Source organism: Odocoileus virginianus, chromosome 9 (genome assembly GCF_023699985.2).
Source record: "Odocoileus virginianus isolate 20LAN1187 ecotype Illinois chromosome 9, Ovbor_1.2, whole genome shotgun sequence".
In the NCBI taxonomy this organism is placed as follows: domain Eukaryota; kingdom Metazoa; phylum Chordata; class Mammalia; order Artiodactyla; family Cervidae; genus Odocoileus; species Odocoileus virginianus.
In genome coordinates, this window is record NC_069682.1 from 60,442,231 (window position 1) to 60,725,606 (window position 283,376).

The window sequence follows — 283,376 nt, forward strand, 5'->3', positions numbered from 1 at the left end:
AGATTATGAAAGACACTATTTCTTGGCCACACCACCCGGCTTGTGGGATCTCAGTTCCCCGACCAGAGATTGAACCTGGAATTCTAACTACTAGGCCATGAGGGGACTCCCTCAAAAAATTATTTAAAAAACAAACATTATTTTAGATTAAACATAAAAATGGCAAAAATTTAATAAGCTATAACAAATTTAGAACATTCCTTTAGAGGTCTGTTTGATTGAAGTATGTTGTTCTAGGTTCACTATATATTGATTCAAAACTTTTATAGGTTATACTACATTTATAGTTATTATAAAATAACTATATGCCCTGTGCTGTACAATATATCTTGATAGCTTATTTATTTTATAGAGAACAGTTAGTACCTCTTAATAGCCCTGTTTTGCCCCTCCCCTTTTGTTTTTGGCTGCCCTGAGTCTTCCTTGAGCTGCATGAGCTTCTCCTGATGTGGTGCATGGGTTCTGGTGCGAGAACTTAGTTGCCCCCTCACATGTGGCATCTTAGCTCCCCAACCAGGGAGAGAACCCAGGCCCCCTGCATTGGAAGGCAGATTCTTAACCACTGGACCACCAAGGATGTCCCCTGTCCCCTTTTCTTTTATTAGAGTTTTATCTGTGAAATGTGCCATTTACTGATTCATTCTGTGCTTAGTACCTTTTGAATTTTTGGCACTCAGTGAGCAATTTGTGAGGACCAAATAAATAAAAAACACAGTCTCTTTCCTTTAAGACTTTCCAGTTTAGTTAGAGAACTCCTCTTCTTTTTTTTTTCTTTAAATTTAATTTTTTTTTTTTTTTTTTTGCCACACCATGTGGCTTGCAGGATCTTAGTTTCCTGGTCAGGGGTTGAACCTGGGCCCTTGGCAGTGAGAATTCAGAATTGTAACCACTGGACCACCAGGGAATATGTTTGGGATAGTGGTTTATATTAAGATTTTACACGGGCTCAATCCCTTGACCATCATAGAATTAATAATAGCATGGTTATAAAGTTCTACACAGTTTACAAAGCATTTTCTATACATTCTCATTTATTCCTCTAAATGTTGTTTATTTACTTGAATTGGATTAAATAAATTGATGGGTTCAGACTATGATGGAAATGATCACAGAATCTTTTACAAAGAACTGATTGACAAGTCATCAGAGCAATTAAGGATTTTTTTTGTTAATTTTACTATGAGAATTATCAAACAGGCTGAAAAAATAATACATATGCTTAACAATTATTTTGAATTTAACATTTTTCAATATTTGTTTTACCAATTATTTGCCTATCCCTCTTTCCATCCAGGTATCCAGATTAATTTTTTAATGCTTTTCAAAGTTTCAGACATTAATGCATACCATCTCTAAACTCTTCAGCGCTGTGTATCTTTTAACTAGAGTTTAGTGCTCAGTGCTCAGTTGCTAAGTCGTGTCCTGCTCTTTGCAACCCCATGGACTGTAGCCCACCGGGCTCTCCTGTCCATGGAATTCTCCAGCTAAGAATACTGGAGTAGGTTGCCATTTTCTTCTCCAGAGAGTTTAGTAGTTATTCACATTTGGTTTTGTTTTTTTTTTTTTGTTTTCAGTGAGATAAATTTTACATACAGTGAAGTGAAAAATCTTAATTGTACTAATATGAGTTTTCACAAATGCATATAAATTGGGCAATATTAATTTTCTTTAAAATGAAGGAATGAAAAAAAATAAAATGAAGGAATGGCAGAAGCAAGTTTAGAGGACCACAAAAGCAATATGTTTAATTCCAAAATATTATGATTCAACAACCAGAGAAATGGATAAAACATTGAAAATTAGGAAGCAGAGTATTGTTAAAAACATCTGCTAACAGAAGCAAAAAGAAATTCAATCAAACATAGTATTGCAAAAGATTTGGAATTTAAGCAAATCTAGCAATGGAGAGGAAGATTCTGCTGACAAGGCGTCACAAGATGGAGATACACCTTGGAAGTGATGGATGAAAAACCAAAGAATCATCAAGCCACAGTGATTTTAAATGAAAAGCATGTAATTCCATGATATGAGTGAATGAAAATGAATAGCCCAGAAAGACAACATCTCTGAAAGGGTGTGTCTAATAGACTCAATTTTTCTGTTTGTTTTTGAGCAAGGAAAAAAAAAGTCCTTAACAGTCATTTTCTGGAGGAGACCCAAAGGGACATGACGTGCACAAACATCTCTAAATAAGCAAGTCCTAACTCAATATAGCAGAGAAGGCAGTGGCACCCACTCTAATACTCTTGCCTGGAAAATCCCATGGACAGAGGAGCCTGGTGGGCTGCGGTCCACGGGGTCGCTAAGAGTCGGACACGACTGAGTGACCTCACTTTCACTTTTCACTTTCATGCATTGGAGAAGAAAATGGCAACCCCACTCCAGTGTTCTTGCCTGGAGAATCCCAGGGACGGGGGAGCCCGGTGGGCTGCCGTCTATGGGGTCTCACAGAGTCGGACACGACTGAAGTTGAGCAGCAACTCAATATAGAGATGAAGCATCAGAGTTGGAATATGGGCAGTATGAACATGACTTGTGTGCAGTTGCTGTAAAAGAAAGATTTTGGTAAAAATGTGGAGAAAGTAGGACTTTCTAGACATTGCTGGGTGAATGTAAAATGGTACAACTGTTGTAGAAAACAGTTTGGCAGCTCCTCAAAAAGTTAAGTATAGAATTATCATATGACCCAGCAATTTCACTTCTAAGTATAGACCCAAGAGAATTGAAAGCCTGTCTTCAAACAAACACCTGTACACAAATATTCATAACAGTATTATTCATAATAGCCAAAAATGAACTCAACACCAGTGTCCATCAAGTGATAACTATATAAACTGAAAGTGGTATATCCATACAGGAGAGTATTATTCAGCCATGAAAAAGATTGAAGTACTGATACATGCTACCAAGTAGATGAACCTCAAAAGCATTATGCTAAATGAAAAATGCCAGACACAAAAAGTCACATAATTCCATGTATTTGAAGCATTTAAAATAGATAAATTCATAGAGACAGAAAGCAGCAGACTAGGGGTTTCCAGGGGCTAGGAGGAAGGAGGAGTGGGGAATAACTACTTAATGAGTATGAGATTTCCTTTCAGAGTGTTGAAATTGCTCTGGAACTAGTGACTGGAGATGGTTGCACAACATTATGAATGTAGGAAATGCCAAAAAAATGTATAGTTTAGCATGACTCATTGTTAATTTTCTTTTGTGTTATATGAATTTTACCTCAATTTAAAAAAGAAGGAAAGAAAGGGAAGGGTCATCTAAGGACCCCCAGATTCTATAACAAAATGCTTCAGGGATATAAAAGTCCCCCAAATCCCTGGTTTCTAGATCACATCACCTGTTTCCCTATTTTCAGGATATTGAAATAATTTCTTTTTTAAAATTATTTATTTTTGGCTATACTTGGTCTTCAGTGTTGCACGTGGGCTTTCTCTAGTTGCAGTGCCCTGGTTTCTCATTGCAGTGACTTCTCTTGTAATGGAGCACGGGCTCAAGGCATGCAGGCTCAGTAGCTGCAGCATGTGGTTTCAGTGGTTGTGGCTCAAAGACTCCAGAGCACAGTATTGAGCTCAAAGACTCAATAGTTTTGGTACATGGGCTTAAGTAGCTCAAGGCATGTGAAATTTTCCTGGACCAGAGATTGAACCCATATCTTCTGAACTGACAGGCAGATTCTTCACCACTCGACCACCAGAGAAGTTCATTCATTTATCTCATAACTGGAAGTCTGTACCTTTTGACTTCCTTCACCCCATTCCCTCTCCCCTGAACTACTTCCCTCTGTTAGCCACAAATCTGATCTCATTCTCTATGTTTGTTTGCTTTTTGTTGTTTTTCTTAACTTTTTATTTTGTATTGGGGTATAGCTGATTATGTTGTGATAGTTTCAGGTGAACAGCAAACGGACTCAGCCATACAGATACATGTATCCATTCTCCCTCAAACTCCCCTCCCATCCAGGCTACCACAAAACACTGAGCAGAGTTCTCTGTGCTATATAGTAGGTCCTTGCTGGTTATCCATTTTAAATAAATGTTTGCTAGGTTTTTTTTCTTTTTTTAATATATATTTTTATTTGTTTATTTATTTGGCTGTGTCAGGTCTTACTTGTAGCATGTAGGATCTTTAGTTGTGAAATGTGGGATCAAGTTCCCTGACCAGGGATCAAACCTGGGCCTCCTGCTTTGGGAGTGCAGAGTCTTAACCACTAGACCACCAAGGAAGTCCCCTGTTTGCTTGTTTCTAATGTATAATTGACCTACAAGGCTATGTTAGTTACTGTTACACAATATAATGATTTAACATTTCTATATGTTTCAAAATATATACATTGATAAGTCTAGTTATTACCTGTTGCCTTATAAAGATATTACATAATTATTGACTATATTCCTCACACTATATTTCATACCCATGACTCATCTCTTTTGCAACTGAAAGTTTGTATGTCTCAATCTCCTTATTTATTTCTCTCTGCTCCCAATCTCCCTCCCTTCTGGAAACCGGTTTGTAATTTTACAATGTTTACAGGATCAGTCTCGTTAGCACTGACTGCCCAATGACTCCTTCACAAAGGTCTTGGTCCCAACCCCTCTGAGTTCAGAGACACAAGCAGACACCAAGTATGGCCTCCTCTTCAGAGGTCTGTTTCAGTTCTGTTTAGCACTTCCTAGCACTTCCATAAAGTGTATGCATTTTAATCATTCCAACCTCTTCCCTTTGTTCCCTCAGCCCAAAGCGTTATAAGTGTTCCTACAATTAACAATTACTGCCTTCACAATAGCTTAGATTTCTTCTTTTGCTTCTTCAGTTACATGGTTGATAATCCATTATATCAAATTGTTTCTCTTCTGATAACAGGTGGTCTCTACCTCCCTCCTTGAACTTGACTAATACATGAAAGTGAGTGAAAGTCATTCAGTTGTGTCCAACTCTTTGCAGCCCTATGGACTACATAGTCCATGTAATTCTCCAGGCTAGAATCCTGGAGTGGGTAGCCTTTCCCTTCTCCAGGGGATCTTCCCAACCCAGGATCAAACCCAGGCCTCCTGCATTGTGGGAAGATTCTTTACCAGTTGAGCCACCAGGGAAGCCCAAGAATACTGGGTTGGATAGCCTATCCCTTCTCCAGCGGATCTTCCTGACCCAGGAATTGAACCGGGGTATCCTGCATTACAGGCAGATTCTTTTACCAGCTGAGCTATCAGGGAAGCTCTTCAAGGTTCAACTCAAATGCTACCTTCTTCGTATGTCTTTTCCAATTACCCTCAGTTTAAATTATACCTCCACTTAATTCTCAGTGCCCTTCTTAAGGTCTATAGGCTTTGTTTTCATAATCATATGCCAAGTCACACCCATATACCTAATAATAATATTTCCCTACAATTACAGTGAAGCACCTTCACTCAGATTAATCATGTGGAATATAATAGATTCACCCAGCAATTCTAATAGAGAAGGGTAGGTACAGAGCAAGTGAGAACAGATATGGGCTCTCATCTGTTCCCCTACATAGTACAGTTCTGTTCAATTTACTTAAACTCGCAATTGTTTCAGTTTCCCCAGGTTCACAGACTGATCTGAGGATTAAGTAAAATAATACGGAGAATATTTAGTAAGATAATGTATGTGAAGCTTACAGTGGCCTAACTCACAGGAAGAGCTAAAGAGCCTCTTGATGTGAAAAAGTTGGCTTAAAGCTCAACATTCAGAAAAGTAAGAGCATGGCATCCGGTCCCATCACTTCATGGCAGATAGATGAGGAAACAATGGAAACAGTGAGAGACTTTATTTTCTTGAGCTCCAAAATCTCACTGCAGATGGTGATTGCAGCTGTGAAATTAAAAGATGCTTGCTCCTTGGAAGACAAGCTATGACCAACTTAGCATATTAAAAAGCAGAGACATTACTTTGCTGACAGAAGTCTGTCTAGTCAAAATTATGGTTTTTCCAGTAGTCATGTATGGATGTGAGAGTTGGACTATAAAGAAAGCTGAGTGCCGAAGAATTTGTGCATTTAAAATGTGGTGTTGGAGAAGACTCTTGAGAGTCCCTTGGACTGTAGGGAGATCCAACCAGTCAGTCCTAAAGGAAATCAGTCCTGAATAGTCACTGGAAGGACTGATGCTGAAGCTGAAACTCCAATACTTTGGCCACCTGATGTGAAGAACTTACACATTGGAAAAGAATTCTGATGCTGGGAAAGATTGAAGGCAGGAGGAGAAGGGGATGACAGAGAATGAGATGGTTGGATGGCATCACCTATTCAATGGACTTGAGTTTGAGTAAACTCTGGGGGTTGGTGATGGACAGGGAAGCCTGGTGTGCTGCAGTCTATGGGGTCTCAAAGAGTCCCGACTGAACGACTGAATTGAACTGAACTCACAGGAAATAGTCAATAAATATGAAAAAAAATAAACATGAGTTATTATTTTTGCTATTAGTTTATGGTTTATCCAGCTGTGTGTTCCAAGGTCTTTTTTTTTAAGTTAAAAAATAATGCCTAGGTACACTTATCATACTCTCCCTTGCAGATTTCCCCTTATCCTGTCTGTTCCCAGTCAACTGGCCTCTTTGCTATTCCTTAAATACCCAAGGCATGTCTGTGCTTCTTAGAGACTTGGCATTTGCTGAAGCTTTACCTAGGACACCCTGCTCCAAAATAGATGCATGTCTTGCTCCTTCCTATTTCCTTAAGGTCGTAATCAGATGTTACCTTCTTAATGAGGCCTTCCCTGACCATCCTATTTAAAATGATAGCATGGGGTTGAGGTTGTGATGCATTGGGAGATTGGGATTGATGGCAAAGCCAATTTTATACGGACATTAATATATGTATACATATACATACTACTGTATGTATAAAATAGAACTCAGAATCTGCACTATAGCCCAGGGAATGTTATTCATTGTTCTGTGGTGACCTAAATGGAAAAGAAATCCAAAAAAGAGGGTATGTATGTATACATATAGCTGATTCAGTTTGTTGTACAGCAGAAACTAATGCAACACTGTAAAGCAACTGTACTCCAATAAAAATCATTTTTTAAAAATGGGAGCATGGGGACTTCCCTGGGAGTCTAGTGGTTAAGAGTCCATGCTTCAAATGTAGGGAGCATGGGTTCAGTTCCTGGTCAGGGAACTGGGATCCTGCATGCCATGCAGCTCAGCCAAAAATAAATAAGCAAAAATGGATGGCATACTTATACCCCCTTTTCACTTAATTTTCTCCATAGCCCTTGTCATCATCTGACATACCATATACTTTATTTATTTATTTGTTCATTATTTATCTCCCACCATTAGACTACAAAGTTCATGAAACCAGAGATTTTTGTTTACTTTGTTGTTATATCCCCAGGGCCTGGAATACTACCAAAGACTACTAATGGTGTGCTGATAAATTTGCTCTTTAAAAAAAGAGGTCTGATGTTTGCCAATGTTCATAGTGTAAATATTTTCATTAGGGCCTATTTTAAGCTGCCAACTGAATATTTGTAAATAATAATCAGCTCTTACAAGCCAGTACAGGCCAACTCCAGCAACCCACTGAATGTCTGTGACACTGAATGGGTTACTTTTAACTTGTCTGAAGTTCTGTTTTCCTAGTGAAATGTCTGTGGGGTAATAATAGAACCTGTTTTGGGGGCTTCCCTGGTGGCTCAGTGGTGAAGAATTCACCTGCCAATGCAGGAGACACGAATTTGATCCCTGATCCGGTAAGACCACCACGCCTCTGAGCAACTAAGCCCATGCCCCACAGCTATTGAGCCTGTGCTCTAAAGCCCGGGAACCACAACTACTGAAGCCCTCGCACCCTAGAGCGTGTGCTCTGGAACAGGAGAAGCCACTGCATGGAGAAGCCTGTGCACCACTAGAGAGTAGCCCCTGCTCAATGCAGCTAGAGAAAAGCCCACACAGCGACAAAAACCCAGCACAGTCAAAAAAAAATAAATTTAAATCAATCAAAAAATAGAGAACCTGTTTTATAAAATTGTGGCATAAGTTAAATGAGTTAATACAAATAAAGCACACAAATCAGTGACTGACACATAGTTTGATTTTAGTACATATTTATTAAATGTATTTTTCTCCACATCCCACCAACACGGATTTTTCATTTCCAATTATTTTTGCTATATTTTCCAATGTTTATAACTGAACAAGTCAATTGAGTTCTATGGTATTCTTTGATTCATGGCCACCTAGTTAGGTGGCCATGGTTTGCTAGTAACCAAACTGTATGTATAAAATTTTGGCAAACATTTCTCAAAATGTTGATATTATTGTATTTCCTCCTGTGTTTGTGGCTGTTCATTGATTTTGACCACTTGCCCATTGGCAATTCTGCTATAATGGAGTGGAATTGAGTGACCCACTGAGGGTTTGGGAAGCAAAAAGGAGTTCAGGAAGCATAACTGTCCATCCTATAGCACTTTCTCGATCTGCTCCAGAAGTCTCCAATTGCTTGTATCTCCCTGCCTTGAAATGTCTATCCGGAAAGATGTCTGTGTTTTACCTCCTTAGAAGTAAAGGAAGCAAAGTCTCCTTTATTTTCCTTTAGAGGGTTGGTCTTGATCCTGCCCACCGTTGCTAGATTTAGTCAATCCCTCATTATTACTTCTCTTAGGCTATAATTTGGTTTCATTGCTTATGCATTTGCCTTCACTACCAGATCGTGAGCCACTCTGGGAATATCAACAACTGCTTCTCCTTTACTTCTATCCCCCAGCTCCTAACATCCTGCCTGGAATGTGCTGGTTGCTTAACTACTATTTGTTGAATTGGTTGATGTTGCTTTGAAGACACACCAGTACAGAGCCAAACTAAGGAAGGATGAAAGAACTTCTCAGAAATAAAGCACATTGCCCAATGACAATTAAGTATAGAACAAGCAGGGCATGTTCTTACACAGACAGGAATTCTTCATGATTTGAAAGTGGGCTGTGTGGGTGAGTTGGAGAGTCAGAGGAGATTCCATTGGAAAGATGGATAAGGGCTAATTTGTGAAGAGCTTTCTATGCTCTCCTAATAACAGTAGCAATGGCATGCCGGGGCAGACTCATACCAGTTTGTGATTCGATAAGTGCCGAGGAATTTAGTGAGCTGATTGATCTCATATTGGTAGTCTTAAATCAGCCAGAGTGTGAATATTTATACCACAGATATCACAAATGCTACAACTCAATCTTTTCTTTTTTTTCTCAGAGAATTAGTTGTTCATAAACTACTGAAAGTTTTGGACATCATATTTAAAAGGTTAAATCTCATAAGATTATTATAAAGATTAAATGAGAAAATTCATAGGTGACATATTTAGAAAACCTGGTGTAATGGAAGTACTCAAAAAATACTGTTTAATTTTATTATTCATGCAAAGTATTAAACACCTATTTTATGCTGGGTATTATTCCATGCATTGTGGATATAGCAGTAGACAAAACAAAGTCCCTGACCTCAGGAATTTTTTAAATTCTAAAGATATGAAACAGATTATTAACAAAAAATACATATGTAACATGCCAGATGGTGATAAGTGCTTTGAAGAAAAATAAATGAGATTAAGGGAGAGAGAGAAAGACAGGATACTGTTGTATTTAGGGAGGCAGCTTCTATGATAAAGGAAAAAAAAACACTTGAACAGAGACCAGAAAGAAACAAAGTGCTAAGTTTTATGAGTATCTGAGGGTAGATTTCTCCAGATAGAGGGAACAACAAGTACAAAACCCCAGGTAGACGTGAACTTAGCGTGCTCAAGAAAAAGCAAGGATGCTCATGTAACTGGAGTGAGCAAAGCAGAGAGAAGAGTATTGGAGGTCAGAGAGCTGGGGAACACAAGAGGCAGGTGAAGAATGGCTGGTGGGTAAAGATTTTGGATTTACTTTCAGTTAGGGGACAGCATTAGAGGGATTTGCGTAGGGGAGTGGATTATATGGTATTTTAAAATATATTTATTTATTTTGCTGTGCTGAGTCTCAGTTGCATCACAAGGGATCTTCTATCTTCATTGTGGCATGTAGGATCCTTTAGTTGTGGCATGTAAACTCAGTTACAGCATGTGGATTTTAGTTCCCTGACCAGAGATTGAACCCCAGCCCCCTGCATTGGGAACTCAGAGCCTTAGCCACTGGACCAACAGGGACGTCCCAACCTGTTTTTAAAGCATCACTTTATTTATTACTGCTGTTATGTTACAATGGCAATTTGAATAGTTTGGAGAATAGGCCAGATTGGAGAGAGTTTGAGGGCAGAGGAACAAGAGGAGACTCTCCTCGGAATCTGGTTAGTTTAGGATTAATAAGCAAGAGATCTGGAATTAAACTGTTGGTACTTAAATTATTCTTAGTGATGTGACCTTAGACAAGAAACTTTTCTGGGCCTGCACTACAAGGGACTTTCTTCAAGGGTTATTAAATGAAATAATTCATGTAATTTATTATGATGAAATAATTTACAGTGAAATTTATAATGAAATAATTAACTTAGCACAGTGTATAGCAAACAGTGAAAATTCAATAAATATTGTCATTATTTTTTTTTCCAAAAGGGATAAAAATTTGAAGTAGAATCAGGAGACAGGCAAAGGTAGGTGTGGTATGCAGAGATAAAAGGGAAATTTGGAAAGTCTGTAGGAAATATAACTTATTTCTCCATTTGGCCAGTGATTTTACCCCAACTTATGTGATGGGAAGACACAGGCTCTCTAGAGCAGGGAGAGTTCAAAGAGGACAAGAGCCAGTGCTCTCTGTATTCATAAGGTTTCAGCATTTGGAGTTTCATGGCACCTTTAATTTCTACTTTAGTCAGGTTTCTATTTTACCTCCTACAGTAAAAAGGCTCCCCTGGAAATAGAAGGAGATGAGTGGGAAGAGAAGTGGTGATGATTCAGCATGTAGGTTAAATAAACCTTTGAAAAGCATAAAGGCCTTAAAAAAGCTTGTGAAGTAGAGAGAGAGAAAAAAAAAGACCATGATATAGGCAAGGATATCAGGGGAAGTAGAATAAGGTGTGAGCGAACCTGTGATTACCTGTTTTTCCATAATTGTCATTTAGGGACTTTCTTTGGTGATACCTATTTCCAGCCTAGAATTTGGAATTGAGATTGCAGTTATACTTTTTTAGGCCTAGGGGAACTATGGGCTGGGTCAAGTAGGGTGACGTCAAGGAGGTGAGATTTCAAACTCACAACTGTGCAATAGAAGAGGAAGAGGAGAGAGTTTTGGGGCCTTAGGGAGCCAATAAGCAGGCAAGAAGGACTGTAGAGGAGTATAAGGGGCAGAGCTTCAACTGATAATTGATAATCGAGACATAGCCCCAGATTTCCCTCTTTTTCCTTTTTAAAAATACTTTATTTATCTATACATTTGCCCAAACTGGGTCTTAGTTGTGGCAGGGAAGATCTTTTCATCGTGACATGTGGGATCCATTTTTGGCAGCATACCAATTCTTAGTTGCAGCATGTGGGATCTAGTTCCCTGATCAGGGATTGAACCTGGACCTCCTGCACTGGGAGCTGGGGATCTTAGCCCCTGGACCACTAGAGAAGCCCCTGTTTTTCCTTTTATGAATGTCCAAGGCTCTTTATTGTAGCAGTGTCTGTAGCAACTGGAAACATTGTGAATAATCACCAGGAGGGGAATTATTCATTGCAACAATGTTTATAAACACTGGAAACAAAGTAAATGGTCCCTCTGAGTTACTCTTCCTTAGCCTCCATTCCTTTTCTCCTTCCCCCATAGTCCCAAGACCATCCATGTGTAGACATATTTTCATCCATGATAGAATTTTATGTTGTCGAATTTATGGTATTTTCCTAAGTGGTTGGTCCTTTGCATTTCCCCCTACGTCAAGATAATTTCTTCTAAAGACACATCGTGTGTATTCCCTGATGTTTTGGTGGTTAGGACTCGGCATTCTCACTGCCAGTGCCCTGGGTTCCATCCCTGGTTGGGAGACTAGGATTCTGCAAGCTGTGGGGTGCAACCAAAAAAAAAAAAAAGAAAGACACATGATAATGACATGTGTGACAAATATGTGGCAGTAGGTTGTACACATTCCTAGCTGGATAACTGCAACATCACTGATTTCTCTCTATCAAGAATGCAAGTAAGTGAGAATAACATTATGGGAATAATCCTGAAATAATCCTTAAACTGTAAGTACACTGAAGATTTGAAATGTTACGAGTAATGATGACTTGCAATCTCTATCAAAATCATAAATGTATACACCCCTGTGGCTCAGATCTCCTATTCCAGAGAATTTAGACTACAGTTCTCTCTGCACACATGTGTTGAACTATTTGTAAATGGAACATAGTTTTAAAGTTACCAGGGATTGGAAACAACTCAAATGTCTCAAATAAGGGACTGATTAAGCAAGTTACAGTACATCCACACAAGAAATACTGTGTAGCAGTAAAATAAAACTAGATAATGAGAGAGTTATTTTTGTATCATTATAATAGATGGTAGTGTAAGGGGTCCAAAATGTGTTTCTTGACAAAATTAAGGTGTAGAACACCATGTATCAAAGTTTTCTGTTGTGTAAAGGGTTCATAATATATTTGAACTTATATTCAGCTTTGTATACACTCATAAAGAAATACTGAAAGGGGGACTTCCCTGGCAATCCAGTAGTTCCAGGTATCCATCCCTGGTCAGGGAACTAAGACCCAGCATGCTACCTAGAGCACCCAAAAGAAAAGGAGTGGGGTACTGGATTCATAAGAAAGTGGTTACCAGCAGAAACAAAACAAACAAGGAAGACAAATTTGAGGGAGATTTTGTATTGTTTACCTTTTATATAATTTTTGGCATTTGAGTCATGGGATAGCATCACTATCTAAAATTAAATCACAAAAAAATTGGGGACTCAACTGGAGTCTAGCAGACTTAAAAGACTGTTTCTTTAATGGACTTCTTTATAATCTCCATTCCAGTAGTCCCTGGGGCTAAACTCCTCCCTTGTCTCTTTATCTCTAAACTGGCAGGAGTGTCAACCACAAGAAACAAGCTTTACGTGTTAAATTACAGGGAGCTGTGCTAGGTACTAGGACTCCCAAGGGACAAAGAAGAACAGGACACAGTCCCTGCCCTTGAAGTGGTCCAGGTGGATTTTATCAGTCTCTTTAGTGGCCAGGACAAGAATAAAAAATGTCCTCCTCTCTCTGCCTCTCCCCCTCATTCTCCCTCCCTCCTTAGAATCTTGCAAAATGCTGGAAATATATTGGAATTCCTACATAATTCTCCTCCCCCTCACTGGAGAGCAGTAAGGCTTGAGGAGCTCAGGAACTTTCCATTAGGCTCAGATTGGAGAGACCTCAGACCAGGATCAACTCAATCCATGTCCCTTGGGCCCCTGGTGCCTTGTGGAGGTTCTTGGACTTCTCAGATACAGCTGTGACTGTGGTTTCCGGCTTCCTGAGTTCTCACACTCAGCTTTGTGCTGCAGATAATACTACCCCAGTTCCTGCTTTGGAGACTGACAATCTTCAAGCTTGGTGATACTCTGAGTACATGGGGTCTGTGGGTGTGAATCACAGCCAAGGAACTTGCTTTTCTGTTTTAACTTTCCCCTTTCCCCTTGACAGATTCTTTGTAAATGCCTTGGGGTTGCCTAAGGACAGAATATAAAGGTTTGCTGGGTAGAGGCTGAGAAAGATCAGTTTTCTAGCTGAATATCCCATCTCAGATCTTTAGTTCTGTTGTTCCTTTACTGGGGACATTTAAAATATTCTAGACAATGAATCTAGATAGAAAGCAATCAGAAAATCATTTACACAGAACTTACCAGTTTACAATACACTCTCACATGTTATTTCACTTAATTGTGACAAGTTCATGAATGAGAGTAAATATCATGCCACTTTGTAGTTGAAGAAAAGTGATGCTTAGGGAGAGAAAGGACTCTTCCATGCAGAGACATAGTAGTCTCTGGTGCTTCTGTATATGCTTGTGTGTATGCAGTGTATGTGGAACTGTCATCTCATGTCCTGGGACCACAGTTCTGAAATGGAGAGATACTATTTTCTGGAGTTGAGGCTGCTGTACATTCATTCTTTCACTCATTCACAGAGTCACAACTATTATTGGAGTGCCTATCTCAACAAAGAAAGGTTCTAAATTAAAAACAATTGGGTGGTTGAAATCAACTACTAGTGAAATGCTGAGGAAGACCTTAAAGCAGAATGGTGGGTGCTGCTAAACAGACAGTGATGAGACCCGGACTTTATTATTTTTTAATTTTGATTTTTTAAATATTTATTTATTTATTTGGCCATGCCAGGTCTTAGTTGCAGCACTTGGGATCTTCAGTTGTGGCACGTGAACCCTTAGTCGAGGAATGTGGGATCTAGTTCCCTGACCAGGGATGGAACCCAGGTGCTCTGCATTGGAAGCACAGAATCTTAGCCACTGGACCACCAGGGAAGTCCTGAGACCTGGACTTTAGACCAGAACTTTGCAAATTGGAGCTCTATGGCAAGCAGCCAGTGACTGTTCAGAAGCTAGCAAACCAGGTTTTCACAGGTTTGACTTGGTGATCAGGAACTTCAGCTTGACTCCCAAGGCATTTTATTCATATTTGTATAGAGTCATTTTTGTCTGACTAGCATCAGTCCTCCCCTCATTTTCATTTGGGGGGATATCCTTGGGGGCAAATTATTCCTCTTATCCCCTGACAGCCTGGACTAATCCATGTGACCTGAGATTGATCAGTCAACATCAGCCCCTGGTCAAGACTTTGCCTCTTGAGTGAGTGATTCAGAAACAAAGGGATGTTGGGATTGAATCCCAGCTGTGGCCTGTGGTGCTGCTGGCAGCAGAAGTTCTTGATTCTTGCCAGAGCTGCTCTTGTGCCTCTTGTTTTCCTATCCATGCTCTGGGCCCCCAAAGATTCTTTTTTTTTTGTTTGTTTCAACTGTTTATTAACGGACCAAATTACAAAAATAATCCTGGTAGATACCTTAGTTCATCCTTCTAATAAGCCTGTTGATCTGGTCTTCCCTGTTGCCAGCATCTCCACCTTCTACAAAATGGGTGGTCTTTTTCTTCATTCCACCTCGTGGAGAAGACAATTTAAAGGGCCACAGGAAGTTGTTTGCTTCTTTGAAACGTTTTCCAACAGTATAGATCTCATGAATCAGATCCTCCATGCAGATGATTCCGTATTTCCCAAGAGATCGAGCAATCAACGCGTTGTCTGTCAGGGCAATTCGCTTTTTGTTGATTTTGCCATAACCACGCTTGTAAATCAATTCATTTACAGACTTCAGATTTGGATACCCCCATGCAATGTATGGCTCCACAATTCTCAGTATGTTAATTGATGCCTTGTTGAGCTTCACAAAGGTGCCATTGAAGATCTGCCGGAGGTGAAGGAGCTGCAGCACCTTTCGAACCTTTGGGCTCACACCGTTGATACCTCTGATCCTGATGACAAATGCCAATTTGGGTTCCGCGGGTACATAGAAGTTGCCAGCTTTTCGTGCCATCCTAGCCATTCGAATTTCAGTTCTGTACATCTGCCTGTATTCCTTGTGGTAATGCTTAGCTTTTTCATAAATAAGCTTCCTCCTTGCCTTTCGAAGCATCTTTTGGGCAAACTTCTTTCTCAGGCGCTTGATCTTAAGCTCTGCGAAATTCTTTCGCTTTTTCTTAAGGGTTTCTGGCACAGCAGGAACCTTCTTTTTCTTCTCTTCTGCACCCTCCATGGTTCCAGCCGGGAAAGAGGCCCAAAGATTCTTGTAATATATTTCTCTTTTGCTTGTTCTTGCAACAGTGTCAGTGTTTGTTCTTGCAATAGACAAGAAGAATTTTAATTTACAAATTGTGATGATTTCTTTACCAGGAAGTAAACTCCTTGAGAGCAGGGCGTAAACCTCATGCTGCTCTGTCCTGTGTCCTGTGTTCATGCGCAGTCATGTCCGATCTTTGTGACCCTTTGGACAGTAGCCCACCAGGTTCCTCTGTCCTGGGATTTTTCAGGCAAGAATACTGGAGTGGGTTGCCATTTCCTCCTCCAAGGCATCTTCCATGACTCAGTGATTGAACCCTTGTCTCTGGAGTCTCCTGCACTGTAAGCAGGTTCTTTACCACTGAGTCATTGGGGAAACCCTCTGTTCTGTATCTGGTGTTTTTTTTTTTTTTTTTTCCCCTCATCATGTAGAGTGTGGGATCAGACCAGGGATCAAACCCATTCCCTATGCAGTGGAAGCGCTGAGTCATATTCACTGGACTGCCAGGGAAGTTCCCTACTCCGTGTCCTTGATGCCCAGCTCAAGCCTAGGTCTCAATATGTACAGGTTGAATAAGTAAAGAAACATGCTGTATTTATATGGGGCCATGAATTCTTGACATTACTGTGGTGGTGGGGCAAAAAATTCTCTATATCCTATAATAGCCACTAAAATCTGAACAATTTCATGTTAAAAAACATAAACACAGAGGATCCTGGGAAGATTCTTTCTTCCTGTATCTGAGGGTTTCAGTAGTTGCAGCATGTGGGCTCAGTACTTAGTACTGAGCTTAGCTGCTCTGTGGCATGTGGAGTCTTCCCACATCAGGGATGGAACCCATGTCCCCTGCACTGGCAGGTGGATTCTTATCTACTGTACCACCAGGGAAGTCCCGTCTACTCCTTATTTTCAATTATCATCCCCACCCTAAATATTCTCTTCCCTTTCATTCCTTCCACAGATAAACAATGAACATCTACTATTTGTCAGGTTCCGACAATGCAGTAGATACAAGATAGTCCCTAACTCTAACTTGGGACTGGGGGGGGGGGGAATAAAACAAACCAATTAAATAATTACAAGCTGTGTTAAGTGCTCTGCTGAAAACAAACATTGATAAGGTAGAGAGCAATTGCCCTGTTTGAAGCAGGAGATCAAGGGGCACACTTCTAGATTATGTGGTCAAAGAGGACCTTACTGAGGAGATGTCAAATTGAGACCTTTTAAAGAGTCTTTTGAAGAGTCAGTTTTGCAAAAAGTAACAGCTTAGTCAATGGCCCAGTGCCTGGAAAGACCTTGGAGAGAACCACAGAAATGACAGCAACTTAGTATGGCCAGACAGTTAGCAAGGTGGAGGATGTGATAGAAAGGTTGGTTGTTTTAGGCGGGGCAGTGACATGATTATATTTACATTTGAAGAAGTGCAATCTAGTTGCCCTGTTTTCCCAAGGTAAAATAAAATCATTATTGCCTTTCTAAATAGATATTTAGCATTCCTCTTTGGAACTTCCCAAGTCCCACTGGGAAAACTTTTCAGACACTTTGTGGGTGGCTGCAACTCCGACCTTGGTCCCCGGAGGTAGAATACAGCTCCTCTTCACACTAGTAATTGGAGTCCCTTCCGAGGAGTTAATGAGGTAAGGCGCAGGAGGAGCGGTTCAAAGACTCTAGGTTGGGAAGGAACCTGACTTTGCGTGAGGACTTGGAAGACACTTGAGAAAGTGTAGGAGTTGAATGCGTGTCAACATGAGAGAGGCAAGTTAGTACAGGCTCTGTAAAGTCTGGCAGATAGGCTACGGTGAAGATTTAGATCTTAATCTGAAGAACAGTGGGCAACGGGCTTACAGCATGAGGATGGCTATGAACAGAGTAGCATTTGGAGAAGTTCTTGCTGTCTGAGCATGAAGAACGGTTTGGAAGGAGTAAGAGTGGGTGGAGAGGACAACCATCTGATGGTGGACTAGACTGGAGTGTTGGCAGCAGGATGGAGAGAAGTAGGAGGCTTCGAGGCGCATATAGCAGGCATAACTAACAGATGACGGATAGGGTCCAGTCCCGGGCCTCGTGTGATCACAGTGGCTATGGGTGAGCGGGGACTTCGTGCTGCGGATCCGGGCGCAGGCCGGTTCCCGCGCGTCAGGGCAGTGGGCGTGGCTCGCCCGAGTCGTCGCCACGGTGATCGGGTGGGGAGGGGCCGAGGGCGGGGCAGCTGAGGAGCTGCGTCACCCGGTGGTGGCGATGGTGCGTGTGTGTGGGGGGCGGGGGATACGCTGGGCGCGTCCCGGGGATCACGTGGTGCGCAGCACGCAGAGTCCTTCTGTCGGTTGGTCCTGGAGCGGCGCAGCCGGAGCGGGGCTGTGAGGTGAGCTCGCGGCGAGGCGCGGCGAGGCGAAGCCGGCTGGCTGGGGCCGGGTCGGGCCGGGCCCGCGCCGCGCGCGCGCGCGCCGTGCGGGCGGGGACGGTGACGGACGCCACCGCTGCTCCGATCCCCTGCCCGGCCCCGCTCCCCGCCTGGCCCCGCTTGCCCTGCCCGGAGGGAGGCCTGGGGACCGCTGTTGAGAGCGTGGCGGGCGTGCGAGTGGCGCCCAATCCCCAGGGTTGCCTGCGGGAGTGACGGTGGTTGAGGCCAATCAGCGCCGCCTGAGGAGGTTGGGCCGTGGGGTGCGGGCCCAGGGCGCGGAGCGGGCCGTGTTGCTGGTGGGGGGAAGCGCTAGGGTCGGATCCTGAGCTTGTGTGGCCCCCGAGAACTCCACCAACCACCCCTGCCCTTGCCTTGTGCTTTGGGAACGCGTTTTCTTTTATAGCCTCTTTAATCCTGTTCTGGGGAGCACACCCCTTTCGCAAGCCCCCGACTATGGGAGTGTCCCCTTTCTCTGTAGTTTTTAGAAAATGTGATCGGTGCAACCCTCTTTCTTAAGCTCCTTCCCTGGGATTTTAATTTCCAAAGCCTCCCCAACTGAGGATGGTACCCCCTGACCCACGACCCCCAAATTGGGAGGACACTCCCTTTACGTGACTCCACGCTGAATAAACGTCCCCTTTTAAATCTGAGGGTTCTTCCCATTTAGCGAGTTTCAAATCTTGGGTCCAGTGACCAGTCTTGGGGGTACTTATGTTCCCACAAATTCAGGGGAGACTTCCCTTTTCCAGGTCTGAAATCTGGCAGAATGCTTTCCAGAATGTCTTAAATTTAGGGGCTGATTCCTTTCCCCAGCCTTTCAAAATCTGGGAGAGCACAGTGTCCAGAGTCTACCCGAAATGAAGTCCAAATCCTGAAATTTTAAGATAAGTATTTGTATTTACACAAGGGAATTCACAGCTTTTTCCAATCACTCTATCCTTGGGGTTCCACCCTTTTTCGTGAGTTATCCAAATCGGACCACCTTATTTCCAGATTTTCATATCTGAAAGTGTTTGTTTCCTCTCCCCACCCCCCCACCCCCCAAGCTCTACTTTTGGTTACACAGTTCTCAGCGTGCAGCCACCGTCCTGATGTTTGTTAAATCTGGGAGGGCACACCTTTTTTCTTAGTTTGCTCATTTCCAGACAGTGGTCCGTGGTTCTTGAGCTTTGCAGCCATCGGAGAGATTTTGTTTCCTCAGCTTCCCTTTTTGGAGCCCCATTTTCCTTTAGTTGCTCTCCCTGTCAGGTAAGTGCACCTTTCGTCTTCCTTTCTCTGATGAATAAATATCTTTCCTCAGCATGGCACTTTCTCTGCTTCTGTGGCCTTTTCTCTGTACTCACTTCCTATAGTCTTACCTCCTGAAGTCTCCTCCCCCTGGGGGAGGATCTCCCCGCCCATCTCAAAGGGGTGCCTGCATGTTGTCTTTCATATGTCTACTTTATCTTTCATCTTTCTGCTAACAGGAACTCTTTCTCTTGGCTTGCTCTATCCCCGGGCATTTTTATGGCTCCTTTCTTCCTTTGGACGCTGCTCTGCTTACTGGTGGCTGTAAAGATAGTCCCATTTCTTCCCCTTACTCTGGAAGAAGCCTGAAGTCCAGAGCTGCCTGACTCCCCAGCACTGGATTTAAACTGAAAACGAATTCCCCCTTGTATTTCTTTGGTTATTTACAGCTCTCTTAATCCTCCTGATGGTCTGCTGCTTATAAGATTCTGGTTAGAAGGATACGCTTTCTCCTTTGCTTTATTTCCCTTCATTGGAAAACAAAAGAAAAAAAAAAAACCCTCCAGAGATTCTTAGTCTTGCTTCCAGCTCCTAAGCTTCCTCATTGGCTCTTTTCCTTCCTTTTATCAAGAAAAGAGGTCTTTTGGAGGAATCTCTTGGTCACTCTTTCTGTTCCTGGAGTAGAGGTGGGAGATGGATCTTTATCTCTCCCTATGATCCTCTCACTTATCTGCCAAACCTTGCCCCCAACCCCCACCTTAAAATCTGCAAACGTCCTCTCCTAAGAGCCTCTCAGTAGGCTCTTTCTTTTGTATTTCCCTCTGTCTTTCCAGATCTTACTCAGGGCTTCTCAGCCGGAACCGAACCAGATTAATTTCTCCACAGCTGGAATCTCAAGTGCTTATGGGATAATGACACCTCTGACCTTTCTCCTTTTTGGGAAGTACTTGAGTATGCAGCTGTATGAGGCCTCAGGGCGGGAGAGAGTATAAGCCTGAGAAGCAACCCTGGCAGGACAAGGCAGAAAAATACTGCATTTTCAGGACCGCGTCCTTCTGAATCTCATTTGAAGATTGGATGTTTGCCAAGCACCTGCTTCTCAGTGATGCTGGGGGATTTAATGATACTCCCAGGAACCTGTAGGAATTAATGGGGCTTGTGGTGAAGTGTGCTGAACTTCGTGTTGGAACTTGAATAAAATGAATCATTATTGTATTTTCAGAAGAACTAAGCATTTTTATATTTCATGTGCATGAAAACCCTGGAGCTGTTGTTTTTTCAGGAAGTGAAATAGATCCCACATTTATATCATTTGATCATTAGTAAGTACCAGATTGATTAAGAAACACTGTAGGTCTGTCTGAGCAGTACCTAATAAAATGTGGTGTACAGAAAGTGAAGAAGTACTTTGTATCTTATTTGCCTGATTGGTACCCTATCTATGTACTGCTATGTATAGTTCACCCTTAAAGTATTTTGCACCAGTGCTTCTCAAACTTGAATGTGCAAATAAATCACCTAGGGTGGGGAGTGTCTCGCTAAAATGCTGATTCTAATCTAGTGGGTTTAGAGTGGGGCCCAAGTATCTGCTTTTCTAATTCCCGGGTGATGTTAATATTATTGAACTACATTTTGAGTAGTTAGGTTTTATGCGCAAAGTTTAAGATTTCTCTGTGAAAGGAAGGTGGTGGTTAGCCTTATTCTGGAGCATTATTTTTCTTTATCTAGATGTGTATCCCTTAAAGTTTGTACAAGGCCACAGTCCTCTTTGGAGGTTGTATTCAGTTACAGTTGTTCTAGGATTTAGCTTTTGAAATCATGGCTAGAACTTCTCCAGGAGTTTGAGTCCTATTTATTTTGTCAAATTTAAATACTGAACTATTTCTTGCTTAAAGGTGAACATAACTTTTTTTTCTGGGGGTGGGGGTTTGGTGTGCAGCATAGCCTGTGGGATCTTAGTTCCCAGACCAGGGATTGAACCCAGACCCTTGACAGTGACGGCATTGAGTCCTCACTCCTGGACCTCCAGAGAAGCCCTTGATCATAACTCTTGACATAAAATCATTCTAGTAAATACTGCATAGCCCATATAGTGACCAGCCAGCTTGTCTCTCTGGTTCCTCATCTGTCATCCTACCATGGATAATGAGTCTGAGATAAGCCAAGTCAGCAGGGTCACAGGTGTTGGAATTACCAAGCAGTCCTCCATTTTCTGGGTTCCAGAGATGGGCCTGGCAGAGGCAGGTGCCTGCACTTTGGTATCTGTGGGAGCTTCACCAAGGCGAATGTGCTGGGACTATGACATTACTCTCTGATCAGAAGCATGACCTTCCAATGCGCTCTCTCCTTTTGTATCCACATCTGTCTCTCAGTCTTAGTGGGCTTTTCCTTTCAGATCATCTGTACCTATTTCTCTGGCTATCACTTGTCGTGGCCTTTCCCCACCATAATCCTATTCTGGGCCCTAATCAGGACAAACCTGAAATTTTGTCCTCTCCACACCCCGCCCGCCCCCGCCCCTTCCCTCCCCTCACATGAATGTTAGATAGATCCTCTTCAGTAACAAATTTGATCTTGATTTGGCCCTAATCTCAGCACTTCCACTCACTGTGAGACCTCAGGCAAGTCACTTAATGCTACTGGACCTCATTCTCCCCATTTGTAAAGCGAGGGGCTGATTATCTCGAAGGTCTACTGTGCTCTGAGCCTTTGTCTGTACCTTGGTTAGAAACCCAGTGCCTGTGGGCGCTCGTTATAGCAGATCTAATTTCCTTCACGTGCTCTGTTGGGCTTGCTGCCAATCATTTCCGTGTCCCAGTCACTTCTGCCACTGACTCTTCTAGCCAAGGCAGCCAGCTTGTCCTCAAACCCAACTTCAGCATTCTTCTGCCTCAGTGTCTCTGCCATTTCCATGCTTTAGTTCATTCAAAACTGTCTAAGCTTCCCAAAGAAGTCTTGAATTCTCTATTCAGTGTTAGCTACTTCCCTGAATCACAAAGGAGTCTGTAGTTTACACAGAACTTTATTTATAGGTTTTCTTATCTGATGTGTATTTAAAAAATGTCTTCCCCTCCTCCTCACCCCAGCTTTCATTTTTGCTTTGAATTAGCAGAGTAGATAGAATGAAATTTTAAAATGAAGCAGGTAGTTTGCCCTTAACTGGAGTTTGGTGGAAGTGAATGTCATGGTTTTAGCCCTCTTCTCTTCAGGTCTCCCAGATTGGGGGTCAGAGGTGTATATAACCTCTGATTGGGTGGTGGGGGGGAAGTTTACCTGTTTCTTGATGACCTTTTTTTAAAAAAAAATTTCCTTTAAACCAAAATGTGTACTTAGTCAGAGCTTCCTTGGTTAGGTTGTAAGCTTGGAGAAAGTCTTATTTCTGTCTTACTTATCTCAGCAACTGCCCTTTACAGGTTGTTGATTAACCTTGGGGTAACCTGTTGAAAATTGAAACCTTGATTTGTAATGATGCTGTAACAGCTTTGCTGGATCTTGTGTTGGGTATCCAGCTGTCCTTTGTTTTCTTTGGCCAAATAATGGAAGAGATGAGGTTGTAGAAATCATGTGAAATTTTAGGAGCTGAGTATGAGTCGCCAAACATAAACAGGGCAGTTGTATCAATATGAAAGGGAGGTGGTGCCTGAATCAGTGGACTTAGGGGAAGGAGGAAGAGGAGGGGCCTGGGGAAGGGTTTTAAACTGGGGCTTCCCTGGTGGCTCAGACGGTAAAGAATCTGCCTGCAATGCAGGAGACCCGGGTTCAGTCCCTGGGTTGGGAAGATCCTCTGGAGAAGGGAATGGCTACTCACTCCAGTACTCTTGCCTGGAGAATTCCATAGACAGAGGAGCCTGGCTGTCCATGGGGTTGCAAACAGTCAAGACTCGACTGAGTGACTAACACTAACATGTTTGATAAGAGCTTATCCCTTGTCAGCAACATAATTCTAGGATTTTAAAGACTGACTCCCAGGCATCTTAGATGAGTCTTTGGTTCTCTTTGTCCTAGTAGAGACCTGATTTTCATGAGGTCTCTTATTTGTGTGGAAAGGGTGGGTGGCTAGGTGGATTGACATATCTACCTTGCTTCTACAGGTGCTGGGATTTCTATGTTATGGAACTCTTGCCTGGAAATGTGGGCATTTTAGTTAGCAGTTTTTGGAGCACTCTGTTAGATCTTATTGAACATTTACAGTTTATCTATTATTCTCACCTAGTAGACAAGAAAACTGAGATTAAGTAATTTATTTGTCCAAGGTCACTTGGCTAATGACCCAGGTTGCTTTGCCTTCAAGTTTGGTGCTCATACATCCTCCTCTCAGCAGCTGCCTTACCTTTCTCCCTCCGGGCTTGAATAAGTCACATTGGTCACAGCAGCAAACAGGTGGCAGCCTGAAACGCAGGACTGAGGCCCTGCTGAGAGAAGACGTGGCTGTGCCACCTCACCTCGGATTCCGTTCCTGCCCATGGAAACTTCCCTCAGTTGTAGAAGCTCAACTCTCTCAGCTGAGGCTGCTTTTCTCCCCTTCTTGAGACTCTCCGGAGCATGGCTGGTTTGGGCTGCTTGACAGCCCCTTGGTCTCCTGGAGTGGTGAATGCTGTGCAGAGTGCTTTGATGGGTAGGAAGCCGGTCATGCTCTGCCCTGTATGAGATTTATGCGTCTGCAGTTCAGAAAGGCACGGTAGTTAAAGATGCCCCCTTTCGTGTCCAGGCTGCACGGTATGCGGTGGCAGAGAACCCGAATTTGGAGGTGTGGGGTTCCATGTCGTGTGGGTGTGGGGCCCAGACCTCTTGGGACTTTCCCTGTGGCACAGACATTGGAGACAGACTTCCAGCATGGCAAGTTACTGACCTATCTGGACCTGTTTTCTCTCTCAAGGATCGCACTAGCCTCACATCTATCGTTAGAAATGTCGGTAAATGTTGCCCTCTCTCCATTTCCTAATCTGTAAAATGGGAATAAGAAAATCTAATTTATAAGGTTATTAAAACTTGGTGAGCTGTGAAGAGTTGAGTATATGTTACCACTAATTTGTTTCATTCCTTTTTTGTTTGTTTGTTTCATTCCTTTTATAAAATGTTTGTAAAATCCCCTCATTGATCTTATTTCTTGTTATTTCATCTGTAACTACATTAGTACTCTCTGTAAGAGAGAACACTTAAAATTTGTTTCTTATTTTCGCACAAAGTAATTTAACAGTAATTCCTTAATATCATTAGTGTTCAGGTTTCTCGAAGGCCTTTATAAAACATATATATTTTATTTTATTGTTATTTTTTTAGCTGTTACAAGTAGAGCTGCTGTGTATAATTGTGTGATAGGTTGTCTGGACACTTTTTCAAAGCTGTTTTCTAAGTGCTAGACGTGTAATGTTCAGGTCACAGGTGAGTCTTGTTTAGCTGTGGAAAAATCCAGCTAAGTTTCTCTGGCATGTGGGATCTTCCTGGGTAAGGGATCGAACTTGAGTGTCTTGCATTGTCAGGCAGATTCTTTACCACTGAGCCACCAGAGAAGCCCCACATGTATATATTTTAAATTGAAGTGTAGTTGACTTATTATATTAATTTCTACTATACAGCAAAATGATTCATTTATACAAATATAGGTCCTTTTAAGAATATTCTTTTCCATTATGGTTTATCATAGGAGTATACTGAATATGTCATACTGAATATAGTTCTCTGTGCTATATGTAGGACCTTGTTGTTCAAAGGCCTTAGTTTTTTTTTTTTTTTTGGCCACGATATTTGCAGCATCTTAGTTCCCACCAGAGATCTAACCTGGGCCCCCAGGAATGAAAGTGCCAAGTCCTAACCACTGGACCACTAGGGAATTCCCTCAGAGCCCTTTTTTAAAAAAAATTTTAGTTTAGTTTTTAAAAATTGAAGTATAGTTGATTTACAATGTGCCAATCTTTATTGTACAGCAAAGTGACTTGCTTATATACATATATACATTTTTAAAAAAATATTCTTTTCCATTATGGTTTATCCTAGAGATTGCATATAGTTCCCTGTGCTATATAGTAGGACCTTGTTGTTCATCCATCTATAATTGTTTATATCTGCTAATTCCAAATTCCCAGTCCTTCCCTCCTCCACCTCCCATCCCCTTGGCAACCACATCTGTTCTCTATGTCTGTGAGTCTGTTTCTGTTTCGTAAATAAGTTCATTTGTATCATATATTGATGAGGACATGGCAGCCCACTCCGGTATTCTTGCCTGGAGAATCCATGGACAGAGGAGCCTGGTGGGCTGCAGTCCATGGGGTTGCAAAGAGTTGGACATGACTGAAGCGACTGAGCATGCATGCATGTGTAATATATTAGATTCCACATATAAATGATGTCATATAGTATTTGTCTTTCTCTTTCTGACTTCACTTAGTATGATAATGTCTAGTTGCATTCATGTTGCTGCACACTGCATTATTTCATTCTTTTTTATGGCTGAATAGTATTCCATTGTATATATGTACCACATCTTCTTTATTCCAAGGCCTTATTTTTAAATGCAGTATAAATACAGTGGGTTTTGGAGTAGGTCCTGCTTTTAAAATCCCAGCTCTTCCTCCGAGCCAGGTGACCAAGAGCAAGTTACTTGCTCTAAGTCTGTTTTCCCTCCTCTGAAAAATAGGATAATACTGCCAACTTTTCTGCATTGTTGGGAATAAAGTATTTTTCATGGATTAGCATGTGATAAAAACTCAGTAAAAGTTAGCCATCTCCTGGTATTAATAATAAAGACCAGGAATGATAATACTTAAAGAGTAAGGTGATTAATTGACTATTAAATAATTTTCATTTATCTTTAAAACCCCATGCACAGTGAGTTGGTTGTAATTTAGGGAAATGTCTTTGGAGGTCCCATGGGGTAATGACTCCTTCTCCAAATTGTTTTCCTTTGTAATATAGTGATACCTCAATTAAGGAATTCTGTAAGAACAGTTTAGTCAGGTATGTTTTAAAAAAGATTCCCTTCCCTAAAAAGAGCCCACACAAACCCACTCCAGAGCTGCATGACACCATTTATAGAGCCCTCCCAGTGACTGAAAACAGAGTACAGCTTTTCTTAGGCTGCAGGGGTGAAATTCTGGTCTGTCTTCAGGTGCCTGCTTCCCTGTGCTCTGCCTTACTGCTGTGGAGTAATACCAGTTTTATGTTTACCTGTGGAGAGCACTTTTCAAAGAGTCTCCATGGAATTGTCTCCTTGAATTCCTATATCCCTCAAGATGGGTGATACTGATCTCTTTCTTTTCTCCTCCTATTTTGTCAACGAGGAAACTAAGGTTATCTCATTAAAGGAGCATCTGACTGCCAAGTAAGGGTGCTGCACGTTAGACTCTGGGGGTGCCTGTGAGGAGTTAAATGCCTGAGGAGAGATTGGCTCAGACAGGCAGTTTCAGTCTAGAGTGCTGTGTTGTGATCCACGCAGCAGGCAAGGCTGCCACTGGTGAATAATGGGGTGGGCCCTGGCCCAGCAGTCCTTTGGGGAGGTGCTGATGGCTGAGCCCCATCTGAAGGACCAAGCAGAGAGGAAGCAGATTGCAGAGAGTCTGGGTGTGTGGGAGGCATAAGCAGTAATAATCTTGAGAGGCTGTCCTGTGCCAGGCTCTTTGATAAGTAATTTTTGCTTTTTTTTGGCTGCATCATGTGGCCTGTTGAATCTTAGTTCCCTGACTAGGGATCGAATCTGTGTCCCCTGCCCTGGAAGCAGGGTTTCTTAACCACTGGACTACCAGGGAAATCCCTGTGTTAAGTAATTTTTATCTTCACAGCACCTATAGGAAGGTATGAAGTAAGTACTGGTACTATCCCCATTTAACAGATGAGTAGCCTGAGGCTCAGAGAGGAGATGACTTGTGCAAGGTTATCTGGAACGTGGTAGTCAAATCCAGGTAGTCCCTTTAGAATTCTGGCTCCTAACCACCATGTGCCGTTGGCCCTCTGCTGATTGTCTGCTCCACTCCTTTTAAGTTCCCATCTTTAACAGCCCCCGGTGTGACTTGGTCATAGTTGCTAACTCACTGGAGGCCTCGATGCTACACAGAGTAGTTTGAACTCTGTTCTCTAGGGGAACTACTGAGTTTTTTTTTTTCCTTGAGATGTAATTGACATATAACCTGAAGTTTTAAACAGAGGTGTCTTACGATCAGATTTCTACTTTAGAAATATTAGTGTAGTAGCACCGATGAAGAGTAGCCCCCGTTAGTTGACTAGTCAGATTACCTGGATTCATTCAGTTCCTTGCCCCAGTACTTGGTAGCTTTGTCATTTGGACAGCTTACTTTCTGAACCTTAGTTTTTTCACCTCTAAAATGACAATAATTCTCATCACAAACCTATGAGGTAGACACTAAATGAGATGATGTATATATAAAGCACTCACTCAGAAGTCAGCTTATAAGACAGTATTGATTTGGATCCGGGGAGCATGTGGCTGGAGGTTTTGAGCTCTGCTGAGAGTTGTTGCATTTGTTGTGTGTGCTAAGTTGCTTCAGTCGTGTGAGACTCTTTGTGACCCTATGGACTGTAGCCTGCCAGGCTCCTCTGTCCATGGGATGTCCCAAGCAAGAATACTGGGGTGGAAAAAAAAAAAAAAAGAATACTGGGGTGGGTTGCCATGGCCTCCTTCAGGGAATCTTTCTGACCCAGGGATTGGAACTCACTTCTCTGCTTTGGCAGGCAGGTTCTTTACCACTAGTGCCACCTGGGAAGCCAGAGAGTTGTTGCAGTAGTTGGATTAGAACGGATGGGGGCCTGAACTGGGCAGCCACTGGATAGTGGGAGAAACCTAGAAGTAGGTGTGACAAAATGGTGACTGAGAGTGAGATGTGAAGGCAATGCCCATGTTCTTGGCTTGGCACATTGGCCAGTCTTGGGACCTCAAACTGTGATGTGGAGAAAAGGAGAAGGAACTTGTGAGGGTAAGATGATTAGCTCAGTGAGGTTGAGTAATGTGCCAAAGGTCAGTCATTCAGCAAATATATTCTGGAGTTAAGCCTGGGCTCCTTTCCACTGTTTCTGGGAAGAGCCCCTCATTTAACCAGTTCATTCTCAGTAACTCAGAAGACGTAAGCTCAACCTGTGTTTGTTGTCTGTCTGAATTTTAATTGTGGTAGAAAAAGACTGACTTCTAGAGAAAGCATTTCAAGTATCTGGGAAGAGGGTAAGGGAATTTTTTCTTTTTTTTTTTGCCTACTTCTTTTTTTCCTCCTTCCTTTCCTCCCCACTTCTCTTGTTTCCTTCTCTACCCTCTCAAGTAAAAGAGGCTAATCCAATTCTTTCAGTGTAATTTGGGCAAGCCTGAGGGTGTGGTAATGATTGGCTTTAGACTCAGTCTTCTTTCTGTGCCATTGAGGAGAAATTAGTGATGGAGGGGCCTTTGCCCCTACTTGAAACAACTTGTCAGTTCTCTAGGACTATCGATGTGCTCTTTAAAAAAAATTTTTTTTTAAAAAATTTATTTTTGACTGTGCTGGGTCTTTGTTGCTGCTCATGGGCTTTCTTTAGTTGCAGCAAGTAGGGGCTACTCTCTAGTTACGGTACATGGGCTTCTGGTTGCAGTGGTTTCTCTTGTTGTGGAGCCTGGGCTCTAGACCTTGAGGGCAGTAGTTGTGATGCAAAGGCTTAGTTGCATGTGGGATCTTAGTTCCCAGACCAGGGATCGAATCCATGTCCCCTGCATTGGCAGGTGGATTCTTAACCCCTGGACCACCAGGGAAATCCCTAGATGTGCTCTTTTATGTTCGTTATATTGAATACTATTTGTTAATGTTGCATAATAACAGTGACTGTAATCCTTTGTGTTTGATGTCCTTTTTGCTGGTGCTACTACTATCACGCAGCCATTTTATCACCAGTATTGAGTATTTGGTATGTACTGTCCTAAGCACTTGACATCCATTAGCTTGCTTAGCCTCACAACCCCAGGAGGTAGGGGTTATTAGTCCCCTTTTATAGAAGGGCAAACAGGGAGGCTCAGTGATTTTTCTCATCTTCACTTAGCAGGCAACAAGTGGAGCCAGGATTGGTCAGAATCTGAGTCTGAAACCTGTCTGCTCCCATCACTAAGTACTGCCTGGCCTTCCCCCAAGACGGAACTTTGGAAGAGTTCCCTTGGAAGCTTCCTTCTGTGAGTTGTAGGTGTACCTGGACCTGCCGATACTATGTGTGCTCTTCTGGAACTATAATCAGGGCTGCAGGGTTGCAGCCAGGGTTTCCACCTCCCAGGCTCAGGGCTGTGGGGGATTGGGAGGGGAGCTCATTCCTGCTGAGACACCTTGCCTCTAGGTCTTCCCCTCCCACCTTGCCTCTAGGACTTCCCCTCCGCCTAGAATTCTTTTCCCCCTAGATCTTCACATAGTTGTCTCCTTGTCATTTAGATCTCTGCTCAGACCTCGGCTCCTCAGAGTTCTATCTAACAGCCTCGTCTAAAGGATCCTGCCATGTTAACTGGCTCACGCTGTTTCGTTGGGTTTTCCACTACAGAACTTACCCTCCCAGAAATGATCTTATTTGCATATGAGTTACCATGTTTCTGCATTCCCTGCTAGAGAACAGGGCCCGGGGTGTCCCATCCTCCTGCCGTCTATCTTGGGGGCCCTGGCACAGAGCCGGCTCTCAGTAAAAACAGAATGAAGGAGGCATAAAGATTTAAGCTGGTCTTTTGCTTGAAGTGTCCTTCAGTTGGAAAGGGGGTTAACATTAAATTTATTTTTTTCTTATTTTGTTTTTTATATATTTTTAACCTTTTTATTTTGTATTGGAGTATAGCAGGTTAACAATGTTGTGATAGTTTCAGGTAGTTGGCAGTGGGGAGCAGGAACCTCAGCCATACATATATATGTATCCATTCTCCCTCAAACTCTTCTCCCATCCAGACTGCCACATAACATGAGCCAAGTTCCCTGTGCTATATACAGTAGGACCTTGTTTATCCATTTTAAATACAGCAGTGGATATATGTTGATCCCAAACTCCTTAACTATCCCTTCCCCCATCCCTCACCCCAGCAGCCATAAGTTCTTTCTCTAAGCCTGTGAATATGTTTCTGTTTTATAAGAAAGCTCATTTGTATCATTTATTTTTAGGTTCCACATATAAGGGATGTCATAGGATAGTTCTCCTTCTTTGTCTGACTTAGGATGACAATCTGTAGGCCCACCCATGTTGCTGCAAATGGCGTTATTTTTTTTTTTTAATGACTGAATAATATTATATGTACCACATCTTCTTTATCCATTCCTTTGTCAATGGACATTTAGATTGCTTCCATGTCCTGGCCATTGTAAACAGTGCCCCACTGAACATTGGGGTGCATGTGTCTTCAGACCATGCTTTTCTCTGGATGTATGCCCAAGAATGGGATTGCAGGGTCATATGGTAGGTCTGTTTTTAGTTTTTTAAGGAATCTCCATACTGTTCTCCCTAGTGGCTGTGCCAGTTTACATTCCCACAAACAGTGTAGGAGGATTCCTTTCTCTCTACACCCTCTCCAGTGTTTACTGTTTGTGGATTTTTTGATGATAGCCATTTCGGCTGGTGTGAGGTGTACATTAACTTTAAAAGGCACCATCATCCTTTAATGGAGATTGAATTGCAAGCCTAGTGTAAGCACTCTTAGGTTATTGTAAAGCCCATTCTGTAGTTTCTGGAGGTTGCCAATCTTTTCAGAGTTTATTTTCTCTTAACCCTAATGAGAGCCAACTTGTTGAAAGGTCTTGTTCCCTGACCACCTATCACAAATTCTTTGTTATTTTGAGTCCTTAGTCTCTTTTCCCCAGCACATTAGGGTTGCTGAGGGCAGGGCCTCCAGTTACCATGGCTACAGTACTCTTAAACCTCTCCCAAGATAAAATCCAGAGTCCATGTCAGTACATTAACTATAAATACATTATGAATTCAGAAAATTCTGCTGCTGTTTTTTGAACACCTACTTTGTGCTAGACATACAGGAGCTTTGCACATCTTTTTTATTTTCCCCCCATACCGCATGGCATACAGGAGCTTAATTCCCTGATCAGGGATCTAACCCATTTCCTGTGCTGTGGAAGAGCAGAGTCTTAACCACTGGGCCGCCAGGGAAGTCCTAAGATACACATTCTTTCTTTTTTAAAAAATAATTAAATTAATTAATTTTTGGCTGTGCTGAGTCTTCGTTGCTGCAAGGACTTTTCTCTAGTTGTGAGTTGGGGCTTGTGTCTGGTTGCAGTGTGCAGGTTTCTCTTGTTGCGGAGCATGAGCTCCAGGGTGCATGGGGTTCAGTAGGTGCCATTCCAGGACTCAAGAGCACAGCTCAGTAGTTGTGCACAGGCTAGGTTGCTCCGAGGCATGTAGGATCTTCCTGGACCAGAAATCAAACTCGTGTTTCCTGCATTGGCAGGCGGATTCTTCACTACTGAGCCATCAGGGAAGCCCAAGTAGTACATTCTTCAGTTCAGTTCAGTGGCTCAGTCGTGTCCGACTCTTTGTGACCACATGGACTGCAGCACATGAGGCTTCCCTGTCCATCACCAACTCCTGGAGCCTGCTCAAACTCATGTCCATTGAGTCAGTGATGCCACCCGACAATCTCATCTTCTGTTATCCCCTTCACCTCCCGCCTTCAATCTTTCCCAGCATCAGGGTCTTTTCCAGTGAATCTTCTTCACATCAGGTGGCCAAAGTATTGGAGCCTCAGCTTCCACATCAGTCCTTCTAATGAATATTCAGGACTGATTTCCTTTAGGATGGACTGGTTTGATCTCCTTGCAGTTCAAGGGACTCTAAAGAGTCTTCTCCAACATCACAGTTCAAAAGCATCAATTCTTTAGCACTCAGCTTTCTTTATGGTCCAACTCTTACATCCATACATGACTCCTGGAAAATCATAGCTTTGACTAGACGGAGCTTTGTTGGCAAAGTAATGTCTCTGCTTTTTAATATGCTGTCTAGGTTTTTTTAATTTTTTTTTTTTTTTTTTTTGCTGTCTAGATTTATCATAGCTTTTCTTCCAAGGAGCAAGTGTCTTTTATTTTTTTATTTTTGCAAGTGTCTTTTAATTTCATGGCTGCCATCACCACCTGCAGTGATTTTGGAGCCCAAGAAAATAAAGTCTCTCACTGTTTCCATTGTTCCCACATCTATTTGGCATGAAGTGATGGGACCAGATGCCATGATCTTAGTTTTCTGAATGTTGAGCTTTAAGCCAACTATTTCACTTTCTCTAGAGGCTCTTTAGTTCCTCTTCACTTTCTGCCATAAGGGTGTCATCTCCATATCTGAGGTTATTGATATTTCTCCTGGCAATCTTGATTCTAGCTTGTGCTTCATCCAGCCTGATATTTTGCATGATATACTCTGCATATAAGTTAAATAAATGGGTGACAGTAGACAGCCTTGAGGTACTCCTTTCCCAATTTGGAACCAGTCTGTTTTTCCATATCCAGTTCTAACTGTTGCTTCTTGACCTGCATACAGGTTTCTCAGGAGGCAAGTAATGTGGTCTGGTATTCCTTCCTCTTGAATATTCCACAGTTTGTTGTGATCCACACAGTCAAAGGCTTTTGGTGTAGTCAATAAAGCAGAAGTAGATGTTTTTCTGGAACTCTCTTGCTTTTTCTGTTTTCCAACGGATGTTGGCAATTTGATGTTTCCTCTGCCTTTTCTATAAATCTATCTTGAACATCTGGAAGTTCTTGGTTCACGTACTGTTGAAGCCTAACTTGGAGAATTTTGAGCATTACTTTGCTAGTGTGTGAGATGAGTGCAATTGTGCGGTAGTTTGAACATTCTTTGGCATTGCCTTTCTTTGGGATTGAAATGAAACTGACCTTTTCCAGTCCTGTGGCCACTGCTGAGTTTTCCAAATTTGCTGGCATATTGAATGCAGCACTTCTACAGCATCATCTTTTAGAATTTGAAATAGCTCAACTGGAATTCCATCGCTTCCACTAGCTTTGTAGTGATGCTTCCTAAGGCCCACCTGACTTCGGACTCCAGGATGTCTGGCTCTAGGTGAGTGATCACACCATTATGGTTATTTGGATCATTAAGGTCTTATTTGTATAGTTCTTCCATGTATTCTTGCCACCTCTTCTTAATATCTTCTGCTTCCGTTAGGTCCATACCATTTCTGTCCTTTATTGTGCCCATGTTTGCATGAAATGTTCCCTTGGTATCTCTGATTTTCTTAAAGAGATCTCTAATCTTTCCCATCCTATTGTTTTCCTCTATTTCTTTGCATTGATCGCTGAGCGAGGCTTTCTTATCTCTCCTTGCTATTCTCTGGAACTGCATTCAGATGGTTATATCTTTCCTTTTCTCCTTTGCCTTTCACTTCTCTTCTTTTCTCAGCTATTTGTAAGGCCTCCTCAGACAACCATTTTGCCTTTTTGCACTTCTTTTTCTTGGGGATGGTCTTGATCACTGCCTCCTGTACAATGTCACGAACCTCTGTCCATAATTCTTCAGGCACTCTGTCTATCAGATCTAATCCCTTGAATCTATTTGTCACTTCCACTGTATAGTCATAAGCAATTTGATTTAGGTCATACCTGAATGGTTTAGTGGTTTTCCCTACTTTCTTCAATTTAATTCTGAATTTTGCAGAAAGGAGTTCATGATCTGAGCCACAGTCAGCTCCTGGTCCTGTTTTTGCTGACTGTATAGAGTTTCTCCATCTTTGGCTGCAAAAAATATAATCAGTTTGATTTCTGTATTGCCCATCTGGTGATGTCCATGTGTGGAGCCTTCTCTTGTGTTGTTGGAAGAGGGTGTCTGCTATGACCTGTGTATTCTCTTGGCGAAACTCTGTTAACCCTTACCCTCCTTCATTCTGTACTCCAAGGCCAAACTTGCCTGTTACTCCAGGTATCTTTTGACTTCCTACTTTTGCATTCCAATCCCCTATGATGAAAATCACATCTTTTTTGGTGTTAGTTGTAGAAGGTCTTGTAGGTCTTCATAGAACTGTTCAGCTTCTTTGGCTTTAGTAGTTGGGGCATAGATTTGGATTACTGTGATATTGAATGGTTTGCCTTGGAAATGAACAGAGATCATTCTGTCATTTTTGAGACTGCACCCAAATACTATATTTTGGACTCTTTTGTTGACTTTGAGGGCTACTCCATTTCTTCTAAGGAATTCTTACCCACAGTAGTAGATACTCTTAAGGTTAGAAAATTCAAACAATAAAATTAAAAAATGAAGTTAAATTTTCTTGCTCTATTCCTTTCATTAAGGGAACTACTGAACAGTTATTTTGTTTCTTCTGAGAGGGAAGAAACATGCATAGAGTATGCATATAATAGATCTGTCTGTATATATGTTTATTTGTATTAAAGAGGTAATACTGTATACCTGCCTCTATGCCATGCTTTTTTTACTTGACAGTGTATTTTGCAGATGGCTCCATATCAGCATCTACAGCTTACCATTTTACCTTTTAATAGCCGTACCACATTCTGTTGTATTAGTTCAGTTCAGTTCAGTTGCTCAGTCGTGTCCCACTCTTTGCGACTCCATGAACTGCAGCACGCCAGGCCTCCCTGTCCATCACCGACTCCCAGAGTTTACTCAAACTCATGTCCATCGAGTCGGTGATGCCATCCAGCCATCTCATCATCTGTTGTCCCCTTCTCCTCCTGCCCCTAATCCTTCCCAGCGTTAGGGTCTTTTCCAATGAGTCAACTCTTTGTATGAGATGGCCAAAGTATTGAAATTTCAGCTTCAACATCAGTCCTTCCAGTGAACACCCAGGACTGATCTCCTTTAAGATGGACTGGTTGGATCTCCTTGCAGTCCAAGGGACTCTCAAGAGTCTTCTCCAACACCACGGTTCAAAAACATCAATTCTTTGGCGCTCAGCTTTCTTCACAGTCCAACTCTCACATCCATACATGACTACTGGAAAAACCATAGCCTTGACTAGACGGACCTTTTTTGGCAAAGTAATGTCTCTGCTTTTTAATATGCTATCTAGGTTGGTCATCACTTTCCTTCCAAGGAGTAAGTGTGTTTTAATTTCATGGCTGCAATCACCATCTACAGTGATTTTGGAGCCCCCCAAAATAAAGTCTGACACTGTTTCCACTGTTTCCCCATCTATTTGTCATGAAGTGATGGGACCAAATGCCATGATCTTAGTTTTCTGAATGTTGAGCTTTAAGCCAACTTTTTCACTCTCCTCTTTCACTTTCATCAAGAGACTTTTTAGTTCCTCTTCTCTTTCTGCCATAAGGGTGGTGTCATCTGCATATCTGAGGTTATTGATATTTCTCCCGGCAATCTTGATTCCAACTTGTGCTTCTTCCAGCCCAGCATTTCTCTTGATGTACTCTGCATATAAATTAAATAATCAGGGTGACAATATACAGCCTTGATGTACTCCTTTTCCGATTTGGAACCAGTCTTTTGTTCCATGTATTCTGTTGTATAGATGGCCATAATTCATTTAAGTGGGCCTCTTTTGATGGGCATTTTAATTGCAGAAATTTATTGTTCATCCTCACAGGTAATTGGGCAGACTTTGGGGGATGAATCTGTAGGATGTCACTGGCTATGGGTCTGTTGGGTTGCAGGTATTTGCATATTTGTAGATACTGCCAAGTTGCCTCTAGATAGGATTTTCCAATTTATGCTTCTACCAACAGAGTATAAGTATCATTTTTCCTCATCCCCGAAAGCACTGGGTATTTTATCTCGAAATTATTAGCCTGAAAAGCGAAAAGTTGTTACTTTGATTTGCATTTCCTTTAGTTTAGGATGATGTTACATGGATAAGGATAATATAATCATATGCTTATTAGATCTTTGTATTATTCCTGCCCCCCTTCCCCACAAGCCTCTCCCTTCCCTACCTGGGAATCTGCCAGTTCTCACATTTTGCTCATTTTTTTTTATTTTTCATTTTGCTCATTTTTAAGTGAGTTGTTTGGCTCTTTTATTCTTGGTTTATATGCACTCCTTGTTAATAAAGTAAGTTAGCCCTTTGGTCATATGTGTTGAAGTTATTTTCTCCAAGTTTGTGAAAGTGCCCTTTAAACTGTGTTACACAGTATACATTTAAAGGATTCGTTATCATTGGTACAGGGCCATCGACTGCAAATACTGTATTTAAGGAAATAAACTAGGCTCTCTTGTCTCCTGTGGAGCAGTGAGCACACATTGTAGGGTAATTTGTTTTTTTATTTTATTTTTAATTAAAAAATTTGTTTGACCTTGCTGCATGGCAACTTAGTTCCCCCCAGGGATTGAACCCATGACCCCTAACTGCTGGACCACCAGGGAATTCCCTGTAGGGAATTTTGAATTTAAAGGAGTAGTTTGAAGTCCTGCCAGGGTCTTTAAAATGGAATCATATATGAGTACAGATTGCATCAGATTTTTTTTCTCATAGTTTTCCTGGGTGTCTTTATTGAACATATTTCCTCTTCCTATTCTGGAACTAGAACTTTTTGGAAGAAAAATCTAAGGCCCTGAAGAATGCATAAGTTAAAAGCTACAGAATCTTAGCCCTCTTACAGCTTGAGAAAAATGTGTGTTTAAATGTAAGAAGTAAAAACTTATGCAATCTTAATTCCTACTTCTGTCTTGAACTATTTTTTATTCTTTAGTAGATGTTGTCAAATTAAATTGAGACTTTCAGACGGTTGTCCCTCCCTTTGCCCTTTGTTAGAGCCCCTTCATCTCTTCTCAGTGTTTGTGTTTGTCTTCCTGGGCAGATAGGAGCTGGGACTGAGTTGGATTTCTGATTCCTGATTTCCAGCACAGTGCCTTTCTGACAGTGCTCACTATTGATTTGTTGAATAAATTAATGTGAAATTTAAAAACAAACTCTGCCATCCTGGAGGAGTAGAGGGATTTAGGCATGGAGCGTAAAAGTCCAGATTAGTCCTTAGTCTTGTTCTGACTGGTATCAGAGTGGAGCTTCAAATAAATGGGTCAGAGTTACAATGAAACCTGTTTCAGTTCATGATAAGGAAGACCTTCAACAATTCTGCCTCAAGAGGAGTTGGTTTTCTTGAGCCATTAAGAATAATTTGCTCATTTTCATTCACTGCCTTGTTCCCACACTCCTGTATTTTAATTGGAAGGCCTCCTTAGGGAAGCTGTGTGGTAAAAGAATTAATTCAGAAATCAAGCAGACCTGGGCTTTTGTTCTGGGGCTGGTCACTTAGCACCAGAACCTTAGCCCAATTACTTTAAACCAAATTTCTTCTTATGTGATAATAGGATTATAATTAGCTGCTAACCATATAGTCCTTATACCATTCCTTAAATGGATTATCTCATTTAGTCTTCACATCCACTGCCTGGAGATAGGTACCTGGTATCACCATCCCCATTTTAGGGAGAGAAAACAAATGCTGAGGGGTTAAGTAATTCACCCAAATTTTTTCCCCTAATAAGGGGTGGGGTTGAGGATTAAAGGCCAATAATTTAATCCTATTACATTAATGCCATCTCTAAAAGGGAACTGTCTCCCTGCATGAAGTCTAATAAATACTAGCTGCTCTGGTGAGTTTTCAGTGCCACTCTTTCTTCTTGTGTACCATCATCTTTTCATATAATCTGAGAGGCAAAACTGTTAATCTGAATATTACTTGGTATACATGAAGTCAAAAAGATAATTTGAGGTGCTTTTTCAGGCAAGTCAAAATGAAGACTGTTTACTTATATTAGGTTTGATATCTCATTTTCCTGGAGAGTGTAAAGTATAGCCGGTCAGACCTCTGACTTGCCCTTTCCTAGGGTCCATATCATCCAAATACTCTTGTTTGACATAGCCTTTCAGTTGAAACTATCAACTGTTCCTGTCTTAGTCTGGTATTTGCTTTATGTGTTTCCCAATATCAGCCCCTTGGAATGAGTTGTTTAATATAATGGATAGCTCATCTTGTATATTTTTTTTTTCCTCATTGGAAATTTCCAGTGCAAAAAGTTGTAAATTTAGGAAACTTTAAGAGGGAGAGATCACTTACAACCTGTTTTTTTTTCTTCCAGTCTTTTTTTTTTTTTTAAATGCACATGAGTTTTACTGTGAGTTCAGATGGATATAATTTTACATCCTCCTTTTTCATGTAATATATTGTAAGACAATGTGATGGTATGTACACATTAGATATGAGGACCCACTTCTGTGATTATTCCTCGTTCATCTATTGCAAAGATTGCCCTTGTAATATGAGGCAAATATTGCCCTGACAGTGCTCTGGCATTGCTTGGGTTCCAAAGTTCAGTGGGAGAGAATTTACTGGGAGTTGGCCTTGCTATATGGAGGTGGCCTGCTCAAGTGCTCCAAGAGCTCAGAGCGGCTGCATCTCCAGCAAAACCACCACTGGCCCCTAAAGGTCAGTTTTACTCATATGGATAATGATCACCAATCCCACTTTGTCAGAATTTACTCAAGAAGCAGCAGAAAATACGGATAGAACAAACAATGAATAGACATTTCTTGTCCAGCCTTCCAAAAGTAAAGGACCAGAAATCGGAGTTCAGCTTTTGTTTCCTTCCTTTGTAGCACTTAAAATTCATAGCAGTTGAAGTTTGCAGTTAAGTCATTTGTCTGTTTTACTGGCTACATTTTTTTTTCCCCCCAGTAGACTGGAGGCTTCAGGAGGCCAGGAATTGTGTCTCTTTTGGTCTTGAGGACTGTTTTTCTAAAGTCTCTCAGCAGATGTTTGTTATCATTTGTCTTCAGCAAATGATTAAATTTACTTCTGAGTGACTTTTTCTTTGGTGTTCTGAGGAGTCCCCCTTACAGGTGAATCTTTGGTAAGCAGTGTTGGGGGCTTCTCAGGGGGCGCTAGAGGTAAAGAACCTGACTGCCAATGCAGAAGATCTTCCCTGGGTCAGGAAGATCCCTGGAGGAGGGCGCGGCAACCTACTCCACTATTCTTGCCTGTATAATCCCGAGGACAGAGGAGCCTGGGGGCTACAGTCCATGGGGTCGACAAGAGTTGGAGATGACTGGAGCAACTTAGCACTCCTTCCAGTTCCAGAGATGCAAGATGCTGCGTGTTAGAGGAGGAGGAACCAGTGGAGGGCACACCTGTGCTAGGATGAGGGCAGGAGTAAAGCAGGGCGCTGACGCCGTTTCCTGGAGCTTTGTGTTTTGAATAATGCCTGTTTGTCTTTTATGTGTAGTGAGTGATACTCCACTCTGGGCAGACTTTGCCTAAGTTTCATAAATATTTAATTGGCTTTTTCAGGAGAATAAAAGCAGCCCCGTTGATGACTGAAAATGACAAAGCATCCACCTAACAGACGAGGAATCAGCTTTGAAGTGGGAGCCCAGTTGGAAGCCCGGGACCGATTAAAAAACTGGTACTTTTACATTTTTCTGTTAATTAAATCCCTTCAGTAAAGGACATTTGCCAGCACTCTTAAAGAGGGGTAGCCTAGGCTTTTCTGTAGTGTGTTCCTGCTCCCTGACTCTTAAGTCTAGAGCTGTGGTAATATCTTTCTCTTTGGTGCTGGGATCCCTGTGTTGAGGGAACTATCTAGTTATATCTGTTTCCCTTTTCTGCCTGTTCATCTGCAGGAGTTATGGGAAGAAGAAGCAGGAGTGGCTACAGGGAAGGGAAGAGTTATTAGTGGCAACTTATTCTTGGCTGCCTGTCTGAAAGATCAGAGATGGAAGAATGAAGAAAAGGGGGGTAGATCAGAGTAGTTTGTGTGTTGCAAACAACCCCTCCTGTTTTCTGGGTGTGTTGTTGTACAGTTGAAACTTAGTCATCACATTGAAGGGATGATTAGGTTTAGAAACTGAGAGGTTGTAATCCCAACTTTGTCAATGACTCGTGACCTCTGGTTGGTAATTAGCCACTCTGAGCATCAGCTTCATCTGTAAATGTGGGTATTAGTAATCCCGACCTCAACGGAGTTTTTCTGAGAATCAAATAACAGGATGTGTGGGGAAAGGCCTTGTAAACTGTAAAGTGGTGGTTGTTGTTGAGGATATCCTAGAGTTTAGTCTTTTGTTTATGCTTAAAGTGAAAGTGAGGATTTCAAAATTCAAACCTTTCTATGAGTTTTCATAAGGAAGACTGTAGTGCTTTTGAGTGTCAAAATAGACAGGCTGACCAGTGCCTGGTGTTTAGAAGGAGAAGATGAGAAGAGAAGCAGGGGAAATGGGGTAGAATATGTCTCTGCTGCCTTTTGGGGCTGGGAGATGTGATATAAGAATTAGACTCTTTGAACACCTGCTTGTTTCTGTAATTATTTCCCTTTCTTGGTTTCCCTCAGTATTTTTAAAGGCAGCTTAATCAAGAGAAAGAATTCTTTTTAGATTTGGAGAAAAAATTAAAATATTGAAAAAGTTCGAAAGTACAGCTAACTGTAAGATAATCTGTGTACTTGTCACCCAGAATTACTGAATTTTAACACTTCTATTTATATTTAAAAAAAATAAAGGACATGAAACGTTCCTGGTATAATGGTAGTATCTTTTATGCCCTTCCCAATTCAGTTCCACTCTTGCCTTCCTTAGAGGCAGCCAGCATCCTGTAGTTAGTTCTGTCCTTCCCATGTTTTACATTTTTACTGTATGTATTCATAAATAATACTAGTTAGCATCACTTTGGGTGTTTTTAAAAAATTCATGTAAGTGTTCTCATATTGTTTGTTTCTTTTCTGTAGTTCATATTTTTGTGATTTACCCATATTGGTATAGATATTTGTCCTCATTTCTGTATAGAGTTCCACTGAATGAATATACCATATTTTGTTTATTTAGTCTCCTACTAATGGACATTTAGATTCTAGTTCTTTACTTTATACACAATGCTACCTTGAACATTTCTATAATATCTCTTTGTGCACATGTGCAAGAATATTTCTTGGGTAATGGCTTACAGACTTTTTTGACCATAATCTAGTATAAGAAATACTTTAAAGAAAGCCAGTGTGGTACTTGCCGTATACACAATATAAATTTGAAAGAAGCAAAACTTTTGTGAAACAGCCCTTAACCTTAATACATTCAATATACTCTAATGTTTCCTAATATACACACAAAACTGCTGGTTGTGAACCATTAATTTGATTTTTTTTTTTTAATCAAGCTGAAAATCTGGTTTCTCAACAGGGAATGCCTCAGTAATTTGATTTTACAATCTACTGATTTTACAATGTACTGCAGTCTGAGAAGCCCTACTTCAGTGAATTTGTTAAGTAATATGATAAACACATTTTTAGTTTTACTGGAAATTGCACAGAGTTTTAACCACTGGATCACCAGGGAAGCCCCGAGTTTCAGCTTTTTATTATGAAAAGATTTTAAACATAATCAAAAGTTCAGAGAATACTGCAATGAATACTATGCATTCCACCTGTATTCACTAATTGTTAATATATTTACCCAACACTTATTATAATGTAATTAATTGTAATTAGCAATAATTTCATAATATCTAATATCCAGAACCTATTCAGATGTATGTCTCTTTAGTTACTTTTTTTTTCTTTCTTTCTTTTTTCTTTCTTTAGTTACTTTTATCCCATGATAATCCTTCTCCCCTCCCCTACTCTTTGCCTTTCATGACGTTACTTTTAAGCAACATTTATTTTGTAGACTATTCCACATTCTGAGTTGGTCACATTGTTTTCTCATGGCGAGTTTAACTTGTTTCTTGTATTCTCTATTTCCTGTAAACTAGAAGTTAGGTTTAGACTTCAGGTTAAACATTGTGTTGCAGAATGGTTGAACGGTAATGCTATGTGTTTCATATCGCATCCCATTAGGGGACACATAAAGCTATGTCATCCCACTCTCTTTCCAGTGTATCACTTGGATAAAGTAATGACTGCCATTTCTCACCATCTTAAAAGTGTATTTTTCCCTGTCAGAGTACTAAATAATTTGTGGGGGTACTTTGGAATATATCTTAATTGTTTCCTTATACCATTTACTGAATGATTTTTAGCATCCATCAATAATCCTTTCCCTCCATCAGTTACTATACCAGAAGTGGAAGGATAGTGGTGTTTTCACCTCTCTCATTCAGTGTTTTATTGTTACAGCTGATGTTCTTTTGTAAGAAGAGCATTTTTTTTTTCTTTATTCCTTTTTAAAGATCACTAAGGACTGAGATTATTCAGTGTGGTGTTGTAGTCGGTTACATTCATTATTTTCTTTTGTGCTAAAATTTTCCCAAACTTGGTCGGTGACAGCCTCTTTAAACCAGCTTCTTTGATCTTTTGACACACTCCTCTTAGTCGTTGAGGAGTCCTTGTTTTCTGGCATTACTAGAAGCCCTAGATTTATTTTACCTGTCCTGCTCCCAGACCCTGTCCATTTCTGCAAGGAGACCTGGTTTCTTTTAGTTAGAAGTGGTACTTGAAACTTAAGTTCTAAGTTGGGCACTGGGTTTGTTTATTGCTGCTAGAATATCTTTGCTTTTAAGACTTTTTTTAGTGGTTGGAGCTAAGAAATAGTTGTTTTGAAACATTATGAGTTCATTTTTATTTTTTGGCCATACCACGTGGCGTGCAGAATCTTGGTTCCCAGACCAATCAAACCCATACCCCCTGCATTGGGAGCACAGAGTCTTAACCACTGGACTACCAGGGAAGTCCCTGTGACTTCATTTTTATATTTCTAATTTAAATGAAACATTTTGTAATTTTTAAAATTTTGCCTTTCTTTTATATTAAAAGTCTTTGTTTCTAATCATGCTAATATATTAATCCATTTGCTTTATTCTGTATTATACACAAAATAGTTTCAAAGTTACAATACTGGTATTAAAAAAAATCTGAGTGAAATTTCAGATTTTCCTGACATTTAAAAAAATTATGAGAACTTCCCTGGTGGTCCAGTGGTTAAGATTCTGAGCTCCCAATGCAGAGGGCCCATTCCCTGGTCAGGGAATTAGATCCCATATGCCTCAACCAAGAGCTCACATGTTACAACTAAGTCCTGGCATGGTCAAATAAATAAATATATTAAAAAAATTATGTACCCTTCCCCCTAGGATAAATTATAGTTCATTTGCTACAAATTAAATAGGACTCTAAATTAAATAATGTGAGTTCCTTCTCAATACTCTTACAGCATAATTTTATTTTTACATTAAAATTTTTTTATGTGCGTACAGTAAAATTTCCTTTTTCGGTGTATATGCCTATGAGTTTTAGTTCATGTATAGATTCTTGTCAGAACTAATAGTAAACAGAGTACTTCAAAGACTTCTCTCATGCTACACCTTTGCCAGCCTATACTTACTTTATTTGATTATTTTGTTTACTGTCTTCCTCACTAGAACGCTAACTCAGTAAGGAATAGGGTGTTTTGGTTTCCGAAAAACAGTGCAGTTGATTGATTTGGAAATTGGAAGTGGGAGAAATGGGAAGTGAGGTGAAGAGACTGAGAGAGCTATGGACTATCTTGTGAATCTGACCCTGGAAAGGAGAAAGGAGGATGATTGGAAGTCCTAGAGTGCAGTGCAGTACTCAGAAGATTTTGGCAATGGAGGTGGTGAGTCCTCAAGCCAAGGTGCTGTAGAAAGAGTCTTGTCTCCATATATCCCTGTTCACTCAGCCGTTGGCTGGGGACAGCCCCAGGGAAGTGTGGCCATGGAACAGAGGTGGTGGTGAGTGTCAAGCTGCTACAGCTGGGGTCAGTTATTAGCACTTGCTAAGGATGTGAAGGGTATATTTTCAAGGCAGCCACATAGATGCTCAATAAAATTTGGGAGCTGAGTTCCAGATGATTGTAGGAAAACATTTTCCTAGGTTGTTTTATTTTCTTTTTCTAGGTTGTTTTGATTGCTTACATCTTAAGCTTGAAAGAAAAAAAGTTTTTTTTAATTGTAGTTTAGTTTGTTCACAATAGTGATTCAGTTTTTTTAAAAATTATATTCCATTATAGGTTGGGACAAGATATAAAAATTCTTTGTACTAAACAGTAAATCCTGTGGTTTATCTATTTTATGTACAGTAGTTTGTTTCTATTAATCCCATACACCTAGTTTGTCCCCTCCCTTCTCTTTGGTAACCATAAGTTTTCTTTGTTTGTGAGTCTGTTTCTATTTCGTTTATAGATTCATTTATATTGTCTTTTATATTCCACATATAATGTGTAGTGTTTGTCTTTCTTTGACTGTTTTACTTTACTAAGCATAATATTCTCTAGGTCCATCCATGTTACTGCAAATGTCATATTTCATTCTTTTTAATGACTAAGTAATATTCCATTATATATGTTTATACCACACCTTCTTAAGCCAATTGTTGATGGGCACTTTCGTTGTTTCCATGTCTTGGCAATTGTCTTAACAAATAGTGCTGGTATGAACATTGAGGTGCATGTATCTTTTTGAATTAGAGTTTTTGTTTTTTCTGAATATTTTTCCAATCCCACCCAGGAGTGGGATTGTTAGATCATATAGTAGCTCTCTTTTTAGAGTTTTGAGAAGCCTCTATACTGTTTTCCATAGTGGCAATACCAATTTGCATTTCCACCAACAGTGTATGAGGATTCCCTTGAGAAACTGTTTTTTAGTGTTATAGAATTAGGTAGCAACTAGGTAAAGGACTGACTGGAAGGCTCTCCATGTGCAGCGTCTCCATTAAGATTTCTCAACAAGCTATGGGGTTCTTTATTGTTTCAATTTTATAAATGAGGGAAGAAACTGAGGCTCACAGAGGCAAAAGTCTTTGGCCCAAATTTCAGAGCTGGTGGGTGGTAGAGCTGGGATTTAAAATCCTGTTGATCTATGACTCCAAATCTTGGCCATATCTCCCAGGTGATTCCTTTCTCTGGTGATATTTTTTCTGTGTGCGCTTCCCTATTTCCTAGATTGCCTACTAGTTGCAAAAAAAGAAAAAAATAAATAGGGTGGGGATGAGAAGAGTTACTTTTCAAAACACATGACGAAGTGTAATAGAGACAAAAATGTGACTTCGAGTGGTCTTTCTGGATTAATGCTTTTATAAAAAGTCTGTAGTTTTGATTAATTTTGTCTGTATTACTTAAACAGAACCCTGTTTAAGGGTTCACCTTTGTTAACTCACCTCTTCTCACCTTTGTAAACTGCACATTTTCTACTTCTGTTTAACTGTTAACAGTAACAATGACGGCAAAAATTATCAAAGATTTTCTATGTATCAGGTATGATGCTATTTGCTTTACATGGGCCATCTCATTTACTCCCCCATAGCAAGCCCATTGGGAACTGAAGCTCAGAGATAGAATGACTTGCCCAGGGTTAGAAGTTAGTCACTTTCAGAAGAAGTTGAATCTGAGACCTCCTGACCCAGTTTTGTTTGATTACAGTGTTTTGTGTACCTTTTCCAGAATTTATTTATAGAACACCCAACCCAACTTTTCTTAAATTACAAGATCCTCCCCAAATCATGGAATTAGGATATTTTTCTTTTTTTTGGAGGGGGGCATGCTGTGCAGTTAGTGGGATCTTAGTTCCCTGACCAGGGATTGAACTTGGGCCCTTGTCATTGAAAGTGCAGAGTCCTAACCACTGAACTGCCAGAGAATTCCCTCAGAAATAGGATTTCTGTTTTCTCAGTGAAAGTGAAAGTTGCTCAGTTGTGTCCGATTCTTTGTGACCCTGTGGACTGTACAGTCCATGGAATTCTCCAGGCCAGAATACTGGAGTAGATAGCCTTTCCCTTCTCCAGGGGATCTTCCCAACCCAGGGATTGAACCCAGGTCTCCCGCATTGCAGGTGGATTCTTTACCAGCTGAGCCATAAGGGAAGCTCAAGAATACTGGAGTGGGTAGCCTAGCCCTTCTCCAGCAGATCTTCCCGACCCAGGAATCCAACTGGGGTCTCCTGCACTGCAGGCGGATTCTTTACCAACTGAGCTATCAGGGAAGCCTGTTTTCTCAGAGACAGGCATTTATAAAATACAGATTTAGATTTTCCATGGAGATCATTAGTTCTCAAAGCAGTTTATATCACCAAACAGACTATAGAATATTGATAAGAATCCACATTCTAATTTTAGACCTACCACTGTGGGGTGAACCATCCATCTTCTGCTCTGGAGATGGAGTAATCCTGCCTGCCCTCTTCTGCCGTTGCATTGATAAGCTGAGTGTCTAATGTATGAGAGTCTGCAGTTTCCTAGTAATGATGCTTGGTGGATGGAATGGAAACTGCTTTTTCTGATGCCTTCTGCCTTCTTCCTGTCATCTGGTGGGAGCGCACCATCTGTCCTGAACAGTAGGCTTGGCCTTCCCTGTTTTTACTCTGAACACAGTGCAAAAAGCTCCTTCTGTCTATTTCTTTCCTGACTCTTTGGCATGTTTCCACCACCTTGTTTCCATTTAAGTTGATCATGGTATCCTTCCATTTCTTGTACAAAGGATTTCAGAATCTGAGTTCCATAATGTCCTTAGCTCTCTTTCTTTTCTATTTCTTTTTCATTAGGATTATTTGCACTGATCAAGTTTGGGTTCCTGGTTCACACCTCTTCACTTCTTGTGCCATCTTTTTAAAAAAAAAGTTACCTCATTTCTGAGCTTTCCATATATGTGTATTGAGGCATTATTCTAGGCACTATGGAATAAAGAGAAATCATTCCCTTCAGCTAGTAGGGCCCTTGAGAAGTTTAAGGCCAGTGAAGTATTTGGCTTTGGCTGTAGCATTGCTGGCCAAGGATTGTTAATTGTGTCCTGTCATCCTTCAGTTCAGTTCAGTTGCTCAGTCGTGTCTGACTCTTTGCGACCCCATGAATCGCAGCACGCCAGGCCTCCCTGTCCATTACCAACTCCCGGAGTTTACTCAAACTCATGTCCATTGAGTGGATGATGCCATCCAGCCATCTCATCCTCTGTCATCCCCTTCTCCTCCTGCCCCCAATCCCTCCCAGCATCAGGGTCTTTTCCAGTGAGTCAACTCTTCACATGAGGTGGCCAAAGTATTGGAATTTCAGCTTCAGCATCAGTCCTTCCAATGAATGCCCAGGACTGATCTCCTTTAGGATGGACTGGTTGGATCTCCTTGCAGTCCAAGGGTCAAGAGTCTTCTCCAACACCACGGTTCAAAAGCATCAATTCTTCGGCACTCAGCTTTTTTCACAGTCCAACTCTCACATCCATACATGACCACTGGAAAAACCATAGCCTTGACTGGATGGACCTTTGTTGGCAAAGTAACGTCTCTGCTTTTTAATATGCTATCTAGGTTGGTCATAACTTTCCTTTCAAGGAGTAAGCGTCTTTTAGTTTCATGGCTGCAATAATCATCTGCAGTGATTTTGAACCTTTGCTAATATTTCATATTTAATGAGTGACTTACTCTATCAGGCACAAATCTGAACCCCAACCCTAATCCTATACCCCATTTAACCCTCACAATACAATGAAGTGTATAGTTTTATTGTTACCATTTTATACGTGAGGAAACAGAGGCACAGCAGTTGAGTAAGTTGCCCAAAGTTGCGCAACTGATAAGTAGTGGATTTGGGATTTGAATCCAGATAGTGTGGCTTCTGAGCTTGACAAGGTGTGACTTTGATTCCCCATTCTGTGTCCTGTACCTTGGATATAGAGTCAAGTTCCTGAAATTAATTATGAGGTGACATTTACTCTGCACAGAGTTCGGGTACAAATCCCTGAGAGACAACAATTAATTTTGTGTGTAGGAATTTTAGAAGAGTTCCAAAAGATGGCTGATGCCAAATCATTTATATAGTGCTAGATGCTGGAGAAGAGTGGTGATTAGGCTAGCCATAGACCCTGATCTTCTGGAATTGATCTTCCAGTGGAGATAGATAGACCATAAATAAACAGATCGATTCCATGAAGACTAGGTGGTGATAAATGAAGAGGAATAAGCAATGGTAAGTGGACAGAGAGTGATGCGGTATGTTTATGATGGGAGCTTTTCAATATAGAGGATGCCCAGGGAGCATCTGTCTGACACAGAAGCATTTGAACAGAAATCTGAAGAGAGTGAGGGATATCCAGGGGAAGAGGGTTCCAGGTGGAGGCAGCCAAGGCGTAACATACTGGGCACGTTCAGGCAGTCGATGGAGAGTTAAGAGTAAGGGGGCCAGAGGTAGAAGATGAGCCCACACCTGTCAGCAGGGGCGGGATAAGCCAGAGGAGGGGTTTTGAACTTGATTGTAAATATAATAGGAAGTCACTGAAGGATTTTAAATGGTAAAGTGACATTATCTGATTTCCGTTATTAAAAGTGGCTGTGGTTATTGTGTGTAATATGCCTGTAATAGTAGGCAGGCACGGGGAGAAATAGGAGAACCCTAGGAGTCTTGTAGTAGTCGAATTTAAGGTAATAGTTGCTGAACTAAAAAGCATTGGTGGAGATGATGAGAAGGGATCAGAGTCTGGGTATTTTTCAAAGGTATAGCCAGTAGATTTGCTGATGATGTTTTGAGAGACAGAGGAGATTCAAGGAAGACTCCAAGAACTTTTGGTCAAAGTACTGATAGAATATTTGCTGAAATGGGGAAAACCAGCCGTTTGATTTTAGACATTTCAAATATGGGATTCCTTTTTCATCACCAAGTGGAGATGTTGAGCAGATGGTTGAATAAAAGTCAAGCATCTAGATGTGAGCCCTGGGTTAGAGATAGAAATTTGAAAGTTGGCGGTGAGTATAGGAGATTTAAAAAAAAGAGAGAGATTTTATTTTTTAGAACACTTTTAGGTTCATAGCAAAACTGAGCAGAAAGTATAGAGAGTCCCCGTCTCTTACCCTCACACCTACAGTCTTCCCCAGTGTCAACATCCTGCACCAGGGTGCTATGTTTGTTATAGTTAAAAAAATTTTTTCCCATTACATGGATTTGCTTTATGTTTCTTTTTTTCTAAATTTTATTTATTTATTCATTTATTTAGGCTAAAATGGGTCTTTGCTGCTGAGCTGGCTTTTTCTAGTTGCAGTGCTCAGGCTTCTCATTGGGGTGGCTTCCCTTGTCGTGGAGCACAGGCTCTAGGGCACAGGCCTCAGTAATTGCAGCACATGGGCTCAGTAGTTGTGGCTCCCAGCCTCTAGAGCACAGTCTCAGTAGTTGTGGTGTACGGACTCAGTTGGTCCTCAACGTGTGGGATCTTCCCAGACCAGAGTTCCAGCCTGTGTCCCCCTCCACTGGCAGACAGATTCCTAACAACTAGACTACCAGGGACGCCCCTTAACTGTGTATCCTGATGAACGTTTATTCATGTATATATATACATGTGTAACCACCCAGATTAAGATAGAGACATTCTGGGCTCCTTAGAAGACCTTTCTTCCCATATCCAGTCAGAGAGTCCCCTCAACCGCAGAGGAACTACTTTCTGTGGCTGTGCATTTAAAGTGAGAACCATCAGCCTGTGTGTATTCTCTAGTATAATCAGCTGCCTGGGTGCAGGAGTGGAAAAATGTGGAGAATCTGATGGAACTACATGCATGTGTGCTAACTTGCTTGAGTCATGTCCAACTCTTTGCGACCACGGGGACTGTAGCCTACCAGGCTCCTCTGACCATGGGATTCTCCAGGCAAGAATACCGGAGTGGGTTATCCTGCATTTGGGGTTTATCCAGGTAGGTGTGATGGAGGACAAGAGGGGCCAGGGAGTTAAGGGTATCTGCAAGGAAGTGAGATTAAAGGATAAGATTTCCAGAATGAGAGTGAAGTGTGAGAGCAGGCAGAAGGGACAATGTGAGCAGAAGTATTGAGGGTTCACAGAACATGTATGTCCTCAGAGTCTGGAGAGGGACAGATAAGGTGTGGTGGGAGTTTGGGCAAGATTTTAAGCAGGAGAGAGAGATGGTCCAGTCCCTTGTAGGAACAGAAAAGTGGTGGTGTTTATTCAGTCACCAAACATTTATTGAGTGTCTCTATATCTGGCCCTTTGCCAGGACTGATAGAAATGTATAGGAGTTACTTGGGCATACTGGAGAAGCTGGCTTAAAACTCAACATTCAGAAAACTAAGATCATGGCATCCGGTCCCTTCGTTTCGTAGCAAATAGGTGGGGGAAAATAGAAACAGTGACAGACTTTATTTTCTTGGGCTTCAAAAACAAGCAAACGGTGACTGCAGCCATGAAATTAAAAGATGTGTGCTCCTTGGAAGGAAAGCTATGACATACCTAGACAACATATTAAAAAGCAGAGACATGACTTGGTCGACAAAGATCCATCTAGTCAAAATTATAGTTTCTCCATTAGTCATGTATGGATGTGAGAGTTGGACCATAAAGAAGGCTGAGTGCCGAAGATTGATGCTTTCGAACTGTGGTGCTGAAGAAGTCTCTTGAGAGTCCCATGAACAGCAAGGAGATCAAACTAGTCAATCCTGAATTGATTGACTAGTTGATTGACTAAATTGATATTCATTCATTGAAAGGACTGATGCTGAAGGTGAAGCTCCAGTGCTTTGGCCACCTGATGGAAAGAGCTGACTCATTGGAAAACACCCCGATGCTGGGTCAAATTGAGGGTAGGAGAAGGAGGTGACAGAGGATGAGATGGTTGGATGGCATCATCAACAAATGGATATGAATTTGAGCAAACTCCAGGAGATGGTGAAGGGCAGGGAAGCCTGGTATGCTGTGGTCTAGGGGTTGCAAAGAGTCAGACACAACTTAGTGACTGAACAACAACAACAAGAGCTGACTGTTCAATTGTGGGAAAGGATCAGCTTAGAGAGGAGAGACGAATTCAAGACATTTTCAGAGTTAGATGTATCAGATGTTGAAGAATGGAAGTGGTGAAGGGATAGGGAAAGAGAAGACATCCAAAATAGTACAGTTTTTCTGTAGTTTAATAGTCAGCTCTTTGTTTTACCCTGAATACGATTTCCATCCCCGTCTCCTCTCCACAAAGGCTGGAGATGGCTTAGAATGTTACTTTTGTGCATAAAAGTCATTTGCTTCTGGTATGTGCCCTGAACCAGGAATAGAGTGGCATGCTCTAATTCTTGAAGTAAATGATTGTTGTATGTTTGCAGAAAGGCTATTTATAAAGGGAAGAATCTGGAAGCAGCCTGCCCAACCTCTGGGGCAAAGTTCAAGCAAATTATCGGCTACCACCAGGTAGGCCATTAGGTAGGTACCACAAAAGACACCTCTGTGGACCTATGTTAGTACAAGGATATTTGTATGTGAAGTCAAATTAAGAGCAGAAGTCTCTTCACTAGGTTTAGTGAGGTGACTTGGACAGTGATCTCTGTTACAGCTCTACTTAGTCACTCTCTTTGAGCTTCCATTTCCACACATGTAAGACAGGCGCAGTGATCCTAACGATTCCATAAGTCCTCATGGGATGGTGGTAAAAATCCTGTGAGATATATGTAGAGGCAGTATATAGCCCCTGGAGGAAACTGCTCACATTGATGATGAATAGCCACGTGAGGAAATGCTGACTAGTAGTGGAAGTAGGAGATCTGAGGGAAACTGTTATCCCTTTTGGTTCCTCTTTTTCCCCCTGTAGCAGTTCTTCAGTTTGTATTTTTGGTATGTATGTGGGGGGACCAGACAGATTTCTGCCAGCACTGTCTAGCTCTAATTTAAGCATCTGCACAGTGTGCAGCTTAGTTTTACTCAGAAGCAGCCAAGACTCTGAGCATTAAGCCTTCCTGGGACTTGAGGTCATATACTGTGTACAAGCCAGGGTTGTATTTCTGTGTTGCTGCTGCTGCTGCTGCTGCTGCTCAGTCGCGTCCGACTCTGTGCGACCCCATAGACGGCAGCCCACCAGGCTCCCCATCCCTGGGATTCTCCAGGCAAGAACACTGGAGTGGGTTGCCATTTCCTTCTCCAGTGCATGAAAGTGAACAGTGAAAGTGAAGTCGCTCCATCGTGTCCTACTCCTAGTGACCCCATGGACTGTAGCCTACCGGGCAAGAGTACTGGAGTAGGGTGCCATCGCCTTCTCCGGTATTTCTGTGTTAGCCCTGGGCTATTCTCTGCCTTTCTGGTTGTGCAGGTAGAGTTAGTCCCTCTCATTTCGTATGGGTTTCACTTTGCAATGGTCCTCTCCTCTCCTTTCCTTGGTGGAGCCCCAGGGTAGATTGACTTTTCTGGTGGTGTAGAGCAGTGTGGCTCAAACACAAAAAAACATGGGGACTAGTGCTTCCAGCCTATATACTATCTATGGATCTCACTTATAGTAGCACTGGGGCTAACTTCTATGTTAGTTATTGCTGTGTGACAAATTTCCTCAAATTTTAGTGGCCTAAAACAACATTACCATTATTCTTTCAGTGTGTGGATCAAGAATTCAGGAGCAGCCTCTGGGTCAAGGTCTTATGTTTGTCCTAAGTTGGTGCTGATTGCTTGTGGGAGACTTGTGGCTATGTGTGAACCTCTCTGTAGGGCATCTAAAATGTTCTCATGATGTGGCACCTGGCTTCTCGCAGAATGGGGAACCTCAGAAGTGGCAATGCTGTATGTGTGTTAAAATAATACACATAAAATTTATCATTTTAACCATTTTAAAGTGTCTAGTACATTAAGTACATTCATATTGTTGTGCAACCATCACCACCACCCATCTCCAAAATTACTTATTTATTTAGAATGTAAATAAATTTATTTAAGTATAATGATGTACAATTTTTTATAATTTACAGGAGCACAATATAGTGACTCACAATTTGTAAAGGTTACGGTCCTTTTATTGTTATTATAAAATATTGGCTATATTCTCTGTGTTGTCACAACTTTTTCATCTTCCCAAACAGAAACTATACAGGTTAAAAAGTAACTCCTCATCCTCTTCTTTCACTTGCCCCTAAAAACCACCATCCAACTCTCTGTTTTTATGAATGTGACTACCCTAGATCTTGCAATTTGTCCTCTTGGGATTGCCTGGCATGCTGCAGTCCATGGGCTTGCAAAAAGTTGGACACGACTGAGAAACTGAACAACAATGGTGTTTTCAAGGTTCATCTGTGTCTTAGGATATATTAGAATTTTATTCTTTTTTAGGACTGAATAATATTCCACTGTGTGGACATATCACAGCTTGTTTATCCATTCTTCTGTTGATGGACAGTTGAGTTGCTTCCATTTTTTGACTATTAAGGGTAATGCTGCTGTGAACATCAGTATATAGGTATCTGTTTGAGTCTCTACTTTCAATTCTTCAGGGTATGTTTACCCAGAAGTAGAATTGCAGCACTTTTTAGGACCCAGACCTGAAGTCCTACACCATTACTGATGCCATATTCTATGTGTTAGAAATGAGGCCACATTCAATGGGAGGATAATTAGGCTTTACCTTTTGAGGGAAGGAATGTAAAATTTGCAGACATATTTTAAAACTACTATATATACCTTCTGAGAGTGATCATACAATGCCAGGTTAATTGCAAACACACACACTAAAATTCCTTAGTGGTACTTGATTATTTGGGATTCTTCTTGATCAGTACTTCTCAACCTTTTTCATGTTATTGCTCTTTCGTGACATCTCGGCTGGGAAGCTCTAATAAAAATAGTACAGATTTGTGGAAAAGCACAATAAAACATTCCTCAAGGAGACCTTGTGGACCACCAGCTCTGTGTTCATAAACACCCAGTGGTCCATGGATTGCTATCGGGCAACAATCATTTCAGGCCCATCTGCCCATTCGTACAATAGGTGTGGAAACCATGGGGTTCCTGCATAGTTCTCTACACAGGGTTGCTGTTTCTTTTCTCACCTTCAGTTTCCTGTACATCCTTACCTTCTTTTGTGCTTCACTTCTTCTGTACCTGTGCTGATTTACTTATTTTATACCTTCTCCCAGAAAGACTTTCAGCCTCACTGCCTCCTTGGTCACCTGGAAAATGATGATTCATCTTTCAGAATTGAGTCATGTGTCTCATTTTCACTAGTTGTTTTGACCCCTTCTTCTTCCTCACCCTCCTTCCTCTCCCCCTAGAACTAGCCTTTTGCTCCTCAGTACCGTATTCTACTTTATTTTATTTTATTTTTTTAAATAAAAAGTTTTATTGGAGAAAAATAGAACCACCACGTACACAGGGAAAAGAGCACAAAAATTCAACTGATACAGAACTGAAAGTCACAACTACCCAATGTTGTTTGTGATTACTTTTCAATTTCTTAAATGGCTTCCCTCAATTTTTTAAATAACCTTGCCAATTTTCAGCTGAAATAGAATCAAGTTTTCAAAAAATTAAGAGCCTCAGTGAAGGGACCAGCTTTTAAGATAACAAAGGTGACACCAAGAGTCTCCTAATAGGACCAATTCTACCAAAAAATTCCTGAAGCACATAACTACTGAGTCTGGTAGAACAGTAGCTCAGAGACCATCAGGGATTAGTTAGAACACTGACTCAGACGGTCCAGTATGCAGAGAGGGCAAACAAAAAAGCTGCATTTCCCTGTCAGATGAGTTCATGTAAGAAAACCAAGGAGGTGCTAAGAAAATACAGGCAATGGCTGCTCAAAATAATTAAGAAGGCATTCTAAATACCACATATTATTAGACAACAGCGTGTAAAGTGATGCAACTAGAAAACAGGCAACTTAAAAAAAATATGGATGGGAGGGGGGATCGGGATGGGGAATACATGTAAATCCATGGCTGATTCATGTCAAAGTATGACAAAACCCACTACAATATTGTAAAGTAATTAGCCTCCAACTAATAAAAATAAATGAAAAAAAAAATGGTCACAGGTCTTTGAGAACTCAAGAAAACAATAGCAAACACAAGAGCTGAAAGTCTTCTCAGCTGAGGGGTGAAAGTGAAAGTGAAAGTGAAGTCGCTCAGTCATATCCGACTCTTTGCGACCCCGTGGACTGTAGCCCACCAGGCTCCTCCATCCATGGGATTCTCCAGGCAAGAATACTGGAGTGGGTTGCCATTTCCTTCTCCCGTATTCTACTTTAAGCAGTCTTCTGTAGTTGCACCTGTGATACTTAATTACAGTTATTTGTGTATATAGAAATACACATTTATTCCTCCTGAGGATACTGCAGTGAATGAGAGATAGATGTCTTTAGGGGTGTCTGTAATCTCCTAGGAAAGCAGGCCATGAACATAAGCAAGTCAGCAGAGAAACAAATGAAGTAATTACAGATTGGGGTGAGTGTTATATATGAAGGAAGAAACAGGAAACTGACAGAGATTGGAAAGAGATGGGGGCTACTCGAGATATATATATTCAGAGATTCTGAGGCTGCAGGGCGTAAGGCTGTTGCCTGGGAAGAGTGGACAGAGGGGAGGTGATTCGGGTGAAGTGAACAGACCTGGTTAGGGAAGATATGTGTATGAGGAAATCAAAGGTGCAGTGTGCCTTGTCTTTCTTCCTCTGTAAGCTGTTGTGATCACAGGTTTTTGTAGATTTGGCTCTGTATTTCCAAACCCTGGCACACTTCCTGGCCCAGAGTGGGTCCTCAGAAAATCAGGGGAATTGATGAATTTCTCTTTCTTTAATTTTTGTCACTCTTCTTGTCTCTTTACATTTGATTGGCTACACTGGTCTTCTGTGGCTTCTTGTTTTAGTGACCAGTTTTACCACTTGCTTAAGGTCACCATAGTAACCTAAGTTACTGTGAAGTTTAGGTTATTTTCCAAGTTGAATTTTATTTTATTTATTTTGACTGTGCCACGCAGCTTGGTGAATCTTAGTTTCCTGACCAGGGATTGAACCCGGGCCCTGGCAGTAAAAGCACCTAATCCTAACCACTAGACCACTAGGGTGTTCCCCCAAATTGAGTTTTAGACAGATGAGTTTTTAATAGTTTTTGGCCTTCAGAAAAAAGCTTTTTGGTAACTAATTTAATTTTGTCATAATGACCACAGCACCTGTGTGTATATCTCCTCCAATTTGACAGTTTCTGTACTGGGATATGTTTGTCTCTTTGACATCTACAGCATGGATATTCTTGGTTTGTTTTGGGAATTCATTGTGGTCTGTGTATATATATTCCTGTTGCTGTTTTGTGACTCTAGGTATTCAAAATCAAGCCTTTTTTTATAAGTACATTTGATGAACATTTATTGAATGCCTAATATATAACACTCTGGAAGAAATTTATACACTTAGCAAACAGCTCTCGTCATCTTTTAAGGTTCACCCCAAGTGCTAAGTCTTCTCTAAAGTCTCTTTCCCAACCCCCCCAGCACCTGATGAAAAAGTTTACAGTGGACTCTATTGCTGCTTCTGGGGAAGGTGAACAGAGGAAGTAGATTAAACGAAGAGATTAGGAGGTGAGTGGTAGGAAATGTAATTTAGAAAGAGAAGGGTCTGTTTAGGTGTGTTAGAGGGAGATAGGGGAGAGTGGGCAGAACTCACTGTCTGTCTAGCTCAGGCTTTCCCCAGAGAGACAGTGCCTCTCTTCCATCTAGCCCTGGTTATTGGGCTATAGGCAGGCCAGGTAATTCTAGAGTTATACTCCTATACTTGTTTCTCTGCACAAATCAAGAGTGTTTTTGGTCTCTGTACTTGGGGAGAGGAGTGGGGGATTCCAAGGAGCCCACCAAACTTTGGGTCCTTGCCATCCTGGAAGCCCTGGTGTTTGATTATTTGTTTTGTGTCTTCAGGACCTATTAGTTTGTCTGGCATGTTTGAATAATGGACCCTATAGGGCATAGTTTCTGTCCTATAAACTGCTTAGCAATCTAGTGCTTGTAATCATCATGTAAAAATCCTGTTTGTGGCTTGTGGTTGAAATGTTTTTATTGACTCTTGAGCTCTTTTCTTCAAAGGAAAACTGCTGATTTTGAACATCTAACTTGTATCTGATGATCATTCAAACTCTTATTTGCCTAAACAGGCAAAATAAACTCAAGAAAACTTGACCAGCTTAGTAACATAAAAGTAATGGAAAAGGTAGATAATTATCTTATGAAAACACACCAGAGTAGGCAGTTTCACAGAAAATGAAATAAAACTTTCTAGTCCATTCTATGAGGTTAGTGTAGCCTGAATGAAACTGGGCAGGAACGGCATAATATGAGGAAACTTGGGCAAATTCTGCTTATAAAAGAGACACAAAACTAGTCAATAAAATGCTAAAAAGACCAAAGAGTTATTTATTTAATGAACGATTTACACAATCAAATATGACTTTTTTTTTAAGCAGGGTAATGATAACTTCTTAGGAAATGTATTATTTCATTATCTCCATTGAATAAAAGCAGAGACCTATATAATCACCTAGACAAAGGCTGAAAATTCTGAAAATTTAATCTTGATGAACCCTCAGTAAGTTACACATAGAGAAAAACTTCATGAACTTGATTAAAGGCATTAATAAGAAATCTTTAATGATAAAACACCAGAAACATTTTCATTAAAGAGAAGGATGTCAACTATCTCTGCTAATTTTCAACATCATCTTAGAAACACTAATCAGTGTGATAAATGAGAAAAATAAATGGCAGATATCAGAATTGAAAGTGAGACAGTGTAATCATAACTTGAATATGATAATGGTAGTCTGCCTGGGAAATGCAAAGGATTTTAATTGATAATCCATTGGATAGAGATTGAATAGAATCAAAAAGTCAGAACAGTGACAGGGTATACAGTGAGAATTATTGCATCCACTTCTCTTTCTACCTTATACTCACTCTACTCCCAAAGGCAACCAGTTTTATTAATTTCTGTCCGTCCTACCAGTATTTCTTTATTTAATACAAGCCAAGCAAGTATGTATTCTTATTTTCCTCTTGTGGAATACCAAAAGGTGATTTTACAGTTTGCTTTCTAAAACTTGGAAATCTTTCTTTGTCAAGTCATAGTTTGTTTTCTTTTCTTTTCTTTTTTTTACAGCTGCATAATATTCTGTTTTGTGGATGTCCCAAAGTGAAAGTGTTAATCAGTCAGTCGTGTTTGACTCTTTGTGACCCCATGGACTGTAGCCAGCCAGGCTCCTCTGTCCCTGGAATTCTCCAGGCAAGAATATTGGAGAGGGTTGCCATTCCCTTCTCCAGCAGCATATAAATTCAACAACCATGAAGCTATTGTTTGATATCTGACCATGAAATATTTTTTAAAACTTTTAATTTAAAAGTATTTATTTTTGCTTACACAGGTATTGTGTGATTAAATTCTTGTAAAAATTAAAACTACAAGCAAAAGTTTCTTGGCTATTCCCAATCCCTCTCGCCTCCCCAGAGCTAAATTTTTTTTCAGTTTGGTGTTCAATGTCTCTTCCTTTCTGGTTATTATTTCCATTAGGAATATGACCCCCAGCTGCAGTGTTAGTTTGGAAACTAGAGTCTCATCATGGCTGTTAGTTACGTGTTGGAAATTTTCTCTCCCCTTTTCTGTCTGTACAGATTCCATTCACATTGCCTCTTTTGTTAACCTTGCCTCAGCTTTCCAGCTTCCTTTATGGTTGTTCCAATTTTTAGATTGAATGAAATAAAGTTATGATTTTTGTCAGTAAGAAACAGTTGATTATCAGCTGTTTCATGTGATTCTACCTAGTAGTTTTTATTTTTATTTTTTTTATTTTTTTTTTTTTTACCTAGTAGTTTTTAAAAAAAAGATTGTTGAAGTATAGTTGATTTACAATGTTGTATTAGTACATAGCTAAGTGATTCAGTTATATGTGTACATAATTCATTCTTCTTTTAAGAGTCCTTTCTTATATAGGTTATCACAGAATATTGCATAGAGTTTTCTGTGGTATACAGTAGGGCCTTGTTGGTTCTAGTAGTTTTTTTTTAAACTTTTAAAAAAATTTACATACTTTCTAAAGGTTACTACTTTCCATTTGCAGTTATTATAAAATATCGATTATATTTCTTGTGTTGTACACTATATCCTTATGCCTATCTTACACCCAGTAGTTTGTGCCTCCTAGCTGTCTATCCCTGCATTGCCCTTCCCATAATCACTAGTTTGTTCTCTATATCTATGAATCTGCCTTTTTTTTTGTTATATTCATTACTGTGTTGCTTTTTTTAGATTCCACATGTAAGTAATGTCACACAGTGTTTGTCTTTGTCTGTCTGACCTATTTCACTTAGAATTAATGCCCTCTAAGTGTATCCATGTTACTGCAAATGGCAACATTTTATTCTTTTTTTTTTATGGCTGAGTAGTTTTTCATTATACATATATACTCACAAACACACATATTCTTTACCCATTCATCTGTTTTTTAAAAATAAATATTTCTTTCTTTTTTTCTTTTTTTGGCTGCACCTCTTGACTTACAGGATCTTAGTTCCCTGATCAGGGATTGAACTCAGGGCCATAGGAGTGAAAGCTCTGAGTCATAACCACTGGACTGCCAGGGAACTCCCTCCATTCTTCTGTTGATAGACACTTAGGTTGAGTCCCTATCTTGCAATTTTAAATAATGCTGCTATGAACATTGGAGTGCATGTATCTTTTTGAATTAGTGTTTTCATTTTTTTTTTTCCAGATGTATCCCTGGGAGTGGAATTGCTGGGTCATGTGGTAGTTCCATTTTTAGTATTTTGAGAAACCTCTGTACTGTCTTCTACAGTGGCTGCACCAATTTACATTCTCACCAACAGTGTACAAGGGCTTCCTTTTCTCCACATCCTTGCCAGCGTTTGTTATTTGTGTTCTTTTGGATGATAGTCATTCTGGTGTGAGGTAATAGCTTGTTGTGGGTTGGTTTGCATTTCCCTGATGATTAGCTATGTTGAGCATCTTTTCATGTGCCTGTTGGCCATCTACATTTCCATTTTGGGAGAATGTCTATCCACCTGGTAGTTTTAAAACTTAATTGGTGTCTGGTTCTTCTTAAAGACAGAAACCAGAAGCACATCCATTTTATAATCTTCTGAGACCTGAAATTGACTGGCCAGATCAAAGTCACTTAATAAGATTTGTTGACAGATGAATCTGAGCTGTCCCCAAGGCAGCTGTGTAATTGTGACCCACCAGGTCTTAACCAGATTGATCCCTAAGATCAACTGCCTCTCTCTTCTCTGGATTGCAGTTGAGTGCACTATGAGTGACTATGTTCACTATGAGTGACTTTCATCCTTGTCACGCTTTAGAGAAGTAGAGAGAACCACCTTCTCCTTAGGAAGACTTACTGACCCCTGGGTTATTCTTGATCCACCTGGAGAGATTTGTGTAGTCTGTAGACAGTGAGCTGCCTATGCCCTGTGAAGTTTTTTGATCAAGGAAGTAGCTTTTGGCTAGCCAAGGGCCCCGAGGTCTTTCATAATCTGTGTACAGTGGAGTTGCTATCCTAGGGTTTTGCAGTTAATTCTATGGATCCAACCTTACCAGACTTTCAGAAGGCACTGATCAAGTGCAAATTCAAAAGAATTTGAAGTTGTCCTACAGTGCCAGCTTCTTATTTTGCCAAATAAAAACATTTAAAACAATTATCTAATTATATTTTTTATATTTAATACATGCTCATGGTGCAGCATTCAAAACAAAAGGATATACACTGAATAAAATAAGTTTCATACTTCCTCTCCAGTTCCTTAGCTATCTAGTTCCCCTCCCAAGAGGCAAATCGGGCTGCTTGATCATCCTTCCAGAGATAGCCATGCATTTAAAAAACAGGTATGAATGTATTGGCTCTCTCCACTCCCCCAAACGAATGGTAGTGCATTCAGTACCATTTTGCATCTTGAGTTGTTTTTTTCCCCCCACTTTTCTTAGAGATCTTTAAAAAAATCAGTACACTGCCGTTTTCTTTGCAATACTGCGTAATATTAGTAAGGATTAAAAACAGTTACCATCTTTTTAATTTGAAAAGTGTGTTTAAGCACTGAAAAGTTAGAAAGAATGTGATATTAGTATAAAGGAAAATTCTATAAAATAAATTTGGTTCTATGAAAAATTAATTCTGTGTGTTGGTCCAAATACCTGTTTGCTAACTATTGCTCAAGATAGTAAACCAGTAAAGAAAGGCCTTTGAATAGGACTGAGTTACGGAGGCTTACTAATCTGTGGTAGGCTGACTGACTGAGAGATCAAGAGGAATACAGCTGACATATCCATATCCTTCTCTCTATTTTACAGGGAGGGATAGACTTCGGGAAGCTTTTTTCTCTCCTACCAGTGTACTACTCAGTTCACCAGCCCTCTGATTAGCTAGTCTGTTGTCAAGATAGCTTGTATTTATGGCAGCTGCGTGTCAGCTGGATTGGAGTAGGGAGACTAGTTTCAGGGCTGTTTATTCCTTTTATTAATATTTCTTGAGCAATTAATGTATGTATAATACAATTAGGAATTTTGAAAAGCATACCCTGTCAGTCCTGTGTGAGAAATACCCGCATAAAGTGATTGGGGCCTGAAGCTGGAGAGTGACTAAACTTGGGGTGGGTAGCTGGAGTCAGTGAGCCTTGGGATTGAAGAATTGATGGGATACCCAACCTTTGGGAAGAATAGGGAGAATGGAATTCATTTCCTGGATGTTCACTGAATGCCCAGTATCTGCATCTTACTGTGCTTTGGTTTACTCCAAGTAAACTGTCTTAGTGGATACTAGTGTAGGGTTGAAGAGGACACAATGGAAGCAGGCCTGTTCGTTTAGGTAGCACATACTTATTAGGACAGTAGGGTATTGAGTGTTAGATGTAAGAAAGGAAGGTAATGGGGCAAGTCCAAGTTGTAGGGAGAAAATGCCAATTGGTAGAATCGAAACTTTCTCAATGTAGAATAGCATTCTGGTCAATACAGATGTCAATACAGAACAATTGCATGTTTTTCTTTATTTTTAATCATTTACTTATTTTTGGAATGAGCAATACATTTTATGGTTGAAAAATGAGAAAGTATTATAATGTGTATTGCAAAAGGTCTCCCTCCCACTTTTGCCCCTCCCTGCCCCATTCCCCTGATACTCCTCTTGTATCAGTCAGGTTTATACGCTGGAAACAGAAACCATCCTGGGTACTTGAACCACAAAAGGATTTAACACAAGTAATTGGGTTCTTAGAAAATTGTCGGAAAACTTGGAGGAGTGGGACTTAAGGGGACAGGCCTTAGAGTTTACATTTGAAGGACTCACCCCGGGAGTGTGAACTGGAGGTTGGGAAGTCACTACTGCTACTGCCACCCCCACCCCACCATTGCTACTTGACACTCAAGAAGTCAGTGACTAGACATTAGATCCTTGTTGCTATAGACCAGCATGTCTGTATCACCTGGGAGCTTGTTTAAAGCTTTTAAGGCCTTATTTAGCTCCACCTACTGAATCAGAATCTGCATTTAACAAGAACCCCTGATGATTTGCATTGCATAAAAGTTTGAGCAGTCCTGGCTTTTGTCGTGACAGTTTCTTCCAAACCCACAGATCTCCATGACTCTGATTGCCAGTTTCAAGTGAGTCAAGCAAATGTAGTTGTTGGTTTACTCTCAGTCTATTTGGTAACTCTCAGTCTAGAAGAAGAGTGATTGGAGATTGAAAGAGCCCATCTACTGAACTGACCACACTTTTACAAGTAACCAGTGTTAGTTTCTTATATATTCTTCCAGATGTTTTATGCATATCTAAGCATGTTTGAATACGTATATTCTTTTTTGTCTTGTTAAAAAAAAGCAGTAGTTTACTTACCATACACAGTGTTTTTGCACCTCACTCTTTGCATTTAATGGTTTTTCTTGGAAGATCTTTCCATATCATGACATAGAGCCATCTTCTTTTCTTAACAACTGCATGATATCCAATACATAGATTACAAAATTCTTAAAATTGAGACTAACACAGTCTGGGCTTCCTGGTCATTCTAATTTTTTGACACCTGTAAAATACAATCTAGCTGTTAATTGTTCCTGCCTCTTGTGTGCTCAGGTCTGTGTATGTGTCATCTTGTTTTACTCACACTGCAACACAGTGTATCCTTCCTCCGCTTTACATGAAAGAACTCAGGCTCTGAAAGGCTAATTTAATCACAGTTTAAGGAATATCCAGGATGGGATATGAATCCCAAGTCTGTTAGCCTCCATGATTTTCGATTGGCACAGTGACAGAGAACTGCTAAATGATAGGCTTTATTTAGTACTTTGAGATCTACTTCTTTGGTAAGAGGTTTAGAAAAGTATCATTTTGATTATTTTAGGTGGATATTTAAGGGGATTTCAATTTTTTTTTTTCTTTCCTGACTCAGGTATCCAGCTCACATAGAAGATATTGATTACGAAGAAGGAAAAGTACTCATCCATTTCAAGCGTTGGAACCATCGTTATGATGAGTGGTTCTGCTGGGACAGTCCTTATTTACGTCCTTTAGAGAAAATACAGCTGAGGAAAGAGGGCTTGCATGAAGAGGAGGGATCATCTGTGAGTAACAAATCCGGGCAGTTCAGTGATGAGCAGGCTTAGCTATTGGGCTGAGTCTTTGATGTTTAGTGTAAAAGCCTGTAGCAGCTGGGGACCGTCCTTATTTAGGCTTGGAGTGCAACCTTGAGATCTCCACGGCCTCTTGGGGTTGTTGAAGAATCTCAGTTGTCATCTGTTTGTATGACGTGATTGATGTGACAGCTCATAAACTAATTTGGTTGAGACTGTACTGATGATGAATGGGGACTTGATCTCTCTCTTTTATACTGCTGTGTCCCTTTAGATTGTTTATTAAGCTCATCTGCTATCTGGTCATTAGTCAGTCATTCCATGTGGAGCATTATGCTAGCTTTTTTTTTTTAAACCCTTGAAAATCTTGGAATTGACTGGATTCCTGTTTTTTAAATTTCATCACTATGTTTGGCACTTTTATGACTTCAAAATGAAGGACAAAGTATTTGTTTTTAGTTTTTTAAACAGGAATTGAGACATCTGTAGAAATCATGCTGCCTTTGGAGCTGACTCAGCCCTGAATTCTGTTTTCCACTTTAACTGTGACCATGGAACTTGACTCTTGCTAGCCTTTCCCCCTTCTCCCCCCTCCCAGTTCAAGATTGTTCACTGTTGCCCAGTTCGGCTGCTGGGTATTCATTCTACAAAATGTTTTAATGCAAACTGTGTGCTGGGAAAGCAGTATGAAATATTAATGGTGAAGGAGTGCCTCCTTTGTCCAAAGACCCTCTAAAAGTGTGGATGGCATTAGGTGGCATGAATGCTGTTTGCCTCGAGATGAAACAGCCTCTCTCCTTCCAGCTGTGTACTTGTGTTCCCTGGTGGTCCTGGGCTGTTAGATGCACTTTCAGGGACAAGATAGAATTATCATCAGTGCTGTGCCTTTTCTGTCCAGAACTCCTTAAATGGGAAAAGGCTGTGTCCAGCCCTTTTGTTTTGACTCCCAGTGTTGAACAGCAGAAACATCTTCATCCCAGTAACCATCTCCCCTACCTGCCCTTGTCAATTTCAGCCTGTCTTATGAATTTGGTTACCATGTATGTCCTATGAAATTGGATTGGTAACAGGACCTTTTTTTTGTTTTTTAATATTTTTTAGGAATTTCAAATAAATGAGCAAGTCCTTGCTTGCTGGTCTGATTGTCGTTTTTACCCAGCCAAAGTCACTGCTGTTAACAAGGATGGTAAGGCATTTGAGTTTTACTCTTAACTTAGGAGTCAGTTTATAATATTTGAATTTGATGGTGTATTTTTAGTATGTATTTATTACCTTGGAATCCTCTTTCTTTAATTACTATGTCAGGAGTTAGGAAGAAATTATAAATGGAGAGAAAGCTAGGTTAAAGAGGGGAGTTTGGTTCTTTGCCTTCTAAATTTTAGTCATTGTTTTCTGAAACAGTCATGGTTCATCTGTCCCTCTGCTGGGAAGTTTGCAGGTTCTTGCTGTCTAGGAGTTCCTAATATAATTGAAGAAATAAGTCCCTAATATTCCTTTTAGTTATTTGTTAACAGTCTAGAAGTCAAGCAGGCAACAAACATTTCTTACAGAATGTATTTTGTGGATGCCAGGTGATTGAGAGTGGTGTGTGATACCAGAATTGCTAGTTGAAGTTGGGGTACTGGGGTTTAGAGCTCTGAGTTGGGATACCTTTGCCAGAGTTCAGAACATGTGAGAAGTCAAAATGGGGGACACAACCCAAAGAGGCTCATTTTGTGAATACAGAAGCAAGGGAAGAGGAGGGTTATGAACATGGTATGTGCAGTCGGCATCCTGACACACAGAACAGACTTGGCAAGGTTCAAGTGATACCTTTTTTATGCATTTTCTACTGAGATGTTTGTGGTATGTCCATGATCTCTGCAGTGAATGTTTATGGTAAATGGACCTCTTAATACCGCTGTTAGGGGTGAAAGGCTAGATTGACTTCATTCAATGAAGTTATTCAAGTATTTATTTAGCACTCTGCTAAATGCTGGACCTTGGGGTAAACAAGAAGCTTCGTCTCAGAATGGTTTGAAATGGTCAAAAATGAACTGTGCATTTGCATATAGCAGGACTTTTAGTTCCTCTGTTGCGGTATTCACCAGTCCTGGCAGTTATTAGACTGGGTGGGGGCGGTGACAGATGTATCCCTGAAAACATAGTCCTCTTACCACAGGCCTCCAGAGCAAGGCTGTATCTTATAAGTTCTTTAAGCAGTTACTGATCCTCTCATTTATGGTTAAGTCTTTTTGGATAGCCCCTTGTTTTCCCCAAGTTACATTTTATAAGCCTGTGTTTAAAATAAAGTCTCATATTACTTTTCATATGTATTACTTTAATTTTAATAAATGGATAGTATCCAAGTGACATGTTATTAAACTGCTTCAGGTCCTTTTTGTAAAAGGCATAGTTTATTATATCAAACAGTCATTAAATAGATTATTAAATCCATGTGTTTATAGATCCATTTATATTAAAATGGTGAATGATCTCATATGGGAAAAAAAAAGCTACAAGGATATATTGTGCAGCATAGGCAATATAGCCAATATTTTATAATAACTTAAAATGGAGTATAATCTATAGGAATTGTCAATTACTAAAATTGCACACCTGAAACCAATGTAATATTGTTAAGCAACTGTACCTCAGTAAAAAAAGTCACAGTAAAAGAAAAAGTTTATTTTTTAGAATCTTATTTTTTAGATTAGTAATTTTTTCTGCTCTTATTGGATTTAAATTATATGATATGAAACACATGTTTGTTAGTGTACATAGATGTCTTTCTGAAAGTCTGTTAGGTTGATTTATGCTGATCAAGTTGGATGTTCCCCCTAGGGGAGGTGTGCCCTTTTGGGGAAATGACTGCTCCTTAGATCAAATGAAGATTGTGGATAGAAACACGGGTAATTATCGATAAAGCAGGTAGCAGAAAGGAAGCAACGTTTCTCTTTTGTTCCAGTGATGTCCCAGAGTCACATGGAGGACAGAAGTGAGAAGAGGATTGGATTAAAAGAATGGGGAAGGAAGGGCACACTGAGGAAGGAGGGATCTGGGGAGTCCTGGGAGCTGTCTTGTAGAGAGGTAGGGTGTGAGGGTCTAGGTGAAAGCATTAAAGGTTTAGGAACCTACTGTTTGCATCTAATATCTGTAGAGCCCCGGCCTTAACATCATGGATTAAAAAAGAATAAAGAACTTGTTCAAGGCACAATAAAGTAGGTGTTGAAATAGAGCAACTGGGGGAGGTATGACAGGTGCAGAATGGTGCAAATAAATCATAAGAGGAGGTGTGAGGAGGGACCCTTATTTGCAGTTGGTTTTTTTTGTGTGTCAATTTGGTCTGAAATCTTTTTTCTTTAAAACATTTTGGCTGCATCGCACAGCATGCAGGATGGGATCTTACTTTCCCCAGTCCTAACCACTAGACTGCCAGAGAAGTCCTTTTAAAGTTAATTTGCTTTGCAAGTTGTTTTTAAAAATCTTTAAAGTTTATTTTCCTGCATGAGCTAAAATGATAGGAGGGAGAGTCTTGAGGTAATGGTTGCTCCCACAGTGGTCAATTGCCACCCTAATATATTTGTTTGATAAGCTTCAGATTCTGTTTAGTAAATTTTAGTTAATTGGAGGACATTGAAAATGAGTGGATATTTGGGGGAGAACCTGTTTTTCCCAGAATTTTTGGGTCTGAAATCCTGCATTATGCCACCATCCTCTCTGGTTCTTGAGATTAACTGGAAGAGGGAGGAGAAGGGGGAGGGCAGGGGAAGAGGAAATCCTGAAAGGGAAGGCAGCCAGCTGTGTGGTGTTAGTGCTGCACTGAGGCCTGAGAGGTAAAGCGTGTGGGACTTCCTTTGTGGGAGCTCAGGTCGGTGCCTGATTTTGAGATGAAATAATGACTCTTAGGTGCTGCCTTTGGGTTAGATTTAATCCAGGGGAACTGGCAGAGTTTCTACGTCATGATTTATTCTACTATTCACTTGTGTGATTGAGAAGGACGATACTGGACTCTAATTTCACACTTTCCCTGGTGTTTTCTGTCCTGCCTCAGTTCTGTCTGTAGCAGGGGCCACCAGAGCTTAATGGTGGCAGAACCTCTGCAGACAAGGTGCTCCCTTTATTTCCTGTAAAGTTATTCTGTCTTTCTGGTGCTGCTGGGAGGAGGCTGGGAATACAGTGAAGTCACTCTCTGTAGACTCATCTTGGGAAGGCTTGGTCTGATCTTTCTGCCACTCATAACCTCCTTGGTGGTTTTGCCGAGGCCAAGCATTGACTGGGCAGTCTGGTGGGCAGGGGCTGTAGCCAGAGTGGAGAGCCCTGGCTGCTGGCATTGGGTGTCCCACATGATTGACTCACAACTAGTGAGCAACTTTTAGAGTTTCTTAAGAGAGTCGTTTAGCAATTGGAAACTTGGGAAAACAGTGCCGTGTTATTTAGCCCTTTTCACCTGGCATGAGTCTTTGGCAGTGGCAGTTAAGCATCATTCTCCGTGAAGGCAGCCACACCTGGTAGCCTTGTTAGATCCTCGGTCTGTGTTGGAGTGAAGGAAGGGATTTTGCTTCCAGGAAGTCTTTGTTTGGAAGCCTTCTCTTCTCTGGTGAGTTGACCTCAGCTCCGCCCAGCTCCCCTTTTTTAAGGAGGTGTTAGAGCCACTTGCCTGTCGGGGTTTGTGCCCTTCTGCTCTGCAAGGCAGTCTCTCTAGAGGAAACTGAAAGTAGATTCACATTTACAACAAAATGAGGAATCATTCCTTCCTGTTGATCTGTGGTTCTTTAACTTGAGTGCTCAGGCAGGGGTATCAGGTCCCTCTTCCTTAAAGTTATGGATATTCTTAAGTCCTGTGCCCCCCAGTTCAGTCTCTTTGTTTAGTGCCTAAGTCTTTATTTTACCAGGAGATTCTATGAAAATGGTCTTATTTCTTGAGTCTCTGGCTGAAACAGTTACTATTTTTTGTTTTCTTCTTGCTGTAACTGATCCTGCGTTTGAAATGTGGGACTATGAACAGCTTTGACTAGAGATAGAAAGACAATTTAGGCCCATACGTGCAGGTGCTATCTTGGTTCTTACTATCTGTGGGGGGTGAGGGGGGGTTCCCTTTTAAAGTGACTTGGTAGATGATGGTAATTAGAACCACGTATTGATCTCTTGGCTTCCCTGGTGGCTCAGCGTTAAAGAATCTACCTGCCAGTGTAGGAGACGTGGGTTCACTCCCTGGGTCAGGAAGAGCCCCTGGAGAAGGAAATGGCAACCCACTCCAGTATTCTTGCCTGGGAAATCCAATGGACAGAGGAGTCTGGCGAGCTACAGTTCATGGCATCTCTAAGAGTCGGACACAACTTAGCGGCTAAACAACAGCAACTGTTCCCTTGCTCTGTGACAGTCCCTTTGCTAAGCAGTTTCCATATCTGAGCTCATTTCCTCTTCATACAAATGTGGAAAGATTGTTGCCATCAACCCCATTCTCATTTTTCAGATGAGGAAGTCAGCTCACAGGAGAAACTGCTCGAGGTTGCAGAGCACGTATGTCAATGGTAGCACGGAAGTCTGGATGGAGGTCTGCGGGGCTCCAAGGTTCCTGAAACTGCAGTGGCCACGGCGTCAGCCTGCTTCTCAGGAGCAGGGTTTTCCTTAAACAGCAGGAGTTTCAGTCAGGGCCAGGTGCCCGATGGGGGAGTGTGTGTGTGTGTGTGTGTGTGTACATGTGTATGTGCACCTGATACGGTAGGGTGGGAATAGATGGTCTGCGCTTCCTGGAGCCCGCTGGTGTCTTGAGATCCCTGATTAGTGGAGACAGGCTCTGTCCCAGTCCCTGCGTGGTGATCATAGGCAGTTCACTCTCCTTGCTCTGAATTCATCTGAGCAGTTGTAAATGGAGGAAGGGATTGTACTAGAGGAGCAATTTGGGAAATTGTTGGCTGCAGAACCTAAGCCCATTATGTAAAATTGCTAAGAGGAGAAGGCTTAGGGAGAGGTTTGCCTGCAGACATGGACCTGTCCCATCCCCCAGCCCACCTTTGAGGCACATCTGTGGGAACCTCAAGACTTTGAGAAACCATGTTTGAAAACTCCTCTCCATGATATTATGGAATTCTATGACTCCTGAAGAATGAGCGGGATAGTAAAAGGGCCCTGAAGTCACAGTTATGGTAGATTTCAGGAGCAACGTAAATCTGTCCTTTCCAGAGTCACCTGTGTATCCCTCTTTCCTTGGTCCTGGGGAAGATGAGCTTGCTACCGGTCTCAAGTTTTGTTCTTACATCCCTTCTGCTGTTACTAACTTCTATAAGGTTGTCTGATATGCTGGGTTCTTAACCCACAGAGAGCAAGGCCAGGAAGCTTGGTTTCATCTGGTAAGACTGGAACTTCTTAAGGGAGCCTGAGGCAGGTCGCCTTTGTGTCACTAATGTTCTCGTTTTGAATCCTGTCATTTACATGTGTTTTGTTAATGTTGTTTGTGGCCGTGGGAGAGATCCTTGCCTGCCACCCTTTGGAGGATTCCTTGGGAAGACGTTCTTTTATTTATTTATTTATTTATTAATTTTTGGTTTTTTTGGGGAAGATGTTCTTTTAGTTATGCACGAAACCGTTAAAGTCGACTTAGAGCCTCTCTCCAGGTCTAGGCCACTGTTTTTTGCGGGCTGTGTTTCCTCCGAGTTATTGAAGCCCAAGTTAGCTGTGTGTATGATCAAGGGAGAAAGTTTCAAGATGATCCCTTGTAGTTCTTTGAAAGTAAAAAGGGTCAGGGCTGGGGTATTGTTATCTAACAGCAGTGGTTCCCTAGGCTCTTTGGCCATAGTTTGGGTCATTTCAGAGGGGCCACTGGTACTCTGGGTCTGTGGTTTGGAGTTGAGGCTGAGGGACTTGGGGAATAGGTATGTCGGGTTGGGAGAGAAGTCAGCAGACAGGCTTGGGTTCTGCCTCTAGCTCTGTTGTTCCTCTGAGGCCTCCATCTGAGCCTGCCGTCAGGAGTAAGCTTCAAAATTGACCTCAAGTAGCTGAAAATTTTGGACTTTTGCGTTTAACTTGTAAGCACTGTTTTTAAGTTGTCCTGTCGATTTGAAATGTCTATAGAAATGGAGAGTTTCCATTTTGATGTAACTGATGCTGAGCTTTGTTGATTAAGATCATTGAAAGTATAGTCTTGGATGGCCTGTTGGCATGCTTGATATTTAAGATTTCTAAAGAATTGGGTTTTTTTTAAGGTCATCACCCCCAAACTGCAATCCTTAGACTGACCAGGGCTTTGCTTTGAAAAGGGTCTGTTTAGGGTCCCACAGCATTGCTTCTTTGTTTGCCAATGCCCTCACAATAGAGGCAGGAAGACAGGAACCCAGCCTTTGTTGTTAAGTACTCATCAGTAATTGCTGATAGCCTGTCATCTCATTGCTTGCTTTAACCAACCAACTATATATCCTTGTATCTATCTTGTTTGCTAGCCACTTTTATGTGTTGACAATACTTGTGACAAATAATCACTTAAAAAAATTTTTTTTTTCCATTTATTTTTATTAGTTGGAGGCTAATTACTTTACAATATTGTAGTGGTTTTTGCCTTACACTGACATGAATCAGCCATGGATTTACATGTGTTCCCCATCCTGATCCCCCCTCCCGCCTCCCTCCCCATCCCATCCGTCTGGGTCTTCCCAGTGCACCAGCCCTGGGCACTTGTCTCATGCATCCAACCAGGGCTGGTGGTTTCGTCTTTGATAGTATACTTGTTTCAGTGCTATTCTCTCTGAACATCCCACCCTCGCCTTCTCCCACAGAGCCCCAAAGTCTGTACTGTACATCTATGTCTCTTTTTCTGTTTTGCATATTGGGTTATCGTTACCATCTTTTTAAAATTCCATATATATGCATTAGTATACTGTATTGGTCTTTATCTTTCTGGCTTACTTCACTCTGTATAATGGGCTCCAGTTTCATCCATCTCATTAGAACTGATTCAAATGAATTCTTTTTAATGGCTGAGTAATATTCCATTGTGTGTATGTGCCATAGCTTCCTTATCCATTCGTCAAATAATCACTTTTGTAACTGCCAGGAGTAAAATCAGTAGGTAATTACTAATTGTTTACGACAGTAGTTCTCAGACTTCAGTGTGCACCAGAATCACCCGAAGTCCTTATTAAAACACACATTTTTGTTTCACGCTCCCAAAGTTATTATTCAGTATATCAAGGGTAGGGCTGCTAACTTGCATTTCTGATAGGTTCATGGGGTTGTTGATGCTACAGGTCCCGGGAACCACACTTTGAGAAACACTGGAGTACAGTGAGCCAGGCGCTGTGTGAGAAACTGGTGTTAGATGTGGCCTCTATCCTTGGAGAGCCTGCCTTTGATTTGGCATCTGCCTTCTGTGTGAAGGCACCTAAGTGTGAGGCTCTGCAGACCAGGATCCAAATGAGTGAGAAGTTACAGAGAGAGAAATCTCCAGGACCAGGGAAGTCAGGAAGGTTTTACAGGAATGTTGTAGTCTTTTGAGCTGAGCACTTAAGGATGAGTGGCACATTCCAGGCCGGAAAACACTTTGATAAAGATGTGAAGGTGGAAATGTCCCGAGACAGTTTCAGTGGGTGGCAAGTAGCTAGTCACTTTGAGTTGTCGGGTATTGTATGCTAGTAATTTGAAATAAGGTTTGGAAAATAATTGGGCTCATTGCATTGACCCACTGAAGAGGAAGGGTTTCAGTATAGGTGGTAGCCATTCACAGGGCCCTGTTTAGGAATGGAGGAGAAGGGTAGGTGAGGGGAGGAGAGTGTATAAGATGGAGGCAGCCAGCCAGGTGACCTTAACTTCACTGTTGGCATTATTCTGCTCCCAACCCTTGAGATTTATTTTTTCCTTCCATATTGAGTCGTAAATTAGTTCTGAAAACTAACCATGTTTACCAGTGGTAAACCATTACATGATTACCAGTGGTTCATTGATAATCTTGACAAGATTAACTGTGATTTTTTTTTTTTTAAATTAACTTCCTGGAACCAGCAAAAGAGAGACATGGGTGGGTTCTAAAATGCAAAAGTTTGAGAATGTTGGTTTGGGTGGAACTAATGAGAACTTTTGTAGCTGAATGCCTTATTTGGACAGGATTATTTGGATGACCAGTTTCAATTTTTTAGCAGAGTGATTTTTGTTAGATTAAAAAAAAAAAGGAATAAAACTAACTGTAGCAGGCACCATTTAGTGCTTTGGCCTAGTCTCTGTTTTTAAACATAGTAACATGCAGGTAGTTCATATGGATTTTGAGATTATTATGACCTCTAAAAGCGTATCTTTAGCAGGTGGTCCTATTTCTTTTGAAGTTTAAAGGATATTACTATTTCTCAGCTCAGAAAATAAAGATCAAATAATAAGCAATAATTCACCAAGCAATAAACCTGCATTTTCCTTACATCTCTTTTTTAAAAAAATGAAAATATTGTTGATATAAAGTATTATATTGTTACAAGTGTACAATACAGTGATTCTCATTCTTTTTTTTTAGTTTTTTTTTTTTTCATTTATTTTTATTAGTTGGAGGCTAATTACTTTACAATATTGTAGTGGTTTTTGCCATACATTGACATGAATTAGCCTTGGATTTACATGTGTTCCCCCCAAAATATGGAACGCTTCACGAATTTGTGTGTCATCCTTGCACAGGGGCCATGCTAAGCTTCTCTGTATTGTTCCAATTTTAGTATATGTGCTGCCTAAGCAAGGACTGATTCACAATTCTTTTTTGTGTGTGTATTTTTGTGTTGATTCACAATTCTTGAAGGTTATACTCCACTTATAATTGTTATGAAGTATTGGCTATATTCCCTGTGTTGTATAGTATATCCTTGTACGTTATCTATAATAATTTGTACTTCTTAATCCTCTACCCCTATCTTGCCCCTCCCTGTTTCCCTCTCCTCACTGGTAACCACTAGTTTGTTCTCTGTGTCTATGAATCTGTTTCTTTTTTTGTTATATTCACTAACTTGTGTTTTTTAGATTCTGCTTATAAGTGAGATTGTATAATATTCATCTTTGTCTGTCTGATTTATTTCACTTAGCACAATATCCTCCTTCAGGTCCATCCATGTCTCTGTAATTGGCAAAGTTTCTTTTTTTTTTTCTTAATAGCTGAGTAGTGTTCCAGTGTGTGTGTGGGTGTGTGTCCAGATATACATATATCCATCCATCATCTCTATCCATTCATCTGTTGATGACACTTAGGTTGCTTCCATATCTTGGCAATTGTAAATAATGCTGCTGTAAACATTTGGGTGCGTGTATCTTATTGTTTTTGTTTTTGTTTAGGATGTATATCAAAGAGTAGAATTGCTGGATTGTATGGTAGTTCTATTTTTAGTTTTTTGAGAAACCTCCATACTGTTTTCCACAGTGGCTGCACCAATTTACATTCCCACTAAGAATATAATACAGTATATCTTTCCATCTGTGTCATCTTCAGTTTCTTACCTCAGTGTCTTATAGTTTTTCAAGTACAGGTCCCCAGCTCTTTAAGTAGGTTTATTCCTAGGACTCATTGAAGCAATGATAAATGGGATTTTCCCCTTAATTTCTCTTTCTGGTAGTTCATTGTTGGTGTTTCTTTACATTCTTAATTGTTTTACTGCTATTTGCTTTTGGTCTAAATTCAGTGCAAGTTTTAAAAATTTTAGTGTAACACCATGAAAATGAATTTTTTTGATGGATTTTGATCTGTGTAGGTAAACAAATCTATAATGATAAAGAGAAAAAAGGCAAACGTACTACTATCTTGGACATAAGAAAGACCAATTGTGATTCGTAAACAATTTTTTAATTCCTGTAGGTTTATTATTGTGGTTGCCGCTCCTTTGTGTTTATGCTTTGAAAAGTTTTGTTGCTTTCATAAAACTACAAGTTAAAATCATATCTTTTTTAATTTTAGGTACTTACACTGTGAAATTTTATGATGGAGTAGTTCAGACTGTCAAGCATATTCATGTCAAAGCTTTTTCCAAAGATCAGGTGAGAAATGTGGTTTTATGCTTTTGTGGTATGCATAATGCTAATATTATAGTTTTGTTTCTCAAAGATGCTACATTTGTTTATGATGGCAAACACTTTCCTTCATCTGACATGATTTCTCCAAAAAGCAATATACAAGTTTTCAGATATTGTGAATGTTTCTCTCTCTTTGCCTTTTTCTTTTCATGCAGTCTTCTTTTCTAAAGTGCCAATACTTAAGTACCATTACCTGTTAGGTCTTTTTTTCAAAATGCCTGGAGATTATTATTTTCTCTGTCTCCCTGTGCCCTGCCCCCAGAGCTCTTTCCTCTCTTGGGGAACTTGCTGAGTGCTTGAGGAGATCTAGAGATGTTTTCTCCTCCTCATCTGACTTTGCCTTTTAGCTCAGGACCATGGCTTGGTGGTGACGTAGATTTGGCAATCACTTGTGCTAGATGTGCCTGAGTTGAAGAGTTTGTTTTCTGTTGTGCTTTTCACCATCCACATCTGAGCACAGGTCCTGAGTTTTGACATTGTAAAGTGTTGCCTACTTTCTTCACGATTTTTTCCCCTTTTAGTTTATTTTGCATTTGTGTCTTAATGAAATAGCTGAGGGGAAAGATTCTGATCGTTACTATTATTTATCTCTGTGGGTGGTTGATGTGGCAGTATTTGGTAATGTCGGAACCTGTTGTTTTATGATCAAAGGCTTTTACTTTAATAAATTCTTCTATACGTATTTAGCATTTTCAAAGCATCATGATACATGATATTGTTAAAGATAGCCTCAAAAGTGTTTTTTGCCTTTTGCTGGTTTTCCTCTTCAGAAAATTGATAAAATTATAAAGCTTTAGCCCTGAAGATGTTTTCTCTTTGATCATTTGCTTTTCGGGCATCTCAGGAGCTACACAGCACTCTATAAATTATTTTGGCCTTAAATTTGGCAGTTTTTGTGTTAAGTTTGTGGAATGAGTTCATTTAGACAGAGGACTGTTTTTTTTTTTTTTTTAGAGGACTGTTTTAAGAACATGTCAAAAGCTGTAAGATTGTGTCTAGAATCTCCCCAAGTGGAAGGACAGGGCTCCAAATAACATTCAGCTGCTGTCTCTGGTTGATAGTACTCATAGGGCCTTGACTTGGAGATGGGCACCTCACCCTGTGTGGACTGTGGGTCTTCAGTTCTCAATTCCCAGTTGCCTCTGAGTGTCTCTTGTCATCTCAGACCTGGCAGGTGGTCAAGCACAGGCCCATGACTCCTGTTTGTTTTCCTTTCCCAAGAGGACATACTGTTTTGGAAATGACTTCTCAGTGAGGCCGCTTACAAAGCAAAACTTCTTAAAAAATATTTATCAACTTTTAAAGCTTTTTTTTCATATAGTAATGGCTTCTTTTTTTTTTAAATAGGCATTTACTGCCCTAAATGGTTTGATAATCTATATTTCAGGGACATTTATCTTTTTTTGTACTTATAAAAATATATTTGTTTGCTGTAGAAAATTTAGAACACAGAAAAACACATTGAAAGTAAAAGTTGTTTAGTTCTGTCATCTAGATACAGTTGCTCGTAACATTTTGATGTATAGCCTTCTGTATTTTTTAAAAAGATATTTATGTATATACATATTTCTTTTCCCAATTTGAGTCTTACGTTACTGTTCTATAACTTGCTCTTTTAACAAAATAATGTTTTCCTAAGTTCCTAAGTCCTATATGGGAATATAGCTTTTAATGGCTATTTAGTGTTTATAATATGTATATAACCAACTTTGTGTAACCAGTTTCCTAGTGGTCATTTAAAGATATTTGTAAGTCTGAGTACACAAGTCTAATTATTTTATTAGAAAATTTCATTTCTAGGAATTCATTGTAGTTTAAAAGTAGAATTGTAAGTCTTTTGACCCAAATTGCCAACCTCCCTTCGTTGTGGTTGTGATTTATATTTCTGCCAGCAGTTACTAAGGAGGGCTTGTTCTCAAACCTGGCTGCTTTTAGACAATTTAGAGGACTTGAAAAATAAAATTTCCTCCTAGGCTCTAACCACAAGGATTCTCCTTATTTATTATTTTTCCCCTTGGGACAAATTAAACTTTTACTCACTGCATATTTAGATACTCCTTCTTGCTCCTGGCGAAGCTCTGTGTGCCTAGTTTGTGCTTGGTGCTAGGGGTCCCTTATGAGCTTGATGTGGTGGCCTCTGCTCTTCTCGAGGTCTTGGAAGGAAGATACATACACAAATAAACTTAATTGTCGTTTTGGAGACCCCAGAGCTTTCAGAGCTGGCTTTATTATGAGACAGTAGACAGTGTACTGGGAAACGAGATTTTAAAAGAAAGTAATTTAGGAGGAAAGTAACCAAGAAGTAGTACTTCTTCCTGATGCACAAAAACTCAGTAGCTCAGGAACATAGTAGGACTGAGCACAGCCTTACCCAGTAGAGGAAGCAAAGACAATATGTTACTGAGTTGGATGATCTTTACAGCTTTCCTGTTCAGCCACCAGTTACCGGTTTATTGGGTTCTTCTCTCCATAGGATGTCAGCTTCTGAAAGACCCTGGGCCAGTGTAGTCACGCTTGGGATAACAGACAGGGCATGAAGGCATTTTCTTAGAACATCACAATCAAAAAGATTGCTTCCCAGAAGAGGTCCCTGGGTAGTTGTCTGTCCCTTTAACTACTTTCCAGTGACTTGTTAATCATAAGGGAGATAGCATTGTCTCAGAAGGAATTCAACATGACTCTGTTATTTTCTTTAAACTTAGGACTGGTTCTCAAACCTCAGCATATGGATGGATATTTTCAGTGGTGCTTTCCATTATGTGACCTGAAATATATCCTCTTTTAATTTCTTTTATCTTCATAAGTTTACAAAAAACCACCTGATTTTTTTATTTGCAAGTAATCACAAAGTGTGTTTCATCGCTATTTTGCTCATTTTAGAATATTGTGGGTAATACTAGGCCTAAAGAAACAGAACACAAAAGTCTTCTATCATCTGATAAACGGGAAAAGTTTAAAGAACAGAGAAAACCCACAGCCATTGTGAAGAAAGACAAAGAGGACAAAGCCTTAAAGACAGAAAAGCGAGCCAAGCAGTCTGATAAAGAAGGAAAGTTAATCTGTGCTGAAAAGGGGAAAACGTCCGAGAAGAGCCTTCCCAAGAACGAGAAGGAAGATAAGGAGAACATTTCAGAAAATGACAGAGAGTATTCTGGAGATGCTCAAGTGGATAAGAAACCTGAAAATGACATTGTGAAGAGTCCACAGGAAAACTTGAGGGAGCCAAAAAGAAAGCGAGGCCGACCCCCTTCCATTGCTCCTACTGGTGAGTTTCCCAGGTGTGCACTGCGAGAGTGTTCTTTTTGTGGCTCTTTGGTTCTTTATAACTTTGTTATTCAACCCTTTGTTTTTGTGACTGACCTTGAGTCATCCTGTCACCTGAAAACAAGTCATGTCCGTGGAGCTGAATTTTATGGGAGGCATATATCCAGAGGAACATAAATTTGGGAAACATATTCTTGGCTGGGCTCCTGAGGTGAAAGATAGCTCTTCACTAGATGCTTCAGCTTATAGGATAAAACCTAGTAAGCTAAGGCCTTTTGTTTGTGCCAATTCAAATGATTCACTTCCAAGTAAGCTTACCTAGAACCTGGAATCTGGAAATAGTGTTTTCATGAGCGACATGAAAGGGGAAAAAAGAGAGGTAAGTAGGTGTGGGCATCTCTGGAGGAGGTGGGAACAAAGAATGCTGGACCTGGGAAGGGAGGGTTACCTTTGAAATTGAGCTCTCTGCAGAGTGATTATGGATTGGTAATTTTCAGTCTAAATGAAAAGCTGAAATGGCTAATTGGTAGAGTCAAGGTTAGAGGATTTAGGGAAGAGTACACAATTATTTTAAAAAGTTGAAATTTGGAATTCTTCTAGAATAGCCAAGAAAGAAACAAGCCCTGAATTTCTTCCTAAACCAAACATTTCCTTCGCTGGATTGAGTGGTGTGAAAAGCTCCTAGGATCTCTGTACTGAACACTGTCTATGATTATGTGGCAGAGGCCTTCAGATATTCTTGGTTACGTGTACTTTACATAAAAGCTGTGAATTCCTACCATTTTATTTTTTTTAATTTTTTTTATTTTTTTATTTTTTATTTTTTTTCCATTTATTTTTATTAGTTGGAGCCTAATTACTTTACAAAAAAATATGGACTGCTTCACAGATTTGCGTGTCATCCTTGCGCAGGGGGCATGCTAATCTCTGTATTGTTCCAATTTTAGTATATGTGCTGTCGAAGCGAGCACTCCTTACCATTTTAAAGTGATATCTGTTTTTTTTCTTACAAGACTAAATAGCTGCCAAAGGTAAATGAAAAATATAAACTATGACATAAAATATATTTTCATCAAAACTGTGGAACTACAGTATGTATGGCTGAATCCCTTCTCTGTTCACTTCAGACTATCACAGCGTTGTTAATCAGCTGTTTATTGTTGTTGTTTAGTCACTACTTTGTGTCCGACTCTTTGTGACCCCATGGATTGTAGCCCCAGGCTCCTCTGTGGGATTCCCTAGGCATGAATACTGGTGTGGGTTGCCATTTCCTCCTCCAGGGAATCTTCCCCGACTCAGGAATTGAACCTGTGTCTTCTACATTGCAGGTGATTTCTTTACCACTGAGCCACCTGGGAAAGCCCTAATTGATTGTACCACAATACAAAATAAAAAGTTAAAAAAATAAAAAAACAAAAACCCAAAACAAAATATAAAAAACTGTGGAACTATAGCATCAACCCATTTGTTGTCCCTTTAATGATGCACAATGCAAAGCCAGTCTTATCTGTCAATCCAGACAGCAACATCATATGTAATTTTTGTGGAAAAACCCTTATTTACTTCAAATAAATGTATTAGTGGTCATTCCCAGTAGGCAGCCTTCTTATATCTTAGTCCTAATTTTTAAGGTATGAAAATGGATGATGGTTTGATTTCTTCCCAGTTGAAATAAGGCACTTCCCCTTTTAGTGGTGTTTTTGAGCTCAGCATTGTGCCTATGCCTAACTGGGGCCTAGACTTGTGCTGTCTAGTATGGTAGCTGCTAGCCACTCGTGGTTATTGAGCACTTGAAATGTGGCTATTCTGAATTGGGATGTGCCATAACGCTGAAACACACACTGGAGGGAATTCCCTGGCTGCCCAGTGGTTAGGACTTCGTGCTTTCACTGCTCAGAGTCTGGGTTCAATCCCTTGTCTGGAGACTAAGATCCCACAAGCCACATGACATTGGCAAATAGACAAGAAACAAAGCAAAGCCCACAAAACACACTCTGGATTTCAAATAGTACTAAACAACAGCAACAAAAAAAAAACCCACCCACGAATGTAGAATATCTCAATAGTTTAAAAATATTGATTACATATTGAAATAATATTTTTAGGTGTATTGGGTTAAATAAAATATGAATTAAATATTCATATTTATGTATATAAATGTTACTTTTTATATTTACAGAATATTTTATATAAATATAAATTAAAAATCTATATTCAATATGTCATCTATTTAATATAAACATGTAGCTATTTTATATATTTAACATAAATATAAAATATAAATTAATGTTATTTTCACTTTTTTAACTTTTCCGAGTGACAGCTGAAAATTTAAAATTATCTATGTGGCTTCCATTTGTGGCTCTCATAGTTCTATTGGACAGCAGTGGTCTAAATTCACTGGCTTTCTCAGTAGGATTCCAAGGGAGAATTAAGCTCTAATGCCCAAGGCATCTGGGACCTATGACGAATTGACTTCTGCCAATTGGTGGTGGTACTAGTTATAAACCACTCTTGAGAGAATTAAGAAAATAACCTTTGTTCTGTTTTCAAATGAGGAACCCCTGTTGAGAAGGTCTAGACATTTTAAACCTCTGGGCAGTGTACCGTGTTACGATGTGGGATGTAAATAAGCAGGCCTTTTTGTGTAAGTGGGAGAAGGGCACTTATTCAAGGAAAGGTAGACAGTGTGAACAGGCTGAAATCTGATGTGTCCTCACCATAGTTTAGGGAAGAGAGTGAGTATGTGGGACTTGAGCATTCTGAAACAGATTCCCCTTTGGTTACTCTTACAGTGGGTTGTACTCTCTGGAAAGTGTGGACTGGGATTCTTGCATTCCAGTCTGCAGACTGCTTCTCTGAAACCACCTTATTTCACTCAGATTAAAAATGGGGCATTCAGTTTATTGCTTGTATTAAGTGTAGGATGTTACACAAGGTAGGATCAAATTTAGTAGAGAACTGGGGTTTTCCAAGCTTACTGTTAACACTTGCCTGAGCTGTTCCTCTCGTTAGAATCTCTGGAGCAGGATCTGGGAATACTAATTATTAACAACCTTCCCAGATGATTCTTACTGTAAAAAGAATTTGTTGTTGGGAAACATTGAATTTTTGTGTGGTTAGCCCCAGTTTGTATATGGTATCAATGTGAAGGTTTGCCAGTATTTCATATACTTCAAATCCCCTTTAAAAATTGCTTGAAATAAGTTCATTGACATGGTGGAGGCTTGAGCTCGCTAGATTATACAGACCTTACTGGAACCAGATCTGAGCTATTTAGGGAGGATTGTTTGTATTTAATGTGGAATGTATGTGATCTCTAAGTTCCCACCCTTGGAAGAAAGTACTTTTGGCACATTGAGAAGCTTGGACACACAAAGAACCAAAGAGATCTGCATTCTCATCAGGTTTGCCTTCCTCAAAGCTCAACCCTCTGTCCTTTGTACATTTGACATGGCAGATCTGAAGCTTCTGGTCTTAGATGAGTCTTCTCTCTCCCCCTCTTTCTTCCCCTCCCATTTCTTTCCCTCTTCCTCCCTCTGTTCTTTCCCCTGGCTGCTGCTTTCTCTTATTTCAACCTTCATCAGACCCCCTAGCCCTACCTTTCCCTCAAGCTTCCCAATGTTTTTCTTTTGTTTTTTTTTTTCTTCTGCCTGCCTTTTGGATTCTTATTTTTCCTGATGGGAGAGAACTTCTTAAGTGTTAACGTTTAAAAAATACAAAGTGAGTACTATCTAAGGGTTTAGCTTCTGCACTGCTAAAATTATGTCAGTGCTGGATTTGCTAGTGTTAAACAGCCTTGTCTGGAATACTGGCTCTCAAATAGCATGGTCTCCTGAGATTTTTCTGGAATTGTTTTTAAGTGGTTGTAAATGTTGACATTCTCTTTGGTCCATCAAAACTAGGACCAATGCCAAGCTAACCAGTTCAGCAAGTAGAGGTTGAAAATAATTATCAAGCTTTAGTCCCGGGGTACAACATTTTAAGAATTAGCCTGCATGGTGGATTTCCTGAGTATTGGATAAGCCAAATTTTGATGAGAAGATTTGATGGTTATAAAAATGATTTTACTGTTGCATTTGTACCCTCATATTTTAAAGGAGTCATATTAGGATATTTAAGGAGTGGGTTTCAGGAGATCATTATATGACTAGAGCTGGGTCATAGGAAAGATTACAAAGATTCAGAAGTCAGTCTGCAGGGTGTCAGCATTTCCTATAAGGAAGTAATCTCTCACCCATTTCACTTTTTACTCCTTTTAACTTAAGTAAGAATGCCCTTTGAGGGTTTATTTATCATGCAACGATTTGTGTGGAGTGTATATATATGTGTATACATATACACACATATATGTTTTATTTGTATACAGCATGAGAATTGATCAATAAAAAACTACGTATCTTTTTGTGTATGTGTGGTTTTATATACATTGTAGCTGTGGATTCAAACTCTCAAACTTTGCAACCAATAACATTGGAATTGAGAAGACGGAAAATATCAAAAGGAAGTGAAGTCCCGTTAAAACGTCCTCGGCTTGACAAAAATTCATGTGAGTCTGCAGTTTGTGTATATGTGGCTGGAACTTGACAACTGTTGGGTTAGCTCCCTTGTGTCTGTGTTGTCCCCTGGGCCTTATAGATTCTAATGCTTGTTGATCACAGGGGCTAGTGTGAGTGGGATGTGTTTGGATCAGAGGAGTTTTGCTAGTGGGAGAATAAATCCCAAAACACAAGCTGTGTTAATGTTGACTTCAGTAATGCCATTTCCATACCCATCTGATGTGGATTCCACTGGAAATTTAATGGCTTAGGAAGTGATGGATTTCATATGCTGAGTGAAACTTTATATATTTATTGATCTTACTATAACACAGGGAGCTATATTCAATCTTTTAAAATAACTTAGTGTAGTGGAAGAGTCTGAAAAAGAGCATATATATGTGCATGAACCTATATATTCATGCACACCTGAAACTATCACAACATTGTAAATCAACTATACTTCCATTTTAAAAAATGCTATTTATTGATTTTTTTAAAAATACCATATTGGTTCCAGAAAGGACTTGTGATGACTTAAGGCTCTGTAAACCTTATTGCCTTGGGGTGTTGTTAATATGTATGTTTTTATGTTGGAAAGCCCCAAAATAGAACTTGTCGAGATTGGGGTGTGATCTTGCCCACATATTTTCAGATCACAAATCCTTAAATTAGGAAAATTATGTCCTGACAGAAAGACTGTGCCTTTATTTAAAACTATAAGCCAGGATAGGGTATTTCCTTTCATCACCGATGCCAGGAGTCTGTTTGAAGCCCTTATCAAGGCAGCCAGTCCAGCAATCTATGTGTGCTAATTCAGTTCAGTAGTGTCTGACTCTTGTGACTCCATGGATTGTAGCCCGCCAGGCTCCTCTGTCCATGGGATTCTCCAGGCAAGAATACTGGAGTGGGTTGCCATTTCCTCCTCCAGGGGATCTTCCCAACCCAGATATCAAACCTGCGTCCCTTATGTCTCCTGCATTGGTAGGTGGGTTCTTTACCACTAGCACCACGTGGGAAGCCCCAGAAATCTGTAGTAGCAGAGTTATTTCTTCTGGTCTCTTGACTACAGCTCTCTTAATGGTTTATAGCCCAGGAAAAGTCAAAAAACTACTCGGAAAACACTGACAAAGACTTATCAAGGAGACGGTCTTCCAGGCTGTCCACTAATGGGACCCACGAAATTCTAGATCCTGACTTGGTCGTATCAGATTTGGTTGATACGGTTAACACTGATCCTTTGCAAAACACTTCATCCAATACCAAGGAATCAGAAGAAGGTGAGTCAGAGTCTGTTCTAGAATGGTCTTGCCAACCTGCTGCCTGTCTGGTGAGAACCAGTCTAAATCAGTCATTGTGTACTGCCTTACACAAATTTTGAATTGTCTTGAAATCAAGATATGGATTAGGCTGCAGTGTTTCTCATTATTTTTCACTGAGGATTCACAGACAAACTTTTGTGTGTGTCTGTGATTGATTTTGCTTGTGTATGTGAATGTTGGGTTGGGGGTACAGTGCTAAAGGGCCTTGTTCTTCTGTCTTTCTGATGCCATCTTACTCTAGTGCCTCTGCCTTTTTGTTAGTATTTCCAGTAGATCCTCCCTTCACTTTAGCTTCTTATTAGCCTTTTTCTTTGATATGCTTACAACCCTGACTATGTGTGCTGGAACCTGTGAATGTATTCTTGTATGCTGTGAAGTGAATGGCTTCCTCTAAAAAGACCCTGACTTTATCAGTCTTTTGTTGGACTTTTGGTTCTCAGATTAAATACAAGTATATGTTCCCCAATCTTTTTCTTTTTCTTCTAGGTCAGTTGAAATCTCCTTTAGAAGCTGGCCAGGTCTCATCCACACTAACTTGCCACTCCATTGGGGATGGATTGGGGCCTGCAGGCTTGGAGTTGAACTGCAAGTCAATGGGAGAAAACACTATGAAAACAGAACCGGCTTCTCCCCTTGCTGAATTACAAGAGATTTCTACTGTGGCAGGTTCATATTTAGAGTTAACATAATCCGCTTATAAAATATACTTTTGCTTCTGCTTTGATTGTGAACTAAAAAAATGAACTTTCCTGATTTTTTTTTTCACCCTTTATTAATAACAATTTCTTATTTTGATGCTATATACTTAAAAAGTGCTGCATGCTTGTCTGATATTGCTAATTTGTGCTTCCTCTCTTTTCTTGATTTACTGAGGATTTATCAGTTTTGTAAATAATTTCAAAGAACTTAACCTTTTGCTTTAGTTTTCTCTATTTAAAAAAAATGTCATTGATTTCTGTTTTGATCTTGTTTTCTTTCTTTAAATGTTTCTAGAAATATAGGTCATTGATTTTAGATCTTTTTCTAATGTGAGCATTTAAAGTTACAAAATTTTCTACTAAGCACTTGCTTTAGCTGCATCCTACAAATTTCGATATGTTGTATTTTCATTTTCATTCAGTTCAGAATATCTATGATTTATTTGTTGACTGTGTGTTACTTAGAAATATGTTTCATTTCCAAGTATTGAGTTCTTTTATAGATACCTTGTTGTTACTTATTTCTGATATAATTCCATGATGGTCAAAGAACATACTCTATAGGATTTCAATCTTTATTTGTCTTTATTTTTGGCCATGCCACGGGGCATGGAAGCTTTTAGTTCCCCTACCAAGGATCAAACCCACACGTTCTGCAGTGAAAGCATGGAATCTTAACCACTGGACTGCCAGAGAATTACCTCAATCTTTATACATTTGCTGTGCTGCTTTTTATGGTCCAACATATGATCTATCTTGATGAATATTCTGTATGCATTTGAAAAAATTGTGTGTTCTGCCATGGTTGTAAATCTGTCAGTTAGGTCAGGGTGGTTGATGGTGTTTTTCTGATATGTTGCCACTGGTTTAGTTTTGTTTTTTCTGTATGTGTATCTGTTTCTACCAGTTACTAAGAGATGGGTGATTGTGGATTTATCTTTTTCTCCCTTTAATTCTATTAGTCTTGATCCATGTATTTGGAAGTTTTGTTTTTATTTGCATGTGTATTTTTAATTGCTATACCCTCCTAATGAATTGCCCCACTTTGTGTTTTGTTTTGGCTATAGGGCTTGTGGAATGTTCCCTGACCAGGAATTGAACCCAGGCCCCGGCAGTGAAAGCCCCAAATCTTAACCATGAATTGCCCTCTTTGTAATGTGAAATATCACTATATCTTTGGTGGTAGTCTTTTTCTTGACTGTAACACTATCATGTGCTTAAATTTGTTTTTGTTTTGTATTTAACCTGCTTGAGAGTCACTGAGCTTGAACATGAAAATTGACTTAATTCTTGTGTCCTTTTTCTGATATTAGAATAGGTACTCCACCTTTCTTTTGCTTTCTATATACATGGTCTATCTCTTTCTGTCTCTTCTTTCAATATAACTCTGCCTTTAAATTCAAGCTGCCTTTTATAGATAGTTGGGTTTGGATTTTAACTGCATTGTTTAGTTACATTAAATGAAATTACTGCTACGATTGCATTGAGGTCTGCCATTTTGCATTTTGTGGTGTGTTGATCCTGTGTTTTGTTCTTTTCCTTCTTTCCTATTTTTTCAGGTTAATTGAATTTTTTAAATCCAATTTTAATTCATCTATTAGCCTTAAGCTATACTTCTTAGCATTTGTTTTAGAGGTTACTCTAGGTATTACAATGTATATATGTACTTTTCACAGTTTACTTATAGTTAATATTGAGCCATCTTATGCAAAATGTTGTGTAATCCATTAACATCCCCTTTTATGCTCTAGTTATCACATGAATTGAATCTATGTATGCTATAAAGTTGACAGTATAGTATTATAATTTTTGCTCATGTATTTTAAACAAGATAAAACAAAAGAGATGGTGATTTACACATGTATTTACCATATCCAGTATTCTTCATATCTTTTGTTTTCTAATTTATTTATTTTTAATTGGAAGATGATTGCTTTACAATATTGTGTTGGTTTCTGCCATATATCAACATGAATCAGCCATAGGTATATGCATGTCCCCTCCCTCTTGAACCTCCCTTCTTTATTTCTTCTTGAAGATTTCTTTTCATGTTAAATTTTCCTTTCGTGTTTTTTGTTTTGTTTTTCTGTAGGGCAGGTTTCCTGGTGACACATTCTCTTGGTTTCTGTTTATTTGAACATGACTTTATTTAACTTTCATTTTTAAAGGATATTTTCACTGGGTATAGAATTGTGGGTTTACAGTTTTTCTTTCTTTAAATACTTTAAAGTATCACTTCTTTATAATAACTTTAAAGATGTTATTCATGGTCCTCTTGTTTCTGAAAGGAAGTTAGTGATCATTCATATTGTTGTTTTCCCTGACTCTAATGTACTTTCTGGCTGCTTTCAATATTTTCTTCTTTATCTTTGGTTTTTAGCAGTTGACTAAATGACGTAAATTTGTTTTAGTGTTATATGTAACTTGCTTGAACTTTACTGAGCTTGAATATGAAAACTGATTTATTTCATCAAATTTATGTGAGACTTTTAGAAACTATCCCACAGGTCACTGGAACTCTGTGGATTTTTATGTTTTTGTTCAGTTTTCTCCCTTCATTTTCAGACTGAAAAATTTTCAATCTATTTTCAAATGCTTTTCTCAACTCCAGTCTGCTTTTAAGACCATCCAGTGAATTTTTTTATTTCTAGTACTTTTTAGTTCTATAATATTCCTTTTATTCCCCTAGATTCTCTGCTGAGATTTTCAGTCTGTTTACTCATCGTGAGCATAGTTTTAATAGCTTTTTAAAAATACCTATCTAACAACATCTAGATTATTCTGAAGTTAATCGTCGTTGACTGACTTTTCACTCGGTGACACTTTCCCATTTCTTTATGTCTCTAATGTATTGGATTATAACCTCTGTATTGTGAGTGATAGGTTGTAGTTTGGATTATGTTATGTTCCTCTGAAGAATAATGATTTCTTTCTTTTAAAGGGAAATTTATTTGAAATCAAAATGCCAGTTTCTTGATGTAGACCTTTTTTTTATTAATAAAAATCTTTATTGAATTTGTTGTAATATGCTTCTGTTTTATGTTTTTCTTTTCTCCTGCAATGGGCGGAATCTGAAACCTCTGTTCAGTCTTTGAGCTTTAGTTGGTCTTCTTGGAAACCTATAGGTTTGGAGATCAGTCGGAGATCAGACAGAATTTAAATGTATCAAATGAGGCCACCCTTTTGTGGCTGTCTTCTTTCTAAGATTTTACTCCTTACTTTCTAGGTGTTGTCATTGCACTGAACTTTGTCTTCTGTTTCTTCAGCCAATAAGACTCAAGGGTTTTAGCTATGCAGTACTTCACTGGAGCCCACCTTTACATGAAAAGTTTATTTCAAATGTCTGACTCGTGTTTCTGTCTGTCTTTGTTGCTCTTCAGTGCCTTTAGATATTTTTTTCTTTTATATTTTTTCCCCAGAGTTTATAATGGTTGTAATCGAAAGGGTTGTTTCCATGTGAGGTCTTCTACCATTACTGACGGAGAAAACTCTACCTTACACACAGTTTAGGTAGTTGCGCATATCCATGACTACACAGAAAGATAAGTATCGTGATTGTGTGTTGCATTAATAGCTATTTGGATGTTATCGGTAATGTTTATGTTTCTGATAAATGGTTCCTTTTGATGGATATTTAGATTATTACTGAGCAATAGCAAAGTTTTCAAACATTAATATGGCAATCCTTGAATGCTTATGAAGAGCCCTGTAGGATACGTTTTTATAAGTATGATTGCTAGATTCAACAGAATGCATGATTTAAATTCCGATGACCAATCATCCTTCATAAAAAGACCATTCTGCTTTATGTTATGATCAAGAGTGTGGTACAGTACAGAATGTGGTACATGTTTTCCCTACATTCTTGCTATCTGTGGATACTACTCATCTTTTGAATTTTCTTTAATGTAGGTTAACATTGGAAACAAGGTTTACTTTTTAAGTTGTACTTTTTAAAATGAGATTGCACAGTTTTTCATGTTTTATTGAATATTTTAGTGTATTTTTTTGTGAATTGTCTTTTCATAGTCTTTGTCCACTTTCTGTAGGATTATTTGTTTTTTATTATTGATTTGCCAAGTTTCCTCTGTATATTATTGATACGGATCCTTTGTCTTTTCTATATATTGTACTGTATTTTCTCTTGGTCTGTCACTTGTCTTTTACTTTTAATCATTGTATTTCATAATAATGAAATTAAAAAAAATTAAATCTACACTCTTTTTTCCTTGGTACTTAAAAATATAGTTATGATCATATTCATTAGGGAATAATTGCTTTACAGCGTTGTGTTGGTTTCTGCCATACATCAACATGAATCAGCTATAGGTATACATATGTCTCCTTCCTCTTAAATCTCCCTCTCACCCCTAATCCCATTCTAAGATTCTTGATCAACATTCATCTTTTTAAAAATTTTTATTTATTCATTTTTGACTACTGGGTTTTCATTGCTGCACATGGATTTCTCTAGTTTGGGTGAGCAGAGTTGCTGTGTTTGGGCTTCTCATTGTGGTGGCTCCTCTTGTTGCAGAGCACAGGCTCTAAGGCGCTTGGGCATCAGTAGTTACAGCTCATGGGCTTAGTTGCCCTGCGGCATGCGGGATCTTCCTGGACCAGTGATTAAACTCATGTGCCCTGCATTGGCTGGCAGATTCTTTACCACTTGGACCACTAGGGAAGTCCCGAACGTTTATCTTTAAAAAGTTGTTTATTTTATAAAATTTGACTTAACATTAATTGAAAGAGGTAAAGTAGTGGATGAGGGAATTAGTGTGAGTAAATTCTGGTGTTTCCTAAATATCCGTGAAGGCCAAAGGGGGCTTGTAGGATATCCCTCTTCTGGTCTATGCTATATTGTAAACTACGGCAGCCTAAGAGAGGAAGACATGGCCTTGTTGGAGAATTTAGCCAGAAACAAATTATGGAATCAAATGTCTTGAGGGTCTGTTGATGATATGGTTTGGGACCACGTGTTCCTTTGATAAACCTGGGTGGTCTGTAACCTTCTTCCTTCATGTATGTGGAGAAGACAGGCTGTAGAGTTCCCCAAGCACAGCTTCTTGAGTGTGCATGAGCCCAGAGGAAGAATGGAGACACTGGTGGAGATTTGTGGGTTGAACATGGTTCCCTGAAGAAGGATGTGCAGACACTCTTAGTGAGAGACTCAGGGAAATAGTAGAGACTAAATGGAACTGTCTTCCTGCAGTTAGGGCCTGCATGGTGAGAAGACACTGCTCACGTGGATGTGGAAGCTCTGGTCATATATCTTTTTTGCTCAGATGTATTAGAGTGTCCTGTTGCCCTGGGTAGCAGACGCTGTGTTAATAAGTGTCAGTGATGGAAGATCAGTGCCTGCCTGAAGACCACCTTAATCTGGGAGGTATGATGTTTAAGCTGAGTCTTGATGGATGTATAGCAGTACCCCATGAGTAACACAGTGACTAGGTGTTCCAGGAGAGGGAACTAGATGAATAGAGGTGTAGCACGTCTCTTACTAGGCTCTTTCAAATGAAGAGAAGGTAGTTAGTTGAATATTTAACGATTCTGTATTTTGACACTGTGTACTTGTGACTTTATTTAACATAGGCTGTCATGAAATCTATACACTTACGCACTCATTTGTGTTATATTAAATGTAAATCTAATTTATATATTTAATAATAAATGTAAGATTTGAAATTCTTTGCCTTTCTTCCAGAAAGGCATTACTTTCAAATCTTTCAAACATTAAGAGTAATTTAAATTTGGGGGAATTCCTTGGTGGCCCAGTGATTACGACCTGGACTGTGTGGCCCTGGTTCAATCCCTGTTCTGGGAACTAAGATCTTGCAAGGTGCTCGATGCGGCAAAAAACAAACAAGCAAAAAAAGAGTAATTTAAATTATAAATAGAAAAGTTTACAATGTTAAAAGATTAATGACATTTAAATAGTTTTGTTTTTATAAGACTTTTATACCATGATGACTATATGTCTACAGAATTTATACTTTTATGTGGATAATTTCAATTTAGGTTGGAGGGGCAGGTTTTTGTTGTTGATCAGATTTTATGTAGTTGGCATAAATGCAGCGGCAGAGCAGTTCTTTGAAAACAGTAAACTAAAAGTACTCAAGTCTCACTTCTGGCTCATTCCTTTGGTCTTCTGTCCTGGTGGGTCCAGAGTGTTGTGCCTTGGGCTTGTGGGCTTGTGGGTACCAAGGATCCTCTCCTTTCTTGCTGAGCCTCTTCTCAATGGCAGGGCTCCTCTCCTCAGCCAACTTTTTCTCCTTTGGGAGGGATTATTAGACTTGATGTGCAAATTTGGTGGAAATTTAAACTCAGAATTTAGAAGTCTCTTTTGGCATGGACAACTCTCTATCCCAGCCACGTCCCTTAGCTCAGCAGACTAAGCTTTTCATTATGTTGTCTTAAGGGTGATGTTGACGTTAGACATCACTTCAGATTGGCAATGAGTTGTTCTTCACCACTAGGAAATATGCTGTGTAGAGAAGATGAGTGAGGAGATGAAGTTAGAGGCTAAATCCCAGTGCTTGTTTTAAAGTTTGCACACACATGCAGTTTCTGTTTCATGTCAATTAATTTAGCTGCATCTCAGGTTTGTGGTGAAGATGGAAATAAGGTAAAGTGAGGGTGGGACAGGGAAGTCTTGGAAAAGATGGTGGGAAGATTTCATGTTGTTTTGTTTCTTGAGGTTGCATGGAGGATTTTCTAGGGAATAATTTTGAAACCATGGCAACTGACTGAAGTACTTGCCTGTTTGCAAGAGAGTGTATAGTAGGGTTAGTGGTGTGATTACCTGGAGCTTGCGCTAGGAGGAATAAATGCAGCATGGATACCATTACTTTTTTCTTTTGGAATAAGCTCTAAGCTATTTGCTTTTATGACTTAAATGTCAAGAAGGGAATGCAGTTGAAATTGTTCTACTTGAGTAGGAATTTATTCAGAAATTAGAATACATGCCCTGTGAAGTTAGTTATTCTCTAACCTCAGCCCAGCCTATTTGGTCATTCACAGGTAACCAGGGCTGTTTGGAAATGGACTGTAGTCCATTCATTAATTTTGTGTGCGTGCTCAGTTGCAAAGTCATGTCCAACTCTTTGTGACCCTATGTATGGTAGCCCGCCAGGCTCCTCTATCCATGGGATTTCCCAGGCAAGTATACTGGAGTAGGTTGCCATTTCCTTCTCCAGAGGCTCTTCCTGACCCAGGGATTGAACCCGTGTCTCCTGCTTTGACAGATGGATTCTTTACCACTGAACCACCAGAGAAACCCATTCATTCATTTTAGTCAATGAATATTTAACAAGTGCCTACTAAGTGCCAGACTCTATTCTAAGCTGTGTCATTTGTGAATATTCTACATGAACCATAAACAAGAGAGAAGACTAAATAGAAGTGCAGGCTTATTCAGCTAATTTTTTCTTATTTTTTTTTTTTTTAAATGAATACCTGTTAGAAATCAGACATTGCCACATGGTCTAGTGTTCCACTGATATGTTGTCAGTTATAAAGTGAATGGGAAGTTACTTGTTACTGAATTATTAAAAGTTTACAGATGATTTACTTGCAAATTAACCAGGTTATTTTCAGAGTAATGCCTATGGTAGTTTTTGTAAATGATTTATTTTTAAATTAACTTGGTCTGGTTTAGTGTAGTGCTTATAATTGTTAGATTTCACATACCTATGTTCTCTGTTTTCTTGAGGAACTTACAGGCACTGTAGTTTGGGAAGTTGGAAGTATCTGTGGTCTGTCATCAGACATGTCCTGGTGGAACACTGGCTGAGAACTGATCATTCTTTTTGGGTTAGAGAAATGAATGAGACATCTGGTCATTGCCCTTGTAGGTCCTTCTATCCTGAGGCATGAATGAGATTGTATTACAAGAGAGAAAGTAAGGTGGTGTCATGAGAATTACTTAAAACTTTAAGAAGACTGCCAGTGATAATGTGTGCCTGTCACATGGAAGTTGAACTCAGGATTCTCTTATTTGAGTCCTATTGCCTGAGAGCGAATACTATGTGCTTGGGAGTGAATTCTGTACATCTTACTATATGCCTGGGAGCTCTGCTAACTATTGATGGGACGCTCTTGGTCTTAGGGTACATTAAGTGCTCTTTGGACCTGACATCTGGAGACAGGTGATGTTTAGATTAATAGATTGAGGGTAGGGTTGGAAGAATATGGAACTTGACAGGGCCTTGAAGGATGAGTAGCAGTTAGGCATTTGGAGATGAAGACAGAACAGTATCAATAGTATAATCACAGGGTCTTTTCTGAGACTATTAGCTGTGCTTTCTGACTTAACTGCAGGCTTCCTGAAGTGGGTTAAGGCTGAGCAGGTAAGTTGGTACCAAACAGATAGTTGCTTTGAGTTGCTTTCTTTCTTTCTTTTTTTTTTTTTTGAGTTGCTTTCTTATTTGTGAATCTATTGAAATGCTTCGTTTGCAGGATAGAGAGAGCTGTCAGTTCACTTGGATCTCTCTGTTGTTAAGGTTGCATTCCTCATACTTAGCTGTTCTGTGGCCTTAAGGTATTTTAAAGTTTTTTTTTTCTATGAATTGTTTGACAGTATTTACCTTTGAATAAAAAAAAATGAGGGCATTCTCTTATGTTACCACAATTATCAAAATCTGGACCTTATTCAAACTCCACTAGGGATTTCATTGGTACTTTTTACCTCATTAATGGAGGTAATCTTGTCTTTATTCAGCATACTCTTTTTTGGTAACTTGCTTTTTTATGTTCATAAAGTTGAAAAGAAATCTAGAAAAGTACAAGAACAATAAAAATAACCTGCATGTTTCCCACCACCTGAACTGCCCGGCTGCTTCCTGCTACCACTCAAGTCTCATCTTTTCCTTAGTTTCCCTCCTTCCTGCTGCCTCTGTTCCAGCCATAGTCCTCCTTGCTGTTCTCCAAGCAAGTATGGTCATCATTTTTGAGTCATAAGGAGATAGCAATGAAAGATTTTATTTAGTGTTGATTTTAAAATTTAAATTTGATTTTTCACAGTGAGAACACTAAGGAATACTAATTCTTTGTAAGTACAACTTCTTGATGAATTTTCACAACTACTCTGGTATCATAAAGACAGTTAGGACCCGTATTTAAAGATTATTATTAATATATAAAGCGTCATTTTGCTGTTTTTTTTTCCCTCCTGTAAATTTCAAAAACCAAATATACTAGGAAAAATTAAAACTAAGTAAAAGGAAAAAAAGTGAAAAGTCCTCCGTTACTCTTCCCTCTCTTGAAGGAACCATGGGACAGTTTGGTATATGCTTTTCCATTCTTCAACACGTGGTTCTCTGCATATACAAACACACATGTACCCATGTAACTTTTTAAAAACATCGTAGTGGAATCATATTCTTGTATTAGTCTATGGTTTGTCATTTTTATACAGTATTTTTTCTTGTCAGTTCATAGCTCTTTCACGATTACATATAATTTGTTTCATTGGATGGATTTTCCATGATTTATTTAACTTCCCACTGCTGAAAAACATCTAAGTTCTTGCTAATTTTTCACTGTTAATTCTCCCTGTTTTATAGAATAACCTAGTACTTGGCAAGAAGGGGTAACTCTACCAGAGTTAGAATACCACATTTCCCAGTGGCTGGGTCATTCCATCTCCTATCTTCTGACTGAGTACTGAATGCCATCTGATGAGATGCTGGGTGCTGTATAAATCAGGTGAAGTGAACACACATCCTGCCTTTAGAGAGGTTGCACAGTGTGTGACACGGAGCTTGCACTGCCCTTGAGGGCACGTGTTAAAGCAGTGTGTATACTCGAGAAAGCAGCTTAGTAGGCGCTGTGTGTGGTACAAGTGATGTCAGTACTCCAGACAGGGTGGTGCCTTTGAAATTCTTTAATTTGAGGGGGTGGAAGTGTTGATCTGGAAACTGAATGGTGTTCCTGGTTTTTCTTTTGGAACATGGGCTTAGTGGTGAGCACAGAATGATCCAGAAAGATTGCTGGTTGTTGAGAACTCATTCACCAGGAATGCATTATGTAAGTCAGCAGGAAGGAGGGCGGGATCATTCTCAGAAGCATCCCACGAGGCCCCTGGAGGCCGGGGTGCTGTTGTGTTAGTCACTGTTTAGAGGTTGCTGCCCTGAGCCAGTGCCAGTCTTGTAATTTCTAACTTGGGATGGAGTCACGATCAGTGTGAAGGAGGCTGGGAAGGCAACAGCATCTAGTCTAGAGCAGAAGCCCTGCGTTTGTTGCTCCCGACACAGCTCTGGCCTTTGGGGCAGCTCTGCCATCTTGTGGAGTAAATCGCAGTTTCTTTTGTGAGGGCCAAGTGCAGATAGCTTTGCCAGGGTTTCTTTCCTTCCACTTAGCTATCCTGTGACCTCGAAGTATTTTTCCTACAGAAATTTTTTCATCTTTATATTTAAAAGATGTTTCTATTTTGAATATTGGAATACATAAAAAGTTGCAAAAATAGTAGAAAGAATTCCTTACATACCTTCAGCCAGATTCCCTGTTTGTTAGCAGTTTACTGTGTTTGCTTCATTATTCTATTCTTTAAAAAGTATTTTTCTGAATTATTTGCAAGTAAGTTGCAGACCTTTACCCCTAAATTCTTCAGTGTCGATTTCCTGATAACTAGAACATCTAATTACTTGACCATAATGTAATTATCAAAGTCAGGACCTTATTCAGACTTTATCAGTTCTAATAATGTCCTTCATAGCAAACGTGGGGGAAACATTTTTTTTAAGGGGATCAGGATCCAAATCAGGATGTCACACTGGATTTAATTGTCATGTTTCATTAGTCTCCTTTCATCTGAAACATTTTTTTCAGCCTTTCTGAAGAATATGATGTCCTTAAATTTGGGTGTTTTTTTTTTATATATTCAGATAATTAGATTTAGGTTGTTCCCTTTTAGCAACAACACCATGCAAGTGATGTGTCCTTTTCAAGTACATTCTATCAGGAGCCACATGATATCTGTCCCATTTATTGGTGAAGTTAACTTTGGTCACTTGGCTAGAGGTACTGCCCATCAGGTTTCTCTACTGTAAAGCTGTTATTTTTCCCTTTATAGTTACTAAGTTTCTTGTGAGAAGATATCTTGAGTATATGTAAGTATCTTTATTTACATATACTCAAATATCTGTATGTTTCTTTCTTAGATGTTCACCCATTATTTTAATATCCACTTCTGTTTCTTGCCTGATAAATATTTTTACTCTGATGGCTACCAAATGGTGATTTCTAACTCGCATCATTCCTTCTACATTTATTAGTTTGTATTCTGTTAAGGGAATGCCTGCCTGCCTTTCCATCTCCCCCTGATTCCTCCCTCCCTCCCTTCTTTCCTTCCTTCCCTCTTTTTATCTACATGGTCTCATGGAATTTCTTTTGTTCTGTGGGTTATAATGGTTTCTATCATTATTTATCTTAATAACCATGTTGTGGGAGCCTGTCAAGCTAGTTCCTGTGTCTTCTTCACTTTCTGGCATAAGAAAATGTAGCATGCTCATCTTGTACTCACCCAACCTTGGATTCAGCCATTTCTCCAGGAAGCCCTGATTTCTTTTAAGTGGAGAATTAAAAGAAAGCACTCACTCAAGAGCTGAGTGCTGGGTACACCCATTGCTCCTGGAGTATACAGAGGACATGTGAGAGTTCCTCTTTACCACCTGTTTTTCTAGCTTAAGCTTCACTGTAGAGCTGTCATCAGTTTGATACCTATCCTTCTGGTTTCCTTTCTATGCATTTTATAATACCTTTCCCCCCATCTGCAACCATACATGTCATACAGTTGTACAGTGTACACTGAAAAACTTCCTGTTTTCACTTAGCAGTGTATCTTGAGAGTATCCATATCAGTAAGTACGGAGCTATTTCATTCTTTTAAATGACTAATTAGAATTCCATAGTGCTGTCTATGGCCATACCACCCTGAATGCACCCGATCTTGTCTGATCTCGAAAGCTTAGCAGGATCGGGCCTGGTTAGTACTTGGATGGGAGAATTACTTAGTGCAAACTTCACATAATGAACTGCTTCTCTGTTTATGAACACTTTGTTATTTTTTTTATTCCAAACATTTGACTGGAGTTGCTGTATTTAAATCTGCTCACGTTTCTCTTTGGTTGCTTTTGTTGCTTCACAGCTGGGAAAGCTATTCCTTCACAGACCTGAAAAATGTTTTATTCATTATAGTAATTCAAGTACATGTCAAAAAAATGTTAAACTACTGGGATTATATGGAGTTGTTGCTGACAAGAATACCAGTCATATTAGGGGTCAGTGCTGAGGGCATACATGACAATGCACCTTATCCTCTGGCTGGAGCAGTGGCAAACAGCCGGATCCAGGAGCAGATCCACAGTGCTAAAGAGAGGCTGCAGTGGATAGTTGTTTGTGCCAGGAGTTGATAGCATGTGGTCCCTGAGAACCAGGCCATCTGGCTGCCTTCCTGCATTTGGAGTGAGCTGGGTCAGCGTGGAAGTAGACTTGGCTGAGACAGGGAGGAATGGCAGGGAGAGGCACAGCATGAGCAGAGGTGTGAGTTATAAGAGCTTGAAGCGGTCGCTGGGGCCAGCAGTTGGCTGGGCCAGCTGCTGAGGCCTCATTGTGGACTAACTAATGGGAGATGAGTTTGGAAAGCATGATGGCGCTTAGATTTGACATGGGCTGAGAAGGCTAGACTGAGTGTTGCCAGCCAGAGTGAATACCATCATCATAAGCAATCTAGCTATGAGGTTTTGAGGTACTTGGCAATGGGTATACAAAAAAAGGATAGTTATATAGGACATGATTTCTAACCCAGGTCATCAGAAAACAGTTTAAAAGCCTTTTTTATTATAAAGATTATACTTATCATAAAAGGGAAAGTGTAATATAAAGCATTGCCCAAGCAAATGGAAACTGAGAGCTTCTGATCCTACTCTATATTATCTGTTGCTGTGTGGCAGTATTACCACGAACATAGTATCTTAAAATAACACATTTATTTTCTCACAGTGTCTGTGGGTGAGACGTCTAGGCACAACTTAACAGGGTTCTCTGCAAGGCTGCAGTCAAGGAGTTGGCCAGGGCTGGTTCTCATCTGAAAAATCTACTGAGGAAGGGTCTGCTTCCAGGCTCACATGTTATTTCATGCTGTCAGGCTGAGGGCTGTAGTCTTTTGTGGGCACTCTCAGTTCCTTGCCACACGGCATTCTCCCTTGAATAGCTCACAGCATAGCAGCTTATTGCATCTAGCCAGCGTGGGAGAGTGCCTGCCAGTAAGATGGATGTTATGGTCTTACAAAACACAATCATGAAAGTGATCTGCTGTCACCTTTGCCTGTTCTATCAGAGGCAAGTTATATAGGTCCTGCCCACACTCAAAGGGAGGGAATTGCACACAGGAGTGGATGCCCGGAGGCAGGGATTATTAGGAGACATTTTATAGTCTCTTTCTACCTCTCTTTCCTCCACAAAAGAAAAAGAAAGCACTCTTAGTATAATTAATAGAGTTATATTATTACTTAAAGCAAATTCAAACTCTGTGGACCATTTTTCTCCTCGTATAATTTGGGAGAGGCCAGAGCAGAGGGTGACTTGGGATTTTAAGCCTGGGAGCCTAGGAAAGAGCTCCATGCTTTGCCTGCATACTTCCATACAAAGATCTGTTAAACATGAGGGAGAACACAGCATTTGAACAGTAATACCTGTAACTACTTGCAAATATTGCAAATATTTACATGCTACCTTCTAAAACAGGAATAAATTGGTTCCTGTAGTTTGGCCTGTAACCTAAGGATAATTCCATTACCCCTAGATTTTGAACCAGGCACTCTGGAGGATTTAATTTAAATATTTTCTGCCCTTTGTCACCTAGTAACTGCTCTCATGTTGACAAAGGACCGTAGTATCCCAAGAGAGGATGATGTCGCTTAGTTGGTGCTATCAGTGATGTATGTTCCAGATGAACTGTCCTCCCACTGGGAAATAGACCCTATGTGTGAGACTTGGAATTGCTGTAGACTGTGGCCTGGGATGCCCTTTTGACAACCAGTGGCTCTCCTGGTTGCTTGACTGTGCTCACATCACCATGTTTCTTTTGTCACAGTACCACTGTTCTGGGGAGGAGTATAATATAAAATATAAAAGAATTGTATTCTTTCTACTGTGAAATAATATGGGTATTATAACATGGAAGAATAGGGGGAAAAAATCAGTGTTTTTGGTTTTTTTACTTGAAGTCTCTTAGCAAACCGTTATCATTATTTACATTCTTACAATTCTTAAAAAAATACACTATTATATTTTATGTTACTATATATAATTTTGTTTTGCTGAAACTGTTTCTTTTGTGGGTTTTCTTAAACTTAATTATGCTGTGCATGTTTTACTTTAGAATTCTTTTAAAATATAAAACATTTTTACTGGTTCCATCATTTTGCTGTTCCTGTTGTGCTTTTACTAGTTACCACTAACACCTCAGTGTTTGATGAATAAAATGGGACAATTAGATGTACCATGTGCGCTGGTACATGGACCCCTGGCTGGGATTATGCATAACTTTTTTGAAGCAAACAACTGTGAGGTCAGTGACAAGGCAGGTGACAGCTAATGTTCAAGTAACCTGCTGCGGTTTGTAAGAGGATTTCTCTTCTAATACCTCATGGAAACGTGTGGGAACCTCATGAATATGTAAAATAAGTGTTTTTATTCCCATTTAATGAGAAGGAAACTGTCTTGGAGAGGCTAGGGCTAACTCTCTTGTTTGACGAAGTAGTCTACTGAGGTGAGGACTGTAGGAGAAGTAAAGAATGGAGCATATTCCTCATTTCAACATTTTAGAAGAAGGAGTGAACAGAACTAACAGTAATATAAATAGAAAGGAATACATAACTGCAAGTTTTATTTTCCATGAAGTACTTACGGGAAATCAGAGAAGGCAGGACAGAATCTTTTTTGCTCAGAGACCAGGGAAAAAGCTGAACAGGGCTTGGTTTGCATGTGGGAGACATGTGTCAGAGGCCTGTACTGCCTAAACTGGCAGCTTTTTTGTTTTAATAACTTCATTAAAAAATTATTTATTTTTGTATTTATTTGGCTGTGCTGGGTCTTAGTTGCAGCATGTGGGATCTTTAGTTGTGGCATATGAACTTTTAGTTGTGGCATACGGGATCTAGTTCCTTGACCAAGGATCGAATCCAGGCCCCCTGCATTGGGAGTGCAGAGTCTTAGCCACTGGACCACCAGGGGAATCCCTGAAATGCAGTTTTCTTTATGCATACAGAGGACTGCCATATGGGAAAATTAGGATAAAATTGTGAAGTCTGGAACATACAATTTTCATATCTTTAAAAATTTGTTGTGTTCAGAATCGAAATAGTACAGTTTGCAAGACCTTCATGAAAAGGGAACAATTACTTAAGTCTTGGGGTGTTTGATCTACTTCTTCATTTGTGAGCCTGAAGTTATAGTTAATTGTGTAATCTATCAGAGTTTGTCACAGGCTATTATTCATAATTAAATTATCCTCTTTGCTGCTTGTCTCACCCTGATGCTTGTGTTGATTGTGTTTTCTCTAGATGGCAAAGTAAGTTATATACAGGCTTAGAATCAGAAGGGCTTGCATATCAAGAGTTTGTATACTTAACTGAGTTGAGTTTGTGGGGAAATCTTACTTCTTGAACTTCCATGATTGAAGATTCATAATTCTCAAATATTTATTACTTCTTCAGACAAAACCTGCAACTCATTTTGTCTTATTAGTGTTGCTGTCTTGAAAAGGGCTCTAGGTTTGGTCAGGAGCTTTGTAACAGGGACACCAGGTAGTGTCTTTTCTCCTGTGGAGTTTATCTGTTTATCTGAGCCCCTGTAGTACAAACTCTGAGGAAGGTGGCCCACCTGATTGCCAAGCTTGTTTATCTTTTGAGGTCTAGCTGTTTCCACCTTCTGCTTGCTTGTGAGGAATCAAGGGTTTTGCTTTTGTGGGGAAGAGTTTTTATCCTGCCAAACTGAATGTACTTCCTTTTGAGAGGCTTATACTGGGTTGGTAGACTGTGTGTCGTAATCCATTTGGGTTGCTGTGACAAAATACCATAGACTGAGTGTCTTATAAACAACAGAAATTTATTTCTCAGAGTTCTGGAGTCTGGGAAGTTCAAGATCAAGGTGCCAGCAGATTCAGTGTCTGTTGAGGGCCAGCTTCCTAGTTCATAAACAGCTATCTTTTTACAGTAACCTCACATGGAGGTACAGGCAAGGGAGCTCTCTGGAGTCTCTTATAAAGCCACTAGTCCTGTTCATGAGGGCTCTGCCTTTGTGACATAATCACTTCCCAAATGCTCCACCTCCAAATACCATCACTTTGGGAATTAAGTTTCAACATAGGAATGTGAGGAGCCTACTATAGCGCTCAGACCAGGTATCTCTTTATTTTAGCAGACAGTTTGACCACATCCCTCTTAAAATCTATCTGTGAACAAAGAGGAAATAGATGTGTGAGTGCATTGGTAATTTGCATAGATCAAGTTCAGTTGGCTTAGGTAACTCTAACCAGAGAGTGTAGATTAGTTGATGTCAGCCTGAAGGTTATTCTAAAGGCTGTCCTCAGCTCTACACTACTGGATCTTTATCAACAGCCTGGATAAAGACCTAAGAATATATAGGGTTACAGAGACAAAAGTTACAAAGTTCTTGGACTAAAATAATCAGGTGTTTATTTATTTATTTTTTATTTTTTAAATTTCTTCTTTATTTATTATCATGCTTGATACATAAGGAAGAAATAACATTGAATAGCTAAATCTACTCTGCTGATGTGTAACCAGAACTCAGGATTCTTTTTTTTTTTTCATTTATTAGTTGGAGGCTAATTACTTTACAATATTGTAGTGGTTTTGTCATACATTGACATGAATCAGCCATGGATTTACATGTATTCCCCATCCTGATCCCCCCTCCCACCTCCCTCTCTACCCGATCCCTCTGGGTCTTCCCAGTGCACCAGGCCCATCAGGTGAAGTTTATTAGGGGTAAATGTAACTTCTAGCATAGAGTTTGGTAAAACTTTTGGAGGAAATGCACTTTAATTTGTGTTTTAAAAAGACAAACCACATGAAGTTCAGGATTTTGGTGGATCAAGCTTGGTACTGTCCAGCACCTAGTATAATGTAGTTATTAAAAAATTTTTTTTGGAGGGGGGCTGCATTAGTGAAAGTAAGATGTCCTGAAAGGTGGTGGTAATAATACCACTGAATGGCCATGCTGGGAATCTTAAGGTTGGTTTTGGACTTCACATTTCTAGTAGGATGTAGAGAAAACTGAATGCTTACCAAGTGATGTGTCTTCTAGCCAGAGCTTATGAGGGCTGGTCGAAGGAGTATTCACTCTGGTTGATAATTATAATTTGTTTCTAGCCACGTTCCATAAATGACAGAAGCCTGTTTACCAGGATTATTTTCTATTTGAAATGGCCTGCTTTGCACCAAGTGTATATGTTATCTTATAGCCCTCTCTCTAACCCGTTTGAAATAGGTGGAAATCTGGGTAATCAGAAGAGTTTTAAAAAACCATACACAGCTTATTCATGCTGCTAATAAAGGGTAGAGCTAGGATTTAAAGTTGGATGGTTTCCATTATACTGTCCTAAATCTGCAATGGCATGCAGTGAGACTGGGGGTGAAGGGAGCTTCTGCTGTGAGAGGTTAATTGCTGAAAGATGTTCATAAGTCACATTTGTTCTTTAATCCAAAATGATACTGTATACATATACTTTAAAAAAATGCTTTATTTATGTGTTTGTTTATTTTTGGCTGTGCTGGGCCTTTGTTGCCGCACAGGCTTTTCTTTAGTTACGGCGCATGGGCTTCTCTGGCTGCAGAGCACGGGCTCTAGGGAGAGCAGGCTTCCATAGGTGCAGTTCCCGGGCTCTAGAGCACGGGCTCAGTAGTTGGGATGCGTGGGCTTAGTCGCCCTGCAGCATATGGGATCTTCCCAGACCAAGGATTGGACCTATGTCTCCTGCATTGGCAAGCAAATTCTTTACCACTGAGCCACCAGGTAAGTCCTATACTTTAAAAAATTTCATTTCCATTATAGCTTATTCCAGAATATTGAGCAAAATTGTACTATATATTCACTATTTATTGAACAGATGTTGTTTTAGAATCTTTGCATGCAGTTCATTTAATTCTTTGAAGTCAGTGAAGTAGTTACCATTATTGCTATCTCCACTCTGCATATGAAGGTGCTAGGAGGCAGGAGGAGTAATTAGAGGAGCCAGGATTTGAACCAGGCTGCCCAACTGCAGAGCCCCCACTTTTAACCACTGTCCTGTCTTTGCCTTATGCAAATGGCTGGTGTGTGTACACAAGGGTGCAAATGTTCTGAGTAGAAAGAATGGTAATTCTTCATGGAATTGATTCAAAGTTCTCATTATTGTTAACTTTTAAAAAACTTCTAAGGTGTTTGTATTTTGGCTTTTTTTAAAAAAAATAAATACTTGATCACAAACAGGGCTTCAGACCCAAGCCAAAGGATAGCTGAGTTTACTGTAGCTGAACCTGACTGCTGCAGGCCTCAGGTGGTAGTAGGCAGGCTTGGTGCTCTCTGACCTCCTCAGACCTTAGGTGTGTTTACACAGTGCTAAGTGGGATTTTCTGCAGTAATTTTTGAAAGGTGGGAGAGGAACTATTAGGTTGGACCATTTGAAATGGCCAATATCTCACCTTTCTTAATCTATAAAAATGGCAAATTGATGTGGTTCAACTTAATAGGCCAAAGGGGAGGAGATTCCAGAGAAATGGTATTTTGTTTTAAGAGAACATTTTAGGATATGTTAGAGGTTTGAATTTTGAATTTCTTTACTGACTTTTTTTGTTTTTCTGGTGCAACTATGCGTAGGGAGAAGTATGTATTCTATTTCACTTCATGTTGCTTTTTCTTAACTGTATCTGACTGATTTGAACCTCTTTCTTATATCTTGTCATGGATAGAAAATGAGTTAAGACATTCTGCTTTGGGGTGTGTGTGTGTGTATACATTAGATCATCAAGCCTACCAGTTTTATAATCATACCTTCCTGCTGATTTTGAAATGTAGAGTGTGATTTAGATTGACTTAAGAATTTTTTAAATTCCTTCTTATTATGGAATGGTACTTGAAAAGGTAATCATAATATTTACCAAAAGTTCAGCATGCTCTTTGCTTGTAATGAAAATTGTATCATTCCATTTAGAAAAAAGTTGATTCACTCAAGAAAGGTCCATACATTCAGGATATTCTTGGATGATGTAATCTGTAGGGTAGGGGTGACTTGAGTTTAAGGTGATTGCTCTCATTGGGATGAGGGTATTGTGAAGGGAGTCTTCAATAAATTGAGTTTCTAATACTCATGATTTCCTTGTGACAGCATTACTTTCCATTATTGCTGCATGACAGGCAATTGCCTTCTGCTTGTTTGGTTTGGGGCCTGTGTGCGTGCTCAGTCATGTCTGACTCTTTGTGACCCCATGAACTGTAGCCCACCAGGCTCCTCTGTCCGTGGAATTTTCCAGGCAAGAATACTGGAGTAGGTTGCCATTTCCTACTCTGGGGATCTTCCTGACAGATCTTGCATCTCCCGTGTCACCTGCATTTGCAGGCAGATCCTTACCACTAAAGCCACCTGAGGAGACTCTTGGTTTAGGGAGGGGGTGTCAAACCTTTTTTGTTTCTTTGAATGTGATCATTGAGTTCTCTACATGCCTTCCAGCTTCACTCAGTTGGTTGTCTTTTTTCCTTTTTCTTCTCTGAGTCCTCTTGATCAAACAGAGTACATTGTACTGAGAGCTCAAAAGCTCTATACTAAAACCTTTGTAATAGTGATTCTCCTTGTGTAAGATCCTTTCGGTTTCATAAAGAGATCCTACTGGAATATTCTCTAGTCCTGCCTACACAAACATATCTGAATGATGGAAGGTCTGAGTCTGGTCCAACTCATGAGTAACAAGTGCTGGGCTGGGTTCCTGGTTTTTTTCTTTTTTAGGATTTTCCCTTGTTCTTCTGAAACCGTGAGAACTTGTATGGCTGCTTTAAAAAAGAAAAAAAAAAGTTGATCTCTTCTTTCAAGAGATGAATCACAGTTGAGTCTTTGTTATTTACCCTGAAGTTCTATCCATTCTTTCAAACAGCAGTGATCATCGATGTCTCCCTCTACATACGCATGCTGCTCTCTCACTCTGTTGCCATGTGTTGTGTTGATGCATGTATTGTAATAGCTCCAATAAGCATGAGGGATCTTTTTTTTTTTTTTTCCAGTAACAAATACTTTTAAGAGAACAAATGATTTTGTGACATCTAAAGCACCAGCCAGCGACCTAAATCACAAGTTTAGGTGCACGGTTGTGGATTGTTTAAAATTTTTCCGCAAAGCCAAACTGTTGCATTATCACATGAAGTATTTCCACGGAATAGAAAAGCCGCCAGAGCCAGAGGAGAACCCAGGAAAGAGGCACGTCCAGACCAGGGGCTCTTCAGCTTCAGACAAGGCCAGCCAGGAGAGCCTGACCAGGAAGCGGGTCTCAGCCAGTTCCCCAAGTAAGCATTTTGGTTCTGCAATGTATCTGTATCATGAAGGGCTGACCCAAAAAGCGGGTGTTAGGTTGGTCTGGTCCTGTCGAATCCCCCGAAATTAAAAATGACAAATTTTCAGGAATTGCATCATGGAATTGTAACCCTTCTGGAAGAAACAGAAATATCTGATTCTTATTCTTACCTCTACCTCTTGCTGCTTGAGTTGCCTTGAGAAAGTCCCTTAGCCTTTGAAGGTATGGAGTGGGGACCGTCAAGGAAGGGGAGCTCCATTAGCAGCCAGCAGGGGAACTAGTGCTGAAAATAGCATGGGTACAGTCATCCCCACTCCCTGCTGCCCCCGCCCCAACTTGTGCTCCATCCCTGCTAATAGAACAAAAGAATGAAAGAACTAAGAGGTGATGTGTGATTCTCCTGTGGGGTCCAATTTCATAATAATTGTATCTGGAGATGTTTTCTAACAACAGTGTTCATTTTGCACAGAAGCTGCAATGTGATGGTAGTAAGGGTTACCATAAAAACTCATGCACATGTCTTGTTTATTACAAGAGAACCTTTTTGGAGATTTCTTCTGAAAGTTACAGAAATTGAAAAATTTCATGTTTCTTGGGGATTGCAGAATAATTAATGAGTTTCCAGTAAATTCTACAAGCATCGCAGATTCAGTTTTCCTAAAATTGTGACATCATCATATGTTTTTTGGTTTGAAGCCTTTCCTTTAAAATACATAGGTGTTGGGTGGTTTATGGAACTTCTGTTATATCTGACATTGTTCCTAAGGAAGTATGGAGTTAGGTTTCAGGACAGTGGGGCAGGGCCGTGCAAACTCAGGTGATCTCTGACCTGTGAGAGGTCATTCCTTAGTCAGGCTGTGAAGCATAATGGGTCAGGTGGCTGTTTCTTGGTCATATGTACTGCATTATCCATTAGAAATATAATGTGAGTTAGCATATAATTTTTTCTAGTGGCCATATTTTAAGACATAAAAGGAAACAGATGAAATCTCTTTTAATAAATTTTGTTAACTCAGAATATCCAAAATACTATCATTTCGGCATATAATCAGTATAAACATTACTACTTAATAAGCCATTGTATTTTCTTTTTCTTATATTCAGTCTTTAAAATCTAGTATGTGTTTTACCCTTCCTGAACATTTCAATTCAGAATAACCATATTTTAGGAGCTAGTAGCTGCATATGGCTGGCGGCCACAGAATTGGTCCTTGCAGCTCAGTCACCCTCAGCTGTAGGCCGTCTAGCTGTGCACTTGGCAAGCCCAAGTATTGAGCTAAAAGGAGCTACGTGAAGAAGGTCAGCTGACCAGTAGTCACCAGGGAGGGCACTCCCCGTGTGGGCTATAGGACACTCCAGCGCTTACCACCTTAGCAACTTCACCAGAGTCCTGCTCAGGTGCCCACCAGTGAATGGGTATCTCTCAGAAGGAGGCTGGTATGAATCAGATAGCAGTAGTGTGCATGCATGTGCGTGTCCGACTCTTTGTGATCCCATGCACCGTAGTCTACCAGGCTCCTTCTGTCCATGGAATTTTCCAGATAAGAATATTGGAGTGGGTTACCATTTCCTACGCCTGGCAATCTTCCTGACCCACGGATCGAACTCAAGTATCCTGCATTAGCAGGTGAATTTTTTACCACTGTGCAACCGGGGAAACCAGATAGCAGTAGACTGAAGCTCAATGCCAGGTACCAGTTATTTATTTAAAACGAAGCCAACAGCTATCAAAATCCCTTTCCGCTGTCTAGACCTATATAGGAAGAGAAAGTTGTTTATTGAGTATTGGATCACAGCATTGTAGTTAGAAGTCCTCAGGCTTAGATAGATTGACTTGTTCATTAAACAACTATTTATCAAATGCCTCTGTTCTGGGGAATAAAATGAAACCTAAGTTCTATTCTGCCTGATGCTGTTGGTTGTGGGTATTCCTGGCATGAAGAAGAAAGGACTGGGTCAGTTGTCAGATAGGTGCATCATCTTGCCTGGGCAATTCTTGTTTTATTAGGGTTAAATCCTGTTTCCTTAGGGATGTCAATGATGTCTTACTGGCCAGTCCCATTGGCTTTGGTGTCCATTCTGTGTCTTTTAGGTAAGTTTATCTTTCTCTGCCGTTGAATACATGGTTACTTCTGGGGACAGGCTTATTTCTGAGAACTTGAGAGACCTGTCACTGAGAACCTTTCCTTCCCTCCACATGTCATCTGACCCAGGTATCACTTAGAGCAGTGGCCAGCTTAGCTGCCTGGGAGTCATTGGGTGTCTTGTTAAAAATACAGATTTATTGGGCCCTGCTTTACTGACATTCCAGTTCAGTGGCTCTAAACCTCTTAGAATGTGCAGTTTTTGTGTACTCACCCCCAAGTATAAAAGTGACATTTGATTGCTGTAAAATCAATATAAACAAATACTAAGGGAAAAGGGTCTCCCTACCCTGGCAGCCACACCTCCCTTGCAGATGTGACTATTTTTAACAAACTCTTTTATAACTTTTCAGATATTTTCTGTGCATATCCAAACTGTACATATCTATTATGTCTAAATAGAAAATATCTAAATGGAAAGTTTTATACAGTTGATATTATATGCAGCTTGCTTTTTCATTTAAGATGTCTTGGCTCTCATTTCATGTCAGTATAGATACGTGGTTCTACCTCATTTTGAAAGTGGCTGTTATATAATTGTACGGGTGTACTGGACTTTAAACATCATTTTCCTACAAAAAAAGTCATGGTTCACTGATTTTTTTAACTCTTATCAAGTGGTAAAGCTGCTTTTGTATACAAATTCATGCGATGAATTCCTAGAGGTGGGATTTGCTTGGGCAAAGGGTATGCGTATTTAAATTTCTGATGGATGTTGCCAAATTACCCTTCAAAAAGCTTGTCTTAGTTTGTAATCTTCCACCAACTGGTTATGCACATTAGTTTCTTTACAATTTTAGCAGTATTATCAAGTTTTAAATTATTGCCAATCTGATAGGTAAAAATATTTCACTGATTTTAATCTTTTATTTTAAAAATTGTGGACTATTTTAAATATATAGAAAAGTACATGGGATTATACAGCAAACATGCAGGTATCCATTCCCCACCCAGACTTAAAAAATATAAACATTTTGCTATATTTCCTTTAGGTTATTTTTTTAAGGGAAACACAACACTAGGATGAGGTGTAAATCCCCTAAATTGCTTTTCCTTTCTTTCCCTTTGTGCTTTCCCAAATATGTACATATATGTTGAGAAATAATGTTTAGTCTTTTTGAGTGTTATTAAAAACATTTATATTGGTAAATGATAGGTTATTTTGTGTGTTTTAGAAACATGTATAAAAAAATGTATAAATAGTATTATATCATACTTAGTCTTTTGGAACTTCCTGCTTTTGTTCACCATCATGTTCAGTTTCATCCAAGTTGTAACCTGTAGGTGGGTCTGTCTCGTTGATTCTTCAGCTTGTCTACCTATCCCCCAGTTTCAGGTGTAAGTTTTTTCTTTTTTTCTTTTGGCTGTGCTGGGTCTTCCTTGCAGCACTCGGGCAATGGGCTCCTCATTGTTGCCTTGTGGCATGTGGGATCTTTAGTACTTCTGACCAGGGATTGGACCTGCACCCCCTATATTGAAAGGTGAATTCTTAACCACTGGACCTCCAGAGAAGTCCTTTAAAAAGAAAAAAAAAGTAAGCCATCGTTTCTTTAGCCCCGTCCTACTCAGGGTCATTAGGTTTCTAGTTTTTTACTTTTATAGGTGATGTTTCAGGGAGCTTTTCTTTTGTGTATTTTACCTAGAAGAGGAATTGCTAGATGGAATGGTTTTAGTTAATATACCAGAATGTATTTGAAAATGGTGGCTCTGACTTGAACACTCCTGTCCACTCTGTGATTAGTCTGTATCCTTGACAGCTTTCAGTATTATCTGACAGAAATGTGCCCAATCTGAGGAATTTGAAATGGTTATGTCCTTGTTTTTCTCATTGAGAAAAGCATTTGTACTTTTTAGATTAGAGTTGGAATTGTTACGAGTCTCCTCTATTTCTTCTGGGCTCCCCCCAAGCCCGTTCTGAGACACAACCTGAAAGAGGAAGCCGTGGCTTGAAGGATTTGGTCTGCTCTGAGGGCCATTCTCTCTGAGCCCCTCTCTCTGTGGATTGGTCTGGCCTGTTGGTTTGCTCTGGTCAACTGACCTCTGACTCCTGTCAGCACCCTCCCCTCCTCTTTCCTTTTTCAGTGCTGTGGTGGAAGAAAGGAGGGAACAGTAATAGGGGAGCCTGAAGGCCTGAGTTTGAGACTAAGCTCTGCCACTCTGATTTTTCTGGTATTGATTGAATACCTCAGCTTCTGATATGTGGGGTGGAGGTTAGACTTCTGGCCCCTGCAAAAATGCTGGGAAGGTCTTTTATGTTAGGCATTTAAAATCATTTTGAAATGTTGCACACACGTTAAAAGCTGCACTGTTCATAAGAGCCCTAGATTAGAAACAGTTCAAATGTTTATTCATAGTAGAGTAAATAAATGTGTAAAGAGTAAATCAAGTAAATGAATTGTGGTGTCTTGATAAAATGGTGTACAGCAGTAAGTGAATGAACCAGTACAGCTACACCTGCCAACATGGGGACATCTCATAATTATGATGTTGAACCAGAGAAACGAACATAAGCTCATACATATGATATGATAGATATGTATATAAAGTTCAAAAATTGATTAAAATGAATCTGTTATGCTTGAGGGCTGTACAGTGGTTATCCTTGGGGGTAGGTGGATGAATGACTGAAAGTGGGGCAGGAGGGAGACTCCTGAAGGTGCTTTGTATCCACAGAACTGTGATCTGCATGGTGGTTGTAACTGATGATCATGGTGATTGTTCGAGGAGGAACCTCTCCCATTGTAGTGCACCTGAGTACAGGGTGGATGTTTGCCACCCAAGAGGGTGTGCAGATCTCTTGTTTGGTTTTGGAATTCCTGATTAACTGTGTTTGAGTGTCTTGATTTGCGTGGAGTGAATATGTGCAGGCTTGAAGTCAGCACACCTGTATTTGAACCCGGCTTTCTCTGTGACCTTGGGCAAATAACCGTGAGCTTCAATTTCTCCATCTGTGAGATGGTGATAACTACCTGCCTCAGAACTTAATAAAGTTTATTAAACAATAAATATTTAAATATTAATTATTAATTTATTTAATAAATATTAAATAAATAAATATTAATAATAAATATTAAATGACCTAATGTGAAATGCTTAGCACAATGTCTGGCCTACAGTAAACTCTTTTGTTGTTGTTGTTTTTTTCCATTTATTTTTTTTAGTTGGAGGCTAATTACTTTACAGTATTGTAGTGGTTTTTGCCATACATTGACATGAATCAACCATGGATTTACATGTGTTCCCCCTACAGTAAACTCTTAGTAAATACTAGGTCTTTATCTTAGAGACATGAACCCAGGCAGTCAAAGAGCTTAGTTCTAAACTCACCTGACCTCTGATGAAATGCAAAACCAATATCCAAGGTATTGTCATTTTGATAAAATTAAGAAACCTGAGTGAGTGACTTTTCTACTCTTATGTACTGCATTTGGGTCTCATACCAACATACTGACCTGGGGTTTTTAAATTCTCTCTCTTAATACAGAAGAATCCCTTTCACTGGGGTTTAGAAGTCTGTTGGTGAATTGGAGATTTTTGCCTGCCAGGTTTTTGAAATAACAAGATCTGCTATGGTTATGCTTGCCAGACTGGCAGGGATGGACAATTACAAAATGCTCTAGGGGGAACGAAAGTGTCTTTTAAATCCGTGCATTTTAACTTGTGACCCCCTCTGCTGGTCCTTTGAAAACTGGTCTCTTTGGTGGCAGAGTGTGCCACGCGGGCCCCTCAGCCACTGTTAGGGTCTAGCCTGGTCATTCCTGTGCCCTGTCAGATGGAGGTTAGGTTTGTGCAGCCAGGAAGGGTCTTGCCCCCTGGTGCCCCCATCCCCATCATGTGCATGTGGGTCACGTAGATGATTTCACAGCTCTGCCAGCCCTGACTGCTGAGATTGCCAGCAGTTCCCAGGCAGGAGGGAGCTAGACTGTTCATCTTGCTGTGCTTTAGCTGGTACATTAAAACCCTGGGCACTTGTCCTGCCTCTGCCACTAACCAGCAGGAGTCTCAGCTGTCACCATCTCTGAACTGGGGTTACTAGACATGTTGAGCCTTCATCAGACCCCCGGATATCCTTGAGAGCCAACACAGAGTCATGTTCAGAGTATGTCATAGGCCCCAGCCTTTCAGAGGGCTCCTGCTGTTCCACATATCGCCCCTCACCTTTCTCACATCAGAGTCTCCTTCCGTTTCCTCATGGTTTTGCTGGGTACTAGACTAATCTGATAACTAAATTTCTTATGATTTGAAAGAATAAAACCGGCTCAGTAGATCCCCTGTTCTCTCAGAACATCTAGGTTTCACCTCCACTTCTAAGAATGCTCTTATCTATAGGTGTGGAATTTCAGAAACTGGGGCAGTTTGGGTGGGGAGATGTTTCAAGGTGAGATTTGAACACCAGGCTGCCTGTGTCCTCGATCACAAGCAGTGTGAACTCGACATAATGCTTAAGTGAAAAGCAGAATGTTACATAGCGTGTGCTGCTTGGGGACAGTTACTGTAAAAGAGTGCCCCCTTTTATGCTGAGTACTTTGATTGTGGCTGTTGAGAACTTGGATTCTAATAGATTTCTCATGTGGAGATGCCTGGAGCTTCTGGTCTAGGAGCATCAGAAACTGTTCTGCAGAGACCTTTTTGGGTCCTCCGGTCCCCCCAGTCCCTATTTCCTCCTTGGGAGCATTAGGGAGAAGCTGTTCTGGCCTGAAGCCCACAGACTCAGTCTCAGTAGCAGTCCTGTTCCTGTTCACATGTGATCTGAGCTCTTCACAGATCTAATCTTCTTTCCAAAATGATGATGTAGAACTAGGTATGCATAAGACAGGGCTCCTTCCTGTGGGGAGAAAAGCACAGAAACAGATCCAGTGAGAACTTCTAAGCTCTATGTAAAGAATGTATGAAGTGCCATGGAAACACAGATTGAGGTATTTGCCTGGAGAGCAGGGGCTGAAAGTTCCAGAGGAGGAGGTGACATTTGAGTTAGGCCTGAAAGGGTGAGGGTAGGTCGGGGGTGGACCAGGAGGCTGGGGACTAGGAAAGGAATCCCTATGCCAGGAACAAGTAGATCAGAGTTCAGAGTTGTTGAGAGGAACAAACTGTCCCTCAGGTACCCTTCTGACTCTGACCCTTGTGTGTTTCCTCTTCCCACAGCCAGGCCTTTAGTCAGATACATTAATTTGGAAGGTCAGTTTAAATTTGCTTTTCCAAATGAGGCGTCTTAGAATACCAGAATTCATTTAGTAACTTCTCTTCCAGGGGTGAATTCAGGCTTCCTTGGTGTTGGCTTTTAATTCTGCATAGGTGAGTTGAGTCCTGAGTAGAGATTTGGCCCAGAAAGACTATTTGAGGATCAAAGGGAACCTCACCTGTGCTTATTACCTATTGTTATGTCCATTTCGTTCATATTCTCACTGTGGGTAAACTTTGGCTTAGGCTGAAAGGTGCCTTGGAGCACCAGAGTGGGCACTTCTTTGTCTGTACCTTTTCTTGTGGCGCTAGACTGACCTTCTCATAGAACTGTTCCCTCTCCCCTTAGAGAGAAGGGAGCAATAGGAACTTAATTGAGATGTAGATTATGGTGCCTTAAAGAGACAACCAAAGAGGCTGGCTTAAGATGGAGGTTACTTTATGTCTCTGGCCAAACTGTAGGCTTCCTATGGTGACTCTGCTGTGGTCTGAGCAGTTGTCCAGGGCCAGCTTCCTCCTCAGTATCCCACCAGCCCAGAGTGTTGCTCTCTCTGTGTGGACCAGCATCACTCACTACCTTGCCTGTCTTTCAGCTGCTGGTAAGGGAAGGGTGAGGCATGCCTTCTTCTTTTAAGGGCACATCTCAGAAGTGCCACACATCACCTCTGTTCATATCCCATAAGCCAGGACATCTGGATATCCACACCCTGCTTAGGGGAAGCTGGCAAGTATACCCTTTTCCTGTGGGAGAGGTGGAGAAGTGGGTATTGGGGAATGCATAGTAGTCTCTGCCATATGAGATAAGGTAGAAAAAGGTAGGACTTGAGGAAGGGGTTTAGTGGAGGGCTCCTTTGGGCCAGAATCTGGGTGAGATGCATGGTGGGGGACTGATGGGACATGAGGCTGGAAAAATAGACAAGATGAAGTGACAGTCTTAGGAAGCCATAAGACGGCTTCCTCTGATGGGTGATGAGGATCCCTCCAAGGGCGTACACACTCCTGCTCTGCCCTCAGGATGCCATACCCTCATGCAGGTGACAGCAGGCTCTGGTCACTGCTTGTCCCTAGCGGGTGGCGGTGCTCTGTGATTTACAGGCAGTTCTGTCATTTTCTCCTGCTTCCCTCCTGGAAGCAGCAGTCTGGTGTCCTTTTGCTCTCACAGCACAGTGAGGGTCTGAGGGAGAAGTAGGGAGCAGCCTGTACAGAGGGAGTGAGAAAGGCTCTGATATTTCTCCTGATGGCCACCTGCAGCCTGCGGGGAGGACAAGTGGCCCCATCCCGGAAAAGCCTGGCCCTCCTCAGGCGACAAGCTGCTGCCTGTTCCAGGGCTCTGGCAGGAAGTCACTCTTTGTCCAAGTCTGAGCTTTTGGGAAGAAGCCCTGCAGCCAAGCGTCTGTTCTGTGGGTCGTGGAGCAATTGGTCAAGCTGTTCAGAGAGAGACCTGACCAGAAACCAGCCCCACTTTCCAGGGAGAGAGTATCACAAGGGAGGTAACAACAGCATCTGTTTGAGTCCTTGTCATGTGCTAGCCACTGTTCTGAGTTCTTTACTTGTATTGTCTTACTTAATTCTCAAAGCCAACCCTATGAGACAGGTACTATTGTGCCCACTTGATGGGTTAGAAACTGGTGCTGATGAGATGGATTAACTTAAACAGCATCAACACATCTAGCACTTGGCATAGCCAGGATTTGAACTTAGTTGCAGCGCACATACTCTACCCGCTAGGCCGTACACCAGGGAAGGGTGCCCTGCCACTGGGCCTTGCAGTGGGCAACAGAAGTGCCTCCTTGCAGGAGGCTAGAAATTGAAAACACATGTGCACATGGCTAGACTGAACCAGTGAGTTCTTGTTGTCACCTTGTCTGTCCCTGTTCCTCAGGGACTCACCTGAGTTAGCTTAGTCCCTGCTGGACAGTTCTCCCTATGGGTTCTGCCACTTCAGGCCACGTGTAACTTGACAGTCTTCAACCAGAAGCTAGGGTGAGCCTATGAAGGCTTGCTGTCTTCCCTCTGTGTTCAAGAAACACTGATTCCTATAGAACAACTTTGTAAAATATTTCTTCTTTTTATCCTCATTGCTTACTTCTCTAATTGAAGCCTCAGGAGGGGACTCTTTAAGGCTTAATATGACCATATTTCTGAACAGCTGCAACACTTAGGATGCTTTTAGTTACAAGTAACAGGAAACCCAATTCAAGTTGATTCTGCAATAAAGGGGATGTGTGAGTCCACGTTAATAGGGAAGTCAGGGGAAGGCGTACTGTTCCAGTACTGTTGATTGGCTTATCATGTCACCTCTCACTGCTGTTTTTACATTAAACCCTTGTGGTCAGAGGGTGGAAGCCAGTAGCCTTTAAGGCTTCATGCTGTTTCATTCAAATCTAACAGTAAAGTAAAGAACATACCCTTTTTATAAACTTTGGACCAGAGTCCCAAGTTTGAGTTGGATTAATTCATTCCTGTACCTGCCTTATGAACCAGTTGGCCGAAGCTCAGATTTTCCAAGCCTATCACTGTGACAAGAGGCATGGAATTACTCTTATGTATTTAAGTGCATGTGAGGTTAATCCTGTCCAGACTCTTAAATGCTGCACAGTGAAGGAAGGGTAGAAGAGATTCTGGGCTATACCTACAATGTCTGTTGCAGCCAGCAAGTCCACCCAGCAGACCCTGCACAGCCAAGGAAAGAGTGCTGGTGGCGTTGACTTGTAGAGCATTTGGCATGCTCTGTGCTCATTTCCTATTTCAGGGACAGTGCACAGGGCCCACACATGGCCCAAGTACTCAGACCCATGTATCTGAGGTCATCTTTTCTATATACTAGTTTGTATGATCTTGCATCTTCCCCGAATTTCACTTTCTCCTCTCTAAAGTGGTAATCATGTTAAGATATAGATGTATTTTGTTCAAAATTGATCACTTTGAAGTTGTGCAATATAAAAAGCCTTATGTATAAAATTTGAATTAAAGCAAATCCTACCAAGTTGAGAAAATTCATCAACCCCATGATTTCAAAAGCTGGTAGGCCAATGAAAGTGTGTTCATTATGCCTTTATTTTCTGGGGCTATGAGTCATGAATTATGTAAATTTGAATAATGTGGGGTCTTCAGGAATCTCTTGTATGGAATGAACTTCCCCATCTCTTTTCTTACAGCCTGTGGGTTCCCTAAAGGATGCAGTGCTGTTTTATAAAATGTGAAATGCAAAGAATGTTGTTGCTAGAGAAACCCAAAGGAACTCCCATAACTGGGCATGTCCTGGATTTGGCAGTTTATACCCTACACTTGCACCTTTCCTTCTCAAGGATTCAGAACCTATGTTGTATCTCTTCAGCCACATCTGCTAGTGTTTGGGTCAATGCTGTTATCATTACGTTAAGCTAATGGATACAGCTACTTTAGTTTGAAGGTCATTAAAACCTGAGTTTACAAATCAAGAACTGGATTGAGCAGTAGTTTTTATATGTGTGTGGGTGGAGGTACATCAAATCGCATCAATCATTTGCTCAAATTCATAGTAAAGATCAATTTCCTGGTGAAGCATAAACTGTTTTATTTCTCCCTTTTCAGTGTTATATCTTATTTTGTTTTCTTGTCTTATTGTACTAGCTAGGATGTCTAGTACAATGGTGAGTAGGAGTGTTGAGATGGTACATCCTTGCCTTGTTCCTGATCTTAAGAGAAAACATCCAGTTCTCAACATAAATATGAAGTTAGCTGTATGTTTTTTGTATCAGTATATGTCCTCTGAGAATTTTTATCATGAATGAGGGCTGGATTTTGTCAAATGCTTTTTCTGCATCAATTGATACATTATTATTTTTTTTTAGTCTGTTGATACGGTTGTTGTTTAGTTGTTGGGTCATGTCCAACTCTTTGGGACCCATGGACTGCAGCATGCCAGTCTTCTGTCCTCCACTATCTCCTGGAGTTTACTCAAATTCATGTCCTTTGAGTCGGCGATGCTATCTAACCATCTCATCCTCTGTTGGCTCCTCCTCTTGCCTTCAATCTTCCCTAGCATCAGGGTCTTTTTCAGTGAGCTGGCTCTTCCCATAAGGTGGCCAGAATATTGGAGATTCAGCTTCAGCATCAATCCTCCCAATGAATATTCAGGGTTCATTTCCTTTAGGATTGACTGGTTTGATCTCTTTGCTGCAAGGGACTCTCAACAGTCTTCTCCAGCACCACAGTTTGAAAGCGTCAGTTCTTTGGTGCTAAGCCTTATGGTCTAACTCTCACATCCATACATGACTACTGGAAAAACCATAGCTTTGATTATGTGTACCTTTGTTGGCAAAGTGGTATCTCTGCTTTTAATACACTGTCTAGGTTTGTCATAGCTTTCCTTCCAAGGAGCAGGTGTCTTTTAATTTCATGGCTGCAGTCATTGTCCACAGTGATTTTGGAGCCCAGGGAAAGAAAATCTGCCACTGTTTCCATTATTTCCCCATCTATTTGCCATAAAGTGATGGGACCAGATGCCGTGGTCTTTGTTTTCTGAATGTTGAGTTTCAACCCAGCTTTTTCACTTTTCTCTTTCACCTGCATCAAGAGGCTCTTTATTTTATTTATTTATTTTTTTTAATATTTACCTGGGATATCTTCTTCCATCCCATTACTTTATTTTTTATTTTTTTTTCTTCCATTTATTTTTATTAGTTGGAGGCTAATTACTTTACATCATTACAGTAGTTTTTGTTATACATTGAAATGAATTAGCCATGGATTTACATGTATTCCCCATCCCAGTTGCCCCTCCCACCTCCCTCTCCACCTGATCCCTCTGGGTCTTCCCAGTGCACCAGGCCCGAGCACTTGTCTCATGTACCCAGCCTGGGCTGGTTATCTGTTTCACCCTAGATAATATACATGTTTCAATGCTGTTCTCAAGAGGCTCTTTAGTTCCTCTTCACTTACTGCCATTAGAGTGATATCATCTGCATATCTGAGGTTGTTGATATTTCTCCCAGCAATCTTGATTCCAGTTTGTGATTCATCTAGCTTGGCATTTTGAATAATGTACTCTGCACAAAAGTTAAATAAGCAGGGTGACAGTATACAGCTTGACATAATCCTTTTCCAATTTTGAACCAGTCCATTGTCCATTTCCAATTCTAACAGTTGCTTCTTGACCCTTAAACAGGTTTCTCAGAAGACATGTATGATGGTCTTATATGCCCATCTCTTTGAGAATTTTCCAGTTTGTTGTGATCCACACACTCAGAGGCTTTAGCAGAAGTAGATATTTTTCTAGAATTCCCTTGCTTTCTCCATGATCCAATGAATGTCGGCAATTTGATCTCTGGTTCCTCTGCTTCTTTGAAACCCAGCTTGTATATCTGGAAGTTCTTGATTTACATTCTGGGCAAGTTTAGCTTGGAGAATTTTGAGCATAAACTTGATAGCATGTGGAAAAAGTGCAGTTGTACAGTAGTGCAAACATTCTTTGGCATTGCCCTTCTTTGGGATTGGAATGAAAACTGATTCCCTTCATGGGTCACAGCTTTCTTGTGGCAAAGGAGCTTGTGTTATTCAATGAAGCAATGAGCCATGCCATGCCGGGCCACACAAGACAGATGGGTTATAGTGAAGAGTTCTGACAAAACGTGGTCCACTGGAGGAGGAAATGGTGAACCACTCCAACACTGTTGCCTCAAGAACCCCAGAGACAGTATGAAAAGGCAAAAAGATATGACACTGGAAGATGAGCCCCCCAGGTTGGAAGGTGTCCATTATGCTACTGGAGAAGAGTGGAGGGGAGTTACTAATAGCTGCAGAAAGAATGAGGTGGCTGGGCCAAAGTGGAAATGACACTCAATTGTGGATATATCTGGTGGTGAAAGTAAAGTCCAGTGCTGTAAAGAACAGTATTGCATAGGAACCTGGAATGTTAGGTCCATGAATCAGGGTAAATTGGACATGGTCAAGGAGAAGATGACCAGAGTAAACATCGGCATCTTAGTAATCAGTGAACTAAAATGGACAAGAATGGGCGAATTTAATTCAGATGACCTTTATATCTACTACTGTGGACAAGAATCCCTTAGAAGAAATGGAGTAGCCATCATAGTCAACAAAAGAGTCCAAAATGCAGCACTTGGGTGTAATCTCAAAAACAACAGAATGAACTATGTTCATTTCCAAGACAAACCATTCAGCATCACAGTAATACAAGTCTGTGCCCCAACTACTGATGCTGAAGAAGCTGAAGTTGACTGGTTCTGTGAAAACGTACAAGACCTTCTAGACTAAAACTAACATAAAAAAAAAAAGATGTTCTTTCCATCCTAGGGGATTAGAATGCAAAAGTAGGAAGTCAAGAGATGCCTGAAGTAACATGCAAGTTTGGCTTCGAAGTACAAAGGCTTAGCAGGGCAAAGGCTAACAGTCTTGTCAGGAGAACACAGTGGTCATAGCAAATACCCTCTTCCAGCAACACAGGAGACAATTCTACACATGGACATCACCAAATGGTCAATACTGAAATCACACTGATTATATTCTTTGTAGCTGGAGATAAAAAAGCTCGATACAGTTAGCAAAAACAAGACCTGGAACTGACTGTGGCTCAGATCATCAGCTCCTTATTGCATAATTCAGGCTTATGTTTAAAAAAGTAGGGATAATATATACCCAACTGAATGCAGAGTTCCAGAGAATAGCAGGGAGAAATTAACAAGGCCTTCTTAAATGAACAATGCAAAGAAATAGAGGAAAACAATAGACTACATTAATTGTTGAGCTAGCCTTCCTTTATACCTGGATTAAATCCCAGTTGGTCGTGGTATATAATTATTTTTATACATTGTTGGATTCAATTTGCTATTATTTTTGCATTTGTGTTCATGAGAGAGAATGGTCTGTAGATTTTCTTTCTTGTAATATCTTTATCTGATTTTAGTATTAAAGTAATGCTGGCTGCATAGAATGAGTTCTAATGGGCATTGCAGAAATGAGTTGTTTTGTTTCTATTCCTGAGGAAGACTGTTCCCAGGATTAGAGGAAAAGTAAATACTTTTGGTAGCTTTTATGACATTTAGAAGACTTTTAACCATATTTTGCTAATTAACTACATGATTTTGGCTAAGTCAAACTGTTTCTTTGGGCCGTGATTTTTGTGTTCTTGGCCACACCACAAGGCGTGTGGGATCTAGTTCCCAGACCAGGGATCGAACTCATGCTCCTGCAGTGGAAGTGCAGAGTCTTAACCACTGGACCATCAGGGAAGTTCCTGGGCCCTATTTTCTTAATCTTAGAAAAAGTATTTTTGTAAATTAGACTAAGGTCTTTCCTAGAGTTCTTGTTTTTGAGCTTTGTTCCCCAGTTGCAGAGTATTTTAACAGGAAGGGAGCTTAGAGACCCTGAAGTTCTGTGCTCTGTAGCCAGTAGATTAACTTCTGCCCATAGAGCTAGGCTTGCCAGCTGGGAGATGCAGCCCACTGTCTTCTCTGATAGTTCCTGGATGTCTGATTGGGAGAGGGGCTTGGGTGATAGTGCTGACTTGGAGCTAGAGAGCCAGACGAACCTGTTTTTAAATGTCTTTATGATATCAAGCTGGTATCTGCCTCACCAAGCTTCAGTTTCCTCATCTGTAAAGCTGGAATGATATACACAGTTGGTTGTCAGGATTGAATGAGATATTTGCGATCGTTGCACACAGGTGTTCAGTTAAAATCAGTTGAATCTGGATGTTCACTCTATCCCACACTTGCTTTGTGATCCATCTTGATTCCACATCAGAGTCACTTGAAGAGTATTTTTAAAAAGTACTGATGCCCTTGAAAACTTTTCACTAAGTTAAAGAAGCCAGACATGAAAGGTCACATATTGTTCTATGAAATGCCCTGACTGGGTGAATCCACAGAGCCAGATGAAGATTGGTGGTTGCCAAGGGTTGAGGGTTTGGGGAAAATCTGCTTAATGGGAAGTGGTTTTACTCCGGAGTGATGGGAATGTTTTGGAACTAGGGTAGAACTGGTTGCACAATATTGTGTACTACACACTGCTGGATTGTTCCTTCTCAGCCAACCCCCACCCCGCCCCACCCTCCCTACAGCTTTATTAAAGCTTAATTGTTGTTCAGTGGCCTGCATATATTTAAATTGTTTCATTTGAGATTTGCATATATATGTACCTGGTCATTACCACAGTAAGATGGTAAACCTATCGATTATCTCTTACAATTTCCTTATGCCCTCTTTTACGGCCTCCTTTCCATTCCTCCCCGCCCTCTCATCCCCAGGTAGTCACTATTCTGCTTTCTATTTTATAGATTAGTTTTCAATTTCTAGAACTTTATATAAATGGAATCATGCAGTATGGATTAGATTTTATGTGACTCCTTTTACTCAGTATACTTATTTCACTTATAAGTGTTTATTTTTGCTGTTGGATATTATTTATATGCAACATATTTATACTTTTATTGTTGAAAGTATTTCACTGTATAAATACACCACAAATTATTTGTCCATTCACCTGGTAATGGACATTTGGGCAGTTTTCAGCTTGGGAGATTACAACTAAAGCTGTGGGCATCCATGTACAAGTCTCAGTGTGGACATCAGTTATCTTTTCTCTTAGGAGTGGGATGGCTGGGTCAGAGGATGTGTATGTTTAAACATGTCTTGACATTGAAAAAGTAAAGCATGAGCAGCTATTTGAAATGATACAGATATATTTGATAAGAGAAGAAACAACTGGAGTTTTGCAATGGTGAAGCTATTAATAACTTGAAAACTGCAGCTTCAGTTGAGTGGTAGGTAGGAAGCTTTTAAGGTGGGAATTAGGGAAACTGAATTGAGAAGTTTGGCAGGAAGTGTTGATAACTTCAGAAGCTTTGCTGTGAAAAGAGTTGTGGCTTTTGGAAGTTGTGAATTGTTCCTTTTTAAATGGATATTTTTACATGGTGTGAATTGTACTTCAATTATTAAAAAAAAAAAAAAGACTCATCATCATCATCAAGCAAACAAAATCCTGACATTCAGGATTCAAACCAGTTAAATCAGGATCTTTGTGTGTAGGACCCGGGCATTCACTTTCTGAAATCTTCCTTGGTGATTGCACAATGTAGCCAGTGTTCAGGAATAGTGATCTAAGTAAGGTTGGCAAACTTTTTCTGTAAAAGACCAGACAATAAGTATTTTCAGTTTTGAGGGCCAGAAGATCTCTATTTTGACTCCTCACATCTGTCATTGAAACATGGCAGCAGCCGCGGTCAACATTTAACAAATGAGCATAGTGTATTTCAATAAAACTTATTTCCGATAACAAGCAGTGGGCCAGAGTTTGCCAGCCCCTAGTCTAAAGACTCAGAAGGGGCTTTAGAGAGGGGGCTGCAGGGGGCTGAGGGAGATGGAAGATGACCTCCCAGGCAGTACCCAATCAGGAACTCTGCTCTTCTGCCTATTTTAGTTCTTAGTTACTTAAGCATAAATATCCCGGCATTGAAAACAGAATGTTAGATTTCCAACACTTACACGCTTCTATTTAATTCTAGCTGCAAAAGACAAGGAGAAGAATAAAGAGAAGAAATTCAAAGAGTTTGTGAGGGTGAAACCAAAGAGGAAAAAGAAAAAGAAAAAGAAAACCAAACCTGGTAAATTTTCCCTGGGGCATTTCACTTGGGTTTCCTTACAGGTAAGGAGGGGTTGCTTCTTCATAGTCCTGCCTGTGAGGAGAGGAAGGGTCAGCAAGCCTTTAATGGAGCTTGTGGGCTCAGCCTAGCATGGGCAGTGACAGGGGAAGAGCCCACTTACCCTGGGTGCCTCAAGGCCGCATTGATGTTTAGAAAGCCCTCCCTCATTCTGTGTTGGCCAGCATTGCCCTATCGCAGTGAAAGCATCATTGTAGGAGAGGATATGCAGGTGAATAACTGTATTTGTTTGCATACACAACTCTTTTCTGGTTTTTATTGTGTTTACTTGTAAACTTTTAATTTTGTATTGGTGTAAAGCTGATTAATAATGTGATAGTTTCAGGTGAACAGTGAAGGGACTCAGCCATATACATGTATCTATTCTCCCCTATACTCCCTTCTCATCCAGGCTGCCACATAACATGAACAGAGTTCCCTGTGCTACGCAGTTGGACTTTCTTACCCATCTCAAGTATAGCACTGTGTACATGTCCATCCCAAACTCCCTAACGCATCCCCCATTCCTTCCCCCTGGCAACCGTAAGTTCATTCTCTGATTGTATGCACACACAACTCTTAAATGTACATTTCTGAACCCTTTTAAGAAAGGATATATATCTCTTTAAAAGTATGTGCCTAACTCCAACAAAAATGCCGATTTTTAAGAAAATCAGTGCTCCAGTCTCGGGAGCTAAAGGAATGCCACATTTTATTCTCAAACCATTTTCTGGCTTAAAGAAACAATCTTCTCAGAAAAGGAGGGAGAAGGGTGGTGGTGAGGAGGAAGGCTTTGGTTTTGAGGTTCTTAGAGGTAACTGTAAGTATTAACCTGTACTCTTGTAGCTGAATTCCTCCTGAGCATTTGAGCTGTTTGACCAGCAGAGCTGTTGGTTGGACGATGTTGATTCTGGAATGCCCTGGTGATATCTAGGGGTGTCTTGATCTTGTTCTTCCAGAATGCCCTTGCAGTGAGGAGGTCAGTGACACTTCCCAGGAACCTTCTCCACCTAAGGCATTTGCTGTTACCAAGTGTGGTTCCTCACACAAGCCTGGTGTCCATATGAGCCCACAGATCCAAGGCTCAGAGTCTGGAAACCACAAAGGGAAAGTGAAAGTGTCTGGTAAGGAGGCTGTCTGCTGGTTTGACCATTTGTACAACACTATAGTCTGAGAACGCTAGATTTATGTTGATATTGTAGTCTACTCTCAGGCCTTCTGCAAGTAATTGTTAGATCTTTTAAATAAAAAGTACCTCAAATAAATGGAGAAGAAAATGGCAACTCACTCCAGTATTCTTGCCTGGAAAATCCCATGGACAGAGGAGCCTGGTAGGCTACAGTCCATAGTGTTGCAAAAGAGTTAGCAGCTGAAAAAAAAACACACATCAAATAAAATAGGCCATTAGCTATACCTTTCCTGAATTTCCCTTCTCTCCAACTTTGGTCTTAGTAAAATGTCTCATAGGTACCCCTTAGCCAGTGTGTCTATAACCAATTTCATTATCCCTCTTTCCCTTGCACACCTACCTCCCTGTTCCTTCATTTCTTGTTGGTGGCCTCTGCATATAACCTGGTTGCTTGGGGAAATCTAAGTCAACCTTGAAGCTTCCCCATCTTCAGCAACTTATAAGGTGATCATGAGTTTAAAAGTAGTTAATAAGTATATGTAAAGTACTTACAACAGTGTCTGGTACAGAATAAGTGATCAGTAAATGTTAGCTCTAATTATCACTAATCAGGCACCTCAGACTAGATATTCTAGTTCTGACTGTCCCTGGAATCTTCCCCTTCCTCATTCTCCAAGGTTTATAGAGTTTTGAAGGTGACTGTGGATACAGACTTTGCTGTAAACCAGGTCCTGGATGGCTGGGGTGAGGTTGAGGAATACGTTTGTGTCATTAAGGATGATGATCTGTATGGTTCATGGGGAGTTGCAATTCCTCTGCCACTGAGCTCTGTGACCTTGAGCAGCTACTTACCTTGGGCTTCAGCGTCAGGAAAATGAGGAAAGAGCTCAGTTTTACTGCCATGCGGCAGATATCGTTTGGGCTATTAGTAGATGACAGGCCCAAGGAACCAATTGGAGTTCATATTTCCCAGCTCTGTGAAAGTTCACAGAGGAGAGGGTCTGTAAGGTCATTTTTTTACAGGTCTTGGTGATCTAGGGTTGATTATTTTTTTATTTTGTGACTGTTGTTTTCCCTTTCCTCGTAGAAGAGGATAATCTGAGTGAGTCCTCTTCTGAGAGCTTTCTTTGGAGCGATGAGGAGTATGGCCAAGACGTCGATGTGACCACTAACCCAGACGAGGAACTTGACGGGGATGACCGTTATGATTTTGAAGTGGTCCGCTGCATCTGTGAGGTTCAGGAGGAAAATGACTTCATGATTCAGGTAGGTGGAGCTTCTAGGAGCCACAGGTCCAGAGAAACACAAACTGGTCCTTGGTGGGAATTTTGAAGGACTACTGTTTGAGGCCAGCAAAAATCACAAGTCAGGTCAGAAGCCCCAGGTAGGCGGTACTCTCAGCACCAGGTTGAACTTTGTTTACTCGTTCAGCTTTCTCAGCATCTCAGGCTGGTGTAAATAACCTATTAATAGAATAAGAGAGGACTTGAGGGATCAATGAGTGTCAATCTCTCATGCTCTGCTTAGGCCAACTGGACGCACCAATGGGAAGGGCCTTGCCTGTGGTCACACAGTGAGGAGTTGAACAGTAGGGACCCAACTCTGGAGGGGCAGTTTGATCTTCCTATGGACCCATATCTCTCTCTAAGGCAGATTTTCTTTATGATCTAATGAAAGGGTGGCCAGTTTTATAGCTTGTCTGTTTCTTACTCTTTATTTCCCTGGCATTTGTAGTTGTCATCTCCATTTCTGGGATGTGTCTCCTGGGGGAGGTGAATGTGGGGGGAGTTCCTTGCCTGCTCTGGGAGACCGTCACTGGCTAGCACCTGCTTGCCTCTGCCTTTCTCTTGCTCTTAATCACAGTCCTGCTGGAGGTGACTGTTGCCTGGTTGACTCCCTGGACTGTCATAAATACCCTGGGTATTCAGGGAACCTGAGTTTTTTACATAAGTCATGTGTACTTTGGTTAGAATTATTTTAGGGGTGTCTTTCTCCTTAAATAGCCTTCATGGCCTCTGGGAATTCAAGGCACATGGATGGTTCTCCAGTAGCTCCTGATGTTTATGACCTTTAGTGTGCGTTAGGTCAGGCTTCCCCGGTGGCTCAGCCAGTAAAGAATCTGCTGTAATACAAGAGACCCGGGTTTTGGCCCCTGGGTCAGGAAGATCCCTGGAGAAGGAAATGGCAACCAACTCCGGTATTCTTGCCTGGAATATCCCATGGACAAAGGAGCCTGGTGGGCTACAGTCCATGGGTCACAAAAAGTTGGACATAACTTGGTGACTAAACCACTACCATGCATTAGGTCAGTCGTTCTCAGACTTTTTCAGCATCAGAACCGCTTGCCAATGTAGACTCTTTCACAGAACCCCAAAATGTATAACAGGTAAAAGCAGTAGTTCTGAAAGCTCAGAATGAATAATTTTTACTTTGAAGTTCAGAAATGGCCTCTTTCGGTGAGGTCTAATATGCATTCAGGGTGGTGTGCTGATTGCTGACTTTGAGCATTTCAGTGTCTCTGTTGTTTTCTTCTTTTTGTGAGACAAGCCTAATGAACATGGCCATTGCGTGGGTGACTTTTCCTAAACAGCATGCTTTGTAGTCACTTTGATTAATCAGAGACAGAAAGAAAAGCTTTGTTTTAAGGACAGCATAATACTTAGTTAGCCCAGCAGTACAGAATTATGTGTACTGTTATGGGCTATTAACATATTGTTAATATGTTAATATTAACATTAAGCTTGGAGTGTGCGTTTTTTTGTTTTATTTTTTCTTTTGAAATAGTCCCATTTTATAAAACACACCTGTGTGTAGAATCTCAATGGAATATAATTCAAAAACTTATATAACATGAAACACCCCCCCCCCCCCCCCCCTTTTAAGTTTGGTTTTAAAAGTATGTTGAAGATTGTTAGTTTTTATCATGTCTCTGGGCATGTGCTCAGTTCTGGGTGTTGGAAGCCTGATTTGGTCCTCATATGTCCACAGAAATCATTAGTGGTTGAGTAATGAAGGCCTTTCCTGGCAAGGCTCTTCCAGCACATCAGTGTAGGAGATGCAGTTCTGATCCACCATGGTACTTTCTCCATTGACTTTTCTGTAAGTGGCAAGGATCATGGGGTGTTTGGGGGATAGAGCTTGAAGTACCATTTTTGTGCTATGAGACGTAAGTTTGGAAAATTGAGGCCACACCAGCTTTTACATGGCTGGCTGAGTCCATTTTGTGCTTCCTAGGCTCCACATGGCCTTCCCCCCATCTCAGCTCAGCACTGTGGCTTTCTTTCTGGCATTGTGGTGGTGATGAGCTCACTTCAGAACACTGTGGGTTTTGCTGTAGAATACTTGGTGTTCATTTGCTGCCAGCTGGCTTTGTGTTATAAAGGGGCAGTTCCTGACTTTATCTGTCATCATGAGCAGTGTATCTTTTCTACTCAGTAATTTCAGCAAAAGGCATAAATTTAAAGGAAGCTAATAGGAACAAATGGGACTTCCCAGGTGGCTCAGTGGTAAAGAATCTGCCTGCCAAGCAGGGATGTGGGTTCAATCTCGGGGTTGGAAAGATGCCCTGGAGAAGGAAATGGGAACCCACTCCAGTATTCTTGTCTGGAAAATCCCATGGACTCGGAGCCTGGCTAGCTGCAGTCCATGGGGTAGCAAAGAGTCAGACACAACTTAGTGACTAAACAGCAACAGCAGCAGCAGGAACAAGTATAGTTTAAACCTTTAAAATGTATTCATCTAGTTTTAAATATATTCATTGTCTAGGAAAGTTCAAGTCATTTTTTTTCCTTAAAATTTTAACTTACATTGATAATTTGCATAGTCATGGAACACATTTAGAATTTGTTCTGTAGAAGATTACTGTAGAGAAATAGTTTTCTTTGTTCATTTCATTATTTGGTATCAGTATTGCTCATGTATATTATTATTTGATTTTATTTACCAGTGCTAATTTAAATCACTGGAAGGTTAAAATCCTATTTAATAATCATGAATGTTTGAGAAATCTGGGTACCACGTAAAAAATGAACATCAAGAAACTCACTTAATATTTGAATTTATTTTAATTGCTCTAGGGAAGGTTTGGCAACTTTTTCTTAAAGGACCAGATAATAAATATTTTAGGCTTTGGTCATTTGGTTTCTGTCACAACTACACAGCTCTTCCCCAAGCAGCCAGAAGTAGTACCAAAAAATCAATGAGTGTGGTTATGTTCGTATAATACTTAATTTACCAAAATAGGACTTAAGCTGAATTTGGCCTGTGGGCTATAGTCTGTTGACCTTTGCCCTAGAGCAACAAATATATAACATTAGGTGCCAAACCCTAGTGAAAATTGTATAGCATCTTTAATAAGAAACCCATATAAAAAACTTGTTTGCTTTCCCTGGAGGCAGTTTTCATCATGTTCTTGTGTATCACTCCAGAAACACTCAGTGGCAAAATAAGCCGTAATACATGTATTCTCTCCATTTTTTCCCTTTCTTTTTGTGATAAAATATACATAAGATAGGACTTCCAAGGGGGCACTAGTGATAAAGAACCTGCATACCAATGCAGGATACCTGAGAGACGTGGGTTCGATCCCTGGGTTGGGAAGATCCCTTAGAGGAGGACATGGCAACCCACTCCAGTATTCTTGCCTGCGGAATACCATGGACAGAGGAACCTGGCAAGCTATGGTCATTAGGGTCAAAAAGAGTTGGACATGACTGAAGCAATTTAGCATGGACGCATACATAACATAAAGTTTACTGTCTTTTTAAATTTTTTTAATTGGGATATAATTGCTTTACAATGTTGTATTAGTTTCTGTTGTACAATGACGTGAATCAGCTATATGTATACATATATCCCCTCCCTCTTAAGCCTCCATCCCATCCACCCTCTTCCCAACCTTCTAGGTCATCACAGCACTGGGCTGAGTTCCTGTGCTACATAGCCACTTCCCACTAGCTATCTGTTTTACACATAGTATTGTAGATATGGCAATATATCTCTCAGTTCGTCCCACTCTCTCCTCCCTGTGTCCACAGGTTTGTTCTCTACATCTGTGTCTGTGTTCCTGCCTTGCAAATAGGTTCATCAGTACCATTTTTCTAGATTCCATATGTATACATTCAGTTCAGTTCAGTTCAGTTGCTAAGTCGTGTCCAACTCTTTCCGACCCCATGGACTGCAGCACACTAGGCCTCCCTGTCCAAACTCCAACTCTTGGAGTTTATCCAAACTCATGTCCATTGAGTTGGTGATGCCATCCAACCATCTCATCCTCCGTTGTCCCCTTTTCCTCCCACCTTCAATCTTTCCCAGCATCAGGGTCTTTTCAGATGAGTCAGTTCTTTGCATCAGGTGGCCAAAGTATTGGAGTTTCAGCTTCAACATCAGTCCTTCCAATGAACACTCAGGACTGAGCTCCTTTAGGATGGACTGGTTGGATCTCCTTGCAATCCAAGGGACTCTCAAAAGTCTTCTCCAAAACCACATATATGATATTCGTTTTTCTCTTTCTGACTCTGTATGACAGACTCTTGGTTTATCCATATCGCTAAATTTACCAGACTAACCATTTTTAAATTTATGTGGCATTAAGTGAACTGGCATTGAGTATATCATTTACTTTGCTGTACAACCATATTTTTAAAAATTTAAACACAATATTATTTTAATACATAGTATTTTCAATATCTTTTTTTCATTTAATAATATGTAAGTTGAAGACCTTTCCATTTTCAAATCTTGAAAAGCTTCCCCAGCCTTTTTTTATGGCTGCACAATGAACAAATCATCATTTATTTAACCTTTCCGTTATTGATTGACATTTAGATTGTTTCTAATCTTAATAGCAGTGTAATGAATAATTTTATGTAAGTATACCTATGAGACTGAGTTCTTCTCTCTTTTTTTTTTTTTGGCCTTGTTTATCTCACAAGACCTCAAAAAATTGTCAGAAACTCACCTTTATTCCCCCTTGAGCCTACCTAACCAAATCTTCAGAACAAGACAAAAGATTTAGTTCGAGCAGGAGCAAGAACACCAGAGTAAGAGTGAAACTGAGTTTTAAAGTAGAGTTTCTGGGCAAAAGTTTGTGTGCCTTTGTTATTTTGACAAATACTGTTATTTGTCATAACAACTCTATTAAAACCCTCCTTGGTGTACCAGGGGCTTCCCTGGTAGCTCAGCTGGTAAAGAATCCGCCTGCAATGCAGGAGACCCTGGTTTGATTCCTGGGTCAGGAAGATCCGCTGGAGAAGGGATAGGCTACCCACTCCAGCATTCCTGGGTTTCCCTGGTGGCTCATCTGGTAAAAAATCCGCCTGCAATGTGGGAGACCTGGGTTCGATCCCTAGATTGGGAAGATCCCCTGGGAAAGGGAACAGTTGCCCACTCCAGTATTCTGGCCTGGAGAATTCCATGGACTGTGTAGTCCACGGGGTCACAAAGAGTTGGACACAACTGAGCGACTTTTCACTCACTGGTGTACCAAGAACAGCCTTACCAGTGCCCTTGTCACTACATAGTACTATTAAACTTTTTTTATCTTTGCTCTTCAGATAAAAACAATCTTCTAGTGTAGCTATTTTGTAATTTAAATAAACTTTAAAAAAGTTTGTGATTTTTCTGTGTTTTCCATGAGCTACAAAGAAGAAAACAAGGATGACCCAGATTATTTTCACCCAGAAATAACCACTGTTATTTTTAAATACACACATACAAATGCATATATAAATGAAAATTATAATCTATAAACAGCTTTTCATGAGAATAACACTTCTATGATGAGAGCAGTAAATGTTTAAAAATTTCAGGGAATACATAAAGGTATGAAGAATTAGTTGATACTTACATATAATCTCAAAATCTAGAAATACCAATGTGTATGCTTATTATTAGGCTGATTTGACTTCACATTAATTTATATTAATATAATTTTCTGTTATTCTTCTAATGGTTAATTTGAATATCTTTTTACTTAAGATTTGTTTTTTTTCCTTTGAGCTGTGTGTTCATGTTCTTTATCCGTTTATCTGTTAGATGGTTAGTCATTTTCCTGCTGGCTTGTATAGGCTTTTTGTTGATATGTTTTTGTGTCAGCTGTGAAAACGGTTACAAATATTTGTACCTGTTTGGTCATCTGTCTTTTTTGTCTTATAGATGCTTTGTTTTTATGAGGTCAAATATATCAAACTTTTTCTTTAATGGCTTTTGGGATTTGAATAGGAGTTGTTTCCTCATTGGAAGTTCATAAAAGTCTACAGAAAATTCAATCAATGAATTTCTCCTGGTTTCTTCTGGTAGTTTTACAGTTTCATATATTTTTTTAAAAACCATGTAAATATTTTATTTGCCTGGGTGAGGGCTCTCACTACCCAGTTGTTCCAACACCATGCCGCATATTGCACAACTACCTTTATTTACTGTATTTCTGTATATAGTTTGTTTCTTATTCTAGATTCTGTCTTCTTTTCCATTGATCGCTCTCTGTATTTGTCTGTACAATTCTATTTTAATTATTATACTTTTTTAGTATGTTTAAGATATCTGGTAGGGCTAGTACCCCCCCCCCCTTTTTTTTTAATGAATTTCCTGGCTATTAGAATCAGCTTCTGTATAGTTCCAAAGCTATTAGTTTATTGTTTTATTGGCACTACATTATTTTTATATATTAATCCAAGGAGAACTGCCATCCTTTTGATAATGACTCTTGCTATTAAGGAATAAAGTGCAGCTTATTCATTGACTTAAGTCTCTGTATCCTTCAAATAATCAAAAATTTTCTTTGTTTAGATCTTGCATGCTTTTAATCTTAGTCTTATATTTATTCTTAGATAGTTTATCTTTTCTGTTATTGTTTCTGTTTATTTGTAAATTTAAGCTTTTTGGGAATGCCCTGGTGGGCCAGTGGTTCAGACTCAGTGCTCTCAATGACTGAGGGTGGGGCCCTGGGTTCAGTTCTTGGTCTGGGACCAAGATCTTGCAAGCCTCACAACAGAAGTGTTCCCCCCCCAGCCCCTGCCTCAAAATTTTAAAAAAAATTTTTTAAAAATTATTTTTATTTTAATTTTGTGGCAGTACTGCATGGCCTGTTGGGTCTTAGTTCCCTGACCAGGGATCAAACCTTGTGCCCCCTGCATTGGATGTGCAGAGTCTTAACCACTGGACTGCCAGATTAAGTCCCCAATTTAAACTTTCAAAAAATGAACAGTGTATATTAGCCCGACCCACGTGAGAAAATTATTTTAAAATTTTCAACTTAGTTGTATTTGATTCAATTTTGGTGTCTCCTAGTTCTTAAAACATGAAGTCATTGGTGAGAGAGACTTTCATTCTTAATTATTTGTCTGTTTTCTGCTACCAGCTGCCTTTGTTGTCTCACACCCTTTTCTTGCCCTCTGAGCCTTAGTTTCCTCATTGGAAATGGAAGAATCTAGATCACATCTGAAGTCTCTCTTCCAGCTCTGCCCCTGTTGATTCTTACATTATCAGTCCATAAAAGCCCTTTGATGCTGAGGCCTATCTGATTCCAGATGGCTGAAGACTGTGAGCTTCAGACTTTTCCTTTGTGGCCAGGCCAGTGGTCCAACCTCAAACCATGTCAGAAGCTCACTATCCCCTTTCCAGAGCTGTCCATGTGGTTGGGTAGTTAACAGTTTAGGGCCTGGTCTGGAACTGCTGGAAGGATCCTGGTGTCCCCCTGGGCGTCCTTTCCCACTCCATTCCTTCCTCTGGACCTGAGCCCTCAGGCCTCCTCTCCTCAGGCCAGCCATCGCTCTTCCAGTGCTGCTGTCACCCTCTGCTCCTTTCTTTTCTCTCTCTGCCTCCTGCCCCTTCTTCCTTTCCTCCTCCTCCAGGGAAGGCAGTGGAGCCTAGGGGTTAAAACAGCAGTCCCCAACCTTTTTGGCATTAGGGACCGGTTTTGTGGAAGACAATTTTTCCCTGGACCTGGGGTGGGGAATGGTTTTATGATGATTCAAGTGCATTACATTTACTGTGCACTTTATTTCTACTAGTATTACATTAGCCCCACCTCAGGTAATCAGGCATTTGATCCCAGAGGTTAGGGACTCCTGGGTTAAAAGAACTAGTCTTGCAGTTAGTTGGGCTTGTGTTTGATTAACAGTGGATCCAACAGTGTTGCTCCACTGTTGCCTCTTCTCAGCTGTGTGACCTTTGGTAAGGTTTAGAGAGAAGAAATGCAGAGTGCTAGCACATGGTTGGGCTTCACTGGTGGCTCAGTGGTAAAGAATATGCCTATAATACAGGAGATCCAGGTTTGATCCCTGGGTTGGGAAGATCCCCTGGAGGAGGGCATGGCAACCCACTCCAGAATTCTTGTCTGGAGAATTCCATAGACAGAGGAACCTGGCAGGCTACAGTCCATAGGGTCGCACAGTCGGACGTGACTGAAGTGACTTAGCACATGCACAGCACATGGTTACTTCAGGAGGCATCACAGTGAATTAGCCTGCCCTTTTGTAGTAGGAATAGGCTCTTTCTACATAAAAGCTGTGTGCTGAGTTCCACAGTATGACATATGATCGATCCATTGATTCCTCACTGACAGCCCCACATGGTCAATAGGAATAGTATCCTGTTTTGCAAATAGGGAAACGGAAGCCTGGGTTGGAAAAGTGACCTGATCTGCAAGGTCACACAGCTAATGAATGTCTGAGCCAGAATTCAAACTCAGGTTTTTGTCTTTCTTACCTTCCCCTGAGGGCTTAAGCAATTTTTCCTCTGTCTTTATAAAGTGATCAGAAAAGTGCAAGCCTCTAGATATGGGAGGGAAAGTAGTCATTTTTCTGAGATCAAGTACTGTGTAATCTAAATTCTCTTTATCTGTGCCATCCAGTACAGTAGCCTCTAACCTCATATGACTGTTGAGCACTTAAGATGTGGCTGGTGCGGAGAGGAACTGAATTTTTAACTTCATTTGTTAATCTAACATTAAAAGCACAGGGTGGCTGCTGTATTGACTAGCGCAGCTGTGCAGGCGGCTGCAGTTCAGTGCCCCTGTGAGTCCGTGGGGAGCGCCCTCCCTCCCCTCCTCCTCCCACCTCCCAGTGCCCCTCCCCCACAGCTGGGTCTTGTTTTTGGATGGAGGATTCCTTCTGAGTTTAATTTTTTTATTGCTTCTTTAATTCTAACAGTGTGAAGAGTGCCAGTGCTGGCAGCATGGGGTCTGCATGGGATTACTGGAAGAAAATGTGCCTGAGAAATACACCTGTTATGTTTGCCGAGACCCTCCAGGTAGCGATTTCTGGAGTCAGGGATCTTAACAGTATGTAGCCTTTTCCTTAGCACAGCGGGCGGTGTAGCAACCTGAAGGTCTGGAGTCTTGAGACTCATTTCTTCAGCGTTGGCTAGACTCGGCCTCCTCGCCCTTGTTGCTAGCCCACCTGGTGGCCAAGCTGTCCTGAACTTGGCAGTAAGAAAGAGTGCGTGGAGAGGTTCACTTAGCGGAAGACCTGACCTTGAGCTAGAATCTGTGTGTGTGTGTGTGTGTGTGTGTGTGTGTGTGTGTGTGTGTGTGGTTAAAAAATCATATAACATGAGCTCAACCCTGTTAACAAATTTTTAAGTGTCTGGTGCAGTGATTGTTTATAAACTGTATGCACAGATCTCCATAACTTTCTCATCTGGTGCAACTGACACTCAGTGTGAACTGCAGGATGCTGTACAGGCTTGCATGTCGTCCCTTCGTATGCTGGGCCACGCTGATCTCTTCTCTGTCATTCCAGTTTTAGCATATGTACTGCCAGAGTGAACACCTTTTCCTTTTCTTGAGAGTTGATGAGGATGTGGGCTCTGACCTTGACTGCTCAGGGCTGTTGGAGGGTTGGCAGTCAGCCTCTGCTCCCTCTGGTGGCATCTGCATTCCACTGCATCTTTGCCACCTGGAAGGGAGATGTGCCCTTGAGGGGGATGGGAAAGGTGTTTGCGAAGAGCCTGTCACCCAGAGGAGTGAGTTCGTTCCTCAGGATCAGTTCGTTTCATTGTTCCATGACTTCAGGGCTGGCCTGTGGCTCTCGAGTGCCGCTTTCCAAAAATCTCAGGAATGGATTATAAATCTGTGCAGTTCTTGTCTTGCTGTCAGTGGGATGGGGACATTGTCTCCATTCATCAGCTATGAGGTCTCTTCCCTTGGGTCCAGTCCCATGATCCCCTTACAGCTAGACAATGCTTGAGGGCCTCTGCTTCTGTTACTCCTTTTAGTAACAGTGAGATGGCACTGGTAGGAGCTCCTAGTCCTATATTTTTGCTTATGAGGAAGAAAGTGATGCCCAGGGACACAAATGACTTTCCTAATCCCATGAAGCAAATTGGAATTAGAACTGACTTGTGGGACTAACTCTCTTGATTTTGCTGGTTATATAGGAAGGGCTACCACAGTTGTTTTCTTTTCCAGCAAGTAGGCCCCCCTGGGGCCTGATAAGGTCTATTGTGACACTGTGTCTTCTTGTGCTAGAGTAGTCTATAGGCAGAGGGCAATCTCCCTCTATTTTTCCCTTTACCCCAAGGAAAGAACATGGTCAGAAGAGTAGTCCATGAGTCATAGAATATAACCAATGGGTAGGATCCCAGAGACCTCTTAGTTTAGCCTTGACATTTAACAGGCAAGCATCAGGCCCAGAAGGGGCATGATTGGCATAAGATCACTCAGTTAGTAACAGATAGATGAGAACTGGTGTCTCTGACCTTTGTCTTGTCAAACCGGTAATGCTGCTCTGAATCCTGCTGCTCAGGCCACCTCTGACAGCCGCCTCCGAGGCTCCACACGTAGTCCCCAGGGCTCCTTTGTGGCCTTGTTTAAAAATCTCTTCTGTCTACTTTGTCTCTCACTCTTTCCTCCACTTTTTCCTTTTAAGAAATCATATACAGCATTTTCATCAATCTCTAAGCACTTTCTGGACTTTTATAACTAAATTGCCAAGACTGGGGGTAGATTCCTCTAATTGAGCACTCAGTGACTGTCACATTTACTGTCTGTGTTTGATTCTGCAGTGTCTTGAGCCAGAAATTTAACCTAACAGAGCTCTTCTTTAAAGGTTACTTAACAGAGTGAAGGTGCATCCCCACCATGTGTCTTATTAAAGCCAGAAAGAGTCCAAGGACCTTGATAAGGATTGATTATTTTAGGGTTTTTAATAGCTATTGAGAGGTGAACAGCAGTCTGATTGGAAGCTGTTCCCTGGGCTTTTGCAATAGGAAACACTGCCAAGTCGTATGTGGTTGTGTTTTCAGTCCAAGGATCCCTGTAATGAGCAGAACCACTGAGGCTGTTCAGTTCATCTGTCGTTGTTAACAGGTGGAAAACGGACATCCAGAGAAGGGAGCAGGGGCCTGGCTGTTCGTTCAGTTAGGTGGTAGGTGCCAGTTGGAGGGGGCTTGGGGTGTCTTTCCAGGTGATAAATTCATTCAAGATGGCTTTTGCTAGACACTGGGGATATAACCATGAACAAAACAGTTCCTACTCTGGCTCTTAGTGGGGTTGGGGCCAGAAACAGATGTCAAAATAAGTCATATAAACAAAAACATAATAGGTAGGGATGAATACTTTGATGGGGCAAAAGCCCTCGGATAGGAAATGACTGGGAGGCACCAAAGAGGCTGTCTTACTTTTGGAGGTAACATAGGGCCTGTCTGAGGAGGCAGTGGGGAGCCAGTTCTGCAAAGGTCTTGGGAAATAGTGCTCTAGGCACGTGGGGGTGGGGTGCTGGAGCAGAGATCCTAAAACCAGAAGGAGCTTGATATGTTCCAGAAAGGGTTAGGCAAGGAGGGGAGGGAGGAGCCAGGTCCTACAGGCCTCATTAGACCAGAGTTAGGGCTTTGGGTTTTCTTTTGTTCATAGTAGGAAGTCATTGAAGGTTTTAAGTGTGAGAGGGAATGAGAAATTCCCACTCTGCCTCTGGCCAGTTGCAGAGATCAGGACATTAATACACCTTTCTCACTACCTTATCCCAGCACCTTGTAGAGAGCCCAGCATATAGTAGGTACCAGGTAAATGTATACTGGATGAATGAATGAACACATGCAAACACCAGTCCATCCTTGCAGTAGTTTGTGTGATAACTGTGCGATGATGAAACTGGGTTTCCTTCAGACCAAGGATTAACTCTCTCATTGTCACTGCTGTAGGTCAGAGGCCTGGCTTCAAGTACTGGTATGACAAGGAGTGGTTGAGCAGGGGACACATGCATGGCCTGGCATTTTTAGAAGAGAACTATTCCCACCAGAACGCCAAGAAGATCGTGGCCACCCACCAGCTTCTCGGCGACGTGCAGAGAGTGATCGAGGTTCTGCACGGCCTGCAGCTCAAGATGAGCATCTTGCAGTAAGTGTGGCACCTGCCGCTCTGGGGCTGAGTCTGAGTTCGAATGGGCAGAGGACAAGGTGAATGTGAGAACCTGGAAAGCCACAAAACCGGTGATAAGAGTGAGTTTGAGACCTGTATTAAAAATTCTCAGTGACATGATAAGCATTTTTTTAAAATGTAACTATTTAGGTTTAATTTACATATAATTAAGCTCACCCATTAAAATATTCATCTTTTAAAAATTTGTTTTTAATCAGAGGATGATTGCTTTAACAATGTGAATCAGCATAAGTATACATATGTCCCCTCCCTTTTGAACCTCCCTTCCACTCCCCACCCCATCTCTCTAGGTCATCACAGAACATTTGTTTGTTGAGTTTTGACACATGTATATACCCTTGCAAACACTACTAAATCAAGATATGCAGTGTGTATTTATAGTTTAGTTGGTTTTTTCTTTTGTTGTACCATTCTGAGTTTTTTGTTTTTTAAAAAATTGTGGTAAGGTACATAATATAGGGGCTTTCCAGTGGTGAAGTGGTAAATAATCTGCCTGCCAGTGCAGGAGGTCCAAGAGAAGTGGGTTCAGTCTCTGGGGTGAGAACATCCCTGGAGAAGGAAATGGCAACCCACTACAGTATTCTTGCCTGGAAAATTCCACAGACAAAGAAGCCTGATGGGCTATACTCCTTGGGGTTGCAAAGAATTGGGCACGACTGAGCACACATACACACACATAATATGAAGTTTGCCATCTTAACCATTTTTAAGTGTACAGTTCAGCAGTGTTAAGTATATTCACTCTGTTGCAGCCAGTCTCCAGAATTCTTTGTGTCATGTAAAGCAGACTCTGTACCCAGTAAGCAACTGCTCTCCACTTCCCCTCCCCCAGCCCCTGACAATCACCTCTCTACTTTATGTCTTTATGAATTTGACTCTGGGAACCTCATATAAATAGGATTCAACAGTATTTGTCCTTTTGTGACTGGCTTATTTCACTTAGCATAACAGCCTTAAGACTTGTCTATGTTGTAGCCTACATCAGAATTTCCTTCCTTTTTAAGGCTAAATAATATTTCATTATTTGTAATACCATATTTTGTTTATCCATTCATCCTAAATATTCTTTTCTCTTTTTTTCTGGCCTTGCTGTGCAGTTGTGGGATCTCTATTCCCTGACCAGGGATTGAACCTGGGTGCCAACAGTGAAAGCCCAGAATTCTAACCATTAGGCTACTGGGGAACTCCCATCCTAAACATTCTTACTTGGTAAACAAAGTAAAATTGAAAGCTGCTGGAAGAGACATTGTTGGTAGGCCTGCTCTCTAGCATAATGGTTGCTCAGTAAATACGTCTCTTGATAGTTTGCTCAGATGAAGAAGTTTTATGCCCTTTGGAGCTGGACTTCTGGTTTTTAATGGCTAGAATTTGGAGTGAGATTGAGTGTGAATTTCCTTCTGTGGTTAGATTCTATGTGTCAGATGACCCAAGTTCATGTAAGCTCTGAGAAAGAAATGTAACTCATATTGGGGTCTATTGGCTTTTATAATCTGCTTCCACTTTACCAAATAGGGCAGTTGGGCCTTGAGTGGGACAGCCCCTCTCCTTGGTTTCCAGGACTGCAATTCAGGTCCCAGCTCCCATCAGGTCCTTGTCCTTATCTCTCTTAACTGCCTCTCCTCAGTGGGTCTGTGAATTTCCCTTTGGTGGTAGCACAGCGTATGGCAGGGATAGAATCCTTAAGTTCTCCCATGAGCCTGCCTATAGAGCGCCATTTTAATGAAGTCATCAACAGTGCAAACTCTATACCACACATGCGTTAGACCCCATGGGCCAGTCCCCAACAAGGTTTCTTTGGTGCTCATTAGTCCTGGAGCCCTCCTGTGTTAGGTAAAGTAGAATGTCAGAGCCTGGAGATGACAGAATGAGGGTCTGCCTTCTCCTGCATTCTGGTGCATGGAGACTTGGCTTCCAGCACTGGCGTGGCAAGAAGTGATTGAGCAGAGCACATTCAGCAAGGGTCTGTGTTGATCTGGGTAAAAGCCAAGCTGCTCTAAGAAAGACCAAAAACATAAAGGGCAAAACATAATGGAATTTTCTTTCTCACATAAAGCAGAGATAGGCAGGAGCCAGGCCAGGTAGGTGGCCTTTTGCCATGGTGCTAGCTATGGACTTGGGGACTTGGGTTCCTTCTGTCTTATTGCTCTGACATCCCACTGGGTTTAATCTCACCTGTCTCATCCAAGCAGTCAAACCTGTACCTCAGTTCTGCTCTAACCCCTAGGAGGGGGAACAGGTGGTTTCATGGACACACCTAACTGCAAGAGGCCAGCCAGGTTCCCTGCACAGACCCGGGAGTGAGGGTGGAGGTGGGTAGAAGAGAAGGAAAGGATAGTTACTGGGGGAAGTTAGCCATTACTGTGACAGCCCCTGTTTAGGATGTTGTAGACTGGGTGTTCCCTTACATTTTATAAAATCAGAAGACTTCATGTAAGCCAGATGAATTTCTTCTTAATGAGAAGCCAGAAATTGACTGAGACAGATGGAAGGTGCCCAGAAACCTCAGATCCTAATTGTACATGTTGTTGCATTTCTTTTCATTTGAGGGTTCAATTAGATGTTTTTCTTTCTGCTCACAGAAATATAAGCGCTCCAGCTGTGTCCCATATTCCAGAACCTTGTTCCTTCCGAATTCCTGTTGAGATCCTTCATCTTTGTAGCAGTGACTTTGTACTGGAATTAAAACCTGACTTCTCCAAGCAGGTCAGGAGAGAGCATCAGGAGGTCTTGTTAGTCATTATAGGTGGAAGAGATCATGGGAGATGGGCAGGTGGTCCCTGTCTCTGAACACCTGGATAGTCTCTGCTATCACAGGCTCACAGTCTTCATTCTCAGCAAGTTTGCTCCTAAGCAACCTAGTGGATTCATTTTCAGAGGCAAACAGTAAAACTGGGTGTAACTTCAGAGCATCTGTTGTCATTTAAAAAGTAACAGGCATGAATGTGCATACCTTCTTCATGATCGACAGGGCTTACTGAGAAAGGCCAGGGTTATCAGTAGCTGGGGCTTCAGATCTTAGCTGGGAGGGTGAAAATAGGAGGGAGGAGGCAAAGATTTTTGCAATTTTTATGCAAGAACAGGTTCATACTATGGCTTATGTGCTCCAGGTGAATAGATTTCAGATTACAGTAGACCTGAAAGTTAACAATGACTCCCATTTTCTCTGTTGCAGTTATGATTTCAGAGGCATGTCTGGGGTCCTGGGGTCCTGGTACAGACTGCAGTACCCTATTGGAGGTGGCCAGGGACCCACACTGCCACAGATCTTTCAGATCTGGTTTCCTCAGTGTGTATGCCCAAAAGTGGGATTGCTGGTGGTCTCCTCTCCTCCTTCAGTGGCTGGGAGTGGTACTGGGGATTGCTGGAGTGGGAGAGCTGAGTGAGCGTAGTTATAGCCCCTCATGAGCAGAAATTTAGGTTCTGTAAGCTCATTCCATGCTGTCGTAGTTATGACGTATTGCATTTCTATAGGAAGGCTTCAGGAAGGCATGTGTGTGTGTGCGTTGGTGTGGAGGGGGGGACCTCTATGTGGGAGTTGCTGGTGAGTTCCTGCTGATGCGGTTTCAGTGATTCTCAGTTCAGACTGGTGAAGATAATGTATATAGTTATATCATGGCGTAATTCTTTATATGTGTGGAATTGTACCAAGCATTACGAGATATTTAGGATTCATGAATTCAATGAACTGAGTACCAGAAGTCCATTTGTGCCAATCAGTAGTCATTGTGACAATCGGCAGGGTCCCCACGCGTTTCTGCACATCTGTGAACCAAACATGAGTAGCTCCTGTTTGTCTTCTCACCTGTTGCCTTACTTGGGGAGCCCTGTTTTTCTTCCTCTATCCTTTTTTCCTTTCCTTTCTTTCTTCATTTCATTTAACGATCAAAGGTTATAATGGAGTTCTGGGTGGTGAACAAAATGTTAAATGGTGAAGTTTATCCAGAGTAGTGGCATTTAAACTTCAAAAAACATACATCCCACAGTAAGAAATACATTTTTTTTTTCCATTTATTTTTATTAGTTGGAGGCTAATTACTTTACAACATTGTAGTGGTTTTTGTCATACATTGACATGAATCAGCCATGGATTTACATGTATTCCCCATCCTGATCCCCCCTCCCACCTCCCTCTCCACCCGATCCCTCTGGGTCTTCCCAGTGCACCAGGCCCGAGCACTTGTCTCATGCATCCAGCCTGGGCTGGTGATCTGTTTCACCCTAGATAATATACATGTTTCAATGCTGTTATCTCGAAACATCCCACGCTCGCCTTCTCCCACAGAGTCCAAAAGTCTGTTCTGTACATCTGTGTCTCTTTTTCTGTTTTGCATACAGGGTTATCGTTACCATCTTTCTAAATTCCATATATATGTGTTAGTATACTGTATTGGTCTTTATCTTTCTGGCTTACTTCACTCTGTATAATGGGCTCCAGTTTCATCCATCTCATTAGAACTGATTCAAATGAATTCTTTTTAATGGCTGAGTAATATTCCATGGTGTATATGTACCACAGCTTCCTCATCCATTCATCTGCTGATGGGCATCTAGGTTGCTTCCATGTCCTGGCTATTATAAACAGTGCTGCGATGAACATTGGGGTGCATGTGTCTCTTTCAGATCTGGTTTCCTCAGTGTGTATGCCCAGAAGTGGGATTGCTGGGTCATATGGCAGTTCTAATTCCAGTTTTTTAAGAAATCTCCACACTGTTTTCCATAGTGGTTGTACTAGTTTGCATTCCCACCAACAGTGTAAGAGGGTTCCCTTTTCTCCACACCCTCTCCAGCATTTATTGCATTTAGACTTTTGGATAGCAGCCATCCTGACTGGCGTGTAATGGTACCTCCTTGTGGTTTTGATTTGCATTTCTCTGATAATGAGTGATGTTGAGCATCTTTTCATGTGTTTGTTAGCCATCTGTATGTCTTCCTTGGAGAAATGTCTGTTTAGTTCTTTGGCCCATTTTTTGATTGGGTCATTTCTTTTTCTGGAATTGAGCTGCAGGAGTTGCTTGTATATTTTTGAGATTAATCCTTTGTTGCTTTGTTTGCTATTATTTTCTCCCAATCTGAGGGCTGTCTTTTCACCTTGCTTATAGTTTCTTTTGTTGTGCAAAAGCTTTTAAGTTTCATTAGGTCCCATTTGTTTATTTTTGCTTTTATTTCCAATATTCTGGGAGGTGGGTCATAGAGGATCCTGCTGTGATTTATGTTGGAGAGTGTTTTGCCTGTGTTCTCCTCTAGGAGTTTTATAGTTTCTGGTCTTCCATTTAGATCTTGAATCCATTTTGAGTTTATTTTTGTGTATGGTGTTAGAAAGTGTTCTAGTTTCATTCTTTTACAAGTGGTTGACCAGTTTTCCCAGCACCACTTGTTAAAGAGGTGGTCTTTTTTCCGTTGTATATCCTTGCCTCCTTTGTCGAAGATAAGGTGACCATAGGTTCGTGGATTTATTTCTGGGCTTTCTATTCTGTTCCATTGATCTATATTTCTGTCTTTGTGCCAGTACCATACTATCTTGATGACTGTGGCTTTGTAGTAGAGTCTGAAGTCAGGCAGGTTGATTCCTCTAGTTCCTTTCTTCTTTCTCAAGATTACTTTGCTATTCGAGGTTTTTTGTATTTCCATACAAATTGTGAAATTATTTGTTCTAGTTCTGTGAAAAATACCGTTGGTAGCTTGATAGGGGTTGCATTGAATCTATAGATTGCTTTGGGTAGTATAGCCATTTTGACAATATTGATTCTTCCAATCCATGAACACGGTATATTTCTCCATCTGTTTGTGTCCTCTTTGATTTCTTTCATCAGTGTTTCATAGTTTTCTATGTATAGGTCTTTTGTTTCTTTAGGTAGATATACTCCTAAGTATTTTATTCTTTTTGTTGCCATGGTGAATGGTATTGTTTCCCTAATTTCTCTGTTTTCTCATTGTTAGTGTATAGGAATGCAAGGGATTTCTCTGTGTTAATTTTATATCCTGCAACTTTACTATATTCGTTGATTAGCTTTAATAATTTTCTGGTAGAGTCTTTAGGGTTTTCTATGTAGAGGATCATGTCATCTGCGAACAGCGAGAGTTTCACTTCTTCTTTTCCTATCTGGATTCCTTTTACTTCTTTTTCTGCTCTGATTGATGTGGCCAACACTTCCAAAACTATGTTGAATAGTACTGGTGAGAGTGGGCATCCTTGTCTTGTTCCTGATTTCAGGGGAAATGCTTTCAATTTTTCACCATTGAGGGTAATGCTTGCTGTGGGTTTGTCATATATAGCTTTTATTATGTTGAGGTATGTTCCTTCTATTCCTGCTTTCTGGAGAGTTTTTATCATAAATGGATGTTGAATTTTGTCAAAGGCTTTTTCTGCATCTATTGAGATAATCATATGTTTTTTTTAAATTTTTATTAGTTGGAGGCTAATTACTTTACAATATTGTAGTGGTTAATCATATGGTTTTTATCTTTCAATTTGTTAATGTGGTGTATTACATTGATTGATTTGCGGATATTAAAGAATCCTTGCATTCCTGGGATAAAGCCCACTTGGTCATGATGTATGATTTTTTTAATATGTTGTTGGATTCTGTTTGCTAGAATTTTGTTAAGGATTTTTGCATCTATGTTCATCAGTGATGTTGGCCTGTAGTTTTCTTTTTTTGTGGCATCTTTGTCTGGTTTTGGAATTAGGGTGATGGCCTCATAGAATGAGTTTGGAAGTTTACCTTCCTTTGCAATTTTCTGTAAGAGTTTGAGTAAGATAGGTGTTAGCTCTTCTCTAAATTTTTGGTAGAATTCAGCTGTGAAGCCATCTGGTCCTGGGCTTTTGTTTCCTGAAAGATTTCTGATTACAGTTTCGATTTCCTTGCTTGTGATGGGTCTGTTAAGATCTATTTCTTTCTGGTTCAGTTTTGGAAAGTTATACTTTTCTAAGAATTTGTCCAAAGAAATACATTTTTTATCACATGTACAAAGCATACTAAAATTTCACAAAACACCTCCTCTTAGAATGGTGCAGTCTAGTATTTTCTATTTTTTTCTTTTATACAAGTGGTTATGAGTCAGTAAATTAAAAGACCTCTTGTGTCAGATTTCAGACAGTGAATGATTATAGTCATACACAGAATTTTATGTACATATATACACATAGGCAGAGATTCTCAGAGGTGTCTGCTGGCCAGAAAGGGATCAGAGTCCTTCTTTAATAACAAATTATCCTCTTTGGAATGGGGAAAACAGAAGATTTTTGAAGAATGTTGAAAAACCTTGCTATTGGGACTTCCCTTGGTGGTCCAGTGGCTAGAACTATGTGTTCCCTGTGCAGGGGGCCTGGTTTTGATTCCTGGTCAGGGAACTAGATCCCACATGCCGTGACCAAGAGTTCGCATGCCACAACTAAACGTCCTGCATGCTGCAACTAAAACCTGACATAGTCAAATACATTTTTTTTTTTTAAGGAGGCTTCTCTGGTGGTCCAGTGGTTAAGAACCCACCTTGCAATGCAGGGGATTTGGGTTGATCCCTGGCCAGGGAACTAAGATCCCACATACCGTGGGGCAACTAAGCCCATGCTCCACAACTAAAGAGATTGTGTGCCGCTACAGGAGATCCCGAGTGCCACAACTAAAACCTGACATAGCCAAACCAGTAAATAAATATTAAAAACAAAACACTTTGTTATTAATGGCTTATGCCTTGATGACTTTTGGTTACCACCTCCCTCCTGGGTCATCAGTGAAAGTGTTAGTTGCTCAGTTGTGTCTGATTCTTTGCGACTGAATGGACTATAGCCCACCAGGCTCCTCTGTCCATGGAATTCTCTAGGCAAGAATACTGGAGTGGGTTGCCATTTCCTTTCCCAGGGGATCTTCCTGACTTAGGACTGGAGCCAGTTCTCCCTCATTGCAGGCAGACTCTTCACTGTCTGCGCCACCAGGGAAGCATTCACTGGGTTTCTGTAATTGAATGCCATGCATGGCAGCATTATCATGGCTGTTTATTCCTAGGTTAAGTTTATTTTTAGTAAGTCCCATTTGAAGAGCTCTTTACTGCCAACAAAATACTGGACTTCTGTTCAAATCAATTCACTTAAACTCAGTAGTTGCTGGCAGACAAAGGGTTAGCCAGTTTTGCAGAGGAGGAAATGGGAACGAGGCTGGCTGAGTGACTCGACTCAGCTGCACTGTGATCAGCGGCTGAGCTGAAATGCAGCCAGGTCCTCTGACTCCCAGTCCAGTCCTGCTCACTGTGAGTGATACAGCAGGAGCTTGCCTGGAAGTGGTCTCCTCGGAGGCTGTGAATCTACTGTACCTCTTGGTGGCTTGCTCCACTTGGCCCAGGTGGGAGGTCTTCCTCCTAGTGTAGGAAGCCCCTGTGGTCATCCCAGGGGTTAGGGTTAGAAGGGTTAGAGCCCTTTCAGTATTTTCCCTCCCAACAGAAGCCGGGGGCATCCTGACCTGCAGCTGTGGTGCCAGCCTTGGAAGCAGCATATGGCGGAGGGGCGGTCTTATTCCAAACACATCCGTGTCACTGAAGCCAAGAGCAAGGAGGAAGCCCCAAGCTATAGAACTTTGAACGGGGCAGTGGAGAAACCCCTGCCCCTGCCCCGCTCCGTGGAGGAGTCCTATATCACCAGCGAGCACTGCTACCAGAAGCCCCGCACCTACTACCCGGCTGTGGAACAGAAGCTAGTGGTGGAGACCCGGCGCTCTGCCCTCGACGACGCTGTCAGCCCCCGCCACGAGAACGGTGATGATTCTCTGTCTCCGCGCTTGGGCTGGCCTCTAGACCAAGACAGGAACAGAGGGGACAGTGACCCCAAACCCAGTTCCCCAAAGGTACTGGCTCACTTGTGCTTGTTCTTGTTTGAGAGCTTGTACCTTCTCCTCCCAGGGCTAAATGTTCAGTGGAAGATGTTTATGATAGAGTTGTGTTTATTCTAAAATTGCATATAAATCTGTTTATCATAGTTCTTTTTTTTTGTCTTTTAAAATGAGTACAAAGTCAAAAAAACCCACTTAAACCCCAAATATCATTGGTTCTAGGAAATGTCGGCAATATGGCAGAGTCAGTGGTGGTGGGGGTGGAGAGGTCGGAGGCAGCCAGAAGAAAAGGGTAATTGACTGGAACTTAACAAATGAAAATGAGGTTTTTTTCCTTCAGTGCAAGTTATCATTGCATCTGGGTGCTAATCCTTAGCAAGAGCAAAGAATGAGTCAAGTGTTTTGTCAGGAGTAAGTTTTTCGGTACAATTCTATGACAACTTTACTTTTAACTTTGCAGCCCTGGTGTAAGAACAGTCCATTTTGTCCAAATGTTTGCTGGTTTTATCAGTTTTCCCAAGAGATACTCGCAGGTTCTTTTTACTCAAGTCTTCTCTTCTGGAGCCCTGTGTGTTCTCTTGCCAGTGTTCCCTAGTCTCATTCTTCCCATCCTCAGTTGTCAGTGAGGGTTTGGGTGATGAGAGCTTCCCCACCCTTGTCATACTTACTGTCACAGACTCCACTGTGTGGGGTGACATCACCACCCTAAGTCCATCGCTGCCTCTCGCTGAGGGGGAGTAGCCTAGATTAGAAGCCCCTCAGCGGTGGGCATTATCCCTTGTTCAGCCTGTGTCCTTGCCAGGGTCTAAGCAGGACTGGGTAAGGCTGGTGAGGACACAGTCTTTGGAGGCAGACCCAGTTTCAAGTCTGGACTCGGCCACTTGCTGTGTGACTCTGAGTAGGTCCCTTCACCTCCGCAGAGGTGTCTCCTTACCCCCCTGCCAAGTGAAGCTGGTGACGGTGACCCCTCAGTTTACTGCGCAGCACACCTGTGGAAAGCGCTCAGCATGTGGCTCTGCACACAGTCACTCCTCCATAGATGTCAACTAGAACCTATTTTATTTCCAATCAATGAATGAAGGGTTGTAGTCACAAACCCCAGAAAAGGTCTGTGGTCGTGCAAATTATGCAAATTGCCTAGAGGCACCTGAAACATGATGAAAAAAATCAAGATGTCCTGGGCCTAAACAAGGCAGCTAGAGTTAAAAATCTCTTTCATGACTGGCAGATTGACCACAGGCCAGCACTGTGTTTTATTCACGTTATCCTATTTGATCCTCGTGAACTTTGAAAGTAGGTTTTACTACTACTACTTTCCCATGAGGGAACAGAGGCCCAGGGAAGTGAAGTAACTCATCCAGGTGCATGCGTTCAGCAAGACATGGAACTAGGACTTAAAATTAGTTTGTCTACATATGAACACCCACATACTGACACTCGTCCACACTTGCCCTGCTCTACTCTGATCCCAGGTTTCGGGAAGTGGTTCTGTGAGGCCTGCTTCAGGCCTCAGGCATTGGGGCATTCATTGGGAAGCAGCTTGGGAGCCTCCGAGCCAGAGGTCTGCGGGCCCTGAGATGGTTGTTATTGGTACAGCAGGCCCGCTTCTGCCCGGTGCCTGAAAGAGAAGGAGGGAGGCAGGGAGGTAGCAATTGGGACTATTCGAACTGCAACTGGGTTCTCAAATGGTTGCCAACACTGGCTGGTTGGAAAAGGACTGGGAGCTGCTCTGTCCGGTAACTCTGATGCTCTTGCACCCCCAGGTGAGGGACTGTGTCTCCAAAAAGGTCCTGCCTGAGGCAGCCCCCGCCCGGAAGCTGCTGGACAGAGGGGGAGAGGGGGTGCTGAGCTCCCAGCACCAGTGGCAGTTTAACCTGCTGACGCACGTGGAATCCCTTCAGGACGAAGTCACGCACAGGATGGACTCCATTGAGAAGGAGCTGGATGGTACGGCTCCCTCCTGGGTTCCCCGTCCTTGGCAGACTCTGTGGGCCAGTAGGAGGAGCTGCTTTCTGAACCCTCTGATTTGGCTCTCCAGGGATAGCTGTGATCTTGCCTCTTCTTCTGTCAGTCCCCTCATCTCCATTCTCCCCTCAAGATGGCCAAGCTTGACTTTCAGTATCGACTGGGCACTTCTAAGAGCTGTGGGATGTCAGGGGTCCCACCTCACTTTCCCAGTCCCTTCTGCCCAGGAAAGAGTGCAGAGGAGCAGCTGGACTGCCGGTGGGCAGTGTGTGTTCTGAGCAAATCTTTACTGACCGAGTTCTGTGGGGAACTGATACTTGGACACTTTGAGCTTTTAGGATGTCTGAGGATTAATCTGAAAACCCCTTTTATTTCAGCCTTTCCTAAAATCTAAAATGAAGCCTTCTCCTCTTTATCAGCAGATATTTTAGAACTTGACTGAGTCATTTATGTTGCCCCCAGATTTTAAGTTATCAGATAGGCTTGGAAGACTGAAATGTTGATTCCCCAGGGTGTTAGTTTGGTTTTTGAAGACATACTTCCTTCTTTCTTGTTCTCTTATTTCCTAAGTATTATTATTATTTTTTCATCCTTAGAAAGAAGCCTGATTAAGAAATAAATGTTTCGTTTGAGGATTCTGAGGATAGCTAGGCTATTATTACTATAATTGGGGATGGAATAACTCAGAAGAAAAATCCCATGTGTTATGTAAGCAAAGGTCACAGGGTGTGGGTGAGGTCAGGCTAGAGGAGGACAGCTCTCGAGAGGGGAAGCGAGAACAGGAAGGCTTCCTGGAGCTCCAGGGACTAAAGTGGAGCCTTGGAGAGAGCTGTGTTTCTTGCTACAGGAGGGGTGACTGAGGCAGGATGGTAAGAGGTGGCTGACTGGGAAAGGGATGGCCCTGTTGGAGGACAAAGACTAATGTGCCCTCACACTTCCTGGCCTGCCCCAGAGGCAAACCTGCTGAACTGCGAATGGCAGGCCAGTCCAGGGTCCATTATGAGGGTGTTGCTGAAAGCTAGAGTGTTTTTGTCTCTCTTCACTCCTAAAAGGTTTCCTTGAGCTCCTTAGAACTATAACAGATGCCAAGTCTATGGAAAACCTTGCTAGTAGAAAGCTGAAAGGGGATCCAATGATGGACTAAAAATTGTGGAATTGACTCTGGGTCCCTGAGAAGAAGCTCAGGCACTGTAGAAACAGGGCAAAGGTTCTGTTGTTGGCAAAGAATCCTGCCCCTAGGGGAGAGGTCAGAGCCTACCTACTTAATCACCGATGTACCCCTCCCGCCCAGCGTGGGCTGCTCCAGCCCTGAGATCACTGAGTGGACAGTGTGGCCAGGCCAGGATGAGGGGCCTGAACTCCCTTCTCTGGGCTTTCAGAGGGCTCTTTATGTGTCTTACTCATTTGGAGCCATATACACTGTCTGTATTCTTATATTCCAGGCCCTGAGAAGTACTGGAATTAAGAAAATCAATTTGAAATTTAAAGATTTTATTCACGTAAACAGACTTTGTGTTGTATTTAATTAAGATTCTTCAAAATCGCATTTTATTTCTACTATCTTCATTTCATCTAAATACCTCAAGATAAACATCTTTTATAGGAATTTGTATATAACATTCCTTTTTAAAAATCTAATAAGCTGTTATATTGACTGGTTATACTTTAACAAATGTTATTGTTTGAGTATTTAACCATTATTTAATAACTTATGTAGTTGTGTGAACAGTCTTATAAAACTAAAAGATAAAGATATTTAATGACCATGAATGACATGAATGACACTGAATATTTTAGCATTATATATATATATATTTTAATGTTATCTTATCTAGATAGTCTCTATCTAGATCGTCTGGAGGAATGTATTTGAATGTATTTGAAATGAAACTTTATTCTTATAACCTTCTGCCTTGTTTGCAGTCATCATACCATTGAGCTTCCTTAAAAGAAAAACTTGGGGTTATGGTCCAGCACCTGGTGTGGAGAGAAGGCCGGCTGGCTAGATGCTGGGGTCCAGAGGAGGTGCTGTTGGCTCCCGCAGTTATGTGTCTGGTCTTCATTTCTGCAGATCTAGAGAGAAGACTTCCCCCTTAGTGGTTCCAAACACTACTCCTAACCAAGTTCATAGACGATGAGTGGCCTAGACCATGGGTCCCCAACCTCTGGGCCTCAGACTGGTGGTACCTCCTGTCAGATCAGGGCAGTATTAGATTTGAAATAGTGTGCAATAAGTGTAATGTGCTTGAATCATCCTGAAATCTGCCCCCCTCACCACCCCTGTCCATGGAAAAATTGTATTCCACCAAGCTGGTCCCTGGTGCCAAAAGTTTGGGGACCTCTGGGCTACACTCTTCTAGTCTGCACACTGATTGGTTCTTTCTCCCTGTGTATGCCTACTGGGTCACCAAGGTGTTGGGGGACATCTTAGGTGAGCCTGAACCAGATCTGAGGTAGTTCCAGTGGCTTTAGCAGGGGCCTGTCAGCAATTGTGAGCTTCCCAGGTGGTTCAGTGGTAAAGAACCTGCTTGCTAATATAGGAAGACATAAAAGACACAGGTTCTATCCCTGGGTTGGAAAGATTCCCCTGGAGGAGGGCACGGCAACCCATTCCAATATTCTTGCCTGGAAAATTCCCTGGACAGAGAAACCTGGTGGACTACAGTCCATGGGGTCTCAAAGAGTCAGATACAACACGAACTGAGTGCACACACACATGCTTAGCAATTGCGATGGCTTCTTTTGTTGCAGAGCATGGGTTCTAGGGTGCTGGGGTTTCAGTAGCTGCAGCACACGGGCTTGGTGTTGCGGCTCACAAGCTCTAGAACGCAGAGTCAGTAGTTGTGGCACCCAGCCTTAGTTGCCCTGTGGCATGTGGGATTTTCCTGTACCAGGGATGGAACTGGTATCCCCTGCACTGCCCGGTGAATTCTCAATCGCTGGACCACCAGGGCAGCCCCATCGTATTATTTTTAATTACAAACCAAGATAAGTGCTCTAAAGGAGAGCCAGTGATAGCATAGCACCTGTGACTCAGGGACCGGATTCAGATTATAGAGTGGGGTAGGGTTCCCTGAGAAATAGCTTGCAGGGGACAAAGGGTTTAGAAAGGTGGGCAGGAAGATGAAGGACTGGTCTGAAGAGGGCAGAGCAGTGTGTGCAAGGCTGCAGACTGCTTGAGGAACAGGCCCTGCATGGTCTTCCTCTTTCTGCACCTCTGGCTTGAGGGTCCAGAAAGTTCTCAGTACAGGTTGGTGCACAGACTAGAAAGACTACAGGCAGGCTGGGGGTGGCTTTTGTTAAAGAATCAGGGTTCCTGGATGACCTCTCCCCAAATGCCAGAGCTTAAGGGAGTGGCTTGGGAAAGAATAAATATCTTTCTATAGAAAAATCATGCTCACAGAAGCAAGACAGCTTTTTAGATATTGAGCTAATGATAATCAAGTTTGTTATTACCTGGTTGTGTTCAGTAGTGTCCAGCTCTTTGTGACCCCATGGACTGTAGCCCACCAGGATCCTCTGTCCATGGGATTTCCCACGCAAGCATAGTGGAGTCAGTTGCTATTTCCTCCTCCAGGTGATCTGCCTGACCCAAAGATCAAACCTGTATCTCCTTTGTCTCCTGCACTGGCAGGTGGATTCTTTACCACTGCACCACCTGGGAAACTTATTACCTAGTCATCTTACATTAAATATTTAGGAAATGAAATCAGAGTATTTAGTGCTACTCATGCTAGGAATCAATATGAAACACATCAATTTATGGAGATAAAAATACACCTTTTCAAGTCCTGTTAGAGTCACTTTTCTTAACAGAAGGCTAACACACCAGGCTCTCTGATTTTCAGTATGAGAAAGCCTTTGAAGGTACTCTTGCCTGGAAAATCCCATGGATGGAGAAGCTTGTAGGCTACAGTCCATGGTAGGCTACAGTCTATGGTGGACTGCAGTCTATGGGGTCGCAGAGTTGGACACGACTGAGCGACTTCACTTTCACTTTCACTATGAAAGTGGGGCAGTAACACTGAGAAAGGTGGGTATTTCAAAGCCTACTAGACTATAGACTAACGCAATAGTCATTAGCTATGTGTGGCTAATTAAAATGGAATAAAATTTAAACCCAGTTTCTCAGTTGCATTTGCCATGTTTTAAATGCTCAGTAGCTACATATGGGTAGTGGCGGTATTAGACAACACAGACATAGCCCATTTCCATCATCACAGAAACTTCTATTAGACAGCACTGCTCTGCAGCATTTAACTTTGTCCGAGGAGTAGTACTTCCCAGAGCGGGTGATGAGTCAGTGTTGCCTGAAATGGTCTCCCCTCCCTGCCACTCCCCCACCCCCCGATTAGTGGTCAGATGAGATGAAGTGCTGACATTCTTGCAAATCAAGTGTTGGAAACTCACCAGGTCCTGTCTCTCTTCTGCCCACAGTGTTGGAGAGCTGGCTGGACTACACTGGGGAACTGGAGCCCCCAGAGCCTCTGGCCAGGCTTCCGCAGCTCAAGCATTGCATCAAGCAGCTGCTGACGGACCTGGGCAAGGTGCAGCAGATCGCACTCTGCTGCTCAACATGAAACTGGGCACCCCAGACTAATGGGGGCACAATCCTGGGGCACCTGCAGGAGGAGCTTCACGTATTTAAATAAATAAACCTAGCATGCCGAATGCACGTGACACCGACTGACTTCAGGGATCTGGGCAGGGGTATGATGGACTTGAACAAAGAGGCCATTTTGGCTGCTGGAAGGGAGGGCACTCTGATCTCGAAGCCTACCAGGAAGGTGGCGGATAGACTCTTGGGATTCCCTTCTTCTGTGCACATTGTTGAATGGAGAGTGAGTCTTTTTGCACAAACTTCACTTGAAATCGTGCCACTGATGATAAATGGAATGAGAGCCAAAAAAGTGTAGTCGGAAACAGTTGTAAATTCTACTTGCAGCTTATTTAATTGACTTCTATGTCAGGTTGGGGCATATGCCAAGCCTTCTGGGTTTCTGCCTGGCATGAATTTAGGCAGCAGGCATCATTTTCATTTTTCCAACTTCGTGGGAATATCGTGACTTCACCCTTGTGTGGAGGTTGGGAAGGAGTAGAGGCCTGGGCCGGCCTGCCTTCTCCCTAGAACTCTTCACTTTCTCACCACCTCTTTTGCATGACTTCATGGTACCGGGGTTCACCCCAGAATTGGCTGGGTTGTGTCTTTCATTGCAGAACCCATACAGCCTGTGGAAGAAGTAGAATCTCCCTGTCATAAGAATCTAGGAGGAATCCCAAACGGAAGCAGACAGGGTCTGGAACCCGAAGGACAGCATTTTCTACCCACTTCTTAATGTTGACAGCTTATCAGTTCTATTTAATGTCCCCAAAATGGTTCTCCCAAATTTGAACTCTTTCACTGTAAAGATTTGCTACAAAGATGTGGTTTGGGGGATGACCTTATTTTATATTGTTGTAGAGAAACCAGATTCTACATCTGCCGCTTTTCTCCTTCCCTGAAGGGTGTATGTTCAGTAGTCAGCATTTTCAGAATTGTTTTTAATATACTTTAACACTTTAAATTTCCTGTTTGTATTATTTTGTGAGATCAAGGTGATTATGCTGCTTAAGGTCCAGGTACAGTTTGTACCTTTGGAGATAATATTTGTTACTCTCGCAGGTTACGGTTCCACGTGTAATTGTTTTGTTTTTTCCTTACTAGGTAAAGTTAAAGAAACTGTTCTACGCTTTGAGGAATGACCCATTTTACCATTTAGTTTTCCTATCACTAAAGGCAAAAATCGAAGCACAGCTGTCCATTAACACTCATGAGTTAATTCTGGGTTTATGGATCTATAATGTTATATGCTGCAAATCTTTACTATGTAAACGTGAAGTAGCCAATATCTCAATAGCAATGACAGGATCTCCGGTGACCTCCGGGATGGTTAGGCTTTACGGCACAGGTAATTGTGGTCACAAGGGCCTCTGTACCAAGATCTGTTTCAGGGAATGCTTTGTCTAGTGATTTAATTCACCATTTGATATAAAATGAATATAGGGCAAGTTGACCTGCTGGAGCTTATCTATCAGAGAGAATACATGTGGCTACGACATCTGTGATAAAGCTGACACAATTCCTCTATGAGGTTGCTTCCCATTGCTAACGTTAGTACTTTTGGTGTGGGAAGAAATGCTCAAGGAGTGTGCATGGCATCTGTCTGTATTTTGTGTAATTTATCAGGTGGCCACATTTTAAGAACTGTGTGATGCTTGTCCGCAAAGGGAAGAAACAGGATGATTTTCTGTAGCCACAACTGTGAGGTACAGTGACTAGTATTAATATTATTAAATTACTGATTTTTCTTTCCTGAAAACACATTTGACCATCACTTCTGGGGAAGCTGTTAACAGTGGTCAAATCTCACGTCTTTTTCAAGATGGAAGAAGAAACTGAGTTACCCTAACTTTACCAAGTGGTCATTATTGGGTTTATTTTATGCTTTTTGTAAAGGAAATAATCCCTTTTCATTGATTGTGACTTTTGTCCTTTGGGAAGCGGGGATGACTCCGAAGTTCTGATGACTTCAGTGTGCTTCCCTAATTTAAAGCCATGTTGAGGGGCTCCATCCCCAATTCCTTGGTCAAGCTGAATTAACCCCAAGCTGGAGCACTGGAAACTGTTCTTTGCAAATATTACTGTTACCATTTAGAAATATGTACACTACCTAAGTTTTCTTTTGAGAAAAACTATCCACCTATAAAAAAGAAAAATTGCCTTGATAAAAACAGTTCTGGTTTGACTAATCATTTTGTTTCAAGTGATGAGTGTATGCAACGTGGACCCTTGATGAGCCAACATTGCACTGTGGATACATATCTATGTTTACGCGCTGTTAGAACAGAAGGCGCTGTATATAGAAATGTTGCTTTGAAGCAATATTTGCAAAACATGCAAACTTCTGTATCTGTATTTGGAAAATTAAAACAGGTTTTGTTGCTACGTTTTAGTCATTTGTTATCTACTCAATCTTTAATGTGCATTAATTTTCCATAAACATTACCTTTTAAAGCAAGTCTGCTTTTACATTCTAAATAGATTTATCTTTGTCAGGGAGATAGCCACACATGCATGCTCAGTCATGTCCGACTCTTTGTGACCCTGTGGACTGTAGTCCACCAGGCTTCACTGTCTATGGGATTCTCCATGCAAAAATACTGGAGTGGGCTGCCATTTCCTCCTCCAAGAGATCGTCCTAGCCCAAGGATTGAACCTGGATCTCCTGCATTGGCAGGTGGATTCTTTACTACTGAGACACCTGAGAAGCCCTGTAGGGAGAAGATGCAGGCTTAAATCCAAAATTCCAAGGAAGTATACAAAATACTTTTGCATTCATTAAAGTGTCTAGTATTCAAAAGTAAAATGCCCCACACCACCCTCTAGTGCAGTTTGACTCATGCTTTGTGGTGTGAGCTGCAGGACTGTTACCATTTTGCTTGTTGAAAGCAGTGCAGGGAAGACAGGGCTGGCCTTTCTTATATTAAAAAATGGCACCCATGACAATTAGGACCCTTCCGAAGGCCAAGCCAAACGACCTTGGACCCCAATCAGCTCCTTCCTGGGTGTGCAGAAGACTCAAGAAATGGAGTTATACTGCAGAGCTTCCCTATTATTTGCCAAATCTCTTCTCTTCCTAAACAATTATGCTTATTTTAGAAAGTTATGAGTAGCTCCAACAATGTAAATAATCCATCAGTTCACACCAAATCTGTACCTTAAATCTTTCAAGAGGCCTAAAATTTGGTAAGAAAGGGGTCTAGAGGCTTAAACCAGAGTTCACAAGAACTAGCCTCTCTCGGTAAGGACCTGCAGTGAACACTTACTAAAACAGCCCTGTAACTTGGGCCTCTGGGGAAGACTGCGCAGACAAGGTAGGCTGATGAAGCAAGTTGAGGGCAGTATTGTTGTAGCAGCAGCAGCCAGTTAAATCAGCACTTAGTACAGCCACCAATCTGCCTGCACGATCCACAACCACATACAATAGTACCACTGTCCTCTATCCGCTTAGGTAGGAAAACAAGCTCAAATTCTAGCCAATGAGAGGTACGGGAGAATATGGAACCAGGCTGCTGGAGTCCTCATTGCACAGGCTCCAACCAAACAAAGGAAACCCATGTGGGGCGCTGGGGAACGCGCAGGAAAAAAATTCCCAGATGTGGCGACCCATAGCCAACACATAATGATCCCACAAAAGCCAACGAAGGCCAAGTGAGTAAGAAACAAACGCTTTATTCTCATGGGCCCCCAACTTGGTTTCACAACTAGCCAGAGAGAGTGGAAATAGGTTCGGGAAACTAAACACCGGAAAGGACACACGAGATTGCAAGAACCGCCAAAACTCATTTTTCATTATCGCGTATTGGGGAGCCAGGCTCACGATCCCGGACCTGATCATGGCTCCAGTCCAGAGAGTGCCTGACTCGGGTCGCCCGCAGCTCCGCCGTTCAGCCGGTGATGCGCACGTCGGTGCGGCGGCGAAGCCGCCGCGCCCGCGCCGACTCGGGCAGGATGGCGAGCAGCTGCTCCTGCACTAGCATCTCCACGATCTGCTCCTTTGTGCGGATGTCGGGCCGCAGCCACTGGCGGGAGAGCTCCCGAAGCTGTCGGAACGCCTCCCGTGGGCCTGCAGCGTCCTGGTAGCGGAATTGCCGGAATCGCTGGCGGAAAGTCTCTGGGCCGGGCCGGGAGCCGCCTGGACCTGGAGGGGAGCGCGGAGAAGCTTCGGCAAGCGGCGCAGGGCCCTGGGGTGCGGGTCCGACAGGCAGGTCTAGGGAGGCGGAGGCCGCCGCAGGAGGCGTAACATTCGCCTCGGGGACCGCGGCGCTGGAATTGGAGGAGTCGGGGATAGATAGTGGGGCTTCAGGAGTCGAGGAGGAGCCCGCAGGGTCACGCTCCGGGCATGAGCTCGGGCCGGCTCCTTCTTCTTTCTCCGAGGGCGACGCGGGGATTCCGGCTGGAGCCAAGCTTTGCTCCGTGGCCGCCATGACTCTGGCCCCGTACGTCACTCTTTGTCCAGCCGTTGTTGGCTCAGCTCTGCGTCTGCAAGGGGGCGGGGCAAAGGAGACTTTTTCCCCTACTGGGCGGAGCGCGCGACCCTGACGGAGGTGGGCGGAGGGCGCGCCGAGCTTGCCAGAGCCTGCGAAGCGCCTGGGGCGGCCGGAAGTGGGAGTGCCCGCTGGCTCCTCTATGATGAGCTCGGCGCACGAGAGTCCGGAAGCCGGATCTGGGCTCCCGGAAGCGGCGCCGCCTGGCGTTCCCACGTCGGGTCTGGAGGTGGCGGCGCCTGAGGGGCTACAGACCAATCTTAGCTCACCATGGCTGGCTCCGGATGGTGGCACCTCCGAGCACCTGTTCGAAGAGAAGTCGGAGGAGGAGGAGTCAGAGGAGGAATCGGAGTCGGAGGGGGAGAAGTCAGAGGAGGAGGAGCTGGAGGATGAACCGGAGGAGGGGTCGGAGGAGGAGCAGGTGCCGAAGCCACCGCCCAAGCCGGAGGAGGAGCCCAATATCGTCTTGGCCCGCCTTGATCGCTTCAGCTTGCAGGTGACCTGTGTCCGCCCCTGCAAGCGCGCCTCTGTACTTGGCCCTGATTAGGATGGCGGCGAACCGAGGACTTGCGCTGGCTGGCGCCCGGCGGGTGGCAGGACAACGGGACGGTGGTCAGGCACTGGGGGAGGGCCCAACTCGGGACAGTTCTCTGGTTCATTCGAAAGAGAAGGGTAGTACACTCACCTGGTTGCGGGTGGATTACGTGTACAAGGTCCTCTACACATGTAGTAATAAAACTTGGCCGTCTTACGGCGCAGAGTAAATGCCCAAGAACTCTTTGTTATTATTATGCCTGTCTTCTGAAATCAAGAGACAGGTGGCTTTGTGGGTTCTGCTTTTAACTTTAGGATTACTAATGCGTAGCCTCATATAGTGGCCTCTAGCCACGTGTTTACGAGCCCTTGAAATGTGGCAAGTCGGAATTGGGATATGCTGACCTGTGAAATACACACAGGACTTCGTATGAAAAGAAAGTAATGTAAAGTATCTCAATAATTTTTTATATTGGTTACACGTTGGATTGATAATACTTTGCACATATTGGGTCAAATAAAATATATTGCTAAAATTCATGTCTGTCATTTTACTTTCAAATTGTAGTTGCCAGAAAAATTTGCATTCCATACATGGTTTTCTTTATATATTCGTTGAACAGTAAAAGCACGCTACCCTGTGGGAGTCAGGATGCCTTGGTGAAATCTCTGCAGGGTTTATTTGCCAGAGTTGTTGAGAGGATTAAATAGTAAAGACTTTGGGAAAAAGTGACAGTGTTAGTCACTCAGTGGTGTCCAGCTCTTTGTGACCCCATGGACTGTAGCCTGCCAGGCTCCTCTGTCCATGGAGTTTTCCAGGCAGGAATACTGAAGTGGCGTGCCATTCCCTTCCCTAGGAGATCTTCCGGACCCAGGGACCGAACCTGGGCTGCCTGCATTGCAGGCAGATTCTTTACTGTCTGAGCCACAGGGAAAGAAAAGTCCTTTTAAATGATTGTCTTCATTAAGTAAATTGCTGTCTCTGAGCTCTAGCTTCATTATCTGTAAAATGTGGATGTACTAGAACTTACTTCATTAGGAAGGAGAATTCAATGAGATGATGTAGATAAAAGCATGTAGCTCTGACAGCACTTAGGTAAGTGGTAGTGTATTCTGTTTGACAGCTGGCTCTCAAATATGTTTTGTATGCCCATTTTAGGGTTTCCCTGGTGGCTCAGAGGTCAAATAATTTGCCTGCAATGCGGAAGATCCATTGGTTGGGTTAGGGTTCAATCCCTGGATTGGGAAGATCCCCTGGAGGAGGGCATGGCAACCCACTCCAGTATTCTTGCCTGAAAACCCCATGGACAGAGGAGCCTGGTGGGCTATATATAGTTCATGAGGTTGCAAAGAGTTGGACATGACTGAGCGATTAGGCAAACACAAGCGAACTCACATGCCCATTTAAGGGCTTCCCAGATGGCTCAGTGGTAAAGAATCCACCTTCCAATGCGTGAGACACAGGAGATCAGCATTTGATCCCTGAAGAGGGAAGATTCCCTGGAGAAGGAAATGGCAACCCACTCCAATATTCTTGCCTGGAAAATTCCAGGGACAGAAGAACCTGATGGGCTACAGTTCATAGGGTCACAGGAGTCAGACACGACTGCATGCACACAATCATGCCCATTTTACAGACAAGGAAACAGAAAGACAGGGGTCCTTTATGAAAGGTTTTATATAACCCTTGTAGTTCCTTTGATTTCTGCACAGAAGGAGTTGGCCTCTTTGACAACCATCAACATGCCAGTGGCCCTGGTATAAAACTTGCCTACCCTGTAGGATGTGCTCTTGCAGTTGAATTAAAGTAGATCCTCACAGAACAGTGTTCACAGCCTGAAACCCTTGAAATTTGTCTTCACAATGGATCTTTAATGTTTAAGCAGGAGCTGGTCTCCTTCCTTTAGACAAGGTACTCTTTTCCAGTCAACCTTAGTCCTCACCTCTCCCTCTCGTTCCTTGAAGTAGACTGTTGTTTCATGTTACAGCAACATTCAGAATAGCTCATTTACTACTGCCCTCAGGTTGTCACTTTCCTAGAAGCTGATATTTTTCTGTCTTTTCAGCAATGGGAAAAACAGGGGCCTAGGGTTTGTTATACCTACCAGCTTCAAACCTCTACTTCCTCTGCCATGACGCTTGGTGGCTGGGTTTGCTGCCCTGAGTGAACCATTAGTCCTGTTTCCTGTGTGGTAACAGGCAGTGGGTATCCAAGGCTAAGAAGCCTGTTGTGAGGATGAGAGGTCCTGGAAAGCCTTCACTGGGAAGGGGACCTTTAAACCTAGACTCAAGAAGAAAAAGGGTGGAATTAAGGGTGTTCCAGGCAGATGGCCCTGTGTGGACTAAGGCATAGAGTGAATGGGAGCAAAGCTTTGTGGAAACTAGGCTGAGGTGGGGTCTTGGGAAGTGATAACTGAGGTTGGAAGATCAATGAGAGGTTGAATCCTAAAGAGCCTAGAATTTCATGTTGAAAAATTGAATCCTTGTCCTCTTGCAGAAGGGAGCGAACTCTTGTGGTACTAGGAATTCCAAATGTTAGAGTTCTAGCCCATTTCTTTCATCCCTCTTGGAACCACAGACTATTAGAGATGGAAGGAGAGATCTCAGAGAACTACTGGAATTGTGGAACCTTAGAGATTAAATCCAAAAATAAGATTCAGTTATTCTAAACTTTTAATGAGTCAATGAGCCCCCAAAATCTATTTTTTAAAAGAGTTATAATATCTCTTCTAGAAGAGGGATGTACTTATATACTTCTGCATACAATTTTGGGTAATTTCAGGTTTCCCTGAACCCACCCAGAGGACTGAGGTTATGTTTAAAATGTATATCTACATGTATTCTCTTAAATTTTGCAGGTCAAGAAGTCAAGATACCAAGGAGCAAAGGATTGGTTCAAAATCAAAAACCTAGTAAGTGTTTCTTGGAGGACAGAGTTCTTTTGACTTCCTTGTCCAATGCTCTTATCATATTAGGCATTTTTATTAGCGTTGAATGGTTGGAAAGCATCACCGACTCAATGGACATGAACTTGAGCAAACCCCAGGAGACAGTGACAGAGAGGCCTAGTGTGCTGCAGTCTAGGGGGTCACAAAGAGTTGGACATGACTTAGTGACTGAACAACAATTAGCATTAGGTTGGGAGTGCATGGAAATGGATCATAAATCATTCATTTTGTATCACTTAGCTTCCAACACAAGGCCTGACTCCCAGCTGACACTCAGTAAATGTTGACTAGAGAACAAGCAGTGGATTGCAGACCATCTTTGTGAAGAGGGAGCTCCAATATGATTTCCTGTCTCTTTTAGAGACTGGTGTCTTGATGGCACACTGTTGGCACTTTTGGAACAGAAGCCTGGATAGTTTGTTTTTTTTTTTAAAGCATTTTATTTGGAAATAATCATAGATTCATAGAAAATTGCAAATTTTAGACTTCACCCAGTTTTCCCCAATGGTAACATCTTGTATAACCATAGTACAATATAGTGTGTAAAGTTGATATTGATATAATCATTATTCAGTGTTTACCAGTTTTATATGCACTCATTTGTATATGTGTGTAGGCCTGTGCAGTTTTGTCATATGTGTAAATTCATGTAACTATTCCACCATCAATATCTAGAAATGTTTGATCACCACAAAGATCCCTCATGCTCATGCTTTATAATCACTCTAATTCCTCTCCCATACCCCGTATTCCCAACCATAGGTAACACTAACCTATTCTTCTTCTCTTTAATTTTTTTCATTTCAAAATGTTATAGAAATGGAATCATGTAGTATGTAACTTTTGGGGACTGGGTTTTTTTTTTAACTCAAAATAATTCTCTGGAGATTCATCCAGGTTGTTGTGGATGAGGATCATCCAGGATGATGTTGATGTTTTGATTTCTAATCGTTTGATAGTGTATAAAATTACAGTTGATTTTCGTGTAGTAACTTGTGTTCTTCATTAAACCAGGAAACTCACTGGGGTTGTTTCTTCAAGTTTTTACCACCCTCACCCCCAAAGTCTACTTGGCATTGCTTGCTTTTCAGAGTCTCAAGTTAGTTGCTGTTTGTATTTTGGTTGTTTGTATCTCTGGCTTAGGAGGGGACTTGAACCCAGAATCTCCCAGCTCAAATTGCAAACCTGGTCTCAGAACTTAACGAAGCTCAGGTTCTTTATGTCTCAGTGCAGAAGGAGTTCAACAAGAGGCAAAGTGATAGGCAAAAAGTAAATTTATTAATAATATCAGATACTTGTGATACAAGCAGCCAGGTAAGAGGGTGCTGCCCCAAGAATTAGGTGGGCTACATTTTTATAGGGCTTCCCTGGTGGCTCAGTGGTAAAGAATCCACTTGCCAATGCAGGACACATGGGTTAAATATAATTACTGAGAAAATTCCCTGGAGAAGGAAATGGCAACCCACTCCAGTATTCTTACTTGGGAAATCCCATGGACAGAGGATCCTGGTGGGCTACAGTCCATGGTGTCTCAAAAGAGTCAGACATGACTTAGCGGCTAAACAACAACATTTTTATAATCAAAGGAAAAATGAGGAGGGGGAGAAGGCCACCTTCTTCCTTTGTAAAGATGTGGAAGGAAAATGGGGTTCAAAAAGATGGTCACATCCCAGGCCTTGGGTGAATTTCTGGAATGGGCCACCAAGTGAGGGTCCTTGAAACAGAATTGGGGATCTTTAGAACTGATTTATAATCTTTGCTATTGTTACTTCTTGTGTCTGATAGGCAATGCTTCTGCATTCCTTTGTTCCTTTAAGATCATTAAGTACTGAGACCTGTTCATAGATAAGCCTTAGATCACAAAATGTCTTAGGCCGAAAATGGCTTCTCTTATGTCAAGAAAGCTGTGCCTGAAAAAAAAAAAAAGAAAGAAAGCTGTGCCTGGTTCTCTTTATCTGGAGACCCCCTGCCTTATATCTGCTTGCATACCCAGAAGTGGAATTTCTGGATTGTATGATATTTCTACATTTAATTTTTTTGAGGAACCACCTTGTGTTTTCCACAGCAGCTCCACCATTTTATATCCGTACCAACAATGTGCGTGAGTTCCAGTTTCTCCGCATCCTTGCCAACACTTGTTATTTTGTAAGTGTGAGATGTTAAATAGAAATCTTTAAGATAAGTTACCATTGGGATTTCCCTGGTGGTGCAGTGGATAAAGAATCTGCCTGCTAATGCAGGCAACACAGGTTTGATCCCTGCCTCAGAGCAGCTGAGCCTGTGAGCCACAACTACTGAGTCTGTGCTTTCGAGCCTGTGAGGTGTAACTGCTGAAGCCCATGTACCTAGAGCCTCTGCTCTGCAAAAGGAAAAAGCCTCACAATTAGAGAGTAGCCCCCACTCTCTGCAAATAGAGAAAGCCCGTGTCAGCAATGAAGACCCAGCGCAGCCCAAAAAATAAATAATAAATAAAAGTAATGTGTACATGTCAAAAATAAAATAAATACATTTATATATTAAAAAAAGATAAGTTATTGTGGACAAGAAATTCAGATTTCCAACAAAACTTAGATTTAGTAATTATATTTCACTTACATTACACCACATACTACATATGTTATTCCAGGGGCCTAGCTTGCTCATGGTGAAGAAAAAACAGGTTCAGCTAATGTGGTTTGAATAAAAAGCTCCTAGGTTGTTCTGTATGTCTGTGCATATTTAGTTTTTTATTATGAAGTCCAAGAGGCTTGCTCTGGTCTCTTACTATTAACTTCTTTTTGCTAACCTTTTTTTTATCATCTACGTTTGATCTTGGGATACAGAGATCTATTTTATCTTTTGATGTTTTGCTGAACTGGAGAAGATAACTGACTTAGACCCTAGGTATGTAATTATGTTTGTAATTAACTCTTGTTTTTAGGGATTCTCATTCTTGATGAACCAGTGTAAATTCAGAACCTACATACTTCCTAATCTTTTGCCTCTTTCTCCTTTCACTGATCTGTATTCAATTGCAACCCTCCTAGTTCCCAGTTTTAATGAAACTGTTTTCACTGTGGTGCCCTGCCAGTCGGAGAAGGCACTGGCAACCCACTCCAGTACTCTTGCCTGGAAAATCCCATGGACAGAGAAGCCTGGTGGGCTGCAGTCCATGGGGTTGCTAAGAGTCAGACACGGCTGAACGACTTCACTTTCACTTTTCACTTTCATGCATTGGAGAAGGAAATGGCAACCCACTCCAGTGTCCTTGCCTGGAGAATCCCAGGGACAGAGGAGCCTGGTGGGCTGCCGTCTATGGGGTCACACAGAGTCGGACACGACTGAAGTGACTTAGCAGCAGCAGCAGCAACTCTGCCAGTAGCTCTGTGTTCCTTATTATACTTCACTGATTTTATTAATTTAAATACTGATTCATTCATTTGAATAGATTTTATATATATATATATATATATACACACACATATATATAGTACAAAATTCAGAAGTCAAAAAAGGGTAATGATTATACTTCACTTTCCTTCATCCTTTCTTATCCCATTTTAGTTTTTATTGTTAGTTCCCTTTATATATGATTTTATTTATTTCTTTTTAGAACTTATTTTGGCTGTGCTGGGTCTTCATTGCTGCTCAGGCTTTTCTCTAGTTGCGGCGAGCAGGGGCAACTGTAGTTTCGGTGTGTGGGCTTCTCACTGCGGTGGCCTCTCTTGCTGCCGAGCGTGGGCTCCAGGGCACTTGGGCTTCAGTAGCTGTGGTTCCCAGACTCTAGAGTGCTGGCCCAGTAGTTGTGGCGCATGGGCTTAGTTGCTCTGCAGCATGTGGGATCTTCCCAGGCCGGGGATTGAACCTGTGTCTCCTGCATTGGCAGGCAGATTCTTTACCACTGAACCAACATGGAAGCCCTATATTAATGTCTTTAAATATGCTTAGACATCTGTTTCTTGGTTTATCGGGTGTAAAAGGTAACAAGATTTACAGCTATAAAAGTTGAAGAAACCCATGTACTCAGCCCTCCTACTTTCTCACCCTCTGTATATCTGTACCTTTTGGCTATATTATTCCTTGGTTCCCTTTTAATTACTCATTTCCAGCTCCTCCCCTTGCTTTTTGCAATCTTATCCTCTGTATTCAGCAAGGCTTATTTCCTTTTTGATGTTTCTGAAATGACCTTCACTTGTAAGGTGTTTTTTTAAAAAAAGTACTTTATTTCCTAAGCTCTGTCAATGCCATTTCCTCCAATTGCTTCATCATCTCTTCTTTGAACTATTGCGTCTTTGCTTTGATCTCTTGCTTTAAAATGCATTAAGCCCGTTGAGTCCTTTGTTGTTCATGATTATCATCTGTTTCATGTTAATTTTTTTCTGGTGAGTGCCTTTCATTTAACATTTGTTTTTCTTGTTCCCTGCCTCCATCTCCAATTTTTCTGTAATATATTTATATAGGTCTGATGCTGTTTGTTTATTTTTTTTTACTGTAACTCCCCTTTAAATGAAGTGAGTTCTTCCTGGTTAAGATCTTTGTTGGAGTTGTGCATGGAGAAGGGACTAGAGTAGAATTACAGGCTAGCAGGAAGTCTTTTAAAAGGTCATTAATGAAGCTCCTTAGGACATGAGTTTTGTGTGACTGAATTGGTTTAGTTTTTTCCTCATGCTGGCAGATGGAGCTTGACAGCTGCAGGGTTGCAAAACTGGCATTTCTGTGTCTGTGTGTTTCCCTGGTCAGCCCACATGCCCTGCTTCTCCTTGGTGCCAGTGGTATCAGGAAAGCTCTCAGAGCCAGCCCTTTCATCACAGCCCCAGTGTTCAAGAGAAGGTGGTGTTGGTTTGGCCTTCAAATGCAGGACCTCTGGAGCACTCTAAACTCTGCCAGCTCTCTCTCCCTGAGACCTCAGTCCCAGGCCTCCTCTATTGACTTGAACTCTCTGTGTCTTCTTGGTGCTTGCCATTTCTTCATTAATGAGATGAGTTCCCACTCTGAACACCTTTGCCAGAGGACTTTTTCTGCCACTAGATTGCTCGGCCCAGAATGCTGGTGAGTGAATGCTGGCTTAAAACTCAATATTCAGAAAACTAAGATCACAGCATCTGGTCCCATCACTTCATGGCAAATAGATGGGGAAACAATGGAAACAGTGAGACAGTTATTTTCTTGGGCTCCAAAATCACTGCAGATGGTGACTGCAGCCATGAAATTAAAAGATGCTTGCTTCTTGGAGGAAAAGCTATGACCAACCTAGACAGCATACTAAAAAGCAGAGACAGTACTTTGCCAATAAAGGTCCGTCTAGTCAAAGTTATGGTTTTTCCAGTAGTCATGTATGGATGTGAGAGTTGGACTATAAAGAAAGCTGAGCACCAAAGAATTGATGCTTTTGAACTGTGGTGTTGGAGAAGACTCTTGAGAGTCCCTTGGACTATAAGGAGATTCAACCAGTTGATCCTAAAGGGAATCAGTCCTGAATATTCATTGGAAGGACTGATGCTGAAGTTGAAACTCCAGTACTTTGGCCACCTGATGCAAAGAACTGACTCATTCAAAGGACCCTGATGCTGGGAAAGATTGAAGGTGGGAGGAGAAGGGGACAACATAGGATGAGATGGTTGGATGGCATCACCAACTTGATAGACATGAGTTTGAGTAAGCTCCGGGAGTTGGAGATGGACAGGGAAGCCTGGTGTGATGCAGTCCATGTAATCACAAAGAGTCGGACATGACTGAGCAACTGAACTGAACTGAACTGAATGCCTTTAGGAGCAGCCCTCAACTAATGGGACAGCTCTGAGGTGTAGGGAAGCAAAATTTTCCACCCCAAAATGTGTCTTTGGCATTAAGATTAATTTGATTATTTTTAAGAAATAGAAACCGCTCTTTCCCTGCCGCCACGGAGCCGCGCGGAGGCGGAGGCTCGGGTGCATTCAAGATTCGGCTCCACCCGTAACCCACCGCCATGGCCGAGGAAGGCATTGCTGCTGGAGGTGTAATGGACGTTAATACTGCTCTGCAAGAGGTGCTGAAGACCGCCCTCATCCACGATGGCTTAGCACGTGGAATTCGCGAAGCCGCGAAAGCTTTAGACAAGCGCCAGGCCCATGTGTGTGTGCTTGCATCCAAGAAATAGAAACCTCAGGAGCCTTTCTTTTTACCCCCCCTCCCCCAGCTGCCTAGAGAATTTAGATAAAGGACCTGGAATAGAGCTAATACCAGAGATACCTGCAAAGAATATGAACTGAGTGTGTTGGAGGAACCTCGCAGGACCTTAGCAATCAGTCTATTGCATGTTCGCTCCATTGTTACTGAGTCCAAACTCGCTTTGCTCACCACATGAGAGGCCAGCGAATCCCAGAGATGAGGTGTTGAGGCAAGGAATACGACTTGATTTGAAAAGCTGGCTGACAGAGAAGATGACAGATTCATGCCTCAAAATAACCATATTTTGGGGGGCCTGGATGTCAGGTTCTTTTATGGATCAGAGATGGGGGTAGGTAAGGAAACAAAGATCATTTAATTCTTGCGAATATCTATCTCCTAGCCTGGTAAACCTCAGGCGGGGGTGGGGGTGGGTGGGGGGGGAAGTGTTAGTTTCTCTTCCTTACAGTCATTCACAGGTGGGCAGGGTCAGACCTCCCTGTGAACTGAACAAAGGCACTTTAGTGTAAGAGTCATGCCGAGGGGGCAGGGTTCTCTGAGGCGGGCCATTATGTGTGATTATAACAAAATGGGCAAAAACAAGAGTTAAAGTAAAAATTAACCCTCCCTGGTTACACCATTGTGTCTGCAAGGCTGGCAAACATGGGTTTACCAAATATTTGTTTTTTTCTATCTCCACATGAAATTGTCTTTCTGTTCCTTTCAAGTCCCAAATCACAACCCCCAGCATCTTCTTTTAAAAAATTTATTATTATTATTATTATTAGTTTATTTGTCTGCGATGGGTCTTAGTTGTGGCGTGTAGGATCTTTCAGTAGCGGCATGCAGACACTTACTTGTGGCATGTGGGATCTAGTTTCCTGACCAGGGATCAGACTCTGGTCCCTTGCATTGGGAGTGTGGTGTCTTAGCCACTGGACCAGCAGGGAAGTCCCCCTGACATCCTCTTTTGTTTTTAACTAAAGAAGCTGAAATTTAAGGTGAGGATTTTGGCCATTTTGGCAAATTACTCAGTTTTCCTGGGTTTCTTCCAAGTATGCACATTATTAAACTTTTGTGTAATTTTCTCCTGTTAGTCTGTCTCATATCAGTTTAATTTTTAGACGAGCCAGAAGAACCTAGAAAGGCAGAGGGAAATTTCTTCCTCCTTGAGAGAGGCATGCTCTGTGCAGTCTTGCTAAGATCCCCAGCACATTGGAGCACTAGATACCAAGAGTGACATGTTCATTAATACTGTTGTTTAGTTGCTCAGTTGTATCTGGCTCTTTGTGACCCCATGGACTGCAGCATGCCAGGCTTCTCTGTCCTTCACCATCTCCTGGAGTTTGCTTAAACTCATGTCCATTAAATAGGTGATGCCATCTAACCATCTCATCCTCTGTCGTCCCCTTCTCCTCCTACCTTCAATCTTTCCCAGCATCAGGGTCTTTTCCAATGAGTTGGCTCTTTGCATCAGGGGGCCAAAGTATTGGAGCTTCAGCTTCAGCATCAGTCCTTCCAGTGAATATTCAGGGTTCATTTTCTTTAGGATTGACCAGTTTGATCTCTTTGCTGTCCAAGGGACTCTCAAGAGTCTTCTCCAGCACCACAGTTAGAAGAATTGCCACAATCAATTCTTTGGCACTCAGCCTCTGTCAGAAATGGCTTTTAAAGTATGAAGAAGATCGGATGATTTTTCTCCTTAGTCATGCTAACATAAATTATATTTATGGAGTCTCTATTGACCATCCTTGCATTCCTGAAATAATGTTATTTTTGGAATGTGCTGTTCAATTCCATTTATTCAATTTATTTAAGATTTTAAAAATATTATTCATAAATGAGATGAATCTCTAGCTTTCTCTTTTTATGTTACCTTTATCAGGCCTCAGTGTCAGTTTCTCCTTCCCTATTATCAATAAATAGAATTTGATAGTTTTCCTTCTTTTTATGCTCTGGAACAGTTTAAGAAACATCTGGTGGACACAGTGAGGGAAGGAGAGGATGGAACAAATTGAGAGGGTAACATTGAAACATATGCATTACCATGGGTAAAATCCAGAGCCAGTGGGAACTTGCTGTGTGATGCAGAGAGCTCAAACCTGGTGCTCTGACACCCTAGAGGGGTGGGATGGCTGGGAGGTGGGGAGGGAGGCTCAAGAGGGAGGGGGCTTTTGAGAGTCCCCTGGACTACAAGGAGATCAAACCAGTCAGTCCTAAAGGAAATCTGTTCTGAACATTCATTGGAAAGATTGATGCTGAAGCTCCAATACTTTGGCCACCTGATGCAAAGGGCTGACACATTGGAAGAGATCCTGATGCTTGAAAAGATTGAGGGCAAAAGGAGAAGAGGGCAGCAGAGGATGAAATGGCTGGGTAGCATCACCTCTTCAATGGACATAGTTTGAGCAAGCTCCAGGAGATAGTGAAGGATAGGAAAGCCTAGTGTGCTGCAGTCCGTGGGGTCCCAAAGAGTGGGAGATGACTTAACAACTGAACAGTAACAATGTCATGTTTGATATAGTAGAAAAAAGTATTTTAGAACTTAAATACTGTACTTTTGGAAGGACCTCAGAGCCATTGAGTTCCAGTCACCAAGTTCCTTTTGTTAAAAAAAAAATTATTTATTTGGCTGCGCTGGGTCTCAGTTGCAGCGTACAGAATCTTTAGCTGGGGCAGGTGAGATCTAGGTTCCCTAGCCAGGGATTGAACTCAGGCCCCTTGCATTAGGAGTGCAGAATCTTAACCCCTGGACCACCAGGTTAAGTCTCCTATCCAGTTCCTTTTAACACTTGGCACCCCATTTAGTTGAGGACTTCCAATTTGCTGAGTGTTCCTGATTTGCCAATTTAACAAGATTATGAGATAGTGCCATGTACCTACACTCCAGGGCTGTCTCCAATTTCTAATCCTCAAAGTGGTCCCCAGGCTGAGATTTTGGATGCCCCTACCCCTATCCCAGAAGCCTCCTACTTTCTCTGAGCTGGCTGTGACTCTGCAGTCATTTAGCTACTTGGAGCCTCAACCTCACATAGGAAGTAGGTACAAAGCCCCTCACCTTGGAATAGTTGTGAGGATTAACTGAAGTAATGCATCTGAGTGCTCACTAAATGTTAAGAGTCCCAGATTCCAGTTACTTTCCGTTACCCTGTCTTCCTTCCAGAATCTTCAAATGTGACATAAGGAGGTTCTGAGAATAGATTCGTTAGAACAAGGCTTCCAGCCACTGTGGTCGGGTATGAGGAATGGAGAGGAGCTCTTACCTTGCCACTGAGGGAAACTTTGTTTTCTAGTATAACTGGATTCTTAGAAGAGATTTGTGGTCCTACTCTTGAAAGGCAAAGGGATTGCCGTGCCGTTTGCCAATTCAGGAACCATGAATAGATATATGGTGTCCCATTCCTGGCAGATCCTGAGGAAGAAATTGGTGAGGAGTGTCAAGGGCCCTGGGAGGAAGAGTGGAAGACTGAACAGATAGGTATTTTGAAGAAGGGAGATGCAGGTATAGGAGGTGGCCTTGGGTAAACAAGGCCACTCTGTACCTGGTGGAGTCGCAAAGGAGAGAGTTTCACATTAGGCTTCAGAAAGACTGAATTCTCACCCCTGCCCTACAGCCTACTCTGCACTTGGAGCCCCTGAGAACTGCTCTGAATTCACCCTTCGTGCTATTAGGAGATTCAGAGAGAATAGTGCCCAGCCTCAGGGTAGGGTAATAGATTAAATTTATGGACACTGGAGCCAGACTTCCTGGGTTCAAATCTCTATCACTAGGACTTCTGAGCTTCCAATGTAGGGGGTATGGGATCTTATCCTTGGTTGGGGAACTAGGTTTCCACATGCCATGCTGGGTGGCCGAATGAATAATTAAATAGATGCAATTTAAAAAAGAAAACAAACTGTTTAAAAACAAAGCAATCCCCCCAATCCCTATCACCTGTTAGTCATGTGACTAATAATAACATTAGGCAGGTTACTTGATTTGCTGTGCCTCTTTTCTCTTCTGTAAAGGGTAATGATAACATTAGTACCTACTGCACTGATTTATTGTTGAGGGTTCAATAAGTCGATACATGTAACAGGCTTAGAATAGTGCCTGATAATGGCCAATTGTATTCAATCAATATTAATTTTATTTAAAAACTTTATTATTATTTTTTTGGCCACACTATGCAGCTTGTGGGATCTTAGTTCCAAGACCAGGGATCAAACATGTGCCCACAGTGAAAGTGCAGAGTCCTAACCTCTGGATCACCACGGAGTGCCCAATAAATATTAAATTTTATTGATAAAGCTTTCCCCCATATTTCCTTTAGCTATATGATTTTTTAAAAAATTGTTTAGTTACTGGAACTTCCCTTGTGGTCAGTGGCTAAGAATCCACACTCCCAATGCAAGGGGTCTAGATTCAATCCCTGGTCAGGAAACTAGATCCCACATGCTGCAACTAAGAGTTTGCATGCTGCAACTAAGACCCAGAGCAGAAAAATAAATATTTTAAAAAAGTATTATAGTTATGGACAAAGTGCCTCACCATCACATTCCCTTTCTCCTCACTGGCAATCACTTTCCAGAAACCAATGTGTCTCTTTCCTATATGTTAAAATGTTATTAAAAAAATTTTTATTACAAATGTGTGCATCCATAAGCAACTGCAGTGTGCGGCACATTTTTCAAAGTGGTATCATACATGGCAGCTCATTTCACCTTTTTTCCACTCAGAATTATGTGTTTTACCCACAGTCACACACACACACTAGTGCCATGTCCAGTCTTGTGACTTTATTGAATGTAGTTTTCTTATCTGTCCCTAACATGGCTTTTACAGCTTGTTGTTATAAACCAGGAGCCAGTCAAGGTTCACGTTTTGCACTTGCTTGGAGTATTATTAATCTAGAACATTCCTCATACTTTACTTTTTCCTCATGAGATTGACTTTTTGAGGAAACTGGGTGAGTTGATGTGGAGATTGTATTATAATGTAGGTTTGTCTCTTTAATGTTGAACTTGCTTCCCTGTTAGAGGATGACTCCCTTAATCCTCAGTTCACACTGGGATGGTGAGATCTGTTCTCAGCAACAATTCCAAATTCCAGAGAAAAGACAGGGTGGCCTCTCTTGGATTAGGTGTTAAATGAGTTTTCTTTTTGAAGGCTGTACCACAGTTTAGTGACTTAGAACAACACACATTTATTTTTAATTTTTTGGCTGAAGGGAATGGCAACCCACTCCAGTATTCTCACCTGGAGAATCCCATGGACAGAGGAGCCTGGCGGGATACAGTCCATGGGGTCACAAAGAATCAGACACAACTGAGTGACCAACACTTTCTGGCTGCACTGCGCAGCATGTGGGATCTTAGTTCCCTGACCAGGGATCAAACCCATGGCCCCTGCAGTGGAAACACGGCATCTTAACCACTGAACCACCAGGGAAGTACCCACAGCACACATTTATTATCTGCTGGAGGCTAGAAGTCTGGCACGTATTAAAATCCAGATGTTAGCAGGTCTGTGTTCCTTTCCCGAGGATGGAGGAAGGAATTCATTTCCTTGACTTCCTGTCTTCTAGAGACCACCCACATTCCTTGCCTTAGGGCCCCTCCCCCTGTCTTCAGAGCCAGCAGTGTTGCATCTCCTTCAGATCCATCTGAGTTCAGCATGCAGGCTTTCCCCATCACCCCTCACTGCCTGCGGTTACTTGTGCACATTATTGGACCGAAGTGAAGGACTTAACTAAAGCCGGGCTGGTGAATGTTTCAACACCTGGCTCCTGGAGAGGGAGATGCCCCATCGATAATAGTTGCCAGTTTCTAGGGCATAAATACTCCCATTGTGGTCAATTTCAAGCTACCAATAGGATTTCAGCAGACTTGAAAGCTTCCTGAAGATGTAGCTATGGTTCTAGCAGCAGCACTGCATTTAATCCTGTTACATTTCACCTTGCTCAGCACTATCCAGCTTGCTGTTGGCTGTTGAAATCAGATTTGTTTTGTTTCCACAGGGTCTGTACCGGCTCTCCATGGACATCATCATGATGAACCGAGTGTGTAAAATGTTCCGTCAAGGCCTCAGGGGATTTCGGGAATATCAGATCATTGAGACTGCTCACAGAAAGCACCCTATCTTCTCTTTCTGGGATGTAAGCTTCTGGGCTTAGCAGGTTTATAAGAGGGTTTAAAGGGGTCCAACAAATAGCACCTCACTTCCCAGCCCAAGTTCTGAATCAACTGAGAGAGAAGACAAAGGGTGAAGCAGATGGGAGAACCAGCTGCCACTTGTATTCATGAGGAAACTTACATTGGGTGTCATCAAGCCAGATGATTACCTGATACTAAACCCCAGAAGGAGACAGTGTTACTGACGACCCCAGTCAGGGGCAGTGTTGGACCAAGGCAGGCCTCCACTGCAGTAGCAGGGTTTCCCACCCTCTTCTCATAGCAGTGATGGGCAGAGCGGAACGTGGGCTTGAAGGGAGGGAGGTGGGGGTGATCATGGTCCGTTTCTTCTTCCAAATTCACCAGAGAGTTTTAAGTTACTCCCTCTCAATGTGAAAGGAGCAGGGCTAGTCATGTTCTGCTAGTACAGCTCTCTCCACATGGAGAGAAGCATCAGGAGTGGGGGAAGGAGCCATTTCCCTTCCAAGGGCGATCAAAATGGCCAGAAAAAACCTGGGAGTCACAACATAGCCAGGATTTCCCACATGCCTCCCAACCTCATCTCGTCTGCCTTCTTTCCTTCTGTCCTGTCCCTCCACCTGGACAAGAAGGAGACACTTGCAGGGCCACCCTGATGACCATGCTTTCTAAATTTTTTAGAAGGTCTCAATTTCAGATATTTTATCCCAGTGGTGGATCCTGAGGCCCTTTTTGGCTCAAAAAAGATCACCTTTCTGTTAAGTTGTTCTGGGTCCGCAAAGATGTGTTCATTACTATCCGGGGCTCCAGAGTTTCCTCATCCAGTTCCTGGACAAACCCTACCCAGAGTCCTGTTTACCAAAAGTGACTAGACCCAGCCCCGCCTACCCCCCTACATCTGGTGATTCCCTCCGAAGTATTTCCCAGCATGGTTTCTGAAGGCTAGCAGCCAAGGAGAGGGTCACGGGGGCGGGGGATGATGGGGGACAGGAAAGTGTCTTAGATTGGTTTCTAAGGGGACAGCAGGTAATATAACTGTGTGTTTGTGGCTGAGTTGAAGATGTAGCAGGAAGTAGGCACCTGGGGGTAGCTGGAGGAGAAGGATTTGCCCCATCTAAAGACATTCAAATTCACATGTTTTGAAGATGCTGTGCTGTGCTGCCAACAAGTCTGCAGCCAGATTCTGCCCTGAGATGAGAAGGGATAGAGTAGGAGAACTGTAACCTCAGGAAGGATGGTCTGGTACATTCTGGTGCAGGCTGTCACACGGTGGTGAAGGGAAGGGCCCTGGAGACCAGGAGTCTCCGGGTTACCAGAAGACTTGGGGTGATGCCCTGGACAACTGGAAGCTGAATACCAGATGACAGGCTTGTCATCAGGGGAGTGCGAGGCTAAACTTAACAATGTTGCCCTGTCCAGATGGGCCAGACTATGGGGGTCATACGACTTCCGGGCAGGGAGCCCGGCGGGCTGGGGAGTAACATCAGGCAGAGAGCCATAGACTGGTTTTCGGTGAAATGTGTGAGTTCAGACCTCTGTGAATACCACATCTTTCTTTCATCAGCCTCCCTGAGAGGCACCAGATGGATGCACAAACTATAAATGGAGGGAGAAGACAGGGATCCAAGTGGGCTCTGGGGGGAGGAGTGAGGTATGCTCAGAGAAATGAATGAGGGTCCTAGTGTGGCTCAGCTGGTACAGAATCTGCCTGCAATGCAGGAGACCTGGGTTCCATCTCTGGGTTGGGAAGATCCCCTGAAGAAGGGAAAGGCTACCCACTCGAGTATTCTGGCCTGGAGAATTCCATGGACTATAATCCATGGGGTCACAAAGAGTTGGACATGACTGAGCAACTTTCACTTTCCACTTTCCCTAGTGTAGCACAGGATGGTGGTCAGGGCCTTAATCGTCCCTGTTTTCCCTTCTCCCCACCCCCCTGCATCATAGCATTTTCCCTCTTTCTCTGCCCCTTTCTTTACTCTTTCCACATCCTCCCTGCATCTGTTAGGAAATAGGGTTGGATTAGTTCGTCCCTAAGACCTCCTACACCTCTTCTTCCTGGCCATCCTTTGGACCAGGACCGTTTCATTGTATGATTCTTGGGCAACTTCCTTCACCCACTTCAAGTCCCCAGCGGGGCTGCTCAATACTACCTGCTTTGTTCTGATGATGAAATGGAATAAGGTAAGCTGTGCCTGGCTTGCTATAGGCACTTAGTGAACGTAGGCTTCATTTGTTCCTTCCTTTTTATCCCTCTTTCTGTTCTATTTTTTCCCCTTCTATACAGTAAGTTCCCTACAAACCTTCAATTTTCGAACTTTCAAAGGTGCACACGTTCATCCCATCAGTGTCAGATGGGAGTGAAATTGCAGCTGGCGCTCTGTCTCCTGCTGACGTCCTTCAACTCCACCGTCTCCCACCCCGACTCCCTCCTCCAGTCAGCAACTCTTCCTGCCTGTTCACTGTCAGCCCCTGTGTGCCAGCTGTTGCCCTGGACTACAGTGCTTTTCAAGATACTGTACTGTCAGATGAAAAATGTTTTCTGTATTTTTTGTTTGTTTTTTATGCATTGTTCGTGTGGAAAGTATTACATACCTATTATAGTACAGTGCTGTGCAGCCGATGATGTTAGTTGGGTTTCCAGGCTAAGTTTGTTGGACTTAGGAACAAACTGGACTTTAAAAAGGCGCTCTCGGAATGGAACTCCTTCATATGTAGGGGACTTCCTGTACTTCCCTTCCCTTCTCTTTTGCTTCTGTTTCCCCTTTTGGCTTCCCCTTCTCCCTCTTTGTCCTCCTTTCCCTCTCCTCACCCCTGCTCTCTCTCTCTCTGCCTCCATAACACCGTATTGTCAGTTCTGGGCCCAAGTCTTGTGCAGAGCTGGGTTTTTGAGCAGAGGTGGACATTTCTCAAGGCTGCCTGCCTTGCATGGTGGTCTAGGTATGCAGGAGGGTCTCAGTGCAAAATTCTAGAAGCAGTCTGGCTGATTCTCCTTCCTCTCCTTTTTTTGTTTTTGTTTTTTCCAGAAGAAGAAAGAAGGCCGAATCACATTTGATACTATGGACTTTGTTGCAGAGTCGGTATGTATAGAAAGCTCTGACCTTCTGCTGGGATTTTTTTTTTTTTCTGCATCATAGCCTCAGAGAAGCCCTGGGCTAGGTATCAGGACCGCTGGGTTCAGATCAGGTTCTGCTGCCAACCCAGTGTGGCATCCAGAGCTAGCCACTTCGTTTCCTCACCTATGAAATAGTCGCTCTCAGTGGTACCTTTCAATTCTGGCACCCCAAGACTATGAGCCCACCCCTGACCCTGAACCCGTTGTTGCTTTATTTATTTTAATATTCACTATTTTTAAAACTTTATTATTGTTATTACTTTTTAATTTTATTTTTGGCTGTATGTGGACTTTCTCTGGTTGCAGTGCATGGGCTTCTCATTGCAGTGGCTTCTCGCTGCATAGCACAGGCTCTGGGCACATAGGCTTCGTAGTTTCGGCCTGAGGGTTCTAGAGCATGGGCTTAGTAGTTGTGGTGCACAGGCTTAGTTGCTCCATGGCATCTGGTATCTTCTCTGACCAGGGGTCGAACCCACGTTGTCTTCATTGGCAGGCGGATTCTTAACCACTGGACCACCAGGGAAGTCCACATTTTTATAGCCGAATTTTATAGCCGAATCAGCTGGGGAAATCTCCTGCACTTGGACCAGTGGGAAAGAGTGGAAGGCAAAGCAGAGGATGTGAGAGCTGCGGACAGAGGAGAAGTAGTCAGTGAGGCGGGAGAAGCCCTGACCTGTATGGGAACTCCCCAGACTTTCCGAGAGATGCTGGGCACATCTGTCCTTGACCTGGGCTCGGGTGGCCACCTGAGGAGGGAATGCTTTCATGTGACTTGGTGGTTGTTGTTCAGTTGTTCCATCACTGAGTTGTGTCCGACTCTTTGTGACCCCATGGAGTACAGCATGCTTCCCTTTCCGTCGTCATATCCCAGAGCTTTCTCAAGCTCCTGTCCATTGAGTCGGTGATGCCTTCCACCCATCTCCTCCTCTGTCGTCCCCTTCTCCTCCTGCCTTCCATCTTTCCCAGCATCATGTGACTTGGCCTGTGTGATTTGTTCTCTGAATTTCAAGCATTATTATGTTCTGAGCTTCTCTCCAACAAATCCTGGATATTAAATTAAAATTTGAAATTTAATGTCAACTCTTAAGGGGCTTCTCTATAGGAAAGATCTGAAGTTCTCACCCCCATAGACCTGCCTCAACCCTGGCCTGGAGCAGCCATGCTGGTTTTCCTCTCAGGAAGAGCAGGGGGCACAGAACTTTCTAACAGGTACAGGACCACCTGATCGCTCTGCTCCCCTCTCCTCCCTTGGAACCAAGGTGTGGCTTCTATTGTCTCCCTCCACTGGGCATAATCTAATTTCTCATGTCCCATTATGTATGAAGCACAGTAACTCATCCAAATTCTGAGTTTCTTCAGATTTCAAGACCAGCCAGTATCTGACCCTGGACATGAAAGGTTACACAAGTTTTGCCCTTCAGATGGGAGAAACTAGGGGTCTTTCTGAGGGCCACGGAGCTCTAGAGATGTGGGCAATTCTGTGCATAGCAGCAGAGAGAGAGAGGAGGATGCAGAGGGAAAGTCCACCTTATAGGCAAGGCCTCTCTGGCTCTGTCTCCAACACGGAGATGGAGAATAAAGACCTGCTTTAAAAACCTGCCCTTTTGTTGTTGATCAGTCACTCAGTTGTATCTGACTCTTTGCCACCCCATGGACTGCAGCATGCCAGGATTCCCTGTCCGTCACCATCTCCCAGAGCTTGCTCAAGCTCGTGCCCATCGAGTCAGTGATGCCATCCAACCTGCCCTTTGAGTGACTGCTAATGGGTACCGAGTTTCTTTTTAGGGTGATTCAAAGGCTCTAAAATCCATTGTAGTGATATCTGTACCACTCTGAATACACTAAAAATTGATCTGTACACTTTCAGTGGTGAATTGTATATAAATTATATACAATCAAACTGATACACATATGTATACATATATAAGATGTCTCTCAGGATAACACTTGAAAACTAAACTTCAGTATAGTCCATATTAGGACTCTACCAACACTAAATGTCTCAAAAAATCTTAAGAATTATCAAGGCTTAGAATCACAGATTCATTTATTATACCATTTGTGAGACACTGGAAACAATGGACACATTTCTAAAATGTAGTTTTGAGTGAAAAAAAGGCAAGTTGCATAAACAATGTCAGCAGTCTTAACATTTATGTAAATAAAAGCAAAATCATGCTATACATACTCTGTTGGGCACATGTATAAGTTTGTACTAATATACATAGGGCTTTCCAGGTGGCTCAGTGGTAAAGAATCTGCCTGCCAATACAGGAGACACGGGTTCATCCCTGATCTGGGAAGATCCCACATGCCTCGGAACTACTAAGCCCATGTGCCACAACTATTGAGTCTGTGCTCTGGAGCCTAGGAGCCACAACTACTGAAGCCCTGGAGCCCTAGAGCCCATGCTCCCTAAAGATAGAAGCCACCTCAATGAGAAGCCCGCACACTACACCTAAAGAGTAACCCCTGCTCACTGCAACTAGAGAAAACCCACTCCCAGCAGTGAAGACCCAGCAGAGTAAAAAATAAATATAATAAAAAATAACATATATAATGATTAATTCCAGTGGTGGAAAGCAGGCCTGGATTAGGTGTGACATGGTACGAGGGGATTTTAACTATCTATTGTTCTGGTTTTTAATGGGAAATAGTCATTATATTGTGTTAGTTTCAAAAGTTTTATTTATACATAGGAAAAAGGCAGGGAGCAAGAATGCCAGGTGGCACAGTGGTAAAGAATCCACCTGCCAATTCAGGAGATGCAAGAGATGCAAGTTTGGTCCCTGGCTCAGGAAGATCCCCTGGAGAAGGAAATGGCAACCACTCCAGTATTCTTGCCTGGAAAATTCCATGGACATAGGAGCCTGGTGGGTACAATCCATGGAGTCATAAAGAGTCGGACACGACTAAGCACGCACATGTACACACACACACGCAGAAATGCTACATGTTAATGGCTAATTCTGTGTGGTGAGATTATGGATGGCCCCTCTTATTTTCCTTTATCCTTCCTGTATTTTAGAGTAGGAGTCCGCAACCCCAGAGTTGTGGACCGCTACCATCTGTGGCCTGTTAGGAACTGGGCCACACAACAGGAGGTGAGTGGTGGGCGAGCAAGTGATGCTTCAACTGCCATTCCCCATCAGTCCTCATCACTTGAACCATCCCCCTGACCTGGTCTGTGAAAAAAATGTCTTCCACGAAACCAATCCCTGATGCCTAAAAGGTTAGGGACTGCTGTGCTGGAGGACCACAATGAAGGAATAGCTGGCCTGAAGTGAGTGAAATTGACAGTGCTGAGAAATGGTGTTTGAGAAACAGTCAGGGCTGTGTTTGAATGATACTTCCTTTTCTTCCTTCCAGATATTTTTTTGAGCTCCTTGGGTAGGCCTCGGTCTGTGTCTGTGGTGGGGAGTACAGTCGGCTCCCTGTATCTTTGTAGCAGGTTCCACATCCTCGGATCCAACCCACCATAGGCAGAAAATATTCAGAAAAGGAGAACTGCAGAAAGTTCCAAAAAGCAAAATTGGAATACATAGTTGCAGGCAGTAACTATTTATTGTATTTACAACATTTACATAGTGTTTACATTGTGTTAGGTATTTTAAGTAATCTTGAAATGATTTAAAGTATATGGGAGGACATACAAATACTACACCATATTAAGGGAGGGACTTGAGCAACAGCAGATTTTAGTATTGACAGGGGTTCTGGAACCAATCCACTCCTCCCCACCCCACCTGAGTGGATATGAGGAGCAAGGATGACTGTAACATTCGCACCTGCCCTTAAGGAGCTAATAGGAGTTAAGGTGATGGAACTTACTCAGAAAGTTAAATAACAATCTGTAGGAATCAACAGAAGGGTGTCTCAAGGGTTGAGGGTGGTAACAAGGATTTCCTGGAGGAATTAGGGCCCCAAGTGAGCTTGGTTCATAGAAGCCAGAGGCATCTGTGTTTTGCCATAAATAGACCTTATAACAGAAGTCCTAATGGGTTATTGATAGTAAGAAGGAATGGATTCAGACCATAAAAGAGACTGTGACACTTCCATAACCCTTGCTCTGCATCAGGCACATTGTAAGCCCTCGACAACATTAACTCTGGTTTGTCCACATAGTTTCTGTTATTATCAGACAGGGAAACTGGGTCTCTGGGAGAAGAGGCTTGTGCCAGGACACACAGCTGGCTGGGAAGTAGCAGGACCAAGTTCAAACTCAACATCTGGTACCCAAGCCTGAGCGCTCTTAACCACTGCGCTACACTGCCTTTCTGAGTGAATGTGCGTGGCTTCCGATCTCCTGGTATGATGACCAGAATTCTCATCGTGACCTACTTTCTTTTGCTTCAAGACAGTTTACTGTTATGTAAGATGCTGGCATTCATCCGTACTTCTGTAAATATTTATTTCGTCAAGTGTCCACTACATGTGAGACATTCTAAGAGTGGTAAACAAGGTGGACGAGGCCACTGTTGTGTTTATTTTTTAAAAAGATTTTCTTCACGTGGACCATTTTTAAAGTCTTTGTTGAATTTGTTACAATATTTTTGCATCTTTTTTTTTTTTTTTTGGCCACGAGGCGAGTAGAATCTTAGCTGTCTGACCTGGGATTGAATCCATACCCACTTCATTGGGCGGTGAAATGTTAACCAGTGGACCACCATGAAGTCCTTATTGTGTTTATGTTGGGGCTTATATTCTAGAGCACCTTTCAAACTCTCAGTGACAGCAGAAATGTTTAGTAGCCCGCATTATCCAGTACAGTAGCCAACAGACTCACGCAGCCATTGAGCACTTGTCACTAGTGGGACTGAGGGACTAATTTTTTTAATTCTAATTTTATTTATTCATTTATTGGCTACACTGGGTCTTCGTTGCTGTGCCTGGGCTTTCTCTAGTTGTGTCAAGTGGGGACTACTCTCTAGTTGTGATGCGTGGGCCTCTCACTGAAGTGGCTTCTTTTATTGCAGAGCAAGAACTCTAGGGCATGGGCTCCGTAGTTGTGGTCCACAGGCATGTGGAATCTTCCTGGACCAGGAATTGAACCTGGGTCCCCTGCATTGGAAGGTGGATTCTTAACCATTGGACCACCAGGGAATTCCAGGACTAATTTTTAAATTTAATTTAGTTTAAATAGCCACACGTGGCTGTTGGCTACCATATTGGACAGTGGAGTTCAAGATTTGTGTGTGTGTGTTTAGGGTGGGAAAATGACATAATATACACTTTAACAAAAAAGGGGGCTTCCTGGGAGACTCAAACAGTAAAGAATCTGCCTGCAATGCAGGAGACCCAGGTTCGATCCCTGAGTTGGGAAGTTCCCCTGAAGAAAGGCATGGCAACCCACTCCAGTGTTCTTGCCTGGAGAATTCCATGAACAGAGGAGCCTGACAGGCTCCAGTTCATGGGGTTGGAAAAAAAGCAGGGGGGGACTTCCTCGTGGCTCAGCTGGTAAAGAATTCACCTGCAATGCAGGAGACCAGGGTTTGATCCCCTGGTTGGGGAGATCCCCTGGAGAAGGGAAAGGCTACCCACCCCAATATTCTGGCCTGGAGAATTCCATGGACTGTATAGTCATGGGGTTGCAAAGAGTTGGACATGACTGAGCGACTTTCACTTTCTTTTCCTTTAACAAAAAAGAGTAAGATCGTTTCGGAAAGTGTTAAATGCTTTGAAGAAAATGATTCTGAGCTTACGGAGTGCTGGGGGGGCCCTGCTGTTTTAGCTCAGATGATCCAGAAGGGAGTCTCTGAGGATGTGGCACCGTATGAGCTGAGAGCAGAATAGAGGAGGAAGTGACAGCCGTGTTCTTGTGAAAATCCAGGGGAGGGACATTCCAGGCAGAGGAAACAGCCCAAGCAAAGACTGAAGACAGGAGTGAGCTTGGCACAGGCAAAAGATGGGTGGAGACTAGAGAATGAAGGAGAGAGGCAGGAGGTACAGGTGGAGGGCAGTAGGCAGGTAGGGAGTCAGACCCTATCAGGGCCCCAGGCTGTGGTAGGCATTCAGGTTTTCTCCTGGGACTTTCCTGGTGGTCCTGTGGCTAAGACTCCTTGCTCCCAATGCACAGGGCCCGGGTTCGATCCCTGGTTTGGAAACTAGATTCCACGTGCTGCAACTAATAGATCCCACACATCACAACTAAGATCTAGTGCAGCCAAATACATACAAATAAATATCACAGCGCTGTTTCCCTGGCAGGTGGGAGTGGTGAGCGAATGCCTGGATCTGCCCTCACCTTGGTCTGTGAGTCCTGGCTCAGGAGGGTTAGCTGAGAATCTCTGGAGGTTCTCTTTGTTCCTTAGGCTCCTGAGGCTTGCTGAGGTACAGGCTTGAGGCAAGGGTTGTCTCCCTTGACTGAAGTGTGCAATGTGTCGAATGGGCCCAGGGAGCCCCATTACTGACTGGTGGGGTCAGTGAATGGTAGAGCAGTTCTTGGTCAGTAGTGGGGGACACAGGCCTTGGCATATAGCGGTTCTAGGTCACAGTCCTGCCTGAGTGTCTGCGTCTGTCAAATGGGGGTAATAATCGCATCATGCTTCTTTGGGCAAAGACACAGCGAGCTGGTGAGTGCAAGATGCCTGTCCCGATGCCCAGCACTCAGGGCACACTTATCACGTGTCAGCCACTGTTGTGTGGGAGTGGGAAAGGGTGGGGGCAGGAGTGTGGGGAGTTGCCCGCCAGCTTCTGGGGGCAACTGCTGGGTCCTCCGCGTCACTTTGGCTCTCTCTCCCCCCAGGGTCACTTCCCTCCAAGGGCCATTCAGATCACGCAGAAGAAGCCCTCTTGGAGGGCAGAGCACGAGATCCAGTCACTCTGCAACCTCTTGCAGGTTCTGGACAGTTACCGGAACCACTCGGAGCCCCTGCAGCTGCTCCTGGCCAAGGTCATGCGCTTTGAACGGTCAGTGAGGGGCTTGCCTTTTGGCCCCTGGGCTGGGGCTGGGCCAGGCAAGAAGGGCCGGGCTGTGAAGGCCACGTTGGGTCCACCAGCCCCTCTGTGAGGTGTTGGCTGTGAGAAACCGTCTGTCATTTCACCTCATGCTCACTGTTATGACTACAGCCCACTGTATCTCAGCCATTTATTGAGAATCTGCTCAGAAATAAGGAGCCTCTGAGTCTGAAGAGGATCTGGTTAGAACCTCAGAAAGGCTATGGTCCAGTTCTCTCTGTCTTCTCTCTGTCTTCAGATGAGAAAACTAAAGCTCGGGGTGGGGGGAATTTGTTGTTTTTGATCAGTCGCTTAGTTGTGTCCGACTCTTTGTGACCCCATGGACTACAGCATGCCAGGCTTCCCTGTCCTTCACTATCTCTCAGAGTTTGCTCAAACTTATGTCCATTGAGTCAGTGATGCTGTCCAACCATCTCATCCTCTGTCGCCCCCTTCTCCTCCTGCCCTCAATCTTTCCCAGCACCAGTGCCTTTTCCAATGAATCGATTCTTCGAATCAGGTGGCCAAAGTATTGGAGCTTCAGCATCAGTCCTTTCAATGAATATTCAGGGTTGATTTCCTTTAGGATTGACCTGTTTGATCTCCTCGTTGTCCAAGGAATTCTCAAGAGTCTTCTCCAGCACCACAGTTTGAAAACATCAGTTCGCTCGTGGTCAGCCTTCTTTATGGTCCAACTCTCACACCCGACTACTGGGAAAACCAGAGGTTTGACTAGATGGACCTTTATATGCAAAGTGGGCAGAATGACTCATCTGATTTCACCCCCTAAATAAGTAGCAGAGCTGAGACTAAAATTCAGGTCCTAAAAGCCAGAAGGGATCACAAATGAGGTACTTCATCCAGGTAGGAACAACTAGGGCAAGGGTCTGTGAACTTGGATGAGAAAAAATAATTTATCTGTTTTTCATTATCCTCTCAAATTTATCATTTCCTTCAGTCATGAATGTAGGTAACAAACCACTATATAATTCTTTTTTACCAAAAGAACTTAGAGATATTATGACTTATTTAAGTTGGTGCAGATTTCTCAAAAGTCAATTTACATTTATCACATCTTTGAAAAGATGGTAGTTATTAGGTCTGTTGCTAGCTTTTGTTTTGCAGTGTCTTAAGAAAGAGGCAGATATATTGCTGTATCACAAGCTTAGGTTTTTGTTAAGTGTAATTTGGCTGTATTTTCATTTATACATTTAAAACATTGTTTTGTGAAGCTTTCACCAGATTGTCAGTTGGTCCATGACACAAAGAAAGGACCGAATAAATCCATTGTAGTAGAGAAGCCTAAGAGGTGCTTGTGGTATTTCCACATTATTTCCAGGAAATTTCAGTGGCCTCAGGGGGGCAGCCTAGTAGAATATTTGAGGTAAGACCTGTCTTGAAAATCTAAATGTAAACTCACTATAGGTTTGTGTTCTCTCTTCCTTCTTAGAGGTCACAGTCTAGGGCATAACCACCACTAACTAAATGGACCCTTCATTCCCAATGCAGGATCCATCTCACAGATAATAAAAACCAGGGAAGGGAGGTAACCTTCCAGCTGATGTGGCCAAGGGAGTTTCACAGAAGAGGTGGCATTTGAGCAGGTAGATTTGACAGGTGGAGTTGTAGACAGGACATTGCAGGCAGGGGGAACCATCTTCTTTGTTCCAGTCGAGGGGAGAGGAGAGGGTATCACTACTGTCTAAACTGTAAGATTCGATAACAGGCAGAATAGTGTCACAGAAAGAAAAAGAATCACAGGCCGAGAAGCTCTGGAATTTAATGTCCCATCTGCCCTGGTGTGACCTCAGGCAAGCCACTTAACCTTTCTGAGCCTACAATTCCCATGGGGGAAATGAAGCCAATAATATGAAATCTTCAGGTTTTTTGTGAACATCAGGAGGTCATGATTATTAAAGCTCTCTGCTGGTTGTTTGTTATTTCTGGGACTGGGGGTTAGCAGATCAAATAGGATTCTTCCCCTAGAAAGTGACAGAAAATCCAGCCTATGGGAATGTGTTGATGGCTCATATATCTGAAAAATCCTGGGATAATCCTCCAGCTTCAGGCTCAGCTGGATCCAGGGGCTTAGTGTCACCAGTGACCCACAGCATGTCTGTCTCTCTCCATCTCTTGGCACTTCCTTTGCATAAGCAGCTTATGCAAATACGAATGCAAAGGAGGGTCTCTGGCTGCGACTCCCCCTTCATGGTAGCCAGCCCGCTACAACAGCCACAGCTGCAAGCTTCCATCTGTCCAAGTTCAGTCCATTGGGAAAGGGAGTTACCTCTTCCCAGTTAAGTCAGAGCCTTGGGATTAGTTTTTTCTGAACCAGATTGACCTCACTTGTATCACCAGTTGGTCAGTGATGTTCTGATTGCCTGAGAGTCAAGAAAAGACTTCTCTGGTGGTTGAGTGGTTAGGAATCTGCCTGCTAATGCAGTGGACAGTCTCTGTTCTGTGTGGGATTCCTGGTCCAGGAAAATCCCACATGCCATGGAACCTGTATGCCACAACAACTGAGCCAGTGCTCTAGAGAAGCACACAGTAATGAGAATGCTCCACAATGCTCCACAAAAAGAGAAGTTACTGCAAGGAGAAGTCCAGGCATAGAAACAAAGGACTAGCACAGCCAAAAATAAATTAAACAAACAAAAACAAAAATCAGCTGGTGGAAAAAGGTGAGCAGATGCTTGACAGTAAAAAGAAAACAGATATCTACTATAAGAGGTATCTTTCTTCACCCCCCAAATGTTGGATGAGCTGGATGATCTCTGAGGGTCTACCCTGGAATAAAGGCTGGCCTGTGTTTTTTTATCCCCAAAGTCTTCTTTCCTGGCTGAATATTCCTGCCTTCTCCAATCTAGTCACTGCTATCTGGGCCATCTCCTCTTTCCTCTGTTGATAAAGCCTCTGGTTTGTACATTGTCCTCTCTGCTGGAGCTTACTGTTATTTCTCTGAATGTGCAGGCTTCCAGCTATCTCTGTGCCTTTGGACATGGTGGTCCCTCTGCCTAGGACTCCCTTCCATCTCTCTGTCGCCCTGGATGACTCCGCTCACTATCCTAGAGCCCTCTCTGGTCTTCCTAAACTGGGTTAAGTGCCCTTTCTCTGTGCTTCTGAATTAACCTCTCCTAAAGTGATTTTTTTTTTGGCCGTGCCTTGCAGCTTGCAGGATCTTGGTTCTCTGACCATAGACTGAACCCAGGCAGTGAAAATGTGAAGTCCTAACCACTGAACCACCAGGGAATTCTCATTTTAAAGCATTTAAAAATCTTATTTACTTCCTGTACTTAACTGTAATTTTGAGAACAAGGTTTTTGTCCTTTATCACTATGCCTGGTAGACACCACTGGTATTTGTCTAACTTATTGAATGGATGAATAAATATTTAAAGAGGTGTGGTTTGAACTTGCATTTGAAATACAGAAACTGTCCTCCTCTGAGCTTAAGAACTCTTAGTTTGCTTTGAACCTGGCTCCCTCTGCTCTAAAAGTTCTCAGTTGGGTAGTAAGCTATTCAGTTTAGTTCAGTCGCTCAGTCGTGTCCAACTCTTTGCGATCCCATGAACCACAGCACACCAGGCCTCCCTGTCCATCACCAACTCTCGGAGTCCACTCAAACCTATGTCCATTGAGTCAGTGATGCCATCCAACCATCTCATCCTCTGTTGTCCCCTTCTCCTCCTGCCCTCAGTCTTTCCCAGCATCAGGGTCTTTTCAAATGAGTCAGTTCTTCGCATGAGGTGGCCAAAGTATTGGAGTTTCAGCTTCAACATCTGTCCTTTTAATAACTACCCAGGACTGATCTCCTTTAGGATGGACTGGTTGGATCCCCTTGCAGTCCAAGGGACTCTCAAGAGTCTTCTCCACAGTTCAAAAGCATCAACTCTTCGGTGCTCAGCTTTCTTTATAGTCCAACTCTCACATCCATACATAACTGCTGAAAAAACCATAGTCTTGACTAGAAGGACCTTTGTTGGCAAAGTAATGTCTCTGCTTTTTAATATGCTGTCTAGTTTGGTCATAACTTTCCTTCCGAGGAGTAAGCATCTTTTAATTTCACCATCTGCAGTGATTTTGGAGCCCAGAAAAATAAAGTCAGCCACTGTTTCCACCATTTATCCATCTCTTTCTATATATGCTCATCTCCATTTTACAGACAGGAGAAACTGAGGCTCAGAGAGGGGATATGACTCACTTACTATCACACAGCTAACGGCAGAACCAGGATTTGGATCCTAGTTTGACTCTAAAGCCAGTGCTCTTAATCATTTAGGTACTCATCCATTGCTTCCAGCAGTTGTTCATTCATTCATTCAATGACCATTCATTGAGCATTTACTTAGATGCCTAAGCAGACTGACAAAGGCTGTATTCTCCTGAAGCTTCCGTCTAATGGAGGTGGGAACTGGACACATGTTAGTGAAGAGGTCAAGCTTGATGGAGCTGGGGCTGGGCAATTCTGAGGTCCCTCTAGCCCCATCTGTGCTTTCAGGCGTGTGTGCATGCACAGTCGCTTCAGTCGTGTCCAAGTCTTTGCGACCCTATGGACTGTAGCCCGCCAGGCTCCTCTGTCCTTGGAATTCTTCAGGCAAGAATACTGGAGTGGGTTGCCATGTCCTCTTCCAGGGGATCTTCCTGACCCAGGGATCAAACCTGAGTCTCTGAGGTCTCCTGCATCGGCAGGTGGGTTCTTTATCACTAGTGCCACCTGGGACGCCCATCTGTGCTTTCACACTCCAGAACAAAGAGCAGACCATCTAGATCTCCTCCTGGCAGGGACCAGACTGTGTGTTGCTACCAGACCAACCGGCCATGGTCTTTCCCCAGGTTTGGTCGCAGGCGTGTGATTGTCAAGAAGGGCCAGAAGGGCAACAGCTTTTATTTTATCTACCTGGGCACGGTGGCCGTGACGGAGGACGAGGATGGCAGCAGTGCCTTCCTAGATCCCCACCCAACATTGCTGCAAAAGGGCAGCTGTTTCGGGGTGAGCACGGGGGAAGGGTCTGCCCTCCTGGGGTGGGGTTGGGGGTGACAGAACTCCTGCTGGAACCTCCAGGCCAGGCCCCCGTCCTGCCTTCTGCTGCCTGCCCTGTTGTGGGTCACCACACCCTCACCTGTCAAATGCCGATTGAGTTGGGCCTGGTGATGTCCAAGTCCGACCACTTCATCTGTGATGTTTTAAGGCGTGTGTTCCCTCTGTACCCCCAGAGATGCAGTGACCCCTCAGCGAGGCCTCTCCAGCTTCCTTCCCCTGCCTTGGTCAAGCCTGGTCGCCTCTTTCCACAGGCAGCATATGGTGGTGGGCGGTGGGGGGCGGGCAGGGTCGATCCACAGCAGCAGGGAGTAAGCGGGGGCACAGGATGGGGCCAGGGAACCCGCATTCTGGGGAGGAGAGATTTCTGGGGGGCGATGGAAGTGGGGAAGAGGTGGTCAAGGCTGCAGACAGAAACTCAGGGTGCCTCTCATTTGCCTGTGCTCCTGTCCATTCAACAGGAAATGGGCTCTCTCACCTCTTCAGTGAGGGGGGCCACCGTGGTCTGTATGGAAGAAACAGAGTTCTTGGTTGTCGACCGAGAGGATTTCCTGGCGAACAAGCTGGACCAAGAAATTAAAAAGGATGCTCAGCTTCGGTTTGAATTTTTTAGGTAACTCCACCGGCCAACATCTTCCTCCTGTGTTTATTAGGTACCTTTGTCCTCAGCCCAGTGGGGAGTGCTGGGTGCCATTCTGTCTGTCTAAAATGCTCTTTGGGACCCACCTCCCACCTAACTTCAACTTTTCTGTCTAGCAAACTCCTACTGTACCTTCAGGTCGCAGCTGAAATATCCCTGTCTTAATGGGATGGTAGCATGCTTTGCACACTTGTGGGGCAGATGGGGTGCTCAGCCCTTTGTCCCACCCACTTTATCTAATGTGAACATTCAATCCCACAGTGTTGTTTCTGTTCTCTCCAGTTTATAGTGAAGGAAGCGAAGCTCAGGATGGTGATGTGTCCAGAATGCCTGACTTAGAAGTCCCCAGGCTTCACTGCCCTGCCTCCCTCACCAAGGTCACCTCCCTGCACCCCAGAATAGAGTGGGTGCCCCCTCAGAGCTTCTGTCACACTCTGTTTCCTTAAAGCCTCATCCAAGCTGTAATTTTTGTGCCATCAGACAGTAAGCAAGCAGCTCGGTGGCAAGGACAGACCTGCCTTTCTCACCATCGTCTTCTGTCTTGTCACAGTGCCAGGCAGAGACAGGTACTCATCCAGTTATCTTTAGTCCTCACCTTGAGGAAAAGAGTGAAAATCAATTGCAGCATCCATGCTGGCACCGAGAATACAGGTTGTAGGGATGCAGGGGCAGAGAGAAGTGTGATGAGCAGAGGGCTCTGGCCTCTGTGGGCTGGAGCTAAGAGAGCCACCCCCATGAAGGGGCTGCAGCCCTTCAAGGGCGGAGTCAGGCCTGAATGGAGGGGCAGTTCATATTTTCATACAGTAGAAGAAAAATAGGGCCATGTTCTAATCGCAGCTCTTAGGTTTATTCACCACAGGACCCTCAATAGGTCACTTCACTTCCCTGGGCTTTCGTCTCCTGCCTTGGAAAGTGGGGATCAGGATTCCTTTCTCTGAGGTCATTGTAAGAATCCAGTGCCATGTTCATGGGAAATGTGTGGCCCAGTCTTGGCCCAGGAGGGTCTGGTGGCCCCGCTTTCCTCCTTGCCTCCAGACCCTTCTCCTCCTTGGACACGGTGCTGACCCTGTTCCCCTTTGATGCCCTGATGGAGCTCATTGCCCCCACCCCCAGCTTGAGGCCTGAAGTCAGCCGAGTTCTGAGCTCATAATCTGGAGCTGAGAAAAGAGCTATGCTTATTAATGCAGTCTGGTGGGGCCACATATGAAGGAAGGCAAGCCTGTGATTGATGGTATACTAGGTTTGAGGTCAGAGAAGGGGTGGTCATTGCGGGGTGAGCCTTCCACCATAGGGCACCAACAGGCCCAAAGAAGAGGGTCCTGACCTCCCCCATCCCCTGGCCCAGGGCTGAGGAGCAGAAGTCAGTAGACTGGAGGAGGGAGACAGGGGTTGGAATGAGTTGCCCAAACCAGAGGTAGGGCCTAGACTGCTGGGCTGGGGGATAGGACAGCTGAAGTGAGGAACTCTTTGGTGTTCCTTAAAATGGGAGCAGTTTAGTGGTAGCCAGTTTAGTGGGGGATTCAGCTGGGAGAAGCTTCTGGAGGGAGGATCGAAAGTGAGACAAGCAAAGCCCCAATACCTCAGGTGCATCTGAGACACAGTGAGGGGAGCAGTTGGAGGGCAGGGCCTTGAGAAGAAGAGGGCAGGGGAGCACAGGACAAGTGACAGGAGACCGGCTGCAGGCGAGGCTAGTGAGCAGGACAGGTACGAAATCATCCACCTCAGGCCTTTGCCAGAGCAGGAACACATACTCCCTTTTCGGGAATCACTAGGCCTCTGCCATGATGGACAGTGAGGAAGTCTCACAGGCTTTTCCCCTCAGGAAGATGGACCTGTTTCACTCGTGGTCTGATGAGACGCTCTGGAAGCTCGTAGTCCTGGGGAAGGTAGAGAAGTTCTCCTATGGGCAGCTGATCTCAAAGGACTTTATAGAATCGTCCTCCATCATGTTTGTCTGTGAGGTGAGAGGTCTGGGGTGGGGGTGGTGAAGCTAAGGAGAGCATGGCTAATTTGATGTCCTGTGGCCAGGTGACGGGGTGGAGCCCTGGTTTGCAACATGTCCTTTTCTTTTTTTTTAAGTTTTATTTTTTTACCTGGACAATTTTTTAAAAGTCTTTATTGAATTTGTTACAGTATTGTTTCTTTTCTTTTTTAATGTTTGGCCATGAGACATGTGGGATCTTTGTTCCCTGAGCAGGGATTGAGCCCCACCCCTCACTGGAAGGGGAGGTCCTAACCATTGGACCACCAGGAAAGTCCCAACACATCCTTTTCTGAGCACCCACATCCTAGTTGCTTGGAAAATTCCTTGGACAGAGGACCCTGATGGACTAAGCGCGTATACAGGTCTGAGTTTAAAACAGCAAAGGACACACACTTTGGCCTCCCACCCTCAGAGGGTTTCTGTGATCGTAAAGATACAGAGCTGTTCCATTAGAAAGAAGGCAAGTGTCGGGGGAGGGTTCTCTTTCCTTGAGCTCATATATGTGTTTATTTACAGATACATATTTAAGTTATGCATTTGGCAATTGAATTTTAAGGATTACAGATCACTTTTAAAAATTACAATCTTAAAATTGTAAAAGTGATAATGACCATATTATAAAACTTTCCAGGAAGAGGGAAAATGAGCTCATCACCTCAGAATAGATTTTCAAACGTGATATTTCTTAGAATCACCATTTTTTTTACTCTCAGAGCAAATTGCTTTCCAGAAGGAGGGCTCCACTTTCTCTAGCTCCCAGCAACATACAGCTTTGCCAGTGACAACAACCTCTGCCATTCACTCTTTCAAAGGTTTTTTTAATCTAATAGGTGACAATTGCTACCTCTTTGAGGATTTAACTTATATATATTCTTTTAGATTATTAGCGAGATTAATCCTGTTTACTATATAAATTTTGTCTTTTGCAATAATTTAATAGGTACGGTTACTACCTTTGAGAATTTTTTTTAAATTTCCTCCTCTTTATTAAAAAACGCAAAAAACCAATAACAAAGTTTACCCCAATCACTTATTTTCCTTGCCTCTCCCAAGGTAACACCTTTCCTTTGCTGTTCAGTCATTGAGTCATGTCCGACTCTGTGCAACCCCATGAACTGCAGCATGCCAGGCTTCTCTGTCCTTCACCATCTCCCAGAGCCTGCTCAAACTCATGTCTATTGAGTCAGTGATGCCATCCAACCATCTCGTTCTCTGTTGTCCCCTTCTCCTCCTGCCTTTAATCTTTCCCAGCATCAGGGTGTTTTCCAATGAGTCGGCTCTTCACATCACTTTTCCTGAGTGGTAGGAGTGTCCTTTGTTCTCATGAGGCGACTCTGGGTGGACTCCTGGATGGCTCCTAGGTGGGGGCTGGTCACCAGACAGAAAAGCCATGTTTAGAAGCTTGAAATTTTCAGCGCCACCTGCCCCCCGCTCTCTCGAAAAGGGAGAAAGCCGGCCTCAATAGGCCCTGGGGATCACTCCGTCCGAAGCCTCGTGTACCAGAGCCCCTGTTTCTGGGCGCCACTTTTTGGTTCTTTAATGGACCGGAACCTGGTGGTCCAGACAGTAAGAGAGAGAAAGAGGCTGACATCCCCTGGTTCACACGGAAAGCCAATAGAGTCCTGTTCTCAGGGCTCGCGCTGCTGCACGTGGGCACCAGGCGCCCTCTCGAGTGGGTGAAGGCGCAGTGTGCCTTCTCCAGAGGGTCTTAGAAGCCTGGGCAAGAAAGTGAGCTCAGCGGGCCTCCGCACTCCAAGGAATTAGCCAGAAATAGAGAGAGAGAGAAAAGAAAGAAAGAAAGACACGGGGACCAAAGCTCTGATGGAGCAAAGGTCCTCTTTGAGAATTTAACTTACATAGTTTTTCTGATTACTAGTGAGATTAATCCTATTTGTTTACTATCTAAATTTTGTATTTTGCGAATTGCTTTATGTCCTTTGCCAACTTCTCTGTTGGTTGATAATGAAAAGAAAATTTAAAATATATTGTGTGTTTACTGTGTAACCAAAGGATGTTGCTATTGTCATCATTCCTGTTTTATAGACACAAAAGGGATGGTGCTAAGTGGCTTGTTCAAGTTCACGCAGTTGATCAGGGGCAGAGGCAGGGTTGAACCCAGGTCTGTCTGACCCCAAGGCTCCTTTTCCCAGAAGCTGGGGCTTGGGATTGACTTGAATCCACCTTTCTGTTAGCTGTTGACTCTGCTCAAACCTCTAAGTAGCTCATTATCACAACCAACATCCTCATCATCAAAACCACCATTTTGGGGGGGAGGGGCTCTTCACACCTGTGCTAGGAGTTCTACTAGCATCATTAATCTTGTTTTGGTTTACCTTGGAATAGGTAGTACTTCACATGGTTCAAAATTAGAAACACTCACAAGAGTGATATCTCCCTTTCCCCTCTCTTCCCCAGACTATCCCTCCTCACAGACCACCCCTGGCACCAGTTTCTTATTGTCTCTGTTCTGCACACATTGTCTGTGTACACAGGCAAATGCATGTGTATATTTTTTCCTTTTTTTTCATAAGTCACATTACCCTATACAGACTGTTCTGCCCTTTGCTGTTTCATTTATAAGTATTTCTGTAGGTTGTTCCATATCAGTACCTAAAGAACTTACTCATTCTCTCAACATTGTATAGTATTTTACTGTATGGTTGTATTTTAATTTAACCAGTTCCCTAATTGATGGATATTTAGGTTATCTCAACACTTGCTGCTTCAAACAGTGTTTTGATGAATAGCTGTGTATCAAGTACCATTCCACTATAAATCTTCACCAGAGCTCTACCAGGAAGGTATTATTATTCCAAGTTTACAGTTGAGGAAGCTGAAGCTAAGATGCCTTAGGAAAGGCCACCCAGCTAGTAAGTGGCAGAGCCAGAACTCTGCCCCTGGACTTTTAGTATCTCTCATATACCTATGGTTTACATGTTAAACCAACACAAACATTTGGCAAGTTTTTGCCAAGGTCATGACACATTTGTTCAGGCCCTGGAGGGATACAAAGATGGAAAAGGCTGGTTTTCTCTCCTTATATATATTCTCTACTAGATTCTGTGTGTAGACAAACAAAGTTGTCAGTGCCAATTACCAAGCAATTATTGCAAACTCTGTAAATTATAAGAATTCAGGATAGGAAATTCTTTAAAGGCTGAAGGCTCTCAGGAGGGCTTCCTGGAGAAGGTGAGGTGGGGAATGAGCCTTGAAATATAGGGCCCTTAGACAAAAGCAGGGGTCAAGATTGGTTGTGTGCTGGAGCTGGCTCCTCCTGGCCTGTGAGAGCTGATTGTTAAGGTCTCAGGAATTTATTTAATTACAATTAAATATATTGAAAACAAGGATATTAATACTGAAAAATGTATCATTCCTGAGCATTATTGCATTTTACTGTTATCTGTGTGCTTGAGGTTACTTTCGCCTGTCATATCCATATGGTAGAAATCTAAACCATTGTGCACATCTCTTCTCAATTCAGTGTTCAGTGACTTCCCACTGGTAGCTGGAAATCAGCCATAGTGGAAGTATGAATGCAATGGAAATAGGCAGACACTCTTAAGTCAGGTCTTGATTTATGACTTTGCTGATTGTCTTAAGAAAGCTATTCAGAAAATATTTATAATGGAGATTAAATTCCACAGTGGACTGGGTCTCTAGTTGTTACATTGTAAAGAGAACAAAATTAAGGAAATGTTTTCCCAGTATTTAAGAAAGACTCATTATAGATTCATCATAAAAGTTATATCATTGATGAAGAGGTGAAGTTCTGATATGCATAGTGTTGTTTAGTCTCAAAGTCATGTCCAAATCTTTTGTGACCCTCTGGACTGTAGCCCAGCGGGCTCCTCTGTCCATGGGATTTCCCAGGCCAGTATACTAGAGTGGGTTGCCATTTCCTTCTCCAGGGCATCTTCCTGACCCAGGAATCAAACCTGCATCTCTTGCATTGGCAGGTGGGTTCTTTACCACTGAGCCACCAGGAAAGTCAATATACATAGTATTAAAACTAAAAGAGGTTTCAATGTAATGAGTATAATTTATGAGGGTGGGAAATAGTTTACTAGTAGATTACAAGTCAGACTTATTAATTATTTTGGGAAAAGAGTAGTTTGGCATGTAACTTAATTTGTCTCAAATCATGGTTGAATTGTGACTACAGACTAGCCACAGACATATGAGTTCAGCCAACATCAACAAAAGTGTTCTGTGAGAATCAATTGGCTATATGGAATTTCCAATAAGAGTGTGGTATATATTCAGTTCAGTTCAGTTCAGTTCAGTTGCTCAGTCGTGTCCGACTCTTTGCGACCCCATGAATCGCAGCACGCCAGGCCTCCCTGTCCATCACCAACTCCCGGAGTTTACCCAAACTCATGCCCATCGAGTCGGTGATGCCATTCAGCCATCTCATCCTCTGTCATCCCCTTCTCCTCCTGTCCCCAATCCCTCCCAGCATCAGGGTCTTTTCCAATGAGTCAACTCTTCGCACCAGGTGGCCAAATTATTGGAGTTTCAGCTTCAGCATCAGTCCTTCCAATGAACACCCAGGACTGATCTCCTTTAGGATGGACTGGTTGGATCTCCTTGCAGTCCAAGGGACTCTCAAGAGTCTTCTCCAACACCACAGTTCAAAAGCATCAATTTTTCGGCGCTCAGCTTTCTTCACAGTCCAACTCTCACATCTATACATGACCACTGGAAAAACCATAGCCTTGACCAGACAGACCTTTGTTGGCAAAGTAATGTCTCTGCTTTTTAATATGCTATCTAGGTTGGTCATAGCTTTCCTTGCAAGGAGTAAGCGTCTTTTAATACTGTTTATAAATTGTGTGTAACGCACCCTTCATAACAGTAAAATGTATAGACATACATACACTTTACCTAAGAGCTGGTTGTTTGAACATCTCCAGGAGTGTGTTTGTGTTGTGATTCTGTGTTCAGTCCCAGAGAACAGTCAAGTCTAGCTAATGTAAGCAGGAAAGGGATTTACTGTAAGCAGGATGTTAATTGGCTAACAGATTTACTAGTGAGGGGAGACCTGAATAAACAGGCTCTGGACTGAAAATGACTCCCATATAGCTTCAAATCAGAATCCAGAACTGGACTGTCCCTGATACTTGCTGCCCCTGCCAAGTTTAGGAAGCTACCTCTACAACCACTGTCTCCACTGACAAAGTGGATGTCCGTCAGTTGCATAGCCACGCCTTGCCCAGGTTCATTGGATTGATGGAAGCTAAATCACACCCAGGGTGATTCCCTGGTGGTCCAGTGGTTAGGAATTCGCCTGCCAATGCAGGGGACACAGGTTCGATCCCTGGTCCAGGAAGACCCCACATGCCGCACGGCAACTAAGCACATGTGCCACAACCACTGAAGCCCACCCACCTGAGAGCCTGTGCTCCAAAACAAGAGAAGCCACTGCAATGAGAAGCCCGCACACCACAGCTAGAGAAAGTCCACACACAGCAACAAAGCCCCAGCACAGCCAAAAATAAAAAAAAAAAAAAAATCACATCCAGAGCCTGAGCAGCAGGGGAGCTGGGGAAACGTAGTATTTGGCTCCTGGCCTCTACATGCTCAACACTGAAGGGGGATTGAATGCACAGAATCTGACCCAGAGGAGGATGAGGATGAGGGTGAGGTGCTTGCCAGTGGGAGGGGGAGCGTAGTTTGGTGAGTTTGGAGAATCCTGTTGTCGTGTGAGGAGAGGTGGGGGAGGGCCTAGAGGAGGAGCTGGTAGGGGAGAGCCCTGAATTCCAGCCTGTGTGCCAAGTCGCTCCAGTCGTGTCTGACTCTGTGCAATCCCATGCCCTAGCCCGCCGGGCTCCTCTGTCCATGGGATTCTCCAGGCAAGAATACAGGAGTGGGTTGCTATTTCCTTCTCCAGCGGATCTTCCTGACCCAGGGATCAAACCTACCTCTCTTATATCTCCTGCAGTGGCAGGCAGGTTTTTTATTACTAGCGCCACCTGGCAAGGCCAACCTGAGTAATTTACTATTCCTTCTCCTCCCTGAGTTCTGCTTCCTCTTTCCTAAAATTTTGGGGTGATTGCCTCCAAAGCCAGGAAAGCCATGTGTCCCCCCCCAGTTAACTCTAAGCTCTTTTGATACTATATAACCAGGAAAGATGAGGGCGATGAGTGGCGAGGGGTATAAATTTAAGACTTCCTTTAATCAGCATGATAATGACATCCTGACTAACAGAAAGCTCTTACTCTGGTTGAGCCTTCATTTCTTCATCTGTAAAATGAGACTGTGTTCTTACTTCATAGTCTGTGAGGATGAGATTAGTTTAGCACAGGCTCACTCTACTCAGTCATCATCTAATCCAGTGGTTCTCGAAGTGTTGTTGCTGGACCAGCAGCATCAGCATTGCCTGGGAACTCACTAAAAAATTCAGATTCTTAGGCCCATCCAAGAGCTAATAAACCCAAAACTCTGGGAGGAGAGAGCTCAGTACTCTGTGTTCTGACATCACTGACATCTGCTTCCAAATGATTCTGACGTGCACTAAAGCTGGAGGGCCCCTGATCGAGGGGAAGAGTTTTTAAATTTTGGTAGGCATAAAGAACTCCTAGTGTGCTTCTCAAAAAGGCAGAGTCCTGCCTCATCCCAGAGATTCTGCTTCATTAACTCTGGAAATCTGCTTCTAAATAAGCGTCAGAGGTGATTTCTGACGCTTGAATTTCATTCTGAGAAAAATAATATAGATGTCCCAAAGTGACAGCAGGTAGAGGGCCCCTTGACTAGCAGATGAGTTGACTAGCCCCTTACAGTGTTGTTAAAACCCAATTTACGGGACTTCCCTGGTGGTCCAGTGGTTAGGAATCTGCCTTCCAATATAGGGGATGCGGGTTCGAACCCTAGGTGGGGAACTAAGATCCCACACACTGCAGGGAAACCAAGCCCGCGCTGCAACTACTGAGCGCACTCGCTCTGGAGCCCTGGAGCCACAGCTAGAGAAGCCTGAGTAGGCAAAAGAAGCAAAACCCCTGATTCAATTGTTAATGTGAAGATTCTATGATACATGAGCATTCTTATTTCTGGCTTCTTTTGGATATTCAGAAGATCAGGCAGTGCCAGGATGCATTCTGGTGTGGCCCTTCTGGCTGGAGTTGACGAGCACCAGCCACCTCTAAAGGGACTGCTCTTTTTCCTCATTTTTATTTCCCACCTGGCCAGCTGTTTGAACAGTTGTCCCTATTCCTATAGTTTACTCTTATTGCCACTAGAGGGAGAAATCAGCTTTGGGTGGCTGGGTGTCCTTGAGGCCTGGGCAAAGTTGGAGAACATGATTTCTGCTAGCATTGCAAACATAATTAATGCCCGTAATCAACTCATTTTGAACAGTTTATCATTTGGGAACACATGGTGAAATTGTTTTCTCCACAGATTCAGATGTGATTAAACACCCATGAGAGTCTTCCCAGAGAGAATTGCTCATGTGTATTTTTCTAGTACCTGCAGTTCCTGGTGGATAAAATGTTTGTTGAATGAATGTTGAATAAAGCTACTAACACAATGCCTGGAATATAATAAGGGCTTATTAAATGTTTGATCTCTTATTAATCCTAATGTGTCTCTTAGACTTCCTACTAAAAAAGATTAAGATTGGGAATTCCCTGATTTTGTAGTGGTTAGGACTCCATGCTTTCACTGACAAGGGCCTGAGTTCAATTCCTGGTTGGGGAACTAAAAGTCCACAAGCTGTCTGATGTGGCCAAAATTTTTAAAAAATTAAGGTCTAATAAGGATATGAAATGCATATGAAAAATGACATATCTTTCCTGTCTCTCAGATTAGGAAAGATTAAAAGGGCTGTGAAAACCAAGTTGTCAGTGTACTATACAGATGTATTACAATGGGTTCTCTTATGCACTGTTGGAGAGAGTGTAAACTTATCTGACCTATCTGGAGGGTTGGTTGACAATATATATCAAAATTTTAAATATGTATAACATCCTTAATGGTGATTTCTTTTTTTTGGTTCTTGTGCTGTTTAACTATTTGAATTTTTAAATTATGAGTAGATAGCATTTTCATTTTTTAAAAGGACCTCAAACCACTTGCATGAAGCAAGTAAAACAAAGAAGAGCTTATCTTCAAAGCCTGTCCTGCCTGGAGCTGGGGTTGACCTCTCTGCTTGTGTCCTTACGTGTCCAGGGCATGTGTGAAGTCCTGAGGTTGATAGACCTTGAGACCTCGCCCTTCTACCATAAGTGGATCTGGGAGCATCTGCGGCTGATAGAAGACGGACCTCCAAACAGCCACCTGAAGGGTAAGCCGACATCCACATCCGGCAGCCAGCAGGGGGCGCCTGATCCCGCAGCTTCCTGGTGCCTGGTCCATAGCATCTTAGAAACCTAGAGCTAGAAAAGCCTGGCAGGATAGACAATCTTCTTCTACCAGCTGTGGAAACCGGGTCCACACGGCCTCTAGGTGAGGCTCCTGCTGACTCCTGCAGCCCCTTTCAGCCTTTCCCCGCAGGTTGAGGGGTGGAGAGGGGTGGAGAAAAGATAGCCTGGAGCTAGCCAGAGCTGGGTGTGAGTTCCACTGATTAGCAGGGTGACTTTGGTGAGTACTTAGGCCTCGGGGCCTGATGTCCTGGAGTCTGTCACTGTGTGTTATGGCTAAGAGCATAAGCCTAGGGGCCAAACTGTGTTTGAATCCAGGGTCCTTCTCTTACTTGCTGTGAACACTGGACAAGTGATTCTGTGTGCCTGCACACTGATGCCCTCAGAGTCTGTAAGGCAGACTCCGGTCTCTACCATGCAGGCTTGTTATAAAATTAAGCAAATGAATATATAACACTCTTAGAACACTACCTAGATGTGTTAGTATATAGTTGATGTTCACTGTCGTCATCACAGAGGTTATTACTGAATGAGGGGAAATCTTGTATGCATAGTGCCTAGGAGGTACTCAGTAAATTTCAGCTCTCTTCTCATGTCAGTTCTTTTTCTCTCTTTTCCATTGCTAATCCACCAGAGGAAAAGCTACATCTCACACTTTTTCCCCCAGTTTTCTTTTCACTATGGTAAAATACACATAAAGTTTACTATCTTTATTTTTAAGCACACAGTTCAGCAGTATTAAGTATATTCTTTTTATCTCCTGCCTTCTTTTGGATTATTTTATATGACTCCATTTCATTTTCTTTGTTGGCTTAATAGCTCTGTCACATTATTTTAGTGGTTGCTTTGTAGTTTGTTGTATATACCTTTAACTTATCACAGGCTACCTTCAAGTGATATTATGCCATTTCACGTATAGAATCAGGACCTTGCAACAGTATACTTTTGTTTCTTCCCTCTCAGATGTGCTATTGTCATGTATTCTACCTTCACGTATGTTAAAAACCTTACAACACATGGTTATTACTTTTGCTTTAAATAATTATCTTTTAAACATATTTAAATAATAAGAACAAAACTATTTGTCTTTATGTGGTACCATTCCTGATTTTTTCATGCCTTTGTATAGATCAGATTTCCATAGTACCATTTCTTTCTGCCCAAAGTGCTTCCTTTAACATTTCTTCCAGCTTTTCTATGTTTAAGAATGATTTTGTATTAATTTTATAAAGAAATTTTTTGTTGGTACAAAATTCAGGATTTACAGATTTTTTTTTTGCTTGGTACTTTAAAGACTTGCCTTAAAGTCTGTCTTCTGGCTCACATTGTTTTCAGTAAGAAGTCTGCCAACATTCTTATCTTTGTATAATCTCCTTTCGTAACTTTTTATATCCTTTATACATAATATGACTTTTTGCTGAGGCTGTTATTTTTTCTTCCAGTTTTATCAAAATACAATTGACATGTAACACTATGTAAGTTTAAGGTAAACAGAAAGATGGTTTGACTTACAAATCATCATGAAATGATTACCACAGTAAATTTAGTGAACATTAATTGTTTCATATAGATACAAAATAAAAGAAAAAGAAAAAATTTTGTGATAAGAACTTTTAGGATTGACTCATCAATTTTCTTATATAACATATAGTGATGTTAGTTATATTAATCATGTACATTGCACCTCTGTTACTTAGTATTTATCTTATAACTGGATGTTTGTACCTTTTGACCACCTTCACGCCAGTTCCTTCTCCACTTTTGGTAACCACAAATCTGATCTCTTTTTCTACAAGTTCGTTTCTTTGTTTATTTTTTAAGTAAAACTGACCCATAACAGTATGTTAGTTCCTGGTGTACAGTGTAGCAATTCAATGTAAGTGGTAAAATCATCACCACTACCCTGCTCTGGTTAGTTTAAAATTTTTCTTTTTATCAGTTTTAAGCAGTTTGATTACATTGTGCCTTGGAAAATTTTTCATCATGTTTCTGTGCTTGGGGTTCATTTAATTTTTGGATCTTTGGGTTTATATTTTTCATCAGATTTGGAATCTTTAACCATCATTTTAAAAATGCCCTTTTTTCTATCTTTCTTTCTCTTCCACTTTGGAGACTCAAACCGTATGTACATTGGGCTGCTTGAAGTTGTTTTACTGATGCTCTATTAATATTTTGCTGTTGTCTTTTTTCCTCTCTGTCATTTTAAATAGCTTTTATTGCTATGTGTTTGACTTTAACAGTCTTTCTTCTGCATTGTTTAATCTGATGTTAATCCTATCCAGCACATTTTTTCATTTCAGACCTTGCAGTTTTCACATCTAGAAGTTTGATTTGGGTCTTTCAAAAAATACTTTCTATTTTTCTGCTTAATGTACACAAAATTTCCTCTTTGGAATACAATGATAGTAACTATTTTAATGTCCTTACATACTAATTCTGCCATCTGTATCATTTCTGAGTCAGTTTCAATTCTTTGCTTTTTTCTGTTTATATGGTTCATATTTTCCTACTTCTTTGCATGTTTGGTAAATTTTCACAGAATGCCAGAAACTGAATTTTGGGTACTTGCATATTTTAAAATTCCTGTAAATATTTCTGAGATTTGTTCTGGGATGTAGGTAAGTTATTTGGAAACATTTTGATCTTTTAAAAACTAGCACTTAGGCTTTGGTAGGTGGGATCAGAGCAGTTTTGCCCCATTTATGAGACAAAACCGTTTTTACTGGTGAGGCTTTCTAATCTAGCTGTTGGGAATAGGCACTGTTTCTGGTCTTTTGAGAACTCTGAGGATTTGTCCCTCTAAACATTTTGGGTGTTTCTCTCCCCAGCCTTGGGTATTGCTACTATTACTACCCTGCAGTATCTATTACTGCAGAGCAAATTATCCCAAACTTAATGACTTAAAACAATACTTACTATTTCTCAGTTCCTGTGGGTCAGAATTTTGAGCATGGCTTAGCCAAGTGCCTCTGGCTCAAGTTCTGTTGTGAGGTTGCAGCTGTCTTCCAGGGGCTGTGTTTCTCATGTGAAGACTCAGTTGAGAGGGACCCACTTCCAAGGTCACATAATGGTGTTTTGCAAACCTTAGTCCATCATCTCGTGAGTATCTTGGGGCTGTTTTCTGACATGGCAGCTTGCTTCCCCTGGAGAGAGAGAGTAACACAGAGTATACCCAAGGGCGAAAGCCACAGTCTTTAAAACCTCATCTCAAAAGTGACATCCTGTCACTTCTGCTGTATTCTGTTAGAATCAAATCCAGCCCACACTCAGTGGAAGGACAGTACACACCTGTGTGGCCGTAAGGGGGTGGGAATCATCGAGAGCCAGCTTAGTGGTTGCATTCCGCTGGTGGTTTCCTGACATTAAACGTGTGTTGCTCGGTGCTCAGCTGAGACTGAAGGAGACCCTTGGAGGATCTTCAGACCTCTCTCTCGCGTGCAGCTCTCTCCTCTCCGGAACTGTGCTCTGTGAACTCCAACCTTGTCTTCTCTGGCACTCTCACTTCTGTCACATTAATTTGGAGATGGCTGGACTCCTCCTGGGTTTCCCTTTGCCACAACATTGTCCAGAAAGCCTCCAGGTGGTTGGCTGGGGTAATAGAAGAGCTCATCCCATTTGTTTTCTATCTTGCAGAGATAATGATTCTTCATGGCTTGATGCCCAATGTCTTGAAAACCGTTTTTTCCTGTGTATTTAGCCCAGTATTTTATTAGTTTCTGGTGAGAGAGTACATCTAGTGGATCTAGTTCCTTTTACTCTGGTTGGAAGCAAAATTCTAGATCTGTAGTTCTTAATAGCTGAGCTTTATTCTCTTGTATGGACATGCTACAATTAAACCAGTTATATTTTACAAATACTTTGGGTTATTTTCAGTTTTTCACTATTACCCTACTGTGGTGAATTTCCTGGTGTGTTTATCTTTGCATATTTGTGCACAGAAACATATTGGATAAATTCTTAGAATTACTGCATCAAGTAATTGGTCCAGTGTGTACGGCAGTGCATTCAAAATGTTGATAAATATTGCTACAATGTCTTCTAAATAGGCGTATTTAGGGTTTTTTAAAACAAATATGTGCTCTGTTTTTCCAGTACTACTCCTTGTGTAGTTTGGATTTACTTCTACTAACATTAATTTTAATTTTAACAATTAATTCTAACACTGGGGCTCTTTTTTTTTTTTTTTTTTTTTTACTTTGCTGCTCAGCTTGTGAGGTCTTAGTTCCCTGAGCAGGGATTGAACCCCTACCATGGCAGTGAAAGCCTAACTACTAGGCCACCAGGGAATTCTCAGGAGATCTGTTTTTTAAATTAATGTCATTAAGGTTCAATTTTCATAAAATAAAAGACACAAATTTTAAGTGTGTAGTTCAGTGAGTTTTATCAAATCTACATCTGTTGTAACCACCACAACCAAGTTATAGAACATTTCTATCACGCCTAAAAGTTCCCTTGTGCCCCTTCCGAGTCAATCTCTATCCTTCACCCCTGGCCCTGGGCAACCACTTACCTGTCTTCTGTCACTGTAGGTTCCCTTTGTCTTTCCTAGGGCTTCATGTAAATGGAATTATATAGTATGTGCTTTTTAGTGTCTGGCTCCATTCACTCAGCATAGCATTTCTGAGTGGTATTCTCTTGGAAATATTTTTAATAATTCTCACAGAGGGCCTGTTATGGTGCAGGCACTGTGCTAGGCATAGCACATGCTCAGGGTTTTATGGCTGGTCATTTATTTATCTTTTATTGCTACCCCTACCCCCAGTCCCAGTTTGAAAAACCAGATAAATGTGATCTGTTAATGGAAAGACACGAGCTTTGAATTAGAAACACCTGAGTTCAAATTCAAGCTTTGGCCCTTTGAGCTTAGTCACTCAGTCGTGTCCAACTGTTTGTGATGCCTTGGACTGTAGTCCGCCAGACTCCTCTGTCCATGGAATTCTCCCGGCAAGAATACTGGACTGGGTTGCCATGCCCTCCTCCAGAGGATCTTCCCAACCCAGGGATCAAACCCAGGTCTCCCGTATTGCAAGCGGATTCTTTACCGTCTGAGCCACCAGCCAAGCCCAAGAACACTGGAGTGGGCAGCCTGTCCCTTCCCCAGGGGATCGTCCTGACTCAGGAATTGAACCAGGGTTTCCTGCATTGCAGGCGGATTCTTTACCTGGAAGCCCTTCGGCCCTTTCCTGGCTGTTAAACTCTGCTTCTCATTTTCTCTCTTAAATCAGGCTAATGACATTCGACTGGATGTAATGGTTGTAAAGCTCTAGCTCAGGGCCCAGCCCAGAGGGAAAATATGCAGAGACCACAATATTTTTCTTTTCTATTTTTCTTAATGCTCCCATGCATCAGACTCACCACACAGAAGACTATGATACACCTCCAAACACCACCAGTATAATCCTCATGTATGGAAAGAGTCATTAATGTGTTTTCCTGTGCTTTCTCTAACAGATTTGTCTCCTATGGAGAGATTTAAGGAATTCCAGATCAGGTCATATCCTGTACAGGATTTTAGTTTTCTGAAGCTTTTTCATCTCCAGAAAGCCCAGGAGCAAGAAGGATCCAGCTTCAGTAGGAAGATTAAAACCTCAGGAAATACTCTCCCAAAGACCTTCAGCTCAAAAATCAAGTAAGCTTTACCCTTGACAGATTGGAGGGTTCAGAGTCTGGTTTGAAAGGGGGTATAACTTAAAGGGCAGACTGTCAGGTATGCTGGGGGGTAAGCAGAGGTAACAATCACAACCTTCCCCCGAAGGTTGGGGTGTGTGTAGAAGGCTGCCTAGGGGGACTTCCCTGGTGGTCCAGTGGTTAAGACTTTGCCTTCCAATACAGGTGGTATGGATTTGATCCCTCGTTGGGGAGCCAAAATCCCATATGCCTTGTGGCCAGAAAACCAGTATAAAACAGAAGCAATATTGTAACGAATTCAAATTCAAAGAAGACTTAAAAATGAAGGCAGCTGAGAGAGGTCCTGGGTTTGATATTGGGCTCTACTTTCTCCACCTCCAACTCACAGGGCCTCATCAGGCAGGCAGCTGCTTCCTTTCTCAGGGAGCCCATCTGAAGGGGCTGCGTACATTTTTTGGTGGTGACTTTCTGTCTGTGTATCACTCAGCCTTTTTGAATCTGAGCTTTTTCATAGAAGTTTACTCATCTAAGGGAGTCAGTAGATAAGTGCTTTACAGTCAGTCCAATCGAGATTTGAACCTGGATTGGCCACTTGTTTTATGGACTAGACAAAAAGTTTGATGAAATTCTCCTCTCCCAAGTCTCTGCCCTGTTAAACCTCTACAGTTCCTGACAGTGTCTCCCAGGGTTTGATTTTCTGTGTTCTCACCACCTGGGAGAAGGGAGGGGTGATCTTAACATGCAGGAGAGTGAGGGCTGATTACTGAGGGCGTCAAGAGCTGTGTTACAAGCGAGTTCTCTTTAACAAGCTGTCAAATTTCAGGTCCAGGTGTACTCATTTGATCGAATGTCCCATGATCCAAACCAAGTATGGTGATCTCCCCAAGGAAGCTGCGGTGGGGGCCTACATGAAGATCCAAACTTTGGAGCAAGGAGAGATCTTGGTAAGTGTGCAGAGAGCCTTGTTCACAATACAGTGTGTGACGTAATGGGCTGAGGGTGCTAGGTAATGAGAGTTAAGGTTTAAAAACAGCCTTTTCTGGATTTGGTGATATTAAGGGATATTATTGACTTTTTAAGATGTGGTAATGTATTGTGGTTATTTTTTTTAAAGGTCTTTATATTTAAGGGATACATATCCAAATATTTATAGATAAAATTATTTGACATCTGGGCCTTGCTTTAAAATAATCCAGGAAGAAGGCAAGGGTGTCCCTTCTCACTACTCTTATTCAGTGTTGTTTTGGAAGTCCTAGCCAGTGCATTAAGAAAAGGAAGTTAAACAAATACAGATTGGGAAGGAAAAAATATAGCTTTCTTTGTTTGCAGGTGACATGATTGTCAATATAGGCAATTCAAGAGAATTAAAAAATGAAACAAAATAACAAAAAAAAGAAGAAATAAAACAAATAGAACAAATAAAACCTCCTGAGCTGGTAAATGATTATAGCAAGGTCACAGGGTATAAAGCAACAAATAGTTGTAATTTGAAATAAAAAATGCAGTGCCATTTACAATAGCACCAAAAAATGAAATACTTAGGTATAAATATGACAAAATATGTTCAGAAACTATATGCAGAAAACTGTATGACTATAATTAAAGAATTCAAAGAAGATTTAAATAAATATAGAAATATTCTATATTTGTGGATTCGAAGATTCAGTATCATTAACATGTCAGTTTGTCCCCACTTGATGTATAGATTCAGTGAAATCCCAATCAAAATCCCAGTAAGTTATTTTGTGGATATTGACAAACTGATGCTAAAATTTATATGGAAAGGTAAATAAATATAAACAAACTGACAAATCCATACAGTGACTTGTTATTTGGCAATAAAGAGAAATTAGCAAACTATGAAAAGAAGTGGCAAAGTTAAATGAATATTTCTCTTTTTTTTTGGCTGCAGTTTGTGCCTTGAGAGATCTTAGTTCCCCAACCAGGGATTGACCTTGGCCCCAGCAGTGAAAGTGCCAAATCTTAGCCACTGGACCACCAGGGAATTCCCTTGGAATATTTCTAAGGGAAAGAAATCAATAGGAAAAGATGCACTGCAACTAAAACATAGCTGCTGCTCACTGCAACTAGAGAAAGCCGGCACGTAGGAATTCCATTAGGAATACCCAGCCCAGCCAAAAATAAATAAAATTAACAAAATCTGTAAGTACAAACTGATATAATGCATACATATGAATAAATTAATAAACAGGGAAAAGACACAAATCGCACATGCAGAATTCCAAATAATTTATGTAGATATGCTGCCCTCACTGCTCCTTAGGCATGGACAGCACATAGTGACTTCCTTCCAAAGAGTACAGTATAGAAAGGAGGAAGAAAATTTTACAGAGGGAAAACTACTGAAAGCAAATGCTTCCTGAGTCAGGTGATCAAGGCCAACATCAGCAGTAATAAATCATGTTGATAGTATGTCCCTTATTTATGAGATAATAAATATGGGATGTGATGTGATGACAATGGTGTACTACAGTCCTCTTCCCAATAACCTATAACCCCCATCTAATGATGAGAAAAAATCAGTCAGATTCTAATAGTGGGGCAACCCAAGACCTACCTGACTGGAACTCCTCAAAATTGTCCAGATCATCATAAACAAGGTAAGTCCGAGAAACTGCCACATCCAAGAGGAACCTCAAGGGACATGACAATTAAGTGTATTGTGTCCTGGAGAGGAGTGTGGAACAGAAAAAGGAAATCTACATAACTCATTGACTTCAGTTACTGATGTGTATCCATCATGGTTCATTAACTGCAACAAAACTATTACACAATGTGAGATCTTAACTGGGAAACTGGTTAAGATGTATCATCTTCTCAGTTTTGCTGTAAGTCTAAAATGGTTCTAAAGATTATCCAGGGACTTCCCTGGTGGTCCAGTGGTTAAAACTCTGTGCTTCCAATGCAGGGGACGCAGGTTCGATCCCTGGTCAGGGAACTAAGATCCCACATACTGTGCTGTGCTGTGTGTGCTCAGTCGTGTCCAACTCTCTGCCACCTCGTGGACTGTGGCCCGCCAGGCTCCTCTATCCATGGAATTCCCCAGGCAAGAATATTGGAGTGGGTTGCCATTTCCTACTCCAGGGGATCTTCCTGACCCAGGGATTGAACCCCCATCTCCTGGTTTGGCAGGTGGATTCTCTAGCACCGAGCCACCTGGGAAGCTCTAATTACCACTTGCTACTCGGCCAGGGAAAAAAAAAAATCCAATAGTGGAGGGGAATGTATGGGTAAACAAGTTTGACCCTGAACTCTGACTGTTGTGGGAGCTAGATGCTAGAAGACGGATGCCGGAGCTGGGAGGCTGGGTGAGCAGCTCAGGGAGGGCGTGAGGCCTCTTGTGAGTAGCCATGTGCCTCGGTCTTCCTGGGGGTGGGGGCACGTCTTCTGATGTGCGGTCAGCCGTTGTCACCATGAGTCCCCGGGGTCCTCTTCACACCCCTTCACCCCATGTTGTGCTGATCTCCTGGCGCTCGTGCTCTCTGCACTGTGTGCCTTGGGAGGCAGGGAGGCCAGCCCAGCACTGTCCGGAGCCCCAGGCTCTGGCCCAGCCCTTAGTCAGTGCTGAGTGACTAGTTTGGAGCTTTTCCGCAGCTCTTCCTTTTGCTCAGTAAAACTCTGTCTCCTGCAGCTTTTAATGAGTTCTTCCCAGCACCCGCTGCACCCTACCCACCCCCCCCAAGAACAAACAGAAATCAGTTTCCTTGCCACATGATGGCCTCTTAGAATTTAAAGAATGCTGTTTTGTTTTTCTGTTCAACATTTATGGAGCCAGGCAGCATGCCAATGCCCCGTTAATTATTTTCTTATTGAGGGAAAACATTCCTCCATTCCTGCAGTGTTCATGTGATGTGGTTTCCAGCCCTCTCGCTTCGCCTCCCTGCAGTTTCAGAGTCTCCGGGCGAGGTGCTCGGGACTGAACACAGGCTGCCTGAGGCTGGGCACCTGCCGTGAACGCACCTTGTGCCGGCCCAGGGAGGAGCTGGGAGGCCAAGCACCCTGGGTGAATGGAGGCAGAAGGGCATTGCTTACTGTGGTAGAGGGCATGTGGGAAGCTGTGGAAAGTGGAACAAGAGGGACTTTAGACTTGATTCCAAGCTTTAGACTTGATTCCATGGACTGGAGGTAGGAGGGGATGGTTTCAGGATGATTCAAGTGCATCACATATATTGTGCACTTTATTTCTGTAATTGTTAGATCAGCATCACCTCATATCATCAGACATTACATCCTGGAGGTTGAGAACCCCTGCTCTAGACAATCCTAGAAGGCTCTGAGTGGGGCCTCAGAGCAAGGCCTTCATTCCCCACACATTGGAAGGTGAAACCTTAATTGCTGTACCACCAGGGAAGTCCTGCAGGTATTTCTTGAGCATTTATCAAGCTCCAAACATGGCCCAAGGTTCCAGTGTGGGCAAGTAAACTGATGTCATTCTTGCCCTCATGGGGCTTATGATCTAGTCTGGGGACAGACAGTACAGATAAAGCAGCAAATATACAGAAGGTTTTAAGTTGCTATTGAGAACAGAACAGAAAGCTGGATTGAGGGGGGAGGTGGTCTTAAATGGAGTGGTCAGGGAAGGTTGCTCTAAGACAGTGATGTTTAAGCTGAGACCTGAATGACAAAACAAATGAGCTGTGGACAGCCTGGGAGGGAGAGTGTTCTAGAAAGAGAAAGCAGGTCGAGCCTGAGGTGGGAAGGAGCTTGGCATGTGGAGGGAACTGGAAGGGAGGCAGTGTGGCTGAAACAGAGTAAACAAGGTGAGACCTCACGAGGGTGAGGCAGCCAAAGCCTCAGTGGCCACAGTGAAGAGTTTTATTTTATCCTGGGACCTTTGGGAAGCTGTTTGAGGACCTGACTCTGGCTGGAAAGTGTAGGATGGACTGGAGGTGAATAACAGTGCCTGCTGCTGGGCTGCCCTTAGTGAGGTCCTGGGCAGGTTGATAGGTTCAAATCCCACTCTATCACTTTCTGCCTTGTCACCTTTGGCAAACTAGTTAACGTCTTTGTGGCTCAGTTTCCTTGAAGTGTAGCAGCTAAAAGCATGGACTCTGGGGACTTCTCTGGTGGTCCAGTGGTTAAGACTCTGTGCTTCCACTGCAGGGGGCACAGGTTTGATCCCTGGTCAGGGAACTAAGATCCCACATGCCCCATGGTACAGCCAAAATAAATAAATAAATAGATAAATAAATAAATGCATGGACTCTAAAGACAGACCCACCTGAATTCAAATCCTAGCTTTATTGCTTCCATGCTGTGTGATGTTGGACATGTTTCTTAACCTCAGCAGCATCCTCTGTGAAATGATGATAATAAAAGAACTTACCTCGTGGGGTTCTAGTGAGGATTACGTGCGTTAACACACACCAGAGCTACAAGAGCGCCTGGGATTTAGTGACTGCTCATTAAACATGAATTGGTGCTATCATCACCATCACCACCATCACTGCCATCATTATCATCAGCATCACCCTTACTGTAATTATTAGATACGTGACTTTTGACGAGTGAATTTCCTTTGCCCAACCTCATTTTCCACATCTAAGGCTGATAATCCCTATATGCCAGAGTGGTCAAAATTAATTTAGGTCTCAGTACAATGAGGGCCTTTCACTTTGAAATGCCTATGATATGCTGTGTGTGCTCAGTTATGTCTGACTCTTTGCGGCCCTATGGACCGTAGCCCACCAGCCTCCTCTGTCCCTGGGATTTCCCAGGCAAGAATACTGGAATGGGTTGCATTTCCTTCTCCAGCGGATCTTCCCAGCCCAGGGATCGAACCTGTGTCTCTTGTGTCTCCTGCATTGTCAGGCGGATTCTTTACCACTGAGCCACCTGGGAAGCCCAAAATTTTTGGTTGCCTCACACAGCTTGTGGGCTTTTAGTTCCCCAACCAGGGATCAAAGAGCTTGGAGTCCTAACCGTTGAATTTGAATTATCACCTTTCCATAAATTATTGTTTCTGTGTGTGCAGAGAGTGTGTCCTGGGGTCTTTAATTTACTGAGCTCACTAGGCAGGATGTGGGTCTCATGCCACCACTGTTTTATTGTTTTGGGGCGCATCGCGTGCTCCTGTCACATGGTTTTGTTGCTAAGCAAACCTTCTTTCTAGCGTGATCGCTGACTCAGGGGTCTTCATACCTTTTCCTTTACTTATGATCCTTTAGTGGGATTAACTATTTAATCACCTACTTTGTCCCTTTACTCTGTCCCTATCAACATGACAAGTAAACATGTGGATCTTCCTTCTGAAGCCTGCATTTTCCCCGATCCCGCTTGGCTTGCCTAGAGCAGACCTCTTGGTTTATGGCTGATGTCCTCTTAAGCCCAAGACAGCTGGGCATTGCAAGCCCTGGACCACTAACCTCTCTCCTCCTTGCCAGAATCTTAATAGCTGAGAGGCTGACTGAGCACTGGACTGGGACTTCAGCAGCCAGGACCCTAGTCCCAGCTTTGCCCCATCTCAAAGTATCCCCTTACAAAGGGGAAATACAGTCCCTGTAAAGCAAGCAGATGGGCTTGCTGACCTCCATCTCCCTTTCAGATATGATGGAGTAGGAATCCACACCAGAGAGCCCAGGGAGCAATGGGAGCTGCACAGTAGCCGCCAGTGGCCCCAGAGCCTGTGCGGGACAGAAAGAACTAAGGCTCTGGGGACACATGCTGTGAACAAAGCCCTGGAGGGAAGGGTCGGGGAGGGCGTGGTGGCTGTAGAAAAGGGAAGATCTAGGAGGACGAGCTATTTGTCATCGTCCTAAGGAAGAGAAAACGGGCTGATCTGGCACAAAGAAGAGTTGAGATTGGACACCAGGGAAAGCTGGTAAAATGCTGCTACCTGGCAAGCGACTGTGTGAGTACAAATCCTTTTTTAAAAATGTATTTATTTAGCTATGTCAGGTCTTAGTTGCGGCATTTCATTGCTTCACGAGGGATGTCCCTTGGCATGTGGGATCTTAGTTCCAAGACCAGGGATCGAACCTGCATTCCCCTCTTTGCAAGGTGGATTCTTAACCACTGGACACCAGGGAAGTCCCACAAGCGTGATTCTTGCAGAGCCTGCTGCCTGGAGGTAGGTCTATGGACACAGTGCTCGGAGGGTTCTTTGAGGACTTTGATGTCATTGGCAAAGAGAGCCCTGGACTTCCCCCTATCACTTGCTGAATGACCCCAGATGGATTCAAGTCCTGTTTGGGGCCTTGCTTTTCCAATTCGGAAAATGTGCTTGTAGAATGGATGGTCTCTGAGGTTGAACTTTCTGGGGCTTCTTTTCTCTAGGGCCTTCACCAGATCCTCCTCCCGGAGAGCCAACATGACACGCGGCCCTTGATCCTTGTGAGCCTGGGAGCTGAGGTGATACGGGTCAGGAAAGAAAAATTTTGTGAACTGCTTGACAGTAATACAATAGAAAAATTGTCAAAGTTCAGTATCAAGTACCCCAGGTCAGTGCTAGAAAAGTGTGTGCATTCCGCCAGATCAAATGAACAATTTTTTACCTCTTATTTTAGTAAAAGAAAAAAAGTGATAATATCTAGTTCTGACAAGGGTAGAATGAAACTGGTAATTGCTGATACCCTCTAAATTGACTCAATCCTTTTGATAATAATTTTAGATAATAATGTTTCAAGGGCCCAAAACTGTTTCTACCCTTTGAAGCAATGGTCTACCTGTGAATTTATCTCTATATAACTAAATTATAGGGAAAGATACTAAGATGTTTGTAGCTGCCATGCTCATAATAGAAAAACAACCACCCCTATCCACACGTGTCATACCAAGGGGCCAGTTTAGAAAACAGTGGTACATTCCCTTAATAGTAACTTTTTTGAAGAAGCAAAAGTAAAATGAGTGATAAAATGCTACATGAAAAGGACAGGGTACAAAGTTGTATATATACTATGACTAGAGCCTTTGTAGAACACTAACATGAGAAAAATCTAGAAGGAAAATGAGCAAAAATGATAATTCTGCAGTATTGCCCAATTTGTAATGGTCATTCTTTCTGGAAGACAGGACTTAAAGGGACTTTCTGGTTATAGTTATATATTCCTCTGATGTTTGTTTTTGCAGTGAGTATATGTTTCTTTTTTTTACATTTCTTTTATAATAAGGGGAAAAATTATATACTTTTTAAAGTTGTTGTCAGGGTAGTAACATTCCAAGTGGGTTTTCCCCTTTATTCTCAATGTTTGGTAATGATGATATATGTATTTTATAATTAAAAAATATTTATCTTAAAAGATTTAATAAAAAGTTTTCTATTTATATTTCCCTAGTTTCCAAATTTTCCATAAAAGTGAATAATTTTATACTGTGAAAAAAACCCCACTATTTTTTACGTAAAAACTAATTTATTGCCTGATCACTGGTCACAGAACTGTTTTGATCTTACACTGTTATTACTAAAGAGTGTTTGAGTGTATAGTCCCTAGAACATATATGTGATATGAGTGACAATATTTATTTTTTATCTATTATATCTATATTATATCTTCTGTGTGTTGTATATCTCCTATACCTTATAAATATGCAAACATAGATCTTTAAAAAGAATAAGACAGAATTCCCTGGTGGTCCAGTAGTTAGAACCTTGTGCTTTCACTGCTGAGGGCACAGGCTTGATCCCTGGTCAGGAAACTAAGATCCTGCAAGCTGCATGATGAGGCTGAAAATTTAAATTAAAAAAAAAAAGCCAAAGATAAATATAGATGAAATCATACTGTTTTCTTCACACAGCCCAGTGGATCTCATTCACCTCCCCAGGTGACATCCCCAGCCCCTCCCGGAACCCCAGCCTAGACTCTCGCAGCCACCCTAGCCTTGGTCCCCCGCCTCCGTCTTCTCCGTGCTGGACCACTTCTGCATACTGTGCTTTCGTGCTGGGCTGTGCTTAGTCTCAGTCACATCCGACTCTTTACGACCCCGTGAACTGTGGCCTTCCAGGCTCCTCTGGCCATGGGGATTCTCCGGGCAAGAATACTGGAGTGTGCTGGGATCTTCCCAACCCAAGGGTCAAACCCAGGTCTCACGCACTGCAGGCATAGATTCTGTACCATCTGAGCCACCAGGGAAGCCCAGGAACACTGGTGTGGGTAGCCTGTCCCTTCTCCAGGGGATATTCCCGACCCAGGGGAATCAAACCGAGGTGTCCTGCATTACAGGCAGATTCTTTGCCGGCTGAGCTTACCAGGAAGCCTGCACTGTGCTTTTTTTAAAACTCAAATCTGGCCATGTTAAACTCCTGTTTAAAGCCTTTCAGTGGTACCTCACTGCCTATAGGATACAGTGCAGATTCAGTGCCATGTAAACAGCGCTTCATAGTCTGACCCTTCAACTCCCTGTAGCACTCCTGCTGTCTCTAACCCACTCTGGCAATCCAGGCAGATTGCCTCCTAGACCATTGCCTTTGCCAATGTAGGCCCTTCTGCCTGCAACGCCATCCCTCAATCCTGCCTCTGCTTCTCATTCTTTAAGATTCATCTCCTCCAGAAAGCTGGGCTAGGTACCCCTTTCTGTTCACCCATAGTCCTACAGCTCTCACAGTGGCCACACCATGCTGTATTACAACTGTTTAGAGCTTTGTAGTTTGTTTGTTTTTCTTTAATGTGGACCATTATTAAACTCCTTATTGAATTTTTTTACAATGCAAGACATGTAGGCTCTTTCTCCCTGACCAAGGACCGAACCTGCACCCCCTGCATTGGAAGGTGAACTCTTAACCATTGGACTGCTAGGGAAGTCCTTAGAACTGTGTAGTTTTTGCACAGTTCTTTCCCCACCACTTGATTAATTTCCTCCTGAAGACAGGGTTTGGCCTTTATCCACCTCTCACCTCTAGCACCTCTACAGTACTTGGCACGAGATAGGTACTTGATAAACGTTAGTGAATGAATGAGGCCCACTCACTGTGGAAAATGAAAAAGGCTGAACATTTTCAGAAGGTGAAGACCGAAAGTGTTTGCATTACTCCAACAATCCCAATTAGCATTTTATGTATATCCTTTCAGTATTTTTTTTACTACATGGATATGTGCCAAATATGCATTTATCATTCAGTCACACAAACTTTCATAAGAGAAACCATACAGATATGATTTTGCATCCTCCCCGCCTTTTTCTTTTCTTGTGGTGGTGATGTGATCAGACATGGTTTTGTAAGCAGTTGTGGTGATTCCTGTGGTTGAGAAAGAGGTGAAGGCAAGCAGATCTGTAGAGTTACTTCAACCGTATCTAATGAGCACAGGAAAGAATTTGACATGGGATCTGTATGACCTTGGACAAGTCACTTCCCCTCCTCTAGGCATCAGACTCCACTGCAAAATGAAACAATTAGAGTAGAACAGTTTTCCCAAATTATGGAACATCTTCTCAGAAGGCTTACAAGATGATTTTAGGTGGTACACAGATTATGAACAGTTACATATTTATTCAAATATGAGTTAGAAAAATAGGACTAGTTCCCTAAACCCTTGATTAGACAATCTTGTTGCTTTTGAACCAAGCCAAAGTAAGTATTTAAGTAAAAGAAATTTAGTGGAATTAAGAAAAGCATTAATAAAAGAACAGGTGATAATGTAGCTGTGATCCAGATTGGGGGCAGTTTTTACATGTATATGCATGGCTGAGTTCCTTTGCTGTTCACCTGAAACCACCACCACATGGTTAATCAGCTGTACCCCAACACAAAATAAAAAGTTTTAAAAGAAAAAGAAAAATGGGGGCAGTTTTGCAGGAAAAAAAAAAATTGGGAAACACTGATGGTTTCTTGCAGTTCAGCAATGCCCCAGTTCTCTGATTTCTGTGGCCTATCAACGCAGAAAATAGCTATTTAGAGCCACCTCCTCAGAAAAGGATTTAAGGGGGAAAGAAAGGATTTAAGGAGGAGAGAAAGGGTTTAAGGAGCCTTAGCTTCTCACAGAGCGTCTGGTACACGACGGGTGTCAGCCAACATTGGTTGAATTGGAATTCAGAGGAGGTTTGCGTAGACTTGAGGATGGCAGATGCTGGGGCCCTCAGCGTCTGTGCTGCATAGTCAGCACTCTGCTGCAGTCGTCTGCAATGCTGACAGACAGAGTTCTGGCTTATTCGTTAATTGTCAAACTCATGGTTTTCTCGACTGCTAAAGCAGGCAGAAAATATATCCATTATCTAGCTCAAATCCCCCATGTTTTATTTATTTTTTATTTTTTTTTTATTTTTTATTTTTTTTATTTGTTGGAGGCTAATTATTTACAACATTGCAGTGGTTTTTGTCATACATTGAAATGAATTAGCCATGGATTTACATGTATTCCCCATCCCAGTCCCCCCTCCCACCTCCCTCTCCACCCCATCCCTCTGGGTCTTCCCAGTGCACCAGGCCTGAGCACTTGTCCCATGCATCCAACCTGGGCTGGTGATCTGTTTCACCCTAGATATCCCCCATGTTTTAATTGAGGACTGTGAGGCCCAGGAAAGGGGGATGTGACATGCTGAAGATTGCCCAGTCTGTGGGTGAGACACCTGTCCCATGGATGCTATGGGCTAGATTATCTGAAGCCTGTCCCCCTACAGACACAAGGAGCACATGTAGAATATGAACAGCTGAGTTCTCAGGAAAAAAGGGAACCCTCTCAAGGGCCCAAGTGAAGAACAACCTAAAACCAAAGCACCGCGTGTGATCTAGTGCTGGGTGGCCAGGCGGATGTGGCGTGGGGGTAGTAACTGAGGGCGCCATGGGCTGAAATGTGGCATCCTGCAAGGGCAGGTGACGGTTGCAATTCCAGTGAGGCAGAGGGTGGAACTGGAACCCCTGCATGAAGTGGAGGGCTTTAGAAGAGCTGCCCCTTTTAGTGAAAGACTAGACTAGAATCAACGTGACCATCCGCATCAGGAGGTGATGTAGAATCTTTTTTTTTTTCTCATTTGTAATTTTAATCGAAGCATTGCTATTCATTTTTAAAGTCTTTCCTCATAAGCACCAAATCTGTATCAATTTGGGGGGGAAAGAAACTCCATGAAGAACTCCCCTCCAGAAGAAAACAATGATATGCACTCCTCCAAATGACCAAATTCAAAGTCTACCAAAATGAAAACAAAACAAAACAAGCCCACACAGAAAAACAGAAACAAAAACAAAAATCACATTCTAGGGGTTCAGTGCATTTAGCAGCCTTCACTGTGCTGTCTAATCATCCTAGGTCATCAAAATATACATTTTTTCCATTTGACTTTTAAATTAAAATAATTAAAAAGAGGAAACGTGAAGGAATTCACAATCAATTGCCTGACTTGTTTCGATTTCACGCACAGCATAGAAAGGTCAGGAAGGCTATTTGCAGCACACGTGACTCGGGGACACTGATTTTCAAGGTTTAGCTTTCTTCCAAACAGTGTAAAATACCCACAATTCCAAGTACGAAGGGACACAGACGATCTCCTTCGAGAATTCCACAGGACAATACAGGCGCCCCAGCTGTTCTTCATAGAGTGACAGGGCTTCTGTCAAATTGACACAGTTTCCCTGTGTAAAATATTTCCCATCCTGTTTCAGTACTTTCATTGAGAGGTCAAGAATCAGTCTGAGAAACTCCTAAGTGGAATCTTCTTCTGGAGATGTGGAGATTGGAACAGCTGTCAAATCATTAATCACATAATCAAACTCTCTCCCTTCTTTGGCGTACCTCTTCAGTACTGGAATACAGTCTTCTATTAGAACCTGATAGTCTCCTTTAAGATTGTCTAAGACATCACCACACGTTTTTCGCATGTATTTCTTACATCCGTCAATCACCATTTGGTCAATCTCTACCATAGTCACCATCTTTGGTTTCAGTTTGACTATTTCACATAATATGCCCCCATCTCCACCTCCCAGAATCAGTACATCTTTGCCACTGTAATCTTCTTTGCCACTGCCCATGATGGCCCGGGTATACGCCAAATCACTTTCCGCCAAATTAACATCCCCACTGAGGATGAGAATATTCCCAAATTGCTTTGAGTGTAAAATTTTAATGTTCTGGTAAGGTGAGTCTTCATCATACACCACTTTATCTATGTCGTACTCAACCAGGCGGCCATCCGCAGTGGGCCAGTATCTGTCGATGGCCCCTCCTCAAACTATGGGTGGTAATCGCTTTACCTGCTCAATACTGTCCTGACTCAATTCTTTCATTCTTTCTTCTACTTTGTTCAAAAGACTATCGACTTCTTTGCCTTGTGCATCGCCGTCGTAACTCTGAAGATCCATCAACACCAATCCATGCGGGTAAATTCTCAAATTGGCAAAGCTGCCATTTTTGTTTATGTACGTCGCCAAATAGCCATGGTCCTGCCAGGTATGCACTGACTCCGTCATCCCCTGCTCCTGGAAAATGGACTGGAGGCCTTTCAGAATGGTCTCACCATCAGCTTTGGCGCCGAGCATGAAGTCGAGGGTGCTGTGCCGTGCTGTTGCCATAGTGAGGCGAAGCCCTGGGCCATGCCTTGCGGAGACAGCTGCGAGACTGGGGGGGCCGCGCAGTGTGTCAGGCTGCGGCCGGCGGGGAGTGCGCCGCGCCAGGGAGGCCGACGTGATGTAGAATCTTAACTGTCAACTTTTACTCTGGAACAACATCAAATAGATCTTCTAAGAATTTGTGATCACATGCTTGCCCTCTCTTAAGTTTTGGTGAGTTCCTTAACCTCATCGAGCCTTAGTTTCCACGTTTGTGAAATGAGGTGGTCATGAGGATCTGATGAGTTAACAAGTATAAAGTGCCTGGTGCATGGTGAGTGCTAAGCAGGGTTAGATATTGTTATTTATTATGTAAGAAGTCAGGAGTTAATGGGGCTCTTTAGGTAAAGACTCCCCAGTGGTATGCTGGGGAACATTCAACAAGCAGCTCTTTGGGAGGTGGGAGGTCTCCTGACTGGAAGTGTTGGCCAGTTTCTATTACACATACTCCTCCCATGGCCAATTTTGAGCTACCAACTCAGCATGGAGTTGCTCTCGTGAGCTGGTAGGAGCTGACACTGACACTGCTGAGACCTAAGGTCTCAGGACTAACTTGTAGCCCATGCTGACCTCTAGATTTTGTATTAAGTTGATCTCTGTGAATCAAAGTTGCTTTTGTCCTCCTGGTCAATGCAATTTTCTGAAAGAATGCTCTAATGTGTTAGTGATTTACCAAGCTTGCCTCCTTAGGTGAGAGTACAGCTGAGGCAGTGAAAGTCAAACAGGCTTTCCCTTGCTGTGGTCTCAGGAGGAAATAAGCCAGTGAGTCCTGAGGCCATCCACCATTGCCCACCTCTTTCCTTACCCTCATGTGCTATGACGGAGAGGGGCAGAGTAGACTCAGGGCACCAAGACCAGCCAGGGCAGCTACCAGTTGACTTTCTATGTCTAAAGATTTGCCCGATCTGGACATTTCCCATGAATGGAACCACGTAGTAGTTTGGTAGGAAAACCCGAATGAACTTTTTGGCCAACCCAGCACATGTGACTGGCTTCTTAGCATAGTGTTTTCAAGGTTCATTCATGTTGTAGCCAGTTTTGGTCTGGCCAAAAATTCATTCGGGAATTTTTCCATACAATGTTATAGAGAAACCCAAAATTTTGGCCAACCTAATATCAGTATATCATTCCTTTTTATTGTCAAATAATATTGCAGCACATGGACATATTATACTTTATTTCTCCATTCATCAATCAATGGACATTTGGGTTGTTTCTACTTTTTGGCTATTTTGAATAAGGCTGCTAGGAGCATTCTTGTGCAAGTTTTTATGTGGGCATATGTTTTCATTTCTCTCGGGTATATACCAAGGAGTGGAATTGCTGGGTTGTAAGTTAACTGTTTAACCTTTTGAAGAACTGCTCGGCTATAGTTCCAAGTAGCTGCGTCATTTTCTATTCCTGTCAGCAATGTATTGGAACCCTCATTGCAATATCTCCACTTCTCCATTGACACTAATAATTATTTGTCTCTTTAATTGTCATAATCCCAGTGGGCATAAGTGGTATCTTGTATGGCGTTGGCTTATATTTCCCTGATGGCTAATGATCACAGGTATAATTTAAAATGTTCAATAGCCACATTGTAAGAAATAAAAAGAGAGGGGTGAAATTAATTTTAAGAATACATTTTATTGAATGTAGTATATCTAAAATATCATTTTAGCATGTAATCAACATAAAAATGACTGAGATACTCTGCATTCTTTTTTTGGTGTTAAGTCTTTGAAATCTGGTGTGTATTTTATACTCAGAGCACATCTCTAGTTCAGATTAATCACACTTTTCAGGTACTCAGTGGCCACCTGTGGGTCATGGCCACTGCATGGAGTAGTGCAGGTCTAGGGGATGAAAGCGTGGAAAGGTAGAGGAGGCCGATAGAAGGGTCTGGGCAAGGGTGCAGAGGAGGGACAGGGCTCAGGGTGTTTAGGGACTGGAGGAGTGGCAGGAGGCAGGACTGGAGGGGCAGGGGGACAGGGAGGCTCTGGGGTGGGAGCCCCAACACCTGTTCCTTACCTTCAGCGATGAAGAGCTGTGCCAGAAGTTCCTCAAGGAGAACAACTGGAATATCTTCCGGAAGGACCTGGTGCGGCTGCTGGTAGAGCCTCGCTGGCGTCCCCCGTTCACTCCGATCCAGTCCAAGAAGAAAGGGACCTACAACCCCAGAATTGTGACGCTGGATCTGTATAGCTTAGACAAGAAGACGAAACGTCATCACCCCATCTTTATGGCACCCCAGAAATACCTTCCCCCATTGAGGATTGTCCAAGCCATTATAGCACCCCGGTACAAAATCCAGGAGCTCCTGCCTCAGTATAAGAATGCAGGGGTCCTCATGTAGAATCAATAAAAGATGTTGGGTTGACCACCATGTTTCCTGAATAACCGCCATGGGAGTTGTGGGGCTTACAGTGGGAGGCCCTGGGGGCGACCTATGGGTCTGGAGAGGTTTTAGGGGGTGCTTTCTCCCTTGACACTTGTGGGGCTGAGTAGGGGATGGTCAGGAGGCTGGGTGTGCAGGGGTTAATCACTGGGGGTGGCCTCAGGGTGAGAGGGTCTTATGACATGGATGGGAGGCACAGAGGCAAGACAGGGTTGTGAACTCAAATGTCTTGCAAGCCCAGACAGGTTGTCTGAAGGAGGGTAGGGGACTTCCTTGGTGGTGCTTCCACTGCAGGGGGCCTGGGTTTGATCCCAGGTCAGGGAACTAAGATCCATAGAGCATTCGTTCTATGGCAACCATCTTGCTAAAGCATTTGACTGGAGTCTTGTGACTTGGGCTAAGATCCTTGGTCTGCTCCCTAATGGTGGTTGAGGATTAAAAGAAGTGGTACAAGTCTGGCAGGGTAGAGGATTTTATTCACCAAGACCCCTGGAGCCAACAGGGAAGCTGAGATGGTAGGCTATGCGGTGCGGCTAAGATTAAAGGACAGATAGATACATACAGAAGGCCTGGGGAGGTCATGGGGAATGGTGCGGACTGGTGTGCGCATTCCCCATGCCGGTGGAGCAGCCTCTCAGTAGCTCCAATCAGTTGATGTCATACCAAGAAATAATGTGGATGCAATACGGCTAAGCTTTAGATTTTTTTCAGGAAAACCCAGAAACCCAATGTTTTAGATGATTCCAGTTGTTGTTCAGTCGCTAAGTCATGTTCCATAAGACGCCGTGGACTGCAGCATGCCAGACTCCTCTGTCCTCCACTGTCTCCCGGAGTTTGCTCAAACTCATGTCCACTGAGTTGGTGATGCTATCTAACCATCTCATCCTCTGCCGCCCACCCCCCCACTTCTACTGGTTTTCAAATGTGAGCAGTGAATTCAAATTGTTCTTGAAATACTGTGTTAGGCAAACAAAACACACACGTAGGCTGTGTTGGGCCCACAGGCTGCCAGTCTGCCAATAGCTCATCGAGCAGCTCTGTCTGACAGGGTGTTGCCGGAGCCTGGAGTGAGGCGTGACCGCGGGGGCAGATACAAGGAGCCCGAGACAGATGGGCAGCATGACAGGAGCTGGCATCCTGGGAGAAGGATGAGGAGTCAGCAGCCTGAGAGGGAGGGCGCAGACCAGAGATAGGGAGGTGCTCGGTGGGACTTAAGGAGGGCTCCTTGGTGCCTCTGACAGGGCCCGGAAGCCACTAGTCACTGGTCTGGGCTGGCTTTCCTTGTTGGTAGTGCTGGGCCTAGAACTCAGGGTTCCTGTCTCTCTCCAGCCTTGGTACCACAGACCCAGGACCTAGTCATCTCTCTCCTTCAGGAAACCCCATGGTTTAGCTTTGAGAGCCCTGAGGGGCCTGGAAGAGGCCATGGCAGCACAAGAGCCCAGCCTGGGAGAAGGCAGAAGCCCTCCCCCACCCAGTACCCACCCACCCACCTACACCACCCCTGCAAGGAGCAGACTCTGAGGAACACCCAGACACTGAACTCTGGAGAGCCTGCTTCTGCTTGTCTCACGGGATCCCGGTAAGCTCCTTGAGTCCATCACCTGCAGCCTGGTTCCCCAGTGGCAAAATGAGCATGTTGGACAAGATGGATGGTTTTCACCAGTGAGTGAGAGGTGAGTGGAGTTTGAAAAGCATACTCGATACTATAATTTTGTGTGTTGAATTTAAAAGAAAACTGTTCTCGGGTTACACAGCAAAGAAGGAGGAGTAGGTGAACTTCCCTGGTGGTCCAGTGGCTAAGACTCCGTACTCCCAATGCAAGGGACCTGGGTTCCATCCCTGACCAGGGAACTAGATCCCACATGCCACAACTAACAGTTTGCATGGCGCAACTAAAGATCCCATGTGCCACAACCAAGACCTGCCGGAGTGTTGCCCTAGTGGTCTTGGATCGAGCGACGAGAATGAAGACAGAACACGAAATCTGGTGCAGTGAGTCAGGGGACCTGCAGCCTCTATTGGACTGAGGTTCAGAGTCCACCCTGAGTCCAACTTTTATTCCTAATTGCAGACTACAAAACTTTCTTTGATCTGTCTTTCCCAGGACACAACATTGACATAGTCCAGATCTTGTTTTTATCCTAGGCTGTTCCCTTCTGGGATAGTCTCAGGAACAATCAGCAAGTTCATAGGCAGTGTTCATACCTAACGCCGACCCTGTGTCCCAGGGTCTATGCTTTCATGATCCCAGTCATACTCCCTTCTGGGTCTGGCCTTGGGGTTTGTAACATGGCTTTGATTCTAAGAAAAACATGAAAAATAATCACCAATGTGGTTTCTTAATATATGCTGTTTTTCTAAGTGCTATTCCTGTGAAATTTCTCAAGGCTGTGAAAGTACATTATTAGGAATTCCCACTATATCCTCCCCTTCTCATTTTTGGAGAAGTAGATATGCTGTCTGAGCAACATTTTTCTTCATCAGTTCTCAGATGGTTTCTCTCGTGCATCTGAGGACTAGACACAAAACAGTTAAAAATATACATCCTGATATTATAGTACCAAGTAATACTCCTCCTAAAGTTTTAATTCACATCATGGGGTTAAGTTTATGTAAGCTTTCCTCAACTTCTTTAAATAAATCAGTTTCTGAGAGTAATTGTAAGTGAACACTCTGCATATTAGAAATAGTAGCCTGTAATTGGGAAATATCTAAGGATAGATTATTATGAATGTGTCCTCTCAAATGTTTAGATAATTGATCCCAAGTATATGCACTTTGATTATACTTATGAGGTGTGACACAAAATGAAGAGATACTTCAATCACACTTAAGATGAATCTGTAATTTTAAATTTTGCACTTTGTCCCCTAGTAGGAGAACTGAATTTTCGAAATCAGTCAAACGGTCATTATTTTCTCAGTCTCTGTGGGTTTGACTTCCCCAGGCAGAACTTGCATTTTGGTGTTACTACTGTACAAAGGTAGTCGCTTGTATAGTTTGATGCGGTGCCACCCTGGCTACTGCTGCAGTTGTGGCTTTTAGCAATAATTCCCACAATAGCTGTTATAAGGAGTCCAATAAACCTTTTGGAACGTTGCAGTACTTTCTTTATAACCTTTAAAAGAGCATGTATTTCAGGGGAGCCTTCCCAAGGTCTGGTTTGATTTACTGGAAGCCATATTCGCAATCTCCTTTTTAATATAACAAATGAGGGATTCGAATTATCAAGTGAAGAATTTCAGCAAGTATATAATTTGAAATCCTGGTGAGAAAGTTTTTGTACACTTTCATTGGTAGAAATTGTTCCTTTCAAGAGCACATAAGGATCTCTCACACAGCCTGAATGTAAAATGTCCAGTTTGTACTGATATTAAATGTCAATGAATAATTAATTTTATCAGTATAATTCCATCCCAAATTTGGAATTTTTTAAGACTTAGTCAATCTCCAAATCTCTCTTTGCCCTCTTTCTTGATCCAGTTGTGGGAAGGGGGGTGACATGCCACTACCATGCCATATAATTGGATGATCTGAATGAGTGGTAATATTAGTATGGTCAAAGACTTTGTGCACCAGCCAACGCAGCCCTTTGTGAGGATTGCAGGACTGATTTTGATGAGAGCAATAAGAGACTGCATACCCCTTAGAGGACCAGTCCCATACAATTCCATAGGAACCATTAATCAAAATTACTCTCTCAGTCCTGTGGCAATTATCCCACTGAATACAATCTTGTTTTTTAGATCTTGAATACAATCTTGTTATTCAGAACAGCTTGCGATGTTCACATAAAGGTCTGTCTGATTTGGTGTCATTATTGGGTTTTGAGTAGTTATAAGCAAAACTCATACCAGAGAGAAAATATAGTTGAACCTTAATATAGTTATGATTTAAAGAATTAGTGGACAGCCAGGCTTGCATAGATAATTTAAGACATCCTGTATCTGGTCCTACACAAAATGGTGAGGATTCATACCGATAAGTAACACTGAAGGAGTCACTTTCTCTTTTTAAACAAGAGGAAGGCGTGTATCTTCAGGTCCTGGTATCCAGGAAGAATCATTAACATAAACGGGGATCATAGAATCCCCCCAGTCAATGGGTTTTAGTAATGAGGGTTTAGGTATATATGCCCAATAAGTATAATTCTTTGCTTCTGCCAAAGCCAGGGGTGTACTCACTGTGATGGTTATCAGGGCAAACATAACCATGATGAGGTTGTCTGGAGTCGACTGGTTGTTTCTGCTCAGGTTTACTCTATGAGCTGGAATCCACACAGGTTCTAGACCTTCTCCTGGGGAGATACAAGCAAACCCTCTTTGCCATGTAATTAACTTTCCAGGCGACCAAGCATTTGTTAGTAGATCTTGCCACCAAATCACAGTCTTAGTTGTGTTTGTGGATGTAGCCTGAAAATGTCACTCAGCTATAGTTTCCATAGTTTGTGTAGAAATATTCAAAAATTGAGAGTGAATAAAGTTTTACTCTATATTCTTTACTGTCCTATGGCATTTCCCCCTTTTTGTTTTTGGGTTATATGTTTAAGTGATTGATTAGCCCTCTCCATTATGGCCTATCTTTATGGGTTATAGGGAATGTCAGTAGAATGTTTTATAGATCAAATTTTAAGAAATTGTTGGAATGTTCTACTGGTATAAGCAGGGCTGTTATCAGTTTTTATAGTTTTTGGTAGTTTTGTAACAGCAAAAGAAGCATATAAATGTCTTTGTATATGTTTTGTAGTCTCATTGTAGTTTCACTGGAGTGAGCAGTGGCCTATGTAAATAGAGAGAATGTATCAATAGTCATATGTACATAAGAGAGTTTACCAAAGGAAGATATATGAGTTACATCCATTATAACTGTGGATTTTATATGGAACTCTATATCATCATTATATCAGTAGATCAGTCACACATTTGATAATGTAAGGGATAACATTTCTTGAAATAGGCAATAAAGAAAGCAATATAGTTAGCAGTAATAGTAAAATCATAAGTAAGAATTTAAGTCAAGAACTTTTATTAGGTATAGCCCAGTGGCATCTTTAAGTCATCTGACAGTTTGTTAAATGACTATAGCTTGTTGTTAATTTCCTGACTGTAGATCCTGAGCATCTGATCTTTATTTCAAGACTGGTTACTGAGATAAGTTTTAGAAACAAAGAGTGTCTTTTCAATGAAGGACCTTTTTAATTTAATTTAACGAAGCCTCTTAGCAATGTAACATAACCATAAGGAATTATCTAAGAAGTGAGTTTTAGTAAATACAGATCTTAATTAACAAAACTAGAAATCAAGATTCAGTGAAACATTAGATGTCATAGGCCTGACATCAGTTGGGTGGATATTTCTTTTTGAGCTCCCCAGTATACTCTTGAGATTTCTGTATATGTCTGGAGACAGTTTTTTTTTTTTTTTTTTTTTTTTACCTTGATGAGGCTGTTCAGAACCCAAATGTTTCTAATTTTTGGAGCAATGAAGCAGAGAGAAAAGAAAAATGTTTTAATTTTATCCACAGGTGTAAATCACTAAATTGTTTTAAACCATCAGTGACTTGAGGAGAAGAGCTTTTTTATATCTGAAAACAAAGATTAGAAGCCAATAATATGTCAGAAAAAAAGTCATGAAAATTGTAGTCATACTTAGCAGTCTGTTCAATCTCATGTAACCAATCCCTTTGTTTTGTGGTCCTTGCCTGACGACCGAGGATGGCAGTAAAAACGATAGTCTCCAAGAAGTTTGTGAAGTTTTTTGTCAATGTCTCTACGACCTGTCCAGCAAAGTGGGTGTCCCAATTGCTGGAGATCGCATAAAATGTTTTTAACCAATTTTTTCATTGTGAGATATTAACCCTACAGCCAGGAAAGGTTTTATCGTATCAAATAAAAGTGAGGTTTGTCAGGGAGCCGGGAAAAGCCAAGCAGCTGTCTTGGACTTCCATAGCCCCGACTGTTTGGCTTATAGCCATTATTGATCCATTTTAAATTTCCTGATGAGGGGTTAATTTTGTAGAAGCAGTATGAGCTTTGTCTGTGTGTGTCATAGTCTCCATATAGCATTGTGAAATAACATTCATTTTATCAAAGTAATGAAAGATTTTAAAAGCAAGTATGAATCACTTAAAGACAAAGAAATTTATATAATCTGTTATCAAAAGCCATATTCCAAGAAGACTGACTTTTTTTTTTAAACAGGAAGAGCAAATCAATTCCAGATTGATACCAGCTTATATTCATTGTGAAGCAATAGTTATTCATTTAGTCAAAGTAACAGTAAAAGATTTCAAAGGCAGTTTAGTGTCTTAAGAAACTTGTATCAAAGTAATCCTGAGAAAGAAGAATGGAACTGGAGGAATCAATCTGCCTGACTTCAGACTATACTACAAAGCCACAGTCATCAAGACAGTATGGTACTGGCACAAAGACAGAAATATAGATCAATGGAACAGAATAGAAAGCCCAGAGATAAATCCACGAACCTATGGTCACCTTATCTTCGACAAAGGAGGCAAGGATATACAATGGAAAAAAGACAACCTCTTTAACAAGTGGTGCTGGGAAAACTGGTCAACCACCTGTAAAAGAATGAAACTAGAACACTTTCTAACACCATACACAAAAATAAACTCAAAATGGATTAAAGATCTAAATGTAAGATCAGAAACTATCAAACTCCTAGAGGAGAACATAGGCAAAACACTCTCCGACATAAATCACAGCAGGATCCTCTATGACCCACATCCCAGAATTTTAGAAATAAAAGCAAAAATAAACAAATGGGACCTAATGAAACTTAAAAGCTTTTGCACAACAAAGGAAACTATAAGCAAGGTGAAAAGACAGCCCTCAGATTGGGAGAAAATAATAGCAAACGAAGCAACAGACAAAGGATTAACCTCAAAAATATACAAGCAACTCCTGCAGCTCAACTCCAGAAAAAGAAATGACCCAATCAAAAAATGGGCCAAAGAACTAAGCAGACATTTCTCCAAGGAAGACATACAGATGGCTAACAAACACATGAAAAGATGCTCAACATCACTCATTATCAGAGAAATGCAAATCAAAACCACAATGAGGTACCATTACACACCAGTCAGGATGGCTGCTATCCAAAAGTCTACAAGCAATAAATGCTGGAGAGGGTGTGGAGAAAAGGGAACCCTCTTACACTGTTGGTGGGAATGCAAATTAGTACAGCCACTATGGAAAACAGTGTGGAGATTTCTTAAAAAGCTGGAAATAGAACTGCCATATGACCCAGCAATCCCACTTCTGGACATACACACCGAGGAAACCAGATCTGAAAGAGACACGTGCACCCCAATGTTCATCGCAGCACTGTTTATAATAGCCAGGACATGGAAGCAACCTAGATGCCCATCAGCAGACGAATAGATGAGGAAGCTGTGGTACATATACACCATGGAATATTACTCAGCCATTAAAAAGAATTCATTTGAATCAGTTCTAATGAGATAGATGAAACTGGAGCCCATTATACAGAGCGAAGTAAGCCAGAAAGATAAAGACCATTACAGTATACTAACATATATATATGGAATTTAGAAAGATGGTAACGATAACCCTATATGCAAAACAGAAAAAGAGACTCAGATGTATAGAACAGACTTGTGGACTCTGGGAGAAGGCGAGGGTGGGATGTTTCAAGAGAACAACATCGAAACATGTATATTATCTAGGGTGAAACAGATCACCAGCCCAGGTTGGGTGCATGAGACAAGTGCTCGGGCCTGGTGCACTGGGAAGACCCAGAGGGATCGGGTGGAGAGGGAGGTGGGAGGGGGGACCGGGATGGGGAATACATGTAAATCCATGGCTAATTCATTTCAATGTATGACAAAAACCACTGCAATGATGTAAAGTAATTAGCCTCCAACTAATAAAAATAAATGAAAAAAAAAAAAAAAAGAAACTTGTATCATGCACAAAACTCTCTTCCACTTGCCACAACCCTTTTTTACATTTCTGTATTCATCACTCTGTTTGCCCATTCAGAGAACAGTCATTTGTAAGTTCAAATGTATTTCCTTTTTCCTTAATAGAATGTAATTCCATTCCTTATACCTTTTTATTAAAAACATACATCTTACTTCTCTTTAACAGCCATGAACTCTTGTATATTAGCACTTTATAGATCAGTGAACATAAATACCAGTTTTAATTTTTAAAAACTATTTGCTTTTTTTTAAAATAGAGAACATCTCAGGATGGCACCAAACATATTTATTAAGAGTCCAAAATCTCTTTAGTTTTTCTGTAAGAGGAAGTTACTGTTTAGTAACTAATATTTTAAGATCTTATTTTGTTTGGAAATGACCTAGCTATTTAATAAACTTTTATCATTTAGTTTAGTACAACCCTAGAAATTTAATTTACCCCAATCCTCAGAGATTATTTTAGGTAGACATTTCTAAAATATAATTGTTTTTAATAGAGTTTATCTAAAAGTTTTCATCTCATTTATGTATATTTGTATATATAAATTTTTTTGTTGACAAATTTAGTTTACCTTAAACCTAGGCACAGGAAAAATATTACACAATGTTGATGACTTAAGACATGTCTTAATTAGATTAGCAAACAAACATTAGTGTTAGATATTTAATATTGAATATTTTTCAGTTCATGTGAACCTGAATTTAAATAGAGCTCATTTATAAATTAACCTCATATTATCCAAAAACAAAGACACACACTGAGACACAGATAAATTTAGACAGACAGAGATCTCATAGTTTTCCACTTGAAATTTAAGATGTCTTTTTGCCCCCCCCCCCACCTTTTTTTTTCTTGGTTTGAGTTCTACCGATTTGTTTATGGCTGGAGTCCCAGATAGAATGGGCTGTGTATCCCAAGAACATGATAAGAGTTAACTTCACGTTTTTTCCCAGGCAGAACTGGAGCTCCAGAAAAGTATTGTAAGAAGTCAACTGCTGCCTAATTGCATGTGCAAAAAGAACCGGTTTTGCAATTTCAAAAAAGATTTTATTTTAACCAGTTTTCTCCGGAGTCTAAAGAATATCATGGCCATTCAGTGTCAAAAATGCCATCTGTCTTTTTTGTAGTCATATATATCATCCATAAAATGAATGATATATGCATGAGGGAATTATTGTCACACTGGGTGTAAGGCCTTGGCTACAAAATTTTGACAAATAGTGGGACTGTTAAGCATACCTTGAGGTAATACAGTCTATTGAAATCTTTTATGTGGCTCCTTTAAATTAATGGAAGGAACTGAAAAGGCAAATCTAGGTTGATCATCAGGGTGTAAAAGAATAGTAAGAAAGCAATCTTTGAGATCAGTAACAAACAAATGCCAATTTCTTGGAATCACACCAGGATTAGGTAGACCGGGTTGTAAAGCACCCATTGCAACAAAAACAGCATTAACAGCTCTCAAATCAGTAAGTATTTTCCATTTAACAGATTTCTTTTGTATAACGAACATTGGAGAATTCCAAGGGCTAAAGGACTCAATAATATGTCCCTTACTAAGTTGTTCGTTAATTAATTTAGTAAAGCCTCCAATTTTTCTTGTTTCAGAGGCCACTGCTCTATCCACACAGGTTGATCAGTTTTCCAATTAAGAGGTATAGGTGTGGGTGGAGGAAGATTAATACAAGCAGTGGCTCCTAGTGAAAACAGGGGTGGAAGGGGTTTGAAATCTTGAGCAGTCAAAGGATAAATTCTTGCTTGTTGATTTTTGCCCAGGCCCAGTCTTCGTATATAACGTTGATTGAACATAATTTGACGACTGGCCTTGTTATGTTGATTTTGAGGTTTTTCAAAAGAGTCATCATCACTTTCATCAAAAGAATCAGAAGTCTGCAAAGACTCCAGTACTGACTTAATTAATGCTCATGTACTCCAAATGGAAACAGGGAGCGGAGTTCCTTTTGTAAGTTCTTTCTTTAACTCAGCTCCAACCTTTTCCCAAACTTTTAAATCTAAGGTCCCTATTGATGGGAACCAGAAGCAATATTTATCTGCTGCTTGTAACAATTCTAATAATCACCCTTCACTAATAGAAGCTCCTCCCGCTTTCAAGAGCTGTCTTAATAAATATATGGGTGATAGTGTTCTGTACTCTCAACATTTCCTATTTTAACCCTGATTAAATGCCTGAGGACTTGCCAGTGGGACTTTTTGGAGGGAGGCCTCTCAACCCTCCCAGGCTTTGCTGCGCTGTATTTTCATTTTTGCTCCTAGTGGTTTTTCGCTCCAGCCCCACGTCCGACGCCCACTGTTGTCCTAATGGTCCAGGAGCGAGTGACGAGGATGAAGACAGAACAGGAAATGTACTGCAATGGGTCAGGGGACCTGCAGCCTCTACTGGACTGAGATGCAGAGTCCACTCTGAGTCCAGCTTTTATTCCTAATTGCAGACTATAAAACTTCCTTTGATCTATCTTTCCCGAGACACTACATTGACATAGTCCACATCTCCTTGTTTTTACCCCAGGCCATTCCCTTCTGGGATAGTCTCGGGAACAATCAGCAAGTGCATAGGCAGTGTTCATACCTAACGCTGACCCTGTGTTCCAAGGTCCATGCTTTCATGATCCCAGTCATACTTCCTTCTGGGTCTGGCCTTGGGGTTTGTAACAAGGCTATTAGTCTAAGAAAAACATGAAAAATAATCATCAACATGGTTTCTTAATATATGCTGTCTTTCTAGGTGCTATTTCTATGAAATTTCTCAAGGCTGTGAAAACACATTATTAGGAATTCCCACTACATCAGAGCCAAATAAATAAGTCATTATTTTTTAAAAATGAATTAAAGGAGTAGGGAGTTTATTTCTCAGAAGATGGTGTGGATAAAAAAGAGGAGAGAAGGAGCGTGCTTCATATCTCAACTTTTCTGATGGTTCCAGGGGGTTGAGGGGTCTGGGACATCTGTGGCAGTGTGGAAGGGCTGCCTGTGACCTACAAGGACAGAGTGGCATGGTTTGGGGACCACTGGTAAGTTGGGGCTTCTGACTATATTTAGAGATCTCTTCATGTATAGGGCTGTGGCTCAAGATGAAGACGTGGACATTTTGTTCATTCATTTGAAATATACTTATTAAGTTCTTGCTCAGTAGCAGATCCAAAGGAGGATAAGAGGCAGTCTGCGTTTTCCCTTATTCTGTAGGCCAGAGGTTGGCAAACTCTTTCTATAAAAGGACAAGTAATAAACATTTTAGGTTTTGCAGGCCTTACGGGCTCTGTTGTAACTACTCAACTCTGTACAGTGAAAGCAGCCTTTGTGTTCCAATAAAGCTTTATTTACAAAAGCAGGTGGCAGGCTAGATTTGGCCTATGTGCCATTGTTGGCCGACCCCTCTCTGAGCAACAGGGAGCCCTTGAATAGTTTATTAAAAATATATTTATTTGGCTGAGCTTGGTCTTAGTTGCAGCATGCAGGATCTTCAGTCTTTGAGCAGCATGTAGGATCTTTCGTTGCAGCATGTGGGATCTAATTCCCTGACCAGGGATTGAACCTGGGCCCCCTGCATTGGGAGCTCAGAGTCTTAGCAATTGGACCGCCAGGGAAGTCCCCCCCTTGAAGGTTCTTGAGCTGAACTGACATGACCAGAGAATAGGTGTGAGGCTTGTTACTGAGCATTTGTTTTATGACAGCTGTCTTGCTAAGCATCTAATTACTTGGACTAAGATCCTAGGTCTGCCACTTAATGGCTGCTTAGGATTAAAGAGATGGCTCAGTGGTTAAAGAATCTGCCTGCAATGCAGGGGACACAGGAGATGTGGGTTTGATCCCTGGGTCAGGAAGTTCCCCTGGAGAAGGAAATGGCAACCCACTCCAGTATTCCAGCCTGAAAAATCCCATGAACAGAGGAGCCTGGCAGCTATAGTCCAGGGGGTCACAAAGAGTCAGACACGACTGAGCGACTGAGCAGAGACACGTGCAACAAGGTGGAGGATTTTATTCACCAAGAGCCCTGCGTCCAGCTTCCTGGGATGTGAGAGGAAAAATTTCCAGAGTAGGGGCAGAGTATGTCTTCTAGGGGAGCAGTGGGTGCGAAATTAGACTAGAAGAGCAACCTGGAAGCCAGAGCGCCCTGTGGGGGAGAGTCTGTGAGGGCTGGGCTTTGGGAAACCATGAGGGGAGCAGAGAAAGCCAGTACGTAACAGATAGAAGAACTTGAGAATGAGAAATCACAGAGAGGTCTTCAAAGAGCTTTTCCATGCTCTGAGAATATGCTGCTCCTTCAGCGTGTTCTTGAGAAACCAAGTCAACGTTTGAATAGCTCTTACTCATGATTTTATGCAGTACTGCTGTTTCTTTGACTTCAGTAACCAAGCAGACAGTGGGCTACAGTCCATGGGGTCACAAAGAGTCAGACATGACCACAAGCATTCCCACCCTGTTCCACCCATTCATAACTAGGACATATGAATGTGTCCTAGTTACATTCGGTTACACATGTGAAGTCCCTGATACATAGTACGTGCTCGATGCATGTTACATGGTGGTGGTGGTTCAGTTGCTAAGCCATGTCCGATTCTTGCAACCCCATGGACTATAGCCTGCCAGGCTCCTCTGTAGTGCCGTTTTGATCAACATCAATTTGGCCATCCAGAGACTCTCTTCCTCCTTCAATGAAATGGGAAACGGAGGCTTTGGAAGGCTAAGCCTTCATAATCAATGATAAAGACCATCTCCAAAAGATTTGGGATAGGAGGGTCCTGGCAGTTATCTTGCCCAAGCCCCACACTTCACTCAGTTAAAAGGTTAATGTCAATATTAAGGGGCAGCCTTGGGAGCTGCAGAGGCAGGTCAGCAAAACTTTAACCAGCACTCAGTGTGGAAGTGAAAGTGAAAGTCGCTGAGTTGTGTCTGACTCTTTGCAACCCCATGGACTATACAGTCCACGGAATTCTCTAGGCCACAGTACTGGAGTGGGTAGCCTTTCCCTTCTCCAGGGGATCTTCCTAACCCAGGGATCAAACCCAGATTGATTCTTAACCAGCTGATCCACCAGGGAAACCCAGGAACACAGGAGTGGGTAGCCTATGCCTTCTCCAGTGGATCTTCCCAGCCCAAGAATCGAACAGGGTCTCCTGCATTGCAGGCTGATTCTTTACCAACTAAGCTATAAGGGAAGCCTGCACTATGGGTGAGGGTGCTGTTTGAAGGAAGAATGGGTGGAACCAGGTGGGCGGGCTTGTGATCGTGGGTATGTAGGAGCCTCAGAGCCTGTGGGCTGTGGCTTCAGAATCCTCGCCTCGCCCGCACACACCAGGAATCAGAATCAGGCTGGGAGGACACATTAGGATTTATGTGGCAGAAAAGCTCATTTAGAAGGAACCAGAATGACACCCTTGGCACAAGCATTAGCAACCAGTATACATTTTCAGTGCTACAGAGGTTCTCCTCGGCCACCTGGCACACTTCCAAGGGCCAGCAAGCCCACACTGACCCATCACAAGGGAGAAGGGCCCAGGCTAGGTACGGAGTACCCCTGCCCCCATGTGCCTGCATTGTGGGAGGCACTCTACACAGGCTGTCACTTATCCTGAAAATACTTTCTGGCAACTAACCAGGTGGCACCAGGGTTAAGGTTAAGGCATTTGACAGATGAAGAGCCTGAGGCCCAGAGACGCAAAGACCTGGCCTAAGCTCACTCAGCTACCAGGTGGTGGTTCCAGGAAATCCAGAGTGCTTTCTCTGTTCCCCGGGGCCCTCCCAGGCAGGCAGCATCGGGTGTGTACTGTGAAACCACCCTTACTCATCTATCCCAAATGAGCCACCTGTTTTCAAACAAATTCTGTACACACAACCCTGGAACTGTGCTGGAGAGAATCATCCACCCTCTGGGGTGGTTTCCCATATGTAAGCAAGCCTAGTCATACTTGGAGAGGCACACCCAGGCCACTCAAGCCAGAAATATAGCCCCCAGCACTGGTAGCTTACACTGTTTGGGGAAAAAGAAAAAAACCCATTTGAGAAACACAGGAGATATTGCCAACATTTGTTTACAGAAAGTGTTTAAGATCCCTTCTCAGGGTTGGAAGCAAAAAGCATTCTTTAAGTTCTCTATTCCTTTTATACAACTCATGGAAAAGTCTTGCCTTCCACTTATGGAAAATCTAAGGAGTGAGATGGGTCACTCTGCTACTCCCATGGCACCACCAGAGGCCATTTTGCCGTATGCTTTTCTGACATTTGGGGATTTAAAGGGTTTATTCACAAGGGTGCTGAGTTGCAGAATTTGCAATCACTGGTTCAGAGCTGATAATGAAGGCGAGTAATTTCTAGGAGGCTGAGAAGCAGCACCAAAGCTGGAACGAGGGTTTTTCAGGGCTTCTGAAGGTTGTGGACTTTAGCCCTGGAGACAGAGCCTGCGGACATTGAGAGGGTGGCATATCTGGACAAGTGCTATGTGACTTTCAGCCACGCTCCATCCCTTTCTGGAGCTTCACTTCCATCATTTATAAAATTTGCGGGGTCCAGTAGGCATTCTTAAAGTGAAAGTGAAACTGTTAGTCAATCAGTTGTGTCTGATTCTTTGGGACCCCAAGGACTGTAGCCCACCGGCCCCTCTGTCCATGGGATTCTCCAGGCAAGCATACTGGAGTGGGATGCCATTCCCTTCTCCAGGGAGTCTTCCCAACCCAGGGATCGAACCCAGGTCTCCTACCTTGCAGGCAAATTCTTTACTGTCTGAGCCAGCAGACAGTAAGCCTCCCCCCATTTCACCAGAAAATCGGAGTCAAGAAGAAAACAGATAACCAAGACCCTTGGTGAAGGACAGGGAAGCCTGGCATGCTGTAGTCTCTGGGGTCACAAAGAGTCACACAGCACTGAGCGACTGAACTGCAACAACAGGAAATAAGGAGATGAGCCATGCAGATATCTGGGGAAGAATGTTCCAGACAGACAGCACATTCAGCTTGACTAAATAAGAGCAAGAAGGCTGGTGTGGCTGGAATTCAGCCAAAGGAGAGAGAAACTGAAAGAGTACAAGGGCAGAGGGGACTGGGGGCCAGTTCATGATCATGTGAAGGGAGCCTTTGGAAAGTTCTTAGCGGAAGAGTGATCTGGCTATAGACGGAGGCTTTAAGCCTGAGTGTAGTGTGGGATGGGGGACAGTTGGGAAGCCAGTGCCAGTGCCATAATCCAAGTAGGAGATCATTGTGGCTCAGTGGTGTTTTGAGGGGGCAGATATATTTTGATGGTAGAACTTACCATGTATGCACGCTCAGTCATATCCTACCCTTTTTGGCCCCATAGGCTGTAGCCTGCCAGGCTCCTCTGTCCATGGGATTTTCTAGGCAAGGATACTGGAGCAAGTTACCATTTCCTAAGGATAACGCTAAAAATTTTGGTTTGAGTAAGTGGTAGGATGGAGTAACCATTTCCTGAATAGAGAAGACTGTAGAAGAAGCATACTTAGGGGTGAATATCATGAGTGTGGTTTTTAGCAGTTAAAAAAAAAGGATTTAAGGAAGAAGTGACAACACATGTAAAGCAGTTAGAACACCATCAGGCACTTTATGCACACTCATGCAAGGTTAATATTATCCCTATTTTGACACAGCTGGTTTTGTAGAAAAGCCAGGACTCAAACCAGCAATCTGGGGACTTTCCTGGTGGGTCAGTGGTCAGGAACCCACCTTCTAATTCAAGGGAAGCAGGTTTGCTCCATGGACTTCCCTGGTGGTTTAGAGGGTAAAGCGCCTGCCCACAATGCGGGAGACCCGGGTTCGATTCCTGGGTCGGGAAGATCCCCTGGAGAAGGAAATGGCAACCCACTCCAGTACCCTTGCCTAGAAAATTCCATGAACAGAGGAGCCTGGTAGGCTACAGTCCATGGGGTCCCAAAGAGTGGGACACGACTGAATGACTTCACTTTCACTTTCTTCACTTTCTTGGATAACTAAGATCCCACATGCCATGGGGTAACTAAGCCTGGAGGAAGGGAGTGGAGATTCCTGCAAACGGGCTTGGGTTCCAATTTTCCAATCCCACTGTGACCACAGCCCACTCACCTCACTTCTGCAGCCTCAGCTCACCTGTTACTTCAAGAGTTGTAAATATTAAATATAGAATATGAAATAGCCATCCTAAGGTAACTAAGTCAGAACACTGCAACTAGAGCAACGAATGTGCTGCATGAACACCCAGCGAAGCCTAAAAACAAATAAGCAAACAGACAGGTTGGTTTGGCTCCAAACCTGGGTTTGTTTCTCTTCTTAAACATCCTCAGTCTTCCATGATCCCTTGTCCTTAATGTTTCATGCTGATACTGTCAGAAAGTTCTTCCTCCTGTTTAATGGCAGTCTGTCCTATTGCACTTAGAACCTGGTCCTTTGTTTGGGACTCTTGGGTTGTTTCAAGTAAGGTGAGCAAGATCTTGCTTTTGGGAAGGGGGGGAGTGGGGAGCAGGTGGCAGCCCATGAGCTATTTGCCTCTTCAAGCATTATTGGTAGAGCCATGAAATTTAAATTCCCTTTTCAAAAGTCTTCGTCACAAGAAAGGTCATTCAGAACTTCACTGACAGTTGGTCAGTCCAGTCGCTCAGTCGTGTCCGACTCTTCGAGACCCCATGAATCTCAGCACGCCAGGCCTCCCTGTCCATCACCAACTCCCGGAGTTTACTCAAACTCATGTCCATCAAGTCGGTGATGCCATCCAGCCATCTCATCCTCTGTCGTCCCCTTCTCCTCCTGCCCCCAATCCCTCCCAGCATCAGGGTCTTTTCCAGTGAGTCAACTCTTCGCATGAGGTGGCCAAAGTACTGGAGTTTCCACTTCACCATCAGTCCTTCCAATGAACACCCAGGACTGATCTCCTTTATCATGGATTGGTTGGATCTCCTTGCAGTCCAAGGGACTCTCAAGAGTCTTCTCCAACACCACAGCTCAAAAGCATCAATTCTTTGGTGCTCAGCTTTCTTCACAGTCCAACTCTCACATCCATACATGACCACTGGAAAAACCATAGCCTTGACCAGATGGACCTTTGTTGGCCAAGTAATGTCTCTGCTTTTTTTTTTTTTTGTCTCTGCTTTTTAATATGCTGTCTAGGTTGGTCATAACTTTCCTTCCAAGGAGTAAGCGTCTTTTAAATTTGTGGCTGCAATCACCATCTGCAGTGATTTTGGAGCCCAAAAAAATAAAGTCTGACACTGCTTCCACTGTTTCCCCATCTATTTCCCATGAGGTGATGGGACCAGATACCATAATCTTAGTTTTCTGAATGTTGAGTTTTAAGCCAACTTTTTCACTCTCCTCTTTCACTTTCATCAAGAGGCTCTTTAGTTCCTCTTCACTTTCTGCCATAAGGGTGGTGTCATCTGCATATCTAAGGTTACTGATATTCCTCCTGGCAGTCTTGATTCCAGCTTGTGCTTCTTCCAGCCCAGCGTTTCTCATGATGTACTCTGCATGTAAGTTAAATAAGCAGGGTGACAGTATACAGCCTTGACATACTCCTTTTCCTATTTGGAACCAGTCTGTTGGTCCATGTCCAGTTCTAACTGTTGCTTCCTGACCTGCCTGTCAGTTTCTCAAGAGGTCAGGTGGTCTCGTATTCCCATCTCTTTAAGAATTTTCCACAGTTTATTGTGATCCACATAGTCAAAGCTCTGGCATAGTCAATAAAGCAGAAAAAGATGTTTTTCTGGAACTCTCTTGCTTTTTTGATGGTCCAGTGGATGTTGCAATTTGATCTCTGGTTCCTCTGCCTTTTCTAAAACCAGTTTGAACATCTGGAAGTTCACGGTTCACGTATTGCTGAAGCCTGGCTTGGAAAATTTTGAGCATTACTTTACTAGCGTGTGAGATGAGTGCAATTGTGTCGTAGTTTGAACAGTCTTTACACTGACAGTAGGTAATTCCTAAACTATGTTTTTAGAAAAATAGACAGGCAAGTAGAAGGTATAGGTAGGTAGATATTTATCTGTATAGAAACAAGTATTAGAAAAATTCTAAAGATGTTTTAATCTTTCATAATCCCCAAATTTAAATGTGTATAATGAGAACTGAAGCATTTCCACTATTTCACCCATCTAATCTCATCTCCCAAGAATAACCTGACTAACAGTTTGGTACATAGCCTTTTCAAATTTCACATACTCATACCCATTTCCTTATTTATTATTTTAACAACAACAGGAAGAAGAAAGATATTATACCAGTCTATCCAATAGAATTTTCTGCAGTGATGCCAGTGTTCTGTCCTGCGTGTCCACCAGTTGCACATGTCTACTGAGCACTTGAAATGTGGCTAATGTGACTGGGGACTGAATTTTTAAGTCATTCAAATAGCTCTGCTGCTGCTAAGTCACTTCAGTTGTGTCCGACTCTGTGCGGCCCCATCCCTGGGATTCTCCAGGCAAGAACACTGGAGTGGGTTGCCATTTCCTTCTCCAATGCATAAAAGTGAAAAGTGAAAGTGACGTCGCTCAGCCAGGTCCGACTCTTTGCGACCCTATGGACTGCAGCCTACCAGGCTCCTCCATCCATGGGATTTTCCAGGCAAGAGTACTGGAGTGGGGTGCCATTGCCTTCTCTGATCAAATAGCTCTAGGTAGTGGCTATCATAGTGGACAGTACTGTGTTATCCATTTTGAGTTTTTACTTAGCAGAGTATCATGGACATTTCTTTTTTGTGTAATTTTACAAGTTTTGAAATCATCTCACAGAAAAGTTGTAGTAATAGTACAAAAAAAGTTTTTCCCCTGAGCCACTGAGAGTAAGTCAGGACCAGATGCATTCACACACCTAGGTAATTTAGTGTTTATTTCCTTCAGACAAGGACATTCTCTTATGTAACCACAACCGTCAAAATCAGGAAATTAGCATTGACATGTGACAGCCATTGCATCCTCAGGGCCCATCCACATCTTGCCAGCTGTCCCCAAAGCATCCTTCATAGCAACGGATCTAGTTTATGATCATGCAGTACACTTTGTTGGCATGCCTCTTTTGTTTCCTTCTTTCTGATATAGTTCTCAGTCTTTGTTTGAAGTTCATGACATTGATACTTTTGAAGATTATAGACCAGTTACTTTGTAGAGTGTTCTTTCTACAAGAAACAGCTTATTTGATGTCTTTTTCCTGATTAGATATAGGTTATGCATCTTGGGCAGGAAATCCCAGAAGTGATGGTGTGTTCTTCCCATTGGATGTTACCAGATGGTACAAGATTTCAATTTGTCCCATTATTGATGTTAAATTTGATTGTTGGGTTAAAATGGTGTCCCATTGTACAGTTACTCTTATTATTTCATTTTTATTTTAAAATGTATGTATGTTGTAGTTTAAAAAAAACCATGAAGTTTACCATCCTAACCATTTTTAGGTGTATAGTTCAAAAGTGTTGAGTATGTTCACATTGTGAGAGAGATCACCAGAACTTTTTCATCTTGCAAATCTGAAATTCTGTACCCATTAAAAGACTCTCCTTCCTCTCTCTCCCCAGCCCCTGGTAACTACCTTTCTACTTTGTCACTATGAATTTGACAAATTTAAATACCTCACATAAGCACAATCATACAATATTTGTGTTTCTGAGCCCAGTATTTGTATTTCACTAAGCCCAGTGTCCTCAAGGTTCATCCCAGTTGTATCCTGTGACAGGATTTCCTTCCTTTTTAAGGCTGAATAATATTCCATGTCATGTATGTATGTATGTATGTATGTATCCATATCTAGATATACTGCATTTTGTTTATCCAGTCATATGTTCTATTTCTGAGATTTTGGATCATCTTTACTATCTATTATTCTGAATTGTTTTCCAGGTAGATTGCCTGTTCCTTCATTTATTTGGTCTTATAAGTTTTTACCTTGCTCCTTCACCTGTAACATATTTCTCTATCATCCCAGTTTTGCTGATGGGCGGGGCTGTGTTACTGTCTTGCTGGTTGTTTGGCCTGAGGCATCCAGTATTGGAGTTTGCAGGCAGTTGGGTGGAGCCCAAGTCTTGGTGCTGAGATGAGGACCTCTGGGAGAGCTCACACCTATTAATATTCCCTGGGGCCTGAAGTTCTCTCTTGGTCTAGCAGCTTGGACTCAGTGCTCCCATCACAGGGGATCAGGTCCAACCCCCAGCCTGTGAGCTCCAGGTCCCCTTAACTCCACTATCTTGCCTCCACCCCTTCCATTTATCTGTTGATAGGGATTTGGGTTCCACCTCTTGGCTTTTGTGAATTGTGCTACTGTGAACATGGATATGTAAATATCTCTTTGAGACCTGCTTTCAGATTTCTTGCATGTGTGCAGAAGCTGGACTTCTGGGTCACATGGTGGTTCTACTTTTTATTTTTTGTTAGTTTATTTATTTGACTGTGTCAAGTCTTAGTTGCAGCATTCGGGCTCAATAGTTGTGTCATGGGCTTAGTTGCTCCTCGGCATGCAGGATCTTTTTTCAAACCTGTGTCCCCTGCATTGCACAGATTCTTAACCACTGGACTACTAGGGACGTCCCATAGGTTTGATGTTTTTGAGAAACTGTCATCCTGTTCTCCATAGCAGTTGCAACATTTTACAGTACCACCAACAGTGAACAGGGTTCCGATTTCTCCACGTCCTTGTCAACTTTGTTATTCTTTGTTTTTGTTAGTAGCCATTCTAATGAGATGGCTACAAAAAGGATGTCCTTTTCACTATAGGGGACTGGAAGGCAAAAGTAGGAAGTCAAGAAATACCTGGAGTAACAGGCAAATTTGGCCTTGGAGTGCAGAATGAAGCAGGGCAAAGGCTGATAGAGTTCTGCCAAGAGAATGCACTCGTCTTAGCAAACAACCTCTTCCAACAACACAGGAGAAGACTCTACACATGGACATCACCAGATGGTCAATACTGAAATCAAAGTGATTATATTCTTTATAGCCAAAGATGGACAAGTTCGATACAGTCAGCAAAAACAAGACTGGGAGCTGACTGTGGCACAGACCATGAACTCCTTATTGCCACATTCAGAATTAAATTGAAGAAAGTAGGGAAAACCACTAGACCACTCAGATATGACCTAAATCAAACCCCTTACGATTATACACTGGAAGTGACAAATAGATTCACGGGATTAGATCTGATAGACAGAGTGCCTGAAGAACTGTGGATGGAGGATTGTGACATTGCACAGGAGGCAGGGATCAAGACAATCCCCAAGGAAAAGCAATGCAAAAAGGCAAAATGGTTGTCTGAGGAGGCCTTACAAATAGCTGAGAAAAGAAGAGAAGCGAAAGGCAAAGGAGAAAAGGAAAGATATACCCATTTGAATGCAGAGTTCCAAATAGCAAGGAGAGGTAAGAAAGCCTTCCTCAGCGATCAATGCAAAGAAATAGAGGAAAACAGTAGAATGGGAAAGTCTAGACATCTTTCAAGAAAACTAGAGATCCCAAGGGAACATTTCATGCAAAGATGGGCACAATAAAGGACAGAAATGGTATGGATCTAACAGAAGCAGAAGATATTAAGAAGAGGTGGCAACAATACACAGAAGAACTATACAAAAAAGATCTTCATGACCCAGACAATCATAATGGTGTGATCACTCACCTAGAGCCAGACATCCTGGAATTCAAAGTCAAGGGGACCTTAGGAAGCATTGCTACGAACAGAGCTAGTGGAGGTGATGGAATTCCAGTTGAGTTATTTCAAATCCTAAAAGATGATGCTGTGAAAGAGCTGCATTCAATATGTCAGCAAATTTGGAAAACTCAGCAGTGGCCACAGGACTGGAAAAGGTCAGTTTTCATTCCAGTCCCAAAGAAAGGCAATGCCAAAGAATGCTCAAACTACTGCACAATTGCACTCATCTCACACGCTAGCAAAGTAATACTCAAAATTCTCCAAGTACGTGAACCATGAACTTCCACATGTTCAAGCTGGATTTAGAAAAGGCAGAGGAACCAGAGATCAAATTGCCAACATCCACTGGACCATCAAAAAAACAAGAGAGTTCCAGAAGAACATCTACTTCTGCTTCATTGACTGTGCCAAAGCCTTTGACTGTGTGGATCACAACAAAATGTGGAAAATTCTTAAAGTGATGGGAATACCAGACCACCTGACCTGCCTCTTGAGAAATCTATATGCAGTTCAAGAAGCAACAGTTAGAACTGGACATGGAACAACAGACTGGTTCCAAATTGGGAAAGGAGTATGTCAAGGCTGTATATTGTCACCCTGCTTATTTAACTTATATGCAGAGTACATCATGAGAAATGCTGGGCTAGATGAAGCACAAGCTAGATTCAAGATTGCTGGGAGAAATATCAGTAACCTTAGATATGCAGATGACACCACCCTTATGGCAGAAAGTGAAGAACTAAAGAGCCTCTTGATGAAAGTGAAAGAGGAGAGTGAAAAAGTTGGCTTAAAACTCAACATTCAGAAAACGAAGATCATGGCATCTGGTCCCATCACTTCATGTCAAATAGATGTGGAAACAATGGAAACAGTGACAGAATTTATTTTGGGGGGGGCTCCAAAATCACTGCAGATGGTGACAGCAGCCATGAAATTAAAAGATGTTTGCTCCTTGGAAGAAAAGTTACGGCCAACCCAGACAACATATTAAAAAGCAGAGACATTACTTTGCCAACAAAGGTTGGTCTGGTCAAAGCTATGGGTTTTCCAGGAGTCGTGTATGGATATGAGAGTTGGACTATAGAGAAAGTTGAGCACCGAAGAATTGATGTTTTGAACTGTGGTGTTGGAGAAGACTCTTGAGAGTCCCTTGGACTGCAAGGAGATCCAACCAGTCCATCCTAAAGGAAATCAGTCCTGAATATTCACTGAAAGGACTGATGCTGAAGCTGAAACTCCAATACTTTGGCTACCTGATGTGAAGAGCTGACTCATTTGAAAAGACCCTGATGCTGGGAAAGATTGAAGACGGGAGGAGAAGGGGACAACAGAGGATGAGATGGTTGGATGGTATCACTGACTAAATGGACATGAGTTTGAGTAGGCTCAGGAGTTGGTGATGGACAGGGAGGCCTGGTGTAGTGCAGTTCATGGGGTCACAAAGAATCAGACACAACTGGGCTACTGAACTGATTCTAATGAACATGAATTGTTATCTCATTGGGGTTTTGATTTCACTGGAGAAAGAAATGGCAACCCACTCCAGTATTCTTGCTTGGGAAATCCCATGGACAGAAGAGCCTGTTAGGCTCCAGCTCACGAAGTTGTAAGAGTCAGACATGACTTAGTAAGTAAATAATAACAAACAGCAAATTCTTAAAAAAAAAAAAAAAAAAAAAAACCAAATTCTTAGTGAGGCTGAACATCTTTTCATATGCTTGATGGCCATTGGTATATCACCTTAGGAAGAATGTCTGTTCAAATCCTTTGTCTATTTTTAAATTTGCTGTCAGAGTTCTTAATATATTCCAGCTATATGATTTGCAAATACTTTCTTCCATTCCATAGCTTGCCATTTCACTCTGTTGAGTGTATCTCATTCACTTTTAATAAGTATTTTGTGAGCAGATGCTTTGAAACTGTGTAAATACCCCCTTCCTTAGCATACTTTGCATTTCAGTTCAGTTCAGTTCAGTTGCTCAGTCGTGTCTGACTCTTTGTGACCCCATGGACTGCAGCACACCAGGCCTCCCTGTCCATCACCAACTCCCAAAGTTTACCCAAACTCATGTCCATTGAGTTGGTGATGCCATCCAACCATCTCGTCCTCTGTCGTCTCCTTCTCCTCCTGCCCTCAATCTGTCCCAGCATCAGGGTCTTTTCCAATGAGTTAGCTGTTCGCATGAGGTGGCCAAAGTATTGGAGTTTCAGCTTCAGCATCAGTCCTTCCAGTGAATACCCAGGACTGATCTCCTTTAGGATGGACTGGTTGAATCTCCTTGCAGTCCAAGGGACTCTCAAATCTTCTCCAACATCACAGCTCAAAAGCATCAATTCTTTGGTGCTCAGCTTTCTTTATAGTCCAACTCTCACATCCATACATGACTACTATTTGTTAATTTACATTGGCATTGGCCTCATAGCTCTCTATTTTATTCAATGTGTTATAATCTTATTTTCTATTTTGATGCACAAATTGTCACAGATTAGGCCAATGGAAGCCCCTTCAAGCTTGCCTCTGGGGTCCTTTTGACAGGTTCCTGCCATTCTCTGAGGCACTCTTTTCTTTTCTGCTGCCCTGGGGTAGTCCAGGATGATTTTGTACTTTCCTGTTGCAGCCCTTGGAATTAACCATTTCTCCAAGGACCTTGCTTCCTTTTAGTAGAGAATGGGACTTAGAAACTTCTGGCCCAGGCTCTGCTGTTGACGAAATGTGTGTCTTTGAAAGGCCCAGCGACTGCAGAGGCACAGCTCATCGAGCAGCTGGAACAAACCTCTCATTTCCAGAGATGGGGGCTGAGGCCCAGATGGGATCAAGGGGCCAGGGTTTCCCCGCTCATGAGACAGCTTAAACGAGAGCGGAGGCATCTGACTCCTTCAGTGCTCTTCCCCTGGTCACGCATGTTGTTAGCTCTGAGATGTGATCCTGGTGCGGTCTGCTCCTCTGTGGACTTACCTTTTCCTCTTCTGTCCACTGAGGATTAGCTTTGCCCTGGGGGTCCAGGACTGCCTTTCTGAGGGCTAACCTTGTCTTTCTTTTTTTTTGTTTTTCCATTTATTTTTGGGTTGTGCTGGATCTTCCCTGTTCTGCGGGTTTTCTTTAGCTGCAGGGAGTGGGGTCTACTCTTTGTTGCAGCGCACAGGCTTCTTTCGTACGGGTTCTAAAGCATGCAGGCTTCAGCAGCTGCAGCACATGGGCTCAATAGTTGCAGCTCCTGGGCTCTAAAGCACAGGCTCAATAGTTTGGCACATGGGCTTAGTTGTTCCGTGGTATGTGGGATCTTCCCAGATCAGGGATTGAACCCAGATTGGGTTGGCAGATGGATTCTTTACCACTGAGACACTGGGGAAACACCTAACCTTGTCTCTTTAACTCTTTATGAGTCTGCCTTCTCTCTACACTGCAGACCTTTATAGGCGACTCTGCCTTAAATTAGAGAGCTTCAGCTTTTACCCAGCTCTGTGGATTGGGCCGCAGACTGGTCCTAGCCTGGGGTGAGCTGTTCAAATGCACCTAGTTCTCCCCTTCTAGGTCAGGGGTTCCAGGCATATGTGCCTCCCTGAAGCCCATCTCCGTCAGCTAACACCTGTCTCTTAGGGGCAGCGACAAGAGATGGCAAGGGGAAGGGCTGCCTCTCCCGCCCTCACTGGCTCCTGGCCCACCTGTGATACACACAGCCCCAGGGAAGCACTAGAAATACCACCTCCTGACATTTGGAGTCTCCAGTGTTGCCCTCAAAGCCAGGTTTAAGAAACCCTCCGATACTCCATTAGAGAATGTTTCATGCCTGATTTGAGGGTGGGTGTGCGCACCCTACCTTCACCCTCTGGTTGGGTCATCTGACAGGAACTGCCAGCCTGGGAAGCCCTGAGTATTCAACCAGTGTCAGCAGCAGCTGTATCATACAACAAGGCGGTCTGAAGAGCAGAGATTTTGTCTCTTTTGTATTTAATGGACACTTCCTAAACACCTGCTGTGTCAGGCATTGTGCTGCCCCGTGGTTAAGATTTAAGCCAGAGTTCAATCCACAGTGGGTTCCATATAAAAGGGGCTGCCGAGGGGAGGTGTGTAACTTTGGACATTGGGTTCTGCAGCTTTAATTCTGGGGTGTCAGGTAAGACTGTGTATAAAGTTTGAGAGGGCAGTGAATGATTCTGCTAGATGAAAAATGTGGAAAGGGCGCTATGGGCAGAAGGAATAACTTGAGCAAAGTTGGAAACACTTCAAGAGCAGAGCTGCCAGAATAGCAAGACATGGGGCGGGGGGGGGGGGGGGGGGGGGGGGGCGGGTATATAAGCAATGAATGGCCTCACTAGATGCCTCAGAGCCTAGGCATGAAGGATGTGAACACTATGTTCTATGGAGTGTGTATGCTAACTTTACAAGAATGGAGACTTCATTAAGGTTTTTAAAATAACATTTATTTCTTAAAAGTTAACATGTGCATAATAGGAAACCAAAAAACACAAGAAGCAAAAAAACAGTCATTCATAATCACACGCAGTTTACCACTTGATGTGTCCTTCTAGGTCTCATTTGTGTATTTTCACAACTAAGCATCCATTTTTATGTAACTAAGATCATACAGTTATGTATCATGCTGTTTCACACATCATGAATATTTACCATTTCAAAGTCCCAAAGCTATGAGTATTTTGATAACCAAGAATACACTACACCAACTCAATCTGGAAGGAAAAAAATGTAATCTTGCCTTTCTTGGCAACAAAAACTTCAAAGACAAAAATGGCAACAGGCCTCTAGATAAACATACTGGCAGAGCTATGATTAAAATACTACATTCCCTTAATGTTCAATTAAAATGAGACATAAAGCAACAGAGTACACGAAGTATAACAGTCCTAAGAGGATCCATCATCTGGTCTAAACTATTACGGTGTCAGCAAGGAGGTATGTTTCTGCTGAATTATTTAACAATGCATTCCTATAGTACAGCCAGGAGATGCACACACATCAGTGGTCATCATCAAATATAAATGTGAACACATCCACATTCAGCCCTCCCTCTATACTTCCTTCTGCCCCTCAGCTGCCAACCTAAATGAACAAGTCCTGATGTACATTTCTCAGAGAAGGTATAATTATTCCAGGTCCAAGATGCTGCCTTTTAAAAAAAATCAATTATAAAAAAGATATTTACAAATTGGTTAACTCACTAGTTCTACTTTATATCATACATTGTCACCTCAGGACATCTAAAAAGCCTAGATGTTTCAAAGTAATGAACCTTGTCCACAATAAACAGGTACTTGACAAAAATGCACATTACAGACCTATAACCTAAAACTGTCTTCCAGATAATGGGAGATATTAGCCAAGAGCCCTTCCCCTCACCCTTCCTCTTACTCCTTCAGCATTTCAGCGACTAAGTACCAGACTACATCTAGTTCCAAGAGGTGGACTAACATAGATACTCCCAGAAGACACAGCCCTTCCTTAAAACCAACAAAAGGGCATTCAATAAGGGGTTATTTGACTACCTCTACTCTTAATATACTTTGGGCATTAGGACTTGCTTGTTCTTTAACACACAGCAATATTAACTCAAATGCACAACCAGAACAATGGGTAGACAATCTGAACTTGTCTATAAAGACTGATGGGCAGAGCCCTGCTCTCTGCACTTCCTTCCCTGTCCCCTCCCCCCACCCCCACCACCCAGTAAACATCAGCTTACTCTCCAAGACAACCCCACTCCCCAAATAAAACCATTCCTATTAACAGAAAAAAAAATACTTAAAAGGTGTTTAACTCTCTTTCAAAATATGTTGTGTACTTTTACTCATCTAAAAGGCTAGATGTTTCAAATAAAGATTTAAGTTTGTCCACTATACATACACATGGTAGCACTAAATACACTGTGTACAATGGCTATAGTCTCGAAGTATCATCTAAAGAGGAACACTCTAGCCAAGGACCCTTCGTCTTCTCTATCAACCCAGTGGACAAGTCTAATAAGCATCTATAATGCTTAGAGAGGATTTTAACAATTTCACTTCTGCTAGTTGTTTTCAGAAGTCTTGCCTATGAATTTTAACATCAAGTGTACACAATGTATTTATTGGTTATTTTTGTCATACACTGGCAACCTCTTTAACATCTAGGAAGGCTAGATATTGTAAATTTGGACGTTTGTCCCTTATATACACTATATACACAACTAAGTAAACCAAAATGCAGACATGTAACAGGACAATGGTTAACCTTGCCTAACATACTGGTATACCCCCCTTGTACTTTCTCCCTGAACCAGCACAAATAAAGTAATACGTACTGCTCTGAGAGGTGGTTTGATCATTCTGATCATTCCATTTCTAAATGAGTATTTCATATGAATCTTAACAAAAGGATATATCTACAAAATGTTATTTCACTACCTCTACTTTTAACATACTTTGTGCACTTCTAAACATCTAGAAAGACTAGATGTTTCAAATAAGGACTTAAGTTTGTCCGCTATATACACAGTAGTGTTGAATAAACTACACACATGTAACAATGGTTATACCTGAAGGTGATCTTCTATGAAGGAACATTCTGGTCTAGAACCTTTCATTTCTTCCAATTCCTCCTTTTCGCCATCCATCCAACAGTGGGTGGCAAGTACAGGCACATGTATCACTTAGATGTGATTTATTACAATTTCACTTTCAAAGGTCCTTTTCAGAAGACAGCCTTTCCAATGAATTTTAACACAAAGTGTACAAAATGTGTTAGTTTACTAACCCTACTTTTGTCATACATTGGCAACCTCTTTAATATCTAGAGACTAGATATTATAAAATTGGGACCCATTTGTCCAATATATACATAATATATACAGTAAAGTTAAATGAAATGCACTTAACATATAAAGCAATGGTAAGCTGAAATGTTTTAGTACACACTAGCAAAACATCTTTTGCAAACTTCCCTCCCACCTCCCTCAACCCAATGAAAAAGCACAGAGAGTATACTGTTTGGAGAGGAGGTTTAACAATTCCATTTCCAATTACGGTATTTCCCATCAGTTTTAAAAAGCTATTTACAAGAAGCATTATTACACTACTTCTACTTTAAAATGCATCAAGCACTTCTAAATATCTAGAAAGACTAGATATTTCATACAAGAACTTACTTGTCCACTATGTACACAGTACTGTTAAGTAAAATTGCACACAGGTAACAATGGTTATAATTTGAGGTATCTCCTAAATATGACCATTTTGGCCTGAACCATTCCCTCCCTCACTTCCTTTTTTCCACCACCAATCCAGTGGACAAGAACAGGCATGTGTAACGCTTAGAGGTGTCTGAATACATTCATATAAAAAAATCATTTACAGAAAACAAGCATTCCTATGAATTTCAACACAAAGTGTACAAAATGTGCTAATTTTACTACTGTCATACACTGGCAACCTCTTTAACATCTAGAGACTAGATGTCGCAAAATTAGGACTCATTTGTCCATTATATACACTAGATACACAGCAAAACAAAATGCACATAACATACAAAAAATGGTTTCATCTGAAAATGTCCAGGTGCAAACAACTAGCATATTACCTTTTGTAGTTCTTTCCCTCCCACCTCCTCCAAACCACTGAACAAGTGTAGACAACAGTATACTGCTCACAGAGGTGGTTTAACATTCTTAAAGACAGTACTTCGTATGAATTTGAGCAAAAAGTTATTTACAAAGTGGTATTCACTACCTCTACATTTAACATACGTCGGGCACTTCTAAACATCTAGGTGGACTAGATGTTTCAAATAAGGACTTAATTTGTCCACTATATACAAAGCAGTCTTGAATAAACTGCCACATGTAACAGTTATAATCTTGAAATTGTCTTCAAAATATGAGGATTCTAGCCTAAGACCCTTCCCTTCTCTTCTCTCCTCTCTCCACTATACCCAGGGGGCTATAATGCTCAAATTTTCAGAAGACAATCTTTCCTAGAAACTTTAAACACAAAATGTACAAAATGTATTGTTTACTAATTCTATTTTTGTCATACACTGGCAACCGCTTTAACATCTAGAAAGACTAGATGTTGTAAATTAGGATTCATTTGTCCATTATATACACTATATATACAGCAAAGTGAAACAAAATGCACTAACAGAAAAGACAATGGTTACTCTTGCCTCACTATAAACACACTGGCACAGAGATCTGCACTTCCCTCCCCTCTCCCCCGACACCCCGACCTTGAACCAGTGCACAAAACACAAAGTGTACTGCTCCAGGAAGTGGTCTGGCCAATCCCCCCACTCCCCAACAATTCGTGTGAATTTTAACAAAAAGGTATTTACAAAATGTCTTTTTACTACCTCGACTTTTAACATACATCAGGCACTTCAGAACATCTAGAAAGACTAGGTATTTTAAAAAAGTACTTATTGTCAACTATATATACAGTAGTGAGGAATGAAATGCACACACACAACAATGGTTATATAAAAATGTCTTCTAAGTATGACCAGTCTGGCATAGAGCTTTCTATTCCTCCTCCTCAAGGTCTTCCATTACACGTCCTCCAACCCACTGAACAAACGGGTACTTCGGTGGCTCCGGAAGTTGCTTCTAGAGGTAATCAAACAACTCCATTTCGAAACAGTCATTTCCAGAAGACATTTCTTTTCTATAGTTTTTTTTTTTAAACAAATGGGCATTTACAAGACGTGATTTTTCTAACTATTTTATCATACGTCGGCAACCTCTTTACATCTAGGAGGCCTAGATGTAGTGAAAGTTTTCTTTTGAAAGGTTGGGGGTAAAGTTGAGAGCAGCTTTTTCATATTATATACACAGGCCTTCTATCAGCGGCCAGTAAATCTTCCCAGAGGGCGGCGGACACTTTCTGTTGGCCACAAGGGGTACGTTATTCTACCATTTCTATCTTCCGACATCAAGGTCTCGGTAGAACGACGATCACCGCCCGATGGCCCGCTAACGTTCCACCCGCCGTCGACCCGGGCTCCGCTCACCTTGCGGGCCCGTTAAGGCCTTTGTCCGTCGTTGTCCGAACGAGGTGAGGTCTCGTCCAACTGGGACAGAGCAGTCACCTCAGGTCGCGGATCCGTGTGGCCCCAAGGCCTAAGGGCGGACAAGCTGGCGTCCACAATCCTTCCCAGGCCCCCGAGACTCTAACGGCCCTCCACAGAGTTCGAGCGGCCGCCATTCTTCTAGTCCTGCCACGCCCGACTCCCAAAGGCGCCACGTTCTCGGTGGCCATGCGGAGGCTTCGCCTAAGCCCAAGTCCTGCAGCGCTGGGTGAAGAGACTCAGCGGTCGGCAGGATCCTGGTTCGGAGGGGCCGCCGCCATTTGGTCGCAGCGGTGGGGGTGGGGTGGGGGGGGGGTGGGGTGGGGTGGGGGGGGGGAAGAGGTTCCCAGCTGCTTCCAGTCTTGAGCCCTGCCAATTGGCAGCCTCAGCAACCGCTCTGCAAAACACATCCGAGAATGTCCCGGGGCCCCCCAGTTCACCTACCGACCAGAGGCCGGAGGGCCTGGAGGGCCCCAGGGTAGAAGGCCACGATCCGCTTCTAGCCGCGCTCTCTGCCGGAACTGACTTGGCAGTTCTCTTCGCTGGCTAGAGAGGAGCGGCACCGGAAGTGCCATCGCGCCAGGACCCGCGAGCCAAGGTTCCGGGACTGAAACGTTCCGGCGAGGAGGAGGGCAAGGGAGGTGTCACGTGAAATTGGAACTCCCGCCTGTCTTGCACTTCCAAACGGTAATTTTTCAGAATTCCCCTAGCATGCGTATTTCTTTCTTCCCTCACACCTCCCGACTGTTGGACTGTTGGACAATCGTTCACTTATTTCAGTTCAGTCACTCAGTCGTGTCCGACTCTTTGCGACCCCATGGACTGCATGCAGCACGCCAGGCCACCAATTACCGGAGCTTACTCAAATTCATGTCCATCGAGTCGGTGATGCCATCCAGCCATCTCATCTTCTGTCGTCCCCTTCTCCTGCCTTCAATCTTTCCCAGCATCAGGGTCTTTTCCAATGAGTCAGTTCTTCACATCAGGTAGCCAAAGTATTGGAGTTTCAGCTTCAGCATCAGTCCTTCCAGTGAATATTCAGGACTGATCTCCTTTAGGATGGACTGGTTGGATCTCCTTGCAGTCCAAGGGACTCTCAAGAGTCTTCTCCAACACCACAGTTCAAAACATCAATTCTTCGGTGCTCAACTTTCTCTATAGTCCAACTCTCACATCCATACACGACTCCTGGAAAACCCATAGCTTTGACCAGACCAACCTTTGTTGGCAAAGTAATGTCTCTGCTTTTTAATATGCTGTCTAGGTTGGTCATAACTTTTCTTCCAAGGAGCAAGCATCTTTTAATTTCATGGCTGCTGTCACCATCTGCAGTGATTTTGGAGCCCCTCAAAATAAATTCTGTCACTGTTTCCATTGTTTCCCCATCTATTTGGTATGAAGTGATGGGACTGGATGCCATGATCTTCGTTTTCTGAATGTTGAGTTTTAAGCCAACTTTTTCCCTCTCCTCTTTCACTTTCATCAAGAAGCTCTTTAGTTCTTCTCTACTTTCTGCCATAAGGGTGATGTTATCTGCATATCTGAGGTTATTGATATTTCTCCCAGCAATCTTGATTCCAGCTTGTGCTTCATCCAGCCTGGCATTTCTCGTGATGTACTCGCATATAAGTTAAATAAGCAGGGTGACAGTATACAGCCTTGATGCACTCTTTCCCCAATTTGGAACCAGTCTGTTGTTCCATGTCCAGTTCTAACTGTTGCTTCTTGACCTGCAAACAGGTTTCTCAGGAGACAGGTCAGGTGGTCTGGTATTCCCCTCTCTTTAAGAATTTTCCACATTTTGTTGTGATCCACACAGTCAAAGGCTTTGGCATAGTCAATAAAGCAGAAGTAGATGTTTTTCTTGAACTCTCTTGCTTTTTTGATGATCCAACAGATGTTGGCAATTTGATCTCTGGTTCCCCTGCCTTTTCTAAATCCAGCTTGAATATCTGGAAGTTCACAGTTCACATACTGTTGAAGCCTGGCTTGGAGAATTTTGAACATTACTTTGCTAGTATGTAAGATAAGTGCAATTATGCAGCAGTTTGAGCATTCTTTGGCATTGCCTTTCTTTGGGACTGGAATGAAAACTGACCTTTTCCAGTCCTGTGGCCACTGCTGAGTTTTCCAAATTTGCTGGCATATTGAGTGCAGCACTTTCACAGCATCATCTTTTAGGATTTGAAATAGCTCAACTGGAATTCCATCACTTCCACTAGTTTTGTTCATATGATGCTTCCTAAGGGCCACTTGACTTCGGACTGCAGAATGTCTGGCTGTCAGTGAGTGATCACACCATCGTGGTTATATGGGTCATGAAGATCTTTTTTGTATAGTTCTTCTGTATATTGTTGCCACCTCGTCTTAATATCTTCTGCTTCTCTTAGGTCCATGCCATTTCTGTCCTTTATTGTGTCCATGGAGAACTCCATAGACTGTATAGTCAATGGGGTTGCAAAGAGTCAGAAAGGACTGAGCAACTTTCACTCACTTACCACTTATTTATTGACCACCTACTGTGTGCCACATAAGCACTGGGGAATGCAACTGCAAAGGGGCATGAAAATTTCTGCCCCCTTGAAATTTACACTCTAGTAGGGATAAAGCGTTTGCCTGCAATACGGGAGACCTGGGTTCGATCCCTGGGTGGGAAAGATCCCCTGGAGAAGGAAATGGCAACCCAATCCAGTACTCTTGCCTGGAAAATCCCATGGACGGAGAAGCCTGGTTGGCTACATTCCATGGAGTCTAGAAGAGTTGGACACAACTAAGTGACAACACGTTTGTAACACATTAGGGAAAACAGACAATCCTTAAAATGTGTGAAAGGGCAGAAATGTTGAAAGTGCTATGAAAAAATAAAAGGAAAATATGAGGTGTGCCTGTGGAATGTCTTAGATGGTGGCCAGGTGACTTTTGAGCAGACATACGGAGGTGAAGGAATGAACCAGCCAAGGGAATGTCAGGTGGAAGAGCCTTCCTGGCAAAGGGAACAGCCAGGGACCAGGCTTTAAAGCTGAGGAATATGGAGACGGCCTGATCCAGGAACAGCAAATAGACTAGAGCAGAGTGAGACGTAAAAAGTGTAGAGGTTAAACCACTCATATATGGAAGTTGGTGGGGTTTTTTGGTGAAAGGGGAACTGTTGGAGAGTTTTGGCCTGAAGCATGGAAAATAGCTGATGTAGAACTAGAGGTAGAAGCAGGGAGACCTAATAGACCATGGCTGTCAAGAGGGTGAAATAGGATAGTGGCTTGTACCAGATTGATGGCAGCAAAGATGACAAAAATGTGAATTCAGGATAAATATAAGATCCAGCCTGCAGGATTTGCTGATAGACCAGATGTGAAGAGGGAAAGAGAGGAATCAAGGATAACTCGAAGGCTTCTGGCCTGAGCAAATAAGGGAGGGTATTGCCCTTAAGTGAGATGGGAGAAACCATGGGAAGAGGGAGTTTAGGGGAGACTATGAGGAATTCAGTTTTGGGCATGATAAGTTTGAGATGCCAGTTTGACATTCAAGTGGAAATGTCAAGTAGACAGTTGGATTTGTGAGTCTGGCATTCAGGGGAGAGTCTGAGCTGAATATGTACTTTTGGGAGTCATCAGAAAGTATACAGATTATCTTTGAAGCTATGAGGCTGCATGAGAGAACCAAGGGCATGGGCAGAGAGAGAGGGAGTTCTCAGGTCTGAGCCCTGGGGCACTGTAATGTGTACTGATCAGGGTGATGAGAAGGAGCTGGCAAAGGAGACTGAGGAGTGACCAGAGTGGTAGGAGAACAAAAACAAAATGTGGTATCCTGGAAGTAAATGAAGAAAGTGTCTCGAGGGAGAGTTATCAACAGTGTCAAACACTGCTGACGGGTCATGTGAGATATGGTTGAGAAGTATACATCTAGCTGTTATAATAAATGTTGTGAGGAACATTCTTATGGTTTTTCAAACTTTGTGGAGGCTTCCGATTTCCTTCGGATGCAATCCTAGAAATCCAAAGAAAGAGCAAGTGTTGGTTCAGGCCTGAGACTCTTGATGCAGATCCAGACAGGATTCCTAGGAGGAAAGTCCTATAATCAGGAAGACCCTTCTGCTCAAAGGTGGAAAGCAGGAATGTTGAGAACGCCAGGAGCTCTGGGCACTGAGGCTGTAGTCCACTATGAGATGACAGAGGCCTGAGCCGTGGAAATGGCTATAAGAGTAGAAAACAGGTGGGGTGAGGCTTTCTCGATTAGCAAAGGAAGGAGCCCCTGGGCTCAATACCTGGAGAGAAGAGGGAGGAGGGGGAAGGAGTCACAGATCATACACAGGTTTCAAACAAGATCTGCCTGGCTAGGTGAGTAGTTGGCAGAATAACCAAGACAAGGAAAAGGAAAGTCTCAGTGTGGAGTTCCTGGTCCCCTTTCTGCTCTCCCTCCCTTCTAAGCAGCCAACAGGCTGATAGCACTGGAACCTAAAGATGGTGAGGACAACCATGTACACATTCTGCTTTCTACTTGATATCTCCACTTGAATGTTCCAACAGTATCTTAAACTCCTCTTGTGCAAAAGAAAACTCTTGGTATCTCCCTAGAGCCTGCTCTTTTCCAAATCAGTAAATGGTAGTTATCATCCACCCAGTTCTCAAATAAAAAACTAGGCTTCCCGGTGGCTCAGCAGTGAAGAGTCTACCTGCAGTGCAGGAGACACAGGTTTGATCCCTCTGTTGGGAAGATCCCCCGGAGGAGGAAATGGCAACCCACTCCAGTATTCTTGCCTGGAGAATCCCCATGGACACAGGAGCCTGGCAGGCTGCAGTCCATGGGGTTGCAAGGAGTCAGACAGGACTGAAGTCTTTGGCACACATCTTTGATACTACTCTTCCCCTCGCTCTCCATCCCCCAACCATCACAGGCACTATCTCCTCCCTAAATATTTTTAAGTTACAGCCAATGTCCTCTGCTGTCTAATATAATATAGTAGCTGCTAGTTACCAGAGGCTATTTTTTAAAAATTTAAGTAGAGTTAGCTTATGATATTGTGTTAGTTTTAGGTGTACAGCAAAGTGATTCAATTATATATGTTATATAATTCAGATTATTTTCCATTATAGTTTATTACAAGGTATTGAGTATTATTCCCTGTGTTATATGGTAAATCCTTGTTGTTGCTCATGTATTTTACGTATGCTAAGTCACTTCAGTCGTATCTGACTCTGTGCGACCCCAGAGATGGCAGCCCACTAAGCTCCTCCGTCCCTGGGATTCTTCAAGCAAGAATACTGGAGTGGTTGGCATTTCCTTTTCCAGTAATTTTACGTATAGTAGTTTGTTAATCCCATTCTCCTAATTTATCCACCCCCCTCTTCCCCTTTGGGTAAATTTGTTTTGTCTGTTAGTCTGTGTTTGTTTTGTATATAAATTCATTTGTGTAATTTTTTAGATTCCACATATAAGTGATATATGATGTCTTCCTCTGTCTGACTTATTTTGCTCAGTATGATATTCTCTAGGTTCATCCATGTTGCCGCAGATGGCAGTATTTCATTTATTTTTATGGCTGAGTAATATTCCATTGTATGTATCTATCACATCTTCTTAAACCAATCATCTGCTGGTCGGCATTTGGGTTGTTTTCATGTCTTGGCTCTTTGTGACCCATGGACTATACCGTCCGTGGAATTCTCCAGGCCAGAACACTGGAGTGGGTAGCCTTTTCCTTCTTCAACGGATCTTTCCAACCCAAGGATCAAACCCAGGTTTCCCGCATTTCAGGTGAATTCTTTACCAGCTGAGCCACCAGGGAAGTCCATATATCACATCCTCTTAAACCAATCATCTGCTGATCAGCATTTGGGTTGTTTCCATGTCTTGGCTAGTGTAAATAGTGCTGCTATGAACATAGGGATGCACGTGTCTTTTCAATTAAGTCTTTTCCTCTTTTTCAGATATATGGCCAGGAGTGGGACGACTGGATCATACAGTAGCTTTAGTTTCAGTTTTTTTTTTAAGAAAACTCCATACTGGTTTTCATAGTGGGTGCACCAATTTTCATTCCCACCAACAGTGCAGGAGGATTCTCTTTTCTCTACACCCTCTTCAGCATTTATTATGTGGAGACTTTTTGATGATAGCCCTTCACCAGTGTGAGGTGATACCTCATTGTGGTATTTATTTGCATTTCTCCAATAATTAGTGGTATTGGGACATCTCTTCATGTACCTGTTGGCCATCTGTATGTCTTCTTTGGAGAAAAATCTGTTTAGGTCTTCTCCCTATTTTTTGATTGGGTTGTTTGCTTTTTTGTTATTGCGTTGTATGAGCTGTTTGTATGTTTTGGAAATTAACTACAGGAGGCTATTTAAATTTTAATTAATTAAAATAACATGAAAGTAAAAATTCAATTCCTCAGTTGCACTGGCCACATTCCAATTGCTCAAGAGCCACAGGTGGCCAGTGGATACTGTCTGAGCACAGAGCTGGAACATTTCCACCATCTAGAAAGTCATAGGGCAGTGCAGATCTATAACCTAGTCTGAATCAGTAATATCTCTAGTCTGGGTGACTCAAATAGCCTCTCAATTGAAGTTTTGACTGTTTCTACTACTCTTCCCTTCAAATCCATTTTCCCTACAGAAACCAGAGTTAACTTTTAATCAGAAATCAAATCTTGTTTCAACCTTAGTGGCTCTTTATTGTACCTTGAACAAAATGCAAACTTCTTACCCTGGCCTATTGCCCTCTCTTGTTACATCCCAGATACACTGGTCTCCTTGCTCTTCTCTCCACTCTTCAAGCTCTTCTCAACCTCAGGGGCTTTATATATGCTGTTCCCTCTACCTGAAAGCTTTTCACCTGGCTCCTGGCAAGGCTAAGTTTCTTCTCATTTTATAGGTCTCAGTTCCAATATTATTTGGAGTGATATCATATAATATGTCTTTCATATAATAAAACATATTATATGATATCACATATCAAGATATTTCCTCCCTGTCTCAAAAAGGTTTTTTCCAGTTATCATCAAGTGACCTTACTTATTTCCTTCATTCATCCACCAGAATACCTCATTATTTTACTAATAATTAACATGTCTGGAGGGGCCTTCCTGGTGGTAGAGTGGTTAGGAATGTACTTTGCAACGCAAGGGACACCAGTTCGATCCCTGGTCTAGGAAGATCCCAGATGCCGAGGAGCATCTAAGCCCATGCCCCACAGCTACTAAGCCCAAACACACTGCAGCTACTGAAAGCCCACTGGCCTAGAGCCTGTGCTTTGCAACCAGAGAAACCACCCTAACGAGAAGCCCACACACCGCAACAAGGAGTAGCTCCCACTCACTGTCACTAGAGAAAGCCCACATACTATAATGAAGACCCAGCACAGCCAAATAATAAATAAAGTAAATCTAAAAAAAAAAAAAAAACAAAGAAAAACACGTCTCGGGACTTCCCTGGCTGCCCAGTGGTTAAGACTCCATGGTGCCACTACAGGGATCATGGGTTCGATCCATGGTCAGGAAACTAAGATCCCACATGACACACGGTGTGGCCAAAAAAAAAAAAAATTTAACTTGTCTGTGTACTTCTGTGCTAGGCACTGTACACAGGATTTGGCTATATGCTTTACCTTATTTATTAATTTGCTAGTTTATTATTTTTTCTTTCTTGTTTTCTCCTTGGGTCCCTTCCTGGCACCCAGTACTATGCCCAGCATATAGTGGACATTAATAATTGTTAGACAGATGAATGAATTTATTGGGCAGTTACTGTGGGTCAGGCATTGTGCTAATAACTGTCTCATTTAATTTGCATTGCAATTCTTCCTTCCTTCCAATTCTGTGAAGTAGGTATTACTCTCTTCCTTTTATGAGAGGCTGTGTAATTTATCTAGTTCTTTGGAAGAACTAGGATTCTAACCTAGGTCACGTGATTCCAGAACTCCTTGGCACTAGAGAGGGCTTAGAAGCCTGAGTATACACCGGCCTGCAGCCACCCACAGTCCAAACTGGAAGCAGGGAAATTAAAAAAGACTTACTTTTTGAAGGACTTTCTATTTCAGATCAGGTCAGAGATTCTGGAGCATCACTGCTCAACCAGGAGGTAGATTCAGGGCCTGGGTCAAGACTCAGGATGGTGCAGAGTAGGGCAAGCGAAATACTTCAGTGTAAGCATCCTCAGTGGGGCTGGAGAACTGGCTTACAGACCCCAGATGAGACTCGAGGTGTACGGGGTCTGATTGCTGACTTCGGCCACAGCCATGTCTGTCTGCGTGTCTCAGATCAAGGGTGAAACACGGAAAGAAAGTAAAAATAACGAGCCTTCCTGGCACTTCTCCTCGGGAAACATCACATGTCAGGCCTGTGACATGGAGCGTGTTTGTTCGGCCAGCGGTTCCAAGCTCATTAGCGGGAATGGTGCTAACAGCAAGCTGCCCACGCAGCTCGTTCGGGAGATAAACACAGTGCAGCATCCTTCCCTCCCTGGCCTGGGCATGCGCAGTTCCAGCGTTATCAACATCACGTATCTGCACTGAGGCAGGTCTGCTTGGCATCAGGGCCCCGGGGAATGGATTGTGTGTGGGTGTGTCCCAGAGAGGCTGCTGGTAATCCTCATCATTATCATCATTGCCTGAATCTGAGACAGTTCTGTTTTAGCACAGAGTTTCTCAAACTTGAATCATCCCCTAATCAGCGTTAACAATTACTGCCATACCTTTATACCATGGATACCAGTTTTTACTGAATACCTCTCTGTGAACTGACTCACTCAGCAGTCATCACTATGTTAGTCTTGTCCTCAGTGCTGTTTGTGAACTCACCAATTTGACATACACGTTATGTTTTTCTAAGATCTGGAATATTACAAATACACAACTCTTTAAAAAAGGTCAGCTGAGTTCACTTGAAGTCATCTTAGTGCAACCAAAATGCAAAACACTTGGAGTCAAAGGGACACAAGAGACATCCTGAAAGAGTTCCCAGTGGCAAAAACTGGAGCAATTTGAGCAAGAAAAGAAATAACACAGTACCAGATTATAGCCCAGAGTATAAATATCCATGAGTTCATACTGATGTAAATAAATAATGGAACAAATAAATAAATGGAGAAGGGGCAAATCTTCCTAAAGAAAGTTTCCAAATAATTTATCCCCTCCAAGATATGGATCTTAATCTTCTCTCCCCCCTCCCCCACCTGAAAGTGGGCTGCCCTTAGTGACTTGCTTTGAGAGTAGAAAGAAAGGAAAAACAAGTAACTTCACAGGAGGGAAGCTTGGTAAACTTTACCTTGGCCAGGTACTCAAGTTGATCAAGTCATATTAATAGCACCTACCCCTGACATGATGCCATGAAAAAGGCCACTTAACCTTGATGGTAACCGTCACTGAAACCACGAGAAAAGCATCAGTGAAACCCAAATTGAGGGACACTCTATAAAATAATGAACACTGAAGTACTCCTCAAAACTGTCAAGGTCATGAAAAACAAGGAAAGCCTGAGAAACTGTCCCAGGCTGGAAGAGACTAAGGGGACATGCAGATTAAATGTAATATAGTATTTTGGATGGAACCTTGGAACAGAAAATGGATGTTAAGGGGGAAAGCTTAGTGAAATCCAAATAAAATGTAGAGTTCAGTTAATAGGAAGATACCAGGGTTGGACCAGAGTCATGTTAAATGTTAGCAGTATGGGAAACTGGGGGAGGAGTACATGGAAACTCTCTGTGCTATAGGAAATCTCTATACTCTGTAAATCAAAAATTTACATTTGTTTTCTATAAATATAAAATAATTTTAGAATAATTGTATTGTTTTTAGTGAGGGGAGTTATGTACACATTTGTGGTTTGGAACATGAATTTTGAAGACAAGCAGATGTGGACCTGTGTATTTGTTGCCTGTGGCTGATGTAACAAATTACCACAAAACTGATAGCTTAAGACAGCAGAAATGTATTCTGTCATAGTTCTGAAGACCAGAATCGCAACATTAGATTTACTGGGCTGAAATCAAAGTGTTGAGAGGACCATGTTCCCTCCAGACTCGTCCTTGTCTCTTGCAGGCTGTGGCTGCCTGCATTCATTGGCTTGCTGGCTGCATCACTCTGATCTCTGCCTCCAAGGTTTCATTTACTCCTGCTGTTCTCTGTGTGTCTGCCTGCTCCCCCTCTCTCTGCTTTCCTCTTGTAAGGATATTTGTGATGGCATTTCATGCTCACCTGGATAATCCTGGATTATCTCCTCAACCCAACATCCATAATTTAATTAATCACATCTGTAAAAATCCTCTTCCCAGATAAGTTAGTATCTACAGGCTTCAGGGATTAGATCTCTGCATCTTTGGGAGGCCATTATTCAGCCTACTGTAGCCTGGCTGTGTGAAATTTAGGACTTCTGTAGTATCAATAAGGTTCCTCTCAAATTGAAAACAACAAAAACTGTAACTATTTTTAACACCTTCATTTGGGTTTCACTTGAAGTCATCTTAGTGCAACTAGTGGGACCCAAGCAACACTTTGCAAAACAACTGGTACAAGAGTCTAGTCTCAGAAGTCATAGAGGGACTTCCCTGGTAGTCTAGAGGTTAATAATTGCCTTACAATGCAGAGAATGTGGGTTTGAACCCTGGTTGGGGAACTAAGATCCCATATGCCCACAAGCCTTGGAGCAACCAAGCCTGAGCACATATGCTCCAGAGCCCACGCACCACAGCAGCAAGAACCCACATGCTCCAACCAAGACCAGATGCAGCCAAATAAATATTTTTTAAAAAGAAGTCAGAATTAAATTCTAAATGGACTCCATACAAACAAACTTGTGACCTTGGGTAAGTCAGCATATTTTTTGAACGGTATACTCATCTTCTGTACAAGAGGGATGCTAAGCTTTGCCTAGAGGAACACTGTCAGAACTCTTAGACCATGTAGCAGATGTACAGCAGGCATTCAGTCAACCTCCTCTTCATACCCCCTCCACTTTATAGAGTATGTTAGAGTATGTTACAGCTCACAAAATATTCTCTATATACAAAAATGTGTTTAATTGCCATAAAATTTCACCATTTTATGGTGAGATAAAGCCAAATTTTCCTTCCTGGACTAGACAGATGGAAAAACTGAGACTTAATGTTAATTGACTTAGCCAACATTACCCAGTGGAGAAGGCTAGAGACAGCAGGTGTCTGAGAACAGGATGGGCGGGAGTCAGGAGGCAGCGCCCTCTTTAGATGGGGAGAGTTTTGCATTCTGGTCACTTGACTTCTTTTTATGACTTTCATGACTTTTTTTTGGCCCTTGTAGGCATTTGAGTTTATGACCCATGATGTGATTCTAACTCCTGGCTCATATTGCTGGAATTTGTTCAAAGATCTTTAAACTCGAAGCCCTGAGGCTGTGCCCATAGGGTTCTCCAGCGACAGCTTCCAGTGGCCTCTTGGCCCTTGGCTGCTTTGATCTCACAGGTTTTCCTTTCTCTGAACTCTGTGAGACAGACCCCCAGTTTGTCCTCTGGTTTGGCCAGGATCCTGGTTTCGATAGCTCCTTATTCTGAATCCTTGAAGCAGAGATGAAAACAAGCGCCTCATGCACAGGGTTGGGTATTCTTAAGGAGACCACGGAGGCCTGCTGAAGGTGACTCATCTCTGCCCTCGGAGGTCAGAAGGAAGGGACTGGAAGGTGTGCGGAGGGCCCAGGAGCCCATGTCAGGAGTTAGACTGACCAGGATCCAATCCTGGCTTCCCTCACAGCCCCTTGACTCCGGTCAAGTCACCAGCCCTTCTGTACTTGTTTCCCCGTTCGTAATAAGGAAACCTTCATTATTTCCCTCAAAAGAAAATTGTGAGTCTCGAGTGAATTATTGTACACGAAGCTGTTGTTACAGCGCTTGGTACACGGTGAGTGTTCGCCCTGTTCATTATTAAGCCCAGAGAACCTTAAACACCTCTTTCCAAGAGCTGTTCTCCCGTTTCCATACGCGCCCTCTGCCTGGGGAAATCTCATTCCTCCTGAAGGGCAACGCAGGGTTCTGCAGAGGTGGAAGTTCTGGGTCTCTGTCACTGTGTAGCTTGACGAGTGTCATTCCCGGGCTCCCCATCATCCCCCTCTGTACAAGGGGACGACAAAAGCGCGAGCCCAGCCTCTGCTGCTGTGTGGAGAGCAGCCTGCCCAACCCCGCCGCCCCGCCACTACGCTCCCGGACCTCCACTCCGCAGGCACGGCGTTGGTGGAGGGGGGTTGGCGGAGGAAACCAGCGCCTCCGACCGGGTCCAAAGCTGCCATGGCAACGCCCGGAGGCCGCCGGGAGGAGAGGGCGAGGCCCCGCCCAGAACGAAGCCCCGCCCCAACAAGGTTCCGCCCATAAAGGAGGCCTGGGGCCTCAGTTCCGGGATTCCGCGGCAACTTTGTCCCGGCTCTCTGATTCCATCAGTGCCTGACCGAAGTGCCTCTGACTGGTCGACTGTGTCTGACTGACCACAGACGCCATCACTGTTGTCTATTTGGCTGTGTCTAATGAAAACAGATTTCATGAATGCCTGATGGACCAAGACCGCGTGATCTGTCTGCCTGACCACAGTCGACTGACTGACTGCCCTACCTGGCTAATGGCAGCTGGGACCGACGGCGCGTGTCTGACTGAGTCGATCTTGGTGTTTCTGACTGACCAGATTCCCTCTGTGCTCGACAAGCTGTATCTAAGTGACCGAGGCCCTGTGTGACTGACTGACCGGTTCACTGATTCCTCTGTGCTGACGGTTTGACCCCAGCTCAGCTCAGCTGATTCTAACTACACCCGGGCCTGCGCATCTGCCTGAGGCCCCTGCGCGTCTGCCTGACTGGCTGGTTGACAAGCTGGCTGGTTACCCTGACTTCATTGGCCTTGCTACAGCTTCTGTGTCTGGTGGGGTCCGCCTGACTGGCCATCTGACAGGTGGGATCAGCCCTCCTGAAGAGTGGGGACTCAGGGCATCTGCCAGATTGCTGGGCTGAGTTTGCGGCTGGCTGGTTCTGGCTGGCTGACTGAATCTAACTGTATCTCAGCGACCCGGTTTCTGTGCTTTTTTGTATTTGGTTGGGTTTTTCTTGGCTGCGCGGCATGCAGGTTCTTAGTTCCCCTACTAGGGATCGAACCAGTGGCCCCTGTAGGGGGAGCACAGAGTCACTGAACCACCAGAGAAATCTCAGGGAGTGGGTTTCTGAATGACTGAGTCAGCCTGACTGTCCCTCCCTGACCACCTCTGCCTCACTCTGCTTTATGGACAGCGTCTGTCTCTGGCTACACCTGTCTGTCAGCTGCCTCTTCTACATTCCATAATGTGGGTTGAATCAGATTGCTGCCTGAACTGCAGCTGACCAACTGAATCTGACTTGGCTTCTGAAATTCTCTCCCTAACGACCTCTTTCACTCCAGCTCCCCAACAAATGGCTTCTAAGGTGTTCCTTGTCCAGGGAGCTGGGGCCTAGATGTTTTCAGCTAGAAGTCTGGCCTTGGGGGTTCATAGCAAGGGCTTAGACAGGGAAGAGAACCTAGGATGGGGCCTTTGAGGGGTGGAGAGAGAAGGACTGGAGGCCACACAGGGAGCAGCTGGAAGAAATTGCAGGGGTCCTCAAGGTCCCAGGCTCAGGATCTAGTGATGTAACAGAGTCAGCACCTTGAGGAGACAGGCTGGCCTGTGGGAGCCACAACGTGGCATGACTCTTTGTTTCTTCATGTTTGTGGGATGTCTCTGTCAGTGCCTTGCTGCTCTGTCCCACAGACCTCAGGTCTCCTTCCAAATTCCTGAATTTAAATCTTTTTCATTTGTGTGTGTGTGTGTGTGTGTGTGTGTGTGTGTGTGTATACTGGCCACATCAACTGCATTAAATGGAGAAAGAGGCTGTGTACCAGAATAAGGAGAACGCAAATACAAGGAGGGAATTTCCTGATGGTCCAGTGGTTAAGACTCCATTCTTCCACTGCAGGGGGCATGGGTTTGATTCCTGGTCAGGGAACTAAGATGCCACATGTCAGAGACTTAGATTAGGGGGAATTAAAAAAAAAAAGCCAGCATGTCAAGTGCATGGGTGTGCTATGAATTATAGCTATTAATAAATGAGAGCACCAGACTAGCTTATCTTGATCAAGCTCCAGCATTCTGAGCTGCTGCCTTTCCATTAATAACAGAGGCCTAGCTGCCTCATTGATTTCATTATACGCCAAGGGAGGAATGGGATGAAATAAACAGCTCTGCTCCCAAGGGCTCTGTCTTAGTAAGCTTGGGCTACTATAACAAAATACCATAGACTGAGGTCTCAAACAACGCACATTTATTGTTCAAAATTCTGGGAGTTGGAAAGTTAGAGATCAAGGTGCAGGTGGGTTTGGTTCCTGATGAGGTCCTTTTCCTGGCCTGTGGACAGTTGCTTTCTTACCATGTCGTCACACAGTGATGAGAGAGAGCTCTGCTGTTTTCCTCTTTTTTTTTTTTTTTTTTTATTCTATTGTTTGTCCATGCCACTTGACATGCAGGATCTTAGTTCCCCTACCAGGGATCAAACCCATGACCCCTGCAGTGGAAGTGCAGAGCCTTAACCACTGGACCACCAGGGAAGTCCAAGAAATTCTTATGGTAGGGCGTAATAATCTACGCTTTAAAAAAAAAAAAAAATTATTTTGGCTGTGCTGGATCATCATTAGTTGCTGTGAGTGGGGGCTACTCCCTAGTTGCGGTGCTTGGGCTTCTCAATGTCGTGACTTCTTGTATTGCGACCACAGGCTCATTACTTGTGGCACATGGGCTTAGTTGCCCCGAGTCATGTGGGATCTTCCCTGACCAGGATTGAACCTGTGTCCCTTGTATTGCAAGATAGATTATTAACCACTGGATTACCAGGGAAGCCCAGTAGTTTATGTTTTAACAAGCCCTCCCAGTGTTGTTGATACATACTAAAGTTTCAGAAACTCTAGGGGAATGATTGTGGTAGCTCTGGTGTCAGATTGTCCACACTGGAATTTTAACTCTACTGATTTTGTGCAAGTTATTGAATTTCTGAGCCTCAGTTTTCTTATTTGCATAGTCAGTATATTAGGATCACTTTAAACTCTTGTTGAGAGTATTAGGTCATATAAAGTATTAGGTCATATGAAGCACATAATTTCAGTTCTAGGAATGTATCCTGTAAACCTAGTCCAGCATATGTTGGATGATATATGTTCAGGATATGCTCTGATTTGTTGTTTGTAATAGAAAAGAAACACCCTAAATATCTATCCATAGGGGACTGTTTTAATAAATCATGGTCCTAACATACAAAGAATGAGGCAGCTCTTTGTAGACTCCTATGAAAAGACTGCCAGAATTTTCAAGTTAAAAAAACAAAGTACATGATGAACGTATTTTTAGGGCAGGAATAGAGGTGCAGATGTAGAGAACAGACCTGTGGACACAGTTGTGGGGGGAGAGGGTGGGAAGAATTGAAAGAGCAGCATTGAAATATATATATTACCATATGTAAAATAGCTAGCTAGTGGGAAGTTGCTGCATAACACAGGGAGTTCAACCTGGTGCTCTGTGATGACCTAGAGGGGTGGGATGGGGGGGGGGGGGGCAGCTTGGGAGCGAAGTTCAAGAGGGAGGAGCCATATGTATACTTGGGGCTAATTCACATTGATGTATGGCAGAAACCAACACAACATTGTAAAGCAATTATCCTCCAATTAAAAATAATAAATAAAAAGCAAAGTACAGAATGGTATGTCTAGTATGCTCCCTTTGTGTAAAGAAAAAGACTATACAATCTGTAGAAATGCATAGGTTATCTTTGAAAGCATACTCAGGATACAGTGAGAGAAGAAATGAGTGGCTGGAAAGAGGGAAAGGAGGGAAATTTATTGTTATCTACGTATGCTGTTTTATAACTTAAAATTTGCAGTATGTACATGCATTTTCTGTTCACAGAAATGAAGTTTTTAAAAAGAGACATTAGTTGGCATAGTGCCTGGCAGCAGTGGTGGTAACAGCCATTCCACAGCTCTAAGCAGATGAATCAGTGCAGAAATGCAGCCCAGGGGTGTCCAGGGTGTGGCCACAACTTCTGTTCCTTTCATTTCCTGTAGTCTGTTGCCCCATTAGAGAATCCTTGCATTTTAGAGATGGAGAGGGCTTTAAGATTCTCTGGCAGAACACTTTCATTTTACAGATGAAGAAACAAAGCCCCAGAGAGAGGCCATAACCAGCCCAAGCTTTCCCAAAGAACTAAGGCTCACCCTGGGGCCTCTTTCACAACATCTTAAGACTAAGCTTTCAATAATTCTGCTTTTAGAGCCCCATCACCAGTCTGCTTGGAAACTGAAAGGACTCCTCCACATGACTGTTAAAGACTAGCTGTGGTTCAGTTCCTAACCAAACTTTCCAACCATTTTTCCACCTTCTCCTATGTGAATTTTCTATCCTGGCCAAATAAGTCTCTTCAATGACCCCAGATGCTCCTGCTTTCCAGATATCACAGTCTGTGCTCTCTGTCTGAAGTACACCTCTCCTTCCTATTTGTAGAGATTCTACCTACACACCGAGGCAGAATCACATCTGAATCACACTTCCCCTAGGAAGTCTTCCCTGATTACTCAGGCTCACAGATCTCTCTGAACTAAGTTAAACGTTTCTTGTAAAGTGTCTACTTCTGAAGAGGGGAATAGGATGCTTCTCCGAGTTTTGAACAATGGAACTGAACTAGGAGAGAGCTGGTTCCTCATCCCAACTCTCTGTTTCTGGAGAAAAGTGGGCACACGAACTTGGCCCTTCTTCCTGTCTCGGGGAAGCCCTGGGGGAAGACGCCCCTGAGCCAGCCTGGAGCCGGGAGCCTGTCTGCAGAAACTGTTGGGCCTGTTCCTCCCCCTGATGTTTACTTGGCCGGGAGGCCCTGCGTGATGAAACCTGGCCCTGTTGCCGAGCACCTTGGGAGGCCTCCCTCCAGGGTCGCTCTGTGCTCAGACAGTGGCCCTTTGTGGAGCAGAGAAGCAGGGCTGAAAGTGGAGCTGCCTCCGTTCCCCGCCCCCCACCCCCATCCCCAGCAGTTGTGGACCATCCTGTGCCTGGGTGGCCTCTGTGCAAATCCTCGGCTGGCAGAGTGAGGTAGGTCATCCAGGCAACCAGCTAGACTGGAGGAGTGAGGAAGGGTCCTGCCAGAAGGGCCTGCTGAAACTGAGTGTCTGGTCCCTTAACTGCACAGAGGCTGCTGCTTCTACTGGAGACTGGTCCCCCTACAGGCCAGAGTGACAGTTTTCACCATCCTGTCTGTCTGTGTATGTGCTCATTCATTCAGTTTTACCCTGACTCTTTGCAACCCCATGGACTGTAACCCACCAGGCTCCTCTTGTCCATGGGATTTTTCAGGCAAGAATATTGGAATGGGTTGCCATTTCCTCTTCCAGGGGATCTTCCCAACCCAGGGATCGAACCTGAGTCTCCTGCATTGGCAGGTGGATTCTTTACTGCTGAGCCATCGGGGAAGCCCCTTCTCATCCCACCACTGCCATATATGCCCTAGGGTTTACGGCAAGCCCTTCTAATGTCAGTTCTCCCTTCTGCCTCTGTTTCACTGGACCCTACACTCACTCAGAGGTGGGGTTTGGGGGATGGGGGACGGGAGGGCAGATTGGGAATCCTTAGATGTCATCCCAAACCTGGTGGGTGGAAATCAAGGGGAGGAACTACTGACTACAGGAAGGAAGATCATGTAGTACAGGTGAAAAGAAAGGGCATTTCACTGACCTGGGTTCAGGAGGCTCAGGACTCCAGTTCCTACTGAGCCACTGACTTGCTGGGTGACAATAGCCAGTTGCTTTTCTTTCTGTGCCCCTGTTTCTCTAGCTGGCCTCACTTTCCCAGCTGCAAACTTCACGGAGGCAGAGTTGATGAATGTCAAGAATTTTTGCAGTTCTGATTTTTCAAAATGCTGTGATCACAGGGAGGAAAAGGAAGAGCTGGGGTGGGTTAGATGTAGATAGCTGACACAGTGCTCTCTGGCTTCACCAGCAGTCATTAAGCAGGCTCTTCTCTGCTTCCATGATCCCTTCCCCTCCTCATTTCCACCTCACTTTGAGGGCTGCTTCTTCTTCTTTTTTTTTTTCCCCATATGGACCCTTTTAAAAGACCTTATTGAATTTGTTACAATATTGCTTCTGTTTTGTTTTGGAGTTTTTTTTTTTTTTTTTTTTTGGCTGAGAGGCATGTGAGATCTTAGCTCCCCAACCAGGGACTGAACCCACACCCCCTGCATTAGACCGCGGGGGAAGTCCTCTTGATGATCTCTTGTGATGAGATCTAGAAGCTGATTGGTATATGTTTGTTTTATTCCATGTTTTTCCCCCAGAGGGACAGGAAGTGGGGCACAAAATAAAAGAGAAAGGATGGACTTGCTTGGTGGTCCAGTGGTTAACACTCCACATTCTCAGTGCAAGGCTCTCCATTCGATCCCTTGTCAGGGAACTAGACCCCACATGCTGCAACTAAGAGTTCACATGCCACTACAAAGATTGAAGGTCCGAGTGCCGCAACTAAGACTTGACACACCCAAATAAACAAACACAAATTAAACTTAAAAAAAAGAGAGAGAAAGAGAAAGAGGTAAGTGTGGGATAGACAGAATTGATGAAAGAGAGCTCAGGAGAGAAGAAGGAAAAGGGAAGGTGGGAGATAATGAAAGAGGGAAAGTAGAAGCAAGAGGAGGTAAGACAAAGAAAGAGGGTGAAACGAGATGGGGGAAGAAGGTAGGAATGAAAGAGAGAAACAGGAAGAGAGCCGGTGGGAAAAGACTGCAGCCTGGATATATGCCACACGTTGGGGACGTCTTAGGATTTTCCAGGACAAAAACAGTTCAGTTTGGTAGGAGCTAAGAGTGTGTGTAGGGAAGACAAAATTAGAACCAGGCTGTAAAAGGTTTTGAACGCCAGGCTAACAGATTTGGACTTTATGTCTACTATTTTCTGCAGCTCAAATCCCCTGTGATAAGCTGGGTGAGGGCCTGAGAGGTGTTTTCATTCATCCATCCATTTAACAAGGGACAGTGTCTTATCCAATGTTGTATCCCCAGAGCATAATACAATATTTGCACAGAAGAGGTAGTCAGGAAATGCCTAGAAAAATTGAACACTTGAACCGAAAGTGGAGTCCTTGGAGGAAGCAGGGGCTATGACCATCTCACAGAGAGTCTAAGAATGTGTGTGTATGCTTATTCACTCAGAGCATGGACTGTAGCCTGCCAGACTCCTCTGTTCAAGGGATTCTCCAGGCAAGAATACTGGAGTGGGTAGCTATTTCTTTCTCCAGGGGATCTTCCCAACCTAGGGATTGAACCCTGTCTCCTGCATTGCAGGTGGATTCTTTACCATCTGAACCACCAGGGAAGTCCAGGTATAAAACCATAGTTTAAGCTAGAAACTGCTAGGTACCCTAAGAAAGGTCCAGATAAGAGTCATGGGAGATAAGAGGAAATTGAGACAGCTCTCCCTGTTACTTGCAGCATGAAAGTCCCAGAGAAGATTGTAATGGGGTCATTTTAGGTCACATACCCAACCTTGAATTAATCTTTGTGCCCAGGAAGATAAATCTCATTGGAGGATACAGAGTTCTGTGTATGAATGAAGACCAAAGAGTTCTCTAAAAAAAGGGGAGATTACTCCCAGAAGAGCGGAAATTAGAGCCAGGCATGGCTGCCGCAGCCTGCTGTAATAAAAAAAGGTGAGGCACGTCGGGAGGAGGAGGGATTTTATTAGGGATCTATACAAGATTGGTGGGGAGGCTGAGACACCTGAGGCTCCCTATGGGGAGGCCCCCATACAGGGCCTCAGGTAACGAGCTAAGGAGTTGAGACTTGTCTTTTGAGCTGGAGAGGGTCCTTGTTGGAGCTGTGCTCTGGAATATTTAATCAGGCCACTGAGGTATAGAATGGACCAGAGGCCAGAAGACCAGGCAGTGATGGGAAATTATTCCAGCATGTTCTTTGATAAAATCCATATGCAAGATCTGTCACCCACCTCAGTGTGCTTTACATTGTAACTTGGTTTGTTTTTTGTTCTTCTCATTCTAGGTCAGAAAGCTCAAAAGGGCAGAGTCACACCTCTGCTAAAAGGGGCTGTCCCTTCCTTCTCCCACTGTGGCAAGCACTTCACCGGGGAAATGGATGCTCCAGAAATTTACAAGGGCAGGTGAACCCTCGTAAAGTGCTCACTCTTTGAAGATCCGGGCAGCTTCCAGCCAAACTTCTGGAGAGCGGCAGGATCAGCAGCCCCTGTCACTGGGAACCTGACATAATGATAAGAGAAGCAGCTGTTGGGATCTTAACAGGTAACTACAGGCTCCTGCTTTTGAGCAAGCCAGTAGCCCAGAGTCAGCCCTCGCCCTGTCCTAAATAATCTCCACTAGGGGACTTCTGTGGTGGTCCAGTGGTTAAGACTACACCTTGCAATTCAGGGGATGTGGGTTCGATCCCTGGTTAGGGAAATAAAATCCCCCATTCAACTAAATCCACACGCTACACCTGCTGAAGCCCATATCTGAACCTGCATTTCCTTGTAGGTAAAATGGAGGGAGTAACACCAACCACGGAGAGTCCTTGTGAGGGTTGAATAAGTTAATGCTATTGGCAGAGTGCCACACAAGCCAGAGGCACTGGGCAAATGTGAATTCTTATTTATCTTTGGATAAATATGGACTGTTAGAGCTGGAGGGGTCTTAGAAGGGACTGGTCCAGCCCTTTCATTCCATATGGTGAGAGGACTCCTGATAGCTAATCTCTTTCCTGTTGAAGTATCTGGGCTGATTCTGTCTTCACTAGAAGCAGAGAGCTGATGTCCCTCCTACGTAAATCCAATTTGAGCTCTATATCTGCCCATAAAAGGATATCTTGACTCCTCCATTTTTTCCCCAAGAACACTTGCCTATCATTTGCTCTTTGCTCTGCCAAAGGTGTGATCAATTAACGTACCGTATTCAAAGTGATCACGATTATGTGGGAGGATTGTATTAGCAACACAGCAGGGGAATCCTAAACAAGTCCAGCAGTCCTGGAATAGCTGAAGGAAATTGGTCATATTTATTCTTGGATAAGCTAAGAGTTAAATACAATTACATGTATTTTTTTCACTCTGCTTAATTTTTTTAGGAATACAAATTGTTGTTTTTCTTTTTTGAGGGCTTTTAAAAATAATGTTATTTAATTTATTATTTTTGGCTGTGCTGGGTCTTTGTTGTGGCTCAGGCCTTTCCTCCAGTTGCAACAAGCAGCAGCCACTCTCTAGTTGGGGTGTGCAGGCTTCTCACTGCTGTAGCTTCTCTGGTTGTGGAACATGGCTTCTAGAGCACAGGCTCAATAGTTGTGGTGCTCAGGCTTAGTTGATCCTTGGTATATGGGAGCTTCCTGGATCGGGAATTGAACCTGTGTCTGGTGCATTGCCAGGCAAATTGTCTACTAGTGAGCCACCAGGGAAGCCCCAAGGGGGCTTTTTTTTTTTTTTTTTTTTTAATGTTGGCTGTGCTGAGTCTTCCTTGCTTTCTCTAGTTGGGATGTGCGGGCTTCTTTTGTTGAGGAGGATGGGCTCTAGAGTGCTTGGACCCAGTAGGTGTAGCCTGCTGGCTCAGTAGCCCCACAGCACGTGGGATCTTAATTCTCCGACCAGGCATCGAAGCTGAGTCCCCTGCATTGGAAGGTGGATTATTAATCACTGAACCACCAAGGAAGTCCCCAAATTGTTATTTTTATTGTGGCAAAATACATATAACATGAAATGTCCTATGTTAACTATTTTTGGGGTGTACAATTCAGTGCCATTAGGTACATTCACAATGTTGTGTGGCCATCACCACCACTCCCAGAGCTTCATCATCCCAAACAGAAATTCTTTACCCATAAACAATAACTATCTTCCTCCCAGTCCTTGGTAACCTCTAGTCTAGTTTCTGTCTCTATTAATTTGCCTATTCTAGAAACTTCATATAAGTGGAAACAAACACTATGTATCCTTTGGTATCTGGCTTCTTTCACTTAGCATAATGTTTTCAAGGTTCATGTTGTGGCATATATCAGAATTTCATTCCTTCTTAAGGCTGAATAATATTGCATTGTATGAAAATTGGAGATATCAAGGGAACATTTCATGCAAGGATGAGCATGATAAAGGACAGAAATAGTAAGGATCTAACAGAAGCAGAAGAGGTTAAGAAGAGGTAGCAAGAATACACAGAACATAAAAAAAAAAAGTCTTAATGACCTGGATAACTACAGTGATGTCATCACTCACTTAGAGCCAGACACCCTGGGATGTGAAGTCAAGAGGGCCTTAGGAAGCATCACTATGAACAAAGATAGTGAAGGTGACAGAATTCCAGTTGAGCTATTTCAAATCCTAAAAGATGATGCTGTGAAAGTGCTGCACTCAATAGTCAGCGTATTTGGAAAACTCAGCAGTGGCCACAGGACTGGGAATTGTCAGTTTTTATTTCAATCCCAAAGAAGGGCAATGCCAAAGAATGTTCAGACTACCATACAATTTCACTCATTTCACATGCTAGCAAAGTTATGCTCAAAATCCTTCAAGCTAGGCTTCAGCAATACCTGAACTGAGAACTTACAGATCTACAAGCTGGGTTTAAAAAAGGCAGAGGAACCAGAGATCAAATTGCCAACATTCTTCGTTGGATCATGGAGAAAGCAAGGGAGTCCCAGAAAAATATCTGCTTATGCTTCATTAACTAAGCTAAAGCCTTCAACTGTGTAGATCACAACACACTGTGGAAAACTCTTAAAGAGATGGGACTACCAGACCACCTTAGCTGCCTCCTGAGAAACCTGTATGCAGTTCAAGAAGCAACAATTAGTGCTGGACATGAAACAATGGACTGGTTCCAAATTGGAAAAGGAGTACTTCAAGACTGTATATTGTCACCCTGCTTATTTAATTTCTATGCAGAGTACATCATGCAAAATGCTGGGCTGGATGAAGCACAAGCTGGAATCAAGATTGCCAGGAGAAATATCAATAACCTCAGATATGCAGATGACACCAGCCTTATGGCAGAAAGAGAAGAGGAACTAAAGAGCCTCTTGATGAAGATGAAAGAGGAAAGTGAAAAAGCTGACTTAAAATTCAATATTCAAAACACTGAGATCATGGTATCCAGTCCCATCACTTCATGGCAAATAGATGGGGAAACAATGGAAACAGTGACAGATTTTATTTTCTTGGGCTCCATAGTCACTGTGGACAGTGACTGTAGCCATAAAATTAAAAGACGTTTGCTCCTTGGAAGAAAAAATATGACAAACCTAGACAGAGTATTAAAAAGCAGACACACACACACACACACACACACACATACACACACAAAGTAGAGACATTACTTTGCCAACAATGGTCCATATAGTCAAAGCTATGGTTTTTCCATAGCTTTGGTAGTCATATATGTATGTGCGAGTTGGATCATAAAGAAGGCTGAGTGCCAAAGAATTGATGCTTTTTAACTGTGGTATCGGAGAAGACTCTTGAGAGTCCCTTGGACAGCAAGGAGATCAAACCAGTCAATTCTAAAGGAAATCAACTCTGAATATTCATGGGAAGGACTGATGCTGAAGCTGAAACTCCAATACTTTGGCCACCTGATGTGAAGAGCCCACTCATTGGAAAAGACCCTGATGGTGGGAAAGATTGAAGGCAGGAGGAGAAGGGGACGACAGAAGATGAAATGGCTAGGTAGCATGACTGACTCAATGGACATAAATTTGAGCAAACTCTGGGAGACAGTGTAGGACAGGGAGCCTGGCGTGCTGCAGTCCATGGAGTCGCAAAGAGTCGAACATGACTTAGCAACTGAACAACAATGAGGAGATTTCACTCTCTCTGCCTAATAGACTTCAATTTGGGACACTAGCCTTTCCTGCCTTTGGACTGAGACTACACTGCTGGCTCTCCTGGGTCTCCAGCTTGCTAACTGCAGATCTTGGGACTTCTTGGTCTCCATAACTGAAACAAGGGAAGGGGGCAGAGCACAGCCTTTCTAAGAATGATATTGTCATGCTGCTGCTGCTGCTAAGTCGCTTCAGTCGTGTCTGACTCTGTGCAACCCCATAGACGGCAGCCTACCAGGCTCCCCCGTCCCTGGGATTCTCTAGGCAAGAACACTGGAGTGGGTTGCCATTTCCTTCTCCAAGGCATGAAAGTGACAAGTGAAAGTGAAGCCACTCAGTCGGGTCTGACTCAGCGACCCCATGGATATAGTCATAGACATGACAAAAACTGGTTAGAACCAACTAGGTCCGAGATGGCAGAAGATTCAACTTCCAGTAGACCTTGAGCCTCATTATATGCTCAGTGTAATATATTAGAATCTAAATGACATACCCACCAGTGCCATGACAGCCCCTTACTTGAAACAGTTGGAATAATCCTCTCACTCATTAGTCCATGAAATTACCCATCCAGTAAAAACTAACCACCCCATATTTTGGGGCCTGTCACCTTTTAAGATGGCCTACACTCTGTGGGGGTGTGTTTCTCTTTAAATAAATCCACTTCTTACCTTTGTCTCTCACTGAATACCATGAGACATAAAGAACTTGAGCTTCATTAAGTCCTGAGACCAGGTATGTGATCTCAATGAAAAGACAATGGGTTCTGACAGAGTTCGAGTCCTCGCCCATGGGTTCAAATCCTGACTGAGTTGCACATTTTTGTAACCATATGAGTTAATTCCTTATAATAAATCTATCTCTCTATCGATATGCATGCTAAGTCGTGTCAGTCATGTCTGACTCTTTGCAATCCTCTGGACTATAGCCTGCCAGGCACCTCTGTTCATGGGATTCTCCAGGCAAGAATACTGGAGTGGGCTGCCATTTCCTTTTCCAGGGGATCTTCCTGACCCAGGGATGGAACCAGAGTCTCTTACATCTCCTGCATTGGCAGGTAGGTTCCCTACCACTAGCTCCACCTAGGAAGCCCAATATAGTCTATATATCCTATAGACTATAGGATATAGGTTCTGTTTTTGTGGAGAACTCAGAGTAACACAATTTGTGATTTTTATGTCTTGTTTAAGAAATTCTCCTCTATCCTGAAGTCCTAAATATAAATCTCCTTTAGTTACTTCTAAAGATTTTAAGGTTTTGCATTTCAAATTTAGGTCCTTAATCCAACAGAAGCTTGTTATTGTGTGTGCTCCGAGGTTGAAGTCCAATTTTATTTTTTTCCAAATGAATAACCAATTGTTCAGTATCATTTTAAAAGTAATCCATCTGTGTTAATTTCCTAGGGCTGTCATAACAAATTACCACAAATTGGGTGGCTTAAAACAACAGAAAATTTATTCTCTCACAGTTCAAGAGGCCAGGAGTCCAAAATCAAGGTATGGGCAGAATTGGTTTCTTCTGGAAGCTCTGAGGGAGAAAACATCCCATGCCTTTCTCCTAGTTTCAGGTGGTAGTAGCGATCCTTACCGTAAGGATTTGCTTGTAGACACATCACACTAGTCTCTGCCTCTACCTTCAATCTCCTTCTTCTCTTTGTTTCTGTGTGTCTTCTTTTCTCACACAGACACTAGTCACTGGATTTAGGGCACCCTCTAAATTCAGGTGTGTTCACCTTGAGATCCTTGACTGATTACATCTGGAAAGATCCTATTGCCTAAGGTCATATTCTGAGGTTCCAGGTAGAAATTAATTTGGAGGAGATACTACTCCTCCTGTGACACCATCCTTTGCTAGTCTTTTGCAAGTGTCATCTCTATTATACAGCAAATGTCCATATAAGTGTGGGTAGAATAGCCATCTTATCATGCAAACTTCGGATGAAATGGTTATACATGTCACAAGATCATCTTATTAATCCTCACAACAGTTCTATGAGGTAAGTACTATGAAAATCACTAGGTTATACTACATTATTGTTGTGATAACAAACAACACCAGATCTCATTGTCTTATAACAAAAAATTTTTCTCAGATTACACATCAGCAGCTGTGGGGCAGCTGTGGGTTGGCTGTTTTTGAAGGCTGTAGGCACAGGTGATGCCATTCCAGTGGCAGAGATAAAAGAGTTTGATTTTAGACTAAAACATGCTATGGTTCTTCAGGTTTCTGCTTAGGACTGGCCTATAGTCTCTCCGGAAAAGGCAACCCACTCCAGTATTCTTGCCTTGGAGAATCCCATGGAGAGAGGAGCTTGGTCCATGGGGTCGCAAAGAGTCGGACACGACTGAGCGACTTCACTTCACGTATAGTCTCTCTAGCTCAAATTCCATTGGCCAAAGGGAGTCATGTGATCAAGTCTGACATCGGCCTGGGGAAGTGTACGCCTTCCTTTGGAGTCACGTGGCAACTGGCTAGAATGTGTAATCTTACTGGGAAGGGGGAGAGCAAATAATCTGAGACAATGATATCTCTCCCACAGGGGTTAAGTAACTTGCCCAAGGTCAAAGAGCTGAGAAGGGACAGAGCCAGGATTCAAACTCGACCGTCTTTCTCCACAGCCATAGTGTACTCCATACCTCCATGCCTGCTAGATGATGTGCAAATCCATCTAAGCTCTAGTCCTTCTGCATGTGCATTCCTGTAGCCTGGAGTGTCCCTCTTCCTCTGAATGTTCAATTCACCCTTTAAGATCCACTCTGATAAGTCCTTTGTGAACTTCTCTCCTTGGAATTAATCACCATGTGCCCTCATCACTGTTTTTAAAAAATTTTGGCTCTGCTGGGTTTTTGTTCTAGCACATTAACTTTCCCTAGTGTGACATTTTGGAGACGGCAATGGCACCCCACTCCAGTACTCTTGCCTGGAAAATCCATGGACAAAGGAGCCTGGTAGGCTGCAGTCCATGGGGTCGCTAAGAGTTGGACACGACTAAGCGACTTCACTTTCACTTTTCACTTTCATGCGCTGGAGAAGGAAATGGAAACCCACTCCAGTGTTCTTGCCTGGAGAATCCCAGGGACGGGGGAGCCTGGTGGGCTGCCGTCTATGGGGTCACACAGAGTTGGACACAACTGAAGTGACTTAGCAGCAACAGTGTGACATTTAGGGGTTTTTCTAGTTGTGGTTAATGGTCAGATGGTGACTGCAGCTATGAAATTAAAAGACGCTTGCTCCCTGGAAGAAAAGCTATGACCAACCTAGACAGCATATTAAAAAGCAGAGATATTACATTGCCAACAAAGGTCTCCCTAGTCAAAGCTATGGTTTTTCCAGTAGTCGTGTATGGATGTGAGAGTTGGACTATAAAGAAAGCTGAGTGCTGAAGAATTGATGCTTTTGAGCTGTGGTGTTGGATGAGACTCAAGAGCCCCTTGGACTGCAAGGAGATCCAACCAGCCCATCCTAAAGGAAATCAGTCCTAAATATTCATTGGAAGAACTGATGCTGAAGCTGAAACTCCAGTATTTTGGCCACCTGATGTGAAGAACGGACTCACTGGAAAAGACCCTGATACTGGGAAAGCTTGAAGGCAGGAGGAGAGGGGGACAACAGAGGATGAGATGGTTGAATGGCATCACCAACTCGATGGATATGAGTTTGAGCAAGTTTCGAGAGTCGGAAGTTGGTGATGGACAGGGAAGCCTGGAAAGCTGCAGTCCATGGAGTTGCAAAGAGTCGGACATGACTGAGTGACTGAACTGAACTGAACTGAATGGGCTTAGTTGCCCTGAGCCATCTGGGATCTTAGTTCCCGGACCAAGAATCAAACCTGAGTCCCCTGCATTGGAAGATGGATTCTTAACCACTGAACCACCAGGTAAGTCTCTCCCACCACACTTCATAAGTATATACTATTTTGTACTCACTGCCCTATCCTCTCTGAAGGGTGGGAATGCATTCTTATTTCTCATGTATCTCCTCTGCCCCTGGGCCTTGCACAGTGTCCCCTAAATGTTTGCAGTATTTGGGGATGAGATGAGTGGGGGGGGGGGGGAGCTAAGCTGCAATGGGGCCATGCTCCTGGGGATGAGAACACTTGGCCTACTTTTTCATCTCTCTAACCTAAGCTTAGCACCTGGTGCTTAGGTGACTGGCAGGTCAGCACCCCCGTGACTCACTCTGTAAGCCTTTAGCACCCAGCCCAAGGGCTCGAGGTGTGTGTGTGTTGGTGGTGGTGAGGGAGGAGGTGGGAATTAACTTTTGCCTTTCAGAAGTCCTCCCCTTCCCCCACCCCAGGAAAAGGACAAGTAAAAGTCCTTCTCTTAAATGGTCTGGGCAAGTCCCTACCCATCAGGTATAGGAGAACTGGGGAGGCCCTGGAAGGTACGGGGAAGGATGAAAGCGCTGCTGGGTCAGAGGAGAGGAACAGAGAATAGGAAAGAGTGTGAACTGCACTGTGAAAGCTTTTACTAACTTGTCAAAGTGATTGAATTTAACCTCTCTGAGCTTCCGTTTCCCCAGCTGTCATCTGGAGACCATACTGATCTTGCCTTCTTCCCTAAGCAGTTGTAAAAATATATAGTTAAATGTTAGAAGCCCTTAGGAATGCAGCCTTGACATTTCACAGACCTGTGCTGGACTCCCCCTCATAAACGATGCGACTGTGGGAAAAATGCAAAGCTCCATGAGCCATGGTGCCCTCATCTATAAAATGGGGGTAATAATTAGAGCTACCTCCCAGGGTGAGAAAACTATGTAAATAAAGTGCTTGGCACATAGTGCTCAATAATACTGTCTGTTTTCATATGAGTTGATGACACTTATTATTTAAGGAAAGGACCACACCTGGGAACATTAAAAGGAAGGACACAAAGTCTAACTTACCCTGGAACTGATTGCTTCCTTTAGCCAAGTATGAGGTGTGGCTCAAAGGAATGAGGAAGTTGTTCAGGAGGTGACCGCACACAGCACACTGTCTTCACTCTGTCTCCTCCCAAGGGGGAGGAGTAGAGAGATTAGCTGACCCACCCCAAAGATCAGATGTCCTTGTCCCCTGCCCACCCCACCCCCCGCCACACGCACATACAGTCCATTGACTCCTTATGGTCCCTTCCTGCCAATCTAGTCATTAAATCTTATGGGGGCATCCTTTGTAATAATAATGATTGTATGAGACTGGTGGTACTGTTACTCTGAAGCATCCTTCATAATCTCTTTCCCAGAAACAGAATCTAGAGTTAGGGACTTCCCTGGTGGTACAGTGGATAAGAATCTGCCTGCCATTGTAGGGGACATGGGTTTGATCCCTGGTCTGGGAAGATTCTCTATGCCATTGAGCCTGTGTGCCTAGAGCCTGTGCTTCGCAATAAGAGAAGCCACCGCAATGAGAAGTCTGTAAACCACCATGAAGATAGACCCTGTTGGCCACAACTAGAGAAAGTCTGTGCTCAGCAACAAAGACCCAGAGCAACCAAAAATAAACAAGCAAACAAAAATGAATAAATAAAGCTATCCTAGGACTTCCCTGGGGTGGGGCTCGGGGGGTGGCGAGGAAGAATCTGCCTTCCAATGCAGGGGACAAGAGTTCAATCCTGGATCAGGGAACTAAGATCCCACATGCTGTGGGGCAACTAAGCCTGGGCACCACAACTAGAGAACCCGTGTGCTGCAACTCGAGAAGGCCTTGAGCCATCAAGAAGTTCCATGCTGCAACTGAGACCAGTTAAATAAATTAATACATATATATATAAAGAATCCAGAGTTACAGGGACTTAGAGATTATTCTGCATTTCACAGATGGGGAAACTGAAGTCCAGAGAAGGGAAGGGATTTACCTGAGACCCCACAAAAAGTTCATGGCAGAGGTAGGACTAAAACCTGTAGCTCCTGACTTCCAGCCCAGGGCCAACGCTCCTGTCACCACACACCTGTCCTAGGCTTTCTTTTCCCGCTGCCACCCAACCTATTCTCTAATCTTCTGGACCACTCCAGTGGTCCATAACTGGTCCTCCCTGCCTCTAGTGCCTTCCTATCAATTTGTTCTATATATTCAGTCTGGTGACTGTCTGGAAGCACAGCCTTGATCTTGTTTCTTCCCTCCTAATAGAACTTACTTATTTTTCAGCTTGAAGAGTTATCTGATTCCTGGTTCAACCTCTAACTGAAGATCCAATCTTTGTTTGAATACATTTATTGACAGGGAGTTCATCACTCCCACGGTGGTCCACTGCATTCTTGGATCCTGTTGATTATTGTTGTTGTGTAGTCGCTAAGTTGTGTCTGACTTCTTTGCAACCCCATGGACCAGGCTCCTCCATCCATGGGATTTCCCAGGCAAGAATACTGGAGTGGGTTGCCATTTCTTCCTCCAGGGGATCTTCCAGATCCAGAAATTGTATCCATGTCTCCTGCATTGGAGCTTCTCTGGTGGCTCAGTGGTAAAGAATCTGCCTGCAAGGCAGGAGACGAAGGAGACAGGAGTTCAATCCCTGGGCTGGGAAGACCCCTTGGAGGAGGGCATGGCAACCCACTCCAGTATTCTTGCCTGCAAAATCCCATGGACAGAGGAGCATGATGGGCTACAGTCCATAGGGTCTCAAAGAGTCAGACATGACTGAAGTGACTGAGTACGCAGGCACGCATTCCTGCATTGGCAGGCAGATTCTTTACCCCTGAGCCACCAGGGAAGCCCCGTTGACTGTTAAGAGTTCTTTATAATAAGCTGAAATTCTCCTCCTGGATGTTCACCCACTGAAGCTGAGTGGAACTCTTTCACATCCATTTGCCAGCAAATTGTAGTCAATGTTTGATATGAGCCAGGTTCTGGGTGGATTAGGTGCTGAGGAGAACAAGAAAGAGGAATTGGACATGGATCCTTCCATCAGAGAGTGGGCCTCAGGGCTTCACAGAGTTTTTTTGTTTTGTTTATTAGGCCTAAAAAATAAACCGATCAAATTCCCTTTCTGTATGACAGCCTTTCAGATATTTGGAGACAGCCACTCTATCCTCCTGTGCTTTCCCTTCTCCAGGGTATTTAAATAATTTGCCACAGAACATGGCATCCAGGTTTCAGCATTCTGGTCTCTTCTAGACATGCTCTAGTGTGACAGTGTACCCTTGGGAACGTGGGCCTGGAGCTGAGATCTGTGGCCCAGTTGCTATCAGCCCAAGGCAGCCCAGAGTCTCTAACAGAATTAGAACCACAGAGGTCTAACCTTCTGTTTCTGTCAATACAGTGTATCATGTTCACTCTCCTCCCCTTCCTTCCTTTTTTCTTTCCTCCTACCCTCCCTTCCTTCTTTCTTTTTTTTGCGGCCACATATTGTTGAGCTTGAGGTCATCTCAAACCTATAAGTCATTGTCACTGAAACTGCTCTTAATCTAGATTCTTTCTACCCTGTATTTGGGCACTGGTCCAATATGGCAGCCACTGGCCCCATGTGACAATTTACATTTAAAGTACTTAAAAAGAAAAACAAATACTTAACACTAATTGAAATTAAGGTTTTAGTTTCTCATTTGTAGGAGTCACATTTCAAGGGCTCAACCACCACAGTTGTCTAGTGGCAACTAAGTCAGACAATGCCTATCTAGGACATTCCCATCATCACTGAAAGTTCTATGGGGCTGCTCTGGTTTGGACTGATGGGCAGGTATTTACATTTATCCCTTGTGGCACTTACTTCATCTTGTTAGTTCCAGCTCAGCTCCAAGGCTGCTGAGAATTCTTTGGAAACTCATTTTGGTTTCCGGAGTATTTGTGGGCCCTCCCAACTTCATGCCAGCTGTAGATTTGATTAGCGTTTCATGCCTTCCTCTGCTTCATCTAAAACCACCGATAAAAATGTCCAGTGGACCAGAGCTGCAGTGGAGTTGCTGCACATGGCCCTCTGCACTCCAGGGTCATTCAGGCAGTAGTTTAACCAATGAGGCCTATATACCAGGCCCTGTGTACTGGGCACCTGTTACACATGAGACAGACAATGACAAGTAAAGAGTCCTGCTAGGAATTCAAATGCCTTCACCTTGCATCCAGGGTTGCTTCTTTCTGGCCTATAGTAGCTAAGTGCAGGCTTAAGAATCAGCTTCCTGGGTTTGTATCCTGATTCTGCCACTTTATTTAAAAAATATTTATTCATTTATTTTAATTATTATTGTCTGGCTGCACTGGGTCTTTGTCAGGGACTCTCTAGTGGCTGCACATGGACTCAGTTGCCCTGCAGCATGTGGAATCTTCTAGGACCAGGGATTGAACCAGTGTCCCCTGCATTTGGAGGCAGATTCTTAATCATTGGACCACCAGGGTCGTCCTCTGTGCCACTTTATATATTACGTAATGTCTTCGTGTTTCAGTTTCCTAAGAACCTCCATCCCACCATGTTGTTATGGGATTAAATGAGTTAGTGCAAGTAAAGCTCTTAGAACAGTGCCTGGCATATAGTAATTAATGTAATATTAGCTATTATTTATTCTCATGATTAATTATAATTTTCCCCTGGACAGGCCATGCTCAGTCCTGCTTTGGGGTCTCAGGTCCTCACTTCTGTCCTCTTTTAGTTTGTGGATGACTTTTCAGGCCCAAACGAGGCCTGCCCTCCTCGATTTATGTTCTTGGCTGCTCACCTGGCACTTCGTATCCTCTGCTGGAGGAGTTACTGCAGTGAAGAACTCCAATAATTGTTAGGCTTCATCTTGGTCCTGCTGGAGAGACCTAGGACAAGCTTTCATCTATAAAATGATGAAATGATAATCACAGCTGCCTCACAACACCACAGTGAGGGCTAAGTGAGACAAAGTAGATGGGACTTCCTGCCCTTAGTAGGCCTTTTCATCCAGTAAAGCCTCTGAAAGTGCGGCTTCTTCCACATTTATGTGTTTTAAGTCGTGTCTAACCAAGGAGGTTAGGCTCATTATTCCCTGTCCTTCTGGAGGGCGTGCCCCTATCCCAGGAGCTCTGGGCAGGAATCCCCTGTTTCTTCTTCTGTGGAATGTGGCTCCCTAATGGGTTCCCTGCCTTCTCCTCGCTGCTGTCTCCAGCTTGCTGAACTTAGGTTAGTTCCTCCCCCCAAGCCTCAGTCTTTACTCAAAGTAGGACCTGACGGGGCACCTCTAAGGGCGGTGGAGATTTAAACTCTAATTTAGAAAAGCTCTTTACTTTGGGTGTGCCTGATTGTGGAGGGTGGGCGTTGGCGCCCCGAGACAGGGGCCAGCCCTTGGAAAGCACCCCTACCCCTGCCAGGGTTCAGAGGTATTGCCACCTGAGTCCTCCCCCGAATGAGCGGCGCGATCTTCCTCGAGCCCGGGTCGCGGGAACAAT

At 42.5% G+C, this 283,376-nt stretch overlaps 3 protein-coding genes, 3 non-coding genes and 2 pseudogenes across 12 annotated transcripts; 3 read left to right on the forward strand and 5 right to left on the reverse strand.

Annotated features, from left to right (window-relative positions):
• Window positions 1-14,907: 14,907 nt before the first annotated feature.
• LOC110137558 (large ribosomal subunit protein uL30 pseudogene) lies at window positions 14,908-15,753 on the reverse strand (annotated as a pseudogene).
• A 2,251-nt stretch (window positions 15,754-18,004) lies between these two features.
• On the forward strand, window positions 18,005-154,168 carry PHF20 (PHD finger protein 20). 6 transcript variants are annotated; one of them, XM_020894072.2, is made up of 19 exons: window positions 18,005-18,110; window positions 39,569-39,683; window positions 63,360-63,531; window positions 64,642-64,726; window positions 74,432-74,511; window positions 77,428-77,812; window positions 82,247-82,360; window positions 83,441-83,629; window positions 84,158-84,337; window positions 104,644-104,922; window positions 121,758-121,856; window positions 122,852-123,016; window positions 124,109-124,287; window positions 133,173-133,272; window positions 136,162-136,357; window positions 144,816-145,233; window positions 146,982-147,165; window positions 149,107-149,208; window positions 151,621-151,683. In XM_020894072.2, exons 2-18 carry the CDS (start codon window positions 39,601-39,603, stop codon window positions 149,187-149,189), a joined length of 2,991 nt encoding a protein of 996 aa, XP_020749731.1. In that variant the 5' UTR covers window positions 18,005-18,110; window positions 39,569-39,600; the 3' UTR covers window positions 149,190-149,208; window positions 151,621-151,683. The 6 variants fall into 6 exon arrangements, with proteins under 6 accessions (XP_020749731.1, XP_020749727.1, XP_020749729.1 ...); XM_020894068.2 differs by lacking the exon at window positions 149,107-149,208 and having other exon boundaries at window positions 151,621-154,168; XM_020894070.2 differs by lacking the exon at window positions 149,107-149,208 and having other exon boundaries at window positions 144,834-145,233; window positions 151,621-154,168.
• On the reverse strand, window positions 73,126-73,228 carry LOC139036905 (U6 spliceosomal RNA). The gene has a single exon (XR_011489759.1). It is a non-coding gene; the product is annotated as a U6 spliceosomal RNA (small nuclear RNA).
• LOC139036907 (U6 spliceosomal RNA) lies at window positions 78,679-78,782 on the reverse strand. The gene has a single exon (XR_011489761.1). It is a non-coding gene; the product is annotated as a U6 spliceosomal RNA (small nuclear RNA).
• A 1,051-nt stretch (window positions 154,169-155,219) lies between the features above and the next one.
• Window positions 155,220-219,565, forward strand: CNBD2 (cyclic nucleotide binding domain containing 2). Of its 2 annotated transcripts, XM_070472580.1 has the most exons (13): window positions 155,220-155,434; window positions 159,663-159,716; window positions 171,875-172,012; window positions 175,034-175,087; window positions 181,868-182,031; window positions 186,891-187,047; window positions 187,557-187,708; window positions 189,558-189,696; window positions 197,886-198,000; window positions 203,528-203,705; window positions 204,528-204,648; window positions 211,001-211,164; window positions 219,222-219,565. In XM_070472580.1, exons 3-13 carry the CDS (start codon window positions 171,893-171,895, stop codon window positions 219,538-219,540), a joined length of 1,683 nt encoding a protein of 560 aa, XP_070328681.1. In that variant the 5' UTR covers window positions 155,220-155,434; window positions 159,663-159,716; window positions 171,875-171,892; the 3' UTR covers window positions 219,541-219,565. The 2 variants fall into 2 exon arrangements, with proteins under 2 accessions (XP_070328681.1, XP_020749737.1); XM_020894078.2 differs by lacking the exons at window positions 155,220-155,434; window positions 159,663-159,716 and adding an exon at window positions 169,088-169,302.
• On the reverse strand, window positions 155,440-156,210 carry SCAND1 (SCAN domain containing 1). The gene has a single exon (XM_020894082.2). It carries the CDS (start codon window positions 156,208-156,210, stop codon window positions 155,671-155,673), a length of 540 nt encoding a protein of 179 aa, XP_020749741.1. The 3' UTR covers window positions 155,440-155,670.
• Window positions 206,591-206,663, forward strand: TRNAG-UCC (transfer RNA glycine (anticodon UCC)). Its single transcript has one exon. It is a non-coding gene; the product is annotated as a tRNA-Gly (tRNA).
• Window positions 215,611-217,219, reverse strand: LOC110137589 (spermine synthase pseudogene; annotated as a pseudogene).
• Window positions 219,566-283,376: the final 63,811 nt, after the last annotated feature.

Coding starts and splice junctions, on each gene's coding strand:
- PHF20 (XM_020894068.2), top strand. CDS start 39,601: ATGACAAAGCATCCACCTAACAGACGAGGAATCAGCTTTGAAGTGGGA. Junction 104,923..121,757: donor GGTCTCAGCCAGTTCCCCAA/GTAAGCATTTTG, acceptor ATTTAATTCTAG/CTGCAAAAGACAAGGAGAAG. Junction 124,288..133,172: donor AAAATGACTTCATGATTCAG/GTAGGTGGAGCT, acceptor TAATTCTAACAG/TGTGAAGAGTGCCAGTGCTG.
- SCAND1 (XM_020894082.2), bottom strand. CDS start 156,210: ATGGCGGCCACGGAGCAAAGCTTGGCTCCAGCCGGAATCCCCGCGTCG.
- CNBD2 (XM_020894078.2), top strand. CDS start 169,252: ATGAATAGATATATGGTGTCCCATTCCTGGCAGATCCTGAGGAAGAAA. Junction 187,709..189,557: donor CTTCGGTTTGAATTTTTTAG/GTAACTCCACCG, acceptor TTTTCCCCTCAG/GAAGATGGACCTGTTTCACT. Junction 211,165..219,221: donor TTCAGTATCAAGTACCCCAG/GTCAGTGCTAGA, acceptor CCTTACCTTCAG/CGATGAAGAGCTGTGCCAGA.